The 288,358-nt window shown below is 38.6% G+C and overlaps 1 protein-coding gene across 2 annotated transcripts; it reads left to right on the top strand.

The window, feature by feature from the left end:
- The first annotated feature begins 22,720 nt into the window (after nt 1-22,720).
- On the top strand, nt 22,721-237,169 carry KCTD8 (potassium channel tetramerization domain containing 8). 2 transcript variants are annotated; one of them, XM_008140262.3, is made up of 2 exons: nt 22,721-23,771; nt 235,843-237,169. In XM_008140262.3, the coding sequence occupies exons 1-2, from the start codon at nt 22,802-22,804 to the stop codon at nt 236,301-236,303; spliced, it is 1,431 nt and encodes a 476-aa protein (XP_008138484.2). In that variant the 5' UTR covers nt 22,721-22,801; the 3' UTR covers nt 236,304-237,169. The 2 variants fall into 2 exon arrangements, with proteins under 2 accessions (XP_008138484.2, XP_054585301.1); XM_054729326.1 differs by lacking the exon at nt 235,843-237,169 and adding an exon at nt 37,892-38,264.
- Nucleotides 237,170-288,358: the final 51,189 nt, after the last annotated feature.

Genomic DNA, 288,358 nt, shown 5'->3' on the forward strand with positions numbered 1-288,358 from the left:
TTGGCAGGGTCAGGAGTTTTTAAAGAGTAGGTAGGGTCAGGTAAATACATATATTTTTATTTATTTAATTTAATTTGATTTAAAATTTTTTTATGTGGTAAAACACATCTAACAGAAAATTCACCATGAGTAACATTTTGTACATCCATTACCACTAATTACAGACTATGCTCATCACCTCAGAGAGAAACCTCATACCCTTAAATAACTATTCTCCGTTTCTCTCTCCTACCAGCTTGTGGCAACCACTCATTCTTTCTCTCTAGGTAGATTTGCTTATATCTGGATATTTCATACCATGGAAGCATTCTGGTCTCTTCTGTATGGCTTTTTTCTCTTAGCTTAATGTTTCAAGGTTCATCCATGTGTAGCATGTATCTATACTGCATTTCTTTTCATGGTGGAAAAATATTCCATTAATTTATTTATTAAATAAATAATATTCATTCTGTTTATTCATTCATCAGTTGATGGATATTGGATTGCTTCCACCCTATGGTTATTGTGAATTGTATGTTTAACTTATTCAGGAACCAAAAACTTTCTATAATGCCTGCAGCATTTTATATTAGCAATGTACAAAAATTCCAATTTAATTAGTAACTTTAAAAAAAGGGAAAATAGCTACTGGTGTGAACAATATACAAAAGTCACTTAAGAATATTATGAATTGCTAAATGCCAATAAGTTGAAATTCTAAGTAAATAGATATTTTCCACAATATAATATCCCAAAATTGACTCTGAAACAGAAACATTTTCCAGATCAATAACTACTACTAAATCTTTTTCTCTACAAAGATGGTTTTATAGGTGAGTTCTACCAAACTTGCAAGAAATACGTGTCTATTTTACACAATGCATTTCTTATAGCAGAAAAGCAACAAAGGTGTGCAACTCACGTTTTGATGTGAGTGTAACTTTGATGTCTGTATCTGTCCGGGTCACAGAAGGAAGCGGTTGGCACACTCACACTGGGAAATTGAGAAGATTTTAATGAAGGAACTCTTTACAATGGTGTGGGCTGACTTTAGGAAAATCAACAGAGAATAATTTCACACTCAGGCTTCCAACAGTATCACTCTTTGATATTGTTGTAATCACAGCCAATATCACTCTTTGGCCTAAAGGGACAATTTGAGAAAATGATTTGCAAAATTTAGAGTGGAGCGGGGATCTTTGTCAGGGGAATGTGTCAAACTGCAATCTAATAGAAAGGAAATGGGGGGAGAAAGTACCCAGACTTCACTTATCTCTCACCCTTGAATCTCCTGCCAGAGGAGATCAATAACAACTGTACCAGCAGCCAGAGAGCCAAGGAGTGCATTGACGCAATCCATTTAGTTGCATTCCATGCTATAAAGCAAGGGGAATAGAGAATAAATTCAGAAGGGCAAATGAAAGAAGTATCCAGTGGAATATCAAAACCAGATAAAGACACTATAAGAAAAGAAATGTACAAGCGAATTTCTTTTTTGGGCATAGATGAAAATTTTCTAAATATTAATTAGCCAACAAAATTCAGCAGCATATTTCCAAAAAACACACCATGAATCAAAGAGGATTTATCTCAGGAATGCAAGGACAGTCAACATCAGAAAATGTAGTGACATGATTTGTCACACTAATGGATACAGAGAAACAGCACATGGTATCAATATACACAGAAAAGGCTTTTGGCAATGTTCAAAATCCATTTGATTTTTTTTTTTAAAAAAACTCTTTAAAAAGGAATAAAAGGAAACTTTTTTATCAGATAAAATATATCTTTCCCCATCTCTATTGATACCCACCCCCAATCGCAATATAAAGCAAAACAAGCAAATTAAAACACACAAAGCAATACCAAGTGTTATATTTAATTTTTAAAATTTCAGAAGTGTCCTTCCAATACTAGGATTAAGTCAAAACTCTGATATACTATTGTTTAACACGGTACTGGAAGTTCTGTCCAATTAAATGCAAAGTGAAAAAAGCATGCATTTGAATTAAAAGGAAGAAAACAAATGATCAGTACTTATAATTAATTGATCATTTACAAAGAAAACCCTACACAATCAGGAGACAAACTGTTAGAATTAAGACACTGCAGCAAGATCAATATACAAAAATCAATAGCATTTCTTTGCAACAGCAATAACATTTAGAAATTGAAATAGAAAATGGGATACTGTTTACAATCACAATAAAGACTGTAAATTAACCACCCAATTCCTGAAATAAGAATGTTTAGAATTCATTCCCAATGGCTTGTTTTCTCTTGCTCCCCACATCTAATTTACCGTTATCTAAAATATTTTCCAAATCTATTCACTTCCCTTCATCTCCATTACTATCACCTTCATTGAAGCAACTATAGTGACCAGATTTCTGTTCAATGCAGTCACCATAGTCAAAATTAATAGGCAGTTGACAGACTAGGAGATAATATTTACAACATTAAAAATTTTATTTCATTATATAATGTACAGCATGGTGACTGTAGTTAATATAGTTTGGTGCCTGAGTCTTATTCCAATCGGTTCTGATTCAATGCTTTTGTGGTTTGGTTTGTGCATTGGAATTTTCAAAAGCCCTTCTCTCAGGGGAACCAGGTGTGTTGCCAAGAAACAAAATTTTAATTTTAGAGTAGTTTTATGTTTACCAAAAGTTGTCAGAGAGTTTACATATACCCTGTAGCCAATCACACCTAATTGTTAACATTTTATATTAGTGACTTCTTTGAATGAATCTATACTGATCTAATATTGTTAACTGAAGTCCATACTTTATTCAGATTTCCTTAGTTTTCATCTACTGTCCTTTTCTGTCCCAGAATACAGAAAATATTCTTACAGCAATTCATAATAAAAATTGTAAATAAAAAACATGTGAAAGGCACTTTATACTCATATAATTGCCAAAAATGAGAACATTGGATAAACCAGTGGCTGTTAAAGTTGGCAGGAAATGGGAATCCTATGCCCCTATGCTCTGCTTTTGAGAGTAAATTAGCCAAGTCCATTTTATGGAGTAAACTGGCAGCATTTTAGTAAAATTGAGCAAGTGCCTACTCACTCTGGGACATATATACTCAAGAGACTTACATTCAGGCACACAAAAGATATTTATGAGGCTACTTACTGCAGTATTATAGAAGTTGGAGTCAATCTATATGATTATCATATGTGAATTAGTAAATGACATGTAGCTATGCATAGTATAGAATATTAATCTGGAGGTAAAATCTAGATTTACATATAGCAACATGTACTAGATATTAGAAAAAAATGTTGGCTGTGAAAAATAAGGAATAGGACATAATGTAAAGCACAATGATATTTATATAATGTTAAAAATACATATAAAAACAATACTAATTTTTATATCCTATATAATAAAAACCTAATATGCAAATTGTCACCTCGACCGGGAGTTCGGGGGCAGGGCCAGCCAACTGCCTGTGGCCCCTCCCCCTGGCCAGCCTCACCCCAGCCGGCTGCTGCAGTTGCTAGGGACCCTACCCTGCACGAATTTCATGCACTGGGCCTCTAGTATATACATAAAGCTAAATGAATATATTGAAATTGATTTAAAGACTGTGCATTAAGGACAAACTTTGGCACTTAAGAGGTAGGGTTAAGTTGGATGTAGAATAAAGAGGAAAGATAAGTAAATAATAATAAATTTTAAATATGCAGAGTATAATCTACTGATGTTTTGTTATAAACTGAGGAGTAAGATCAACTCAGTTCATGAGGGTCAATAAAAGCTCTAACCAACCAATCATCTTGACCATCATCAAAACAAAGGTATAAATAAAACAATTTGTTTTGATGTTCAATTTAAAAATGACAACATTCCATGTTTTTATGCCTCTTGAAGGCCTGGGGCAGGAATCAGGTGGAGCCGGCAATGGGGGGAAAAAGTGGGACATCTATTATACTCTCAATAATAAAGATTTAAAAATAAAATGACAACATTTATGTTAATGATTATCATTAATAATTTAAAAATTCAACAAATATTTTTGAGCTTTCAAAGTATTATACTGGGCTCAATTGAGTGCTATAAAAAGTGTATTTAAGTCAAAGGAGTTTTCTAAATAGTTTTATCTCATCAGTATGTGAATTAGCATGACATATACAGCAATTTTTAAATTCACCATTATAAGCATATTATATATATATGTATATATTATATATATTATATATAATATATACATATATATCTTATTGATTTCAGAGAGGGAGAGGCAGAGAGAGATAGAAACATCAATGATGAGAGAGAATCATTGATTGGTTGCCTGCTGCACGCCTCCTACTGGGGATCGAGCCTACAACGTGGGCATGCTCCTTTGGCCAGAATCAAACCTGAGACTTTCAGTTTGCAGGCCGATGCTCTATCCACTGAGCAAAACCAGCTAGCATGCTGCCTTTTTATTTAAAAAATTACTTCTCATATATTAAACTCATCAATTTAAAATCCCTAGAGATTGTTTCATTAGCATAATACTCTCCAGGTTCCTCCATGCTGTCTCAAAGGGTAAAAGATCCTTCTTTTTTACTGCTGCATAATATTCTATGGTGTAAATGTACCATAGCTTTTTTATCCACTCATCTACTGAGGGGAATTGGGCTGTTTCCAGATTTTAGCTATTGTAAATTGCACTGCTATGAACATCGGGGTGCATATATTCTTTCTGATTGTTTTGGGTTTCTTAGGATACATCATAGAAGTGGGATCTCTGGGTGAAATGGCACTTCCATTTTTAATTTTGGAGGAAACTTAAAATAGAGGGAACTCCATACTGTTCTCCATAGTGGCTGCACAGTCTGTATTCCTACCAGCAATGTACTAGGGTTCCCTTTTCTCCACATCCGCACCAGCACTTGTCATTTGTTGATTTATTGATGGTAGCCATTCTGACAGGTGTGAGGTGATACCTCATTGTCATTTTAATTTGCATCTCTCTGATGATCAGTGACTTTGAGCATTTTTTTCATATGTCTTTTGGCCATATGTATGTCCACTTTGGAGAAGTGTCTATTTAGGTCCTTTGCCTATTTTTAAATTGGATATTTTATCTTCCTTTTGTTAACTTGTATCAGTTCCTTATATATTTTGAATAGTAACCCCTTATCAGATATATCATTGGCAAATATGTTCTCCCATACAGTGGACCCCCTTTTCATTTTTTGATGGTTTCTTTTGCTGGGCAGAGCTTTTTATTTTGATGTAGTCTCATTTGTTTATTTTCTCGTTAGTTTCCCTTGCCCTAGGAGATGTATCAGCAAACATCTCTACAAGAGATGTCCGAGTATTATGCTAAATAAAATAAGCCAGTCAGAGAAAGACAAATATCACAAGATCTCAATCATATGTGGAGCCTAAAGAACAAAATAAACTGATGAACAAAATAGATCCAGAGCCATCGAAACATGGAACAGACTGATGACTCTCAGAGGGAATGCGGGGGTGGATGGGTGGGTGGGAAGAGATTAATCCAAAGAACCTATCTGCATATATGCATAACCCATGAGTACAGACAATAGTGTGCTGAAGGCCTGGGGCGGCGGGGGCAAGAGTGGGTTAGAAGGGGTCAATAGGGATAAAAAGGGGACATAGGTGATACTTTCAACAATAAAGGTAAATTAAAAACAATAAAAATAAATAAGTAAAATCCCCAGGGAGAATCCATTAGTATATATTCCATTCAATTACTAATACTTGCTTGTCTTTTAAAAATAATTTGTCATTATTTATAGTATCCTTGTCTGTGAAGAATAATTCTAAAAACAATTTTCGTAGCTACTGCTAAAATTTGAACTTGTACTCCCTTTTCGTTCCCCTTCTCTGTGAAATTGGTCAGATTCAACATTATTCTTAGATTCAAAGCTATTATTAATTTATCGTTACCATACAGCTTCTCTTTTATATGCAAAATCTTAGAGTACTAAAGACCTCTCCTTGACTGTACTGGTTATACATTCTATTACTACAATAAGATAAAGTCCAAAAACAGGAGAAAATAACCTCTCAACATTTATTTTTGTTCTGTAATTTATACAACCTTCTAATATAACATTTAAATTTTATTTGAACACAAGATATATTTTTAAATCAGGTTTATTACCATACATACTTTTTCAGGTAATAATATATCCTAGAGATCTCTCCATAGTCGTATATAGAGATATTCTTCATTTCTGGGTACAACCACATCATCGTTTATGATGTGGCTGTACTATTGTTCATTCAACCAAACCCAAATAATGGACATTTACCGTAGAAGGGACATGTGGTCAGAATATCTTTTATATTATAGCTCCCTCCTCTATTATCTTAGTGAACTACTCAAACATAAGGCCCAGGGATGTTCTTTCTTAAGGCCCCTTTTAACTTTCTGGAACTTTCTTTTTACCTTTCTGGAACTTTCTTTTTTCTTGTATTAGTTGTCCCTGTTCTACTAATTTTGAATTTTGTTCTAAACAGGTTCCATTTCCATCCTGAAGGTGGCAACACCAGCCCACTCTCCCTCCTCTACAGGCCCAGGCACTGTGGAGCTTGGAGAGTATGGGAAATCCGCCTCCTCCATTCTGTCATTCTTCCAAGGCTGCTCCTCTTTCCAGGAGCCCCTGTGAGGATTATCACCCCCCCACCCTGTCCACTTCTTGCATCTGTGAGATGCCTCCTCATTACTGCCCTCTGTCACAAAAATCACACTTGCCAGAGTTAGCCAATAAAAATTCAGGACACCCAGTTAAATTTGATTTTTAGATGAACAGTGTATAATTTTTAGTATGATTATGTCCCATTTAATATTTGGGACACACTTGCACTAAAAGTTCTTCAGTTTTGACTAAACGTCTTACATTCTATGTGATAACCTACTTCAGGTTCTTTTTATCCTTACGGATAGACTGTGGGAGACTTAAAAGCAATGCCACCACAGTGGTCATCCACATGGAATTTCTATATTTTGTTTGTTCGGTTGGTTATTAAAGTTTCATGTAGGCTGCCTCTCCTAGTTAATAAATGATTCTTTTTATTTCTTTGCTTTTTATTTATTTCAATTACATGATAACATGAGGTATGTTTCCAGAAAGATGCCGTTTTCTAATTCTCCCTTTCTCTAAATGTCCCGGGATAGTTATAACTAGAGATGTGTTGCTGGCTGAATGTTTGTGCCCCCCCCAGATTTATAAGGTGAGATCCTAACCCCCGTGTGATGGTCGTAGGCAGGAGGGCCTCTGGGAGGTGACGAGGCTCGGAGAGTGGAGCCCTCTCTAATGGACCGGTACCCTTCTAAAAGTGGCCTGGAGAGCGCTCTCTCCTCTTCCACCTCAGAGGACACAGTGAAGGCCATCTATGAACCAAGAAGCAAGTCTGCTTTGAATCTGCAAGCACCTTGACCTTGTACTTTCCAGCCTCCAGAGCTGTGAGTAACAAATGTCTGTTGTTTACAAGCCGCCCAGTCTGTGGTTTTCTGCTATAGCAGCCCCAACTAAGACAAGCTACACGGGTTTTCAATTCATCTAGCCCTGCTTCATATATGTGTGGTCAGGGGATTGATTCTGTTGGTGATAAGGTCTTTTGATAGGTCACTAATTTATAGTAAAATGCAGTTCATTTTGAAGTGATCTTTCCAAGTCAATAAAACATAGAATACTTGAAAGGAAGAATCACATATGGCCTTGAAAGGAGAAGGAGATCTTACGATAACATTTCAAAGAGAAAAAGAAATGCCTCAGTGTCTTAATGGGAAAGAACAAGAGTCCCAGCTATATGAAGCGGCACTAATTATCCATTCAAAAATGGTACAAAGGCCAGGCACCAAAGGGAAGAGGACACAGCATTTTCAGCTCCTAAGAGAAGAAAGCGATAAGGAGGCCTAAATAAAGAGGCAACAGATGTGTCAACAGTTAAGAAAATGGGAAGGGATTTTTAAAGGTCACAATAAATTCTTGAAATATTAATTGGTGCGTGCACATGTGCGTGTGCACACACACACACACAAACTGTAAGAGGAAATGTGGACAAAACAAAACAAAGACAACAAAAATCTTCTAGATAAAAACAGCTAATATCTAGGCAATCTCCCCACTCTTCAAAAATAACAATCCTCTCCCATAGTCAGGCAGAATATCAAAGAACGTTTAAGAATAGCATTTAGAAGAATGCTCTTATTCCAGAATACCTGAATACTATAAATCAGACCTTCCTAATGTAGAGACACAGTCAGTACAATCAAGAACCAAGATTATAAGCAAAAAGGCCATACAAGCTACAAACAACAACAGAAACTGTGCAGAAACAACTTCACACAAAATGGTGTCTGTGATGGGAAAGTACCCATCATGGAGGGTAGAAAATAGTATGATTTGAATATTTTTGAAGGGAGAAAACAAGGGAAATATATGAGACTAATCATATTGCAAAGTGTTAATGAAGAAGGAATGGATTTAAAATTATTAAGGTACATTTCAACTAACTGCGAACCCACAGCATGCCCTGCCACCATAGGAGGCCATGCTTCAGAGGAAGAAAGGAGAACAAGAAGGAATGTTAAGATACCAGGAGGCTGAGCTTGACCTAAATTGACAGCTTGTACTTCTTCATTTGTTTATATACTAGGAAAGTAAGCCATACTAAACAATACATACTTTGTATAAAATGACTACTTTTTCTGTTGTTTAAATGTGTGTTTTTTGAAATTTTATTTTATAGTTGGCAATATTACAGATGTCCCAATATTGCCCCCACCACTCCCATTGCCCACCTCCACCCAGCCCCATCCCCCCTTCCCTCTGGCCATCACCACACTGTTGTCTATGGGTTATGAATATATGTTCTTTGGTTAATCCCTTCATCTTCTTTCATCCAGTCCTTCCCACACCCCTGCCCTCTGACAGCTGTCAGTGAGTCTGTTCCATGTATCCATTTCTCTGTTTCTATTTTGTTCATCAGTTTATTTTGTTCATTAGATTCCACATGTAAGTGAGATCATATGGTATCTGTCTTTCTCTGACTGGTTTATTTCACTTAGCATAATACTCCCCAGGTCCATCTATGCTGTTGCAAAAGTTAAGTTCCTTCTTTTTTATGGCCAAGTAGTGTAAATGTTACCACTGTGGAGAGCAGCTACAGCGTTTGGACAGGTTCAAGCCTCAGATTAATGAGAGGGCACAGTTCTCTCATGGCAAAGCCACATGCAGGTCCCAGCTTGGAGGGCAAAGCCCACCCAGCACAATTATAGCCAAAGGCTATGGTTGTAAGTTTGACCTTATGGTCCAAACCTGTGGTCCCAGGTGGCTGAGTGATGTAGGCTGTGGGAGGTGCAGCAAGTGCTGCCAAAACAAAGCTTGATAGAGTTCTCAGGTGCATGTAATTAAGTAGATTTGAAACTCATGAGAACATTGTAAACATCTTGACCACGCCCTTGCTTTGTCTCATGGGATCTGACTATACTAGTAAAATAGAGACTCAGTATACAGGCTGTGGCACTGTCTCTCCATCTGAGAACAGTGTCCTACCTGGCCCCAACTGTCTTCTCTTGTCTGTCTTCTTTAATCCTTCACCGCCCCTCCTCAGGTTCACCCTTGGCTGTGCTGGGCGTGGTTCATACCACAGCTTTTTTATCCACTCATCTACTGATGGGCACTTGGGCTGTTTGCAGATCTTGGCTACTGTAAATAATGCTGCTATGAACATAGGGATACATATATTCTTTTGAATTGGTGTCTCATGTTTCTTAGGATATATTCCTGGAAGTGGGATTGCTGGGTCAAAAGGCAGTTCCATTTTTTTTTTTGTTTTGAGGGAACTCCTTTTGTGTTAGCCTAAAGAATGCTGGGGGGAAAAAAAATCTCTAATAGCTAACAGTGTTTCTTGGTCAGTTTTAATGATAACTTAGGTAGGCTCTAGATATTTTCAAGGTTTTTGCAAGCTTCTTGGTTATTTTTAGACAAAGATAAAAATAAATTATGTCAAGCCTTTCTCTTTGGAAGGGGAGAGTTTCCATACAAAAAAGAAATAATATTTTGGAATTCTCTAACATCTTGCCCTTATTGCCCTGGTTTGCAAATGATGATATTGAAAGAGAAAGGCCCTTAAATGCTAAGCAAAAATCAGGTGCACTGAAAGTAAAATGTTGAATTAAAAGTGACAAGAGGTAGATCATTAACCATCTAAAGTGTCATTTTAAGAACAACTTGAAAACCAACCTAAATATACCAGAGGAATCAAGACTACATAGATAAGGAATAGAAACTTAGATTTCAAATGAGAAGGTAAGGAGGTAATTTTGATTTTGTTTCTTGAAAAATATATCAGTTTTAAGTGTGATAGGAACAGTTCTGTAATAATGAATGCATTTATAACAATAGGTTAAAATATTAGAACACACTGATTGTTATGCCCACAGAAAAAATAGGTAAAACTTTGTTAGATTCAACAAGACTGAGGAGAGCATATAGCTGCCCTGCCCCATACATTATCCACCAGCCATATGTAGCTTTAAAGCATTCGAAATGAGGCTTGTTCAAATTTAGATGTACTGTAAATGTAAAATTCAGGATTTCAAAAACTTAGTATATAAAAAATAAAAATCGTAACAATATTTTATATTATGTATTAAAATGATAATGTTTTCAATATACTGAGCTAAATAACATACATTATTAAAATTAATTTCACCTCTGTGTAGTAAAAACTTTACCCTTGCTCAAAGAGAAGTCTGTTTATCTGCAAGTCTCGAGCCTCGGCAGTCTGGTAATGTGATTTACAAAAGGGGCTCTGAATCACATGGTATCAGCTCAAACTTGGGAAGGGCTGGGGCTAATGCTGGCCACGTGGGCAGCTGACCATGTCAATGTGATGGAGCTCCAGTAGAAACTCTGGACAGCACATCTCAGGTGAACTTCCGTGGTTGGCAATACTCCGAGCTTATTGCCACACAATGATACTGGGCAAGTGAGCATTGTCCGTGCCTCTCTCGGGAGAAGACACATGGAAGGTCCATGTGTGAAACTCTCTTGGACTCTTCATCTCTTCCATTGACTGATTTGAATCTGTACCTTTTACTGTAACAAACCCTAACCACAAGTACAAATGCTTTCAGTGAATTCTAGAAAATCATTGAAATGGAGAGTGGTCTTATAGATGGATGGTCTTGAGGCCCTCAACCTTGCATTAGAAGTGAGGGTGGTTTCCTGAACTTTGCCCTGTTTCTCTTTACTTCGTTTAATGTGGCTACTAGCACTTGTAAAAGTACACATGTCTCACATTTACGACTTGCATTGTATTTCTTTTGTATGCCAAGGTAGAATCAGGCTCAAGCAGGGAAAAGTGGAATAAGGCATTCTGAGGTACCACAGCTCAATATAAAAAACAATTATTTAAATGATAATTAGTTATTTAAGTACATACATTTGTTTGAATTCTAATCACCCAGGTGGAACACAGTGTTATAGATGTCATGAGGTTTATCCACAGCAGGAGTGTGTACCATTAGTTTTCTGCCTAGGCAGTGTTTGACACAATGCTTACAATACTCTTTGAGAAAGGAGATTGACAGAAATTCTGAATTGGAGTAACTGAATAGGAAACAATTAATTCAGAAAATACATTATGAATTTTATTATTTTATTTATGAAACAATTTGCATCTTGTTCTTGCTCATATTTTTGTTTTTCTTTCAGGTGTTTAAAGCATATTTGATATGTTATCTTATTAATCCTGGCCTTGCTCAATCAGGCATCCAAACAAAATTATTAGCTTGATATAGAACCTAAGTAAGAGATGTGAGGCAGGAAGCAGAAACCTGCATCTTATAAGAAGGGGATCAAGATTTGTACTAAGATATAGGATTTTAAGTACTAATACAAGAAAAGTGACAAACCACCTAAAAATAGAAGCAGGGAATAGACTCAAGGTTTAAGATAGACAGGTCAGGAGAATGTTGCCCAAATCTGATATTTACATCATTTTCAAGAATACCTGGGTTCTTGCCACATGGAATGCATTGCATTAATATTTATTGAAAGAATTAGAAATGAAATTCTATATAACTAGTGGCCCAATGCACGAAATTCATGCATGGGGGGGGGTGTTCCTCAGCCCGGCCTTCACCCTCTCCAATCTGGGACCCCTCGAAGGATGTCCTACTGCCAGTTTACAGGGATCGGGCCTAAACCAGCAGTCAGACATCCCACTCACAATCCAGGACTGTTGGCTCCAGCCGCTTACCTGCCTGCCTGCCTGATTGCCCCTAACCACTCTGTTGGCCTGCTCGCCCCCAACTACCCCCTGCCGCCTGCCTGCTCGCCCCCAAATGCCCTCCCACCAGCCTGATCACCCACAACTGCCCCCCCTGCTGGCCTGCTTGCCCCCAACTGCCCCCCCCCTCCTGGCCTGCTCACTCCAAACTGCACCCCCCCACTGTCCTGATCACCTCCAACTGACCCCCACTGACAGCCTGCTCACCCCCAACTGGCCCCCCTGCTGGTCTGCTTACCCCCAACAGCCCCTGCTGTCCCATCCTGGCCTGATCACCCCCATGGTGACCCAAGGTCCCAGCCCCTCCTTTTATTCTTTTTCTTTTTTTTTTTCAGTTCCTCCTTGAGCAGAGGCCAGGGCCAGCCAGGGTGGGTGGGAAGCTTGGCTTCCTCCATTGTTGGGGCAACCCAAGCCTCCTGCTTGCTCCAGCTCCATGGCCACCGCCATTTTCATTGGGATTTATTTATCTTTTATAATTGAAACTTTGTAGCCTTGAGCGGAAGCTAGGGCCAGCCAAGGTGGGTGGGGAAGCTTGGCTTCCTCCATTGCCAGGGCAACCCAAGCCTCCTGCTTGCTCCAGCTCTGTGGCCGGCTGCCATCTTGGTTGGGTTAATTTGCATACTCGCTCCTGATTGGCTGGTGGGCATGGCTTGGCGTAGTGGAGTGATGGTTAATTTGCATGTTTCTCTTTTATTAGTGTAGATAAAAGCCTAATATGCTAAGTGTTCATTCGTTCAGTCGGTCATTCAACCTATCAAAGTAGCATATCTTAATGATATGCTAAGGCTGCTCAACCACTTGCTATGATGTGCACTGACTACCTGGGGGCAGACGCTCCGACTGGTAGGTTAGCTTGCTGCTGGGGTCCGGCCAATTGGGACTGAGTGAGACAGTCCAGACATGCCCTGGAGCCCTCCTGCTGTCCTTTCCTGGCTGGCCAACCTCCTGCATTCTTCTTCAGCCCTGATCATGCACAGGTGTGGTCTCTTGGCCTGGCCTGCACCCTCTCGCAATCTGGGACCCCTCGGGGGATGTCAGAGAGCCAGTTTCGGCTTAATGGAGGAACAACCAGTCGCTATGACGTGCACTGACCACCAGGGGGCAGACGCTCAATGCAGGAGCTGCCCCCTGGTGGTCAGTGTGCTCCCACAGTGGAAGCGCTGCTCAGCCAGAAGCTGGGCTCACAGCTGGCGAGTGCAGCTGTGGTGGTGGGAGCCTCTCCCACCTCCGCGGCAGCAGTAAGGATGTCCGACTGACAGCTTCGGCCTGGAGGGAGATTGCGAGGGGGTGCAGGCTGGGCTAAGGGACCCCCCCAAGTGCATGAATTTCGTGTACAGGCCTCTAATAATAAATAAATGCCAGATAACAGGGCATTTACTTCTTTCCTATTAAGAATCTCTATCCAACTGTCAGACCTTGATATGTGCTGTGTATGGACTTAAGGTATAGGAAGGGTCCTAGCCGGTTTGGCTCAGTGGATAGAGCGTCGGCCTGTAGACTGAAGGGTCCCAGGTTCGATTCTGGTCAAGGGCACATGCCCAGATTGTGGGCTTGATCCCCAGTAGGGGGCATACAGGAGACAGCTGCTCAATTATTCTCTCTCATCATTGATGTGTCTCTCTTTCTCTCCCTCTCCCTTCCTCTCTGAAATCAATAAAAATATATATATTTTTTAAAAATTAAAGGTATAGGAAGGGACAAATTCACACTCATTGTATGCTTAGTGTGTAACGGGCATAATCATGGGCACATTTAAACATTAATAAAATTAAAGTAGCAAATGTTAAAACTTTATTTTTACATGGTAATACTGAGGCTCCCATTCTTTGAGGAACTAGTCCAAAGTGAATAATCCAGGACTTGGAATGATTTTTCCAAATGTCATGCAAATCTAAGATTGGTGGCAAATCCATGGCTAATAAAGAAATGTAGTTATCCTGATTCCCACAATAACTGATCACCTTTTGCTTCCTCTATATCCTAATTTGTATATATTTATATTTTTCTACTAGAGGCCTAATGCATGAAATTCGTGCACTGGGGGGGAGGGGGTGTCCCTCAGCCTGCCCTGCACCCTCTCCAACCTGGAACCCCTCAGGAGATGTCAGACTGCAGGTTTAGGCCCCATCCCTGGGGGCCTAAACCTGCAGTCAGACATCTCTCTTGCAATCCGGGACCGCTGGCTCCTAACCGCTCGCCTGCCTGCCTGCCTGATTGCCTCTAACCGCCTCTGCCTGCTGGCCTGATGCCTCTAACTGCTCCCCTGCCAGCCTGATCGGCCCCTAACTGTCTCTGCCTCAGCCCCTGCCACCGTGGCTTTGTTCAGAAGGACCTCCGGAAGATGTCTGGTCTAATTAGCATATTACCCTTTTGTTAGTATAGATAACCACCTTTCTGAAACAAGTGAGTATTGGTCGATAAATAATTTAATAGGTAGATGAGTAGATAGTAGATCACTGAGAAAGGGTTGTTGCCTACTTGTCTTGGTTTTGCTAATGCTGTAATTTAGATTTGAGATACTATTCTCTGTCATCCAGGTCTATAAAATTATATCTATCTTTTAAAGCATATCCACCCACTATCTACTACTTTTAGCATCTTTTACTTCTTCAATTAGAAGTGTTCTCTCTCTCTGCTTTCATAACACTTTGTGTATTCTTCAGTTGAAACATTAACCTTTCTCCTCTCTGTAATTCAATCTCTGTAATTTATAGGGTTTTTAAATTTTTCTTTCTCATGCTGTAAAGTTTATTTTTCTTAATTGATTTGAGAGAGAGAGAGGAAGGTAGAGGGGTAGAGAGATAGAAACATCTATGAGAGAGAAACATCATCAATCAGTTGCCTCCTGCATGACCCCTACTGGGGATTGTGTGCAACCTGGGTATGTGCCCTGAATGGGAATCAAACCAGTGACTTCTTGGTTTATGGGTCAATGCTCAATCACTGAGCCACAGCAACTGGGTCCATGTTGTAAGTTTTTAATGACAGGGGTATATGTTCTATTTATTTTTATAACCTACAGTGCACTTAGCAGAGTATGTAATTGATATTCAACACACACTTGTTGAATTTTATTGAAATTAATTTGGTATGAACTTAGCTTTTACAGCTACTTCAAAGTTATTAAAACTTTTTGTATGACCAAAACATATATACCATCTTTATTAAAAAAATATTTGGGTGAAAGCAACTGTTTCCTTTTATTTGAGTAATTTCCCCAAGATTGGGCAGAAAATTCAAAATTTTTGCTTTCATGGGCCACCATGTACCAAGCCATATTATATTTACTATCTTTCCAATGTTTGAGTAAATGAACAACATGAGTTGTATGGAATAAATGAGAGTAACATGGGTGGTAATGACATAATGAAAAATGGACATAATGAGAGCTGCCAGACAAAGAGCCAGTGCTTTTGTAGAGAGAAGAGTGAACTTAAACACACGGAGATTGAAATTTGTACAGTGGGGCTGTATTCATTATGTGTAATGATCAGAGGAGAGAAAATGGTTGAAAAATTGGGTGACAAGTAAATCTTGAAGTGTTTACAGATGTATTTGTGCTTACTAGGTCAGCATCTGGAGATGAAAAGAGATGATTTACGGAGGAAGAATGAAGACTTGCAGATGTTGTAAGGGATGTTAAAAGGATGAGGCAGAGGAGTGTTCTGGATTAACTAGAGCAAAGGCAAAGGCTGAAGCAATTTATTAGAGCAGAATAAATGAAAGAAATTTAAAAAATGGAGATTTTTATTGGAAATGAAGGAAGTGGCCTGTCCTTAAACACTGGCTGAAGATTTAGATAACCATAATATTGAGCTAGCTGCTTGTGCAAGTGTGTGCACTCTTTGTGTTCACATATCTCAGTACATCAAAATTAGGTATTCAAAGCCTGTAAAATGTGTGCCACAGCAAAATGCCATGGCTCTCTTTACAGAACTCTCTATGCACCTCATAAAGAGTGTACTGATTCTTGATTCTTACCGCTTTTGTGACAGATTACACTTTTCAGAAATGGCTACAATATTTTTATTTTATTTTGCATATTTTATTTTTTAAATTTATTAAGTTTATAAGAGTGATGTTAATTAATAAAATTATATAGGGTTCAAGTGTAAAATTCTATGATACATCATTTGTATATTGCATTGTGTGTTTACCACTCAAAGTCAAATCAACCCCACGACCCTCTTTCCCTGCTAGAATATTTTTAGTCTCACATGCTCTTTCAGAATGTTTCTACTCTCCCTTCAGCAGTAGAGTCTTGTTTCCTCCTCTTCAAACTGGGAGGGCCTTTGTGGCTACCTTGCTTAACAAAATATGATAGAAAGACACTTTGTGACTTCTTAGGTTAGATCAGGGGTCCTCAAACTTTTTAAACAGGGGGCCAGTTCACTGTCCCTCAGACCGTTGGAGGGCCGGACTATAGTTTAAAAAAAAACTATGAACAAATTCCTATGCACACTGCACATATCTTATTTTGAAGTAAAAAAACAAAATGGCAAAAACACCCGCATGTGGCCCGCAGGCCATAGTTTGAGGATGCCTGGGTTAGATTATAAAACACTAGAGGCCCGATGCACGAAGATTCATGCAAGAATGGGTCTTCCTTCCCCCGGCTGCCGGCACCAGCTCCCCTCCGGCACCGGGACCCAAGCTTCCCTCACAGCCCCGGCTTCATCCGGAAGGTCATCCAGAAGGACACCTGGGAGGACATCTGGTCTAATTAACATATTATGCTTTTATTAGATGCTCTCCTAGATAGAGGCATTGTGGTGCTTTAATTGTATTTTAAAAATCTGATTTGACTGATGTACTTTTAAAAGTAGAATCTGGAGATATACAAATATCAATATTTATTGTTTTAGCAGTACATAGAAAAATTAAGCAGGACCACAAATACCTATGAGTAGTCTCACTGCTAATTAGTCACACTGTAGATAAACAATGTTCCCATCATAATTTTAAACTTCCTGTGTGTAGAAACTGAATTGGAAATAAAAGAACTGGAAAATAGTCCCTGTTTTCAAAGAGTTTGTTATCTAGGTAGAGATGGAAAACAGATCCATATGAAGAATAATTCAGAACATATACAACCCAAATATAAATAGACGAGAGGCCCCGTGCATAGATTTGTGTACCAGTTGGGGTCCCTCAGCCTGGACTGCATCCTCTTGCAATCCAGGACCCCTTGGGGGATGTAGCAGTGCACGAAGCAGCAGGAGGCCAGAGAGGAGCCTTAGCCGGGCCGGGTGCCACCTGGCTCGGCGCTCGGCACTCCTGGGCCGCTGGTCACTCCTTAGCACTCCTCAGCACTGTGCTTGCCAGCCGTGAGCCCGGCTTCTGGATGAGCATAGCTCCCATTGGTCAGTGCACATCATAGTGACCGGTCATTCTGGTCGTTCAGTCGTAATGGTTGCTTAGGCTTTTATATATATAGACTAGGGGCCCAGTGCACGAATTTGTGCAACTTGAAAGGAACTGTGGGTCGCAAGGCTGTGGTGGGCACAGGGGTGGGTCTTGGCCCATCCTTTGCGACCCCACCTGGCCCCTCCTGCCATGGCTCCTGGTCCCATCTGCCAGCAGCCTTGCTCCCACTGCTGCCACTCCCATGCGCTGATGGCGCCAGCCCTGCTCACACCTGCTGATGGCACAGAGCGATTGGGGCCAGCACTGGCAGTGGGTGCAAGCAGTGGCTCCAGCACTGGCAGCAGGTGTGAGCGGGGGCACTGGCCGCAGCTGCAAGCTCTGGGCAGGACTGTGGCGTGTGGGAACAAAGAATTTTCAGTAACCACCAGAGGCTCGCCCCGATGACAGTGAATGGCGCCCTGCCTTGGTCTGGTGCCCCCCCTCACCTGCTCCACCATCCCGCCATGGCTAATGCCTGCCATGTTCCTTGCTCTGACGCCTGCTGCCGACGCCTGCCATGTTCCATGCATGCCCCCTGGTGGTCAGCGCACGTCATAGCGACTGGTTGTTCGGCCGATTTGCATATTAGGGTTATATATATATAGATTGTTATTTATACAAGCTATATTTAAGTACTGAGAGAACCAAGAGTAAAGTAGTAGGCATAACTTTTTCTGTGAAAAATTATAAAGATTTAACACATTTTAATATGCGTGTTTAAAATTTGTTATAAAACGCGCATTTCTAAATATTTAAGCATGTAGTGATATGGTGCTAGATCATTGTCCTTATTACTGAAAACTACTAAGTTGAACCACATGAAATTCCCAAATTTTGAAAGTGCTATTAGCACTTTATCTTATCAATTTGGTGAAGTTACTGCCAAGGCTCAGATAATTAAGCACTACCAAGGACCTACTAGTAAGTCACTTGACGTAATGTTCAATATTTCATGTAAAAAAGTCCCAATGACAAGAGAAGCAATACTACTCGTAATCAGTATTTATTTATCTCAAACTATCAGCATCCACACATACAGTCAAAATTTTTAATGGTAGATTTTCTGGGGACATTTATTTTAAAATTTTGATTGCTTCTTTTTATTTATTTATTTTAAATAGATTTTTAGAAAGAGAGAGAGAGTGAGAGAGAGAGAGAGAGAGAGAGAGAGAGAGAGAGAATGACCGATGGCTATGATGTGCACTGACCAGAGAGGGAGAGACATCAATTTGTGTTATTCCACTTATTTATGCATTTCCTGGTTACTTTTTGTATATGCCCTGACCAGAGTTCAAACCTGCAACCTGCAACCTTGGATGATGCTCTAACCAACTGAACTACATGGCCAGGGCCTTGATTGCCACTTTTTAAAAAATATATATATTTTATTGATTTTTTTACAGAGAGGAAGGGAGAGGGACAGAGAGTTAGAAACATCGATGAGAGAGAAACATTGATCAGCTGCCTCCTGCACACCTCCTACTGGGGTTGTGCCCACAACCAAGGTACCTGCCCCTGACCGGAATCGAACCTGGGACCTTTCAGTCCACAGGCCAATGCTCTATCCACTGAGCCAAACCGGTTAGGGCTTGATTACTTCTTATTTGATTTAAGATAGTTATCAAGCATCTTACTAATTGTAAACCTCAGGTTGAAGGATTCATTTCACAAATTCAACTCACCCTGTGCACCCTACTGGGGATCAAGCCAGCAACCTGGGCTTATGCCCTGATTGGGAATAGAACCATGACCTCCTGGTTCATAGGTCAACCCTCAACCACTGAGCCATGCCAGCGGGTTATTGATTACTTTTTATGTGCCAGGCATTAAGTGCTCAGATATATTGCATCATAATCTATACAAGCTTTCACTAATGTTTTTGGGTATTTAATTTCCTAGGGTTTTACCAAGTGTTGCCTAACCTTTAATAATGCTTCTGTAATAATTGTAATATAGAGCAAGAATTCATATCAATATATTAAGATATTTAAATTGCTGGAATATGCTATATAACATGCACATTCAGCACTGATTCTTGGAGTTTCCTAAATGCCTCATTTGCAAAGGTTTCCATTTCATAGCATCATTGAAATTCTCAAACTGGTATGTGAGATTTTGAGGTGAACTAAAGTATAGTTTTACTAGAGGCCTGATGCACGAAATTCGTGCAAAGGGATCAGCCCTCGCAGCCCCGGCTTCATCCGGAAGGTCGTTCGGCTGTCCGGTCTAATTACGATATTACACTTCTATTATTATAGTCTGCTTTGCAACTTTCCCCAGTTTCTACAGCAGTTGCTGAATTTGTAGATGGTCATTTCCGTCTTATGTTCAGTCATTTCTATCAATGTTTGCCCTGCTCTGGCAGCAAACATTTTACTTCTCACCTTTCAAGAAGCCATAGACCCTTGGCTTGGCCCACTTTTCATAAGAATGAAAAGCAAAACTCACTCAAATTTCACCCACCATTATGGGGGTGTGCTGGGTATGAAAGGGAAACCACAATTCCTCCACTGATAGAGTTATATTATTTTATTTCTTCTTTTAGAGCTTTTCCTTTTTTGGCTAGAGAGATGTTTAGATGCTTCAAGGTCCCCATTCCATGTGTCCATGTGTTGATTCTATTCAAGTATTGAATTCCAGCTACTTTCATTACAAGTTCTGTAATAAAATCTTTTAAAAGACATGTTATCTTGCCTAATTCTTAAAGCAAGTGGGTATTTAAGAGTCATGAATGCTCAAGAGCTGTGCTGTACAAAACAGTAGCTACTAGCCACACGTGGCTATCGAGCATGTGAAATGTGGCTAGTTCATACTGAGATGTGTTATAAGTGTAAAATACATACTATATTTTGAACATCTAGTAGGAAAAAATATAAATTGCATCATTAATAAATATTCATATTGATTGCATGTTGAAATGGTAATAGTTTGGCGATATTGGGCTAAATAAAATATATTATAAAAATAAAGTGTTACCTATCTCATTTTTACTTTTTTAAATGTGGCTATTAGAATATTTAAATTAGGTGAATCGCACATTTTTACAGGACAGCCCTGCTCTAAAAACCACAAAGCTTCCAATATTGGAAAGAATCTCAGGCTTTTGCTTAGAATTACAAATACTTGAGATGTTTCTTTGTTGTTGTTTTGTACAACTTCCAGCTGCCTTGTACAAAATAAATAAAAGGATTGCATGAAGATGCTTATTACAAACCCAGTTTCAAAATCTTAGGCCTTTGGCAATATTTGTGTTCTTTCATTGGTCCATTAGGTTCTCTCTGCCTCAGGTATTGTAACTTCAAAATTGGTGTAACATTTTCTATGGATATGGCATATAAGGATCAATGAATTAAATGTAGTTTCTAATGCTCCAAAGAATAATGTGTTACTCATAAAAATTTTTTATCACAAATCTAGTGCTTTTCTGGTGTGTTCAAAGAGAAGGAATCCTAAAGCATTAAATGAAAAAAAACACACATTAAAATCTGTGTATTTTAACTTTTAATGGATAAAGTTCATCTACATTATTATGATAATGTTTGAAGAAACTACTTTGTGGCACAGTATACTCTTCACTTTAGCACTTTATAAATGAATGAGTCTTTATATTTATGAACACAAAAGGATGGATAGCATGTTCAATTCTCCCACACCATAAAGAAGATTCTCATTTGCATTTTTATCATCACTCTTTATGACAAATAATGCTGATCTTGCAGATTGTACTTGTGCTATATACAATGGAAATTAAGGTGAGTTTAAATGCAGATTATTTTTATTTGTGACCCAATCCTTGGAGTTAAAAGACCAATAAAACATAAGCCATTTCTCTTGCTCTAGTTGAAAGGGAAATGGAGAGATTAATGAAGAGATGATCAGGATTGGAAACTAGGAACAAACAGAGCTGTTTCCTCCTGGCTCTGTCCCCTCCTCCACACACGTTTATTAAGCATCTCCTATGAATCAAATACCGAGACGATGAAAGAAGAAAACAATCATGTTACACAGAATCCTTTCTTCGTCTTGGGAACTGAAGTCAGATTGTAGTTTCAAAAATTCTTCAACTGCATGTAGCTCATGCAGTTAAATAAGTAATCATGACATTTGGTTGTAACAGACCTTCCGACATTTCTCCCTGCACTTTAAAACATCTATGGTAAAACCGTTATAAGGGATTAACCCCCACTTAGTCTTTCTGCAGTCACTGCTCTCAGGTCCACATAGTAAATAAAGATTAGAAGATTGGCATTTTTTGTTATAATTCACCCTCCTCCCCTCTCCACTCCATTTTCCACTTTAATGCAAGAGTGAAACAAAACAAAACAACAACAACAAAAAAACTAGTTTTACGGGGTGAACGGGGGCGAGGGAGGTAAGGAAGGGAGAGAAGGAGGGAGCAGGGAGGAATAGACAGATGTGCGGAAGCAGGGAATAAAATGCAGAGTTGCTGTCCTTTTCCCATTTGTTTTCAGAGGTTCCCTGCCCACTCATCCCGGCTCCCAGCCCAGTAGCTTCTCCTCCCGGCTCGGCCCCCGGCTCGGCCCCCTAGCGGCGGAGCCCGGCAGCCTGCGGCTGGCGCTTATCTCTTTAAATGACAGCTGTGGCTCGGGTCCCAATCCTGGGCTTGACGTCAGCGCCGCCTCCCCGGCGGAGAGGAGTAGTTAGCGCCGCGGTCCGCGCTCGGCACTCGCGGCTCGCTCGCCAGCCGCCGGGGCGGCGAGTTCTCTTCGCTCCGACCCCTCCTCCCGCCCTCCCCGCGGGGAGGCGAGCGGCCGCGCCAGAGCCTCTCGCAAGTCTCTCGCACACTTCCCCGCCGTCGCCCCAAAGGAGCGGCCGCTCCTCCCAGCGCCTCCGCCGCCGCCGCCGCCGCCGCCGCCGCCGCCGTTCCCGCGGAGCTCCTCTCCTGCGCTTCGCTCCCCCGATGGAGCCCGAGCGCCGCGGCCGCCGCCGCTGCCCCGAGCCCTGAACCGGGCCGCCCCGGCCGGAGGAACGTGCCGTCCGGCCCGAGGGCGCACCGAGGGCGCACCGAGCTTGCGCCTAGGCCGGGGTGGGGGGGCCCCCGGGGGGTGCAGGGCACGGGCTTCGGGATCGAGAAAGTGCGGCTCTCCCTGGTCCCTCGGTCGGAGGCGGGGCGGACCATGGCTTTGAAGGACACGGGCAGCGTGGGCACCACCATCCTGCCCATTAGCGAGATGGTCTCCTCGTCCGCGTCGCCCGGTGCGTCGGCGGCGGCGGCGGCGGCGGCCCCGGGGTCCTGCGCGCCCTCGCCCTTCCCCGAGGTGGTGGAGCTGAACGTGGGCGGTCAGGTCTATGTGACCAAGCACTCGACGCTGCTCAGCGTCCCGGACAGCACCCTGGCCACGATGTTCTCGCCCTCCAGCCCCCGGGGCGGCGCGCGGCGCCGGGGCGAGCTGCCCAGGGACAGCCGGGCGCGCTTCTTCATCGACCGGGACGGCTTCCTCTTCAGGTACGTGCTGGACTATCTGCGGGACAAGCAGCTCGCGCTGCCCGAGCACTTCCCCGAGAAGGAGCGCCTCCTCCGCGAGGCCGAGTACTTCCAGCTCGCCGACCTGGTCAAGCTGCTGTCGCCCAAGGTCCCCAAGCAGAACTCGCTCAACGACGAGGGCTGCCAGAGCGACCTGGAGGACAACCTCTCGCAGGGCAGCAGCGACGCGCTCCTCCTGCGGGGAGCGGCGGCCGCGCCCTCGGGCCCCGGAGCGCACGGCGGCGGCGGCGGCGGCGGCGGCGCGGCGGACAAGCGCTCGGGCTTCCTGACGCTCGGCTACCGCGGCTCCTACACCACCGTGCGGGACAACCAGGCGGACGCCAAGTTCCGGCGGGTGGCGCGCATCATGGTGTGCGGGCGCATCGCGCTGGCCAAGGAGGTCTTTGGAGACACGCTCAATGAGAGCCGCGACCCCGACCGACCTCCCGAGAAGTACACGTCCCGCTTCTACCTCAAGTTCACCTACTTGGAGCAGGCGTTCGATCGGCTGTCCGAGGCCGGCTTCCACATGGTGGCGTGCAACTCCTCGGGCACCGCCGCCTTCGTCAACCAGTACCGCGACGACAAGATCTGGAGCAGCTACACCGAGTACATCTTCTTCCGTAAGTTCGCAGGGTTCGCATTTCCTGTCTTCCCCCCCCCCCCCCCCACCCCCAACCCTGCAACCCGGACGGACGGGGCGTCTCGGAGGGACCTGGTTAATTAATGAGCGCGGGGGGCTCTCCCTGCGCGCCCCCGCCACTGGCTGTGCGCTTTCTCCTTCCGCGATCTCCACTTTGTCCCTTCGGAGCGCGTAGTTCCTACGCAGTCCTCGGTCTTAACTTTATTGATTTTTGTCCCTCTCCTCCACCTGCACCCGGCAGACCTGGGTCCCTTCTACTGCGGAGGGCTGGGAGGGGGCCTGGGAGACCAGGCTGGGCACAGGGGTTCTCCTTTTTCTCTCGGCGTCTGCGGGAGTCCTGGGGATCAATTTATGTGCGTCTGTGTTCCCTCTCCGGAGGGCAGGGTAGCTTGGAGGCACCGTCGCGCACCCGCGGGAGTACCTCCTGTTGGTACTGGTCTAGGCGCACGAGCGTCCAATTAGGGGTGGTCTCCGGAGGAGGCATCCTGAGAAGTGATGACTGTGCCTCCAGAGCCCCTCAGGGGGCGGGGGCGGGGGCGCGGGCGGCTGGTGGGAAAGGGGTCTCTCCATCGACCCGGAGAAACCTCAGATTTCCCCCGCGCCACTTGTCATCTGTAATTGCTGGGTGTTTTGGACAGCGGAAGGTGGAGGGAACCAAGGAGTGTGCATGTCTGAGTGCTGTTGTCAGGGTTGGAGAGTGCGTGTGCACGCATCTCTGTGTGTGTGTGTGTGTGTGTGTGTGTGTGTGTGTGTGTGAGAGAGAGAGAGAGAGAGAGAGAGAGAGAGAGAGAGAGAGAGAGAGAGAGAGAGAGAGAGAGAGAGATCCTTCTGGACATCTCAAATGCAAAAGCGGGTGGGGAGTTTGAGTCTACTTCTCCAGGGGGAATAAATCCTGGGATATTGTGAAATGAGGGAATGAGGGAGAGGATTTGGAAAGCATTTGGCTTGATGCTTTGTGCAGTGCCCTTCAGGAGGGGGCCCTGTGGATCAAGTTCAAGAACTCCACCGAATATCCCTGGGGCTTGAGGGATGGGGAGGCGGGGCAGGTTCAATTCTCAGTGACGTTTAGACAGTGAGCAGGGCCACTACTAGAGAGCTGTTTGGGGAAATGAAAAGCCAGCTGGGATGGCAGCAGGAACATCATTTGGCAAACGGTGTTTCTTTGGCAAGACACAAGAAGCTTTGGAATGTGCCTATACTACCTATACTACGAGGGAGAGCACCATTGGCCCTCTATGATAGAAACAAACCAGTGTTAATTGTATTTATTTACTTTGGTAATTTACTTACTGTTTGGGGATTAGACAATTTTTTGCACTTTAGTTTGACTGGAGAAGTGGGAAGTCTCCTTGCACACGCACAAGCTTGATTGGAAGGTGCTCATTGAATATTCTAGTAACCTTTGAGGTAGTGTGATAAAACACAGGAGGCTCAATCTAGAGTTAGATTGTCTTTTTAAACAGAGTGGATTTTCCGAGAAAACAAAGCATTTCAACAGAGAAGCAAAGAAAGTGTCCACTGAAGTGGTGGATAAAAATCTAATTGTCTTAATTATATCAAAGTGCTATTACAAGTTGCACAGTAAAAAGAGAAAAGCCACCCAAAGGAAGGTCATTTTTTAATTGCAAATATGTAATATCTCTTCACTATATATTAAGTAATTAAACTATTTAGCAGTATTCTTTACATCTTATCCCTTATTAACATTTGAGATTTTAAACATTTATCATTTCAACATGGATATATTTTCAGGCATTTCAGAAGATGAGATGAAATGAACTTTTGACTCTCTTGTGGTTAGTGATTTTTGTTAGAGCAGATATAAGCATATGTTCTGCAGTTAAGTTTCTTGCATTTTGGAATCTTTCTTAGATTTGGTCTTTCTTTTTGCCCTAGAATACTGTGGACTTAAAAATGTTCATTAGTTAGATTATAAAGAGATAATAACAGGTTGTCTCTAAATTATGAAAAAAATGTCCTTAAAATAGTATATTGAAGTTGGAAACTCAGCCAATTTAACTAATAAGTTAATTTGAGAGAGATATTTGGTATTCAGAATATTTCACTTCTGGGGCTAGAAGAAGTGTTAACAAAATAAATAGTCATATTATGAATAACCTTTTGCAGAGTACTCACATAACTAATGAGCTCTGAGATTCATTCATAAAAATCCCAGAAATCTAAGGAAGCCACCCAAAACTTTCCTCATTAATTACCCTGTGGGGAAATTTTCAGATTAAATATTGCTCTTTTGAAGTGTTATTCAAGTCATTGACCAGCCTAATTTAGTTGTTATTTTAAATTTATTATGTAAAGTTTATATTGAATACTATTATACATACACTTATTTTATGGTTTTTAAAAAAATATATTTTATTGACTTTTTACAGAGAGGAAGGGAGAGGGATAGAGAGTTAGAAACATCGATGAGAGAGAAACATCGATTCAGCTGCCTCCTGCACACCCCACACTGGGGATATGCCCGCAACCAAGGTACATGCCCTTGACTGGAATCGAACCTGGGACCCTTGAGTCTGCAGGCAGATGCTCTATCCACTGAGCCAAACCAGTTAGGGCTATTTTATGTTTTATATAGCTTGCAGTATATTTTCACAAGTTATTTTGGATGGGATTCCTTTTAAAATTGGAAATGAAAATACACTGTAAAATATTTGTATTTCCATTTTATTCAGTTTAGCTAATGGTGCAAGTATACAGCATATAATTACCTTGTTTAGCGATCTTTATTTAAAATGAATATCAGTGCTACTCATTAAAAAGAAAATTATTGGATGAAATTGTCCACTATGTTTCAAATGCAGAAGAGGGCCTTGCATTTTATTTTTCCTTTTGACACAGTACTTTCAACAAATATTTATTTAGTGTATAACATGCATCAGTCATGTTAACACACTTTTAAATTCAGGCTGCACATGAACTTAGTTTGAAGCTTTGCTGAAACTACAGAATTGTAGTTTATACACTCGAATGCCAATTTCAGCTCCTCACCTACCTCCTTTTGCCCCTGTATAAATAGGAAGAGAGTGGCATATGGCTCAGTAATTGCAACACTTGCTATTTGCCAACTGTGTGATATTGGTTAAATTATTTAATTATTTAATGTCTCGGTTTCCTCACCACTCTAATCCTATATAATAAAAGGGTAATATGCAAATCAACTGAACAGCAGAACGACCAGTCGCTATGTCATGCACTGAACACCAGGGGGCAGAAGCTCAATGCAGGAGCTGCCCCCTGGTGGTCAGTGCGCTCTCACAGGGGGAGCGCTGCTCAGCCAGAAGCCAGGTGAGCCCAGCGGCGGTGGCAGGAGCCTCTCCCGCTTCTGAGGCAACGCTAAGGAGCGGTGGTCAGGGAGGCGGTAAGGAGGGAGCGAGGGCTCTCGGACTGTGAGAGGGATGTCTGAGTGCCAGCTATCCCCCAAGGGGTCCCGGACTGTGAGGAGGCACAGACCAGGCTGAGGGACCTCCCCGAGTGCACGAATTTTCGTGCACCAGGCCTCTAGTATAATTATAGTACTAATTTAATAGGATTTGAGAATAAACATAAAGTGCTTAGAACAGTGCTTGACCTGTAATAAAAGTTTACAAAGGTTAGCTGTTAACAATTATAAGTAATAGAGTACAGATTTTATTATTCTTGTTAATGTTAAATTTTAATTTTGCTTTATAGTAAGTATAATTTATTAAATTTTAAAGTTAATTGGAGAATTATTTTGCAATTAAATGATAGCATAATAAACTTTCAGAAATTTGAAACAACCAATTTAATAACCAACTTCTTTCCTGGAACTTGAAATTTTCAGGCCAAGTTCAAGTCACCTAGCTTTGCGAATCATACTCCAGTTAGTTTCTTTGGATTAACTCCAACAGAAGCCTTTTCTGATTCGGCGCCAAGAAGTGTTTTAACGCTGTCCGCTAGGACTTGAAATTTTGGCAGTATTTTCTGCCTGTATCCAAGTCATTGGGTTGTAATGCTAAAGGTTATATACAGAACATTAAACATTGAACACCAGCTTCATTTAGCTACATGGACACTCTTATCTATTCTCAGTCATAACTCATTATTTTATCAATTCATTTAGACTCTGCAACATGTACTAGTACTATTGCATTTCATATTACTCTTTTAATAATTAAGATGGATTGCTCTTTCTTGAAGAAAAACAGTGATTTATTGGGCTTTCTTTTTTGAGGGGGTGTCTGTTATGTGTATTTCTGGCTGTTTTTCACAATATCTGCTTGAAATGTGATACACAGACCAACATATTTAAAACTAGCATTACATATTTCCTTCATTTCTCCTAATCAGTGAGTTTACCATACTACTGATTTATTGATCTTCTGTTACAGTGTTTTGAGTTTTGCGCTCCATATGTTGACTGACTAACATGTGGTGTCAAAGTACACCCTTCTCTAGGGTTTCTCTGTATATCCATTTTTGTTGTGCTGTATGCGAGTACCAGAACTAAGAATTAATGCTATTGTTGAACTGGGATGTGAAGTCTAATTCGTCTTACTAGATTTTTATTTAAAAATAAAAAATTAGCCCTAGCCAGTTTGGCTCAGTGGATAGAGCGTCGGCCTGCGTACTGAAGGGTCCCGGGTTCGATTCCAGTCAAGGTCATGTACCTTGGTTGTGGGTGCATCCACAGTGGGGGATGTGCGGGAGGCAGCTGATCAATGTTTCTCTCCTATTGATGTTTCTAACTCTCTATCCCTCTCCCTTCCTCTCTGTAAAAAAAATCAATAAAATATATTTAAAAAATTTTAATTTTTAAAACAATCTTTATTGTTGAAAGTATTATATATGTCCCCTTTTCCCCCATTGACCTCTTGTAGTCCACCCACATCCCCGGCCCCAGGCCTTCACCACCCTATTGTCTGTCCATGGGTTATGCATATAAGTTCTTTGGTAAATCTCTTCCTACCCACCCACCCACTCACCTTCCCCTGCCTTCCCTCTACATTTTGACAGTCTATTTCATACTTCTATGTCTCTGGACCTATTTTATTCATTAGATTCCACATATGAGTGAGATCATGTGGTACTTATCTTTCTCTGACTGGCTTATTTCGCTTAGCATGATACTCTCCAGGTCCATCCATGCTGTTGTAAATGGTAAGAATTCTTTCTTTTATACAGCTGTGTTGTATTCCATTGTGTAAATGTACCACAGTTTTTTTATCCACTCATCTGTTGATGGGCACTTGGGCTGTTTCCAAAGCTTAGCTATTGTAAATTGCGCTGCTATGAACATAGGGGTGCATATAGTCTTTCTGATTGGTGTTTTGGGTTTCTTAGGATATATTGCTAGAAGTGGGTCAAATGGGAATTCCATATTTAATTTTTTGAGGAAACTCCATACTGTTTTCCACAGTGGCTGCACCAGTCTGCACTCCCACCTGCATGTACTAGGGTTCCCTTTTTCTCTACATCCATTTGTTGATTTGTTGATGATAGCCATTCTGACAGATGTGAGGTGATACCTCATTGTCATTTTAATTTGCATCTCTCAGATAATTAGTGACGTTTAGCATTTTTTCATGTCTCTTGGCCTTCTGTATGTCCACTTTGGAGACCTGACTATTTAGGTCCTTTGCCCATTTTTTAATTGGATTGTTGTCTTCCTTTGGTTGAGTGTTTCCTATATATTTTGAAAATTAACCCCTTAGCAGATGAATTAGTGGCAAATATGTTCTCCCATGCTGTTGGCTCTCTTTTCATTTTGTTAATGGTTTCTTTTGTTGTGCAGAAGCTTTTTATTTTGATGCAGTCCCATTTGTTTATTTTCTCCTTAGTTTCCTTTGCCGTAGGAGATGTATCTATAATTGCTACAAGAGATGTCTTAGATTTTGCTATCTATGGTTTCTTCAGCGTATGAAAGATGGGAAAATGCGTAGTGCTAAGAAAACTGGAGAAACACATACAGGACAGTGAAATTGAACCCCTAACTCACACCACACACAAAAATTAACTCAAAATGGATCAAAGGTTCAAAACATAAGACCTGATACCATACAACTCCTAGGAGAAAACTTAGAGAAGAAGTTCATCAGTATTGATCTTGGCATACTTTTTTTGAACATAATGCAAAAAGTACACTCACACAAAAAAGAAAAATCATCAAATGGGACTACATAAAACTCAAAAGCTTTTACATAGCAAAAGAAACAATAAAATAAAAAGACAATTTACAAAATGCGAGAAAAATTTTACCATATATCAAGTAAGGGGTAATATCCAGAATATAAAGAATTCAGTCAATTTAATAACAAAAAAGAACGAATCCAATTAAAATGGGCAGAACTAAACAGACATTTTTTTTCTAAAGAAGACATCAAAATGGCCAATAGGCACATGAAAAATGCTCAACATCACTAATCATCAGGGAAATGCAAATCAAAACCACAGTGAGATATTAACCCTGTGCACTCGCTTGCTTTTTTCTCGAGCTGCTACCTATGCTAACTGTGTCGAGTCACACTCGACATCCGAGTGCAAAAGGTTAAGAGGACAAGAGGTAACAGGTGTTGGCAAGGACATGGTAAAAAAGGGAACCCTTAAATATTGTTGGTGGAAATGTAAACTGGCCAACCACTATGAAAAATTAAAACACAGAATGACCATATGATCCAGCAACTCCACTTCTGGGTATACACCCAACAGAAATGAAAACAGAATTTCAATGAGATATAAGCACTCTCCATCACTTTATCATAGTATTATTCACAGTAGTCAAGAAAACATGCCAAATGTCAGTCAACAGATGAATGAGTAAAAAATGTGGTACCTATACACAATGGAATATTATTCAGCCATGAAAAAAGAGGACATCCTGACATTTGCAACAATATGAATGGACCTTGAGCATATCATGTTAAGTGAGATAAGTCAGACACAGAGAAGTACTGTATGATATCACTTATATGTGGAATCTAAAAATGTTAAATCTGTAAAGAGCAGAGAGTAAAGAGCTGTGGTTGGAGGAGGGAAATAAGCGTAATGGTGCTTAAGGGTACAAGCTTGTAACAAGAAGTTATAAGCCATAGAGATCTAAACACAGTATGATGGATATAGACAATAATATCTATACTAATAAAAGGGTAATATGCTAATTAGACCCGGTCGACCGGCCATTTTCCGGATGTTCGACTTCCTTCCGGACAAAGCCATGGTGGTAGGGCCAAGGCAGAGGCAGTTAGTGGCTATCAGGCCAGCAGGGGAGAGCAGTTAGGGGTGAGATCAGGCTGATAAGGGAGGGTAGTTGGGGGTGAGATCAGGCCGGCAGGGGAGGGCAGTTGGGGGCAACCAGGCTGGCAGTAGGGGGGCTGTTGGGGGTGACCAGGCCGGCAGGGGAGGGCAATTGGAGGCATTAGGCAGGCAGTCAGGTGAGTCGTTAGGAGCCAGCAGTCCTGGATTTTGAGAGGGATGTCTGAATGCTGGTTTAGGCCCTATCCCTGTAGGATCGGGCCTAAACTGGCAGTTGGACATCCCCCGAGGGATCCCGGATTGGAGAGGGTGCAGGCTGGGCTGAGGGACACCCCCCCCCCCCCGTGCACAAATTTCATGCACCGGGCCTCTAGTTGTACTATAATTATGTGATATGATAAAGATAATGTCATCAGTAATCATATAACAAAACATAAATATTTTAAAGTAACATGTGATATACCTTAAACTTAAAAAAAAACACTCACTGTGAAATTATATGCATGAAAATCCTTACCTTCCATCTGCAAAGAGACATTCTAGATGCAGCCTTCACCAACCAGAAGAGGTCAAAATATCTGAGAATTATCTCTGAATGGCTGCCAGCATTTGCCTTAGATACCTGCTTTCTTCAAATACCTAGACTTTTAGCAATTAGAAAACTTACATTCATATGTGTAGTATAGATTCAATAGGAGCTGATTGAGTTGAAATCTAACATAGTTTTCCCAAAATTGAGGAGATATGTCCTTGAATCCAAAATATAGCCTGAAATTTTTGGCCAAATGCCCAAACTCTGAGCAATGTTCGAGCCCACCTGGCCTTGTGACAATTTGTTCTCTTAAATAAAACTGCTGAAAATCAAAGCTGAAAGCCTTCATCAGAAGTATATAGAGTATAATTAAGAGATGCTTTGCCTAAATACAACATATAGTTTGAGACAATAATCATTGAATATCTGTATTCTTGTTAATTATGTCAAAATTGAAGAGTGACCAACAGTAGACCCTAAAAGAATGCATTTTTTCTCTAAGCAGTGAAGAGTCAACTAGAAGAAACTTCTTTTAATAATAAATTACAACTGATTTTACATTTAGTAGGTCAACAACTTTTGAAAAATTTTACTAATGATAATGATAATGGAATCAGATAATGCTACCAGAGCAATTTTGAATAGGTACAGCTATCAAATTCCTCAAAAAGAAAAGAGAAATGTGTAATTGAGAATTACAATGTACAGGAATGCAATTAGTTATGTATTTTGAGGCCTTTAAGTTAATAGATAACAATGGTGAGCACATATTAAGCATTTAATTTGTGTTTGATATTCTTTTAAGTATATATACGTATATAAAACTTCATTTAACCCTCATAACAAACCTCTGAGATGTGTGTTGTATTTTTCCTCACTTTCCCTTCAGGAGAGAGATTAAATCACTTTCCTAGTACCTCAAAGCTCCAGTCAGAATTAAGCCATTCATAGTATTCAGGGGTTTTGCTTCTTAGGCATGGGGGCCAAGAGATTCTGATGTTGTCTCTCCTTCAACATAGTACTGCTCTTCCTGAGATGATCGTGCAATCTTTTCTTTGTGTGTATTACACTTATTGATCTGAGCATGTTGAACCATCCTTGTATGCCTGGGATAAATCCCTCTTGGTCATATTATATACTCCTTTTGATGTGTTCTTGAATCTGGTTTGGTGACATCTGTTTCTGATAAGGAAAAGTTGCTACAGAGTAACTCCGTAGTGAGTAGTGGGAGGAAACAGGCATGGCAATTACAAATTACTGGTCTGTTCTCATTGCTAATTTTGGGGATTAGTCCATCTAATGTTGGTCTTTACTTAGAATAAAAAAGATTTGACAATAGAAGTCCTTGTGCTATAGTTTTAATTTTCAGCATGAAGATTTATTTTATGCTACTTTATTTTTCTGCATTTCATTTCTTTATATAGAAAATGGTAGAAATTGACCCTTTGCACCTTACCTCCATGGGATTCCATAAGTAATATGTTTAAAGTAATCTGTGCTGAATAAAATTATTTGTTTTAGTGTTTCAGATTGTCTTTTCTTAATGAGTATGTTGAAGGCATTCATTGAGGGTAGATATCTTTTCACTCACTATCTCATTTAATGGTTTTTTAAAAAAAAACATTCAGAAATATAACATCTTTCGAACTGTTGTTTAAGCTACCCAGTTTATGTACTTCGTTACGGCAGCCTTAGCAAAGCAATACTGCTATTTCAAATTCTTTATCCTGTAGCAAATCTGGGAAAAGTTTGAAAAGACAATGGTTTTTCAACTCCCTGTGTTTTTCAGAGGTGTTTAGTTGCGGAAAGCAGACTCCACTCTAGAAAACTGAAGTTGTAAAAAATGTAATAAGTGTAATACAGATAGCTCACAGATTGCCTGGGACCTGAGCTTCCAGGAAATGATTCCCAACCACACCAAGAATAGAGCTGCCAAGGATGGTGTTTAGGAAGCTGCCTTGGTCTAGCCACACCACCTCTGCCATGACCCGTAACAACAAAATCTATTGTCAGCACACTGCCTGTCTCATATACCTCAGTTTACAAGTGTCTAGGTGTGCAACATGAATGACATGTGGAATCTTAGGCATAAGAGAGTCTAGGAAATGGTGTTTTAAAAATAACAATAATAACAAATCTTCATGGCACATTATCAAGATTTGTTTGTGCAAGCATATTTCTTATTTTTATTATTATTTTAAAAAATTAGCCTTAGCCAATCTGGCTCAGTGGATAGAGCATTGGCCTGCGGACTGAAGGGTTCCAGGTTCGATTCTGGTCAAGGGCACATGCCCAGGTTGCAGGCTTGATCTCCAGTGCGGGGGGCGTGCAGGAGGCAGCCGATCAATGATTCTCATCATTAATGTTTCTCTCTCTCTCTCTCCCTCTCCTTTCCTCTCTGAAATCAATAAAAATATATTAAAAAAAGTTAAATCAACTAGTTTCTACCATTTCATCCCCAGAAACAACCTTTCTAATGTCTTTAATGTACACTGAGTGGCCAGATTATTATGATCTCTGAACGCATAATAACCTGGCCACTCAGTGTATATCCTATATAATAAAAGGCTAATATGCAAATTGTCCTCTCCACCAGGAGTTCGACCAGCAGGCAGGCCAGCCAACTGCCCATGTCCCCTCCCCCTGGCCAGGCTGGCCGGACCCCACCCATGCACGAATTCATGCACTGGGCCTCTAATGTGTGTGTATACACACACACACACACACACACACACACTGAGTGGCCAGATTATTATGCATTCAGAGATCATCATAATCCGGCCACTCAGTGTATATCCGTATGCATTATTGCAAAATATATATTCTGTTTTAACTTTTATATATTTTTAATTTACATACATATGTCTGTCATTAAGAACTTTCTTTTTAAGATCCTTTCCTTTTTATGTGCCCTTCTAAGTGATTGTTACTGAAATGTACTTCCTGGTGTGTACTTTTCCTAACTAATCTCTACCCCCACTGATGATCCACATTTAGATTTCTTCCACCTGTCATGGCCAAGCCTACTGTGGACCTGTGTGAGAACTTTTTAAATATACATCTAGGAGGGGAATTAGTGGGCCACTGGGGATGCACTTGGCTAAGGACTGTCAGATTGCTCTCCAAATGAGTACACCAGTCTTCACTTCTAAGAATAGCACATGAGAATGTCATTATCTCCACTTCCCTGCCAACTTGTCAAAATTCAGTTTTCTAATTGTTGCAAAAATAGAAGAAAAGTGATAGCTCATTGTTGTTTTCAATTTCATCTCTCTAATTACTAATGATGGAAAGGTAATTTTTAGCCCACCAGTCTCTGTAGATTAGAAAGATTTTGAGTAAGCAGGTCAAGAGGATCCTCTATGGTGTAATCTTAGGCTACCTTCTCTTCCTATTCAAATTTCAACGGCAGCAACAGCATCACAAACACATGCTCCTGCCTAAAATGATGAAATTACTCTTCATGCCAATGAATGTTTATTATCCTTCTTCTCAAAGGGGTCACCCCCGAGTCTCACCGGCCCTGCCTCCATCTGTGGGTGATGTACCTACAGTATTTTGTATGAGGTATGAAGGTGATTCCTTGTGGAATGGTCTCTTATGAATTAATATTTTAATATATGTCACTTGCCCTCAATGCAGTCAATAAACAAATCTGACAGGAGCAGGATGACTTCAGGGAAAGCGTGTGGTCCAAGAAGGGGAGAATGGAACCCACACAGCATCGCAGGTCTTGCAGCAAATTCTGCTGTGCAGGCCTGTCAGAGACTCCCTTTCCTGCCAAGACAGTAAGTGCCTTGTCCAGCCAGTCTGGGGGCACCTGGTTTTGCTATGGAGCACAACTCCCTTGCCTGTTGTCCTCCATGGTCCCTTCCTTTGCCTTCTGGGAGATTCTTACCTGTCAGTGGTCTTCCCTGGCCACGCCTGAGGCAGGCATTTGGGCGGGGCACCCTCTTCGCAGCTGCACAGATTCCCCAGCTCACTTCCTGCCTGTGCAGGCTCAGCGGCCTGCAGGCCTGCAGGTGGCTTTAAGGATTAAATAGCTTATGCTATTGATGGCCAGTTTTGCAGTTTCTGGCAAAATTGTAGTGGACTTTTGGTCAGTTTCATGAGTGAATTAAGAGCGAAAATATCTCCTCTAATGTAATTTTTATACCTGAAAGCTATTTTGTGGCCTCTCTGAGTCACTCATTTCCCCTCTCAAATGAAAGGTTTAGGAGTGTGGTGCCAGCTTTGTCAGCGGGGCGGTCTGCTGTGTGAAAGAGTTGTACCTCCTGCTAAGGCCGCACTTTTGTGGTTATATTTAGTTACTGCTGTTTTTTTTTTTTAGCTTAAATTTCCGTATTGTGAACATTTTAAACATCATGGAAAAAAGACAATTGTCCAAAAAAAAAACAACAACTCCCATATATTCATCTCCTAGATTCAACAGTAATAAAAATATAACTGCATCTCTGATGTTCTTTTTTTTGCTAAAGCATTTCAAAGCAACTCCAAAATATTATGTTATTTCAAATCTACGTACCTTGGTATAAACAAAGAATGGGTATTTTTTATATCAACACTATTCCATTATTAACTTTAACTAGATGCATGATGATTTTGGCAATATCTGATATGTAATCCATAATCATATTTCTTAGATTGCCTCAAAAGTATTTTTTATAGTTGTTTCTTTTTTTAAAGTCGGGATTGTACATTTTATTTTTATGTGCCTGTGTCTTAATTAATATAGGATAGCTCCTCCTCTCTCTTTTCCTCTGTCCATCTCTATCTCTATCTCTATCTCTATAAAGATAGAGATAGAGATGGACAGAGGAAAAGAGAAACTCTGTGCTCTTTTGACACAGAAACTCTGTGCTCTTTTGACACAGCCCATTAAGTCCTTGGAACATTACTTGCTATTATGTAGCCACAACCTTTAACTACTTGGGCTGGTGGTATAGAAACAGCTCTACCTCTCTGTCTCTGTCTCTGTCGCTGCCTCTCTCTGTCTCTTCACATGTAACACCATCAGTTTGTTTCTAGAAACAGGGTCTGTTGACCTGATTAATGCCCCATGTTCTGTATGTAGCTGCATGCTTTCTCTGTCCCTATATTATCTGTAAGTGAATATTAAATTGAGCATATTTAACTCAGCTTCTTTTACTTCTCTGGGGGGGGGGGCAAGGTGATTCATGGTGATTCTGTGTGCTCCATTAATATTTCAACTCACAGGTGATCATTCCACAAGTATCATGTGAATGGTGTCAGTCTGACTCCCACCAAACATTTATCTAGTAGTTTTACCATTGATGACCATTATCTGATGCAAATATTACATTAGGGACTGCAAAATTATGACTTTTCTAACTTTGTCATTTCTTCTACATTTGGTAGGTGGAATCTCATAATGAACTTTTCTCAAAAACTACTAAAATATAGTTCATAGAGGAAAGGCAGGGAAAATGCATAAATTCTTATTTCTTGTCATTTTTCATAGTAAGGAATTGGTTCTCTAATAACTTCCAATGATATTCAGTGAATTGTAGCTGTTGCTATGTTATTTTGATGCTTCCCCCCCCCTTTTCTGTTTTAGTAGTTACCCTTGCTCCCCTTCTCTCTCTCTCTCTCTCTCTCTCTCTCTCTCGTAGTTGTGAAATCATGGATATTTTACATATTTGAGCATTTCAGTCAATGGTATTTTGGATGCTCAAGCAGTTCCATCTTTGACCAGCGAGAAACTCTGTGCTCTTTTGACACAGCCCATTAAGTCCTTGGAACATGACTTGCTATTATGTAGCCACAACCTTTAACTACTTGGGCTGGTGGTATAGAAATAGCTCCCTAAACGTCCAAATTACAGGATTCTCCTTCACTTCTCTTACGGGCTTCAGGCGGAGGGATTAAAGAGCACCTCCTTTGCAAGACCTGTGTCTTCTTCTGCCTCTTCTGGTGGGCTTGCTAAGTGGGTCTTTCTCCCTGATGAGACTTTGCTGAAAGAGGCAGGAGCAAACATCACACACCAATATTCTGAAATTCCCTGGCATTTTATTTCATGCTATAGCTATAGCTGGCACGTGTCTACCTTGTAAAGTACAACAGATCATCATGTGATCCAGTGGTCACCGTCACATAATAGTTGTTGCCAGTTTCCCCATCTGTAGCATTGTTATCCTGTGGCCAACCACCTGACTGCCTCCCTGCTACATTAAACCCCCAGCATCCTTCAGCCTTTGTTATTGCAAAACGGGGCCATCGTCCCTAGTCCAAGTTATATTTCCTAGCCGCATTAAGACCAAATGCACTCTAGTTAGTTTAAGTTGAAGGGATTTATTAAGGATATGCATATCTTACAGAATCAAAGGAAGGATTAAAGGAAAAGACTCTAGAGACTGAGCTCATAAGACTTCACTGGAGAACTGCCACTGAGGAGCTGCTGCCTTTGCCACCGTCAGGGAACCGAGAATAAAGAATCTGCCGGCACAACCACGGGCCACATCTCCCCAACACCATGATGCCCCGTGCCCAGCCTCCCCTGAATGAATGACGTCTGTGGGAGGACTACTCATTGGTGGAACATGGATCACACTCAGGAGTCCATCTCAATGGAAATAGGAAATTATTTTCAGCTATCTAGTCTCTTCATGCCCAATCACTGTAGCCTGTACACTCTGTGTCTCATTAGCCTTTGAGAAGAACACCTGAAAGATGATCATTTTTATTAAAAACACCTGCAAATATTTTAATATTCACACACATCTCACTTTCGCAAAGACATCATTGCACAACTCCCTTTATGGGCATTCCTTTATATACTAATCTATAACAATGAAAGGGTAATATGCTAATTAGACCGGATGTCCTTCCTGGCGTCCTTCTGGATGAAGCCAGGGCTGGAGGGAAGCTGGTGCCAGCAGCTGGGAGAAGGAAGGCCTACTCTTGCACGAATTTTGTGCATCAGACCTCTAGTGTATGCATAATAGAAATGAGACTAGTAATTTTAATCTCATCATTTCAGGGCAAGTTATCACTGAGGAAAAAGTATAGAACGTAGGATCACAGCTTGGAAATAAAAAATACCTGAGGAATAGTATTTATATTGTGGAAGAATGTCATTCTGAAAGCTAGAGTCTAGGATAAATGAATGTGTGCTACATTGTTGACTATAGTTGTAGTAATGCTATAGTGTATATGGATTCTGGCAAACGTTAGAGAAAATTAGAGGATTTTGGTAAACCATTTGCTTCTGTCACTTTATAGTTATTGCTTCCACAAAAATCACTCGAGTACTTTGAGGCTATTTCCCATCTCTCACCTGAAGAATGATCTGAGCATAAACGAGATGATACTTGCCAGGTGTTTTTAGCACTTCAGTTGAATCGTGTGGTGTAAATTGAACTAGTAGTAACAACACATAGATTGTTTGGAGGTAGGATCTGAGGAAGAAGCTGGCTAAGGAACTTTCTCATTTTCTTGTAAGAGGTAAGATACAAGCTGAGGTTCTTCCCCAGCTATTTGCCAGGTGAATAACTTTTGCCTGGCAATTAAATGTGAATTTACGTTTGTGAAGTGTGAGATGTAGAGCAGATGTAGGAAAATCACAGGCAACACTAATAATGCCTGCAGTCCCACAGGAACTCAGGAATGGCAGCAATTACTAGTGACTTTAACTTCCCAGAGAAATTCACTGTGAAACCTGACGCAGATGTTTTGGCCAGACGAGTTACGGGGATAATTTCATAATAGCTCTGCCCTCCCCTTCCTGTGGCGTGAAGTCTTGCACTGTGTCTGACACTCAGTTACCATTCCTTGATGGAAGTCGTGAAGGATGGTACGTGCTAGGTAGGTTTTCAGAATTTGAAACTCATGTTTCTTCAGTTAGAGATGTTTTAATACATGTATTTAAAAATACAATGTTTTAAAATTGTATTTACTCCCCATGTCTTACTCGGTGAAGCCTCACACTGTGTGTGTGTCTGACACCAAATTGTCACTTGGCACAAGTTTATTGATTTAATTAGGGAAGCTGTGTGATGGATGAGTAGAGACATATGACTGGGCTTAAGGAGGAGGGCTCCGGAGTAAACCAGGGCTACCTTCAGATCATAACCCTTTGGTTCATACTTGTCTGGCTAGGGGTAAGTCATTTATTGTCTGCAAACCTTGGCTTCCTCCTTTGTAAACTTATTGGAATGATAGTACATATTTCAGAAGGTGCTCTGAGGATTAAATCATAGGATGCATATGAAATACTTGGCCCAGCAACGTATTCCAAGTCCAGGTTTTCTAAAGTTAACTATTACCTATTCATAAAGAACAATGGCAATACAGAGGAGGTGTTTCGTGCCTGCACTAAATGGAGGGTTCAGGGAAGGCATTGGGGAAAAGGTGACATTGCAAATTATGGCCAGAACGGTGGGCATCCCAGATCAGTGCTTGGGAGCTTTGCCAGGCACGGCGTGTTAGAGGCTAGTTTGGTTTGGCTGGATTCCAGAGACCGTGTTGGGGGGGAAAAATCTGGAAATGTAGGCTGAGGAAAGCTGATGCAATACATTTTATATCAGGGGAAGGGTGTTGAACCTGAAAGTGACATGATCAAATATGCTTATTCAGGAAGGAAAGATGGCAGCAGAGTGACACAGGGAGCTGGGGAAACCGAAGTTACTTGGTCAGTTGGTGGTTATTGGAAAGGCTCAGGTCAAAGGTGAGCCACTGTGCTCTAGTAGTGATAGGGAGAAAGAGATGCATTCTAGAGCTATGTCGGTGGTATAATCCATTAAACTCTGGGAGAAAGGAGTTAAACTGTCTGGCAACTATGATTCATCTTTTCCCTTTAACAGAATGATACCTGGGGAGAAAGAAAAGAAGGGAGGTCCAATATCCTTGTCAGCTGGCTTTGTAAGTAAGTGGATGAATGCTATTTCTAGGAAGAGGAGGCCCTATCTAGTAAAGGCTTTGACCAGATGACCCTGGCTAAAGGGTGGCTTACAGTAAATAAGGACAGAATCTATAAGGCTTGGCTCCCTGGAGGTTACCATGTAAGTTAGTCATTTTTCTGGGTATATAAAATGTAGAAGTTTTATAATTTAATGTATCTGTCTCTGTGAGGAGCCCCATAAAACCTCCCTTGAACTCTTCATTGATCATTCTAGGTCAGAGAGGAAATATTCTATGGGGAAAAGAAGGAACTGGAGAGCCACCTGGGATGTCGTAGACCACTCTTTGTTTCACCCTTGCCTCTATTCTTTAATTTATTAGTGGGTCTTGAAACCCCAATCTGTTTTTCATGGGAGTCTGCTTTGGTGTTCTGATTTTATGTCTTAGCTCAAACTCTGTGACCTACTGGATGTGAGGGAGGGGGAGAAAGAGATATAGAGGATGACTCCAGAGTTGGTGACAGTCGTACCTGAGATGGGGCATACTGGAGGGCTTGGGCCATAAGGTCAGTGCTAAAACTGTTCAGTGTGAGGAATCTCTGAAACTTTCAGGTGGGGATGTCTCAAATATGGTCCTGGAGACCAAATGAATCATCAGTGAGTTTGGAGAGGTAGAGGGCTGTAGTGAGGCTGCTGAATGAGTAGATAAAGAGGAGCCTGGAAATCATATTGAGAAAGGTCAATTGGACATTGGAAATATCAGAAGAGAGCAGTGGTTGTGAAATTTATGGGAAAAATAAGTTTTAAGCAGAAATAAGTGAGTTTTAAGCAAATCAGTGTAATGCTACAGAGGGTTGATCATAGATTAAGACAGAAAAAATCAATTAGTTTGACCAGTTAGGAGCTCATTAGTGATTATTGAAATGATCAAAGAAAATTATAAATTTATAGTGGTGATAAATTGCATGACTGGAATATGGTCTCTGGTATGGATGCAAAAGTAGAGAGGGTAGATAATGGGATTCATCCAAGCTTGTGGATTCTTAGTGTGGCTGCTATGAACAGAGCAAAGCTACTTAAGGGTGCTGATAACAGAGCAGTTGATGCAGTGAGCTGCTTGTTCCAGGTTGGGTAAAGAAATCGATACCCCATGCTTGTCTAAAGAACTTGTAGTAGTATCACCTGGGCTGTTGCTTAAAATTGAATATTTGTTCCCTGCTGAATTACTAGTAGAGTCTCCGGGGATAGTGCTTGAGAATATTTTTTTTAAAGCAGCTTTCCAGATTAATGTTTAAGAACCTATTTAATTATAAACAAGCTAGTTCTGAGAAAAATTATGGTCTTACTAAAATATTCAGTGAAGAAAAAAACAGAGATCTGTATGCATAGAATGCTATTAATTATATTTAAAAAGATGCAAGACAATGTTTATACATTAGAAAGGCTGGAAGGAAGTGCACTTAGCTATTTGAAGGATTTTAAATAACCTTTATTTATTTTTTGCAAATCTTTTAATCACAGCTTATGTTCATTTTATAATTAAAAATAAATTATAGTTATTAAAAACCAGTAGCTAATAAAGAATATATTTCTATATACTTGATTGTAGCTATGGATATAGAGAGATGTAGGATAGTACCTTAAAAAGGATGTTTTGATAAGCATAGAAGAAAGAGAGGATAAAAGCATTTTATACCTGAATTAGGTTTAGAGGAAATGCTATCTGAGAAGAACATGGAGGAAAAGCAGAGCTTTGTGAAAAATAAATTCCATGCACTTTATAATTTTGCCAACCTCTAATACCCAAGAGACTACAGATGTTCAAATAAAATTACAGGTCACTTGTGGAGTCAGTGCACTTATGTAGTGAGGCTATCAGTCTGAAAAAAGCATGAAATCATGAATCCAGCTGTGTTAGGATAATTCCAAAGGCTATTTTAGAGAAATGGCTGAACTCTAGCATAGATTACTAGTCACGTGGGAGTATATCTTTCAAAAGCTATCCTGATAAAAATTGGGTACAGGAAATCAGAATAGTCTGCAAGACTTAGACAAAAGAATTTGTTTTTTTTGCATTAACTTGTGTTACAGGGCTTGTTATACACAGCAAATGTCAGAGCCAATTATTATAGACTAGACTCTTTAAGGAGGGATAAAAGAATCCTATCTAATAAAAGAGTAATATGCAAATTGACCATCACTCCAACACATAAGATGGCTGCCCCCATGTGGACACAAGATGGCCACCACAAGATGGCCGGCAGGGGAGGGCAGTTGTGGGTGATCAGGCCAGCAGGGGAGGGCAGTTAGGGGTGACTGGGCCAGCCGAGGAGGCCAGTTGGGGGAGACCAGGCCAGCAGGGGAGGGCAATTGGGGGGGACCGGCCTGCAGGGGAGGGCAGTTGGGGACGACTGGGCCGGCAGGGGAGGGCAGTTAGGGGGGACCAGGCCTGCAGGGGAGGGCAGTTGGTGGGTACCAGGCCAGCAGGGGAGGGCAGTTGGGGGGGACCAGGCCTGCAGGGGAGGGCAGTTGGGAGGGACCAGGCCTGCAGGGGTGGGCAGTTTGGGGCAACCAGGCCTGCAGAGGAGGGCAGTTGGGTCGACCAGGCCTGCAGGGGAGGGCAGTTAGGGGCAATTGGGCCGGCAGGGGAGCAGTTAGGCACCGATCAGGCTGGCAGGGGAGTGGTTAGGGGGTGATCAGGCTGGCAGGCAGAAGTGGTTAGGGGCAATCAGGCATCCAGGCAGGCGAGCGGTTGGGAGCCAGCAGTTCTGGATTGTGAGAGGAATGTCCGACTGACCGTTTAGGCCCAATCCCACAGGGACACACACACACACACACACACAGACCCATGCACAAATTTCGTGCACCAGGCCTCTAGTGTATATATATATCATACTTAACTTCAGGGAGCTTGCAATGTAAGTAGGGAGAGAAAATAAATGAGATCTCTATTCTGAAGATAATGGCAAATATTAAAGACTTGGAAGCAAAGGAAGACAGAAAGGGAGTAGATTATAGGAAGAAAAGCCTTTGGGAGGTGATTACAAGAGTCTAGGCATGAGAGGGCCTTAGCTTGAACAGATGATAATGAGAATGGAAAACAGGAGATGGGCCCTCGCTAGTTTGGCTCATTGGTAGAGCATCAGCCCACAGACTGAAGAGTCCCAGGTTTGATTCTGGTCAAGGGCATGTACCTCGGTTGCAGGCTCGATTCCTGGCCCTGGTTGGGGTGCTTGTGGGAGGCAACCAATCAATGTGTCTCTCTCACATCGATGTTTCTCTCTCTGTCTCTTCCCTTCCCTTCCCTTCCACTCTCTCTAAAAATCAATGGGAAAATATCCTCAGGTGAAGATTAACAACAACAACAACAACACACACACACACACACACACACACATAAAACAAACACAGAGGATGGGCATGAGAAACACTGTGAAGAAATAATCATTAGAGCTGTGAACTGTTTGAGTTCAAGAGAAATAGGGAGGTGGAGTCAAAGAGGATTCCAGTGCTTCAGGCTTAGACCTAGAAGGACTCACAGGAATATGGAGGATGAGAGGAAGGACTGACGTAGGGGCAGGAGGGAAATGACAGGTCTAGTTTATTACATCAAGTTGGTCATTACAGTCACAGTCATATCCATGAGAATGTGTACTTTTCTCTTTAGAGCACATCTTCATGGAAAGATTACCAATAAACATTTTAAAGACATAGATCACCAGGGGGAGACACAAAGGTTGGGGATGAGGCACATGTTGGCGCCAAATATTTTTCTGGTCACCAACTCAGGATAACAAAGATCAATCATATGCCATAGTCACATAGTTTCCCTACCTCCAAAACTGTTAATTCAAAATCTCATGAATCATAATATTCTTTCCTATCAGTATTCTTATGCTGTCACTCTCTATTACCACTTTCTCTCAATTCATCAGCCTTCTTTTGTTCATTGCCCTCATTATCTGATTTAGGTTACAGGTTTGTAATGGTAGTGACTCTCCTGGAAATATCTGGAACACTCTTATTCCTCTTATTTGTTACCCCCCCCCGCCCCTCCCGCCCCCCCCCGCCAAGCCTTTTATGGCTCTGAGTGGACCAAGCTAGCAACTTTTCCCTCCTATAACCAAATAGCTGAGAGCTGCTGGAGAAAGTCACACAATAGAACAGATCATTTCTACTACAAATCCATGGACACCAGTCTTAAATAGACATTCACCACTGCTTGAGAATTCTCCTATGCTTCCGTGGTAAGCTCTTCTAATCTTCACAATACAGTTTTATTATAACTTTTTTTTTAACCTCCAGTTACCTCCCCTATTCCTTACCTCAGTCTCAGCAAATGTTTCTGCTTCTTTCTTTACAGAAAAAAGTGGAAGCCGCTACATTCATTCATCTTCCTGCCCATTCATCTTCCTGCTGCCAACCTACAAATCTATGTACAGCTGAGTCCATCTTATCTGCCTTCCCTTATGTTACAATAACAGAGGAATTTTTTTTTTCTCTGTCCTAGGATGCTTTTCTGCTCTATGCTCTGGGTCCCATCACTTCTATCTTATTAGAAATATTACAAGAATGCTTCTTATTTTTGTATTTTGGCATTCAGCCTCTCTCTGAATTGCATCCTTCCCGTTAGCTTTCAAACTTGCCAGAGTCCTTTCCACTAGAAGAACAATGAAATGCCCCCTTTTCTTTATCCAATTACCCCCTTACACAGCCGAAGTTTTTGAAGGTATTCCTTATCTCTATCCAATTATCTCTTTGCACAACTGAACTTATTGAAAGAATGGCCTGTATTTTGATGTCAATATTTCCTTGTTTTCACTTTATGCTTACATCTTAGCAGACTCCAGTGTGGCTTTTGGTCCTCAGCACATCTTTAAAACAGCCTCTTCACAGGTCTCCAGTGTTTTCCATCTATGCATTAAAACCAGCAGCTATCTTTATTTCCTCGTTTATTTCTACCTCTTATCAGCATTTGCCTTGTTGACTATTCTGATAGTCTTGAAACACACATTTTTTTGGCTTCTGTGCATGTGGCTGTTCAGCTTGTGCCTAACTGGAGGACAAAAGTCTAATGTGTGATTCTTTATCCAAGCCTTGTACAAGAGCATGGACCAGTGTCAGATCAGAAGGAAGAGGAGATTTTTCTATTCATCCATTCATAAGGGGCACTTTCAGGGTTCTTAATTTTATGACACAATAATATACTTATCTCTTTGACTTTTCCTTTTGTTTCCTTTGTGGGTTTATCATTCTCTACCTAGCATTTAAATATGAGTTACTTGATTTGTTCTATCTCACAGCTCACCATTCCCATGTTACTCAAAGTTCACCATCACTGATCACTTTCTTACATGTCAATAGCTCCCAAATTTAGGTCCATAATGTATACTTCTCCTTTGAGGACATACCTACCCAACTCCTATTTGAAATTTTTGTGTGAATATTATGCCCAACTTAACAAGTGCAAAATTCATAATCTTCTTCCTTCTTTTTTCCCACTCCTACCACCACCTAATTCTATTTTAGTATTGTCTCTTGCAGTAAATGGCCATCTTATAAATTCTGATACACAGACCAGAGACCTAGTAATCTTCCTTGACACATCCTTTTACTTGTTTTTCTTTTAGAGTTGAAAGGAGTTGTAGGCATTTGTTCATTTAGAAGTATTTAATCTGAGTGAACCCTCTGACATTTGATTCCCAAATTTCTGTGCATAATCTCTGAGCAGTTTTATGAGAAAAGAAGGTCCCTAGTATTTATGAGATTCTCAAAGGGGTCTATAATCCATATATACACATATCCTACCTTATAATAGAGAAACATGCAAATTGACCGCACCTCTGCTACACCCACGATTGGGCAGCAGGAGGCTGGGGGGCGGGACTCTGTGTGACCTATCCGGCTGTTGGGAAGATCAAGATGGCGGCGCCCAGTCCTCTTAGTTCCGGGGGTCGCTGGGAAGATCACCGCCCTGGGGAGGTGAGGCCGGGCTGCCCAGCCACTCCCGGGGGTCCCTGGGGAGTTCAGCAACGGGGGGGAGCGTGGCCGGGCCCATCCAGCTGCTCCCAGGGGTCCCTGGGGAGATGGGCAACCCGGGGGGGCGTGGCCGGGCCCATCCAGCCTCTCCCGGGGGTCCCTGGGGGGATCGGCAACCCGGGGGGCGTGGCCGGACCCGCCCAGCTGCTCCCGGAGGTCCCTGGGGAGATCGGCACCCCCGGGAGGTGAGGCAGGACTTGCCCAGCCGCTCCCGGGGTCCCTGGGAACATTGCAGGCATGTGGTTGCTGAGACCCAGACCAGGCCTCTGGCCACAGATTCATAGCTTTGCAGAGACCTAGGGCAGGGATCTGCCTCATCTGCAGAGAGACAGAGGTTCTGCAGTGCCCCCAAGACGTGGGTGGGCCCAGCCAGGGATCAAGGGGCATGGAAGGACTCCTGGCAGAGGGGCAAGGACCCTCACCCCTGAAGCGGGGGTTGAGGGGTGGTGCCACCTCAGTGGAGGGGTGCTGCACTGCAGGGTACTGGACTGACTGATGTGATTCAGAGAAGCTCCCAGTGCTAACTGGCCACGCTCAGGCGGCCTTCACACTTCAGAGGCAGTGACTCCTGCTCCTGCCTTGACCCAAAAGCAAGCTCACTACACCCTGCCCCATGGCAGAGCATGCCTAGGCAGTGAGTGGGAAGCCTTCCACCTGCTTCGGAGAAGGGGGGGCAGTAAAGAATGGGGGGAGAGGAAAGAATGTGGAGCATCCGCAATGAAGAGGTGCTTGAGAAAGAGGCTCGGAAGCCTGACTGGAAGGTTTGTTCTGTTTGCTGGGCGGCTGCTCCTTAGGAAGCACAAAGAGCATGGCTCTGAGGGCTTCCTGTGTGCTCTGAGGGCTTCCTGAGTCAAGTTCCACAGCCAACTGGAATTGGCCTCAGTTTCCTGGTCTGTAAAATGGATGAAGCGTGTCCCAGTGCCTTCACTGAGCTTTGATGGCCAATTGAGATACTGTATAAAGAAAATGAGGGAAGAAGTGAGAAAGAAAAGGAAGGATAAAAAACACAAAAGAAAGATTGAAAGGAACCTGTAAACCCATTGTCACTTAAATAGGGAATATAGTCAATAGTGTTGTAATGATGGTATGATGCCAGGTGGGTACTAGAAATATCGGGGAACACTTTGTAAAGTATATGATTGTCTAACCACTATTCTGTAACTAATATAAAACCTGAAACAAATAAAAAATAATGTTGAATGTAAAGAAATGAACATTGGAGTGAAATTTTTATAAATTTCAAAGTTTAAATAAAAGCTGTAAAGGAAGGAAGGGGAGAATAAAAAGTGTTTTTCATTTTGCCACTTCATTAAAAAGACAGTTGTCTTTATATGGTGCTTTTATACTTTCCTAAGTCATTATCTCATTTTAATTTCTGGGCAACTTAAAGACAAGATAAGTATTCCCTCCACTATTCAAAGAAAGGAAATCTTGGTGTCTGGTCCTAATGATTCAATTGTCAAGCCCTTATTGTAAAGCAGGGTTAGTAAAATTTTCTGTGCAGGGTCATATCTATACTAATAAAAGCCTTGGGGGTGATCAGGCCAGCAGGGGAGGGTATTTGGGGGCAATCAGGCCCGCAGAGGAGCAATTAGGGGGCAATCAGGCCAGCAAGGGAGCAGTTAGGGGGCAATCAGGCAGGTAGGTGAGCGGTTAGGAGCCAGCGGTCCCGGGTTGTGAGAGGGATCGGGCCTAAACCTGCAGTTGGACATCCCCCGAGGGGTCCCATATTAGAAAGGGTGCAAGCTGGGCTGAGGGACACCCTCCCCAGTGCATGAATTTCTTGCACCAGGCCTGTAGTATACATATATACATGTATACATATATACATATATACACATATATACATATATACATACACATACACATACATATACATATACATATACATATACATATACATATTCAGTGTTCATAGCTCAGTGGGATTAAAAAAGCTCATATTTCTTCATCATTGTTGACTCAAGTAAACAATAATCTCATGGTACATTTATTACTTACTTTTTTCCCTGGCTACCTTTCTAGTCTCCATTTATCTTTAGAATCCTGGTTTTACCTTTAGAGGGAGATGAAGTTCATTGTCTCTTGTGGACCCTTCTCTGGACCAAGAACTTTTTTTCCAGCTTACATTAACAGCAATTGGGTCACATTTTATTAAGCAGACAGGCTTGTAGACAGTCTCTGGAAACACAGCTGTGTCAGTTAATGAACTGCAAAGAAGCTCTTATTTCACTGATGTCTTGACAATTCACAGGATAATGAGCAGCAGGGCTGTTACTAATGGAATATTTTGTGTTCTGGGTGTTATGATTGCTTACTTCAAAAATTGCTAAAGAATAGGAAAGTATGTACCCTGCTCTGTGTAATGGGTGCTCAGTGAAGACACAATATAAGGGTCTCAACTTTACTAATTTGGGTCAGGGGTTCTCAGCTTCAGTACTGTTGACATTTTGGGTCCAATAATGCTTTGTTATGGGGGTTGAACAGTGTAAGAAGTTTAGTACTATTTCTGGCATTTACCCAATAGATACCAGTAGCACACTCATCTTGTCCCCTTTTCCCAGTTGTGACAACCAAAAATGTCTCCTGATATTGCCAAATGTCTGGGGTGGTGGTGACAAAATTGCCCTAGTTGAGTTGACTTCGATCAATGTTAAAATTTATGCTGGAAACTGAAGCAGTCAGATTCATGGTTAGTAAAATCGAGTTGTGGTAGGTCAATCTCTTTCTTAGCCCAAAACATCAACAGAAACAACAGCCATTACTCCCACCCTTGGGCTGAGGGGATGGAAAGGAATGTTTGCTGGATACAAACCAAGTGCCAGGTGCTATCCTAGGCCCTGGATGTTATTTCTTTTACTCCTCCTGATAGCCCCATGAGGAGAACATTGTGGCTCTCATTCTGCTACCATGAGAATTGAGACAGCGTGATTAAGCTACCTCCCCAGGGTCAATCATCTGATAGGTGGTGTGGTTTGGAAGAAACCTAGCCAGACCCACTTCTAAACCCATTTATTTTCTGCCTCATTCACTGTGCCCTTAAAACATCTTTCTTTGTGAGTTTCATTCTTTCTGTCAATGAAAACATGGTTCTAAGCATTCAGTATTCTGTTTTAATTTTTACATATTAATAAAATTATTAGCTCTACTTTAAATGTGATATGGTTTTCTGTTTTAAATGAACACAATAAAATTTTGGGAGAGATCCTTTAAAAATATATCAACTCTCAAAGGAATTCTAATATAGTAGATTCTTTCTTGCCAATGGGGTTGGCTCTTCCCCCACTCCTATATACCCACATTGAAAATCACACTAATACAGGTATCTCAAAGGTATTCACTCCAACAATTGGTAATGGAGAAAAACATCTCCTATTACAAACACCTCAGTTCCTAAATATTAAGGCCTTCTTTCTAGTAATACAGTGTGATAGGTTTAAATTCAGTACTTTTCATTGTTCCCTTGGAGAGAGGGGGCTTACCAGGAACCAAATAGCTAGTAAGCAGGTAGCAAAACTAAGGAGGGGTAAAATTCTAAGTTAAAGATATAAATGTCAAGCTTGGCTGGTGTGGCTTAGTGGTTGAGCATCTATCTATGAATCAGAAGGTCATGGTTTTATTTCCCATCAGGGCACATACCCAAGTTGTGGGCTCGATCCCCGGTGTGGGGTGTGCAGGAGGCAGCCCATCAATGATTCTCCCTCATCATTAATGTTCCTCTCTCTCTCTCTCTCTCTCTCTCTCTCTCTCTCTCTCTCTCTTTCTCTCCGAAATCAATAAAAATATATTTTAAAAAAGATGAATGTCAAATATGAGATTTCTGTTTCATTGCTAAAGAATGCAGTGTATTACATTATGCATAGACATTTAGAAAGACATTGCTAAGTAATAAAAATAAGAATGAATGGCATATATTTTAGGTATAATTAATCCCCATGCTGATATTACAGAATTGCTGTTAAGCACAGAATAATTTAAATGAAGGGGAAAAAAAAGGAGATCCATAGTTAAAATTGGAAACCAAGCATTGTTATGAATAGGCCATTGTCACTTTTTCCCTATATTATAAGAATTCTGGGCTTTCTCCCAATAGTTGCTACATCAAACACTGAAACATTTGAAACATTTCCAAGGACTTTTATGTATCACAAAAGGTAGATAAGGGGTATGGAGGTAGACAATACCCCTGTCATGCATATGTTGTGACTGAAATTTGTGAATCTATTTGGATGGGTGCTCTTAGAGCCTAGGTCTCAGAAATGTATGGCATTCCTTGGAAGAAAATATATGCTATATGTCACACTCAGTAAATATTATAAAACCAGAGGGTTTGAAGAAACATTTTGCCTTCAGGAAAACTCATTTATGCTATCTCAGTTTTCTGAATGAAACAAAACATAATAAAATGACCAAACCCCCCCCCCAAAAAAAAACAAAACACAACAATTTTAAAAACACCTCCACAAAGAGATTCCACAAGTCTCTTGCCTTTCTGTTGGAAATGTATTACCTTCTTCCAAAAAGGAGCTTAATATCTGTCTCTGGATGAGGGTCATTCTAGGGACTGAAGACCACTACTATTCTAAGTATTCAATTGTAATTCCTTTAGAACCATCATTTTCTGACTCTTCTGGTTAACTTCCTGACAGTCTTATAACACTTCCCTCTATCTCTTTAACATCTGAATTGCTCTGTTAGGAATTCTTATTTAATTTAATGAGAGAGACTTTGCCAGGATTTTCCTGATCTTGTCTCTGAATGCCTGGGGAGACGCCTGGACAAGGATATAAACTCACCTATACTTTCAGTTCCCAGGGGCCTAATGCTTTCTTACCAGCACACAGAGTCTCCAGCAATTGAGCAAACATATAGCCTAGGGCTGGCAAACCATGACCTGTTGTGAATTTTTTGTAAATAAACTTCTACTGGGACACATCCATGCTCATTCATTTCCCTATCAGCTATCTCCATTTGTAACACAGCTGAGTAGTTATGACCCAGTCCGTGTGGTCTCCAAAGCTAAAAATATTTACTATCTGGCCCTACGAAAAAAATGTTTGCTGACCATTGATCTCTTCTTCCCAGTGCCTAGATTTATTTTGGCTAATTAAAATTAAATCACTGCTGCCTTTGCTCAGTGGTTAGAGTGTTGGCCTGTGCACTGAAGGTATTGGGTTCGATTCCAGTCAAGGGCATGTACCTGGCTTGCAGTCTGGTGGGGCACATGCGGGAGGCAACCAATCCATGTGTCTCTCTCGCATTGATGTTTCTCTCTCTCTCTCCCCCTCCTTCCCTCCCTCCCACTATCTCTAAAAAAAAAAAAAAATCAATGGAACAAAAACTTAAATCACTGCTCACCTCTTGTCCTTTCCTGCAAGCACCTCACTTTCAGTTGGCTGCCCTGTGGCCTTAGCTCTCCAGTAAGTTCAGGCTGTCAACCTGCAGTTTGTTCATTGCTGAAGACTGAACATTTATGTCTCATCTAAATTCATGTGGGAAAGCCTAATGCCCAGTGTATGTATGGTATTGGGAGGTGATTAGGTCATGAAGGTGGGGCCCACTTGCAAGGGATGAGCGTCTTATAAAAGGGCCCTGGAGGGCTCCCTCACCCCTTCTGCCTGCCGTGTGAATACCCAGTGAAAAGAGGGCTGTCTGTGAACCAGGAAAAGGGATCTCACTAGACACTGAATCTGCCAGCACCTTGATCTTGGACTTCTCAGCCTCCAGAACTGTGAGAGAGAAATGTTTTTGTTTATAAGCCACCCAGCCTGTGGTATTCTGGGATAGCAGCCCAAACGAACTAAGCCACCCATCATTTTTTGTTTCAAGCTTGAGGAAGGTCTTTCAATTTTCTACATCCCCAAGTGATACCCCAAAGTCTCCATTATTCCTCCCTTCCTCTCCTTTCCCCCTTACAATGTATCTGTTAAAGAACCCGGGTAATTTGGTAGATTTTCCTACAAGATTGTTTATTGTGTAGCATTGAAATAACATGGCTCCTTGCTTTTCTGGAAGATTTTTCCTAGCTTTTTTCCTGGGCCTTCTCATTTCTTCCTCCCTTTTACCTCCCTCTGGCTCCAGCAGTTTTTCCTCTGTATGGAGTTCTGTTCAGAAAGGCAGCTTGGAAGGTTTTTTTAGAAGTCACATGGAGATACATAGTATTTGTTTTTACCATTTTGCAGATGAGGAGACCAAGGCTTGCAGAAGTTAAGTATGGCCCTGGCCTGTCTGACTCAATTGGTTGAGCATCATCCCATGCACCGAAGGCTCACCTCTTCGATTCCCAGTCAGGGCACATGCCTGAGTTGTGGACTTGATCCATAGTTAGGGGCAAGCAGGAGTCAGCCAATTGATCAATGTTTCTCTCTCCTTCCTTCTCCTTTCTTCTCGCTATAAAATCAACAAAAACGTATCTTAAAAACAAGAAGTTAAGTATGATTTGCTCAAGGTCATACACTAGTAATTGGGAAGGTGGCATTCTAACAAAAGCATGTAGATTCTAAAGAAAATGCATGCCTTGATCACTGCAATACACTTGTTGTTCGGCAAAACCTGCTTTTATGTCTTCCTTCCTTCTGCGTTTTCTCATCCACTGCTTTAATCCTCTCTAAGAACTTCTGAAAGTAACCTCCTGATCCTTTGTAGCTTCCTCCATGCCCGATATTATTGCTCTGACCCATGGCTTTCCCAATAAAACAAAACAAAAACGTTAAAACCTCTGTGATAAGTTCTAACGGGTCAGAAAAGTATGCGAATGGACAGTATTTTAGTTCACATTTTATTGCCACAGAAGAAAGTTCAACTGTTCCACCACTGAATCTCGCTTATTTTTTGCCCTGTTTTTAGTGACTGCCCATTAGAAGTGATTTGTTCCAGCCACATCCATCTATTCACTTTCAGTAGCGATGCCCTTTAGTTTCACCCTTGTTTATGCTCATGCTGCCACCTCTTCAGATAATGTTCTCTCTTCCCATTGCCATTTTTTAAAGCGAGTTGCTTAGGTGGCCTGATGTGTGAGGCCTTCCTGAGTTTCTTCCAGTGCTGTGTTAGAATTTACGGTTCCTTAATGGGCTCACACAGTCGTTAGAAAAGATCTATATCACAGCCTTCATCCGAGTGTGTTTAGGTGAGTTTTTTGTGCATCTGCTAGACTCCGAGTTTACTGAGGAATGGGGCAATGTATTATTCATCTTTGTAATCCCAGAACCTCCACATTACTTGGAACAAAGTACTCCAATCAGTTTTGTTAGATGAACCCAATTAGTATGAGAGAGTTTATGTTGCTATTATAAGACAAGTTTTAGCTTCTTGGTTTGAAAACAAATACTTAACAATTGCATACTCACTTTGTCTTTCTGTTATTATCTAATAACATATATTCAAAACTATGCAGACATAAGCATGGATAAACAGACAGACAGCATTTTGATTTTTCGATATTTGCCCCCAAATTAACCTTCTATCTTGCATGACAGTCCTCTGAGAATTATCTGCGTGTGAATAATATTTCTTCATGTAGCTCATCATGCCCTGCAAAATTAAATATTTTAACATTCGTAATCAGCTTTCCCTGTTCTCAGGTCTAGTGGTTTAAAGTCATTTAAACAGATTGAATTTTAGAAGTAAACTAAACACTGCATTTATAAATCCAAATGCAGATTGATTTTATTTTCAACAGCCTCACATACTTCGTCAGCTTACATTTCCATCATTCATTTATTCATTCACTCATTTAATAAATCACTCACGTATTAAAAGCTAATAGTTGTCATTTCTAGATAGGTCTAGAATTTCCCCAAGTCAGGGGTGATAGACACTGCTGGAAAAGATTGTGCTTTAATTTTTAAAAATCAGAATGAGACAAGAGATTAGCCAAAGAACACATATGCATAGCCCATGGACACAGACACCAGAACAGTGAAGGCCAGGGGTGAGGGAGTTGGGGCTGGGTGGAGGTGTGCAAAAGTAAAAAATGGGAGATATTTCTAATAGTGTCTACAATAAAAAAATAAACAAATCACAATGAGAGAGACATTTTAGGGCATTAAGAGACATAGACTATACAACATGGTTTTACTATTTATTTTTCTGATCAAATACAATCTTGATATTCAGAAGTTAATTGAACTGTCCCTAGTCCTCCACCTGAAGGTCAAATTCTTCAGTTGTCCCAGTGGGTCTAGGCTCCAAGTTATTATTCCCTTAATGATGGGCATTGACAAGTGAGGATGTCTTACCTTACAATATGTACCTTAAATACTATACCAGCCGAGAGGCTCCTGTTTCAGGGGATGGTCTTTTGGCTCCTTTTTAGGGCAGAAGTTATTGGTCTTTGGATGACATTCATACATAATTTTCTTACTTCAATTGTGACATTTCACAGATAAAATTATCTCTATTTTAAATAGAAACATAAGAGCAAACAATTTCTAGGAAATTAGAGGACATCTGAGGTTCTTCCTTATTGCACCATGCAGTTCCTAGTTTTGGAAAAAGACACAGACTTTAGGGCATCTTGGTCAGGAGAGTAGGTACAGTACACCGTACACAGTGTGCGGTGTCACCAGCTTCCCGTAATGAGGGGAGGCTTGTTTCCAGTGGGTGTTGTTGGTGTGTTTTTCAGGCCTCATGGAGGAGATTCTCCTCAAGGATCTGCCATAGACAGAGATACAAACCCAAATAACGCATGGTTTCCCCCCAGGTAGTGGATCATTTCACCAGTAAAACAAATGGGCGGGTGTGAGGTGGAGGGGGTCAATGGAAAAAAAAAACAAACACACAAAGGGGACATCTGTAACACTTTCAACAATAAAGAAAAAAATTAAAGTAATGAGAGGTGGATATTTCAAAAAACAAACAAACAAACAAAACAGTGTGGCAAGGTCTTCTGAGTCAGTGCATTACTAGAAGAGACGATATTATTACATATTTTAAAATGATTTTGAAAGCTAATGTTTTCAAAAAACACAATTTGTAGATAAAGCATTCTCCTAGAGAGTAAAAGTTATGAGTTAAAATTTGGACATAATTTTTAGCAAGCTTTGTTTTCTAATTTCTGTGGGTTACATAATTAAAATTATGAGAATTAAGTTAGCAAACCCCAATAAGACACCATTCAAGAATTTTAAAAGAATCCATCTTTTCAGGGCCATTTGCCATTCAGAGCTTGGGGCTTTGAAGTCAGACACAGAGGGATTCAACTTCTGACTTCTTATTAATTGTATGACCTTAGAGAGATGGTATCATTTCATCTCAGTGTGATGCCTCAGAAATGATTTTGAGGATTAAAAAAGAGTATGATTGTAAACATTTATAGTATAGTGCCTGGTACATAGCAAGCCCTCAAAATATATTTACTCTCTTTATGTTACTACAATAATGCTCCTGAATTAGTTTTAAAATACTTCAACTAGCTCGTTGTGTATCTAGTCAAGAAAGTGTCAAAATAAAAGAGAGTGAAATAAAGGTGTTGCAAAGAATTCATGGCAAGGCACCCAGACTTTAGGAAGAGCGGCCGTGGATGTAATCGTCCGCCATGAGGGGCAGACACTCCGACTTGTCGGGATGCATCTTTGTCAACAGACTTGGGATTATCAGGAGATGCTTTCTCCCTTTGGCTCAGTTTTATAATACAGTTCACTCCCCAGAGCACTTTCTTCCTATTTTATATTCTAAAAGCCAATTTGGTCATTAGACATTTTCATTGTGAACACAGAAGCTGATCCAAGGGAATGGCATTGTTTTGTGCACTTTTTATCTAAGCTGCTAAAAAACAATGCCATCTCCTGACCTAGTGTACTGTTTCTTCTAATCATCTTTTGCTTTTCTTCAGTGTTGCTTTTCAGTACTCTATGAGGTCCCACCAAATCGGTTTCGTAGGGCTGCTCTAACAAACGACCACAAACTTAGTGGCTTACAGCAACAAACATCTTCCAGGTCTGGGGGTCAGAAGTCTGAAGTGGGTTTCAGTGGGTAAAATCCAGGTGTGAGCAGGGCTGTGTTTCTGGAGGCTCTAGGGCACAATCTGTTTCTTGCCTTTTCTGGCATCAAGAAGCTGACTGTATTCTTTGGGTCCTGGTCCTCTTCCATCTTCAAAGCCGGACAAGTAACACCCATCTCTCTGTCCCCCTCTCTGTCTCTGCTCCTCTGTGTCCCTGACTGAGTCTCCTGACACGTTCTTTCACTTATAATGACCCTGTGATTACATTGGGCCCTTCTGGAAAATGCTTGAGCATTTCCCCCATTTCAAGATCCTTAACTTAATCGCATTTGCAGAATCTCCTTTGCAGTGTAAGGTAACATATTTACAGGTTCTGGGGATTTGGGGGTGAACATTTTTTTGGGGGGGCTTTATTCTGCTTACATTCACCGCTTAGAGCAAGCATGTCAAACCGACCCTCAACGAACATTTTTGCCCAGCCAATATAATAGTATGTAAGAAACGTTTTAATAAAAATTTCGTAACTTAATTTTTACAGTATCCTGTTATACATAATTATTAATAACAAACTACAACATTTGCTCACGACTGATTACTATAATCGTGTGGCATTCATTTCCCTTACGCGCCTTACACGCAGGTGCACCATTTCTCACCACTAATACTAGCAGCGAATATTTTAGCAGCCGATTGCCACGTCATTAGTCTGGGACTGACTCATTTGGTGTGTGCAACAGGAAATATTTCGCTTTCGGAGAACAAGAAAAATAGGTTTATTTGCGTTACACTTATTAATTTTGTGGTCATTCACTGTCTGGTAAGTTAATGTTCAAGAAAAAATATTAATTTTTATTAAAATGTTCTATTACATTATGTTAACGATGACTCATTTATTTCAGCCTTTTGTATTCAGCATGTCTCTATCGAAATAAACCTACGTTTCTATGAAAATTGAAGCTTTTGTTTTTTTTTGCGGCCCACATGAACTTAAACCTTGTTTATTTGGCCCGTGTTAGCCTTTGCGTTTGACATGCTTGGCTTAGATAGTCTTTCTGTGGTACGGTAATACTCATGGTTACATAATGACACCTTTCACATTTAACAATGATGCAATTCTATTTTCAGACTGCTCTTTAAGTATATAGATTTGGGAAAAATCTAGTTCTTTAGGCAGGTTAACAGCTCATCCATTCTGTGTTAAATTTACTAGTTCAACTCTTAATGGCTAATGTTTTATTCAAGTTCAAATACTTCTTTTACTTACCAACTAGAAATCACAAGGATGTAGGTAATATATTTTAGAGGTTTCCATCTATAGAGGTGAGTTTTATATTTTAAAATGGAAAGTTTCAACCACCTGGGAAACTTACTTTTGGGGAACTGCTCATTTTCTAAGGATGCCAATTCAGTTAGATGTTACTGTACCTTACATAGGAATAACTTAAATTTTAACAAGTACTTTAATCTGTCTTCTCATTTAGATGTACTTAACGCTTTTCATTGTCAGTTTAGGAAAATTATGCAATGAATTATTTTGAATGCCTTTCATATATGGATGCAATATATTTGAATTGACTTGATGTGATATAATAGGTACTTTATTATAGAATTTACTGTATTAAACAGCAAACTACAAAGACAGAGTAAGCAAGTGATAGTAGGCATACACTATCAAGTCATGTTATAGATCCTGAACTAGTGCATTAATTGCAATAGCAGGGAAGTATGATCATGACAGGGTGAAGATGACTAACAGAAAAGGCTCAGAAGAAAGAAAAAGACATTTTTGTGTTTTGGACCAGCCCTTTGAATAAACAGAAATGTTCTACATTGAATTTCAAGCAAATAGCTTTATATTACATTAAATAATTGACATAATTGACAATGTGGCCAGAAAAATTATAGCATTAATTTTAAATTGCATTTTGAGTGTCATTGTAGTAAGTGCTTTTCTTTCCCATTCCATTATCTACTTGGAGGCCATTCTGTCCGATTAAATACTCTTAAAATTTGTACTCTTAGGCCAAGCTCTGCCTACCAAGTTTATCAAAGAAAATAAAATCTTCTAAGAATCCCTTTTACAGAAGGCTGACTTTTCAAGATGTATGGCTCTGTGCTGTCTTCTTATAAATGTATTGCTTTTAGAAGTTATACTAACTCTTTTGAGCCATTAAGCTAATGCATAACATCTTACGGATATTGGGTTTGAGATATTATAACTTGGGAATCTATTTATAATATCGATCCTTTCTTCACTAGAATAACACTTTGGCAGTGACTTTGGAGTGCTCTGAGATAACTCAGGGGGTCAACAAAAGGTTGGTAGCTGGAGGTGGCTGGAGAGATAATTTTGGTAGTATGAAGTAGCTAATGTAGCAATATATCTTGATTGCTTTCTTTTATTCTATGTATTTTAGTTGTCATAATCTTTTTAAAAATTATTTTTTTATTGATTTTAGAGAGGAAGGGAGAGGGAAAGAGAGATAAAACATCAATGATGAAAGAGAATCATTGATCGGCTGCCTCCTGTATGCCCACACTGAGGATCGAACCCGCAAACCGGGCATGTGCCCTGACTGGGAATCGGATCGTGACCTCCTGGTTCATAGGTTGATGCTCAATCATTGAACCATGCTGGCCAGGCTGTCATAATACTCTTGTAAGGTAGAAGCTAGTAGCCCCATTTCCAAGATGAGAAAACTGAGTTTCAAACAGTTGTTAAATTCCTTACTATGATATATTTTTTAAAAATGAAATTTATTAGAGTGACATCCTACCTAATAAAAGAGTAATATGCAAATTAACCATCACTCTGCTACATCCACCAGCCATGCCCACCAGCCAATCAGAGTGAGTATGCAAATAAACCCAACCAAGATGGCTACAGCCACAGAGAACAGGAGGGAGGCTTGGGTTTCCCAGGCAATGGAGGAAGCCAAGCTTTCCGCTTTCCCTTGCCGGCCTAAGCCTCCACTCAAGGCTACAAAGTTTCAATTATAGAAGGTAAACAAATCCAAACAGAAATGGCAGCAGCCACAGAGCTGGAAGAGCAGGAGGCTAGGGTTGCCCCCAGAAATGGAAGAAGCAAAGCTTTCCACACACCCTGGCCGGCCCAGGCCTCCACTTAAGGCTACAAAGTTTCAATTATAGAAGATACACAAACCCCAAAAGAAATGGCTGCCGGCCACGGAGCGAGGAGGAGGCTTGGCTCCACTCCAGACTACAAAGTTTCAATTGTAGAAGGTAAATAAATTCCAGATACCAGGGCCTCCGCTTGGGTCGCCAGGGGTCATGGCTGGCCTGAAAACCACCACAGGCCCCTCGCCCAGGCCGCCCCACACCCCAAGGGAACCCCCACCCTGATCACGGACACCCATCAGGGCAAACCAGCTGGCCCCCACCCATGCACCAGGCCTCTATCCTCCTATCTAATAAAAAAGTAATATGCAGATTGACCATCACTCCAACACACAAGATGACTGCCCCCATGTGGTCAAAGACCCTGCCCGCATGTGGACACAAGATGGCCACCACAAGATGGCCAGCAGGGGAGGGCAGTTGGGAGGCACCAGGCCTGCAAGAGAGGGCAGTTGAGAGGGACCAGGCCTGCAAGGGAGGACATTTGGAGGCGATCAACCCTGCAGGCGATCAACCCTGCAGGGGAGGGCAGTTAGGGGTGACCAGGCCGGCAGAGGAGGGGAGTTGGGGGCAAACAGGCTGGCAGGGGAGCAGTTAGATATCAATTAGGCTGGCATGGGAGTGATTAGGGGGTGATCAGGCTGGCAGGCAGAAGCAGTTAGGGGCAATCAGGAAGGCAGGCAGGCGAGCAGTTGGGACCCAGAAGTCCTGGATTGTGAGAGGGATGTCCGACTGCCCGTTTAGGCCCGATCCCAGTCGGACATCCCTTGAGGGGTCCCAGATTGGAGAGGGTGCAGGCTGGGCTGAGGGACAACCCCCCGCCCCGTGCATGAATTTTGTGCACCGGGCCTCTAGTTGGTTAATAAGTTTATATATATTCAAGTGTAGGATTCTATGACACATCATCTGTATATTGCACTGTGTGCCCACCACCCAAAGTCAAATAATCTTCCTTCACCATATATTTGATTCCCTTTACTTTTTACTACTCACCGCACCCTCCTTCCCTCTGGTAAACACCATACTGTTGTCTTTGTCTATGAGTTTTTATTTGTTTTTCTCATTTGTTTATTTTTGCTTTCAGGTTTATATTCCACCTATGAGTGAAATTATATGGTTCTTAACTAGATAAGTTTTAAAAATTAATATAAAAAGTAGATATCTTCTCCATTGATCACATGGATAGCTGCTCTCAAGTCTCTTTCCAAATTATTTACTCTGTCCAATTATTACACAGTATTTTACTCTAGGTACTTTATATTTTATTCCACATTCAAGGAATCAGAATTTTGTCTTCTTGTAACCTATACCAGTTGGTTGTCTAGAGCTACTGGAGCAATGTACCACAAACTAGGTGGCTTCAAACAACAGAAACGTATTCTTTCACAGTTCTGGAGAAGTGTCTGCAGGACCATGCTCCCTCTGAGACTGCATGGAGCCCTTGTTGTTTCTTCCTGGTTTCTGATGGTGGCTGTCAATCCTGCATCCCTTGACCTGCAGCTACAGCACTCCAGTGTCTGCCTCTGTCATCACATGGCATTCTCCTCATGTGTCTGTGAGTCTGCAGATGGCATTCTCCTTTCTGTATCTCTCTCTCCTCTTCTTATAAGGACACCAGTCATATCAGAATGAGGGCCTACCCTACAACAGTAGGCCCTTACCTTAATTCATTACATTGGTAACAACCCTATTTCCAAATAAGGTAATATTTTGAAAGCCTGGGAGGATTTCAACATATCTTCTTTGGCGGATACAAGTCAACCCATAACACCATGTGTACCATATTTGGAAAAATGCAGTGTTACTTAATAAATGGTGTATTTTGGCATTATTTTTTCAGATTTTTTTTAAATCAAAAGATGCCACAAATAATGATTGTATGGAAATAATTATTGTACTTTTTATAAATAAGTGTTTCTCTAAGTTTGTTTCAAGAAATACAAGTTGCCCTAACCAGTTTGGCTCAGTGGATAGGGCGTTGGCCTGCAGACTCAAGGGTCCCAGGTTCGATTCCGGTCAAGGGCATGTACCTTGGTTGCAGGCATATCCCCAATGCGGGGTGTGCAGGAGGCAGCTGATTGATGTTTCTCTCTCATCGATGTTTCTAACTCTCTATCTCTCTCCCTTCCTCTCTGTAAAAAATCAATAAAATATATTAAAAAAAAGAAATACAAGTTTTTCAAGATGCTCTAAGAAATATGGAGTGTTGTAGATAATTGTGGGATATTCTGAACCATATTCTACATTTTATGTACCCTAGAGCCCCTTAGGTTTTTAATGTCCCTAAGAAGTCCTATGTAAAATCAATTGAATCTAATCCTAAATTTCCCAAATATGTTTGATGTTGGAAACTCTTTATCATGTAACAATTTTTATTTTGCACATCTATCTTGGGAAATGCTGAATTAGAACATCACAATGTTAATATTATTGTCCCTTTTCATTAAAAACATGGGCAGATTACTTAACCTTTGTATGCTTCAGTTTTATCAATTGTAAAATGAAAAGAATAATTGTAGTTGTATTATAAAAAATATTGAGACAATTAAAAGAGAAGAACAGGCCAAGAGCAGGATGCGAAAATGGCTTGATACATGTTTATTATTATTTTGAATAGTATTATTATAGTCAAGATTTGTCACTAGGCATTAGTCCAGAGAGATGTCAGGATAAATCAAATAAAAGTTTCATACTTATTAGATTGAACACACTTTTTATCTAGTTCACAGAATGAAGAGATTATGTATTTTATTTTGTAAGTATTTAAGGGCTTTAGCTGTTTTATAGCAATACCTCAAGAAATAAAGAAAAAAGGTTATATTAGAATCAGTTTAATGGGTATGGTAGGAGGGAATTGTGCAATACGTTTTAGAAATAGTCTTGTGGAGAATGATTAAATTAAGAAGGTTTCTCATTAAGAATACTAGTCATTTTATTGTGCTATTAATAAAAATGATGCCCTGGAGCAATTGAAATGTATAGGCTGAGAGAACTTGTAATAGAAGCCCCAGAATAGTTTCCTTTGGATTTTTGTGTGTTTGCTTCTGTTGTCCTTTATGTAAAAAAATCAGCTAATGATTTCCCCCCCCTGTTTCTCAGGTGTTTTATTTTATTACTTATTCCAGACCTTGCTCTTTTAAAATATACAGTAAAGTGAAAACCTGATCATGAGTGTTATTCAGTTATTTTTAACATTATAAAAATGGCTAAAAGATTATTTTTCTGAAAATTCTTGAGTATATGTTTCTACATGGTTAAAATTTCTAGCTCAATGGATGTTACTGTATTATGTCCCATAAAATGATACTTTTGTGTAAGATAAAGATAGCTCCCAAATTGCCACTTTACCATCATTTATTAGTCGCATCATTATTAGTCTCTTTTCCCAGTCAGTTTCACATAATCTCTCCAAATGGGTACTGCCATCCCTCTTTCAGGTAGGCCCTGGGAGTCAGAAGCTTGTCTTCCAGCCTATTAGAGGATGCAAACCACTTTCCCAGCACAACTTATGCCGCATGACAATTCTGTCTTAGAATAGCTGCAGACTATGTATGGGGTCTCCCATGGACATGTCAAAATGTCTCTCCATTCTTTGTCAGTCATTTCACTTACAAAAATTATAATGCAAAAAGAATAGTTAAAATTTTTCCACTCAAGTAGGTATTCCTGACTTCAAAAATCTTTTACATTCATTTCTCAACTTCACAATATATTAAGCTCTGTCTGGCAGTGTCCTTTGAAGGAATTATTGTATTTTATTATTATTATTTTGTAATGAAAAATTCTAGTTAAATGCAGCATATTTACCAGGTATAGATTATCAATTTTTTAAAAAGCTCATAATACATAGACGGTATAGGCAACAATAAAAGTACAAAAAATATTTCATTTTTGTTTAATAAGTATGTAGGGATCATTTAGTGAGTCAAGGTTATAATTTTAACAAGTACTTTATGATTATATTTAGAAGTATGGATTTGTGTTTAATAGACTGTCAAGTAAAATCACTTGTCCATGCCTGTATTTTACATACACTGTTTCATTTAATCTTTCATTGGTCACATGAGTTTGGTTTTATTATCCCCTATATTGCAGACAGTGAAGCCAAGGTCCAAGGATTTAAATTGTCCTTCACAGTAGATAGATGATAGGGCTAGGACTTGACCTCAAAGATGCCTGAAATCTCAGAGTATCTATTTCCTACTCTACTGTGCTGCTTCTGGTGACATAAGGACAAAGACAAATCAGAAAAATGGTACAACCAGATTAACTCCTATGAAGTTAGGCAGTGAGAAAGTAGGAGAACATTCCTTATAAAGAGGTGTGGAGTCTGGGGTGGAAAATGAGAAAATAAGAGAACTAAGGATTGTTTGCAGGAAAATATTCTGATCATAATGGTAGGGCTTGATAGCAAAAAAAAAAAAAAAAAAATAGGTAGGGCTAGCTTCAATAACAGACTGGAAAGCATAAAATTGTATCAGTAGGTAATGAAAAATTATAGAAGGATTTGATCTAGAGTGATGGAATGTCATGATGAAAGTAGTTAATTAAAAACACATGTGATAACTATATCAGTGTAATTGGAAAGTGGTAGACTTTGAAGCACTAAAATGAATTAGGAGTTTTCATAGTAATTGAGATGAGAATGATGAGAACTTAGACTAGGTTAATAAAATAGGAGATTTTTGAAGGTGGTATCTTTTGCACTTGTTTTAGGAGTGAAAGAGATGGATGAAAGAATAAAATGTGTGTTTTAAATAATTGGAAGAATTGTGATATTGATTGAAGTAAGGGCAATATAAAGCAGAACATTTTTGAGGAAGAAGAAGCAATAAATTTAGAGAATTGTGGTTGAGGGTTGGGCAATGATACGGATATGTCTAGTTGGCTATTACACAGATGGAACTGAACTCGCGTTAGCTGAGAATTAAGGAGAAAAATTAGTCATCTATATGCATTTAACACCCAAGATTTGTGTCCTTATGTTTATTTAGTTGTCATGCTTAATTAAAACATTTAACTACCCAACTTGAGCTCTTAAAATTAACCTGAGAACAGAAACATTTGTAAATACAATATGTAAATTTGAAGCTAAAAATAATGTGACAAGAAGCACAGATGGGATCTTCTTCACTGGAATCATGAATACATTTCTCAAAATTTTTTCTTCTCCCTTTCTATTTTCTTTTCTTTTTTTTTGGCGAAGCTATCATTCCTATAGATATTTATGCTCTTAAAACCTTTTTGTAGATTTGAGATTTTATACATCTTATTTGAGTTAAGAAAAGAGCCATATCTTTTAATGCATAAAATTATGCTTTGAAGTTGACTGTCCAAGCTATATTTAACTCATGAAAGATATATATTATATACTCTGGGTGTTGTGCTGACTACCAAAGACTTATAACTTTTCTACCTTAAGCTCAAAAATGATATTCACTGTCTATCCACCTCCTCATCCTTGGATGCTGTCCCAGTACGGAAAGAGAAAGGATACCCAGAGCAGTATAAAGAATGCAGAAATGTCTCAGTGTACAGGAGACATGATATATTTTTTTCCACTGGCTGTAACTTCACAAAGAAATGTAAAATGGAAATGTTGATCTCAAAGAAAGCAGAGCTGCCAAAATAATCATGACAGTCTCCTAGGCTGCCCACCCATGTTTTCTACTCTTGTTCACTTCCTGGCAATCAAAACTTGCTTGAAAAATGTCTCCGAATAGAAAGACATGCTTTGAGATGAGAAAAACCATGCTAGTTCTTGTGCTCTGGAGGAAACAAGACCTTCAAAATACTTAGAGGGATAACTGATCTGATCCCTTGATCCAAAGCTGAACACTGACAGCCATTTGACTTTTTAGTTTTTACCTTGGATTAAGATAGAAATGGATAACATTTTTCTTAGTATTTGGGCTAGTTGAGTAGCATTCTAGAGAAGAAAATTAGAAAAGTGACTTGAACTAACTTTGGCCATGCCTTCCTCTACTGTCCTGTGATTTTAAGGACCTGGCTGATCAGATCTTTGACTCTTGCTAAGACCAGATTTTGCAAGTGATTTAAAAATATATATATATTGTTTATTGATTTCAGAGAGAAAAGGAGAGGGAGAGAGAGATAGAAAAACCAATGATGAGAGAAAATCATTGATCAGCTGCCTCCTGCACTCCCCACACTGGGGATCAAGCCCACAACCCGGGCACGTGCCCTGACTGGGATCGAACTGTGACCTCTGGTTCATAGGTCAATGCTCAACCACTGAGTCACTCCGGCCAGGCGTGATTTCTTTTTTAACCTAAGATGATGTATGGATATTTAAAATCCTTTTTCTTTCTTTTTTTATTTTTTTGTTGGAACAAAAGATGGTATATTTGGTCATGAATATTAGATCCAAGAAGGTAGAAATCCAGACCTAAATTAAGAAGCCTCATGAATTTAAATTTCGAAAAATAAAAGTGCAGTTATCTACTCTGACCTGTAATTTCTTTAAGCTTTTCAAAGCAGCTGTGTCCTAAGAAATCCAAAATTTTTTACTTCCAACACTGCCAAGTGAAGGTGAACTGTGATTATTATGAAACAAGAGAGGCATTTAGCACCTGGAAGTCTGACCTAAATTTTCTCACCATTTCAGGGAATGTTCAAAGCGAGATTGCTTGACATGCTTCATTACTTTTATGTGACTTCAAACATGAAATTAAATGTAAAATGATAGAATCTTGAATGAGTGTGAGTTAGAGGATTTCTCAAAATGTGATACCTGAGGATTTTATAAATTAGTTATCCAGTTTATCTATTTCATTATTCCTTATTCCCTGGGGATTCTGTTCAACAGGCCAGCTCTTGAGGTCATTCAGCTTATTTTCTCTTCAGGATTCTATCTCCTTAGTCCTGAGGTAAGTCTTGGATTATACTGAAGGGGGTGCTGATGTTTCAGGAGAAACTGTATGCACAGAGTTTATGCAAGTAGTGTCCCATTAAAAAATTATGTATAGCCCGGCCATTGTTGCTCTGTGGTTGAGCATTGACCCATGACCCAGGAGGTCACAGTTTGATTCTTGGTTAGGGTGCATGCCTGGGTTGCGGTCTTGATCCCCAGTGTGGAGGGTGAAAGAGGCAACTGATCAACGATCCTCTGCCATCATTGATGTTTCTATCTCTCTCTCTCTCTCCCTTCCTCTCTCTGAAATCAATAAAAACATATTTAAAAAAAAATGATGTATAGACTTTAATATAAAAATATAAAATGTCATACTTAGTTGTCCTCTTGGCGAGGCCAACTTCATGTAGAAATGGTTGGTATCACTAGACAAAATGATCCTGATTGGTATTTAAAATTTTTCTGTATATATAGAAATAGGAACGAGATATGAAATATAATATGAACATAGCCGGGAATTTACTGTCTAAAATTTAAGGAGAGTTGAATATTAGGATAAAAACCCACCTTCTCTTTGGCCATCCAAGAAACAGTTTTACTATATGACATTTTAAAGAGGACCATTTCTTTTCAAAATACAGATAATCTTGTATTGGAATGGAAACTACATGTTTTTCAATGTCAAAATGATTTTTATTTTAGAGATTAAGCCATTGAATCCTGGCATTTTATAAAGGCATCGGAATTATGAGCTAGGAGTGGATCCTGTTTTTGTAGGGACTGAATCCAATACAATGTGGGGGCAGGCAGCTCTCCTGGAAGAATACAAAACAAATTATAAATACAGAATTAGTACAAAGTGAACTTATCTTTCACATGAGGGAATAAATTGCAACACATGCACATTGGAAAACATGACAACTGCCAGAAACATATCAAAATCCATAAAAACAACAGTCTTTAAAAATTGTTAATTGCCTACCGAGTTTACTTTTTCCACTACATTTTATGTTCCTGTACTCTTAGTGTCTGCTGAGGGCTGAATTGTGGTCCCCTTAGATTTACATGTTGATACCCTCACCCTCAGTATCTCAGGATGAAGATGGACTTTTACAGAGGTCATTAAGGTCAAGTGAGGCCTTTAGAGTGGGCCCTAATATAGTCTGACTGGCATCCTCCTAAGAAGAGAAGATCAGGACCTGAAGGGACACCAGGCATGTGTGCTCTCAGGGAGAGGTAGCCACCTGCAAGCCAAGGAGAGAGGCCTGAGGGGAAACCAAACCTGCTGACACCTTGATTTTGACTTTTAACGTCCAGACTATCCTGTGTAATAAAAGCCTAATATGCTAAGTGTCTGGTCATCCGGTCGTCCGTTCAACCAATCAAAGCATAATAGGCTAATGATATGCTAAGGCCGCTCAACCGCTCACTATGACGTGCACTGACCACAAGGGGGCAGGTGCTCCAACCCGTAGGTTAGCTTGCTGCTGGGGTCCGGCCGATCGGGACTGAGCGAGACGGGCCGGACATGCCCTGGAGCCCTCCGACAGTCCCTCCCTGATGGCCAACCTTTCACGTCCCTCCACAGCCCGGATTGTGCACTGGTGGGTTCCCTCTGCTTGACCTACATCCTCTTGCAATCCGGGACCCCTCGGGGGATGTCAGAGAGCCAGTTTTGGCCCGATCCTGCAGGCCAGGCCAAGGGAACCAACTGGTGCATGAGTTCATGCACTGGGCCTCTAGTGAGAAAAATAAATGTGTGCTATTTAAGCCACTCAGCTTGTGGTATTTTGTTATGGCAGCTGCAGCTAACTAGTACTATTAAAATGATTTTGTAATATTTTCTACTAGAGGCCCGTTGCATGAAATTTGTCCAAGGGTGTGGTCCCTAGGCCTGGCTGGTGATCGAAGCGCAAACATCTGGCATGCAAGGGCAGGTCCCAGTTGACTTCTGGGCCCTGGGCAGCACCTGGGCCCCTGCATGCCCTCCTCCTCCTGAATTATCGGGCTCCCGCCCGGCTCCCTCAGCGCCAGGGAGCTGGGCAGCAGCCCTGCCCCCCACCGCTGCCACTGGTTGCAGTCTGTGGGGCAATCAGCAGGGTGATTGGGCCCCGCTCGCACCTCCCTTTGCCTGGTGCCACCCTCTCACATGCTCTACCATCCCGCCGTAGTCCCACTCTCATTGGGGCCCATCGGGGCTGGCAGTGCCTCCACTGCTGCCCACTGCTAGCGCCACATAGCTGACGCCCGCCATGTTTCATGCTGCTCCCATTTGTTTATTTTCTGCCTGTGGATTTTTGCTGTCTGTGGATTCCGCTAATATTTTTATGGTTTCCTGTCTTACATTTAAGTTCTTCATCCATTTTGAGTTTATTTTGGTGTATGATATAAGTTGGTGGTCTAGTTTCATTTGTTTGCATGTATCTGTCCAATTTTCCCAACACCATTTATTGAAGAGACTGTCTTGACTCCATTGTATGTTTTTGCCTCCTTTGTCAAATATTAATTGAGCATAATGGTTTGGGTCGATTTCAGGGTTCTCTATTCTATTCCATTCTGACCACACACTTTTATTGCTTGGTGCCAAAGGACACATTTATATCCTATATAATAAAAGGCTAATATGCAAATTGTCCCCGTGACTGGTAGTTTGGAAATTCGACCAGGAGTTTGACCAGGGGGCGGGACTGGCCGGCCAACTGCCTGAGGCCCCTTCCCCTGGCTGGCCTGGCCTGATTTGCTCTGATCGAGGTGGGCTGGCTGGACCCCACCCATGCACAAATTTGTGCATCGGGCCTCTAGTCATGGTATAATCTTTCGTCTATGCCTTTGTGTTACAAGGCTGAATTCATCGTGCCGGTGGGTAGTAGAAGTGTTCTTGGAAACCACTTGTACACTGGGATGGCTGCATAATGGAAGCTACTTAAAATCATTTCAGTATAGCTAACTACATGTATTCCTAGTTCAATTTCCCTTAGCCAGAGTCCCGAAGTGCTTACAAACACTCCAGTGCCACCTGACATGGGAAGCAGACAACATTTATAGCCAATTGCAGTTAAAATGCCATTTGCAAATTTTATGAAAATCTAAATGTATACATATTGCTAGGGCCTCTCAGGGCAAGCTTAGGCTTCTGGATAATCCAATTTCTTGGACTCAAGAGATTTGCCTAAATTCATACAGTGGTTAGTGGGGCCACTATGGTAGGTCTATTTATGTAGTTTTCTTTCTCTTTCTTTTTTTAAGCATGGATTTATGCATTTTATTTTTTCTAATATAGTTAAATGTCATATGACAGCCGATTTAAATTAAATACTAATTACTGATATTCTTTTAAAGACTTTATCTAATGCCCTGAGGAATATTTATCTTAATATTTTTCTTGGGATATTTGCATGAATAATTTATTGTTTTCATTACTCTGTTGCACTAAGGTTTTCTGTGCTTAAAAGAGAAAATAAGCATTTGAGGTTGAAAGGCTGAAATTCAGATGACACTGCAATGAAATATCAAATAGCAGCATGACGAAAATGTAAGAAGTAAAATTGCAACTCCCTGAATTGTCCTTTATTTTGTTGCTCTTATCCAGAAAAGCTAAATAGTCATTCTATATAGTCACTTTTTTTTTTGACCATATAGTCCTTCAAATGCCAGGTTTATTTTACCTTTGTGAATTCAATTCTTGCTCTAGGGTGTAGATTTTTATATTAAAATTTAAAATTAAAAAATATAGGGGGTCTTGAAATACCCGAATGAATGTTTGTTGAACTACTTTGTGCTTCATTGTGTATTTCAGTTTGCATAATTTCATGGCTCTTTGTATACAGTTATTTGGGGACAGGTATGTTTCTCTTGGTAATATGAAAAATAGAATTCTTTTGTTTAATACCGTAGTGACATTGCAGTTTCTGGATGGAGCAGTGGAGTTATTTTGAGACTTTGAGTGAGTATTAAGGAGGTGGGAATAAGAGGAATCCCTACCTAGACTAGTAATTGCTTTCATTTAATTAAGATTGAGTGTCCTCAGTCCTGTGCTAAACATTCTACATATGTTAACTCCTTTAATCTGTAAAACAATGACAACATAAGTAGTATTTCCATCTCCATTTCACAGATGAGGAGACCAAGGCTCAGAGAGGTCAAGTAACTTACCCAAAGGTGACTTAAACCCAGGTGTTTCTGACTTCAGAGCTTAGATGCCTAACCTTTGGCCTATACTGCCCCTTTGTCTTTGATGGCGTGTCAGTGACAGCTGTAAGCAGATGTACACCAGAGAAACACACTAAAAACAAGCAAGGATGAAAACGCCAGTCATTCCAGAGAGTTCTAAAGGATTCGTGCTTCTGATATGGTGCTTTAGAAGAAAAGTATTGAAAGTAGGAATCATAAAGTCTTGTTTGAAAGTACTCAGCATCATAAGCCTATAGCATTTACTTATCAGACCAAACTGTATCTTAAGTAATACATGATCAACCTCTTTCCCCTCCCCCCTTCCCTCTATGATTCAAAGGTCTGGAGGGTGGGTGGGCAGGAAGAGATCAACCAAAGAACTTGTATGCATATATGCATAACCCCTGGACACAGACAATAGGGTGGTGAAGGCCTGGGGCAGGGGACCTGGGCGGGTTAGAAGTCAATGGGGGAAAAAGGGGACATGTGTAATACTTTCAACAATAAAGATTTCTTAAAAAAAAAAAGAAAAAGAAATACATGATCAAAACAAAACCATAAAATTTATCCATTGAACTGAAATAAAATAGCCACATAGTGAATTCCCATGAGATGGTTGAGCTCAGAATTGAAGGTGCTAGAAAAACGGCTTTTGATGTGTCATTTTTTCCCCCCTTTTCTCAGGTCTGAGCATGGTAACAGCATGCTAGAAGAGATAGAAACTACGAGATAGGAAAATTGTGGTTTTGACCCGAGTTCACTATCTATTGAAGTAGTGGGAAAGTAGATGAAATTCTGTACTTCAAAGATTTGTGTCTTATGTCTGATTCAGACACTCAACAGATGCGATGGGATAGGCAATATAAGACTTTATTTTAGCGTTTGAAGAAACTTCATAAAAACTTATTACAGAAATTAAATATGAGAAATTTGAACCTATTTTCTTCTAGTAATAAAATAATGCAGATTTATTTGAACAGAAACAGGCAGCTGAAATCTCAATTATACAACTTGAAAATGTACTATGAACAGTAGAGTTGGTATTAATAGTAAATTAACTAGTTTCTAAGTAGTGCAAGGTCTCTTTTTATCACCGAAAAATAATGCAGGATTAAAGAATGATAGTGGGAAATTCAAAGTTACTTGTGAGTCCACCTGAAAATATGATGAGTTAGCTTAGCTATTAAGATTATATTTATTTCCAATACCAACTAGGATACGTGCTCAGAAAATGATTCATCCCCATCACAGTGGAAGGGACAGAAATACCCTCTCACTTAAGTTTGGGCCTTTTCCTTCTATTGAGTGATTAGTGCTAGCAGACCTTAGTTAAAGCCTTACTCTGACTAGATTGCTTTCAAATCATCTTGTGAGCGAGCCCATGCTATTTCATAGAACATTTTTCTCCTTGAGTCCTCAAGCCATACACTCTCTGTATCTTTAGTAGATACCCTCTATTCTGCTGGGGGACCATCACTTGTGAATTGTACTAGCTTTTTCTAATCCTTTAAAAATGGCCATTGGTCTTTTCTTTCCTTGAACCTTTGCCCAGGACAGTTCTTCCACCTCTGCTTCCACTCTCATCCCCTTCTGCCTCCTCTGTGATCTTGCTCACATCCTCAGTCTCTCCCTGTCCCCTAGCTCTTTTGCCTTTACCTGCATCCAAACTAACATCTCTACATGCCAACAATTTTTTCCCACCATCACTTCCATTTCAGTGGTGTCTCTTCACTGATGTTTCTTTTCTTCCCTTCACTTGGCAAAAACCTGTTTCCTGAATTCTTTGACTTATCAATGATCGTTTACGTCTCTGCAATATAGCTTCTGCCTTTCAATGTTTTACTAAATCTGTTCCATGGGTTTATAGGATGACCTCTTCGATGTGGCTGCAGTGTTTGCAGTATGGATCAGCTCTCTTCTCCCCACCTGCAACTCTTCTCCCTCAGCTTCTGTGACATACTTCTGTTTTGGTCACCTGCATAGTTTTGTTTTGCGCAAACTTGACAGTTCCTTTTCCTTCTCCTCTATACCAACTGTATGAAGGCTCTCTTAAAAGTTTTTATCATCAAATCTCTTCTCCCATTTGTTTACTGACTTAAAATTAAATCTAACCTCCATACCATGACCTGGTCCTGGCTATTTTCTGACTTCAGCTCATGCTTCTTTGGCATCAGTATGCTTCAGTCCGGAAAGGATCTGTGTCACTGTGGCCTTCCTCTGTTCCAAGAGCCACACGTGGTCTTTCCTCCATGTGGGCCTAGTAAATGCTATACCTGGCTCTTCCCGTGCTTGGCTGTTTCTTCAGTTTAAAAGTCTACCTTCTACAGAATAGGTCTCATCTCTTGCTACCCAGTGAAATCAGCTGTAAAATGAGCTTGTTCAGGATGTCCTCTAGAGTTCGTTCTGGATCTTTAATTCTGTGATAGACCTAAATGACCTAAGATGATAGAGTTGAAAGGACACTATAATGGCCATCAAGTGAAATACCTTCAAGTATCCCCTTCATTAACTCTGTGTCCCCAGCAGATAGAATATTATGGATGCACAGTGGATGCTTAATGAATAAATCAGTTGTCACCGTGTGACTTAAGATAAGTCACTTCTTTTTGGACTTCATCTTTGATGTTTATGCTTCAGTTTTGCGTCTTTAATTTCTGGTGAGAAGTAGATAGAAAATCTAATCCTTTCAGGACTAAAGGTAGCAAATGTTAAAGAGGACATATTTAACTAAGGTAACAGGTCACCCTCTTCTTGAACCCCTGACTTAATGGGTGGCAGTGATTGACTTCTTACACGTACTTCCAAGGAATAACTTAGGCAGTAAGAAAAACAGATGAGAGGCTTTCACCTCTAACAGCACAGAGCTGTATCAATTTCAGTTATTTACCTGAAACATGTCATTTTAAAGATTTTCTTATGACTCTTTTATGAAATGAAATGCATTTCTGAGTTTCATTCTCTGAACCCAGGGATAAATATTTTAATTTTCTGTCCATGATTTCCCTACAGGAATATGGCTGTGAAATGTGTTCTTTGTATTAAAAAATAGACATGGGCAAAAGGTAATTAGTCTCTCTTTTTAAATGTTGATTTAACTGTAATTCATTGTGCTTGAACTGCTTTGTAAGCACAAACAAATTAATTCCATTTGTTATATATATAATTGCAATAAATTGTGCTTGAAAGAACAGTTCAAAACTCTTGTAATATTTTCTCACATTGTAAATACATTTGCCAGTATATTTTAGTTTTAACACATTAGCCACAATAAATCCTACAGAAGGACTTAATTCCTTTTGCAAGAGAAAGATACGATCTCATTAATAAAAAAATAGATAAGCAATATAGAAACATTCAAGAATAATAATAAAAGTTATTATAAGGTAACCACCTAGAAAATACTATTATGAAAATTATGCAGATGCCATTATAGTCATTTCTTTATGTAAGACTTGCCTCCATAACTTCATTTTAAACTCTGAACATAAACTCCTACTTACCAAGTAATTATTGTCTGAAGTGTATATGTATATGTCCATCTGTGTATGATGTGTAGGTGTATATACTATATATACATACATATACTTTCTATTTACATATAAATGAATTTCATAAGTATATGTGCATATATTATCAATATTTATACATGTAGATATTATAGAAGTAAGCTTTTAATATTTCCTACTTTTGGTCAAGATACTTATAAATCAATTAAAATTATTTCACTAGTAAGCATGTGACCTATAAAAGGGACTATTGATTCTTAATATCTATGTGGTTCCTTTTTCTGTAAGCTGATTCATTTAGATTTGACATGATATCTTTATTTTATATCCAATTAATAGCAATTCATAAGCTGGCTAACAGAACCTGAAAAACTATGCCCTAAACAAATTAAGTGTGTGTGTGTGTGTGTGTTTAATATTCATGTACAGGGTTTAGATGGAGGCACCTAGAAATGTTATTGAGGCCCTATTGTGTCCATTTATTTGCTGAATTAAACTAAGGTTTATGAGTTGGTTTTGTCTTTGAGACTTTGACCTGGTTTAGAATTGTCATAAAAAGCCCCGAGAAGGAATGCTTCATCTGTCCATATCGTTCATATGATAGCAAAAAGGTGTGTGTACTGATTTGAGCTCAGCGTGGTTTTATGTTATTGGATAGACTTGAGTTTGAAGCCAGGATTTTTTATTGAGGAATAAAATTTAAAATAGAAATAATAATGACTACATGATGGGTTTTTAAAAATTTAATTTAATTTAATATTTTCAATTACAGTTGACATTCAATATTATTTCATATTAGTTTCAAGTGTACAGCATAATGATTAGGCAATCATACAATTTACAAAGTGATCCCCCTGATATTTTAAGTACCCACCTGGCATCAGACCTAGTTATTGCAATATTATTGACTATATTATAATTTGTACTTTTATTTTCAAGGTTTTCATTATTTTAAAAATGTTTTTCCTTTATTTTATTTTATTATTTTTTTCTCCATTATCATTTATTCTCCTAATGGGGGAAAGAGGGCCTCGTGGGGTTTTGTGACAGTAAATACAATTATATGGGAATACATATTGTACAAACAATGGATTTTCCTTGAAATTACTTGCAAAAAGTCCAAAGGGGTTCTTTTTTTTTTTTCTTTCTAAGTTTAGGTTTCTTTTGAGACATATTTTGATATTTCTGTTGGGATTATGGAATTTGGCAGCTCAAAGAAAGAAAGTACTTAAATTCCACTTCTATGAATTGTGTACTTGGGCTAGTTACTTGATCTTTCTCAACCTCTGGTTTCTCTGTTTCTCTGTCTGTATTAAAGGGCATAGTAGCACTTACTCTCAACTAAATAAAATGATGCAATTAAAAACTAGTCCTTGCCAGACTACTGTGGAATCAGTAGATGATATTTTCCAATTCATTTCAGTTTGCTACTCATAATTATGTTGTAGAGTGAATGTCTTGTATTTTGAATTAAATACTACTTTTAATACTTTTTAATGACTTAATTGAAAGTAAATAAACATAATAGTATGGTTGCAAAATATTATGTGCTCTTGGACTCCTATTATCACTGATAAAATAATACTACATATTATCAAATTTAAAATAATTGGTGTGGCTCAGTGGTTGAGTGTTGACTCATGAACCAGAAGGTCTCGGTTTTCTTCCTGCTCAGGGCACATGCCCATGTTTCAGGCTCATTCCCTGTATGGGATGTGTAGGAGGCAGCCAATCAATGATTCTTTCATAATTGATGTTTCTATCTCTCTCTTCCTTTCCCTTTATCTCTGAAATCAATAAAACAAATTATTTTTTTTCAAAGTAACTGGAAAACTATAAATAATATTGATACTGGTTACTTTTACATTAGTAATTCATAAGATAATTTAATATTTTGACAATTATCATTCAGAAACTTCATTGCTTATGCACAATAGTTTTAAAAGGTGCTCATTTGAACTTTATGCCTAGATTTTTTAAAAACGGAGTTGAATATCTATAATGTTAGGTTGGTAGATAGTCTTTTTATTTCCCACAGTGATCCTTAGTAGCTGCTCTGTTTTGAAAATATAGAACATTGACTAACATTATTGGTGTAATTTTAGTTGCCTAAGTTTTTTGTTTAAATATCTATTTTTTAGTCCCACTGGTGTGTGCACAACTGTAGTATAGGTTTAGAAATTTTTGACATTAATTTTTTTCTAAGAATTATGTTATTTGCAAGACCAAATCGATGTTCTTTTTATTTTTTTAAAATATATTTTACTGATTTTTTTACAGAGAGGAAGGGAGAAGGGGAGAGAGTTAGAAACATCGATGAGAGAGAAACATCAATAAGCTGCCTCCTGTATATCCCCTACTGGGGATGTTCCGGCAACCAAGGTACATGCCTTTGACTGGGATTGAACATGGGACCCTTGAATCCGCAGGTCGACGCTCTATCCACTGAGCCAAACTGGTTAGGGCTCGATGCTCTTTTTAAAATAATTTTCTTTATAACTATAGGAAAATACCATTACCTTTGTTTTTGTTCCTACCATGTCTCCTTTACTGAAGCCTGATCCTACATTTGAAGAGCCAGAAAAGCAATAGTTTGCTATGATGATGCTCCTAAAAATACCTACCCATCTAAGGCTATAGAACTGTTCTCACTGTAATCAGTGCTTGTATATGGGAGGAATACATCTCTGCTGTTGTCATAATACTGCATCTTCCCCACATTTTGTGGCACAGTATTTCCAGCAGGAATTGGGATTCAGTGTCAGCACTTTTCCCAAGTATGACTTAGCAGCGATCAGTATTCTTGCTTTGTAGGCTGGGAGGAAAGTGCTTCCTTGTCCTTATCTGTTCCGATAATTTGATATATTTCAGTTATCTCATGAATATCAGTGGGTGATATATTTGGCATTTCACAAAAATAGATGTTTGTCAGCTGTACAGCACTATAGTTTATAATAGACTTTATAATGCAGTATTCAAGGAAGAAATTATGATCCATTGAGAACATTCCCTGCTTGTACGCCAGATCTCACCATTTTTACACTTCTCCTCACCTGGCTATTCGTAGCTTCACAAGGTTTTTTTGGTTTGTTTTTGTTTTTGTTTTTAATCACCAGCATGATCAAAAGTACTTACTAAGCATCTTTTTTATGGTACTTATAAGAATGAATCAGCTGCTAACCTTTAGATGCTCATGAATATCGACAGCGGAAACCAAGGTGCAATGCAGTCTTCTCCAAGTACACTCAAGCCATTTAACTACCGTTTGACTTGGGTGCTGTGAGTACTCAAATTCAATGATAGTTGAAACTATATGATAACTAAAATCTCAACCCAGCAGCTCAACTTGTGTGTATTTATTTATTTTTTTAGTATTTAAAAGATATGGTCAACAAATATGCTATTTAATAGATATTTAGTGCCTTGTTTTGAAGAGGTCCATGTTCTCATCACTGTAGGAGGTCCCTCTAATACTTCCAAGACCCTGGAGAAGGTCACATGGAACACCCATTCAGAGAACCAACTCTCTCTTCTCCCACAAATCTGAATGTCCTTTCTCAGCATCAAGTTAAGGAAGAGAGAGGCTTATTTAAATGTTAGTAAAAACCTATAGGTCCAATTCTATAAATTGAAATGAGCACCAGTCTAAATAATATGTATGGGTTAAGAGAAGGTAAATATAGCTGCTTGACCAAAAATTTGTTTTTAACTTGGCTGCCAAAGTTTCTGAAATTTTCACTATTGGCAAGACCGCAAGTCTTCTTTTCGGTTCACACCGAGTTTTGGCATGGGCTGTAAAATTTAGACTATACCTGCTGTTTGGCTTTAGCTTCAGGCTCAGGTTTTAGAACACTGATTTGCTAAATGCCCTATCTGTGTCATTTTTGGCAACCTTGAGCTTGTGTGGGATCATAAATATTACCATCATATGATGGTACATCTAATCAGTGTAACAGTAATGCAAAGTATATTTGTATTAATTTAAAAAATCTGAACATGTTTTATTATTTAAATATTTTATTTGTGGTAAAATAGCAAAATTTATCTTAATCATTAATATATACAGTTCAGTAATGTTAAGCATACTCAGATTGCTGTGCAACTCTCTTAGTCAATTTCAGCTGCCATAACAACATACCATAGACCAAGGGGCTTATAAGACACCAGACATGTATTTCACATAGTTCTGGAGTCTGAGAAATCCAATATCAAACAGCAGTAGATTAGAGTCTTGTGAGAACCCACTTCATAGATGGCTTTAGTGTTTTGTTCTCACACATTGGAGGAGGCAAGATTTTACCTTGGTGCCTCTTTTAGGACACTAAGCCATTCAAGAGGGCTTCATCCTCAGGACCTAAGTATCTCCAAAGGGCCTACCTCCTAATCCATCACATTGAGCATCAGCTTTAACATATGAAGTTGGGGAGGACATAACCTTTAGACCACAACAGCAACCAATCTCAGAACTCATCATCTTGCAAAACTGAACCTCTGTACCCATTAAATAACTCCTTATTCCCCTTTTCCGAAAACTTCCAGCAGCCACTATTCTTCTTTTGTCTGTATGAATTTGACCATTATAGGTACCTCACATAAATTGAATCATATAGTATTTGTCTTTTTTGAATGCTTTATTTCACTTAGCTTAATGTCCTCAAAGTTTATCCATGTTGTAGCATGAATAGGAAATTCCTTCTTTTTTAGGTTGAATGATATTCCACTTAGGTCGAATAATATACCACATTTATTTATTCATTCACTTGTGGATGGACACCTGAGTTGTTTCCACATTTATTTTTTGATCGATGCTTCCTTAAAACTTTTTTTTTTTTTGGTATTGATTGTAGAAAGAGGAAGGGAGAGAGAGAGAGAGAGAGAGAGAGAGAGAGAGAGAGAGAGAGAGAAACTCATTGCCTCCTGCATGCCCTGACCAGGGATTGAACCTTTTGGTGCATGGGACACCGCTTCAACAAACTGAGCCACATCAGCCAGGGCAGCTTCCACATTTTAGCTATTGTGAATAATGCTGCTATGAATCTGGTGAAAAATATCTTCTTGAGACACTGATGTCAATTCTTTGGGTGTCTTTGGGTATGCACGCAGAAGTGGAATTGCTGGATCATATGGTAATTCTATTTTTAATTTTTTGAAGAACTGCCAACTTATTTTCTATAACCACTGCATCTTTATTTTTTTAAATGTATTTTATTAGTTTCAGAGAGGGAGAGAGAGATAGAAACATCAACGATGAAAGAGAATCATTGATTGGCTGCCTCCTGCACGCTGCACACTGGGGATTGAACCCACAACCCCAGCATGTGCCCTGATTGGGAATTGAACAGTGACCTCCTAGTTCATAGGCCATCCACTGAGCCACACCAGCCGGGGCCACTGCATCATTTTACATTCTAGCCCAACAGTACACAGGGTTCCATTATTTTTCACATTCTTGAGAATGCTTATTTTCTGTTTTGTTTTTAAAAGTATTAATGAGTGTGAAGTGCTATCTTATTATTTTGATATTCATTTTTCTAATGATTAGTGATATTGACCATTTTTTCTTATGCTTGTTGGCTATTTGTATTTTTCTTTGGAGAAATGTCTATTCAAGTCTTTTGCCCATTTTTAATATTGTTTTTTTGTTAGATAGTTACAGAAGTTTTTTTTTTAATATATTCTGGATATAATGTCTTATCATATATACAGTATGCAAATATTTTCTTTTATTCTGTCGATTGCTTTTTCATTCTGATATGTCCCTGATGTACAGAAGTTTAAAAATTCTTTTTAATTTTTTAAAATTGATTTCAGAGAAGAAGGGAGAGAGGGAGAGAGAGATAGAAACATCTATGAGAGACACATTGATCGGCTGCCTCCTGCACGCCCCCTACTGGGGATCAAGCTCACAACTCGGGCATGTGCCCTGACTGGAAATCGAACCTGGTACCTCTTGGCCCATGGGACGATGGTCCGGGCCAGAAGTTTCAAATTTTGATGTAGTCCAACTTACCTATTTTTCTTTGGTTGTTTGTGATTTTGGTGTCATATCAATGAAATCATTACCAAATCCAAAGTCATAAAGTTTTCCCCCTCTGTTTTCCTCTAAGAGTTTTATCTCTTAGGTGCATTTTTAGTGATTTTTATATACGATGCAAAGGGTCCAAATTCATTCTCATGTTTGCATTCTTCACTCATTCTTTTGCATGTGGGTATTTAGTGTTTTTTTCATTCTTCACTCCTCTGCATATAGATGTCCAGTTTTCTGAATACCATTTGTTGAAAAGACTGTCCTTTCTCCTTTGAATAATCTTTGTACACTTGTCCAAAATCATTTAACCATATGGGTTTATTTCTGGGCTCTCTGTTTCAGTTCATTGGTCTATATGTCTTTCTTTCTTTTTTAAAAATATATATTTATTGATTTTTTACAGAGAGGAAGGGAGAGGGATAGAGAGTTAGAAACATCGATGAGGGAGAAACATCAATCAGCTGCCTCCTGCACAACCCCTACTGGTGATGTGCCTGCAACCAAGGTACATGCCCTTAACCGGAATTGAACCTGGGACCCTTCAGTCCATAGGCTGATGCTTTATCCACTGAACCAAATTGGTTAGGGCTATATGACTTTCTTTATGCAAGTATCAAACTCTTTTGATTACTTTAACTTTGTAATATGGTTTAAAATCAGAAAGTTTGAGATCTCCAACTTTTTTCTTTTTCAAAGTTGTTTTATCTGCTCATATTCCTTAATATTCCATAAGAATTTTAAGATGAATACAGTATTTTATTTCTGCAAAATGTGCCATCAGAATTTTAATAGGGATTACATTAAATCTGTAGATCAGATCACTTGGGTAGTATTGGCATCTTAAAAATATTAAGTCTTCTAATCTATAAACACATAGATGTCTTTATATTTGTTTGCATCTTCTTTAATTTCTTTCAATGTTTTGTAGTTTTCAGTGTATAAGTCTTTTACCTCTGTGGTGGTTAAATTTATTACTAAGTATTTTATTCCTTTTGGTCCTATTATAAATGGAATTGTGTTCTTAATTTCCTTTTCATGTGATTTATTGTTAGTGTGTAGAAATGCATTTGTTTTTTGAGTGGTTTTGTATTATGTGACTTTGCTGAATTTATTTGGTCTAAGCATTTCTTTTTTGTATGTGGAAGAAAAATTTTAAAAATAGGTCAACGTTTTAGAGGTAACTTAAAGTGAAAAAATCTTATGTGATTTATACACTGAAGTAAAAGTTAATGTGAACAAAAAATCCTACAAAGAGAAATATTGTGGCTTCTAATTTTATTAACAAAAATATTTATTAAAATTTTCCAAATAAATATTAAAGTACATTGAAATCTAATGGGTCTATTAAGAGTGATTCCATTAGCTAAATGGCCTTTTTTTATATATATATAACAAAAGTTAAAGAGGTGAGAAACTGAGAAATGTTTCAAGAAAACAGAAATAATTTAAATAGTTTAGATGTCTGACTTACTCTGTTTTTGTAATTTGGCAATCTCCACTTGTTTTAAAGGTCAATTATTAACCATAAACATCTATACATATAAAAGGCTATTATGAAAAGTGTCCCCTTGGGAGTTCGACTGGGAGACCGGGAGTTTGATCGCTCGCTATGATGTTCGCTGACCACCAGGGGGTGGTGCGGAATGAAGGAAAGCCCCGGCCACAGCCGTAAGGCCCCTATCAGCCCTGATCACTGGCCAGGCCTAGGGACCCTACCTGTGTATGAATTTCATGCACCGGGACTCTACTAACATATATATGTGGCTAGGTATTGTGTAAGGGATGCAGATATTTTTCATGTATTTATTCTTTTCTTAAAAAATATATTTTTATTGATTTCACAGAGGAAAGGAGGCAAGAGAGATAGAGACATCAGTGATGAGAGGGTATCATTGATTGGCTGCCTTCTGCATCCCCCATACTGGGCATAGAGCCAGCAACCCCTGTCATGTGCCCTGACCAGGAATTGAACCATGACCTTCTGGTTCATAGGTTGATGCTCAACCACTGAGCCACACCAGCCGCGCTTCATGTATTTATTCTTTATGCTGGATCTACAACCATAGTTTTTCATTATAAACAATCAAATAACCAGAATTCTGATATCACATCATTTTTTAAAATTAATCCTAGTGTCAAAGCTGCCATAAAACATCTAAAAATTCTCTTAACTCTTCTTAGAAACCAGGCTTTTTGAGAATCTGTGAAAACTGATAGCCCGGGGTCATTTCTGTTTTATTATATTCACCTCATGACTTTGAACATGACTTTATTTCTGACTAGTAAATGTGCCCCACACGATTTTTTTTTATGTGTGATATAAGAGGACAATCCTGCTTATTTTGTTTATTTTATATAAGGAAATCATAGGAAGCATAACTTAAAAATTATTTTTCATTTACTATGAATACTCAAGTTGAAAAAAAACAACTAAGAACCTACCAAACCTTGAAGTCTTTTACCCCAGGATACAAAAATCTTTGAAGCCATTTACCCATTCTTGAGAACCATTAGAAAAGGATAATTTGGGGAATTATTAATTCTCATTTGTGGTTTGACCAAAGTTGTTATTATATAACCAGCATATTGTAGTGAGAAAAAAATAGGACCTTTGAAGTGAGACAAACCAGGCTTTAAATCCAAGCTCAAAATAGCTTTTTCATTTTAGGAATATTAGTTAATTGCATTAAGTTTCAGTTTCCTCAATATTGACATGAGTACAAAAATAGATAACTCATAAGAAGCAAGTGAAATAAACGCAGAGAGCTTCTATTATGAAACCTGACACATGTTAGGTGCCCAAGAATTAATGATCTGTTTTTAAAATTTATCTGTGACTTTCTCAACAGCCTCTAGGTCTACTGAAATGTAGGTAAAATTCTTCTTATCACATGCCAACATGCCTCTGTATCTTGATTGTCCTTCCTCTTCTGGGAACACCTTTATATACTTTTTTTTGTCTACACTTAAAATTTGTGTCCACCCATCAGTATGTAGGAAAAATCTGTTTCATCATCTAGAAAGTTATATGTAATCTCGGCTAACAAACATTGACCATTGCCTACAGGATAGACTGGTTTTGAGAATTGCCCGAATTCTACTGAGAAGTCCGTAATCTTCACTTACCTTGCTACCTATGTAGCTATCTGAACGATTTTGCGTTATATCTGAAGAATTGTACTCGGGGGATGGTGGGGAGAAATAGACGTATGCATCTTTAACCAAGCCTGGTCTTTCAGTGCAACAAATGGTGTGTATGAAATTTCACAGTGTCTAATCCAAGGATTTTATCATAACTTGAAGTATTACCTGGATGTCTGAAATATGAGTGAGCCAGAGAGGGAGAAAGAGTAAGAGAGAAGGAAATGGAGATGGGCCCTGGGAAAGAAGGAAGGAAGAGAGGCAGGAAAAGCGGAAAGAATGAGGTGGGAGAAAAGAAAACTGGTCAGTATGTTTTTTTATTCATTTATTTAACATATTATATTTATTATGTAGTTGGTGCCAGGAATCATGCTAGTCCTGGGCAAATACTGATGATTAAATAATAGTAAAAAATAGCTAAGCTTGCATAGTACTTACTATGAGTCAAGTCCAAGAATAAACACTTTAAAAATATTAAGTCATTTACCTTCATAACATCCTGTGAGGTAGGTATTGTTATGTTCCTCATTTTTCAAATGTGGAAACTGAAGAATAAACAAACAGACTATGTACATATAGTCACTGAGTGGCAGAGCCTGGATTCGATCTCAGGAAGCCCTGCTCTGGAGCCCTTACTCTTAATCACAGCATCACAACACTGTATTAAACCTTCTTGAGGGACCATAGTCCACGAGTCTAAGGGGAGGGACATAAAGGAGAGGGACAATTGATAGGCATCTGTTAAGATGGAAAACGTGGGAAGATAAGGGAACAAACAGGAGAGATTTCTCTCCCTTGGGAAGGGATTCATTCCAGAGAAGGCGAGATTTGTACCTGCTGGTGGTTAATTGGAGTTCAGCCAAGTGAGAGAAGGAAGAAGAAAGCCCAAGCAAGGGTGAGCCCCGTTAGCAAAGGTACAGATTTTGCATTTACGTTATATAAAAGAAACAGTATTTGCAACAGCTGCATCACTCTATATTATTGAATAGAAAAGTTTCCCTCCATATTTTACTTGAGCTGCTAAGAGCTATCATGCGGATTTCAAAAGCCATTGATACAGCTGGGATTTTAATTATAGTTGTGCTGTAATAAAAGATAATGAGCTATATCTCTGTACCAAGCATGCAACTTGTAATGGTATCTCAGGTTTTTTAAAAAATTGAAGCAGTGTCTCTGAAATGTGGCCTGATTTTCAGAAGTATAAATTAGGACACAAATCTGTGCCTGGAAAAAAAACATCCTGTTATTGGCTTTAAGACCTTTTCTTTTCAACACAGTGAATGATGTTTATTAACCCGAATTCACTGGACTGTGAGTTGGATTTGTTAGTAAAGTGACTGAAGGAAAAAGTAACCCAGGTTTCTTTCTAGAGAAGTGAATAATCAAAATTGAATGAACAAAATGAATAAACAATGAATAAACAACAGATGTTCTCTTTTTCTTCTTCTCGAGTGCTTTACCTCTCTTCCTTCCCCTTTATACTCCACCTGTTTCTGTAACACCTGGCTCTGCTATCACCCCTCCATAAAGCTGCCTTGATCTCTAGGTTGATCCTGTAGTCTTTGCCTCTGTGTTGATCAGGTAGTCTTCCTCCACACTTATTGCCCATACCCTCACTAATAGCTTTAGCTCACCAGTGCATCTTCTCCATAATTATGTATAATTCTTAGTACATGTGTTTGTATTTTTTTTTGAACTGTGAGCTCCTTGAGGGTAGGGATTGTGTTATATTCAGTCTAATGGATTTCATGACAGACTGTGCTTATTTAAAAGACTGAATCACCTAATACCACTATTACCTAATGGGGAATAATGCTATTTTAGCTAGAAAAAGCAAATGCATGGCTCCTCAGAAATACAAAGATTGTCACCAATATTAACCAATACTTTCTTTTTTTTTTTTAATTTCATGGCCAGGATTGGCCTCAGATAAGCAGAATGTAACTTTAAGCTCCACATAAATTTTTGGGAGCATAAATTGAGAGAATCTGGAAAGAAAAACAAGGATAAAGCACAAAGTTTTAAAACTGGGTAAAACCTATTCAAAGAATAAGCAAAGGAAGAGAGCAGATTCATCTGAGTCACTAACAAGTGAGATATTTCATTTCATTATCACAAGGACCTTGGGATATAAATTCTGTTACCCATTTACGATGGATACATTAAGGTACAGCCATGTTGTAACTCAGAGTGATACTAACTAGAAAGAACCACTCAATAGTCTGGACTTTATTTGCAAACTTGTTTGTATATGTATGTTTCAGGATTGGGAATCACATAATATATACTTTGTATTCTCCTTTCTTCATATAATGTTTATTGGAGCAAACTCCAGTGGCCTTAATGGCCTTTGAGAATATACTTTCAATGACTGACTGTCTATATTCCATTTATTTATTAGTCCATTCACTCATCAACTACTTACTGAACAGTGCTGTGTGCCAAGCAGTGCACTGTACTCCAGGGATATAAGAGCCAATAGATAAAGTTCCTGCTCTCATGTAACTTCCTTTAAAGATATAATTTCTGTGGCCTGGCCTGTTGGTTGGCTAACTCAGCATTTATTTCTACTTCCTTCTCTCTACTTCCAAGAATTAAGGCTGGAGCCCTAACTGGTTTGGCTCAGTGGATAGAGCGTTGGCCTGTGGACTGAAGGGTCCCCAGGTTTGATTCCAGTCAAGGGCATGTACCTTGGTTGCGGGCACATCCTCAGTAGGGGGTGTGCAGGAGGCAGCTGATCGATGTTTCTCTCTCATCATTGTTTCTAACTCTCTATCCCTCTCCCTTCCTCTCTGTAAAAAATCAATAAAATATATTTTGAAAAAAAAAGAATAAAGGCTGGAAAACAAAGACTTTCTCTACTTCTCTTCTAGGTAGGGTTGGTTGGCAATGTAACATAGTTTAGCCTGTGGGATTTAAGTATAAGTTTCCTGATGGATTTCTGATATGTTTTTGCCATTTTTTGTGTTTTTTTCTAAGAGGACTGATAGATATTGAGTTTTTGACCATTATATCCCCTTTTTCTACCTTGAAAGATGATGTCTGAGCTGTATCTGCCATCTTTCAACTATGACAGTGGTCGGCAAACTGCGGCTCACGAGCCATGGTTTGCCACTCTGTTGACTAATAAGTTTGCGACCACTGAACTGTGAGAATGCAAGCAGCATGCTAAGGATGTCAGAACAGAAGTATGGAAAAATTCTGGGATCCTAGTGGCATTGTTGAGCACCTAAAGCCATGTCAGCCACCACTTATCAATAGACATTATGTAAGAACTCTTATTTGCTCATTTACATTAATTCAATTTCCTATTATTTGTAGCCATGTAGAGTCCTAATGTTACCTATTATTTAACCAGCTGGCTATTTTATTGTCTTTAGGTTACTTTACATTTTTCTAATTTTAAAATTATACTGGAATGAATAATATCATATGCAAAATTTTCAGCCCACTTGTGATTATTCTGATAAGTTTCTAGATGTATAATTACTGTATATAGGGCATGGTTTTGGATGCAGTTTGGCCATATTTCTAACATGACAATTTGAAACATTTTATAATCTCAAATAAAGTAAAATACCCAATTCAAATGGCTGGTGCTTTTTAACTATACATTTTCAACTCATCATGTCCTTTAAACTATAGTAAAAGTAGATATGAGTTCTGAAATACCTAGGCAATTTTTAACCCAGAAAATATGATGAGAATTTGTGTAAATTTCAGGAAAATTCCATCCAACAGGTATGATATTTATTTATTTATTTATTTATTTCAGGTATGATATTTATTAAAAAAAAAAAAACTTCAAATGAGCAGAAAAAAATTCCAGTAAAAGCAAATGTACTCATCTGTTATAATCTCATTCCTTTTATTAAAAAATAATGGTTATCAAATAAGTTCAGCAAAACTGAAAAGACATTAATTGTTTAAGTGCTCCACAACTTCTATCTTTTGCACATAAAATGTGTATATCCTGCTAGCAGGTTGGAATATTTTTTTCTTAAACGTACTCTTTTCTCATTTTGAAATATGGAGCATATACTGAACTAGTAATTATTCTTAGCTCTCCTGTAGAGAAAGAAACAAAAAAACCTTTCCTTTAGGAATTGTTTTCTAGAATACTAAAAATGACCTAAGTAGCACAGATAACTCTTAAAGGAGCTTAAATAAAATTCAATAAAAAAGAAAGAAAAATAAATCTTCCTCCAATCAATTCCAGAAAACTATGCTAAGGGAATACTTCTCCTTCTTTAATGTATTCCTTTTCCAGTAGAGTCCTTTTATGCCAGTAAGTACTCTAAATTCCACCTCTAATGATTAGGAATATTTTCATTTTGTGTCTTCTTTACACGGGTTATATTCAGCTACTACTTGAGTAGAGTTGCGGGTGTAGAAAACCTGGATGACCAGCTAACATGTAACGCTGCAAAAAAGGACAGAAGGAGCTGAGCAGTGTCTCTACTGATGACTCACTGAAGTCTGGTCAAGTGTGAAATCAAGTTAGAAACACCCCAGCCCAGTTACCGAGATGTGCCAGAAGGTAAGATTTCTAGAAAGTGTGTTTCCTTAACGTTAATCCTTTCTCAAAATATCATTGCCCTTCTTATTTAATTATAATATGGGTTATAGTTGCTTTCTCTGAAGCAAGTGATTTTGAAAACACTGAAGGGTAAAGATGAGTCCAGCAGGGTTTATATTTTGTTGTCTCTGAGCTTCTTTATCTTATAGTTTACACGACAGCTTTTCCCCTCAAAAAACCTGTTTTTGGTCTGGGTGCCAACATTCATATTTATCTTTCTGCTGCTGACTAATGCCAATGTCAAGGGATCTAAAGCACAGCAGGTTCTGTATTTATAGGGGTTATTCATATACTAAATGTGGACCTCACCTTAATCCCACCAAAAATAATTCTGTGCTTGGGCATCCTGCTGTGAGTTTAGTGTCACTGAGTTTCAGCAGTCATTGGCTGAATTCCAAAGTATGGCTCATGCAGAATCTGATTTGCTTTCAGGAAGATATAAACCAGGCACTGATGAAACTGGTCAAGAAGCTAAATGTGATGTCTGTGAGATCCCAGTTTTATCCTTAATCTCAAAGATTGTGCATGACTGCCCATATCAGAGGATTTCAACTCAATGCCACCTTTACTATAAAGCAACCAAAAGATTTTCTGAAGAACAATATTTTTCCCTACTCTGTAAGTTCATTTTTTAAAGATTCCTATCATAGCTTTAGGCAGCAATCTTCAGAGATAGCTTTAAAGATTGTATAAAATCATGAATATCTTTGGATGATTGATGGTTTTTACGGTGCCATTTGCAGCATTTTATACAGCCAATAGCTGAAAAAATATTTAAAAGATCATCTGCCTAGATCATCACACTTATACCAGTAGTTACATGTAGTCAACTCAGAGATTTGCAATAATACCAATTTAGTTAATTGGATAAATAGTGGAATTAATTCTAATTTCAAGTATGTTGAGTTCCCCTACTTCATAGTCTCTTCATACACTATTCTTATTGTAAACTTAATGTACAGTGTAAACGTTGTAGTCTGATGTGCTAAACTAGAACCAGTAATAGAATATAACCTCTAAGAATTCTGTTAGCTTTTAGATTGATTGATTGATTCATGTATTTATTCATTAAATGAATGATTTATTGAGTTCAGGCTGTGTACTAGCATTAGAACAGTAAGCAAAAACAGACTTGTTCCCTGTACTCTTGGAGTTTATTGTGAAGTAGGGGAGACAGGTAATAATAAAACTGATCAGAAATTTCAGCTATGGTAAGAGCAACCAAATAAGAGGATACAAAATGCTATGTGATTGCATAATAGGGGACTTCATCCAGCCAGGGAGGTTAAGGAGGGCTTCACTGAGTACTTGACACTATTATGTGGAGTAGAAGGAAGGTCCTCCTTGATCTCCCTGGCTGGATGAATTCCCATTGGTGCCATTATTGGTTCTGGTTTAGAAGAGGAAATGAAGAAGGTCCTAAGAGCCTGTGGCAGTAGGGAGCCTGTGGCAAGTTTGAGAGACTGAAGGAAGCCAGGTATGGCTGTAGTGGAGAGAAGAATATGGCTCACTGTGAGGTTGGACTGGTTATTGATAGTCACTCCAGTAGGATCTTAAAGTTCTTAGGAGCAATGGGAATTCAGTAAAGGATTTTTAAATAGGTGATTCAGGGAGCAGAGTAGAAGACATATCTATACTAATAAAAGCCTAGGTGGCCCTCACGCCTTCGTGTCATCACAAGATTGCCACCCCCATATCATCACAAGATGGCTGCCACAAGATGGCCACCACAAGATGCTGCCACAAGATGGCCACCACAAGATGACTGCCACAAGATGGCCATCACAAGATGGCTGGCAGGGGAGGGCAGTTGTGGGCTATCAGGCTGGGAGGAGAGGGCAGTTAGGGGCGACCAGGCTGGGAGGAGAGGGCAGTTAGGGGCGACCAGGTCGGCAGGGGAGGGAAGTTGGGGGTGACCAGGCCTGCAGGGGAGGCCAGTTAGGTGTGACCAGGCTGGCAGGGGAGGGCAGTTGGGGGCCATCAGGCCAGCAGAGGAGGGCAGTTGGGGGTGACCAGGCCTGCTGGGGAGGGCAGTTGGGACCAACCAGCCCAGCAGGAGAGGGCAGTTGGGGGCGACCAGGCCAGCAGGGGAAGGCAGTTGGCGGGGAACAGGTCTGCAGGTGAGGGCTATTGGGGGTGACCAGGCCTGCAGGGGAGGGCAGTTAGGGGTGACCAGGCTGGCATGGGAGGGCAGTTGAGGGTGACCAGGCTGACAGGGGAGGGCAGTTGGGAGCAATCAGGCCTGCAGGGGAGGGCAGTTGGGGGTGACTGGGCCAGCAGGGGAGGGCAGTTGGGAGCGATCAGGTAGGCAGGGAGGGCAGTTGGGGGCAATCAGCCCGGCAGGGGAGTGGTTAGGAGGTGATCAGGCTGGCAGGCAGAAGGGGTTAGGGGAAATCAGGCAGGCAGGCAAGTGGTTAGCAGACAGTAGTCTCGGATTGTGGGAGGGATGTCTGACTGCTGGTGGGATTGGGCCTAAACCGGCAGTCAGACACCCGCCGAGGGGTCCCAGATTGGAGAGGGTGCAGACTGGGCTGAAGGCCTCTAGTAACATGATAAAATTTCTATTCTAAAGAAAAAGTTGGAGAGAGGGGAGTATATACCTATCATTTGGTTAGAGCTTTCTAGTATTTTACAAATGACAAAAGAGAAGTCGTTTGCTTAATCAGTTTTCTAGAAATTGGTAGTGAATGTAATTCCAAATCCTGTTACTGTGAATTATTGCTACAGTATTTATTATGATTATTATGAGTCAGTGAGATATGCCCTTGAATTTATCAAAGTTGAGTTGAATTTATCAGAATTTTCTTTCATGGATAGTGCTTATGGTGTTGTTTCTAAAAAGTCATTGTCAAAACCAAGGCCATTTAAATTTTCTCCTATGTTGTATTTTAGAGGTTTTATAGCTCTGTCTTTTACATTTAGCTCCATGATTCATTTTGAGTTGATTTTTGTGGAAGGTGTAAGGACTGTGTTTATATTCTCTTTTTTGCATGCATATTTTTAGTTCAAGCACCACAAATGTTTTTTGTACATGCTTGGAACTCTCAAACATCCCTATGTTACTGATATTAATTTATAAGTGTGGCTATAGATTTAGATAAAGTTCTGAATATTTTGCTACTTTTCAGCAGGTTTGTTGAAAACCAATAAACTGACTTCTGTTTATTCTAAGAGTCTTTACGTAAGGATGTGCTCACTGGTAGGAACACTTCCTAATATCCAATTTTCATAGAACTGGCATGTTGTTTAGAGATCCACAAAGTTCCATTCAAAAGTTGATGCAACATCTTTTTATACAGTTATCCATCAAAGGACATTTAGGTTGTTTCTACATCTTGGCTATTGTGAATAATGCTGCAGTGAATGTGAGGGCACATATAGCACACAATAGAGTATACAGATGTTGTATTAAATAGTAGTACTGCTGAAACTTATATAATGTTTTTAACCAACGTTCCTCAATAAATTTAATAAAACATGCTATAAATCTTCACATATGAAAAAATGAAAAAAAAAAGTTGTTGCAAAATTATAGGTGTCCTTAGAGGATAAATTCTGTTTCTTACATCTCCCCTCTCTGCCCTGGTCTTTCTTGAAGCTCCTTATTTTACACAAGTTTGTAATCTATGTCTTTGCTGGCTTGTAGTGAACATCATTCACTGATGCTGGAAGCAGACTCAGCTACTGGTAAATGCTCTGGCCCCTGATCCATGCCCTTGGAGACTAGCTGTAGTCTCAGTATTAATATGTGTAGGAATACATCAAAGATGCATTTTTTTCAATGTCTTCCTTTAACCTTAGAATAAATAACATGGAAGTATTCCTCTTAGTTCGTAAGCTTTGATATGACTTACAATGGAATAAAAAGACCCGAGAGTTTCAGTTCTTAATGCTTCTCTTCTAATAGTTCTGTGTTTTGATACTATGGTGACAGACATCAAGGAAATAGAATTAATGATGCTTTCAGTTGATTTGAAATAGAAATGTATTTTTAATTCCTCTAGCTTCTTATTTAAATTACCAGCTTTCATACAAATTCCGTTCTGGCATAAGTGAGCTGAAAATATCAACTTCAAGAATTATTTTAATTCATTCAACACCATGCTTACATTTGCCTAATTTTACCAGGTTATTTTTAAACCTAAATTATAGAAATATTTTTTAAAAATAGAGCATATGGCTTAAATATTATAAATACATGTTGTAACACTCTTGTTATTTAGAGGATTATGTTTGGAATTGCAGGTTTCATTTCATCTCACCTGAACTGTGTTTATAATAACTTCATGATACCCCTCACTTCAATCTTTTCCTTCACTGTTTTGCCCCACACTCTACACAGTATTTGATCTCCCACAAATAACACACTGCTCATATTGTAGGAACTGTTCTGCATTGTAGTGTAGAAACAGCATGGGTCTTGGAGTAAATACCACTTGCTATCCTCTGTGATTTTGGACACACTTCCTAATATTTCTATGGCTCAGTGTCCTTAACTATAAAGTGGAACACTATTAGCAAACTCATAAAAGTTGGGATTATTATTGAATGAATGTAATTCTTATTTCTTAATACTTGTCATCTGCCTAAAGAATAAATTATAACATTTTTTAACTTGGAATACAGAATCAATCAATATTTTTGGCTCAGAAAACTCTGAACACTTAATTAACTCATCTATATGTGGCCAGCATTTTAGCCAAAGCCTTTTCAGAGATCTCCTACCGTTCTTGGCTTCTCTATTCCTGTACCTTCATCTCTATTTATATTCTGCTGCCTAGAGTTTCCTTCTTCTGATCTTTCCGATTTAGTGAAATGCTGCCAACTCATTGAAGCCAACTGATTGCTACCTCCAGATTCCAAGTGTATGACATTGCCAAATTCAATCAGGTGTAGCCAGCCTAAAGTGACCATTTTTCCTCCTGATGTTGGTAGGACACTGATTTTGCTTTCTTCTGACATGTAACAGTAACTGTTTTGAGGGATAGTTACTTGTGTAAGGTCTTTTCTAAGAGATCATGAGGTACTCAACATCATAGCCAATGGTATAACTATACACGCTTATGGCTCTTAGAACAGCATTGGACACAAAGTTAAACATTTTCAGTAACCGTTTGGTGAATTAAGGTATCATTTACCTTTTTAATATATATATATTTTTAAAATATATTTTATTGATTTTTTACAGAGAGGAAGAGAGAGGGATAGAGAGTTAGAAACATCAATGAGAGAGAAACATCGACCAGCTGCCTCCTGCACACCCCCTACTGGGGATGTGCCCGCAACCAAGGTACATGCCCTTGACCGGAATCGAACCCGGGACCTTTCAGTCCGCAGACCGACGCTCTATCCACTGAGCCAAACCGGTTTCGGCTACCTTTTTAATATTAATAATTATCCTATTATTTCAGGATTATCTCTCATACAATCATTATACCATTAACATCTGGGTATATTTGTGTTTTTCCTAGATTGGCTCAAGAGAACTTATTTGTTCACTTCAGCAATGCAGAGTACATACATAGCACTCTTAAGTATTTGTATTACTATTGTCTAGAATACTAGCTCAAATAGACTATTAGCAAAAAACAAAACAAAACAAAACAAAAACCAAAAAACACACAAACAAACCCCTAATGTATCAGATCTGAGGCATTGTTAATTAATAATTTATATATTTTTTAAATGCAGGTTATTTCTGACCCAAACATCTGAACACACAGGGCTCTGCTGTATTGCTAAATGAGTATGGTTTTGTGCAGAAGAACATATAAAAAAATGCCCCAACTAATTCTTAATACCTCATTATATACTGTAAGGCTAAGAAAAGCTTCTTAATCTGTCTAGTACTTTTATACATTTTCAGGCAATATTTACATAAACAATTTCTGACAGGACGATAACTCTTCCAGTCTTAATCACCCCAAGGAAAGTTGATTTCATAACCTCCCTTATACAATAAGGATCTTCACAAATGAGTGCTGGTACATGAACCCTAGAGCTATTGCAGTGACAGAAATGTGTCAATGAAAAACTTGGAATGAGTAAGATCAAGGAAAATATGGCACCTTGCTTGAGATTAGGTAAGCATAAAGCATATTGGAAGGCTTGTAATGATGCATCTAGGAAAACTGCTTTGAAGGAGAGAATGAAGAGATAATGAACTGTGATGGAAGGGGAGAGGGAAGAAAAGAGCATTTGTGAAAACTAAAAAAGAAATATTGGGGATTAAGTGGAAAAAAAAGCATATGGAAAGAAATACTATTCCCATAAGTAAATGAAATAGAAGAGGCACATTGTCTAGAGTGTGCCAGCTGGCCGGATGTTCAAGGCCACTCTGAGCATGGGACTCCTAATCAAAGTGTTCAAGGTTTAGTTGCTATATGCAGGTGCAAAGCAAGGACACAGCAAGCTATGCACTGCGCAAGTGTGCCCTTCTATAACCCAAGGGCACACTTGCGCAGTGCATAGTGTCTGGACTGTCCAGTAAGTCCCCAAAGCAATAGTGACTGAGGTCACTATTTATCATAAAGGATCTTGTGTTTGAGCTTGTATATAAGTATGTTACTGACCAGCCAGAGGAGACTGCTGCTATGTAAGGCTGGACTGCTTAGTGAGGCTGTAGCTCTAAGGATGGCTCCTATATAGCTCCTATGTTGGAGACTACTGCTCCTCTGTAGGAAAGATGTATTGTTACCTATCCGGTGTATGGCTACTGTATGGGACTTTACTCTGAAGAACTGCTTTGTCTAATAGCTCCTGTCATAGTAATGGCTTCTTGGGCTACAATAAAGACTCTCATATACCCTCAACTTCTCACTTCTTCTCCGTCCGATACCCGGCGTCCAAGGAGGTCTAGTCCCTGTCAGAGGGGCTCGGACCCGACAGCGGCTTTCCTAAATAGCATCTTTAAGAGATATTTGATGTCTGTTGATCTAAAGTTTAAAAACTGCGAGCTGTCGGCTTAATCTTTAACAAAAAAATACCATGCAATTTTAAACCTGTAAATACTACATTTTTATGATGGCTTTTCTCCAAGGATTCCTCAAGAATTTCTCTATTTTCACTTTGGTTAGTTTTTAATAAATGAATTAAATATAAGGATTCCTTCTATTCTGTTTTCTTGATGCTTCTGGCTGTTTAAAAAACACACACAAAACAAAACACTGGAGTCATTTAATAAAGAAAACTCTTGTTTGTTGTTCTACCTCTGCACACTCCCAGCAGATGTAAGGATAATTAAAACCATCCATTAGTATAGTTGTTGTTTTCCTTCTGGCAGTTTCAGTTCTGTTTTTATTTGACTGCATCTACATTTTCTTTAAGAATTGCATGAATGGCCCATGAAAGATAACTCTGTGACCCTGGCTGGCACTGGTAGAAAAGTGTGTGGAGAATAAAAGGGAGCAGGGCTTTTAACAGTTTCTGTTATCTTTCCTTTTAGGCCAGGTGTCCATAAACTAAATGAAAATTTTGTCGTTTCTTAGAGAATTTGAATGGTGTGTCCAAACCAATCTGAATGATCTACCTTTTCGTTACATTACTTTTAAAACTTATGTAAAATATTTTGTTAAAATAAGGTCAGGTATCCATAAAGTAAATAAAAAAAATGTGTAGTTTCTTAGAGAATTTGGGTGGTGTAACCTACATTTTCATTATATTACATTGATAATTTATATGTTCCATATATTTCTTTTTTAGAATGAAACATTTTATTAAAATATAAAAGAAAACATGTAGGTGTTGGGTTACTGTTAACTTCTATCTACTGAAAAAATATACTGAAACATTCCTGGTCCCTTGTGTCTTGATCCTGAGACGTGTGGATATGTTTCTATATGTCTGTATCCTCATTGTAATCATCAACTCTCCTTTCAACTTTGCTGAAATAATTCATTGTCCCTTATTTTTTTTTAAAAGCCACTTGTGGCCCAGCTAGCATGGCTCAGTGGTAGAGTGTCAACCTATGAACCAGGAGGTCATGATTCAATTCCGAGTCAGGGCATATGCCTGGGTTGCAGGCTTGATCCCTGGTAGGAGGTGTGCAGGAGGAAGCCAATCAATGATTCTCTCTCATCATTGATGTTTCTATCTCTCTCCCCTCTTCCTTCCTCTCTCTGAAATAAATAAAAACATATATTTTTTAAAAAGTCACTTGTTTATATCTATTCACTAGGCATCACGTAAAGGCAGAATAATAATGTCTGGTTTTGATAAGTGGTAATGTCTCAAAGATATTTAAGGGAGAACTATATGCAATTTTTTTTTATAATAAATCACTTATCTGGTCTTAATCTTGCCTCATCTGGTCTCAATCAGATCAGTATTGAATTTATTCAGGATGGTCTTTGGTGCTAGAAATATTGTCAAAGCCTAGAGAAAAGATAACTGTTCTACCTGGGCTTAAACTTTGAAGTAAGTCCCCAAAGCAACAAGACCAGCCCTGTCCGGATTGCTCAGTTGGTTGGAGCATCATCCCATGCTCCAAAATGTTGCAGGTTCGATTTCTGGTCAGGGCACATACGTAGGTTTCGTGTTCAATCCCCAATTGGGGTGTGTACAGGAGGCAACCAATTGATGTTTCTCTCTCACATTAATGTTTCTCTCTCTCTCTCTCTCTCTCTCTCTCTCTCTCTCTCTCTCTCTCTCTCTCTCTTTCTCTCTCTCTCTCCCTCCCTTCCTCCCTCCCTCCCTCCCTCCCTCCCTCCATTCTCTCTCTAAAATCAATGAAAACATATTCTTGGGTAAGGATTTTTTTCAAAAAAGCAGCAAGACCAAAGTAAGAGTTCAATAAGTAAGGAAATCAATGGTATTTGAATAAAATGAGTTAATTATGTAGGGTGTTTTGAATTTTATGTTACTTCATTATAGGAGAATGTACATGTAGAAAGAGTTCCACTAGTATTTTCTATATATTTTATTTCCCTTTCAGTCTCTGAGGTGTGCTCACTGTCCAGTCTAAATAATTGGTGATTTAGATGACTGACAGGTTTTGTAAATGATATACTAGTACTCAGAACTTAATTAACTTTATTCCTATGAAAAGCTTTATCCTGCCATTCATTTCAATAAAATACCAGTGGGATAAGGAAGTCATATGATTTTATTTATATTCTAGGGAAAGCCTGTTAAGGGCAGGAAAAGTGCATTCAAATATTGCTAAATATATAAATCTAGGCAGAAAACAAAGTCAAAACAAAGATTTATGTAAAAAATTACAATCTCTTCTATTAATATACATGGGACTTTGATATTTTTAAATATTTTTATTTGGAGATTAACATTTCTCATTTTATTTATTTTTCATTTTGAATTTTTATTGCTACGGCAACTATTCAGAAAAGTCTGTAAAGCAAAATTATGTACTTCATTTAACTATTGCAAAACCAACACCCGTGCAGCCACCTCCAACGATAGGCTATAGATCTTTGCCCTCTCAATCACCATCTGTGCTTAAGTCTCCCAAATTAATTCTGATGCTGACTTTGTTACTTATTTAATGGTATTAATTTTCTTTATAGTTTTAACTCCTAGGTGTGCATCCCTACCCATGTTTAGTTCACCATTTTGTAAAGAAATGGGATGACACAATATGTATCCTTACGTGCCTAGTTTCACCCCTTCCCAACATGATATTTGTGATATTTAGTAAAGATGTTGCATGTAGCTGCCCTTTTTTTCATTTTCATTGCTTTAACGGAATTTACTATATGGCTACTTCACTATTTTTATATCCATTCTACCACTCATGGACATATGAGTTGTTTTTAACTTTATATCTCTTGGCTGTATATGTAGGTGTGGAACTGCACTGCTAGGTATATGTATTTTCAGTTTTAGTAGATGATGCCAAACTGTTTTCCAATGTGGTGCAACTATGCACTCCCATCTCCCACTTGATGTTTCCCCATTACTTCACCTTTTTGGGAATATTTTGTATTTGTCGGGTTTTTAAATTCTAGCCACTCTGATTGGTATATTTTAGTATCTTGGCATACTTTTAATTTGCTCATCTGACTAATAAGGTTGAGTTCTATTTGGCCATTTATGAAGTATTAGTTTAAATTTCTTGCCATAATTTTTATTGGATTATTATTTTTTCTACTAATTTGTGTGATTGATATACACACAGAGCATAAAAATCCTCTTTTGGTTATATTTTTTGTGAATATCTTCTCCTCATGAGTGGTTTATTTTTTTAATTCTCTTATTGCTATCTGTTGGGAACATAAATAACTAATTTTTATGTGGTCCAGTTAATCTTTTTCTTCATGGTTAATGTTGATTGTGTCCTGTTTAGGAAATCTTTCTCTACCCTATTATAAAGACATTTTCTATATTTTATTCTAGAAGCTTTATCATTTTGCCTTTTACATTTCTCTCTATAATTTACCTGGAATTGATTTTTATGTATTTTGTACAATAGCTGTCAAATTATTTTATTCTATGTGGATATTGAATTGTCCTAGAATTATTTATTGAACATGTCCTTTCCCTTCTGTATAAAATGCCAACTTCGTTTAAAAAATGTCCTGATATGCACACATCTAGTAATACACTCTCCATTTTGTTTCATTTGTTCACTTCCCTGTCCTTGTGCCAATGCCACATTGTCTTAAAAACTGTATTTTTATAATCATTCCTGACGTACCACAGAGCAGCGATTTGCGCCTTGTTCCTCAGTAGTGTCTTAGCTATTCTTGGCTCTTTGCAGTACCTTAGATTTATCTTTCAGCTGATGCTATACACATGGGAAAGAGAGCAGAATATAATTCTTCAAAAGAAAATTGGGTGCTTTCAAGAAGAGGGTTAGAGTGCTGGAGAGCAAACAAATTGGAAAGCTTCCTGGGGTGAAGAATGTGCTCTTTGAGCCAGCCTTCTCCATTATTGGGCAATACTGAAGTCACTTTCTTTATCAATTTTTAAAGATTCTACTACTTGGCTTACTTTTTATCTCTTTTTTTCTGAATTGATTTTTTTGCATTCTAAAAATACTACATATATTTAAAAACATTTCTTTTTGCAGGTAGTATTGTATAAAGCAAGAAGTGAAAGCTTTGAAGTTTCTTCTAGTGCTACAGTAATTTTTCCTCTATGCTAGTTCCACATGTTTGTCTAAGTTCAGCCTTCTGAAGCAAGAGAACGTGTGTCTACTTTTTGTTCACATGACAACACTGCAGGTGGTTGAACAATAGCTGTCATGGCCTCCTTAAGTGCTTCCCCCCATGTCTTATGTGTAATGTATTTTTAGTTGTTAAAATAAATGTTTTTAGTATAGACAAGCTATCATTAAAAGAGAAAATGGAACTGTTTCATATGCTTTCATAGCATATGTAGGACATTTGTGGAATTTGATTTTATTACTAAAATTCAGGACAGAACTGAATAGACTGGCTTGACATTCTGTATGATGCTTCACCTGTTACTGAATTTTTACCTCAGTATGAGTGCCTGTCAATAGAGTATTATACACACACACACACACACACACACACACACACACACACAAATGACATTTTTGTCTAGGACACTGATGCAATAGAAAGGAGCATCATTTTGTCATTAAAATGCTATGTGTCTATATCGTGAAAGTTTTCTAAATAATGAAAGAAGTAATCATAACTCTCCTTTTGATAAAATAAAAGCCAAAGAAAGCATTACTTTAGTTTGCAAAATCACTGCATTGAAATATTTTTAAAGTGCCTGTGTCAGTAGGTACATCAGCTCCTTAATGAATGGAAGTGCCATTTCAAGGTCACATGCATGTAATCTAGTTCCCATGCAAACAGTTAATAACAAATATTATCAGCTCTCTTAAGGTAGAGAGAGGTTTTTATTGACAAGACAACACAGCAATAGTATGAAGAAAAAAATAACTTTAGCCCATGATTATGTCATCGAGATACATTTCTTAATATTGTCCTCCTAAGTTGTATAATTTATAATAAAATGTTCATAATATATAACTATTCAGAAATGTTTTTTAATAGTAATACATATTTGTATTGGTAGATATATCCTTTAAAAAATGAGTGCTTATTACTCCATAGCTTGAGTATTCTAAAAACTAATTCATTCATTTAACTTTTAATGTCTTTTGATTATAACAAATAATATTGCAAAAGCTTCCTTGTGAATACTTCTATAATAGATTACTTGAACTGGAATTATGGGGTTCAAAGTATTTGATGTCAACATTTTTATTGATTATATGTGTCCTTATCCCCCCATTGCCCCCCATCCTACTCATGTACTCACCCCCCTGTTGTCTGTGTCCATTGGTTAGGCTTATATACATGCCTACAAGTCCTTTGGTTGATCTCTCCCTCTTACCCCCATCCTCCCCTCCCTTCCCTCTGAGGTTTGATAGATGCTTCTCTGTCTCTGGATCTGTATTTGTTCATGAGTTTATGTTGTTCATTATATTCCACAAATGAGTGAGATCATATGATATTTATCTTTCTCTGACTGGCTTATTTTTCTTAGCATAATGCTCTCCAGTTCCATCCATTCTGTTGCAAAAGGTAAGAATTCCTTCTTTTTTACAGCAGTGTAGTATTCCATTGTGTAGATGTACCACTGTTTTTTAATCCACTCATCTGCTGATGGGCACTTAGGCTGTTTTCAAATCTTAGCTATGTTGAATTGTGCCGCTATGAACATAAGGGTGCATATATCCTTTCTGATTGGTGTTTCTAGTTTCTTGGGATATATTCCAAGAAGTGGGATCACTGGGTCAAATGGGAGTTCCATTTTTAGTTTTTTGAGGAAACTCCATACTGTTCTCCACAGTGGCTGCACCAGTCTGCATCCCCACCAGCAGTGCACGAGGATTCCTTTTTCTCCACATCCTCACCAGCACTTGTCATTTGTTGATTTGTTGATGATAGCCATTCTGACAGGTGTGAGATGGTACCGCATTGTCGTTTTGATTTGCATCTCTTGGATGATTAGTGACTTTGAGCATCTAACCTAATAATAGACAAACATGCAAATTGACCGCACCTCCGCTATGCCCACAGCCAATCAGAGTGAACAAGATGGCGGTTAATTCGCATATGTGGGCGCTGAGCAGCCTGGGTCCCGTAAACATCCTTTGGACCCAGGCCGCTCAGAGCCTGTAGGCCCGCGCTTAGGGGCCCAGAACGCTCCCTGGCCACTGGGAGCCTTGGCGGAGCGGGAACATTCCCGGGTCACCATAGCGATGCCGGAATGTTCCCGCCCCCAAACACTTGCAGCGGTCTGGGGTCTGGGAAACATCCTCCAGACCCAAGCCACTCAGAGCCTGTAGGCCTGCGCTTAGGTCCTGAGCGGCAGGGGCCCCAGAACTCGGCCTGGGTCCCATAAACATCCTCCGGACCCAGGCTGCTCAGAGCCTGTAGGCCCGCGCTTAGGTCCTGAGCAGCAGGGTCCCAAAATGCCCCCTGGCCACTTGGAGCCTAAGGGTGCAGGCGCCAAGGGGCTGGGTCCCGCAAACATCCTCAGGACCCAGGCCAGTCCAAGCCTGTAGGCCCCTTGCTTAGGTCCTGAGCAGCAGGGGTCCCAGAACGCCCCCTGACCACTTTGAGCCTATAGGTGCAGGCGCCAAGGGGCTGGGGGCAGGGCAGGGCGAGAACATCCCGTGTCACCATAGTGCCCCCAGCCGCTTGGAAATGCTCCAGCACCAAGAGGCAGTTTGGGTCCACGCCCCCGCCTGGCGCACACGATGGGGGGCTGGCTGCTGGCCTCTGGGGTGTGTGTAGACCCCGGCAGCCACTGCTGCATGCAGCCCAGGGGTCCCTGCATGCCCCCCAGCCTGGCGCCCATGGTCAGGGCTCATACAGGAGGCAACCAATCAAAGTGTTCCTCTCACTTTGATGTTTCTCTCTGTCTCTCCCTCTCTCTTCCACTCTCTCTAAAAATCAATGGGAACATACTCTCAGGTGAGGATTAAAAAAACACACGCATATTCTATGAAAGACACATCTTAAAAATGCCTAAAGAAACTTGTCATTTTTTCTTGGTGAAGGGACTGGAGTCCGTGTTGATGAAAACACCTTGGTGGCTGTGGTGACTGGCAGTGGCTGCAGCAGTGGGGTGATGGGGCTGGTGCCTTCCCCTGATCAGCCCGGTTGCCTCCCACAAAGGAGCGTGGGGAGTGGGCCTAAGCCATCAGTAGGACATCCCCTGAGGGCACCCAGTATGTGAGAGGGGGCAGGTTGGGCTGAGGGACCCCCAAGCCCAGTGTACGAATTTCGTGCACCGGGCCTCTAGTGTTTTCATATGTCTCTTGGCCTTCCTATGTCCTCTTTCAAAAAGTATCTATTTAGGTCTGTTGCTCATTTTTTGATTGGATTGTTTATCTTCCTTTTGTTAAGTTGTATGAGTTCACTGTAAATGTTGGAGATTAAACCCTTATTGGATATAACATTGGCAAATATGTTCTCCCATGAGGTGAGCTTTCTTGTTGTTTTGTGGATGGTTTCTTTTGTTGTGCAGAAGCTTTTTATTTTGATGTAGTCCCATTTGTTTATTTTCTCTTTAGTTTCCATTGCCCTAGGAGCTATATAGGTTAAGATATTGCTTCAGCATATGTCTGAGATTTTGCTGCCTGTGAATTCCTCTAATATTTTTATGGTTTCCCATCTTATGTTTAAGTCCTTTATCCATTTGAGTTTATTTTTGTGTATGGTGTAAGTTGATGGTCTAGTTTCATTTGTTTCCATGTATCTGTCCAATTTTCCCAACACCATTTATTGAAGAGACTGTCTTGACTCCATTGTATGTTCATGCCTCCTTTGTCAAATATTAATTGAGCATAGTGGTTTGGGTTGATTTCTAAGTTCTCTATTCTATTCCATTGATCTATATGTCTGTTCTTGTGCCAGTACCAGGCAGTTTTGAGAACAGTGGCTTTGTAATACAGCTTGAAATCTGGTATTGAGATCCCTCCTACTTTGTTCTTCTCTCTCAGGATTGCTGCAGCTATTCGGGGTCTTTTTTTATTCCAGATGAATTTTTGGAGAGTTCATTGTAGGTCTGTGAAATATGTCCTTGGTATTTTACTGGGGAGTGCATTGAATCTATAGGTTGCTTTGGGTGACATACAACATCAAAATGTTCTCTAATGATATTGTGATTTCCACTCACACCAGGCATGTGGTGAGAAAACATTGGTTTTCTCACATTCTCTCCAACAGTGAATAATAGTCACAATCTAATAGCCACCATCTTTTTATTTTGGGTAAATCAATAGTCTTAAAATGATATTTCATTATTATTTTAATTGTTTTTGTTAAAGAGATTATAATTTGCGACCATTTCAATACATTTTCCTGAGAATATCCTCATTTTTTAAATGGGTTATTCATATTTTTATTATTGAAATAAGAATTTTATCTTAGCAAAGAAGGAAAAATATTAATATAGGGGGTGATGTGTGTGTGTCACTTGGTAGCAGTACTAGGACAAAAACTGAGTTTCATAGCTCCTAAATCAGTATACTTTCTGCTGCCTCCTGTTTTTCTGCTGCATCGTGTTTATATTGTAATGACCTTGATGGAAATAATTCTTGAACTGCTAATTAAGTGGTGACCCTACCTTGAAATTTTAAGCAACATATTTATGCTCATGTAAATTACAAGAAAACTGTAGCTTCAAGCGAAGGGGCAAAAAGCCTGACCTTGTGAAGTCCTTCCTCTATGGATTTGGTAGAAATTTCCAACTCAGTGTCATCTCCTATATTTAGATACTTTAATAGCTATTCAAGGTTACCACAAGAAAATATTTCTGGCAGTATTTATTTCCTCTCACCTGTTGTTTATTTATTTTTACTATACTATGAACAAGAAAAAAGAAGCACAGAAAAGATTAAATTCAGAACATTTAATTGAAGAATATTTCAATGTTTAGACAGGATCTTGAATCTTATGTCTGATATAATTATTCCTTAACTTTTATATTTTATTTAATTTTGATGATACTTATTTTGATTACATTTATTCAAATGTAAGGTATAATGAAAAAAAGAATATATCTACTTTCATACATATACAGACTTTGGGCCTTTTCTTATTCACTTTTCGGTAAGTTACAGAATGTTGAACATAATATGCACGGCTGCCACTCACTCCTCTGAAGGATTTACTCAATTCTGGTGATTCCTTTGAGCAGATTAGAATCTCCATGGACTTTAACTTCAAATCTTTGTTCCCTGTTGATGAGAATTTGCTTTCGGAGGGGAATCCTCTGTCATTCAATAGTGATGTTAACTGACCCTTAATCAGCCTGAAATATTCTTATAATACCGTTCAGTTATTTGATCTTTTGTATTGGGAGCCACTGCAGTTATTTTAGGAGTTACAGAGAACAACACTACATTCATTCACTCATTCATTTAAATGTATTTCTCTGTGCTGGTAATGATGGAGGAGAGGGGAGAGGAGAAATGGTAGACTGGTGAAGAAAGGTCAAGGGCTGAGGTCACAGCATAGTCTCTGAAGGCAGGTTGCATGAGAGAGAGAGAGAGAGAGAGAGAGAGAGAGAGAGAGAGAAGAGGAGAGAGGAGAGAGATGAGAGGAGAGAGGAGAGAGGAGAAAGACCATAGAGACCATGCTCCACCTACTACCACCTGGCCAGGGCAACAATTGCTTTTGAGTTTCTTGAAACATTACATGACATTTTACAAAGGAAGATATCTAATCTAATAATAGACAAATATGCAAATTGACCTCACCTTCGCTACACCTAAGCCACGCCCACCAGCCAAGCCACGCCCACCAACCAATCAGGATGAGTATGCAAATTGCCCCAACAAATATGGCGGCTAATTTGCATATCAAGACAGCATCCAAAGAAGCCAACAGCTGCAGAAGGGAGTAAAGCTTCGAAGAAGCAAGCAAGCCGGGGGGTGGGGGAGAGAAGGGAGGGGGAGAAGGGCGGGGCGGAGGCGGAGCCGGGGGTGAAGGGAAATGCAGGCGGGCTGGAGGAGAATGCGGGGCGGGTGACAAGGGCGGGGCGGAGGCGGGGCCAGGGGCGAAGAGAAACGCGGGCGGGCTGGAGGAGAAGGCGGGGCAGGTGACAAGGGCGGGGCGGAGGCGGGGCCGGGGGGTGAAGGGAAACGAAGGCGGGCTGGAGGAGAAGGCGGGGCGGGGCAGGTGGAGCAGAGGCGGGGCCGGGGGCGAAGGGAAACGCGGGCGGGCTGGAGGAGAAGGTGAGGCAGGCGAACAAGGGAGGAATGGAGGTGGGGTAGAGTGCAGCAGGAAATCCTATTGCAGGACTTTTCCTGCAACGGGAAAGCTAGTCATATATATTCTTGTACCATAATAATACTTTATACACATTTTAGATCATGTATAAAATTGTTTGCATTTTTTACTGTTCAGAGTGTTCAAAATATTGATCTAAACATGGGATTATTGAGTCTTATGACAATTTCATGTCATAGCCATCATACTCATTAATATCCTTATACAGACAAAGCCTTTCATTCACAGTTACACAAACCACAAGTAGCTTAGATAGAAATGAAATATGCCTGACAAATTCTACTTCACTGCTTTTTTATTTTTTTTATTTGATGCCATCATGCATAGGCTCCAGGCACCTGGCAGGAGGTGGAGAAAATGGGGATTTAAGAACATGTTAAGAGATCTATAGATTGGAACAACTGCTCTTTTATAATTGTCAACTAATAATGCTTAGCATTCTCTTTCTCTCTCTCTCTCTCTGTCTCTCTCTCTCTCTCTCTCTCTTTACCAGTTAAAAAATCATGATGCAAAGAAATGTAAGGAGAGACACTACATCTGTTATTATTAACTCACACCAAATTGCTTGGGATCTTTGGGATCTTAATAAATTTTAGGTAAAGTAGGTAAAAGGTTAAAGAAAAGCACCTTTCAGACTGTCAAACCTAGAGGGAAGGTAGAGGAGGGTGGGGGTAAGGGGGAGAGATCAACCAAAGGACTTGTATGCATGCATATAAGCCTAACCAATGGACACAGACAACAGGGGGGTGAGGGCATCAGTGGGGCGCTTGGAGGACAATGAGGAGATAAGGACACATATGTAATACCTTAATCAATAAAATAAACAAAATGAAAAAAAAAAGAAAGTTCAGTGAAGGGGCATAAAAAAGATTTTTGATGCAATGTTAGACACCCTTAAGCTATCATAAAAACTATGAAACTTATGAAACCTTCAGTGTTAGCTGGAAGGATATATACAACTGAATCATGAGAGGCAAAGTCAGGAAGGGATGGAGAAGTTCTCTATAGTGTATCTGTATGCATAGGGTTGAATGTGTGTGTTCACGAGTAAGTGATCATTTTGCAAATTATTGTCGATGATAATACTAAGATTTTGTATTTCTTTAACTTTTACTATAAATTGTATTATTTTCTACACTTCTGTGAATTTTCTTTAGTGATTATATTTAACTCTTTCAGTGGGCTTGTTCATTTATTAAGTATTTTAAGTAACTGTACTGTGCCATATGGAATACAAAGATAAATAAATCACATTCTTAGAGATTGATATTATCTAGTGGAGAAGTGTTCTAATCTGGAGTTCTCAATTGTGTGTCCATGCCCTCAATATGCAGACCAAATAAATTTTCTCTAAGACACTGGATGGTAATTTATTCTAGTTATGTAAATATCTTAATTGTGTGATAGTCATATTCTGAGAATTCTGACAGACAAAACAAAGTCACCAAGAAATAAATGAAAACAATTTCTCAATAGATACCTATTGCAAAGTCCATATCCTATATAATAAAAGCCTAGGTGGCATCATGCCCAATGCCGCCACAAGATGGCCACCACAAGATGGCCGCCACAAGATGGCCACCACAAGATGGCTGCCACAAGATGGCTGCATGCACAGCAGAGGCGAGGCCTGGTGGCTCCTCCACGTGGTGAGGCTTGGGGGGTCCCGCCTGCAACTCTGAGCGGTGCAGAGGAGGCGGGTCCTGGAGTCACCACCACCTCGTGCGGAAGAGGCAGGTCCCAGTGGAGGAGGTGGGTCGTGGCAGGGGAGGGTAGTTGTAGGTGATCAGGCTAGCAGGGGAGGGCAGTTGGGGGTGATTGAGTCAGCAGGGAAGGGCAGTTGGGGGTGATCAGGCCAGCAGGGGAGGGCAGTTGTGGGCGATCAGGCTGGCAGGAGAGGGCACTTGGGGGCAATCAGGCCGGCAGGGGAGTAGTTTGGTGTCAATCAGGCTGGGAGGGGATCAGTTAAGGGGCACTCAGGCTGGCAGGCAGAAGCGGTGAGGTACAATCAGTCACGCAGGCAGGCGAGCGGTTAGGAGTCAGTGGTCCCGGATTGTGAGAGGGATGTCCAACTGCCAATTTAGGCCCAATCCCTTGGATAGGGCTTAAACCAGCAGTTGGACATCTCCTGAGGGGTCCCATATTGGAGAGGGTACAGGCCGGGCTGAGGGACACCCCCCATGCACAAAATTCATGCACCAGGCCTCTAGTAGAATTATAATAGTATTAGAACCACCCATCATGGCAGAGAATATTTTTTTTAAATTATGTGCACAGTTGTGTTGCCTAGTTAATAAATTTGCCATCACAAAATATTAACAGAATGGATTAGTGTTACTGAAAGTTGAAACTCTATCATGGTTCCTAATGAGGACGAAGACATAAGAAGCAGTATGCCTAGCAATAAAGCAAATGTCTTCATCAATCTCATTAACTCCAGAAGGCATGATCTCATAACTTCATAATTTAGTAATCAATATTTCCAAAGGCTATATTATCAAGAAAAAGAATAAGCTATATTTTGGTATTCCTGATTTAAAAGACAGAGAAAAGCATATAGTAATTTTTTGCTAATTATTTAAAGATTTAAAAATTTTTGTATTTATTGATTTAATAGAGGAAGGGAGAGTGAAAGGAGAGAAAGAAAAGAGGAAAGGAGGGAAGGAGGGGGAAGGGAGAGAGAGAGAAAAAGAGAGAGAGAGAGAAAGGAGAGAGAGACATCGATTTGTTGTTCCACTTATTAATGCAGTCTTTGGTTGCTTTTTGTATGTGTCCTTACTGGGTATCAAACCAACAACTATGGCATTGAGGTGACACTCTAATAAACCTTACCTGAAACAATTTCCAACGTAACTATCGGCTTTTGAGTTTCTCTCAATTGACTCCATATTTCAGTTTTCTATTCCAATTTTTAGTTATAGAAAACCAATTAGCATATCTAATAAAAGAGTAATATGCAAATTGACCATCATTCCAACACACAAGATGGCTTCCTCCATGTGGTCAAAGATGGCCGCCACAAGATGGCCAGTAGGGGAAGGTAGTTGGGAGGAACCAGGCCTGCAAGGGAGGGCAGTTGGGGGCAATCAGGCCTGCATGGGAGGGCAGTTAGGGGGGACCAGGCCTGCAGGGGAGGGCAGTTGGGCGGGACCAGGGCAGCAGGGGAGGGCAGTTGGGCGGGACCAGGGCAGCAGGGGAGGGCAGTTGTGGGGGACCAGGCCTGCAGGGGAGGGCAGTTTGGGGCAACCAGGCCTGCAAGGGAGGGCAGTTTGGGGCAACCAGGCCTGCAGGGGAGGGCAGTTGGGGGTGACCAGGCCTGCAGAGGAGGGCAGTTTGGGGTTACCAGGCCAGCAGGGGAGGGCAGTTAGGGGCTATCGGGCCAGCAGGGGAGCAGTTAGGCATTGATTAGGCTGGCAGGAGAGTGGTTAGGGGGTGATCAGGCTGGCAGGCAGAAGCAGTTAAGGGCAATCTGCCAGGCAAGCAGGCGAGCAGTTGGGAGCCAGCAGTCCTGGATTGTGAGAGGGATGTCCGACTGCCCTCGAGGGTTCCCAGATTGGAGAAGGTGCAGGCTGGGCTGAGGGACACACACCCCTGTGCATGAATTTCGTGCTCTGGCCCTCTAGTACAAAATAAAGTGTTAAGGCAACTAAAACTTTTATTATTTACTACTTCCTATTTCTTATGTTTTTATTAATTTACCTGCAGATATTATCAATTTTCAAAAAAAGAATAGCATTTCATGGCCATTATTTTTCACTCTTTCTGCCTTTCAGAGCAGGAACAAATACTTATTGTATTAAACCTTCTGGATACAAGATCTTTGCTAAATGTTTTGCAAAGTTGCTGCCCTCATGTAGTTTATATCTATGATACTATAAGGATGTGCTAAGTAAAGCAACACAGCATAGAGCTTACAGGTAGTGTAACATTAGACAACTTATTTATCATCCCTGTGCCTTTGTTTCCCCATTTTTAAGGTAGGGATAATAACAGAACTCACCCAATAGGACTTTATGGAGCGCAAATAAAATAATTCGCCCTGAACCCTTAGAGAAGTGGCACCTGCTAAGTGCTCAATACGTTAGCAAAAGAAGGGTGTGTTATGATGGTTCAAAAGAAGGAGGTAACATCTTCTTTAGGCTTCAAGAAAAATATGGTTTCTAAGATGACAAGAGGAGAGGCAAGGCTCTGAAAGAGGAGGCTGTTTTAGGTGGGAGAGCCCAGGTTTGCGGATGGGACTTTGTGTCATATTTAAGGAAATGCCATCCAGTTTCATTGGTATGCACAGTGAGCATGAAGGAATATGATCAAACTAGATGGCAACTGTGGTCAGGGAGTGGGAGGGCTGTTAGGCCAATCTAAGAAGGTTCAACTTAATTTAGAATTTACGCGCCCCCCCCCAAAAAAAAAAACAACAAAAAAAACTCCACAAAAAACACCAGATGTGATTAAACCTGGAAACTGATATGATTAAAATTTTATCTTAGTAAGTGAATAGGTTTAGTTTGTTTAAAAAGAGATTGGAGGAAGAGAGACCTGTTGTATGTTATTGCAAAAAAATAAATAAAGAAGTAGGTTAGTGATAATAAGACTCAGATGGATGTTACAAAATTAACTTTTGCTTCTATTGAGTATCTACTAGGTTTTTCTTATGTTGGTTACTGAGTAACCAATAAAAATACTTGGAATAAAGCAAGTTTTCCAATCAAGGTAGCATAACTGGATTTGGAGTAGCGTTTTCAGTGCACAACTAGGACATTGGATACAATAGGTTAAACAACTGCTTTTACATGTTGAGCAATGGGAAATTCAGGACTGTGACCACTGAGTAAAGAAGAGAAAATGAGGATAGCTCTGTGATCACCTTGACTTTTTTTCTTGAAAACGTTTTTCTAACCTTGATGTAAGGAGGACAAGCCAAGACAAAGTCCAGTAGTCTCTCTGAGTTGAGATCTCCAGACATCCTTGAACTTCTGGTCTATGAACCAGAATACAAGTTGAAAACCAAGGACACAGATTGATTTTGCACCAATCTACATTATGTGCTTTTTTTCTTCTGAAGAAATATAGCAGAAATAACATGGAAATCTAACTTGGATTTATTTATTTATTTATTTAATTTATTTATTTATTTATTTAATTGAAGTTGGTACATTATGTTTTTATTTTTATTTTATGTTTTCTTTATTGATTAAGATATTACAATATGTGTCCTTATCCCCCCATTGCCCCCACCCCACTCATGCCCTCACCCCCCCTGGTGTCTGTGTTCATTGGTTAGGCTTATATGCATGCATAAAAGTCCTTTGGTTGATCTCTCCCCCTTACCCCCACCCTCCCTTAACTTGATTTTAATACTAACTAAATGGATCTGTTTGGATACTTTCAATGTACAAAAATCCTCTTTTAATGACAATAAAATTGATCTAATTTCAGTTTTGTGCTGAAAATATCAGATCATCTTACCCATAATGTTATTCTCAGCACATCATTTATTCCTGCATGCCACAGTTACTTACTGACAGCCGGAAGCTGTTCCAAGTGCTAAGGATAAAATAGTAAGATCAAGTCTATTTCCTTATTAAAACTTCCATTCTTGGGGAAAAATTAAAGAATTGATATGTAAATTATGCCAGGTAATTATCAGTATGTGAAAACAAAGCTCAGTAAGGGAATAGAGTAAATGGGGGCAATTCTACCTTAGATTGGGGATCAGGGAAGCAGGGGCTGTATATTGGGAGAAAGTTCTGAAAGAAATTGAGATACGGAGTGAGTCAGAATTTACAATGTCAGTGTTCCAGGAAGCCAACATGGAGTTCATTGGCAAAGGTGATATGGTCGTAGTCAAGTCATGGGGATAGAAGTCTGATTGCAGTGGATAGCTGGAGAGTAGGTATGGACAGTTCTTTCAAGGACTTTGGCGGAATTAAGGCCAAAAATAAATATTTGTTAGATAAATGATGGAAAGTATGGTCTGGTTTTTCTGATTCATTGTAATCCCATTTGACATTGATGGCATCTCATAGATTTGTGGCTGTCAATTGTTTTCTAAACACTGACAGTTTTTTATTCATTTCGCCATAGTATATCTTTTGTGGAGCCATCATACATAAACAGATATCCTTAGAACATTACTACATAATCTAATGAAGTTGTTAGCTTGTATATCACCAGATGATGTTATGTGGGAATATTTATTGAGGATCTCCTATTATAAATGCTAGAAGCTCCAGTATTTATGTTTATACATAAATACATACACTGAACTTGACCTCATGATCTACTTATTCTCGGAATAAATGAAAAACAAAAAACAAAAAAAAAAAAACAGGTGCAGAAACAAACAAAAGAACACATGGCAGCCCATGAATATTCCCCCAAAATGGTTTGTTTTGTTTTGCTTCTGTTTTAGTCTAAATGATGGATTAACATCTGCCTGGAATGATTACAAGGTTTGGACTGTAAAACTTCAGAAGATGGGTAAGCTTTTATTAAGTATTGGGAAAATGGTATGGTGCAGAGAAAGATGTTCAAAAGGATCAGAGGTAAAACATAGGCAGGAAAATAGGAGACACTTTCAAGGCTTGGCAAGTGATCTGATTGGATGCATGCAGAGGAGAAAGAGCTGTGAAAGGGAATTAAAGTGTACTAAGTGCTTTTTGGTCCTAAAATTATCTCAATAAGTTTTTGCACAATCCATGTCAAGTGTTCTTATTTTATTAATGAAGAAATCGAGCTGAAAAAGTTATATACCTAGTAAGTGGTGGATAAATTCAGCATTTCAACGCTTATCTTTCCTGGCTCTGAAATTTGTTTTTTCCTGCAGTTTACTGTTTTAGATAAATTCAGAAAGAATGATTTGGCCCAGATTTTGGTGGGTATTTGATGCTTAAAGACTTTTAATTTTATTACTAAATAATAAATACATTTGATACTTGACCTGCACGATTTAAACTATCCAGGTTCACTTACACACGGCTAATGTAAACATACAGTTGGCCCTTCACAGCCCAGGGTTTCACATCTGCAGATTCGACCAACTGTGGATCAGAAACAATATTTTCAAGTTGCGGTGCAGAGGGATGACATAAGTCAGTGGTCGGCAAACTCATTAGTCAACAGAGCCAAATATCAACAGTACAACAATTGAAATTTCTTTTGAGAGCCAAATTTTTTAAACTTAAACTTCTTCTAACGCCACTTCTTCAAAATAGACTCACCCCGGCCGTGGTATTTTGTGGAAGAGCCACACTCAAGGGGCCAAAGAGCCACATGTGGCTCGCGAGCCGCGGTTTGCCGACCACTGATTATATGCAGATTTTTGACTGTGTGGGCACAGGTGGCCCTAACCCCCACCTTATTCAATGGTCAACTGTCCATAATAAATAGTAATATTAAATAATATCAACGGCTTTTTAAATAGTTATTGGTACAATCAGAATTGTGCTTTCAGTGGACAACTGTACATAATAAATAGTAATATTAAATAATATCAAGGGCTTTTTGAATAGTTATTGGTACAATCAGAATTGTGCTTTCAGTGGTCAACTGTACATAATAAATAGTAATATTAAATAATATCAATGGCTTTTTGAATAGGCGTTGGTACAATCAGAATTGTGCTTTGGAAAATTAATCGGTTAGCTGAGTCTATGACTGTTTGTTATGGAGAAGTCAGGACAGAACACAGCAAACATAAGTTAAGTGTAGCCATGTCCGGGGAAGGCATGAAGAGGATGGCAGCCGTGGAGGTGCCATCCGGCTCTCCCTTCCAGAAAGAACTTGATGTTCAGTGGAAGTTGTATAGTGAGTAGACAGATTCCTGCTGTTAGTGCTTTCAGGATCCACAATGGCTTTTGATTGAAAGCCATGCTTTTTTCTGGGTGGTTCTTTAACCATAACTGAGCATATCAGGGGTTCTAGTGCCTGAACATTTCTGCCCAATAATAGGAGCTGCTTGTTCCTTAGCTCCCCCCTGGGTTAGCCAAGACTGTCAGATCTTTGCTGTGGTGTGAAGCGCTGCCTGCCGAAACCTGCTTCTCTTCTTCCCACAACTCCTTTCCTTATTTATTTATTTACTAGAGGCCAGGTGCATGAAAATTCATGCACTCAGTGGCAGGGGAGGTGGTGGGTGGGGGTCCCTCAGCCAGGCCTGTGCCCTTTCGCAGTCCGGGAGCCCTTGGGGGATGTTCCTGCAGGGAGCGGGCCTAAGCTGGAATCTGTCCTCCCTCTGCGGGAGGCGACTGGCAGGCCGAAGGGGATGGGGGGTGGGGGCAGGGTAAGGGGTAAGGGAGGGAAGACAGTTTCGGCCAGCAAGCGGCTGGCCCTGCCCCACATTGCCCTGCTGCCGCCAGTGGCCTCCCTCTGCAGGTGGCCAGCCCTGCCCCCCAATTGCCCCTCCACCACCGCCAGTCGCTGCCCCCCCGCCCCGCCCGCCCACTCGCCGGCCCGGCCCCCCACTGACCAGTCATTCCACTGTTTGGTCGATTTGCATATTAGGCTTTTATTATATAGGATTCATTCATTCATTCATTCATGTATTTATTTATTTATTGAATTTATTGGGATGACATTGGTTAAGAAAATGATACAGGTTTCGGGTGTACAATTCTATAATACATCATTATTTATTGTATTTTGTGTTCACCACCCCAGGTCAAGTCTCCTTCCATCACTATTTATTCCTCCTTTACCCTCTTCTACCTCCCCCCACGCCCCTTCCCCTCTGGTAATCACCATACTCTTGCCAATGAGTTTTTTTTTGTGTGTTTTTTTCTTAATCCCTTCACCTTTTTCATCCACCCACTAACCTCCTCCTTTGATTTCACTTATATGTGGAATCTAATGAACAAAATAAACTAACAAACAAAATAGAAACAGACTCATAGATACAGAGAACAGACTAACAGCTGCAACTCATTTCTTTAAACATTTTTCAGATCTGTATCCCAATCTGAAGGCTTTCCCTACCCAGTCTTTCTTCTTCCCCTTTTATCTGTCACAGATATTATTCCCAAAAAAATCACATGTGTTCTTAACTCCATCTCAAAAATGTTTGTCCTGGGATGATTGAAGTGTAAAACTGAAAAAATGAAGACAGATGGTAGAACTGTTGCTGAATGCTGCTGCTGATGGTGATGATGATGACAAGGATGATAACGATGATGCTAATGCTAATAACAGTGACTTTAGAATCACTTTTTTTTATAGTCTCACTCAGAAATACAGTTTATAAATGTGCAGTTTCTAGAACTGACAATGCATCTAAAGAGAATCTAAGGAACAGAGAAAAAGTCAGAAAAAGAGGAGGCTCAAGGGTAGAAGAGGAGGACTTTGCCAACAGATAGAAGAGAGTTTCTGTGGGGAGGAGTGAATCAATACCATAAATTCTGTGAAGCTGCCAAAGAGGGTGAACACAGTGGAAAGGTCACGTTTCTTTCTTTCTTTCTTTTGAAACGTGACTTTGTTCTTCAATGTGATCATAAATGACTGAGCAACAAGAGCAAGAGGGGTCACAATCCCTAGAATTTTGTGTCTAGAACTTAATGATGTAAAAAACTCTGAGTAAACATCACTTGCCCTCTAAGGCAATAGATACATCTTTTCTTACAAGTAATTTTGATAAGGAGTTAAGAATCAGCTTCAGTTAAGACACACAGATCAGCTTCAGTTAAGACACACAGATATTCATTATTAGAATGAATACCATTGATGATAAGAATAGGAGCTTTGAAGACAGACACGCACATGTAGTTTGCCTTTATCTTTGTGATTCTGGCCACTTTGCATTCATTTTCCACTCTGATTGAAGCTTAAGTTCGTGTATACCCATATTTTGTAGAGTGTGACTTTCAGATTCCTGTAACATATGCCATCTGCATTGTTATAGTTATTTAAAACTGTGTTAAGAAATGGAAAGTAGAAAAATAGGGTTTTGAATTATGGCTTTACTTGTCTAATGTTTAGCCCAATTAACTGTGTCATTTTCTTTGGTGATTTTCACAGCTGATCCAGTCTTTACCATGCAAACTCATGTGCTCTTTCTTCTGCAGTGTAATTATTTTAATTATGTTCTTAACTCTGCCCTTCTAAGTTATTTGAAGCTAGACATACTCATTAGGAAGGAATAGTTTATTTCCAAGTAAAATTGGGCTATAATTCCTATAACCTGCTGTGTGTATTTGGAGAACAGTTCTCCAACTGTGATTTCAATATTACATTATTTATCATGAAGGAAACTTGCCAACTTATTTCAAGTGAAAGGCCAAGATTATGCCTTTTAGGGAGAATTATGGCATTTTTTTTGTATAAAAGTATTGATCTAATTATTTCTTTAATGGTAATAGGAGAAACATGTGACTGCCTGCCTTATCATTAACATGATTCTGGTTTATACATATAATATTAAGTTATATTTAAAACTAATTTAAAAAGAACTTATATCTGACAATACAATATACAGATGATGTATTATTCAAATGTACACCTGAAACCTAAATAATTTTATTAACCAATGTTACCCCAATAAATTAAATAAAAAAAAAGACTTGACAACAGAAACAAACTCATAATTACAGAACAGACTGATGGTTGCCAGAGGTGAGCGGTTTTGGGGGACTGGGTGAAAAAGGTGACGGGATTAAGAAGTACAGATTGGTAGTTACAAAATACGCATGGGGATGTAAAGTACAGCATAGGAAATATAGTCAATAATATTTAATAACTATGGATGGTGCCAGGTGGGTACTGGAAATATCACTTTGTAATGTATATGATTGTCTAACCACTATGCTATATACCTGAAACAATACACAATAACATTGAATGTAAACCAAAATTGAAAGAATATAAATTTAAAAAAAAAACTAAAAAGAAAATTAAGAAAAGTACAGATGCCCTGTGGAACACCAGTTAGGACCTAAAAGATCTGTGACTTTTGAGTTCTCAGCTGTAGAAATTAAAAAACCACAATACGTATAACAAAAATTAATAAATAAAAGACTTGACAAAGTTCCCATTTCCACCATTGCATTTTCCTAAATGACTTCTTGAGAAACTTTCTTCCTGACCTTACAAGCCCACTCCTGCCTCACTCTTGGGGCTCCATGTTATCTGGTCCCCACAGAAGCACAGAGGCCCGGCCGCCATGGCTCAGTGATTGAGCATGGACCTATGATCCCAGAGGTCATGGTTCGATTCCTGGTCAGAGCACATGCCCAGGTTGCTGGTTCGATCCCCATTGTGGAACATGCAGGAGGCAGCTGATCAATGATTCTCTCTCGTCTTTGATGTTTCTGTCTCCCTCTCCTTTCCTCTCTGAAATCAATAAAAATATATATTAAGAAAAAGAAGCACAGAGAAGCTCTATGCAAGAAGTGGAACAAAGAAGAGATGTGCAGTTTTAAATCCCATTTTGCTTTAATTGCCTGTGTTGGGAAAGCCTTGATTTCTCAATGTTCTCCAGAAAGTTTGAGCAAGTGAAAGACCAGTGACCCCCTTGGCTGGTATACAATTACAGCGGAATAAAGATAGAGACTTCCCTTATCTGTTGCTCATTTGCTGGGAAGGTCCACTGGATTGGTAACATAAAAACAGTGTTCTCTGTTTCAAATTAATTCTGTTAAAAAGGTACTTTGAACAAGGGAAGCAATATTAGTGTAGACTATTTCTAAAGAATGCAACTTCATTACTTTTAGAGTTTAAGTCACATTACTAGATTTCACAAGGCTTGCTTTAACGAATAGATAATAATTTGTTGTTAGCGCATTAGAGAATTAGGGTTTCTGAAACTTTTGAGAATGTGTGAAAATAGCCTCATTCTTTAAGTAATTTAAAGCATTCTTCCCAGAATCTTATCTGTGATATTGTATCATAACGTGGAAAGCTTATTTGAAAAAAGGAAAACCAGAACTTAGGCGCTGTTTAAATACTGTATGAACAATTCTGAATTAGGAGAGTAAAAAATAAATATGAGGTTTTTTGCCACAGTGTAGTAGACATAGTTTATTCCTTATGCTCATGTGCTCCCTATTCACATATTTAATAGAGGGGCCCTTAAGGGATGATGGACAAAATTGGTAAATCCTCCAGCAGACTTACTCCCCATGGTCTCTCAGAGCCCCAGTAGTCCACAGCTGAAGTTCTCTCATTAACACACCTTGTATTGGCTTCTCTTCCTTGTATCATGTACCTCTCCCCCAGTACTGCTTCCTGGGGTCACCTCCCACTTCAGCTACTTGAACTCAGATCTGTTTTACAGGGTTTGCTTTGGAGGGTTCCCAACCTAAGACAATTTGAAATAGGGAAATCAGCATCATCTTTTTAGGTTATTTTTTTCTCAAGTACCAATTAATTACCTATAAAAATGATGTTGAATTTATGGAATGCATGAAAAGTAATTTATTCACTATATTGACATTATTTATTCACTATATTGACATTATTAATTCACAACAGAGAGTGAGTTAAAGAAAACTACACTGCAATCCATTTTTTAAAAGACTATCTTGTGGATCAGAACATACATAATGAAGACATTTCTCTAATTTAATAGAACCCCCCCCCAATCACACATACCCTCCCTTTTCTGCTTTTATCCATAGCACTCATCACTTTCTGTCATATAATCTATTTAAGTTTATTGTTTGTCTTCCTCCCTTAGAAATAGTTATTGTTTGCTGTACTCCCCTGCCTAGAATAAAGCCTGACCCATAGTAGGCTCTCAATAAATATTAGTGGAATGAGTGAATGGATAAAAGCTTTTTTATATAGTAGTCAAATTGTAAAAAGAAAATTGCATGGTGGGTATGGAATCAAAATTAGATAAAATAAAATTTTTAATGTATAAATGGTATAGATTTATTTTTTACAAAAATAAAATAAACTTTATTTGAAAGACTTGAAATTTTCAAAAATCTTATAGTTTTATATTGTTATTTTATTGATCATGGATGTCAGAGTGTTGATAATGATGATGTATTTTTATCTAATGTAATTTTCTCATTAATTATACTAAGGGCATATATAAAAATTGTGACATAAAATACCTTACTTATTAATGACTTCTGGGCTTTAGTGATAACTAAACATGTTTAGTTGAAAAAAGCTAAGGAATACTGCATCAAACAATTAATATGAGCAAGCAAAGAGATATCTCAATGGAACTGTTTTTCCAGGATCAAATATTGTGGATGGAGATTAAAAGGTCTCCAATGACTGATAGCCTTATGCTTTTGGTGTCTTTAGCAGTGCATTCTGGACCTAGTGCTTTAGTTCCCACTGATTAACACTAAGAAAAAGCTGACTCACTTGCCATCCTCTTTGCTTTATGCAGCCATCATTGATATACCAGAACTGGCTTGAGCCTTCTGGGGTCCAGAGTCTTTATACCAACCATGATTGTCATGGGCTTTGACCAGGGGAATTTAGATGACCCTTTGATTCATTAGATGTACCTAATGCTGATATTACCATGTTTAATAAGATCTGATTAAAGCTTTGATATAATGTGAACAATTGCTCATTTCTACGGGTTGCATGGCAATTTTGAGAGGGTCTAGAATTATATCCTTATTCACAGCATCTGAGCAGCAGCCTCTATTTTATATCTGAAACCATGACATGGCGGTATTCAATGTTGTGGGCCATAGGGTCATCCTAGATATTGTGTCTGGAGAATCTAAATCTGAGGAACCCTACTGAGAAATTTGGTACACTTAGGCTTATTTTTCCATTTTCTGCCGAGCTCATGAGATATTCAGTCCAAATCTTAGTAATTTTGTTCTTTCCTTCCAAATATGTACTTTACTTTTTGTGTCCATGGGCTTATAAAAAACCAAAGTTATAATCCCCACCCCTTTTACAAAACATCAAGAGGTCTGCTGTTTTTAAGTAAAAGGGTGTATATTTTGTTAGGAAGAGAACCAGTTCTATAAAAGAGCCCAGGTTTACGGTGATTTGGAGCATTACAAGTTTCCCTTTGTGCCTCAGCTACACAGTCATCTGTGTTGCAATATCCAGTTTCTTTCATGCAGCCAAGAGATGGGGGTGATACTTGTATCTGTATATATTCGGTTGGCGTCGTTTTTGTTCTTTCTCTGGAATTTGAGGTCTGTCACTAAAAGTGGCCCCTGGCCACTCATTCACTAATTAGTCCAATCATGCGATGTAGTTGCTCTGGGTGAGTCACAAGCTACCAGAAGGAAACTGGTGAATCAGTTAGTGTCTGGATTTCAGATGGAGAGAAAGTTTGTGAGTGGTTGAATTTGTCACTTGCATTCGCCCCATTAAGGAGATATCGGAGTTAGAATTTAAAATGTCTAAAATGTGTATAGATGTGGGATATAAAATATGCCAGCTCCTGTAGTTTGCTGCAACTTCTTTTCAATAAATATCTTTGGAATGAGAACCTGAGCCTCTGGTTGCAGGAATCATCTAAGACCTTGGGCAGAATGATTTTGTATTCCTGAAGTCATTTTGACAAAGCCAAGCCTTTGAGTTATGTAAATATGTAATAGTCATTTGAAAATGAGATTGAAAACTACTGTAGAACTCTCAAGTGGGGTCTGTCAAACAAGAAAGAACTGAGGCTTCAAAGCAAACCAAGAGTTTATTTGGGATCTTAGGAATTCAAATTCTGGAGGCACATTTCAGGAGGAAACGGAAATGTCCTCCAAGGTGGTGGGGAGGAGAAAGACAGAGTTTGTAAAGCCGACACCGCAGGCTTAGATAAATTGCTTTGAAAGAATTATAATTGCTGTAGGCAAAAATAATTAAAATTAGTCTATATAGGATAGATTACTATACCAGTTGCTAGGTTGGAGTTCAGCAAAACATGCCTCCTTCCTAGAACTGCAATAGGATAGGCACTATCTAAAAGTTCATGTTCCATCCAGTGTGGATGAGCATAAGACCAACTTCCCCAATGGCCTGCAGACTCCAGTTTAGAGTCCCTTGATATTAGTGACTCCATTGCAGATGTTTCCGTTCATAGATTCTTTTGAGATCTGAGTCTATTCAGCTACTCAAATACAGATCGAGCATTTTTATACCTTTCCTTTAATAAGTTTCACGTTAATATTAAAACATAGCCACTGAACTCAACTAGATTGACGTCTCCTCTATTAGGATACAAACATCTCAATCTGCGCCCTGGTTCCCAATGTTAAACCTTTTGAATACATAGCTTAAAGCTTAATTTGTGATTCAGAATTGCTAAAAACTTTATTTTGTCTCTCATCTAGATAATCTATATCTTAGTTTTAATTTATGTAATACATTTTGTGTATTCTCCCCAGTGCGTGGTATTCTGGAGAATCTTGTACTTGGTAATACAGTGTAGTTGAAGTGATATGGAAGAAACAAGGAGAGACCAAACACACACACACACACACAAAAAAAACAAAAAACCCAACACCAAAATCAAACAAGCAAAAGCCCCACAAAACTCTCATTTTCCTTAAAAATGAAGTAATAAGGTCTTTGAAATGCGTTTATTTAGGAATAGCAGAGGGACATTGCACATTGGGTCAAGCAAACTATGGCCAATCCTAGGCAAATGCAAGGGGACACAGGAAAGTCAGCTTTCACGAGGTATAGGAGGCAGTTGGGGAGGGGAGTTGCAGGTTTTTATTGGCTGCAAGTGGTGGGCAGCTTGTTGTTGCTGGGTCAGAAGGAATTTCCTTCTGGGGTGGTGTGCAAGCTGCAGTGAGTAACATGCTGCTAAGCGCTCTCTTTTCCTGGTTTTCGGTCTCCATTTGATTTGGGTTCTATTTGTTCATTTTCACACCTTCTTGAATATGTAGAGTACACTTATGTTTGGGTCATAATAAAAAGGCGTAAACTTGATCAGATACATAAAATTTTCATTTTTAAGTTAATCAAACAGATTCCAACGATGCTAGCTCTCTATAGCACTTAACATCCTGTGACTACTATATGACTACTAAATAGCTAAATGACCATTTACATACCATTTACTATGGATATGTAAATGGTCATTTGGCTATTTAGCTAGTGGGGACCAATGGTCTATATATATACTGTAGATATCAATAGAGAAGTTTATTACCACTGGTAAAGGATTTACAGGGAAGAGATAAAATAAAGGACCCCATCGGGGCTACTTGACTGAGCATTTGACAGGTATTCATTCTTCCTTTCTGCATAAAATTATTCTTGACTGCAGTCCTTATTTTTATTTTTGTTTTTCATTTTTTAATTTTTCCAATTACAGTTGGCATTCATTACTGTTTTATATTAGTTTCAGGTGTTCAGCATAGTGTTTAGACATTTATGTAATTTATGAAGTGATCCCTCCGATAACTCAACCATATATATATGTGTGTGTATATATATATATATATATATATATATATATATATATACATACATACACACACACACACACACATATACATACATACATATATGTGTATATATATATATATATATATGTATTTAAACTACTTATATTGGTTGAATATAGCTTCAGAATTTATCACTTAATGATCAATTTTCTGTTTTACTTTATGTAAGTTTATCCAGAGAGTACTTTTCAAATAATTTCCTTAGGGCATTTTATTCCAATTTGCAAAGAACATGTTTGAGAAAATTTCCAATTTTCTTTACTATGTTGGCATCTAATATTCATTCTTCTTTTACATTTATTATTCATGAAAATTGTTTATATTAAAAATACAGGATTTTGAATAAGTTAATAATGATTTCTATGAGAAATTAAAAAGTAAAAGTTAATTTATTGTTCTTAGTACTCAATAAAATATTCTCAAACTAAGAACTGAATTACTGGGAAGGAACGAAAAGTAAGTTCCAGAAATACCTAATAAAGAAAGTAGAAACTGACTAAGCTATTAAGGCTTAAGAAACATGCTGAAGTAGTTCAGTTACCCTAACAGGTATAGAAAAGACAGTGAAGTTGGCTCTAGGGACTTGCTAAAAGAATACAGAAACCAGGAAGAAGAGAATAATGTGAGCCAAAGCTGAATTAAGAACAGTGAAGAGGAGGGAGCACATTCAACTACTTTCTTCCCTGCTATGTCAAGAAATGTGCATTGCTAGTGGAAATGGGAAGTTTATAGCATTGTTTCTCAAACTGAAGCCCAAAGAGTACCCTCTTTTCACATTTTGTGGGCATTCCTTAATATTAAAATTCTGCGTGTTTAATTCAATGATACTTTTCAGAAAATTACTCTAGGTAGATTCTGGATCCATGCTTGGCCATTATGTCAGCATACCAGATTTGATGCCTGTATTTGCACATTGTAGTGCTTCTTTAATTTTGTAGCCTGTTAACAAAGGAGAGGGGAGACTTAAGGTAGAAAAGATCCGTATGAACTACAAACCAAGTCCTAATGTCATGGATTTTGTACAATTGAAGATTCCATAGTTTGAATAGAGAAAAATAGAACTAGTTCAGTAGTCAGCACATACACATACTGAATTTAAAGACCCTATAATGTGGTGGCCAGTTCAATTTTCATATAGTAACTACTAATTTAGTTCAGCATAACAACATTATCTGGTTCTTTATATTGATGTGGATGTTAACATACTTTGTTACTTTATAACATAAACTATAATTGTGTTTTGTATTATTTTGATTAAATAGTTGCTAAAGCAAGACCTAAAAGCTTAATAGGGGTACACATCATTACATGTTGTTGATTTTGAATTTTGTTTTATTAAGATGTGATTCACATATAGTTAAATTCATAGCTCATGTTTATCTATCAAATGGTTTTCAGTTTTTTCCTTCAAGGGACATTTGACAATGTTTGGAGGCATTTTTGGTTGTCACACCTGGGGAAGAGCAAAATGAGTGTGCAGGATAAAGGCTAGGTATGCTGTTGTTCTCCTGTAATTCACAGGATATCATCCCACAGCTAAGAACTATCCAACCCCAAGTGTGAGAATCCCTGAACAAAAGGCATTTTTGAAAAGGTGATATGAATATGGAGCAAGTGTGATATGTGGTGATATAAAAATAGAATCATTTATGAAGGGATCAGTATAATGGGTTTGTCTTTTCCTATTAAGATTTATTTTTTAAGAGAAGTCCTAATACCGTGAAAAAGAGCTTTCTCCTCTTTCATTCACTTGTTTGCCTAATTCCTTAGTGATGAAAACAAGTGAGATAATGAGATACTATGTGAAAGTGCTTTGTGAGAAGTAAAACAGTACATAAGTAGAATAGCAATTGCAGGCACTCAAGATAATAATCATGTATTGAGTACTTATATGCTGTATGGTTCTACTGAGGGTGAAAACATTGAATACTATTTCATTCATTTCTGCGTTGAAAAACGGAAATTTGTAGATTTGAGATTAATAACTTTGAGAAGTGGAGATACTTGATTTGAAACAATGTTTTGGATATTTGTAGAACAGCTACATTCAACAGGTAAGGGTCTGGCACCATCTTCTCTCATCTTCATTGCAGCAGAGCAGATTGAACATATTGAAACTCTGTAAAGACTGCGATTGAAAAAGATGAGTCAACTGCGATAAGACCAGTGGGGAAAATACTGGCTCCTATAGTCCAACTCCTTCTATGAACATTGAGAACACTGACATTTAGAGCTCAGGTGACTTACTCGAGATTCTTGGTGAAATTTAGGGCTTCTGAATCCTTACAGTATATATTAGCATATTGCATTAACTTTATGCCTGTTAAAGAGTGATGATCTGAGAGAATTTGATGTATTAATTGAGGATATCTATTAGTTCCTGTGGAGTAACTGTATAATAATGTCTTATCACTTGTGCCTTATTGCAGGTGTTTTTTTTTTTTAATTGGTCTTAGAATGATGCTGTTATTTGTAGGAGCTCATGTAGGGCCTTTCTCTCTCTCTCTCTCTCTTCTCTCTCTCTCTCTCTCTCTCTTTCTCTCTGTATGTGTATGTATGTATATTTATAGACAAACATACAGTATATATACACTGAGTGGCCAGATTATTATGATCTTTGAATGCATAATAATCTGGCCACTCAGTATATATATTAGAGGAGGCCCAGTGCATGAATTCGTGCATGGGTGTGGTCCAGCCAGCTGGCCAGGGGGAGGGGACATGGGCGGTTGGCCGGCCTGCCTGCTGATCAAGGGGAAAAATTGCATATTAGCCTTTTATTATATAGGATATACACTGAGTGGCCAGATTATTATGCATTCAGAGATTATTATAATCTGGCCACTCAGTGTATATAATTACATAAAGTATTTGTGCCAAAGCCCTCCTTTCTGACTCAAACAGAAAAGTGATAGAAGCTCTAATTCAGCATAATCACACGTCTGTCATCATTAAGGCCATCATCATCATCACAACCAACCCTGGTATGAAATTATATGCCTACATTTGCTATATACCATGTGCCTTGCATATATTTCCTCATTTAATTTTCACAGCCACCTTCTTGCTGGCCTTTTTTTTTTTTTATAACTAATATGGAGACATTTCACTAAGGCTCAGAGAAGTTAAGGAATTTCACTCAAATTCAAATCTTTGGTAACTATCAGACTTTGATTTATACTCAGGTCTTTCTGAATGTGTATTCTAATGTTTTTTCATAATGCATACCATGGTTAACTGCTTAATTTTGTTGTTGTTGTTAAATCATAAAAGCTACTACAAAGGTGGGTTGGAGCTCTTGCAAAACAGATAACATCCCGGGGCACTGATAACTATGAATAACAAAGCTGATGGCAACTGAAATATGAAACTAACCCCGAGAGATGCAAACTTCCTAAAAATTCCTTAAGAAGAGAAACTGGTGCATTGGAGAAGAGCAGAACTACATAAAACATGACAGTGATCAGTGACAGTGTTATGGAAAGATAAGGACAGCTTTGCCCTGAGGTTTTCAAGCGAATAGTCCGTGTGGGTATAATTTTTACAAGTGAAAAATCCCCCTGAGGTATGACCCAAATGTGTAAATCTTACAGGAAAATCTAACAGCGTACTGCTGATGGCTGGAAGACTAACCAAAAGACCCACCTACCTACTGCAGTTCAGACATATCTAACCTGAGATGCAAGGCTTTTCATTATACTGAACAAGAGAATGACAAGAGGAAAAAACTGACAGACTCGTGTGCATTCTCCACCCACCCCACCCCCACCGCCGGAATTGTTGGGGCTTTTCTACATAGAACAGAAAGTGGAGGGTGGAGGCAGTGGCCAGATTGTGAGGTACTGAGACATGAGGTTTCATGAGATGTTTCTCATGGTACTCTTGGGAAATTCCAGCAGTATGGACTCACACTTACTGTTTTTTCCTGTAAGGTAAAATCTATGAGGTCAGATTTTAGTTTTATTTGGAAACACTTATTCCAAGATATATAGAAAGCGATTTATTGGGATTATTAAAAATGATTTTCAGGTTTTGTGCATGCTACTCCACGAATACTTCCCTATGTGTCTTGTACAAAACATGGTAGCCATATTAATTACAGTTTAAAATCTACTTTCCTTCTTCCCTGTCACCACCAGCCCATGTGGGCAATATGACATTGAGAAATAAAAATGAATGATTTGACTCCTTTGTAACTAAAGAAAATTATTCTGATAAAGTATTATTATTATTACATTTAGAACAAGTGCTCTACATTGTCAACTCACTTTTGTTTTTCATTAAATAAATGTGTATTAATTGCTATAATCTAGTACAAAGATTTATGTTGGGTGCTCATGTTTTAATCTGCACAGAGCAAGGTAAGAGTTAGTCGTATCTCTGTTAGAATTAAGAACATGAGAATAATGGGTGTGTCACACTTTATAGAGCTTTACAGTTTACAAACTATAGTTGACCCTTGGCACCAACCCTTGCATAGTCAAAAGTAACATGTAACTTTGGACTCTGCAGTCCATCTCTGGTTATCCTTGGGAGATTGCTTCCAAGACCTCTGTGGATACCACAATCTGTAAATGGTCAAGTCTCTTATATAAAATGGCATAGAACAATGCATACAGCTCTGGCCAGGTGGTTCAGTTGGTTGCAATCAATTGATATTTCTTTCTTACATTGATATTTCTCTCCCCTCCCCCCCAAACATCAATAAACATATTATTGGCTGAGGATAAAAATGCAGTCAGTCCTCTGCATCCACTGTTTTCAATCTGTGGTTGGTTGGAACTATGGATGGGAAACCTGGGGATATGAGGGCTGACTGGATATTTACTGAAAAAAAACCTATACATTTCAAACCTCTGTTGTTCAAGCATCATCTGCACTTTCATAGTCATTTAACTTCATCCTTTCAATACTTTTCAAAGTTCAATGTGCAGAAGAAGAATTTGAGGATTTTGATAAAATGTCAGGTCTGATTCAGCAAGTCTTGGCTGGGGCCTGAGATCCTGCTTTTCTTACAAGGTCCTGCTTGACACCAGTGTTATTGGTTCACTTCTAGCAGTGAAGCACCATTCCATCGGTTCCTCCTTTTTGCACGGGAGGCAACGGAGGTTAGTGAGGCTGAAGGGCTAACTCACAGTCAGGTGAGACCTCACCATGAGCTCACTGAAAGTAAAGCGCACAGAAAGACCATTTGAAAAGAAGCAGGAGATAAAGTCATAGAAACCTATTAAAACTGTGTAAAATGGAAAGAAGGCACTTTTTTCTCAACGTTTTCAGAATACTCAGAAACTTAATTTTTGCCAGAAATGCAATTGACTCGTAAATGATCGTTTTGTTCATATCTTAACCGGCTATTTTTAAAAAGAATAGATTTTTAGAAGAAAAATAGCGAGGTTATTTTTATCTAGAAATGTAGATAATTTATTCTTAACAATATTGAAACCCATGAACTAGCTCAAGACACTAAGGTAATATTTAATTCTTCTGTAATGTTCCAAAAGGAGCCTTCCGTTACTTGTGGTACCTACCCATAACCCCCAAATTTCGCAGATCATCAGAGAGATAGTTAGTGTCAGTATGTAGATGAAAACAAAAAACCCTGGGAGGATTCATGACGTGCAATACGTCAGCTCAGTGAGGATGGAGTGGGGACTGGACTCAGTGCTCCTTTGCCGTGTTCTCTTCTCCTTAGCTGCAAGGGAGTGACAGGCAAATTTAGTCTCCCCTGGTAGTCAATAATGAAGTAAAGCTCCGAGCTCTCTGAAGATTAATGGATTGTCCAAAATAACTTGTGGGTAGTTAAGGTTCGACTCAATAAAAGCTAGAACCATTTCCCTTAGTTCAGTTCAACCACATCTATTATTCGTTGAAGCCTAAAAGCAATTCTCAGGATGGCACTGATTATTTAACAGCCTGACTCTCCTGATCTTTGTTAGTGCAGAATAGTTAATATAGTTAATAGTTTTGTGTCCCTAATGGGAAATCATCTAAAATTATTTTTATTGAGTGTTTACTATGTGCAATAATATAGGGTGGCCCCCCAAAAATATATGTGCACTTTAACAGCTGACAGCTCAATTTTGAAAATGAAATGTATTTTAATAAACACTACCTTTATTATTATTAAACATGTGTATATATATATTTTGGGGGGACACCCTCTATCTGTACATTTGGCAGGTGCCCTACATGTATAGAGTGAAAATTGCCATAAGCTAAGAGAAGATACATGTGGTAGAGCCAAATCATTGGGATTGCCAAAGAGTGCATATATGTACAAAGTGATCATTCAGTTGTGCAAAGACCTCTTCCTAGGTCAAATGTGTTTGCTAGAGTCAGTTGCTGTTAGGAAAGATCCTTTAAAAATAAGTCAGTTCCAACCTGTTGCCATTGCCATCAACACACTGAGCAACTGTGTGGTTTATTTTTATGTAGATGCTTTATGCACACTGCCTTCTACAAGCAATTATTCTGATTATTACGTTTGTATTTGAAAATGAATACAAAGTCAGTTGAATGTGAGTAAAACAGATAAAATGAGTACTTGATGTGAGACAGAGACTTACTTTCTTTTAAAAGAAGTACCCCTGAAGGAGCTTATAAGTTCCCAATGTGCTTTGAAAATTAGTATTTTAAAACTTTCTTAAAATGACCAGTGTGAGATTATAAATTCTTAGCGCAGTGTCTGACACAAAGCAAGTGCTCAGTAGATGATGCACTTTGTAGTGACCCATTAAACCTACACAACAGCTCTTTGAGTTAGGATCTATGTTATTTTGTCCCCCATCCTCAAACCTCCTTATCCCCAGCCAACAGATGAGATTATTGAGGCATAAATGTGTTGAGTTATATGCCCAAGAACACACAGCTAGGTGGTGGTAAAGCTGGTATGTGAACACAGAAAGTTTATCTTCAGTGACTTGATATTCTTAGTTCTTCCCTTCTGTAAAGATTTAACTAAAATAATAGTCATAGTAATACTATTAATGCTAACTAACTGTACCTCAGACTCCTATGTTCTTTGTGAACCTGGATTCTTTCACTGTATCCTTAGGGTTTGCTCTCAGTTCCAATATTTATAAAGTCTTGCAACAAGAGCTACTGATGAGAACATTATGCAAACAGTCTTTAGCAGCCCCATGTATTAATTAGGAAATATTTTATTTGCCAGAAAATGTAAAACAGAGACCTATAATTATAAGAAAATAGAGATGCTGAGGCTGAAGTTAAAGTGCTTCATATTTACTTAGAAAAAAATTGGCTTCTAAGACTAATATGCATGAAAAACTGAGGTATTAAAACTGGACTTAATATTAAGTTGTTTTCAGATGAATTGCCCAAACTGATAGAGGTAAATCACTGAAAAAATTGTGTTTGCAATTTCACTTCATAAGGAGTTTAAACTTTCTTGCTACAAATATAAGTAAGTCTTTTGACCCCTGACTTTTTATGCTTTATTTGTTTGAACTGATTTTTATTTTATCACATATTAAGAGCCATACATTTTGGCCAAGAGCCCATTAGAGGAACAAATCTTCCTTGAAAATGTTCTGAAACAGGCTTCATTTTCATCCTTGTGTGATTTTATTTCCAAACTGAGAGCCAACTGGAGCATGTCAGAAACAGCTGATGAGTAGATGAAGTAATGGCTTCTTATATAACAAGATTAGTTTTCTCATTTGGAAGAATAAAGGGACAAAGAATATAAGGTAGTTGATTTCACTGTCAGAATACGTGTTACCTATGCCTGGGAGTAGAGCTTGATTTAAAAGGTTCAGATGTGGGGCCCTGGCTGGCTGGCTGTTGGTTGGAGTGTCCTCCCATAAACTAAAAAGATTGTGGGTTCAATTCCTGATCAGGGCACATATTTGGGTTGTGGGTTTGATCTCAGTCAGAGCTCATTTGGGAGGCAACCAATTGATGTTTTTCTCTTACGTTCATGCTTTTTTTTCTCTCTCTCTCTCCCTTCCTCACTCTCTAAAATCAATAAAAAAATCCTTGGGTGAGGATAAAAAAATAAATAAAAATAAATTGGAGGTTCTATTAGGAAGACAAGAGTATCAGTCACGGCCACACATAGTAAATAACAAGAAGGGAGGAAGCTCACTAGACAAACAACTTGGGCATAGAGCAGAGGAAGAAAGACACAACTGGTTTATTAAAAAAAAAAAAAGATGAGCTAAAATGTGAAAAACAAAATTATGCTTATGCTTTAAACAAACTGTTTAAACAAATGCAATGGAGAGTGAAAGCAATTATCTTGATAATTCAGGCCCCAGACCCTGCAGGAAAGTAAAATATATGGGAATAGAGCTGAGGCTTTTTAAAAAATATATACACTAAGGGCTTTAAGTAATTATGCTCTCTAAATCAAACTCTTTTACTCATAATTCTAAATCCATAGGGCAGAGAATGGAATCCTGATTTTTAGAAGAACGTAATCCTAAGGGTATAGACAACTACCAAAGAACACGTGTGTGCACGCATGCACGCACACACACACACACACAATGATTAGTTCTGTGCTATTGTTCATGAAGGTAACAATGACCCAAAATATGAAGTGGTACATGTTAAATATGTACGAAAAGCCCATCACACATGCTCAATTTATTTAATGAGTGAAACAAGCAAGCAAAAGACCAAAACAGAACCAAGTTATGAATATAAGAGAAGCAGCAATGGCATACAAGGGATAAGCTTTTCAAACTGGATGTTGTAGAGCACATTTCGGACGTGGCCATTCGCACCATGGCTGTCTCACTCACTTCTGTTTTCCCTGTATATCCAGAGATTCTGTTTTGAGAGGTTATACATTGAGTGTAGGTTTTTCCCACCTCACCACTCTGTAGGAGATGGAAGATATGTCTTGTATCTTTATAAGTTTCTTCCTGCCTTGATTTGAATTTCTTGTGCCTTATAACATACATTGATTATATCTCTCAAGAATTAGGGATTTGAGGATACACCTCTTATGTAGGACTTTGTACATATTTTTTCTAAGTATGGAGAGTCAGACTAAGCAAGCCTCCTGTTAACATTTGCAGACCTGGGGCAAGAATAATAAAAAAAAAATATATATATATATATATATATATATATATATATATACACACACACACATATATATATATATATATATATATACACACACACACATATATATATATATATATATATATATATATATATATATATATATATATAAATATATATATATAAAAGCCTAGTGATGGAACGGCGGCGGAATATAAATATATATATAGAAGCCTAGTGATGGAATGGCAGCGGAATGACCAGAACGGCCGGTCAATCAGTCGCTATGACACGCACTGACCATCAGGGGGAAGATACTCAGTGCAGGAGCTGGCCCCTGGTGGTCAGTGCACTCCCACAGTGGGAGCACCGCTTAGCTGACAGGATGAGCGGTGCCCCCACAGCGGAAGCAGCCACTCAGAGGGCGGGTCCACAGCTGCTCGGCTGACCAGGACGAGCAGCTGCTCCTGCTGCAGCTGCTCAGATGGATGGGATGAGCGGCACTCCCACAGCAGGAGCAGTTGCTCAGGGGGAGGGTCCATAGCCACTCTGCTGACCGGGATGAGCGGCACCCCCACAGCAGGCCAATCCCCACGGGCCACGCCCCCCACCAGTGCACAAATCCTGTGCACTGGGCCTCTAGTCTATATACACCGAGTGGCCAGATTATTATGATCTCTAAACATATAATAATCTGGCCACTCAGTGTGCGTGTGTGTGTGTGTGTGTGTGTGTGTGTGTGTGTGTATTAGAGGCCCGGTGCATGAATTTGTGCATGGGTGGAGTCCGGCCAGCCTGGCCAGAGGGAGGGGACATGGGCAGTTGGCCGGCCTGCCTGCTGGTTGAATTCCTGGTTGAGGGGAAAATTTGCATATTAGCCTTTTATTATATAGGATATACACTGAGTGGCCAGATTATTATGCGTTCAGAGATCATAATAATCCTGCCACTCAGTGTATATAAAAGGCTAATATGCTAAGTGTCCAACTGTCCAACCGGTTGCTATGATGCACACTGACCTCCAGGGGGCAGACGCTCAATGCAGGAGCTGCTGAGCTGCAGTGACTTGGTAGTGGCAGTTCTCGGGTGACGCATCCCAAAACCAGAGAGGAGGGAGCCCAATTCCTCAGGGGGCTGCACAATTCCACCTTCGGCCATGGATTATGTTATTGCTGGGGTACTGTTGGCCCCGAATCTGGTTTACTGCATACTTGCGTTTGTGTTCCACATCCTGTATGACAGCAACTTTGCAGAGTGCCTTCTTGTACTCCAGGACCTCTGGGGGGATGTTAGAGAGCTGTTTTCGATTCCCACAGGCCAGGCTGAGGGACCCCGCTCACTCCTCAGATGCTGGGGAGGGACCACAGGAGGTTGGCTCCAGGGCATGTCCAGCCCAGTCCCACCCCGTCAGCCACCTTCTAATTGATTTCCTTTCAATGTGCATGAATCCATGCACTGGGTCACTAGTATATGCTAAATGTATGAATATTTAAAGTTGTATATCAAATTACAAATATTAAATAGAACAGGTTTTATCCCCTGACCTGCAGTTTTTTATTTCATTCTCTTCTCCTTGGGTTCCCCCTGGCTTTCAAGGGCCTTACACACACACACACACACACACACACACACACACACACACACACACAGAGTGGAGGTATTCCAGATTATACATCGCATCTCCTTCCTGCCACCCTCCAAGTAAGCATCAGATATATTCAAATAGACAATTGTATTTTAAGTTATTTTTCCCCCAAATTGTAGAAATGTTAAGGTAAATAACACTTAGGAAGTCTTCCCTAAGATTATTCACTTTACCATGTTTTTCCTCATGACTATATAATCTGATTTTTAAACAATTGGCTTGGCAGGTACATTACTGGATAAAGAAAATGAAGTTTAGGGATGTCAAGTGAATTGCCTAAAATCACAGCTAGTGAATGTAAAGCCCACCTAAGTTGGAACATTTAGATTCAAAATCCTTGCTCTTAAAAAGAGAATAAATTGGTAATGTGTTGGTGAATTAATTAAACAACCAAACATTCAGAAATTTAAAAAAATTCTTAATTAATGAAATTTATACATTAATCAAAAACTTCTCCAAGGAAAATTCAATATCAATAATGTGGCTTTAGCAGAAGAGTTTTTATTGCTAAAACATGATTAGGAACAATTACGGGGTAATTGAACAAAAAGTTAAACAAACTTTGAAAGTTATTTTATGGTGAATATTTACTAGTTAATTTTAGATTGCAAACTAAGTGTAGTCTGTTACATACATTCTTTGTCAATATTTTATGACTATGCTGAAATATCTCAGGAGAACTTGGGAAAAAAATGGAAATGCAATTGCTTTCTGAGAGTTAAACTGTGAAGTCAGCACATAATATATCAGATCAGAGATATGCAAAATTGCCTTAGAGAGAAAGATTAGCTTCCTGAATTGCAAGCCTAAACTTAATCTAATTGAATATATTAAAATATCAAATGAAAGAATATGTCTATCAGAAAGAAGTTAGAAAGTGAAGCATAGAAAAGAGAAGGTCCCAGAATTAAGAGTTGACTGTGTTGATCCAAGTACGGTTTAGGGGAGAACAAGCCTTTTCAACAGAAACTGAACATTCCTGGCTCATTGCAAAGGCCGTTCCTAAAGTGGGTGTGTACACATCAGGCCGTCTTACTCTGTCGTCAAATGTTTACTTTATTAAACTATCTCTCTTTGTTCTAACTCATTCCTCTCCAGCCTTCTTCTGATAAATATTTTGTTTCCTGTGCATAAAGGTTTATGTGGCTGCTGCTGATTGTTGTTATATATTAATCAAGAGGCATTCTAGTATATGAGACTGTTAATTCTCTGCCCAGCCTTCTTTCTTCTTAACCACACCTGATATTTCTGTAATATTTTGAGCTTATGTAAATAAACAACAACTACCTTTTCCAGACTCTCTTGCAGGATGTTAAAGCTGGGAAAACAGAAAGTCAAAAGATCTCATGACATCAGACTGTCAAACCTCAGAGGGAAGGTAGGGGAGGGTGGGGAAGAGATCAACCAAAGGACTTGTATGCATGCATATAAGCCTAACCAGTGGTCACGGACAACAGGGGAGTGGGGACATGTGTGGGGAGGGGTTTGGGATGGGAATGGGGGGGATGAGGACAAATATGTGATACCTTAATCAATAAAGAAATTAAAAAAAAAAAAAGATCTCACGACAGTGGTAATGCCGAATTGTCACACCTTTCCTGAAGTACTTACCCATGAACGTGTTGTTATATGGAAAACAAAGCAACTGTCCCCTGTGGATAAGCCACTTTAGACTCTCTGTTGCCTGCACCCCAATGCAATCCTAGACTACACGGTAAATCTTACAATCAGCCCTTGGAAGACCGTTGTCATAGAGCAGAGAGTGTGGCAGGTTAATTAAGTCCAGAAATGATAATCAAGTGTACACTCTGTGTAAGCTTCTTGGCGGACAGTTATACATAAAATAGCGTCGCTTCTGATTTTAATTATTTATACAGTAAAAAAGGGGGTTAAAGAGAAGACGGACAGTGAGAATAAATGAGTATAAGTAAAAGTAGTATTATGATAAATGATTTGGAGGAAATAAACAGAGTGAAGTGATGGGCAAAAAAGGCAGTCCGTGTTTACCGAGGGTGGCTGGTGAAAGCTGCTGTGAACCAATGGCACTTGTGGAACAAAATGGAACAAGTGAAGCGTGAGCATTGCAAGGAACAGATTAGAGGAACGGAGAACCGCACGCGCAAAGGCACCCGGGAATGCCCTTTGTGAGGTCTCCCAGAGTCATGACCAGGCTTCTCATATGTCTTTAACGTGGTTGTCCTTTCACATACCTTCTTCATATGTTTTAAAGCAAACAAAGTGCATTAGCAAAGAGGAGGTATTGATGGGATTTTTTTTTTTTTTTAGTCAGGAATCAGCAGTGGATTTTGCCTCCTTTTCCTCTCTTCCATTCTTCCAATAACCATTGCACAGGGATATATAGATTCATTAACATTGTCCCCATTTTCTCAAACCCAACCACTGGGATGCTTTACTGTTATGCATCCCAGTCTTTCAATTTCAAAACCTTTCCTGAAAATGCATTCTAGCAGAGTCTTCTAAGACTGTAATTATGCTTCCAAAATAAAAACGCTTTATTTAGTTTGGTCTACTTTTTAGTGATTTTCTCTACACTATCAAAATGTAGAAAGCCATATTTCACAATATTTACAGGAGAAAAAGTACCAATGATTAGACATAGCTATATATCTGAATCATAACATGTCTTCTTGTAATTTAGGATGGTACCAGAAACAAAAGTGAGACTTCTGTTGAAGAAAATTCTGAAATATCCCTGAGTGCACTTGAAAAAAAAACCTCAGGTTTTTGTTTTTGTTTTTTAATTTCCTCTAGGTCAGGAGTTCCCAAACTATTTCACAAAGAGGTCATTTTTTTAAAGGTGAAATTATATCCAAAAGGATGGTTAGAAAGTGTAGAAGGTGGTAAGAGTAACTTCCTCCAGGATTTGATGATGTTCTATGTAAGCAGGGTATAAAACCGTTATCCTCTGCTAGTCCCCTTCTCAATGGGATATCATGGAGACTCAGGGAGAGTATGAAGAACACCAGATTGTAGAAACACCTGGGCTTTTCAAATTTCAGATCAATCACTTTTTGGCAAGTGTAACCCTTTGCAAGTTACTGTTCTGAGACTTAATTTTCTCATCTCTGAGAGAATAGTCCTTCAACTTGGAGTGAGAATTTAATTAGATAATTCATTTTTACAACTACATGAGGGATGGATCATAACATAGAAATACTTTATCTCCATTACTTTAAATTTAAACATTTTACTCTCTAATTTCTCCTCCTCCCTATTCTATTCTTACACTATCTTGCATCCTTTTTAACATTTTTTTAAATTTTCTTTATTGATTAAGGTATTACATATGTGTCATTATCCCCCCAGTGCCCCGCACCGCCCCCCCCCCCCACTCATGCCCTCACTCCCCTGGTGTCTGTGTTCATTGGGTAAGCTTATATGCATGCATACAAGTCCTTGGGTTGATCTCTCTCCCTTACCCCCACCCTCCCCTACCTTCCCTCTGATGTTTGATGGTCTGATTGATGCTTCTCAGTCTCTGGATCTGTTTTTGTTCATCAGTTTATGTTGTTCATTATATTCCACAAATGTTGTTCATTATATTTCACAAATATCATGTGATATTTATCTTTCTCTGACTGACTTGTTTCGCTTATGATAATGCTCTCCAGGTCCATCCATGCTGTTGCAAATGGTAGGAGTTCCTTCCTTTTTTTACAGCAGCCTATTAGTATTCCATTGTGTAGATGTACCACAATTTTTTAATCCACTCATCTGCTGATAGGCACTTAGGCTGTTTCCAAATCTTAGCTATTGTAAATTGTGCTGCTATGAACATAGGGGTGCATATATCCTTTCTGATTGGTGTTTCTAGTTTATTGGGATATAGTCCTAGAAGTGGGATCACTGGGTCAGATGGGAGTTCTTAAATCATCTATATTTTCTCTCTATCAGTTATCTCCTATTTTTACTTCCTTCCTATTCATCTTTTTATTTTTTAAATTTATTATTTTTTTTTTACAAATCACTTTTTTTTATTAAGGTATTATATGTGTACATATCTTACCATTGCCCCCCACCCACTCCAATATATGCCCTCACCCCCCAGAGTTTTGTGTCCATTGGTTATGCTTATATGCATGCATACAAGTCCTTCGGTTGATCTCTTTATCTTCCCCACCTCTCCCTAACCTTCCTGCTGTAATTTGACAGACTGTTTGATGCTTTACTGCCTATGTATCTATCTTTTTGTTCAACAGTTTATAATGTTCTTTATTATCCATAAATGAGTGAGATCATGTGGTATTTTTCTTTCATTGACTGGCTTATTTCACTCAGCATAATGTTCTCCAATTCCATCCAGGTTGCTGCAAATGGCTGCCTTCCTATTCATCTTAAACATTATGGTCCACTTTCCCTTAGTCTCTTGCTAATCTTCCAGTTCCTTACTGGGTAAAACCCCAAGTCTAGATAAACCTAACTGTGATTCTTCTGCGCCCTTATTTGGACTGTGGAAAGCTCTTACAGAAATTCTCAAAATGAAGCTTGCTTCACTTTAATAGAATGATACTGCCTAGCTAGGATGACTCAGTGGTTGAGCATTGACCTATGAACCAAGAGGTTACCGGTTTGATTCCAGGGGTGGATTGAGGGCTCCATCCCAAGTAGAGGGTGTGCAGGAGGCAGTGGATTGATGTTTCTCTCATCAATATTTCTATATCTCTGTCTCTCCTTTCCCCTCTCTCTAAAATCAATAATAAAAACATATTTAAAAAATAAATAAAATAATGATACCTACCCTTAGTTGGATCCTCAGTACTTTTTCAATATTTCAGTGTTATCTAAATCATCTCTCTCTTCCATTATCTATGGCTGCTATTTCAACCTCCTGAATTTCCTGGGCTAGATAACACCTAATATACATTGTCAGCTGGGAACTCCCATAGAACATAAAAGTGATAAAATAAACTATTGTGGCCGAAACCGGTTTGGCTCAGTGGATAGAGCGTCCATCTGCGGACTGAGGGGTCCCAGGTTCGATTCTGGTCAAGGGCATGTACATTGGTTGCGGGCACATCCCCGGTGGGGGGTGTGCAGGAGGCAGCTGGTCGATGTTTCTCTCTCATCGATGTTTCTAGCTCTCTATTCCTCTCCCTTCCTCTCTGTAAAAAATCAATAAAATATATTTAAAAAAATAAAATAAACTATTGTGACCTACTGCTGTCAATTTCTAGATCCACATCAGTCCTTTCCTACTATCCTCCCATCTACACGTTTATCTAAAGTAAATTCTTCTTTAAGTGCTCTGAATTCTATTCTTTTCTTCCTCTTCAAAGATACGATTCATAATTTATTCCTTCTCCCTCATTCTCTTTTTCTTCTACAAAAATTTTCCTGTCTCAAAGTTCCTTTCACTGAACTTTAAATTTGATATTTTCACTTCTATTTTAAAAAGGAAAAACAGCAATAAACAAGCAAAGCTCCACAATTCAATCACACATTCCCGTGAAGCCACATACCAGCCTAGTTCTCTCCCTCAGAGTTGAACACTAGAAAGTTATACATGTCCACTGTCTCTTTCTTCAAATCTCAATTATTCCCCAAGCTACTGCTCTTTGTCCTCTTCCCCTCCACTCCTCTTAACCTGCCATCTCCTAGGTAACCAAGGACATTATTGTTTCTATATCTGCAGGCACTTTTCCACCCCCAATTCTTTGGAAATTTCTGCAGTATTTAGCATTATTTATTATTCCTTCTTGTAAAACTGCTTCCTTTGGAGTTTCATGGATTAGATGACAGCTTGAGCACAAGAATCTAGCTCACTTATTTCTTAATATTTTAATATATTTTTATTGATTTCAGAGAGAAAGGGAGAGGGAGAGAGAGATAGAATGATCAATGATGAGAAATAATCATTGATCGGCTGCCTCCTGCATGCCCCACACTGGGGATCGAGCCTGAAACCTGGGCATGTGCCCTGACCGGGAATGGAACCATGAACTGGTTCATAGGTCGACACTCAACCATTGAGCCATGCTGGCTGGGCTAGCTCACTTATTTCCAAATGTTTTGTGGGCCTATCAGAAATATCATGAAAAAAGAAGATAAGATACAGTTACAATGGTAACAAATAAATAATTTATGCCAATAGTGAATCAGAGATTTTATGATAGTTGAGATATAGAAAGCAGATGGCATAGGATTGATATGGAATATACTGCAGACATCAGAGACAAGCAGGGATTTCCCAAGGAAGTCCAGAGATGCTGTAGGTTGAGTCAACAAATTTAAAAACTCCTGGGAATTACCCAAGTTATTTATTAAGTAAAAACCTTTAGATGACCTGAGGCGGATGCCTTTTTTCCCCTCTTCCTATTATAAACTAACTACCTAGCAATTGGAGTTTTTGACATCAAGATAATTCTGAGAATTCTTCTCTAAACAGAGAACGTGATCTACCTGAGCACAGCTACTATTGAGTATTAGAAGATGAGAAAGAATTATCATAGAGCTTAAGAGTACTCTAGGCCAAGTGCTAGCAAACTTTTGTTCCTCACAGGAAATACTTTTCATTTTGCAGGCCATATAGTCTTAGGCAGCAACTACTCAATTCTGTGTAAACAAATGAGCATGGCTGTGTTCTGATAAATTTGTTATATACATGTCAACTCCTGCCATGGATTCACACACAAATAAATATTAATAATCCAGAGAGGGACATAGGAAGAAACATAGTTTCATCGAGCTGTAAAATGATTATCTGTACTGCCAAATTACTTACTCCTCATTCAGGGAAGTATAGATGTCTGACTTCCTGTTTCTTATCTATGCAACCTACCTTTTGACATGCCCAATATGTATACAAAAATTGCAGTTGGTTTTCCAATTCAAGATAGATCACCTTAAAGAGACATAACACACTTGGTGAGAAAACAAACCTTACCCACACATACTAGCTAACATAATACATTTAGAAATGGACAACAACAGGTCATATGGCATCTGAAAAAAAAATCAACATCATCAGAGAAGAACTAAAATCAATTAAAAAAAAAAACAAACCCTGGAGGATTAGAGATAACTCAGAGAACAAAACAAAACAAAACAAAAAACCTTAAAGATAATTTTAATTGTCCTTATAAAGACTTAGGTGTAAATTTCATCTATTGGGAAAAATAACTATGAAATTTTAAAATGAGTATGTAAGTAAAAGGACATTTGGAGTCTGAATGGTAAAAATGGACATCATTAAGGTGTATCAGTGGAAGAATTTATATCAGACAGAGCAACAAATCAGCTGAAAGATGAAAATCAAGGAAATTGGACAGAATTTAGACAAAAAAGAACAGATGAAAATTATGAAGAAAATCAAATGACAAGAAAACTAAATCAGAAGTGTTTAGTGCATGTCTAAAAGGAGTTTTAGCGAGAATAGAGACACACTGGTGTACCTTATTTCACTGTTCAGCCTGTTTCCTGACAGCTTTAGTCCACAGGCCACGTGACCACATGATCATCACATTCACTGACCTGCTTTAACTCTAGAGAGTGTGCTCAGTGTGCTCAGTGAAATGCGTTCAACATTCACAGAGTAGTGGTACTCACCACACCTTTGATGCCAGTGACCCACGGATCTGCATTAGTAAATTGTCACCTTGCTCCGACTGGAGCTCATGGACAGATCACAGGTATAAGTCCCCGCTTTTCTTGAAATGCTGCAGAAGGCATGCTTGGGCTGGACACAGCTAGGCACACTGTAGGACTGTTACAAGAAAGTGACACACACCCCTGATACACTCATTTTTTTGTGAGATGAGTGTGCAAGCGACCTCCAAAATGGGAGAAAATAGTCTGAGTTTGGAAAAATAGTGTCATCCAGAATATCAACTAGTATTGGAGTGTGGAGACTTCCAGCTGCCTACCAGCATCAGGCTTTGGGGAAAGGTAAGAGCTTACACAGCACTCCTTGTTGAGAGAGGAGGAAAACCCTAGTCTCAGCTAGTTCATTGCCAGGCAATTTCTGGAGACTCCCTGGGGTCATTCATTGAACAAACCTGTTTGTCTTCCCACAAACATTATTGCATATATAAAATACCAACAACAAATACAAGAATCAAACAATCAGTATACAATGTGTGTGTGTATAGCAACACACATATTTATGCATAAAGGAAACAGTATACAATGTGTGTGTGTATAGCAACACACATATTTATACATAAAAGAAAATGCATATCAAACTTTAACCGTAAAGGCAGCAGAGGGTGGGGTATAAGCCATGCTTTCTTTAGGCATCTATGTAAAATTCAAACTTTGCTCTGTAGGTACACCAGATGCATTTAGAAGTTAATTTTGTCTTTATGTGGTAGTTTAAGTCTGTTGGTATTTTTTTCCGCAAGTTTTATGCCTTGAATAATTTTTAATTACAATTGCACTTAAAAAGTGAATAATTGAAAAAAGAAAAAATATACCATCATTATTAATCATATGTCTTTATTGTAAGCTAAAATGTAACAGATTAGATCCCAAGGATGTAAGTCCTGATTTGAATGGCCTTTCTGTTTGCAGATACAATTAGGAAGTCAATTCGGTTCAATGTAATAGTCCATTCAGGTGAGTTATCTGGCTTAGAACCCCTAACACTTATTGAGAAGCTAAATGTGTTTTGGGAAACAAAGATAATTAAAATGCTTCCTCTACTCTTAAGAGCTACCAAAGAACTGCATACTTCAATTGAAAAAAATCTTTGGAGAACATTTTCAAATGTTTAACAACTTCAAAAATCTGAAAATATACCTTTCCCCACACTTTATGTTTTATCTAACTTTTAAAAAATCAATCAAGATATCTAAAACTCAAAAAAAAGAAAGTGGGTTGTGGAACTGAGAGTGGAAGGTGACACATAGAAAATAATTATCATCCTTTACTTCTGATAGGTGTCTACAAAAATATGAGTGAGCATTTTGCTTATGACCCCAGATCTCCTTCAGTTGTTTTAGTTGTTTGATCCAATTATGTATTCTCTATAAAAATGACACAGGATTACATAATGACAATGCAGAACCTAAGAGGAATACAAATATAGCCTCTGCTTTTGAAATTCAATTTAGGGGTTGAGATGAAAATAAATTAATTTGGCCTCTTGTTTTGCAGATCCTCAATCACTTTCATCTCAACTATTCATACTGTAAGGCACATTTGTTAATTACCTGCTCGCTTTGGATTTGTTTAAACTGCCGTGTTTTGTTGAATGTGACGTACTGTGTGTGTTCACATGGTTTCCAATGTTGTAACTACAGGCTCTCTATCTGACAGGCAGAATGGATGGGTGTTCCCATGTGGGGATGGACATACCCGTGGTATTGGTTGTTGACCCTTGGGTTTCAAAGTGTAACTTCCTTAAAATAACGTTAAAGTGGATGACACTATTTGCTATATGTAAATACGGTTAGGAGTGGAATATGCAATTTTCATTTTCGTCTGACTGATGGGAATGTAATGGATAGACATTATCTCTATCCTTGTGGTTAAAGGAGCTTCTCTTATTCTTACAGAAAATGCTTTGGAGATTGAAGGCAACTCTATGTACGATAGGAAAGTAATGGGGAGAGAGAGCTTATTGCAGATATTTTCTTTGTCATTTAAACCGAGGATTTAAAATAATTTTGAAAATTTTGGAAGAGAAAAATGATGGGAGAAAGAGGATATTAGAACTGAAGGTTGTTTATGTGTCTGATTCTAAGAGATGTGTAGGAAGGTTATTTATGGAAGAATTTGAGGACCTACCTGTGTCTTTAAAGAAAAGATCTTAAACAATTATGTACCTTAAAAGGGTATTATCAAGCCTGAAATTCAGACCTATATTAAAATAATACAAGGTAGTGAGAAATGGGGATATATGCATACGATTTCACTTACATGTGGAATCTAAAGAGCAACATAAATGAACAAACAAAACAGAAACAGACTCATATTTACAGAGAACAGACTGATGGTTGACAGATGGGAGCGGGGATGAGGGACTGGGTGAAAAGGTGAAGGATTGAGAAGTACAGATTGATAGTTACAAGAGAGTGTTTGGAATGTAAAGCACAGCATAGGAAATATAGTAAATAATATTGTGATAACTATGTATGGTGCCATTTGGGTACTGGAAATATCAGGGGGAGCACTTTGCAAAGCTTATGATTATCTAACCACTATGCTATACACCTCAAACTAATACAAAACAATATTGAATGTACACTGTAATTGAGAAAATTAAAAAATAATTTTAAAGACAGCAAAAAGGAAAATAAAAACAAATAAACAAAAAATGGGGTGGAGTATAGAAGTGTGTGCAAGATGATGTAGAACAACTCTGCTTTGCGGAACTGCTGGTGTGTGATCTATACTTAACCTCCCAGTCAGTAGGAAGGAAATGGGTTTATCATGGCTAATCTTTTCTACTGAGTTCAGAAATAGCTGACTTGTACATAATTACAAACACATGCACACACAAGCCAAAAATAAAAATAAATTCTTTACAATATCAAGACTGATAAATTAAAAGATTTTCAGAAATTAAGGTAGGATTTATAATTGAAATGTGTCTTAATCACATCTACAGTGTCTGCACATTGATGGGAACTGATTATGTTGGGATGCTTGCCTTTTCTCATTAATCTTATCACCTTCCTTGTAGTGCAACTAATGTTTCCAAGAAACATTTGGAAGTTTAAATGTTATGATAAGATAGAAAGCCTATAATAGTGAAGTAATGTGTGTTTTTCCCCCCCTGAAAGTGACTAACCAGCAAATCAATTGTTTAAACCAGATCAGGAGACATTAGACCTTAGTTTGATGAAAATGTGTTAAAATTTGTACTTTTATTCTCAGTTTTAATATTTTGATTATTTCATAAAACACTCCATGCTCTTTTTTATTGTAGCACTAAAAATCATCCAATTCAACAACACTTAATTATACTTAGTGTTTCTTGGTCTAGAATTATGTACTAAGGCTGGTTCTATATTCAAAGCTAGATTATTCACAAAGTAATCATTATACAAGCAGCATACTATCAATCCATTTATTTCATTGGACTACATCTAATTTTAGTTTCAAATTGATTTCTAAAATGTCAAATGTTTCAAAGTGGTACATATAATAAAAAACAATTGTAGTTCTTCTCAATTGGATATAATTTACTAACACCAGGAACTATGCTTTTAAAGAACATACAGTTTTTTGTTTTCTTCTATTTTTCTTTTTAAAGCATCTCTCCAAGGACTTAAAATTCTCAAAATGATGTAAATTTTATGATCGGATTGCCTCCAAAGAGTCAATACTCTGTTAGGTAACTGTTCTTCACATTATTATTATTTTATAGATGCAATTACTGCATAACTATATTTTAAAAATCAAGTGTTGAGAATTGGGAAAGGAAGATTATGGTCCAATAAAACGTAATATCTAACTTTTTAAAAGTCATAATTAGTTCCATTTTATCTCAGCTATACCATTCTAATAATGTGTGTTGCTGAATATTTTATGAGAAAAAAATAAATATAGCTGAAAGATTTTACTGGATTCCCAGATTGTCGATGCTCAGAATAATACCATTTGTAAGGTACATATCTTCCAAAGAGACTGAAAGTTCTGTGAAATATTACTTTTAAATTATTGCAACTAGATAGTTTTGAAATTAAAATTCATTTAATTCAGATACCTGCCTTTAAATGTTAGTTTTAAATTCATGAATTTGTTCTGTCAAAGATGAGTCAAGGAAATGCATATTTGTCTGACCTGTATTTAGTTAAGATCATTATTCAATACAGTTATGACCTCTAGGATTAATGTGCTGATTTGGGGAAAACTCCTGGATTTTCTAATTTATCACTGTACTGTGAAACATACATGACAGTGAGTCAACTTTTATTTCTTCATATTTCATTAAAATTTTAGTGTCTTAGTGAATTTTTGTTAGTCTGCATTTTTATAATTGATTATTGCATTACTTTATTTTTAAATTGCCATCTATGTTTGATTATTTTTTATCTTTAAAAGTATTCTTCAAGGGACAGACCATAAACATTAAATCAGATGGGTTGCGTAGATGTAAGCATATTTGTTCTCATATGTTTCTTCTTATAAACATTCAAGTTCATCCAAGAAGATGCATCCATAAATCAAACTAAAATATGCACCAAATGAAATATTGCGATTCCACCACTTACAGATCTTGAACATGGAATGGGTCAAATTCTACACTGTTTGTTCTTGCTTCCTCTTTTCCTATTTACATATGACTCGTCTGCCAGCTTATGATTAGTGTACAGTCTATTAAATCAGCAGAATGAGATTTAGATAATCTTCTTAATGAACTGTCGGAATATGGAACAGGTTGCACACTTTTTTAGAGGGAAAGAAGAAATTTTTTTAAAATTTAATCTCTATGTAGGCATGAATTTAGTGCTTAATGAGCACCTGATTGATTAAAATACACTAATATATCAATTTGAAAGTTTTGTTACCATATCCAGCTATGAGACATCACATATACTTAAATATCATTTTCTCATCTGGACCCCTGGAAGGTTTTATTTAACTGAATTATATATAACAGAGCACCTTCATGGAATGGGAAAATATTGCATCTACATATAATAGTAATTGAATATTTGAAAAATAGACAAGGAATATATTTCATTATATGGAAATAAGCCATAGTGATGGTAACAGTGGGTTGTATTCCCATGTTTGATGTGGCTTTTTATAATTAATAAATCTGTCTTTGGTCTGCGTCTCTTTAAAATATGCATTGAACTTCTACACTATTTAATTTTATGGATTTTTTAAAAGATATTTTATTAAGTACATATATTTATGGGCAATAAGACTATGCATTTAAAAAATTGTGTATACAAGGTAGCCTATTTTGTGATAATTTCTACTTTGCTCATCATATTATTTGCTATACAGAAAACACCAGGCTGATATGCAGCTTGAATCAGGGTGTTTTCTCTTGTGGTTTGAAACCTAATTATGCAATTAATTGGAAAATAAATTACAATGGAAGTATCTTGTGTTAAACCCGGTGGTCTATTATTTTTTTAAAGTAAAGCTTCACATTGTTTTTATAATCTGACATTATAGTGACATTATATTGAACTTCAATGAATATTTTTGTCTTATTTGACAAAGCTTATTAAAAATATATATCTTGTGCTGTGCTATTTTTAAAAAATGATAATTCTCTTGAAAATAATGATGCATAAAAAAACCATAGTATGAATTCACAATGTGAGTGAGTGGGCATTTCCCATAATGTAATAGACCAGTTTTCAACAATACTTCTGGATGCGTTAGCTTAATTCTAACTCTATAAATTTGATTAATTCTGGGCATTAAGTGCAAAGAAAGTATGTGGTCATCATTACTAGAACCTGAACATGGGCTTGGAAGACCTTTTCAGTTTCTCCTTATGTGCTCTTCCACTTAGACATATAGCCCCTGTACAATACCATTCGCAAACATTCACCCTGATGGCGGTGAAATTCTTCAGGGATGGGACTTCTTCACTGGCTTTGCTCGTTTTGTGATTAGATAACTTCTACTAAACTTCCTTCCTTATATTCAAACCAATTCTGTCCCTATAAACTCTTAGTGACTGTTCCTGTTTTTGGCTGCTGTGGTTAAATAATTTCTCATATATGTGAAGACTGCTAAAGTCAAAATGTCCCTGGTACCTCCAGTCATTCTCCCTATCTTTTGGTGTTTCTGATTCCCTGGTCACTCTGGTGCTGGCCATCTATAAAGAGCATCTACTTTGTTAATTAGAGGCTTCTGGTTCTGCTTTACTTAATGATCGGTGGCAGAGAGCTCTAGTAGCCTATTCAAATCCATTTCCTTCTTTACTAACAGAAGGCTAGTTTTATTAGAGACAAATCCAATAAAACACACATTTCTTAGCTCCCTGAGATGGCCAATGACTAACTCTGGCCAGTCACATCTACGCAGAAAACATGAAGATATCTTCACAAGGGATTGAATCACATAGATGGACCTTTTCTACTTCCCTTCTCCTTCTTATTGGCTGTAATTCAGAAACAAGAGGTGGATCAGTCATCTGGTGCTAATAAGGCAACACACACTTGCTAAGAATGACTGGACAGCAGGATAGTAGCTCTTCCATCTTATCTCCAAATTGCTCTTGATATGAGAGAAAAAGAATTCACTAAGTTGTTTAAAGTTTTTTTTTGTTAAAGCTTTTTTTTTTTTTTTTGCATATAGCCAAATAATATCTAATATACATTTTAAAGTATAGCTCTGGAACTAGGCAGTGTTGAAGATACAGCCTAATTTGGTGATTTTGCCAAAATATGGCCATGGCATTTCTAAGGGTACCATATATAATCTTACCTTATAATAGACAAATATGCAAATTAACTGCACCTTCGCTACACCCAAGCCACGCCCACAAACCACGCCCACCAGGAAACAATTGCAGGGACGTTGGGGTGTGGCGGAGCCCAAGGCCAGGAAAGCCTCCGCCCGAGGGAGCCTGCACGGAGCGCAGGAAACCACTGGGGGTCAGCTCCTGCGGTCCTTAGCAGGGATGTTGGGTGCGGCCTAGCCAAGGCCACCATCCGGGGCCAAGCCCCAACCCTGAAAGAAGGCAGAAGGCGGTGGCCACAGCCAAGGCCTGGGTCCCCGGTGCCGGCAGAAAACTGGTGCAGGCAGCCAGGTGAATGAAGGTTTATTGCACGAATCTTCGTGCAAACGGGCTACTAGTTTTAAATATTACATTATACTATATACATAGGTTAAATTTGTCTATTGCAATTCTCATGTCTTTTTATTACATGAACTACCATTCAACTAAGTCTTCTTATATCTGGATATGGTTTTTTAAAATCTAAAATGTAAGGTGTGTCACAGGGGCAGAACACAGAGCCTTTGGAGTAAACGGGCCAGACTTTCAGGCTTATTTTGCATAAATTCTTTGCCGCTCATTTTTTATTATCTGCAAAAACAGGGTTAGTAACAATTGCTTGACTGGCTAAAAAAAGCCAGCACTTTGAACAGCACGTGGGTTCTTGAGCCAGCTTCTAGCCTACCTAGACCTTTGAGAATCTTGATTTTATTCTCTAATATATTAATTCCTCCCAACACTATAAGCCCTGGTCATTTGATGCGAGATTCCACATGGTTCTCCATTTACATATGATAGTAGCTGTTTAATACATTGTAAATAATAATGTTGTAAAACTTTAACATGCCCATGAATTACCTGGTCATCTTGTTAAAAGTGCAGTTTCTGATGTATAGATTCAGGGTCCTGAGCTTCTTCATTTAAAAAATCTTCCAGGTAATAGCAATTCATAGATTATACTTTGAATAATAGGGATATACACTGAGTGGCCAGATTATTATGACCACCCCATCAGTACTTCGTTGGGCCATCTTTTGCCTTCAATACTGCGACAATGCTTGGCATTGACTCCACGAGATGTTGAAAGGTGATGCGAGGAAACTGACACCATGCCTGATGAATAGCACTGTCCAGTTCTGTGAGATTTGATGGTTGTGGAACCAGCTGCCTGATGGCTCCTTGCACTTCATCCCACATATGCTCAATTGGATTGAGATCTGGTGATTGTGGGGGCCACCTAAGCAAGGTCAAGTCCCCCTCATGTTCTTGAAACCACTCCTGCACAATACGAGCACCGTGGCATGGCACATTGTCTTGTTGGAAGAAGCCATCTCCATTGGGATACGCCATCAACATGATAGGATGAACTTGATCAGCAATGATACTTAGGTATGTTGTGCTATTCAGACATTGTTCCACACGAACTGAAGGGCCCAAATCATGCCAGGAAAACATGCCTCAAACCATAACACTGCCCCCACCAGCTTGAAGGGTTGTATTCATGCATGTGGGGTACATGCTTTCATGCTGTTTCTGTGAAATTCTCACTCTGCCGTCTGCATGATGCAACTGGAAACATGATTCATCAGACCACATGACTTATTCCAATGCTTGACTATCCAATCCTTGTGTTCCTGTGAAAATTGGAGACATTTTATCTTGGTAACTGCAGACAGCAAAGGTGTTCGAACAGGCCTTCGGCTTCCATATCCCATACGATGCAGTGTACGGCTCATTTGCCTGCAAACGTCAGGTGGTCATAATAATCTGGCCACTCAGTGATTAACTTTATGATTTCAGCTTCCATATTCCAATTTTTGCAAACATTTTTTAAAATTACTTTGACCATATAGTCCACACAGCTGGTAAAACATGAACTAAAGAGACAAATTCAAATAATATCATTTTTGACAACAATATGAGAAAATGTTTAAAGTATTAAGGAAAGGCCACAGGCTTAGTATCTTCGGAGACATGTTGAAATTCTAAGGAGTGGTGTCTAGAAGTTCCTGTAAGTATGGGAGTCATCGTTAACTGTATTTACCATTATTAACTACTATTAACCACAAGTAACCATTTTAAAGGGGAAGTGAAGTAAAGAGAAGTTACTTTATGAGTTTGGGTCTGTACAAGCTTCAACTCATTGGATTGCTCATCCCTTTCAGACAAATCTGTTCACTGAGGCTGATTTCAGAGAGTTGTTAATATTATCAAGTGTATTATAACTCCTTGCTATTTATTACTGAACTAGGAATAATCAATGATGTTGTATCTGGAGTTTGCAACAAAAGAATTTGTTGACTCACATAATAATCCAAGTGGTAGAAAGGTTAGGGAAAATACTTTTTAAATGAAAGCTTTCTACTTCAGGAATTCTGCCTTGATTACATGTTTTTTACTTAATAAGTAGATAGTTATTGAGCATGTTCTGTGTGTCAGATATTCCAATCCTTATTCAAATCTAGAGTGAATTTTAAAATACCACTTACCCACCTTTTCTTATTGTTTTGTTTTATACTTCTTGGGCTTAGTAAAAACAACAAACAAACAAAGGCTTTAATAGGGGGGGACAAGGATTCTCACGGATCTGGGGATATATAGATGGTCACTTGGTGATATTTACAGGTAAAGTAAAGCTCAGGTGCTTCATGTTTGATAATGCAGCCTTCTCAGTACACCGGACAGCTGGAGGCTGTAGTGATTGCATGTACCCCACCATAGCTTAGTGGTATATGAAGTTTTATTATTGTGGCTTCATACATGTTGCCATATTGATTTGTAACCTGAATTTGTATTTGTCATACAGTTGTGATTTTGAAATACTGTACTCTTTCTGCTAACAATTTGTTAATTTAAATAACTTTTAATCTCTTCCTCTATTTAAGAAAATTAAAAAAAATTAATCCGTGTTACTAATCATCCTAGCATGGATTAGTTTGAATTGAGCATAGGGTGGAGTTCCGGGGCAGGGAGTGGTGGTGGAGACATTGAGCAAAAAAGAAAAAAAAGGGTGATGATTGCCAGGGGAAGGGAGTTATGGGAGGGTATAGGGGAGATAAATGCTGATGGAAGGAGACTTGACTTGGGGCAGTGAACACACAATACAGTGTACACATGATGTGTTGTGGAATTATGCACCAGAAACCTGTATAATTCCCATAAATTCAATAAAAATAAAAAATAAAATTAAATTACAAAAACATACTATAAAAAACATACACAAAGCACAGTATGGTAATTACCTCAGGGGAAGGGGTATCGGGGGAGGTAGAAAAGGGTAAACGGGGGATAAGTGGTGATGGAAGGAGACTTGACTTGGGGTGGTGAAAACACAATACAATATACAGATGATGTATTATAGAATTGTACACCTGAAACCTATGTCATTTTATTGAACCAATGTCAACCCAATAAATTCAGTAAAAATTAAAAAAATATATAAATATACTATTATAGTGCTTAATTTTTTGCTAGTTATTACATATTAGAGGCCCAATGCATGAAATTCATGCAAGAGTAGGCTTTCCTTCCCCTGGCTGCCGGCACTGACTTCCCTCTGGCACCTGGTACCCGGGCTTCCTTCGCAGCCCCTGCTTTGTCCAGAAGGTCATCTGGAAGAATGTCTGGAAGGACGTCTGGTTTAATTAGCATATTATGATTTTATTATTATAGATGATAGTATTTTCTCTTGTTGCAATCAGATTGCAGAGTTGATTATATCTGCATCACTTAATAGAATATGCCAATATTTAAAAAGAGATGGCAATACAGAAAATAATTTTCTCATAAAATATGTGAATGTGATCTTTTTTTCTGATAGCCTGATTGGAATTAAATCCATTTTGGAAGTTCCTTTACATTTATTATTATCTTATAATACTAGCAATAAAAATCATGAAACAGAAGCTAGGTCTCAAATAAATACCAGACCTTCGGAGGACTAGGATCTCTCCTAATTTGCACATAAATGGAAAGACTTAATTATAATGCAAAACAATATGTTACATCTCCATACGTCATTTCAGACAAGTTTGAATTTTCATTACTTATTAAAAATAGATAAGAGTCAGTTATTTTTTAAAAAATTGCCCACTCCATTTCTTTTGCAAGAAGAAAGGAGCACACCATGGTTTGCTGCCTCACTCTGTGTTTTATTGGAAGTATCCTGGAGTGCCATTATGTGAGAATGCTGCGCGTGACAGCGGACTTGGTGGGCCGCAAAACATGATGACCTCTCGCTCTTGAAAGAGAAATAGGAAGAGTTTTTCTTTGAAAAGGAGACGGAGAAGACCCTGGTGAACATGTGTTCCAGGGTTAGATAAGGATTCTGTGGTGCTTATCTGTAGGCGATGCAGCTTTAGTGCTGGAGATCCTTGTTCATACTTTTCTGTCTTCCATGAATTTTCACAAGGACATGTTCAGTTCTAAATGGGGGGGAATTATACCTAACACGTTAAAATGAATTTTCTCAATGTTTGTTTCTAACCTAGGTGCATGGCAATTTTTAAAGAACTTTAGAATAATTAAGATTTTATTGCTAAAAAAAAGTGTTTTGTTGTTACTGAAAACTTAGAGTTAATTCTTTTTACAACTATATGCATTTTACTATGTTTTCACCTTTGTAGGCTATTACTGGAGGTAAATGACTTTGTCAAAAGACCTTCACTTAGTACTTTATTTGCTGTTTATTTCAGGTCTGACTTCTGCGTTGTGTTCTGCTTTTCTGGATCCAATGAGGCTTATTCAAACTAGAAATCTTTTCACCTATCGTTAAGAAGGTAGCATTTGTCCTTTGGTTAGAGATCCAGTAGGTGTGAACTTTAAACTTCTTACTACTCCCTTCTGTCAGTTGAGGGAGTTGGTTTCACACTGGGACTGTCAGGGAGACTGAAGAAGCATGCTTTAGGGAAGTTCTCCAGGGAGCTGTTTCCTATTGTTGCCCAAGGCTGTCAGCTCTTCCCTGAGGTGATTTTCTATGTGTTTGCAACCTTATTCCTGCTTACACAGGAAATGTAGGTAAAGCCAGTGGTGGGGTGGTGCTTTTCCCACTAATTCATTTCAGTTAAGTTTTTTTTTTTTTACAAAAAGTAAAGTTAGTGTGAGGTCATTAGTGTGAGGGAGGTCTGTGAGGAAAAGTAGAGAATTTGCCATTGATATATGTGGGGAACAAGGGCTCTTTAGCCTCAGTGGATCTGGAAGGGCACTGTAAGTCCCCATCTGAGCACAGAAAAAGAGTGACCTTGGACCCAGTGTCTTTTCATTATCCTGCATCATTGTAGTATATATTTCCTGTATAGACATCTTGTGTGTATTTCCATTATAGCTCCTATTCCACACATCGACTTGAATACTGACAGACTCTATGCCAGACACTGTGCTCCTTGTGAAGGGAAAGAAATAACTAGGATGGTCTTGACTACAATGAGTTCAGTCTAATGAATGGCAGGCTCAGATACGGATACACCAAGTACAATATGTGCAATAAATAGATGTTGAACCTACTGTGTGCTTTAAAAGCTAGGACTGGCAACTAATGAAATTGGCCTACTCACAAAATCAGAAAAATGAAGGAAGATTTACTTTTTGCTTTTCCAACAAAGGAACATTTAAATTCTTTCATATATGTGTGTAGGTTTTAAAAAATTTATTTGTAATCTCTTTTTGCACCATGCTGTCAAGTAACAGGATCTTAGCAGTCTTTGTTCTGCTGCCATATTGCTTTTAATAACAAATATGATCAGATACAAATTGGAAATATTTAAACCAAGGAAAACAACTATTGATTTGCCAGACACTTAAGGTAAATAGATAGGGAAGTTTTGACTATATTCACATTTTTTAAATTTTCATTTGGTAGATAACTTAAAAAATTGTAAGTCCCTAAACAATTGAAACTTCCCTAAAATTAAAAACAGAGGTGTTACTTTCCATATAATTCCGTGCTTAGATAAGGTTTCTGTTCAGATTCTGTTTTTTAACCTAATTGAAAATTTATTTATATCTTCTTGGGGGTATTTTATCAACATCTTTTAATGATCTTACAATGATAATCTATAGTTTCTTAACAATTAGAGATTTGTGTATAAGGAATCTTGAAAAGGACTTCAACCATAGGAGATACAGAAAAAATATTTATCTTAATCCCTATGTATACATATAGCAGAACTCAGTTGAACTGCTTTAGAATTAAAAATTATAATAAAAAATTGTTTGGAAATGGCTGCTATTTCTGAGATAAAATTTAATTCTACAGAAAATTCTATAATAATTTTTTGAGGTTAAAGAGTTATTAATGAAGACTAGACCTTACTTATAACATCTTGAATTTTCTACCCCAATATATCTAATTCTGATAACTAGTCACTAAAAAAAAAATATGCATTATCATCTAATTGTATTTGAATGAAAGATAAATAGGATCAAAGTTGTCCTAAGAACAATTATACTAACTATATTTTGACTTATATTTAATTTTTCTTATATGTTGGTCTGTGATGTTTATGTTAATATATTGTGAGAAATTATTGGCACTGAAGAGTAGAATCTCATATAATGTTAATATTGTTCTATTATATTAATATGTTATAATATTAATACATAATATATATAACTATATTAATATATAAAATTATGTTATATATAATTTATTTTATATATGTATATAATGTGTATATATATGAATATGAAACACAACTATTTAGAGAGCATTTTACATATATCAATTTGTTTAAAGCTCACAACTATTTGTGAGATAATATTCCCATTTTATAGATGGGAATTCTGAAGATATTCACATAAGAATGAATAAGACCAAAATTAAAATGTAAATTTTTAAAAAATATGATTTGTAGGTATACTTTATTGTTTTTATAAAAATTGATATACTCATGCCCTGGCCGGGGAGCTCAGTTGATTGCAGCATTGTCCTGAAATGCCAAGGTTGCAGGTTCTATCCCTGGTGAGGGCACATACAGGAAACAACCAATGAGTGCATAAATAAGTGGAACAACAAATCAATGTTTCTCTCTCTCTCTCTCCTCCCTCCCTCTCTCCTTCTCTCTCTGTAAAATTCAATAAATTAAAAAAAATTGATATACTCATAAGAAAAACTCAAATAAGATTCAAAATCTGACTTTCCAACAATAATCATCACCTACCTTCTCTGAACATGTTCTACAGCTGCATCTCTCAATATACGTAGGTGCAGAAAAGACATGAGAAGGTTAGATAGCTTGTCAGAAAGACATGAGTTTTGAAAATGGGATGGTGCGATACATTTTCATATAAAGATAGAAAATATTGATTTAATTTTTCTTCAGTGTAACTAAAATAAAGAGGACAGTAGTAAAATGGAATATTGAACTTGAATTTTTCTTCATTAAAAAAAGTTACCTCTAAATTTTAAAAAAATGGCCATTCCCTTAAGTGCTTGGCATCAATGTTTTTAACTGTTTCAACTATGCAAAGTATCTTCTTACTCCCTGCAAGGAAATAAAAATATATTGCCTTTCAAAACCCACAGTTGCTTAATTTTCATATTGAAATGGATCCAGTAATCACCATTAGGTATTTTTGATTTATCACTAGTTTTCATTATTGAAGTACTCTGATTAATTTCTCGGTTGCCTCAATTACATTGTCAGTTGGTATGTCTATGTGTTTTTAGAGAAAAGCTTCCATGGGCTAAATTACCTAATCTCTTGCATAGTTTCCAGTGTCTACTGATTATAGATGAAGGAATACTTGTCTGAGTATTCAATTCCTGATTTATACTTTCACATTAGAATTGCGCAGTCATTTTTCAACTGTCTTCCAATGTTAATAATGTGCAAGTTCTAAGTGCCTTTTGCATTGGAAAGTTTTAGAAATCTTCCTAAATTGCTTTAACATTTTCTTTTAACAGATGACTTTGAGGATACTAAAGATATTTAGCCTGGAGAAAGAAAATTATATACATCTAACTAAAGTGCTATTAGCAATAAGACAACTCTTTCTTATTTTGTTTAATCAGGGCCAGGTACCCTGTCTGTATTTTATAGTATTCTGTGATTTCTAGTATACAATATTTGTGAGGTTGTTTTATAATCATCTGATGAATATCAGTCATTCCCAAACAAATTTTTAATTATAATTTTTAATTCTAAAGTGGTTCCACTGATTTCAAATGATTATTTTAACTGATGTCTGAGGTTGTTTTATAATCATCACATACAGGTCTAGACTGTGAATTCCTTGAGTTCAGAAACATAATAAGCACCCAATCTTTTTTTTTTTTTTTTTTTTTTTTATAATTCAGAAGGCTTAGGTTTATCTTCTGTTGATTTGTAGTGCCTGCCAAGAATACTGTGTGGAGAGTGATTCTGAGGTCACTGGCGGCTCAGCAAGAATGGGTAAATTGATCAGTTAGCAATGTCTTCACTGAGCCAACGAAGTAAAAGTGGTGCCAAAGTAGCAAATATTGTTCATCCTGGATTAGATGCTATTTATTTGCCACAGATGGCAATATCAGGACTATTAGATAAATACTCCAGGAGGTAGATTTGGCTCAATATAATAATCAGTGTTTTAATCTATACTAATAAAAGGGTAATATGCTAATTAGACTGGGAGACCTTCCAGGCGACCTTCCAGACATCCTTACAGACAAAGCCATGGTGGTAGGGCCAAGGCAGAGGTGGTTAGGGGTGATCAGGCCGGCAGGTGGGGGCAGTTGGGGGCAACTAGACCATTGGGGGGGGCATTTGGGTATGATCTGGCTAGCAGGGGGGTCAGTTGGGGGTGATCATGCCGGCAGCGGGGGAAGTTAAGGGTGATCAGGCCAGAAGAAGGGGGCATTTGGGGGTGATCAGGCCAGCAGGCAGAGTGGTTAGGGGCAATCAGGCAGGCAGGTAGGTGAGCGGTTAGGAGCCAGCAGTCCCAGATTGCAAGAGGGATGTCTGACATCCAGTTTAGGCCTGATCCCACAGGGGATCGGACATTCCTCAAGGGGTCCCAGTTGGACATTCCCTGAGGGGTCCCAGATTGGAGAGGGTGCAGGCCGGGCTGAGGGACACACCCCTTCACTCACTAATTTTGTGCACCGGGCCACTAGTAATTAAATAAATTTAAAAAGTGAGTTCAGTGCTAAAGTCCCTGGGATAGGTGACATTCCTTTCCCTAGAAATTTTAGAGCATAAATTAGCAAAATACTTGAAAAATATCAAATACTATATGTACTTTCTACTCTGATTCTAAGCTTGTAGGAAGTAGTTTACCAATATGACCAAGACATGTTAAGGAATTAATTTTAAAGCAGAGAAATATTATGTATATGAAATAATTTTTTACATTTCAATTTTTATTGAACTTACGCAAGTTTTTAGGGTTTAAATCTATAGAACATTTAAGTAAGAGTAAATAGTCTTTGGGCAAATGTTTGAAGATGCCACAAAACTATAGCAACTGAATATCCCCTACCTTAGAGAAAATAATACCATCTACCAGGTTACTTAAGCTAAGAATCCAGTAGTTACATTACATCCATCAACAAGCCCTGAAGTCTCAATCCCAAATCTGCCCTCTTCTTTCAATATCCACTGTCATCACCATCTCTCCCTGGTCTACAGAAATGCATCTTCTTTGATACATCTTTTCTTCACCCTTGTTCCTGTATCATTCATCCTCCATCCAGGAGCAGAAGTGTCTTTCTTAAAAAAATAGGCCAGATCATGTCACTTTCCTACTTGAAATACTCCAATAGTTTCCTAACACAGTAGCATAAAATTTACCCAAGCTTCTTATCTTTACCTAAAAAAACTTTCCAAGCATCTATCTCTTGCCTCCCTCTCTGATATACCCTCTGTCCCTTGACCCCCGTGCCCAGCCACCCTGGACTTTTTACAGTTAGGGGGTATTGCAGTATTGTAAGTGAGGAATAAGGGCGGTCATATTGGAGATGAGAGGAGTTAGGTATGAATGCATTTTTGAAGGTAGATGCAATAGCAGTTCCTGGCAGATACTTTGTGACAGAAAGGGGATTGAAGGATGACTCCAAGGTTTCAGGCAGGCAGGTGAGCGGTTAGGAGGATAGAGTTTCCATCAATTAAAATGGGAGAGGCTAAGTTGGAAGTATATTAGGAAGAGAAGGACAAGAGTTTCTTCTGGGAGATGTTGAATTTGAGATATCTAAGAGTTGAGTATATGAGCCTGGTGTTGAGAAGAGAGGTCTGGGCTGAGATAAAGTTCTGTGAGTTGTTGGAATGGACATGGCACTTAAAGTCACTAGTCTCTACATTTACCAAGGGAATGAACATGGGTGAAAATGAATCTGGTACTCAAAATTTATTTGTATTTTTGCATATTTATGCCTGAGAAGCAGAGATGTTATTGATAGACACTTTATCATTTTGGTTTCTGTGATAGAATGGTTGTCTGTATTCATTTTACTGAAGAGAAAACTAATGAACATAAAGGCAAAAGACACATTTTTTTCTTATAAAGAACTCAAATAATTTTAACTGCCAAATAAAAATCAAGTGCTATTTTATTTGCTTGAAATTATTCTTTTCTTAGTGCTACCTTCACTTACATAGTCAGTTGGAAATCTCAAATAATCGTAATTTATCAAGTTTCTTTTAAAAAAATATTGTGACACAAAATTACTATGCAATTCTAAAGTATGTCATAGTAACTTTGCCTTTACTATGGTTTCAATATTTAGTAGTTTATTGTACTTTGATTCTTTAAATATTGTTAACTCTCGCTTACTTGTAATAGCTCATTAGTCCTGAGAGTGCTTACTATAATTTCTCAACCATTCCAGATGAGTTCACATTTGCCATAGGAAATGAAGAAGAATACCCCAAGTATGCTTGATATTTATGTAGCAATTAGGTACTTTTCTGGGTGCATGGAACTTAGAAGAATTAAGCTGTGGTTTGTAGTTTAGCAAGCCAGATTTATTTCACTGGTTTTGGAATTCCTTCTCACTCATTTTAAAACATTTGTCAGCATGCTATTAATTCTCAGGCCACCCTATTTGAGGACATCCTTTGGGGGATGAATATTTTGAATGCACTAGACCAGCCTCTTTATTATACAGATGTGGAGTGCAAGGCCCAAAAAGCTAAGGATGTCTGCTTCTGATGCATTGTAAAGGATCACTCACGTTATTAATAGTGTTTAATATCAACCCTGTGCTATTAAAGTTGTCCAGTCTGGATTCAAGGTTCTTTAAAGTTGCTCTCAATCTTTTCTCTGCTGGTACATTTTGAAGACAAATTTCTACTAGCATTCTGTGCTAATTAAATGATAGTGGAAAAGCATTTTCCATCATTACTGTTGAAGCAGAAACAGTAAATCACCACAGGTACAAATTGGGAACTCTGTCTTAATATCATTAGGCCGAAGAAAGCACACGGAACACTCTAATCAGTCAAACCCCAGTATTTAATGAGTGTACACATCATTTTTTTTTTTCAGAGTAGTGCTCAGGAGAAGTAGATGGACTCAGGGATGCCTGCAACTCAAGCTTTTTACAGTTTAACATGTGGAAGAGAGAGAGAAGAATACGTATTCCTTCTAAATCTAAATAGAAAATATGCATTCTTAGAAATGAAGACTGTTGAGTTGCATTCTATGTGAAAAATCAACCCATAAATTTAACTCTGTTGCAATCAATAAATACTCAATAGCCAGAAATAGGAATGTGATCAGCATTGGTTAATTTGGGAACATATTACTAGAGACAGTTTCACAAATTGACTGAGATTAGCAGAATTTTAGAGGGTGTGAGGCATGTTGTATAGTGGAAATAGCATCACATTGGCCACCTCCTTGTGTCAATCCTTGCTATTTCTGACTAAGTTGTGCCACGTGAGGCAAATTAGTTAACTTCTCTTAGCCTCATTTTAAAATCAGTGTAGTTGGATTAGGTAATTTTGAATCTCATAGCTCTGAAACTTCATCATTCTTATAACAATGACAGTTTTCTGAGAGAGATAAAAAAAATTAATGTGTACTCTAAGCTACCTCTGGAAAGACCATCTCATTATGCACAATACTCATAATGAAACAGTGCAACCACACTTCCTTTTTCTCTCAATTTAAACTCATACTGGCCTGGCCTGCATGGCTCAGTGGTTCAGTATTGACCTATGAACCAAGAGGTCACGGTTTGATTCCCAGTCAGGGCACATGTCTGGGTTGCAGTCTTGATCCCCTGTGTAGGGTGTGCAGGAGGCAGCCAATCAGTGATTCTCTTTCATTGTTGATGTTTTTCTCTCTCTCTCCCTCTCCCTCCCTCTCTGAAATAAATAAAAAGATATTAAAAAGTAAAGTCATACTGAAATGATAGACAAACAGAAGGAACCCAAGAAGAAAATCACAGGCACCATCTCGGTAGTAGGGAGCGAGAATTCCATCCAGATTTGGCAGGTGCTATGGGATCATAATGGAAGGAGTGTACGTAGCATAGAGAAACTTCCAGAGAGTGCAGAGAGAGAAGCCTTCTGTTATTCTGGCCAGCCAGGAGGAGAGCTGCATTGCATGCTAGGAAAGGCATCTGTCTCCTTTTACAATTTGATCCCCGGGGGCAGTGTACCTAGCCCAGGGAAGCTGTGAGGGAAGGCATAAAATGGAAGCTTGTCCTTCTTCCTCTCTCTGGAGCACCCCATTTGTTTGCTTGGTCCTTAGTCGAGGGATTACTAATTGCCATCAGTGAAGTTTGAATATCTGAATGATCCTAAATCTGAGGAGAGGATGCTACTCTTGGCAATGATGGAGGAATTGAGTATTTGGGGAGAAGGAAGATATCCCCAATTGCTTTAAAACCCAAATTAATCTTCCAAGGGAGAAGATGCCCCAAGACTAGCAGTATAGGTTGTGTATTGCCCAGGTATTTCTACCTTTTTTAGGAAACTTCTGGGGCTGTCTTATACCATTGCATTGGAGAAGACAGGCCATGGCTGTCTTTGGTTAATAGGGTCCTAATGTATGTGTGCTTTGGCCTCATCACGCTCTTCAAAATTTTCTAGTTTCTCAGAAAGGTAAGAGAAACCTGTTTCCCCGGCAATTCCCCAGCAGTTTCATGGCATCATGACCAAGGTGACTGAAAATTCCTGACCTTTATTAATCCTAGATTAAGGTAGGAGCCAAGGGTTAGGCACCAGTTAATCATAAAACCCACTACTAATCATTAGTTAATTAATTATTAAGGGGGGGGGGAAACTGATGACTAATTCCCCCCTGGTATGATCATCAGTTATTTTGTTGTTAGTAAGCTTTTGTTGAGTGGTAGGAAGGGACGGAGGGAGGGAGGGAAAGAAAGAGGAAGGAAGGAAGGAAGATTGGTAAACAGCCTACTCCTCACATGGGCATGCAAAGTGCAGCAGCTTCCAACACTGAAACATCAGCTTTTCCCACCATGATACACAAGAAATAAAAAGCTGGTAAAGAACACTATGAAGAGGCAGTTGCTTTTATGTTTTAAGACCATAATTTGTATTTTAATAGATTCTTGGCTTTAGGAAAACTATATTTTAGCTTCTTCTAGTTCATACACGTAAATCTGAAATAAGCTTGTGTCTTCATTTGTACAGTTTTTGGATGACTAAAGACCCCCTCTTCCTAAAACTTCAGGAATTACCAAAGACTTTCAATCTCTTCTGCTGTCATGACTATATGACAGCTGTGGGTACTTTACCCCATCTCTTTTTTAAATTTTCACATAAAAAATAAAAGGATGGAAGGGAAAGGAATGGCAGGAACAGAGAGAGAGAGACAGACAGACAGAGAAGGAAAAAAGTAAAAACATCGCAGAGATAATTTACCTTATATTTACACCCCACTACCTATACTGCTAAGAACCCATCTTTTACATTACTATTGCCTCTACCCACTTGGAGTTTGAGGTTATCTAGTCTTACCCCTTCCAAGTGATGGCTTTCTCATTCCCATGTTCCTTTTTAAGGAAATGTTTTCCCTCTTTTCATACCCATTATTTAAGGAGCAATGTAAAGTCTTTCTGCTGTGTCATATATAGAAGTTTTATTGTTTGAGCAAGACATTCCAATATTAACTTTTATTTCAAGTTCTCATCAAGACATATTTTATTAGTAAATCACTTCATCTTCGAAAAGCCATTCTGGATTAAAAAAAAAAAAAGGCTTTATAGTTTTGTATATATGTAGAACCCCTTAATCAGCACAAATGATAAAGTAACATTAATACATGGAAATGGACCACACTACAATATCTAAATTGATTAAACCCCATTCCAAAGGCAGGAGAGTAGATTTTTTTTTTGCTTTATAGCAAGTTGCTTGGTCAATGTACCTCTGATTTGAGGCCATTTTAGAAAGCAGGATACAATTTATTAGGGATATACCTCTGAATCAGACCTTAAACCCTTACTATAATGAACAAGTAATTTTCAACCAAATTCCTGACATGGGCCAAAGAATCTATATATATAAAAAGCCAGCGACCAGAACACCATAACGACCAGAATGACTGGTCGCTATGACACCCACTGTGACCAGCGAACCAGCCCGATCAGGGGGTGGAACTGGCCAGTCAGCCTTCTTCAGCCCCTCCCCCCAACTGGCCCTGCCCCCAATGGGCCCCCACCACCCTGATCGGCTCGCAGCCCCTCCCCCTGGCCAGCCCTGCCCCTGATCACACCCCCTACCTCAATAGTGGGCGGGGCCAGCTGGCCAACCTCCTGCAGCCCCTCCTCCCACCTGGCCCCACCCCAGATTGGCCCCCCCAACCCCAATCAGGGGCAAGACTGGCCAACCAACTGCCTGCAGCCCCTCCCCCAGGTCACTGGCCACCTATTGGCCCCCCCAACCCCATTCTGGGGTTGGGCTGGCTGGCCCACCACCCACAACCCCTCCCCATGGCCAGCCCAAACCCCGATGGGCTACCACCACCCCAATCTGCCCGTGGTCTCTCCCCTCAGTCATCTCTGCTCCTGATTGGACCCTCCCCACCAGTCAGGGTTGGGGCTGGCTGCTCAACCTCCCATGGCCCCTCCCCTGGCTGCTGTCCCCCATTCGGCCCCCCCACCCCATATGGGGGCGGGGCCCGCCAGCCAATGGCCCTCGGCTTCTCCTCCCAGCCGGCCTGACCCTGATCAGCTCGATTGGGGTGGGCCAGCCAGCCAACCTCCTGCTGTCTCCTCCCTCGACAGACCCGGCCCTGATCCACCCCGATTGGGGCCTGGCCAGCCAGACCCCACCTGTGCATGAATTTGTGTGCTAGGCCTCTAGTGACTATATAAATATCTACATAATATAGTTAAGTTCAGATACTTAGAGCTAGTCCAACTTGATAATGTAGCATGGTAGAACAGTGGGAGAGACCAGAAGAATAGCTCACAAGAGCTAAAATGAAACCAGTGTAATCTTATAATGAGCATTTTATTTGGCATGGAGCTTTACAATTTACGGGTTCAGGGAAAAACTGAAAGACTTTAGATAGTGATTATAGAGATTAAAAATGAAAAAAATTAAATTAATTTGAATACCCTTGGTGGAGGAAGATCAAGGATGAGATATCTCTGAAAAACACCTGACCTCATTTTAAAAGAATGGCATGACAGTCTTAGACTTTCCTAAGGCTGGAAGGTGGAATCTCCTTACTAGCAAATTACTTTGAGGAGGGACTAAGTTATTTGAAATAATTTTTTAAGCTTATGAGATATGTCTGTCTAAAACTAGTATTTTAAAACCTTTGTCACCGTATCTAAATCTTGGCCAAATGTCCAATATTATTAAAACAAACTCTGGAGTAAAATTTAAGGAGTACAGGGAGTTTTGAAACTGGCAGATACTATAGATCAGGTAGGGTTTTATAAACATTTATACAAATTAGAAGGGTAAGCTTAATAAGACTATCTTTTTCTATTGTTGCCCATGTAAATGATTTCAAATAGCGGAAAGACTTATACAAAGAAATAGAAGGTTTTAGATGACAACAATCTATGTTTTTACTCAAACTTCAGTATTGTTTTTAATAAACATGACTGGAAAAGAGTATGGAGATTATACAAAAAATAATATATCTATGACACGATCCAGCTATTCTGCCTCTGGGTAGTCATCTGAAGAATACAAAAACATTAATTTGAAAAGACATGGACAAGTGTGGTGATTGAAGGGGGAAGGGGAGAAAAGGCGGGTATAGAGGAAATAAATGTTGATGAAAAAAATTAAACTTAATGAAAAAAAAAGATATATGCATCCCTATGTTCATTGTAGCATTATTTACAATAGCCAAGATTTGGAAACAGCCTCAGTGCCAATCAATGCATAAATGGATAAAGAAGCTGTGGTAAACACATATAATATTATATACATCATAATATATATTAGATATATTCACTCATATAATACATACATATAATATGATATATATATATAAAATATAATATAATACTACTTAAGCATAAAAAAGATAAAATCTTGCCATTTTTGACAACATGGATGGATCTTGAGGGTATTATGCTAAATGAAATAGATCAGTTGGAGAAAGACAAATGCTGAATGTTTTCAATCATATGTAGAATGTAAATACAAAACAACAACAAAAAAAACAGACAAAAAACATAGAAGGAGAGAGCAGATTGGTGGTTACCAGAGGAGAAAGGGGTGGAGGGAGGGCCAAATGGACAAAGGGGGGTCAATTGTATGATGAGAGATAGAAACTAGACTTTTGGTGGTGAGCATGATATAGTATATTTGAATGTTGAATTATAATGTTGTATACCTGAAACTTATATCCTATCTAATAAAAGGGTAATATGCAAAATAACCCTCACTCCATCACAAAGATGGTGGTGCCCATAGACACAAGATGGCAGCGCCCAGTCCTCTCAGCCCCGCCAGAGTCCCCAGTCCTGGGGGGACAGCTGCTGAGAACAGGCGACAAGGCAAGCATTCCGTGCCCAGCTGTGGATGGGCCTCTGGGCCACAGAGAGCCCTGGGCAGCAGCATGGAGTGGCCAGGCCCTGCAGAGAGCTACTGGTGCACGGATTCGTGCACAGGGCTACTAGTAATATTATAAACAAATGTTAGCTCCAAAGTTATGCTTAAGTAAATAGGCATAACTAAGAGACTCCAACTTAACATCTCCTAATCTTGACAAGATAATTATAAACTATATTATCATTATAGCATTTTTAGATTATTATCGATCATTGTTTTCATTTTGTGAACATCTAGATTATTTGGCTTGTTAGGCTAGTTCTGTAACATGAATTTTTCTTTTAGCCATGCTATTTCTTAAAAATCATATTTCCCAAGAGAATTACTCACTTATCAATGGGAAAAATTAGGAAGTGACCATGTGTGAAGTATCCTGGCAATTCAGTTTACAAGCTGCTCTTCTGAGTTCAGGAAAGGTGATTTCTTTTTTCTGAAATATTCATTTTTTTTCTCACATGGTTCAATGACTAGAACAAGAGACATTTTCAACCTTTTATAAGATTTCTAATTCATATTCCAAACCTTTGCACTCTTTCAGTAATGAAAAATTCATTAAGGTTTTAAGATGCCAACATTGAACTGTATTAGTTGTTTTCTCACAGAAAATGTTTATGGAGAAGTCTGTTAAAATACATATGACCAAAGTACACACATGCTTTTCTTTTGCAAATTATACATTTGCTATGAGAGCGTGTGCTTTTAAATCCAAATGAATAGTCAGCACCCTTTTAATGTACGTATTTTTTACCTGTAAAAGAGCAACATGGAGAAAATGACACATTATATTGGCCACAGGGAAAGAATGTTACCCTGTGAATATTTAAAACATTTGATTTTTTAAAAATTGTGAAAGTTACTTTTTTTAGGAAAAAGCCATAACGTTCAGTATTCTTTAAGCAGATTTATAATTTACCTATTCTTTTAGTTTCCAATTTTGTTGTTAGCTGTCTACCTCTTCAAGTCATTTAAGAAAATATCTGGTTCTTAATATGTGATGTGACTCATAAATGAGGGATAACCTTCTACTCTTCGTGTTTTCAGAAATACCAACAACGCTGACCTTATTGAATATTAACAGTGAGCAAAGGCATTTGAGTTTTTATATTTGAAAAGTTTTTATTCTGCTTTTGTGTCATTGCAGTAATAACTAGATTTCAGCAGTTCCCAAGGTTTGTGCTGCCTGAGAGTAGAGACCCCGCCTATCTCACTAACCATTGTGTACCCAGTGCCAGACACTGTGCCTGGCGCGTGATTAACCTGAAAACAAACCTGTTAAATTAATGAATGACTCAAAATACACAATGCTACAGACTGTGTTTGTGTTTCCAATTCATATGTACACACTGCACAAATGTATGTGAGCTTTTGGTGACATGAATTCTTTAAGAATTTTTAAACCATTAAATTAATTTCATATGCCGATTATCTACAATGCTATTCTATATAGATTATCACTTTTCAAGGAATATAGTACATGGGAATGCACTATTCTACACATAGTTTAAACATCTTATGATTTAAAGTTCTTCAAGTTTAAAGTGCCTCATGTTGAATTGTTATTGTACATTTAGACATGAGTATGAAAGATGGGAAAACATTATACTGGTTCCATAATACCTCCTAGAAGTTGCTCTAATATTTAAGTTTGGTTAATGTGTTCATCATTTGTCCTTCTGAAAAGGTCTATGGGAAAATACTTCTGTTGCTAAATTTGGCGCGGGGGTGGGGTGGTGGTGTTTGAAGCTTCTGGAGAGTCACTCTGTTTGCATCTGTTAGATTGAACCATATAAACATTCCATATTTGACAGATACTGACAAAAACAGCAGTTACTTTGGCTCAGCCTAGTATATATTTATGTTAATAATATTGTAGGTATTTAACAATGGGCAATTACTATTTATAGCCACTTAGTGTGTATCTTCTCATTTCCTACTGACAAAACTCCATGAGGTGTATATAATCATATTATCCTCATGTGATACAGGAATTAGGGTCACACATTCAGTACTCTAGCATTGGAATTTGAATACTAGAACTTGGAAATCTGCAGACTCTTAATCATTATGCTCATCTGTCTCCCAAAATGAAATAATTATTAGCAAATTAATTATCTGCTGTACTCAGTATCTCTCTATCATGTTTGATTATTATTCATTAGGTTGACTATTTCTTTTAGAGGATTGCAGTTCTATGTAAATATTGATTGAAGATGAACTCCAAATGAAAGGACTTTGAAATGCATTATTATTCTGACAGGCAATGATGGCTATAATAAATTAAGCTTTTAATTAATAATCAAAGTGTAAACACTTGTATAACTTGCTGTTTTTCTTTATGGATTTTAGCCTCAATTTGGTTCCTATGTTTTTAATTTTCTATGGCATATGGAAGGGGTAGATAGTGTGCACTCATCATTATTCTTCCTAACATCTTATTTATATGTAGTCAACAGGTGGGTTAATTATTTTACATTCTTAAACTATTAAAAAAATAGGAATGAAAGAAGAGAAAAGTTAGGAAATGCATATTGGGGAAAAAAAGAATTATATTCTGAGAAAAAGTAGATTTAAAAGAGTAACTCTTCTTATTCAAAAGTAGTAACATTTGAAGACAAAATTCTAATTATCTTGACATAGAAATCATCTAGAACAAAATAAGCATTAATGTAAATATAAACACATTTCTTATAAAATGAAATTATTGTTGAAGATATTAGTTTTCAACAAACTGTGCTTTCAGAAGCTTCTCCTTAAGTGCAATACACTACTTAAATTTTTTGGAACAACATTATACCAAGTTATTTATTAATCTCAAGTAATAGGACATAATAAGTATGTGGAACTTTCCAATAGAGGCCCAATACTGCTTATAGGACTTTATAATTTTTTTTTACAATTTATTTCTTTTTTAAAAAATATTTTTTATTGATTTCAGAGAGGAAGGAAAAGGGAGAGATTAAAAAAAAAACACATCAATGATGAGAGAGAATCATTGATCAGCTACCTCTTGCATGCCTCACACTAAGGATCAAACCCGCAACCCAGTCATGTGCCCTGACTGGGAACCAAACCTTGACTTCCTGGTTCATAGGTCAACACTCAACCACTGAGCCACATTGGCTGGGCTAGGACTTCATAATTTAATACAGTTACTCTGATAAGGTTTGACAAATGCCCTAATATGAAGGGAATAAAACAAAATTGACATTAACTTATAGGAATTCTCATAATGGTTTAGATTTTATATTGACTAAGTAATAAAAGGACTGAACTCTGCTGGGCAGGCTTTGAGTAAGTTTCAATTTTGAGTTTAAGAGTGAAAAGGAGCAACTCTTCCTTATTTTAGGGCTAATTGTAATTTTAGTAATAATTAATATGTGCTGAGTACTTAAAATGTGCTAAATACCATTTAAAGCACCTTACCCTTTTAAACTCACTTTATCTTCATAACACCCTTTGAAGTAAAAACTGAATTTTCCAAATTTTACAGATGAAAAAATTCAGGCAAAAGAAGGCAAGATATTTGCTCTGAATTCGTAAGTCTTTAGGCACAGACAAATGTGGCTGCATATCCCAGTTACTTGGAAACAGTGAGAGAGATTGGAAACCTTTCCCAGTAAAGAAAAGAAATGACACTTGTCATTTTGTCAGGGACACAAAGCCTTTTTTGGAATTCCCTTGGATTCTGCTAAGGAAATGAGTATAGCTACATTTGGATAGTACAAGCAAGCGTGCTGATGGACAAATGATTCTTCTTGCTGTCTTGGTGGCAAATTCAACTTCTTATGCCACTTGAAGGCTGTTGATGGATGCATTTTAAGGCATTAGTGATCTTCATAGCACTTTTAAATACTTTAAACCATTTTTTTCCCAAACTGGGTATTGTCTTCCCTTCCCTTCTTTTTTATTCCCTTTCCTTTTTGTTGTACTTCTATTTTTACTACTCTCTGTTCTTTTGAAAATAAAAGTAAAATACAGTGTCATTATAATTTTGTTGCAATATGTAGACAGTAAGACTGTGCTGTGTTAATATCAGGGTTTAAAAAACAACAGACAACAATTAATAAGGAACCATTTTAAGGGCCCCAAACATCAATGCATTTACATAAGCAAGTCCATCAGCACAGACTCGAGGTCATGACAACATGGTGTTCCATCTACTCTCTTTAAAAGAATCCAGAGACACAGCCATGGTTTGTGTAACTTGTTTTCTCTGAAAAATAAAACAGCTCATTTCCTCATCTACCTAGATTTTGATACTCAACTTAATGTTGATAGAGGGAAAGAAGCAGGTTTTCAACTTACTTGTTAAGCTAAAATATGATAAAATTAAGAACATCATAGTATAGAAGTAAAAAGAAAAGCTACCATATGATTTCCATTGATGCAATGGCAGAAGAAAGAACAACTCTGAGTGAGATTTTGAATTCTCATGGGGAGAGTGATAACAATTACACAAAAACTCATGCAGCAAGCAGCCCCTTGCCCTAAACTGATCTCTCAATATGGCAATTTCACATATGTCAAATTTCATAATACCACCTGAGCTCAAGTTTTCATACAAACTACAACATCAGAAAGTCTCATTTTGAAGCTTAAAAGATACCCTTGAGAACATTGAATATTAATTTTTGAACAAACTGTTACACTTTCAATTGAGAATAGAGTACCAGGTCATGTTTCATTATTATACCTGCGTGCCATTGCAATCCCACTTAATATTTTTAATATCTCAAGGGGGGAAATATGCCCATTAAAGAAATTATTTTCTTTTAGGTCTATGCCAGTTGTCTTTATCTACCATAAGACATTGATGAAAAAAGTGATTCAAATACAATTTAATGCACACTTTCTAGACAGCAAAATAATAAAGTCTTTCCTTAGCATTAATTTAAAGAATAAATGCATGTTTAAACCTTAAGGCACAAGTTAATATATAATTAATGTGAATTATACCCCTTATTGCATTTTTACTCTCTTATCATCAGTTATTTGATCTCTCCTCTTTTGGATCATAGATAAATGATAGACAGATACATAGATGACAGATAGATAGATAGACAGATAGATACATAGATGATAGAGAGACACTGACCTTGAACTTATATTTGATCTAATATCCCCTTTGGCAGCAATGGCTCCATTTTTCTGCTTAAGAGAAAAATACTTTGAAATCTCTGCTTCCCCATCTCCCATTCTCTCTTTTTTTAAATTAAATTTATTGAGGTCACATTGGTTGATAAGATTATATAGTTTACAAGTGTACATTTCTATGATACATGATCTGTATATTGTATTGTGTGCCCAGCGAATAACTCGTAGAAAGCTGAAGTACATATAAAAAACCGAGTCTTCCTATCAGATTTATATCTAAGATATGGAATTGTGCATGTGACATGTTAAAAATTTTTACAGTAATTGAAAAAATATTTAAGGCTTTTAGGAGGATAAGAGAAACTGCACAGCTCAATATACCGCAAAGAACAGATCTATCATGAAAAATTTGCCCTTAGACTTTTTTGCTCCTACCAGAATTTTCTAGCATTAATGGTGTCAAACAGTTCACAAAAGTGATGATATAATTCAGGCAGTTTCTATGGAAGAAAGCATCATGTTTAGGGAAAGGACCAGAAATAAACGTGTGGTCAGTTTTTTTTTTTTTTTTAATTTCTGAATTTGCTTTCAGAACTATTTGTACAGATTAGAAGAAGCTGCCAAAGAAAATACATTTCCATCTCAAGAGGTTTGGGAGAATAAAGTAGCCTTACTTTGGGGGATGGCTTAGGAGGTACTTGGATTTAAAAGGATGAGCTAAATCTTAAAATTACTTTCTGCTCTATTGAATCTCTGGTTCTATAATCCTATGGCCATTTCTCTTTGAAAAGGGAAGTAGAAGCTTTATTTGCCAGATTCAAAATGGTAGGGTGACATGTTTGTACTAGATTTAATATAGGAACCTGCCAGTGATAGTTGAAGAATATGTAATTTCCTCATGGTGCAGGAAAGAATCATGTAATTACCATCTCTCTAGCCATCTTGCTACATGTAGAAGATCATGTATTTTCACTAGAAAGATAGGTAGGTAGGTAGGTAGGTAGGTAGGTAGATAAATAGATAAAACAAGCAAAACTAAACCAAAGAATCTCCTTCGTAAAAAACAAACAAATGAAATTCCTGGAGGCACTATCCCAGACCCAGCACAGAATCTTTAGCTGAAAGTTTAAATGGCATTGGTGGTGCGAATTTTGAAAGGGCTGCTTTGCTGTCCAAAAAAAAATAATAAAAAAAAATTCCTAACTCACTTTATTAATTGTGGAAACCATATATTTAGAAGTTATTGGCTCTAAATGACACACTAATAGTTAACATTTGTGGGTACTTACTATGTCTCAGGTACTTCACACCAATTTTACATTGTAGGTGTCATTATTATTCCCATTTTAGATGAAGAAACTGAGACACGGGGCAGTTAAGTAATTTCCCCAAGATCACACAGTATGTAAGTGGTGGGACCAGACTGAAATCCAAACACTGTAGTTAGAGAGCCCACATTTTAAATTATTTGGCTGGTATGTCGATGTAGGTATCCAAGACTATCCTTGTAATCGATTTAAAGGAAGGGAAGCCATTATGAAAACAAAGTGTGGGACCATCCAGGGAAATATATTAAATAGTCTGTTTGGGTTTTATGAATTTTTACTGTTTCAACTCCCAATTGAAATATTGTTTCATTCAATATTCCAGCTATTCCCTTAAATTTAAAACATTTAATAAATTGGAAAAATACTATCTATAATAATAAAAGCGTAATATGCTAATTAGACCAGACGTCCTTCTGGATGACCTTCCGAATGAAGCCAGGGCTGCAAGGGAAGCCTGGGTTCTGGGTGCCTGCCGGCAGCTGGAGGGAAGCCCGGGTCCTGGGTGGCAAAGGGAAGCTCGTCCTGGCAGCCAGGGGGGAGGAAGGCCTACTCTTTCATGAATTTCACTCTAGTAGTAAATATTTATGTCCATGAATCATGACTTGCCTTTCCTGTGAGCACCTGGTTTCTTTGAGGGCAGAGACTTTCTAACTCATTTTTGTTACCTCTTTAGTTTCTTAAAACAGCACTGTCTACACAATAGACAACTCAAACTATATTACATTTAGCTGAAAGGAGCTAGTGAACTGCAAGAAATTTAGAAGGGCACACTTTAGTAACGTATCTTTCTTCCTATTGATGATGAGTTTACCATGGATATCAGCAGCCTGTCTAGCTGCTTGGATCTTTGAAAAATGGGAATTCAGGTCAATGGATAAAGACCTTGTACCTGGACAGTGGGATATTTTTTCTTCATGTAGAGGTAAAGAGGGAGAGTAGAGGCCTTGTCCATTACTAAAGCCTGGATCATGGCTGCCTCGCATCCTCACCCATCCATTCTGTAGGCAGAGAGCAGCCTGCGCTGATGACATCAGTGTGTCTATTAAGGAGAATTAGTGCAACACACTTAGTAGGAATTGAAAGACATCTTACTAGGAGTGACTGTAGCTAAATGGAGCTTCTATTATGATTTTAGTCTCAATAGAGACATGGGAACAAATAATTAGGAAATGATTGCCATTGTGTCAGCTTTGGGAAATTTTTTCTATGTATATTTCAATTAACTATTCAATTAAATATGCATGACCTCATGGCAGTGCTCTGGGGATAGTTGTAGCCTGCGGCGAGGCCCTCAGGCCCTGAGACAATCTTTAAATTTTTAAATAAGACCGCAAAAACACCTTGGTTACTATTTTTGATGAACTTATCCAAGATGACTTTTGAAATCACTTCAATTTTTTTAAATGTTTTAAATTTTCCACAGATTTTAATCTTCCCTGTTGTCTATCAAAAGAAATTTCTGGGTCACATTCTAAATGCACTTTTTATTGAAATATCAAATACAGAAAAATGTACATTTGGTCTCACCATGCAGGTAGCTTCTTTATCTGGATTCCAAGAGTGAGTATTGGAAGCTGTGAGCTCTGTTATAGGCTGGGATGGCATCACTCCTGCCATGTTCTATTAGGTTCTGTAAGGCAAAACCAGCCCAGATTAAAAGAAGACACACATGAAACCATATAGAGGGCAGTGACAATAATTTTCAGCCATTTTTAATCCACCAGAGATAAATGCTTTCAAATTAACCATTTATTAAAATGGAATAAAGAAAAAATTAAAAATATGGATAAGGTATATCTCCTAAAAATTTGAATTTCTATTAAAAAACCTCCCGATAAAAGAAAATCTTGGACCTTGATTGTTTCACTGGTAAATTTTATGAAACAAATAATAAAGAAGATCAACAAAACCAAACGTATTCTTTGACAGGTCTAATGTACTAGAAAATCTTTAGCAAGATTGAACAAAACAAAGGAGAAAAGTTATTAATTAAAAAAATGTGAGTGTGTGAAAAATAAAGCACATAATGCTTTATTATGCATACATTTATTTCAATGTTTGGGGAACTTTAACAATTTGATTCACAAAAATAATTTAATATCTGAAACAACTTGTAGCCTGTGAACAGTATCAGTACATCAGAGGCTACCCTCAAATACAAAACTAAACACTAAGCGAGGAGGTTTTAAAGGTCAAGTCATGATAAACCTTCAATTTGTCATTCCTCATAACATGCAGGCTATTTCAGCAAACAAGGAAGCACCTGTTTTCAATTAGTGATACTACTAGATAACTGAATACAAATTTTAAGCACCTTTTAGGAAAAGGGAACCATAGGCCATGATATATGTGGCTATCAATGTAAAAGTATTAAATAAAATGTCAGTGCATCAATGCAGGAGTGTAATTTAAAAAATACAGTAGGATAGGTAGAATATATTTCAGCAATTAAGACTGGTTTAACATTAGAAAAATCTATTATTGAAATTCTCTACCATAAACAATAAAGGTAAAATAACCTCTCAGAATAACCTCTCAGCACATACAGGAAAGCATTTAAAAGTTCTATAACTAAACATGATTTAAAAAGAAAGAAAATCTTAGGAAGCTAGAATGTTCTTAACTCCAAGAAGTTTATCTTACAAAACCTATAACATATGTCATACTTAATGGAGAAATGTTACAGACCTTATTTTTAAAAATTCTTTATTGTTTAAAGTATTACATATGTCTCCTTTCCCCCCATTGACCTCTCCCTGGTCATTTCCATCTCCCCAACCCCCCCGCACATACTCTCACCCCCTTACTGTCTGTGTCCATGAGTTATGCTTATATGCATGCATACAAGTCCTTTGGTTGATCTCTCACACACCCCCTCCTCCCCTCTCCCCTGCTTTCCCTCTGAGGTTGGGTGGTCTGTTTGATGCTTCTATGCCTCTGGATCTATTTTAGTTCATCAGTTTACATTGTTCATGATATTCCACAAGTGAGTGAGATCATGTGATATTTATCTTTCTCTGACTGACTGGCTTATTTTTCTTAGCATGATGCTCTCCAGGTCCATCCATGCTTTTGCGAATGGCAAGAGTTACAGCTGCGTAGTATTCCATTGTGTAGATGTGCCATAGCTTTTTAATCCCCTCATCTGCTGATGGGCACTTAAGCTGTTTCCAAATCTTAGCTATGGTGAATTGTGCTGCTATGAACATAAGGGTGTATGTATCCCTTCTGATTGGTGTTTCTAGTTTCTTGGGATACATTCCTAGAAGTGGGATTACTGGATCAAATGGGAGTTCTGTTTTTAATTTTTTGAAGAAACTCCATACTGTTCTCCACAGTGGCTGCACCAGTCTGCATTCCCACCAGCAGGGCACAAGGGTTCCTTTTTCTCCACATTCTCGCCAGCACTTGTTGTTTGTAGATTTGTTGAAGATAGCCATTCTGACAGGTGTCAGATGGTACCTCATTGTTGTTTTGATTTGCATCTCTCGGATGATTAGTGACTTTGAGCATGTTTTCATATGTCTCATGGCCTTCTGTATGTCCTCTTTCATTTTATTTTAAAGGAGGAACAAAATAAGGAAGCCAACTGCCACGAAAATCTATAGCTTTCATAAATGCCAGCAATAAGTAATTAGAAAATCTAATTTTAAATAGATATTATTTACAATAATGACAAAAACAAGGTACTTAAGAATGAATCTAACAAAAGTTATGTGGAACTTATGGAAATATGTATTAAGTCTCAAAGACAGGCATAAAAAAGACACAAATAGAATGAGAGATTTACCATGCTCATTCTTGCAAAGACTCACTGAAATAAAGATGTCAGTTCCCCCTAAATTAATCCACACATTCAAATTATTCTCAACCCACCAGTGTGTCTGTTCATTTTTTGCATTTGTCTAACTGATCCTAAAATTTATATGAAAAACTGAAAGGATGAAAATTCCAAAGTCTTAGTATTTTTTGTAGATGTGAGAGAAAATACACCTCACTAGATGGTAAAATTTGTGAAAAATATATGGATGTTAAAATACTTTGACATCAGTGAAGGGATAAATATATCAATGAAAATGAATAAACAGCTCCAAAATAACTTAGCATGTAGGAAAAATAGTCAGTGTCACAGGTGACATTAAAATTCAGTGAGACAAAGGATGGATTTTTTTCATTAATGGTGCTGGTGAAATTGGCTATCTATGTGAAAAACATCATAAAGAAATACCTTTATGATCTTGAAATTCAAAATAACTTCTCAAATAACAATTTAAAAAGACAACCAAGAGGGAAAAGAATGAAGTGTGATACATTTGGATACATAACTGTGTTGTGTTTTTTTGTTGTTGTTTTTTTCCAAAACCCAAAATGACCAAAAAAAAAAAAAAAAGGAAAGAAAAAACCAAAGCTTTTAAAGTGTAGATAATATTTGTATTCTGTATAAATTAAATAGCACTTTCAGGATATATAAAGAAACCTCTGCAAACAGGTTAATAAAAACACAGTTTGATAATAATGAGCCAGTGAGCCCAGGATAGATCTAGGTAGTTCACCAAAAAGGACATCTGAATTTTAATCCTGTATAATAATCATCATATATAATAAAAGGCTAATATGCAAATCGACGTGAGTGTCAGGATGACCAGTCACTATGACACACACTGACTACCAGGGGGCAAACACTCAATGCAGGAGCTGGCCCCCTGGTGGTCAGTGCGCTCACACAGGGAGGGCACCACTCAGCCAAAAGATGGCGGGAGCCTCTCCAGTCTCAGCAGCAGCACTAAGGATGTCCGACCGCCAGCTTAGGGAGCCTCTCCCCCTGGGGAGCGGGCCTACGCCGATGCTCAGACACCTCCCAAGGGCCCCCAGACTGTGAGAGGGTGCAGGCTGGGCTGAGGGACCCCCTCTGAGTGCACAAATTTCATGCACCTGGCCTCTAAGTAAACATATAAAATATTCATTAATTTTGATTGATTCATCTGATTTACTCACAATCGGAGAAAAGCAAAATCAAACCTAGGGAATTAGTTTGGTGGGCAATAAACTTGGACTTTGGAATCAGATGCCCTGGGTTCAAATTCTGGCTCTATAGCTGTCTGAGTGGCCTTAGGAAAGTTACTTTACATCATTCAGCCTCTGTTATCTCAGCTGTAAAATGGACATAAAAATAATAGCTTCTGCCTATGAGTGTGTTATAGCATATTAATTATTTGGATTGTGTTCAATGTAGTCACTTCATAAGTTTAAGAAATCACTTAAAACAAAAGGGATTTTATTTAACACTAATAAAATGGGCAAAAAATTTTCCGTCAGATAATGGCCTGTGTGGAAGGATAAGAGAAAACAAGAACTGACATATTTCTGGTGAGAACATAACACCTATTTTTTTTTAAATATATTTTATTGATTTTTTACAGAGAGGAAGAGAGAGAGAGAGAGCTAGAAACATTGATGAGAGAGAAACATTGATCAGCTGCCTCCTGCACACCCCCCACCGGGGATGTGCCCGCAACCAAGGCACATGCCCCCGACCGGAATCGAACCTGGGACCCCTCAGTCCGCAGGCCGACGCTCTATCCACTGAGCCATACCGGTCTCGGCCATAACACCTATTTTTAAAGACATTTTGGGAATAGTAAGATTGAAGATACCAGTACTCTTAGTACTCAGCATTTCCACTTTGAAGCATCTAAGAGAAAAATCTCACGCATGGACATGTATAATGTTACATATGTACATTTTGCATAAGTCTACAAAGATATCTATAGCCACATTGTTCTTTAGAGTTAAAAAATGTACGAATTGTCAACCAGTGAAGAATAATGAAAAACTGTCAACACACCAAAATCCTATCTAATAAAGAGGTAATATGCAAATTGACCATCACTCCAACACACAAGATGGCCGTCCCCATGTGGTCAAAGATGGCTGCACCCATGTGGACACAAAATGGCTTCCACAAGATGGCTGGCAGGGGAGGGCAGTTGTGGGCAATCAGGCCAGCAGGGGAGGGCAGTTGGGAGGGACCAGGACTGCAAGGGAGGGCAGCTGGGGGCGATCAGGCCTGCAGGGGAGGGCAGCTGCTGGCAATCAGGCCTGCAGGGGAGGACAGTTAGGGGTGACCTGGCCAGTAGGGGAGGGCAGTTAGGGGTGACCCAGCCAGCAGGGGAGGGCAGTAGGGGGAAACCAGGCCTGCAGGGGAGGACAGTTAGGGGCAACCATGCCGGCAGCGGAGGATAGTTAGCGCAATCGGGCTGGCAGGGAGCAGTTAGGCGTCAATCAGGCTGGTATGGAAGTGGTTAGGGGTGATCAGGCTGGCAGGCAGAAGCAGTTAGGGGCAATCAGGAAGGCAGGCAGGCGAGCTGTTGGGAGCGAGCAGTCCTGGATTGTGAGAGGGATGTCCGACTGCCCGTTTTGGCCCGATACTGGTGGGATTGGGCCTAAACGGGCAGTCAGACATCCCTCGAGCGGTCCCAGATTGGAGAGGGTGCAGGCTGGGCTGAGGGACACCCCCCCGTGCATGAATTTCATGCACCGGGCCTCTAGTATTATAAATCAATGAAAATGAACTAAATCTATGTGCTTAATTTTCAAAAGACAATATTTAGTGGAAAAACTGGCTGCAAAATATTGTGTGTGGAAAGGTTGCCATTTATGTAACTTAAAAAATCAACATCTTAATTTGCATCATTTATGGATTTGTGTATATGTAGGGGAAGCATATACCTCATCATAGGAATGACAGACACTAGCTTTAGTATAGTGGTTAACGTGGAAGTGATGAGGGAGTAAGGTCTGAGGATGGGACAGAAAGTATGGCATTGGCTGTATCTATAATATTGCACGTGCACACACACACACACATATATATATATATATATATATATATATATATATATATATATAAAAGAGAGAGAGAGAGAGAGAGAGAGAGAGAGAGAAGGAGGGAGAAAGGGAGAAGTATGAATCTGTATAGACAACAGAGGGAAATTTTGGAGAGATGGGGGAGGGACAAAATATGAATATGATTATCATTTGTGCTGTTTATAAGGTACTGTATATTTGGATATAGATTGGGGGTTGGAACACTACAACCTATGAGCCAAATTCTGCTTGTTATCTGTTTATATAAATAAAGTTTTATTGGAATATAACCATGCTCATTTGTTTACATATCATCTATAGTCTCCTTTTACATTCTAATGATAGTGATGAAAAATTGTGACAGAGTATTGAGACCTTCAAATTCTAAAATATTTCTTATATAATTTTTTCAGAAAAATGTGATGCTTAGTATAGAATACAATATGTGCTTTTTCCACTTATTTAAAGTATTTTATGCTTCTTAAATATGCATTAAAATACAGTGATTTGTAAATGAAATTTATTTTTGCAGTGATTTTATTCAAAAGTTATATTAATGGTAACTTGTTAACTTCCAATTTTTTTTCAAAGATGAAAGTCAGAGGAGCTTATGTTTAGTCATGAGGGGAAAAAAAACTTAACCCCTGTCTTTTTTCATAAGAAATAATGAGGATATGGGCTTCTTCCATTATGATCCATGTCCCAAATAAAATTTAATGAAAGTCTTACATTTCTCACTGCAGTTTTCAATCCTCAGAACCATCAAACCTCCTCCATCTACTCTACACCTCCTTCTGCAGCCCAATATTTCACAGGCAGAAAAACCTCCTCCATCTACTCTACACCTCCTTCTGCAGCCCAATATTTCACAGGCAGAAAAATCCTACAATATTAGGTATTGTGTGTTTTTTTAGCTGAGACCTAAATGTATGGGAAGAAAGTGAATTAGTAAAATAAGCTAGTTAGATCCTGAACATAAGGGCTCAAACACAATAGAATTTTAAATGCATTATTATTATTAGATTTTTCTCACAAAACATTGTAAGGTAGGTACACCACAAGGATGGAGAGACCCCTTTCCATGCAGGTTTTCAGGGACCCAGGCTGATGGCAGCTTGATTATCATCCAAACATGGATTTAAGGTCCTCTCTGTGTCATCATCCCAAAGGACATTGAAAGGCACTCTTTGAAATGTTATGAAACAGGGCTGGATTATGACACAGATTACATTGGTTCCTATTCCATTGGTGATAATTTGATCATATGACCACACCTAACTGCAGATCCATTTGAGAAGTGGGGTCAAGCTAGTTAGACCTGTGCCTAGCTACTACAGAGAAGGGAGCATACCACAGGTAGGGATTCGACTTACAGGCAAGAAAGTGTCATGTTTTAAAAGACTAGAAAGAGTAGTAGAGTAGGCCAGCAGATTTTTCTTTTGGGGGGGTTGGGGAGTGGTATAATGTACTTGGGTGAGAAGTAGTGTTATGGGGGGAGCACAGGAAGATATAACTAGAGAAGTAACCAAGACCCATATCAATGGGGTTGCCAGAAAAATAAAGGATGCCTTATAACATTTGAATTTCAGAGAAATAATGGCAATTTTAAGTATGTCCTATGCAGTAATTTAATTTGCTAAATGTGGTAATGCTACATATTCTGCCCTATGCAAGAACATGGATAACCTAGAGGAGACTGTGTTGTGTAATACAAGCCAAGCACTGAAGGACAAATACTGCATGATTCCACTTATATGAGATGTTTAACATAGTCAAATTCATAGAAACAGGGTAGAATGATGGCGCCAAGGTATGGGCAGGGGGAAATGGGATGTTGCTATTGAACAGGTATAAACTTTTAGTTACGCAAGATGAATAAATTCCAGAGATCTGTTGTACAGCATTGTGCTTAAGTTAACAATACTGTATTGTGCACTTAGAAATGTGTTAAAAGGGTAGGTGTCATGTTAAATGGCCTTACCACAGTAAAATAAAGTTTTTAAAAATTATTATAATAGTCTAGTAAAGAGAGTTTAGGGGGAAAAAAGAGAGTAGTGACCAAAACAGTATTGCTAGTAAAAAGGAAAATAATCAGGAAATAATGAGACTTTATAACTAATAGAAGTGAGTGATTAGTTGTATGGTTGGAGCATGGGTCACTAAAAATGGATCTCAGATGACTTTTTCCATTTGTAAGCATTGATTCCATAAACAGAGATAAATAATATAGAAAAAAGCAGGGAGGTGGGGGGCAGAGACATTGGGGGAGGCAGAAGAGGGTATGTTTTAGACAGTTTGATTTTACTGTTAGGTGCTCAGGTATTGATAACCAGTTGGCAGATACACATACTATTTTGGAACTTCTGTGAGATGTCTGGACTATGGGTACAAATTGGAAATAGTCACTCTATAAATAATACTATAAATAATGAGAATTATCAAGTTAAATAAAAAAGCACAGGGCCTGTGACACAATTCTGTGGAATGGTACAAATTAAGGGTATGCAGAGCAAGACAATCCAGCAATAATCAAATGGAATAGCAAAGAGTAGGAGAAGCAGGAGCATAGAGGCCAAATATATGCTGCCCATCTCAAAGGTTATGGGAGAATATGTTGAAAAATGGGAAATTGTCACTGGATTTGGCAACAGTCTTCATAGTTGGTTGTAGCAAGGGTGTTTCCAGGGGAGGATCTGGGGGTAAAGGCGGGAGGATAAAGTAAGACTGATGACTGAGAATGAATGTGAAGCAAGGAATTAAAAGCAACAAGAATTGATGGCTTTTTAAAGAAGATAACACACGATAATTGGGAAAGAGAAAAATAAAGTAGATCCAAGCCAAGGAGGGTTTTTGATTTTCATAGTAGGAGAAACTTAAGTCTACTTCTTCAGAAAGAAGGATGTTTGTAGAGTAAAGATCTTGGAGAAATTAGATATGGTCAATGGAGCATGTTCCTTGAAGAAATGGAAAACAATGGGTTAATAAGCATAACTGGGTTGACTAATTCAAAGAAGAGAGAGGTACCTCATCTTCAAAGATGGAGAGAAAAATAGGATAAAATGTAGATGTGTTTGGTTGTTTGGAGAGTTGTAGTTCAGACCCAGTGACTTCAAATTCCTTTTTAAGTAGGAGATAACCATTTGCCAGGAATGAAATGCATTTGAGGGTTGGCTTATCTAGAGGATTGTTGTAAAGGTTTGGGGTTGATTTCTAAGAAGTTTGAACCAATGAAATGCTAGGATATATTAGAAAAATTTTCCACATGACAGATAGAAGTACATTGTCCAGATGTTTTCATACTTTGGAGTCTATTATAACTGTCAGCAGTTTGGGGGGCCAATATTATCTTCTTATTTCTGATGCTACTGCAAACTAATAAATAATTGTTTTGTTTGTTGTTTGTTTGCTTGTTTTAGTGTTTACTGTATTCTCACAATTTAAAAAATATCTATATACTAGAGGCCTGGTACACGAATTTGTGCACGGGTGGGGTCCAGCCACCCCTTGCAATGGGGGCCGATTGGGGCTGGGTCGGCAGGGGGCAGGGGATGCAGGAGGTTTGCCAGCCGCCCCTGCCCCTGATTGGGTTGGGGGGGGGGCAATTAGGGCCCCTATTGGGCCAGATGGCCATCACATTGTGCATCATAGCAACTGGTCATTTTGGTTGTTCTGTCATTCCAGTTGCTTGGCTTTTATATATATAGATATAAAAAGGCAGTGACAACAACTGAAGGCTCCACCAAACACCAGAAGTCAGTCCTGCAGTCAGTGCTGGGTTGCTGTGGTGACCCAGCACTCACTGCTGAGGGGGCTGCGGATCAGGCCCGGAGAGAGGCCTGGAGAGAGAAGCAGGGTCTGATCCATAGCCTCTGTGGCAGCTGTAGATCAGCCCTTGCCTCTCTCTTTCTCTCCAGGCCTAGCCAGCAGCATGCCTCTCTTTCTCTCCCGGCCTCCGTGGGGGCTTTTGATCAGCCCCGCCTCTCTGATCAGGCCTGGAGATAGGCCCGGAGATGCTGACTGGCATGGAAACCGACCAATCAGAACCAAATCTGGGTGAACTGTGAGGAGCCAATGGCTGCCTATGAGGCAGAGCTTTTGATGCTGACTAGCATAGAAACTGACAAATAAGAACCTAATCTGGGTGAAATGCAAAGGCAGAACTGAAGGTGGGGGCTGAGGAGGGGTTTTAAGGCAGTTGGGGGTGAGGGTGAGATCAGGCCTGCAGGGGAGGCAGTTAGGGGCAATCAGGCAGGAAGGCAGGTGAGCGGTTAGGAGCCAGCGGTCCCTGATTGCGAGAGGGATGTCCGACCGCTGGTTTAAAACCAGCGGTCGGACATCCCCCAAGGGGTCCCCGATTGGAGAGGGTGCAGGCTGGGCTGAGGGAACCCCCTTCCCCCATACATGAATTTTGTATACTGGGCCACTAGTAAATATATATATATAAATATATATATATAATATTGGAAGCACATGTAAAAAGCACTGGGAGGATTACACGGATTACATAATGTGCTCTGAATCCTTAAATTATTCAAATTATCCCAAGCATGTTTTATCTATCTGGAAGCATCTTAATTTTAGAAAACTAGTTCCAGAGTGTTTCGTAAGAGTCAGCTGATTTTTCTGCTATCAGTCTTCTACTGGATTTATTGCTTGGTAAGAAAAAATACTAATTAAGTTGACTTTAGTGCTGGCATATGGTTATTGGAATATTGACATTTTAATACCAGTTAGACTACATCCTTAATCTCATTTTCTTCATAGTCTCCTTTATCACTTTATTGAATTATAATAATCTTATCTTTCCTTTCTATTTATATCTTAAAAATAATTTTCTTTTCAAAGAAAATTAAAGTAAAAATTCACATATCATTAATATCTGCTATAAAAGCCATAACACTATAAAACCATACATGTATGTTAACCCAGACCCTATATATATTGTTAGCTTAGTGTAGCAGTTGTTTCTTTGTCAGATCATTTTCTGAGGCTTCCAAACATAAATAGCTACCTACATTTTGATAGTTAGCTGCCAATCTTAGCCTCTTTTGCATATTATTTTGAGTATGATAGATCCTACATTTTTTCAGTCATGTTATAATTATACTAATATTTAATATATATTCTATTTATTTTTATAAATGCAGACAATTTTAAATGTTTTTATTGATCTTGAGAGCGAGAGGAAGGGAGAGGGATAGAGAGATAGAAACATCAATGAAAGAAACTTCATCCATCTGCTGCCTCCTGCATGTCCCCTAGTGGGGATCAAGCCCACAACCCAGGCGGGCATGTGCTCTGACTGGGAATTGAACCAGTGACCTCTTGGTTTATGGGTTGATGCTCAACCACTGAGCCACACCAGTTGAGCTCTATATATTTTAAAACATTCCAAGGACTATTAGTTTTATTTCCAATCTTCCTACTTCCGTCCCTTCTCCAGAAAACCAGCTAGCTCTAATGTCCCTTATTCTCATTATTCTCACCCATCACACTTCTTTTTGGACATGTTTTATAGAGTTTTGAAAGACACAAATTAAAAAAGTTTGTACTTTTTTTGCCACTTTAGAAAATTGGTACAGGAAAGCAGGAAAGAAAGATTGGGTATGTTTATTTTACTCTAAGAAAAAGTGGGGGAAATTGTGGGTGCTAAAACAAATTTTCTGCAATCAAATTTCAGAATCACAAGAAAAAATCAGGCTCTATAGACATTTTTGTGTTTGAATATGGAGATGAAGCGGACGTTTGAACCTGTTTTAAGGACTGGGAGCAAAAGTTTCAGCAATAGAATGTGAACATTTTGTTTAAATTAATGTCTCCAGGTAATAAGGTTGCCAGAAAGCCATTTCTGAAAGACAGGAGGAGTTAGAGTGTCTGGGAAAAAAAACACCCATGTAGTACAAAGATTGCTTGTGGGATTGTTGTTAGATAGTAACCAATGAGAAGTACCGGGAGGGTGCAACAAGATAATAGACAGGAATGTTTCTACCACCAGCCATTCTCATCCTCTTCCTATTCTTTTGCTGTCTAATGACAAGGCAGCTGCGAGGCTTTGGAAGTAGATTTGGATTTTGAATTCTGTCAGTGTCATTTCTTTTTTTTTAAAAAATATTTTATTGATTTTTTACAGAGAGGAAGGGGTAGGGATAGAGAGCTAGAAACATCGATCAGCTGCCTCCTGCACACCCCCTACTGGGGATGTGTCTGCAACCAAGGTACATGCCCTTGACTGGAATCGAACCCGGGACCTTTCAGTCCTCAGGCCGATGCTCTATCCACTGAGCCAAACCGGTTTCGGCTGTCAGTGTCATTTCTTATAAGTTGATGATCCTTAGGTTAATTAACATCTCATGAGTCACATTTGTCCCAACTTTTGTAAAATGAAAAGTTGGCTGTGCTGACCAGACGATTTATTAAAGCCCTTGAATCAGAGTCTGACCAGCCCAGGGAAAAGGACCTATGCCTGGGAATCTGGCAGGGTCGCGTGTCCAGGCCTCACCTTTAGGAAATCCCCTGCATGAAGACATTGGGAACTACCTCTCAAAGATGTCATACAGATAGTAGCACAGAAGTGGAGGAATTAATGGAAGATATTCACCTTGCCCCTGTGAACTCAGGCTCTGTGGTGGTGTACCTTAAGTATGTGATTTTTATTAATACTGAAATTATTCTCTAAATACAAAAGTTGTGACCATCCTTGAGGTAGCAACAGGATCGGCTTGTCAGAATGCATAGGTTTTGATTTATTAAATGTGAAACGACAGCACACGTTTCTGACTGCTACTTTAGCATCTCTCCACATTTACTTGGCTGGAACCTGCAAAGGAAGTGGCCTCTCTTGACCTTAAAACTGTCAGCTCCCTTCTATCTTGTTTGTTTCTTTATCCCTCTGTGGCTCTCTGTCTTTGTGGTTCAACCACGTTCATATCCATATTCCCCGCTCCCCGGCTCTCCTTTTCACTTACTTCTTAGTTGATTTTGGACGAGTTATTTAGCTTCCTTATGTTTAGGTATGCTCGTGTGCAAAATGGGTTGAAAATCAAACCGATCACAAAAAGGTTGCTATGAAAATGAAATAGTATGATATAGTTAGAGCATTTAAAATGGTATCTCGCACACAGTAGGAGAATCTTTTAAATGTTTGTTTTATTAAATACAGGTTTTGCTTCAGAGGAGTCAGTGGACTGGAGATTGTAAAAGCTGAACCGAGGTCACAGTCCAGCCCGCAAAGCCCAGGTATAAAGAGCAGGCGGGTCTCTGCGCAGTCTCCTTTGCACAACTCAGTGTTCACAATGAGGTTAATTTACATGGGCTAAGTAAATGCACATGAACTCAATTCATTAATGACTACACACACACACACACACACACACACACACACACATATACATAGTCTTGTTTATTGTTGTATTAAATGCAACCTCCTAATTTCCTTTCAAAGTTATGCTAGAACGCTCACACGATAATTTTTTTTTATTTTTCAGTCACTTATAGCCCTACATATTTTCGATCTTTTATGAAGTACACCAGTGTTATAACCATGATTTAGTTTTCTTTCTCCTAGATGAAAAGATAAAAGTGCATGTAAAAATCATAACCAATGCTTGGCACCTAGCCTAGCAGAAAGTAACTGCAGTATAGATTAGGGATTTCATAATAGGCAAAATGAGGTCAGGGTACCACCGAGCTTTGAAATGGAGCTGGGGAAGAGTTGATATGGAGGCAGCTGCAGGAAAATTAAGTGTGGATTTTGATCTCAAGAGAGATGGTGTTTCTGCTTGAGATTATGGAGAAAGGCTTAGTGGGGGGGAGACCTTGTAGCATGTCTTCATCTGAGTGGCTTCTGACAGGTGGTTAACATAAAATAAGAATTCCTTTCTATTTCACTACAGTTGAACAATAGCCCAGGGTACTATGTGGATTCTGCATATCCCCAAATACATTATTGTGACCATGGCCAGCTGATCTTTAGAATTGCAAGAATGTCAGGCTTAGAAGAGTTTTAAAAGCTGCTGCAGGGATGCATCTCTCTCTCTTTGGGTTCCTGGAGATATGTGACTCCTGTTCCAACCTTTAGAAGGGTGAACGAATCATTCATGAACACAAGCAAGAATGAAATCCTGCAGCTGATAATAATTCTGACTCACGGGTGGAGTTAAAGACATACATTAAAAACCTGCCGGGAGCAATACAAGACGGAGATGAAAGCGTGTGTGGGGCTGCAGCACCTGCTGTTGGCAATCACCGACCCTCAAATCTCGCTTTAATCTCTGCAAAGGAAGGGACTAGGGAAAGGCGTTGCCAGCAACTGCAGGATAAAACAAATGTGAACAGTGAAGGCTATAGGTCTCTTAAAAACAAAACATGTAAATCTCACTCAATTGCTGTTTTGCTAGAGGGACACCATTTATGGCAACTGAGAAAGTAATAGTTATACCTCAGTTTCAGTAAACCATCTGTTAGTGTCTCAGGCAGTTTTACAGATGGATTTAAACAAGCTTCAAAGGGAGCCTGCTTCCTACAATGGAGACGGGCAGTGGAGTCCTGACAAATGGCACCAGAAGTTATCATGGTTTCCACAGGAGCCAGGATTAAGTTCCATCTCCAATTTCTTTATTACTAAATCTATATGGGGAGGTGGTTAGCATAAAACTGTGGTCGGCAAACTGCAGCTCGCGAGCCACATGCGGCTCTTTGGCCCCTTGAGTGTGGCTCTTCCACAAAATACCACAGCCTGAGCGAGTCTATTTTGAAGAAGTGGCATTAGAAGTTTAAGTTTAAAAAATTTGGCTCTCAAAAGAAATTTCAGTCGTTGTACTGTTGATATTTGGCTCTGTTGACTAATGAGTTTGCCGACCACTGGCATAAAAGAAAGAGGAGAGCTTTACCAAATATTAAAGTGACGTACCCTCAAGACCAAGAGAAACCAGGCAGCAAGTTAGAGGCCAACTCTTTGGAAAATGTGGAGGCCTACTCTGAGAGATGCAAGTGCAAGCCCATCAAAAGACCCAGGCACACCTCTCTTTGTGGGAGAGGGCAAGACCAAGAAAACCATGAAACAACCACACCAAACAGTGAAGTAGCATTCCATTGTGTGTCTATCACATATTCTTTGCTCAATCATCAATCGAAGGACACTTAGGTTGTTTCCATGTCGTGGCTATTACGAATATTGCTGCAATGAATATAGGGCTACATATATATATATATCTTCACAAATATGTGTTTTCAAAGTTTGGGGGTAGATACCCAGAAGAGGGATTGCAGCCATGAAAAAGATGAAATTTTGCTATTTGTGACAACATGGATGAATCCTAAGACATCATGCTAAATGAAATAAGTCAGAAGGGAAAGGACAAGAACTGTATGATTTCACTCATATGTGGGATATAAAACAGAAAGCAACAAGTGAACCAATAAGACAAACAAACTCATAGACACAGACAACAGTATGATAGTTACCAGAGAGGAAAGGGGTGGGAGGAGGATGAAGAGGGTAAAGGAGGTCAAAAGAAGGAAGTAGACTATGGGTAGTAAGCACACAGATGGTGTATTATGGCATTGTACACATGGAATTTATTTAATGTTATTAATCAACATTATCCCAACAAATTTAATTTAGAAAGACATTAGAGATTAAGTAGTAAATTAAAAATGGTAAAATTCTTATAATTAAATTCCAATTGGCAAAGTTATATTGCCCTTGATAAAATATCCCTGAAGTGTTAAGTGGACCATGCATTCTTTCTCTATCCAAAAGGCTGCAGAATTCATACCATTCATGAAGCCAGCTCAGACTTTTTCCTATAAGAACATGTAACAATCAGAGGCCTGGTGCACAACATTCATGCACTGGGGGTCGGGGAGTCCCTCAGCCCGGCCTACACCCTCTCGCGGGGAGTGGGCCTAAGCCGGCAGGCAGACATCCCTCAAGGGGTCCTTAGCACTGCCGCTGAGGCTGGAGGGGCTCTTGCCACCACTGCTGTGCTCACCAGCTGTGAAGCCTGGCTTCTGACTGAGTGGCGCTCCCCCTGTGGGAGCACACTGACCACCAGGGGTTTGCTCCTGCATTGAGCATCTGTCCCCTGGTGGTCAGTGGGCATCATAGTGACCTGTTATTCTGCCATCTGGTCAATTTGCGTATTACTCCTTTATTATATAGGATAACCTAAGTAAGCTAGAGGGTCAAAGATGATTCCCTGAAGAAGGTAAGCTTAAACTGAAATAGAAAACATGAAGAACAGTTAACTATGAAAAGGGTGGAAAGAACATTCCAAGTAACACTAACAGCATATACAAAGGCCCTGTGACAGGAAGGAGAGTGTTGGGTTTGAGGAATAGAGAACATAGATAGTAATGGAGTTTGTAGTAAAGATGAATCCTGAGTGGGAGAAAATTCCAGAGCTCTATTCCTGTCAGGGATTTTGCACTTCATTTTGAGAGCAAGAGAAGATATTGGAAGGCATGAGTTTTGTTTTTTCTTTATTTCTTAGTGTTGTTTGAATAGAATGTTTGGAGAGGGAGTAGTGACAGGAGCAGGACTGAGTGTTATGCACACATGATTGGGAACTGTGAAATTTGGACCTCAGCTGTTCCATCAGTTTCTGCATAATATCTCAGCAGTGTTCTCCCCTCCAACAACTGTGGTTTATATAATGAGTCATCCACTCCTCTGATGTGCCTACTCAAACCGAGTGGGCAAATTAGAGATCGTACAAAATGTGCTCTGGGTTAAATAGAGAATCAGGAGAGGTCTCTCATGTTATTTCATTCTTCAGTGTAGTGGTTGCTGAACTTCCTTTCAGGGTGGAGTAATAAAGAACATTCTTTTCTTCTCCTTCTGAGTTGAAAACTAATTGAAATGAGGTATGTGTTAGACAGATGGAGATCAATATGTTTGTTTTACTATTGGTCTATCTGAGTTGGAGAATACAATTTACATCTAGGTCACAGTTGTGACCTGATAGTGCCATGAATAAATTTTACTCATCTGTAACTACAGGCCACTCCAGCCCATGAAACCCACTCCCACCTCCCAAATAGCAACTTGTAGGGCCAGAGGGTGTTCTAATAAACTCAACCTGTAGAGGAATAGCAACTCTTCTTTTTCTTGCAGGGGGAATGGGAAGAGAGAGAGAGGGAGAGTGAGAGATAGACTCTCTAGAACCATTCACCTGTCAGATATCACTCCTTCCCTGAGGATGAATAAGAAGGCATGAAGAGAGAGGCACAAAGGATTCTTCCCATATTCTTCTTCATAGGAGAACAGTAGAAATCCCTTCCCTGTTAGAGAAACAACAAGTATGAATATATGTCCATCCTCCATCACTGCTATATAACTGCATTTTCATTTTTCTTTGTTATATTTTGTTTCTTCAATATTAGCCCTTTCTACTTGTCCTCCAAGTAGACATACATACATAGCAATCAGTGTGTACATTTTAGGCAAATTTAAACACAGCATCCCAGTAGGAGAAAAGTAATTATTATTTTTTCATAAATAATATATATATATATACACTAATAAAAGCATAATATGCTAATTAGACCTGGAGACCTTCTGGGAGACCTTCTGGACGTCCTTCCGGACAAAGCCATGGTGGTGGGGCCAAGGCAGAGGCGACTAGGGGCGATTAGGCCAGGAGGGGAGGGCAGTTGGGGGCGAGCAGGCTGGCAGTGGGGGGTAGTTGGGGGCGAGAAGGCTGGCAGTGGGGGGTAGTTGGGGGCGAGAAGGCTGGCGGGGGGAGGGCAGGTGGGGGAGAGCAGGCCATCAGGCAGAGTGGTTAGGGGTGATCAGGCAGGCAGGCAGGTGAGTGGTTAGGAGCCAGTGGTCCCAGATTGTGAGAGTGATGTCCAACTGCCGGTTTAGGCCCAATGCCATAGCAATCGGGCCTAAACTGGCAGTCGGACATTCCTCGAGGGGTCCAAGATTGGAGAGGGTACACGAATTTTGTGCACTGGGCCACTAGTGTGTGTGTGTGTGTGTGTGTGTGTGTGTGTATAATTTCAATACTATATGTATACATATGTAAGAATGAAATACAGTCAACTCACATTTATCAAAATCATAAGAGGGATCACAGGAGATAAACACTTCTTCCAAAATGAACTTCTTTTAAAGTGATACACTTGGTTTCAAAATACATATTTTTCATATTTGTCTTATACATACATTAAAAATATCATCCTTCTCTTTTAGATTCATTTTTGAGTGAGGGCCCCAACCACTGTTCACTGAGTGTCCAGAAACCATGAAACCAGCTACCCCAACCTGGAAAGAGTACCTGCAACTGAGGGGAGAGCTGTAGGGGCTCTGGCCCCAGGTCAAGGAACACAGCCACAGCCACTAGACTTCTTCCTTGACCTCACCCTCCAGACTCCAGGAGGCTGACCTTTCTGTCCTGTATCAGCCATGCTCACTTGCACTCTGGCTTCTGAGAGGGTTCAGGCGGTGGGGGCACTGCAGGACAGCAAGAGCACAGGACAATAACGAGGTCAACGTATTGATTTTCTGGCTCCCATTCTCATGGGGCCAAAGCCCCTACAGCTCTCCCCTCAGTTGCAGGTACTCTTTCCAGGTTGGGGTAGCTGCGCTGTCTTCTGACCCCTCAGGTCTGGAGACAGGGTGAAGATCCCCCCTGTTGCTAGCCCTGTAGCACTTCAGCATCTCTTGTTTGGTTCCTTTATTCCCACTCACCCGTTATCAGTAGTCCGTTTAGTAACTTCTACCCCAACAACATCTTTGAGTTCTCTGTTTCCTAGTATGACCTTGATTGATACAGGATGTCATTGTAGTAAAGGTGACCTATGTGTAAAATTAAAGCCAAGAATGCTTATGGCATTATGGCATGTTTGCGGGGAAGAATTGATTCATCAGAGTCTGGAAAAACCGGAATGTGCCAGGCAATTGAGAGATCTATAATATTATTTCTCTATTAAACTTTGTGTACTATATAAAATAACCATAATCACAAATAAGATCTAATAAAACAATTTTACTGAGAGACTGAAAGCTATGTGGTCCATTACCTGCTTAGGGATTCCATTTCACCCAAGCTATTCTCAATGTATGTTAGTTTTAATGACATTCAGAAAACTATCATGACAAATAAGGATGTGAATCTCAGTTTTGCCCCTTACTTGCTGGGTGACTTTCGACTGGATATTTAACACATTGAAGCCTCAGGTTTCTGAGGTACAAAAGGTTTTCAGGGTTAAGTGAGATATTGTGTACAGAAAATTAAGCACATTGCTTGGCAAGGTTTAAATGCTCGCTCATTTTCTAGTCTTAATAGTGTGTTATTATCATTATTATCATTGTTATTGCTCACCATTGGTCAGTGCTGACATATTTTGATATACCGATCTTATGATCTTGATTTGTAATCAGAGTTAGACAACAAGCAAATGTCACCTTCTTCCTAACAATTTTTTATACATTTTCTGTATTCTTTACACTGTTGCTTCAGGCTCAGGGCCTCTATCCATCCTATCTTTAAAGGAAATGTCAATTAGAAATGAGCCCAAGTGTGCCTTTTCTAGAAAATTACTTTAAATTTGTTTCCTGTGCAAGAGTGATAATTTCAGTAATGGAGTCTTCACTTTTGTAAGGTTCACATAGGAATGTAAAGGTCCTCAGAACATAGACTGTGTCTGTAATAGTTCCTGCTATTTCCCAGCAGGGCCTGGTGTATAGTAGTCTCTTATATGTTCATTGACTAAGGAAGTACGGAGGGTGGGCAAAAGTAGTGACTTTTTGTTCTGTTCTCTCCCTGAGAGTCAAAGCGGAGAGATGCAGTGAATACCTAGTCTGCCCTTGACCAGTGCTCTCCTCTCCTCTGCTAACTTTCACTGTCCAGTTGGCACCTGTGAACAATTCTAGAGAAAAAGTGAGGTCCAAATTTTCTCTATTCATTCTAAAAGACCTTTTCTTCAACTCTCGCCTTTGATGCCCAACTACCAAAGGACACCTCCTGAGACCATCCTTACTGTCACCTACAGAATTCTCTTGGAGCTTAGATTTTACATCTTCATCAGATGGAGTCAGTTCTGCCCTGAAGGGTTTTCCTTCACCCTCTAGAGTAGATTGGAGCTTCATGTTGTCTCCTGCCAGCCCACTGCCTATATGCTCATGCCTGGATACCAGGCACACTTGATTGTAATTGCTTATATTTTATATAAGCTCCATAAGAGTAAAAACCATGGCCATTGTCAGGCATCACTTTCCTAATCTATGAAGTTTAGATGTTGATAAGAGTAACTCTATCCTGGGTTGTTTTAAGGACTAAATAATGCTTATACTCAAGAGGCTTAGGCGAGTATATGACACAAGGTGAGTGCTATGCATAAGTATTAGCTACATTATTAAAAAAATTACCTTATAAAGTTGATAGTGTTTTAAACTTTTACAGAAGAGAAAACATAGGCATGGATTTCACAAGGTCATAGAGCTAATAGGAAATAATATATAAATGAATGAGAAAATATTTTAAACCACCCCATTTACAGACTGACTCTTTATTGAAATGCTTTACATTGTGTTTATGTCAATAATGCACAATGTTAAAGAAACCTGGATTCTTAGAAAAATACTTAAAATTCTTAGGTACCATATAAAGTGTGCTTTTTCAGAGAATAGTATTCTTCTGGTAAATTTTAGTCTTAATTTAAATGTTTAAAACCTTTGCATTCTCCTGAGATACAGAATTTATATAAAAAATAAGACAAGGACAAAGCAACATAGTATACCTGACAGTTCCATGTGACAGCAACCTGGTTCCTAGCCTTCACTTCATTGTATTGAACCTGAGGCAATGGTATTTGCTACATTCAAGCAAATTTAATCTTAATGAAATCAGGGGTTGACAGATTCAAATGCCATACAGAATGCTGAAGTGGTAAACAGCCCAATGGGATTGGAAGACCACACAGCCATGAGATGAATTAGGAAGCTACATGAAAAGGATAACTTATATTTAAGATGATTAGATTCACCAAAACAGAAGCACTCTGAATTAAAATGAAAGATAGAAAAAACGGTAAAATAATTGATCTTCAATAAAGTTTTTTGTGGCTTGGAAATTTCTTAAAAGGCAGAAAATATTAAGGCAATTTAAAAATCTTATAAAATAAAGGACCCAGATCAAAATCATATACTAGTAAAGATAAAAACCACAATGAATAGTAAGGAAAATGCACATTTCTTTTCTACTCTCTCTCTAGAAAGTGTTTCATAAGATAACCACCTAAACTGATTTGCTTGCTTCTAGAAAATTGCAAAACAAAAATTTAAAAACCAACCAAACAAAAAACATTAGCTAAATTAGTGTCCTATAAATTTTTAACTAAATTTTGCATTTATTGAACAGTGCATTATACAGTTTAAAAGTTTTGCATTTATTAAACTGTGAATTATACAGTTCTACTACCATAAAATGTGTAACAAAAAATAAACAACCACACATTTCTCCTACTTCCCCAATTTTAGCTCCTCAGGGGCAACCATTTTCTAATTTCATCATTTACCTCCATATCTCTATATGAATATTTAATATCTTATTATTTAAATATTGAGTTAAATCGAATAGGTATAAATAATAATATAATGAACCTATGCTTCAACTTAAGAAATAAAGTTCACCAATGACAGTAGAACTTCCCTTTCCCCAAAGGAAACTGTTTTCCTACATGTGTTCTTTATTATTTTTATTATCCCATCATTGTAATAGCTCAGTCCACTTATTTTTTCATCATCTTTTAGAGGGTAAAACTAACACAAAGTCGTTTCTTCTGTTAATAGAAGGGCAAAGCACTGCTGAGTTCCTTTTTTCTTGTAAATTGAGTGGCCCCTATTGTGTCCCACTTCATTCTCTAGCTGTGCACCTTCCTTGAAAAACTGAGGTGTTTTAATTACTCTTACAACCATTTCAGTCAATCAGAGTCCATGCTAGGTAGACTGGCCTTATCCTGGGTCAGGATCACAGAAGGGTGGGTTTGAGTCTCTGAGGTGCTGCTGAATGTTTGGACAGCTCCCCGAATCACTCCAACCATTAATAAAGGAGGGTGAAATTTTGGCCCTGGAAAAATAAAGACAAGATCTTGAGATGTTAATCAGGAATAAAGATATGAGGGAATACGTGAGCAATATGAAAGAGCCTTTTACTCTACAAATTATTTCTGAAAATGCTGTTTCTGGATTTCTTACGTGTTCAGTTAAGACTCATCTGAGTATTATCAAAATGTAGATCACATTTCAGATCTATTGAATCAGATTATTAAAAGTTAGGGCCTATAAATTTGCAATTTATCCAGAACACCTTCTCCTCAGATGATTAGGAGTTTGGGAACTAGTGGTAGGGGCAATATTATTCAATTTTGAACTGTGTACTACTTCATTATGCACACATCCAAAGATATTGGGGAGGTGTTTATTTTAGCCGTTGACTTTTAGAGCTGCCAATCTGATTTCATTTGTGGAATCACTGCCTAGAATCAACCTGGCAACAACTTGTATTCCATCAGATAGACATCAGAGAGTCAAAGGGGAAAAAAAGAGAAAGAGAAGGAGAAAGAGAAAGAGGGAGGGAAGGAGGAGAGGGAGGGAGAGAGAGAGAGAGAGAGAGAGAGAGAGAGAGAGAGAGAGAGAGAGAGAAAGAGAAGAAAAGAGGGTTGATTTATTCCAGGGTTGATTTAAAAACATATGTAGTTAATTTTTCTAGTATGTCTTTCTGATACGTGAAGTACATTTAAAAATTCATCAATGGGATACAAAATTGCATCTTAGTGCTTCTAACATGATGCTGAAAACATTTAAACTACATATCAACGACAACATTCCATTTTGGAATACAGCTTCATTATTGTTTGAGAGAATAATATAAAGGCCAGATGTAGTATCTGAAAAAATTAAACTAAAAACCAATATTTAAGCATCAATCAAATCAATATCGACAAATCTACTAGGTAATTTTATACAAATTTTATTATAAACAAATCCCTTTTTGTAGTTGAATGCTTTGCATGAACATCTCCAGGCTTACAGTGCTTGCTAATTATAGTGTTCTAAATTGATTTTCCATAAATAGCCACTTAATGTGTTATAGCATTGATTGAAGCAATTATAGAAAGACCTGAAAATCAGAGATAGGGCCAGTGTGGGGAGAAAAAGGGTAAGACATATGATCTTTTCCTTGCCCACATATGAAACAGGTCACATGGCAGCTGCGGGATGACTGGGATTGTTGGCTGGCGACCAACTCTTGGCGCAGGTGTTTGGAATCCAAAATAATCACCTAAACATGCATGTCTGAGTTTGCCATTACCACTTAGTATCTCCTGCTGCCCAGTGGAGGAGCACTAAACAAACACAGAGAATTAGGCCCCAATTTATAAATTTGCAAGCAAAATCCAATATTTCAGGGCATTTGCTTGGAACTCCCTAGCACAGATGGCCAGATGGCTCAGAAACAACCCTCTTTTCCATCTATTATGCTTGAGAGTCTGAGTATTTCCAACTGGTAGCTGAAAATGGGATGTTCTAATAAGATCTCTAAATCCCGAAGACAAGCTTTGAATATTAAGAGATTTTAATGGCAAAGCCGAACTGTTTGTCTGAAGACTTCCTCCCTGAGAAAGAATACTAAAAATATAAGCAGCATATTAATCCTAAACTTTGGGTGCCTGCTGAGAGGCCCTGGGACATCCTGCATTCTGCTGTAGATTTCTGCCAGTCATTGGGTCTTTTTGCATCCTTAAAGAACTTTTTTAAAAAAGAAATACTGCAGGAGGAGTTAATTTGGAAACTCTAGTGAAGCCCCTTGTAAACAATGCTTCTTGGAACTGAGCTTTGTAATCCAGATGAGGAGAAATGGAGAAATTAGTACTAAGCAGTACCATTCATTCTGAAATAACTGTATGATTCACAATCATGTTAATAGTGTTAATTTTTTATAGTTATTACCCCAAATATTTTAAATTTTATATCTTTCTTTTTTAAAAAATATATTTTATTGATTTTTTTACAGAGAGGAAGGGGTAGGGATAGAGAGCTAGAAACATCGATGAGAGAGAAACATCGATCAGCCATCTCTCACACACCTCCTACTGGGGATGTGCCCGCAACCAAGGCACATGCCCCTGACCGGAATCGAACCCAGGACCTTCCAGTCCTCAGGCCGAAGCTCTATCCACTGAGCCAAACCGGTCAGGGCTAAATTTTATATCTTTCTTATCTCATTTGTTTTAAGTTGGTGAGTTGAATTTTATTTAAATAACTTAATTTCTAAAGGCTCTTTACCTATATGGTTAAGTTCTGTGGGCAGAGAAAATAGCCTTAATCACTTTTTATCAACTATTGCAAATAATGCTATATCTTGCATATCTTTAGTAATAACAATAATAGCAGCAGATGTTTATATAGAATTTACCATGTGGTGGGAGTAGTTCTAAATAATTGTACAATTATTCAGTCATTAGAACACAAATTGTACACCTATGGATGAGGACATGGGCGGGGAGGTAAGGGCAGAGGGTGGGGTGGGAACCGGGTGGAGGGGAGCTATGGGGGAAAAAAGGAGAAACAATTGTAATAATCTGAACAATAAAGACTTATTAAATTTTAAAAAATCATTAGAACAATGTAGTGCCATGGATATAGATATTCATCTTGGAGATGTGTAGAAATCGAATAACAGAGGTTATTCAATGTGCCCTAAGTCATAGTTATAAAATAATAAGATTTTATACCCAGTAAGTTTGGCTTCAGATTCTGTGTATTTTAAATCCAAAAATTGGCAAGAAGTTTGAAAATACATGATAATTTATCTGAGTAACTTTACTTCATTTAAGTCAAGAGGACTACTCATTGTTTTACCAAGTGTTTACTGAGATGCTATGTGGTAGGAGTCACTATGCTATGCACAGAAGGATTAGCACAATAAATGAATGAGACAGATACCCTGCCCTCTTATAGGTTACATTTTAAGAAGGGACACAGATGATGAATATGCTAAGGTAGATTATGAAGCTGGAACAATGGGCAATGGTGGAGCTTTAGATTTGTTGGACAGGGAAGACATCTTGGAGGAGGTGAGAATAAAAAAAGAAAAGAAAACCCAGACATGCAAAGAGCAGAAAATTTATTGTCTTACAGTTCTGGAGGCTGGAAGTCCAAAACCAAGGTGTCAGTAGGGCCATGCTCATTCTGAAACCTGTAGGGGAAAGACCCTTTATTGCCTTTTCCACCTTTTGCTTGCCCCAGTTATTTCTTGGCTTATGGCAGCATAATTCCAAATTCTGCTCCATTTTTACATGACATTCTCCCTAAGTGTCTTCACGTCTTTTTTTTCTCTATGCAAGACTATCTCTGTGTCTGCATGTTTTCTTTTTATAATCACACCAGTCATTAGAATATAACCTACTCTAACGGCTTTATTGTAATTTGTAAAGATCCTATTTCCAAATAAGGTCACATTCTGAAGTACTGGTGGTTAGGACTTCAACATACCTTCTTTTTTGGCTGGGGTGAGGTCAGGGGAGCACAGTTCAACTCATAACAGTTAGTTTCCAGAATTATGTAGCCACACACATTCTAAAATAAGTATGTATTAGCAGTAGGGACTATATATGAATCTCATCCTCAACCCCAGGGATATTGTCTCTCAGGAAACATCCATTGGTGCCATTTCCTCCTCTATCATCCAAATATCAGTCTTGGTGTTACACAGACAGGAAAAAAATATGGATGCCTTGCTCATAAAAACCATTTTCTGAACAAGAGATTTAAAATTCAAAAACCCTTGAAACCTAGCACAAGCGTTGGTTCCTCATCACCACAATGAATACAAATACTATTGGAGTAATGTAAGGTCAAAAAGGTAAAAAGAGAAATTAAGTTAAAAAGCAGTAATGCAAATAGACACATAATAAATACCTGATAAACCATGTTAGAACCTAATAATATATTTTTAAAAATTAAAAGTTCTATAAAGGCTAAATGGAAAAAAAAGAGTTTATAGGAATAGGAAAGTAGTAGGAAATGGATGTACCATGAAAGATGGTTTGGCAGAGACTGTAACTGCCCATCAATGATTCATGCTCCCCACTGATCCTGTAAACTTGTTGCTGGTAAGTAGATGCTTATCCAGGGACCATATTTCTCAAATACTCTTGAAATTAGCTGGGGCCATATAATTAGTTCTCAGCAATGAGATAATGACAGAAGCAATGTGTGTGACTTGTTTGGGATTAAAAAGCACTGCCCCTTTTCTGTCATCTCTTCCTTACTTGCAAACTGGACATTGATGCCCAGGTTGACCTTGAAAGACTTGTTTTGAGTGACTTTATGAAATAAACTATCACTCTCACCACACTTCACCCCACACCACTAACTAAGAACATCTGCATTGAACTGTTATGTGGATGAGACAATTTTTAATGTATATATTTTTATTGTTGACAGTATTACAGGTGTCCCCTATTTCCCCCCTTCCCCCTTTTATACCCACCCCCTGTTCCACCCAGACCTTCACCACACTATTGTCCGTGTCCATGGGCTAGGCACTTATGTATATAAGTTCTTTGGTTAATCTCTTCTCACCCCATTCTTCTCCCTTCTGAGGTCTGTCAGTCTGTTGTATGCATGCATGCCTCTGGACCTATTTTGTCAGTTTACTTTGTTCATTAAAGTGTACATGTAAGTGAGATCATTTGAATTTATCTTTCTCTGACTGACTTATTTCACTTAGCATGCTGGTGTCTAGGTCCGTGGTCAGCAAACCGTGGCTCGGGAGCCACATGCGGCTCTTTGGCCCCTTGAGTGTGGCTCTTCCACAAAATACCACGGCCTGGGTGAGACTATTTTGAAGAAGTGGTGTTAGAAGAAGTTTAAGTTTAAAAAATTTGGCTCTCAAAAGAAATTTCAATCATTGTACTGTTGATATTTGGCTCTGTTGACTAATGAGTTTGCCGACCACTGGTCTAGTCCATCTATGCTGTCACAAAGAGTAAGAGGTCCTTATTTTTTATTGTATTAAGTCATTGAAATTTAAGTTTGTCTGGTTTAGAAGCTAACATTGTCCTAACAAATGTAGTTGGATATCATTGAAACTGCAAAGACGGTGGCAGAAAGAAGGGTTTTCTGATAGAGGAATGGCATAGGAGTAAAGGTACTGAGAGGAGAAATCATAAAGGAAGAAGACCAATTTGGCTGGAGTCCCTCTACTGAGGTGTATTTGGAGATAAGCCTAACCAATTAGGTCTTGGTCATATATAATGGAGACTTTCAAATCAGAGAATGGGTGTTCATATTTTATTCATGAGGCAATAGAGAGCTGTTAAAGAATTATGAGCTGTTATATATTCAAAGACATTTTTAAATGTTTTTCATATTTATGTATGAATACTATGTCTCATTGAAGAAAGGATTATAGAAACTTTTGAGATATTAATCTGGCAGGATTGGATTGAAGAGAGAGGAAACAAGGAATTCCCATAAAGTGTATTTTAATACTTTGGTCTAAATCAGGGATCTGAAAATGTTTCTTAAGGCCAGGTAATAAATATTTCAGGCTTGTAGGCCATTGTGCTGTGACTACACAACTCTTCTTTTGTAATATGAAAGTAGTCATAGACAGTATAGAAACAAATAGACATATTTCATATGTTTCAATAAAACTTTAATAAAACTCCACTTCTTCAATCATTGGAGGGGAGGGCAATGGAAGGACAATAGAGTACAGGAATATAACACAGAGAAGTCAATCAAACAGAACTTGCAGAGCTAGAATTTATCATAATTTCAATGTTGACTCTATAATCAGTGTACTTTGTTATCTGCTACTACTTAAGCAGGAGCTCCATGAAGGAAAGGCTCAATGGTATTCATCTAAGGTATTAGAAACATGGTAAGTATTTAATTAAATAGTTGCTTAATTAATTAGATAAATTTTGACTTACTGAATGTGGAAAGTAACAAAGAATAGATGAAGACACCATGTGATTCAGAATGACTATGAACCTTGAGTTAATGGAAAATAGTCATGCCATTATTAGAAATGTTTATTACTTTGAACAAGTTATCTAGCCCTTCTTTACCTGGATGTCCAAGAGCCATTTAAAAATTGGCAGATACAAATTCAGCATTTAATTTCCCTTTGTCCTCAACCCTCAAATCTAATCTTCTAGTGTTCTCCGTTTTCATCAATGTTGTTGCCTTTTCTCTAGTCACTGGAAACAGAAATTCTATGAGCCATTCTTGTACCCTGACTTAGAGGAATGGAATTTTGGAAACAATTTCCTGTAGACTCTACCTATGAATTAAATTTTTAAAAGTTCCTTATGTATTATTGCAGAACAAATGTGCTTCCAATATTGATACCTTCCTAGTATTCTCTACATCGCTGATAAGTTAGTTGCTTTTCTGGTTAAAACTGTTCAATGATTTCCTATTGAATTTGGAATAAATCCATACTCCACATTATGACCTACAGACATTCATAATAAATCTTTTATCCACATCTCCAATCTAGTGTCAAGGTTACTCTCCACCTCACCCAATAATAGCCAGTCATTCCTAAAAATTATCAAACCTGTTTTTGCTTTCATTCTTTTTGCCTAGTTCTTCCTCCCTCTCTTTGCATAATAGGCAGGTGTGGTGGCTTTGTGCTTGGTTGACTAAACTAGAATTCCCAGATTTCCCTTCTGTGAATAGCTCCACATTAGATTTAAACAATAGATATATTTTGTACGAGACTTGGAAAGTGATAATGAAGCAGCAGGCCCATTTTTTACTCTCTGAATGATGATATAGAGCACCAGGAACTACATTTGCTCACGTTTTGCAGTGTGGCAGCATCCTCTTTCATAGCTCCTCAAGCTCTGGCCAGATCTCCAACTTCAGCTTCTCCGGATCCTAGGTATGTGTTTGCAGCTGTGGAGAAGGGATTAGTTATTCCTGCAGGTCACACACAAAATCAAGGTTGGAGTTCTTGAAAGACACACACAATTTCAATGGTTGTTGTCATTTTTTATTTGTCCCTGTAGGGTACAAATTTGTCATTTTCTAGTTTGTCCTTGCTCTCAACCACATTCAGCTTTCATCGATGACTTCTAATCTTCATTATTTGATAGCAACTTCAGACTCAACTCTGCAAACAGAGGCAGTAGGCTGCCTAGCCTGTCCCATCAGTTTTCACACTGGCATATAGGCTCATCCCTTTTTAAGTTGCTATAGAATCATAAAGACTCAAAGTCATGAGGAAAGTGTAGTATAGATTTCACAGATTTAAGGTTATAAATTTGGAATATAAAACCAAGACTGACCTCTCTGACATACACATGATTAAAGTTAGTGAGGCAGTTCTGCATAGAAACTTTTCTTATAACTTTTAGGATGAAACTTTCTAGCTTATTCACTGAAAACAGCAATTTTACAATCAATGTCTACTCATTTTCCTGTGTCCCAACTCACAGTTTCCTTTTTGCAACTCTGAATTATACAGAATTGAAGTCTTCCAAAAATTATTTCAATTTTAGCAAGATTTCCACAGAGTTTCTTTTAGTCTGCATCCAATTAAGAGATAGAAACCATTTACCAATTTATTAAACTATGATAGAAAAATAAGTGTGAAGATGTAACAAGAACTCTTAAAGGTATCCTAAGGCTGAGGGAGAACAACCTTGGAAGAAGGTCTTCCTTCCTGTTATGGCTCAAATTGTGTCCATGAATATGTTGAAGTACTAATCCCCAGTACCCCAGAACATGTGACCTTAATTGCAGATGCAATTAATTAAGATGAAGTCTTACTGGAGTGGGATGGGCCCCTCATTTAATATGACCAGTGCTCCTATAAGAAGAAGACCATGTAAACACAAAGACATACAAGAAGAATGCCATGTGACAACAAAGGCAAAAACTGGCATGAAGCACCTGCAAGTCAAGGCATGTCAATGACTACTGGCAAACTACCAGCATTAAGAGGCAAGGAAAGATTCACCTACAGGTTTCAGAAGAGTGTGGACCTGCCAACACCTTGATTTTATTTTATGTTATTAAATACTAGAGGCCTGGTGCACAAAATTTGTGCATGGGGGAGGGGGGAGTGTCCCTCAGCCCAGCCTGCACCCTCTCCAATCTGGGACACCCCTCTCACAATCTGGGACTGCTGGCTCCTAACTGCTCGCCTGCCAGCCTGCCTGATTACCCCCTAACCGATCCCCTGCTGGCCTGATTGATGCCTAATTGCTCCTCTGCTGGCCCGATTGCCCCCAACTGCCCTCCCCTGCTAGCCTGATGGCCTCCAACTGCCCTCCTCTGCTGGCCTGATTCCCCACAACTGCCATCCCCTCCCAGCTTTCTTGTGGTGGCCATCTTGTGATGACGTGGGGGTGGCCTTCTTGTGGTGGCCATCTTGTGACAACATGGGGGTGGCCATCTTGTGATGATGTTGTGGTGGCCATCTTTTTTTATTGTCTAAAGTTTTACATATGTCTCTTTTTTCCCCAATTGACCGCCCCCCTCAGTCATTCCCATCGTGGGCAAGCCCCTACCGCCCCAGTGTCTGTGTCCATTGGTTATGCTAATATGCATGCATATAAGTCCTTTGGTTGCTCTCTAACCTTGCCCCCCCCCCCCCACTGCCATTTGTCTCTGGATCTATTCTTGTTCATCAAATTATGTTGATCATTATATCCCACATATGAGTGAGAGCATGTGATATTTATCTTTCTCTGACTGGCTTATTTCGCTTAGCATCATGCTCTTGTGAAGATGTTGCGGCAGCCATCTTGTGATGACATTGTGCGACGCCACCTAGGCTTTTATTATACAGGATGTTTTTATTTATTTCAGAGAGGAAGGGAGAGGGGAGAGAGAGATAGAAACATCAGTGATGAGAGAGAATCATTGATTGGCTGCCTCCTGCACACTCCTTACTGGGGATCAAGCCTGCAACCTGGGCATGTGCCCTTGATTGGAATTATGTAAACCTGGGACCCTTCAGACTGCAGGCCAACGCTCTATCCACTGAGCCAAACCAGATAGGGCAACACTTTGATTTTAAATTTCTAGCCTTCAGAGTTGCAAGGCAATTAATTTCTATTATTTTAAGCCACCCAGTCTGTGGTACTTTGTTACACAAGCCCTAGGAAACTAATACACTCTTGATATCTGGGATCAGACCTCCTTGGGAAATGATGTTTCAGCCCAAAGACTGGAGAAGTTGCCCAGAAAAGAGCCCTCTGTGGCATAGGTGAGCAGTAGCTGTTGGACACCAACAGAGGCAGTTGGGACACCAATCTTGGCATGCGTCCTGAATCATGCATTGTTTATGTTACACAGACAGTAGCAATATCATCACTGCACCTTGCCAGGTCTGTGAGGTCCCCTAGGAGTTGCCTATTTGGGCACATGGCTAAAGTTGAGCACATGGGCTTTCCCTACACACACACACACACACACACACACACACACACACACACACCCTGATGAACCTTGCAGTAGGAGAGCAAGGAAAAACAATTTGCAGCACAGTGGAACAAGAGCTTCTCCTTTCTTCCTGCAGTGACCCACCACCACCCTGCCCTCTACTCTCATTGCTTAATATCATGCTCATCATAAAGGAGACATGCTTGAAATTCTTAAAGAGCCCAGTTCTTTATAATAGAGAAGGTATGAAGGTGAATTCAGAGCTGTGAGACAGTAAATTGATAGCTGCCACAGAGTCCTTTTGGAGTATTAGTAACATTCCAAGGATAATCCTGGAATTCCTGCTGATAACATTTCCTGTATTTGTACCCTTCTAAGTCCAGCATTTTTTAAAATATGTTTTTATTGATTTCAGAGAGGAAGGAAGAGGGAGAGAGAGAGAGATAGAAACATCAATGATGAGAATCATTGATCAGCTGCATCCTGCATGCCCCCTAGTGGGGATCGAGCCTACTACCTGGGCATGTGAAACTGTGAAACTTTCCATCTTCGACCCCAGTTCCTGATGGGAAATCAAACTGTGACCTCCTGGTTTATAGGCTGAGGGTCAACCACTGAGCAACACCGGTTGGGCTAAGGCCAACGTTAAGGAGTGATGATGACATACATTTCTAGCATTTCAGGATGATGGATTTGTTTACTCAAGGGTGTGTGTGTGTGTGCACGCGCGCACGTGTGTGTATTTTGTGTTATGTGCACACAGCCACCTATTGATACTTAGGCCTAAAATTCTCTCAAAATATACTAAGTAGATGTCCAGGACCCTCATGGTCTAGACTCAGAATAGTAATATTATCAAAAGAAGCACTTCAACCAAAAGTAATTTCTTAAACACTGTAAAGGGAGACATAAAGCTCAATGTAAATTTTCTTTTTTTTTATCTTAAATTTGTTTTCCTCACATTCCAGAGTATTGCATCCTTCATCTCAAATACTCCAGAAACTTTCCATCTTGGACCTCAGTTCCAAATACCTGCTGTTCTTCTCTGACTGCATTTATCTCTATTCAGTGTTAAGATGCCTCAAAGATCTTAGTGTGGCCTGGTGAGTCCCCTGAGGAGAAAAGAATACACAGAAGTCAAAAGCAAACTGCTCCTTAGATGGTAACAGGAGCAGGATGTCTACTACTCAGACTTCATTTTGATGATAACATCTTTATTAAGGAAATATGACAGGGACAATAAATGGTGTTGGGGGCAGGATCAGGGGTTGAGTATGGTATAGTTCCACCATACTCTTGCCCTAGTCATACCTTAGTCAACTCTTCAAAGATATTCCTTATGTATCTTTTAGCAGTGCCTCTTTAACCGCTACTGCATCCTAGGTGTTGGGCACTAGGTATATCCTTCCAGACCTATTTGCTCTATTGTAGAGACACATGTGTCTTTCAATTTATGCTGAGTACCTCTCATTCTTGTTTCATGAAGCTACATTGGCCCAGGAAGGGTGGAAGACAGGGCTTAAGGAAGTAATGTTAAGAAGGCCTTTGACTCAGCAACTGTAACCAAATAGAGATAATATGATATTCCATGTTCCTTACCTTTGAAACTAGTGTGGATGGCCCTTACACACTTCCTAGTTGGTACTAATGTTTCATTGTTGCTTCCACAAATATTTATCTTCTAGCCAATAAAATGTTCCTACAGACAAAACCATCCCTATACTCCCCTAGACCCAGCTTTAATTTTGGGTCAAGAATCATAATTCCGTGGGTCTGTCATTCCAATAGACTGCATCATTTCTCACCAGGAGTCTTAGAGGTTCTTGGGGAAATGATGCTTTGGGTAATAGTCATGAAATTGCATGATATATAGTCTGGTGATCTTTATAACATGTTATCTCTATATTGTAATAAATTCTCACTTATAATTGCCACTCAGAAAATTAGTAGTAAAGATCATTTTCAGAAATATTAATGTCTGTTCTGTGCTATTTTATTTTATTCAGAGTCTCTCTTTATTAAACTTCAAAGTGCCTTTTGGCTACAGTAAATGTCAAAGTTTCCTCTTTCTTCACTTTACCATATTGTCAACCTTTGAGTATTTTTTTAAGCTTCTAATAAGACATGTCACTGTATAGGGGACCTGCTTCTGGTTTTATATTCAAAGGCTTAGCAGTTTAGACAAAAACTCTGCTCTTCGCACATTTGCTGGTTCTTTTCTTTCAGGAGAATTAGACAGAATAATATTAGTGTACTAGTTTCCAAAAGCCTCTTTTGTATTATATAATTCTGTGTTCTTTAAATCTCTATATAAGGTTAATGAGGCATTTCAAATTGGGAAGGTAAACATATCCTCAAAACAGACTTTGGCTAAAATGCATGATCAATTCCATGCAGTATTTTATTTCTTTAAGAATTCTGAATTAAGAATATAACTTATTGGCCTTCTAATTAAGTATCATAATGAAAATATATAAATATGAAATTTAAATGACTTAGTTCTCAATTAATATTAAGAAAAGTGTTTCTGTACAAACATGAACTATTTAAAAGAATGTTATTAAAATTTAAATAAGTGAAGAAATCTATTATTTAATATAAATTTTATTTAAAATTGAATTATACTCATCTATGTTTTTAATTGAAAAAAGAAAACACATTTTATGATGTTTTATTTTCATTTGATAAATGGTTTGCTACTTATTTAATTTTATTCTGGTAAAATACTAAGCTGCATAACATTGCTTGTATTACTCTATATATAGGTCATGAAAATGCATGATTTCCCTTTTAAGCAGAATTGAGAAGAGCTTTATATGAAGAATATTGCATTTTTTTTTGGTATACTTAAGACATTCTTCAAACAGAAAGAGAAGAGAGACAGGGTAAAGGATGGGACTTAAAGAGTTTACATGGGTCATATTAAGTCATAAACAATTAGTGAACAAGTTGGTCAAGAGGAACTGAATTATTTTAGATATTCAAAGGATAAAGGGGTAAAAGTATAAGGGCAGGTATTTTGCCTTACCTCAGGGATTTTCCAGTCTAGATATGGGAACAAAATTGATATGCATGAAAAATAAATGAAGTATACAAATGTGCATAAAGTAAGTAATGATGATGAGATGGGTAGTTAAGATCATACTGCACTTTAAGTTCAAAGGAGCCAAGAATAATGGAATTCATTCATGAGAGTCAGTTTTAATATGGTAACAAATGGAAGAAATATTAAAATTAGAATTAGGAACCATAAGTTATAGTGCTACTTCTGCTACTGTTTACCTGTACTACTTTAGAAAAAATCATAATCTTTCTGATTTTTAATTTCCTAATCTGTAAGATGAGCTAGTTAAAGGACTTCTTTGTTACAACAATAATACCTACCATATCTATGTGTATAAAAACCCTAAGCGACCTGTTGACCGTTTGACCAGTCCACCGTTTGATCAGTCGCTATGATGCGCACTGACCACCAGGAGACGCTCAACGCAGGAGCTGCCCCCTGGTGGTCAGTGTGCTCCCATAGCAGGGGTGCTGCTCAGCTGACCAATGGGCACCAGAAGCCAGGCAAGCACAGCTCCAGGGCGTGAGCCTCTCCCACCTCCGCAGCAGTGCTATCAAGCAGCGGCGGCTACAGGCGCAGTGGAGTTGGGATGAATAGGAGCGTCATGGTCTGGCCCGAGCTCCTCCCCAGCCACCTGTCGCTTTGTGCACTACTATATCCTTCAGGGGATATCAGACTGCCAGTTTCAGCTCCATCCCCATGAAACCGGCAGTCCAACATCCCCTGAGGGGCCCCGGATTGCGAGAGGGCGCAGGCCAGGCTTAGGGACCCCACCGGTGCACAAATCCATGCACCTGGCCTCTAGTGTTCTAAATAATAATCGTTCTACAAGTAGATGCAGATAAACTACTATCAACAATGTTTAAAGACTCTAAGGCTTCCAGGAGAAATCATCAAGGGTCAAAAGAGATCAAAGAGGAAGAGCAAGAAAAGATGGAGAAGGAAATTTGAATAATGTGTATAAACTAACTGCAGGCAAAACCTGTATGGGGCAAACAGCAAGAAGGGAGCTAAAATAACTGAGAATAGATAGGGAAGCTAAGCATGCATTATCACAAGGTAGAGAGGCCAACCTGATATTCTGTATTAATCTAGGGCTACTATAGGGGGGGATGACAAATTGGGGGTAACCTTGACCAACTAGAAGGAAACCCAAATGCTTTTTGCAAGAAAGTAATCTAAATTTAAGTCCTAAGGATTCTTATACATTAACGTCAACCAAATATGGAGCCACACAAAAAAATAGCCAGCTTATAAGTAAATGAGATACCATTGGTGAGAATTACTATGAAAAGGAACATTGCCAAAAACTAGCCAGCAAAGAACCAAGTAGAATGCTTACAAAATAAAATTAGGACAAAGTATAACTTAGAAATCAAAGTAGAAGTTTTAGAAATCCAAAACATAACCAATATCAAAAAAGACTCAAAACATGAGTTATATGTTGCAATTTAGACATAAATGAAAAGAGATCTTATGAAACTGGAGATAGTGATTCGGGTTGTTTTATTGAGCAGGGTGATTTCTTTCCCGGATGCTTGTCCAGATGGATTAAAAAATGAAGCCACGGACAAAAGGTAATAGGTGAAAAGTACAGAAACTTTATTGTTAGCAAATACTACCTCTAAACCTTAATTCTAAATTCTAAGCCTGCAACTCTGTCCCTCTTGGTGCAGAAGGGCCATCTAAGAAAGGTGTCCTCTAAGTTCCTAATCCTAAGACTGTGTCCCTCCTGGATGGACAGAGGGGCCTCTAAGAAGGGTGACCACTGCTTTCTTTGTCTTGAGACCCTCCTTTTCTACTGTGAGACCTTAGCCCTGTAATCAGCTCCCAGGACCCCCACATCCCCATTGTTCCTCATTTGGTCCTCTTATCTGTTTAGGTTGGAGTCACTTTTGATTTATCTTGTGGTTTTCTCCCAATTGTGCTGCCTAGAGATGTCTTATCTTATAGCTCTCCCAGCGATTCAGGTCAGGGCTACTTTTGGTCTAACTAACTTATGGTCACTTAAATTGCTCAGGCCAGAAATACCACTGTCTGTCCTTGGTTTATGGCTGTTTTAGTTGTTTAGGCCAGAAATGTTTCCATCTGCCTGTGGCATTTCTCTGTCCTCTGTACAAGTAAGATAAGCACTCCGGCATCTTCATGTCTCCCATCTATGTATTCCTCCCCCATGGACCCTCTTCATTCCTAAAACTCCCTAAACTTGCCTATTTTATCTCTAGAACTCCTTTTAATAGGGATGGAAAAATGACCCACAATGAAGTTTTTAGGTAAAAAGGAGTTAGAAATTATGAAAGAGTGTACGGGACATGGAACATAGAATGGAAAGTCCTATAAATAAAAAAAGTAAAGGAGAGACAACTTGAAAAACAATAATATAAGTTATTTTAGTAGAACAAACCTGTAAATTCACCAGCCCAAAGTTTAAGTTGTATAAAAAGAAATAAACAAAATAGACACCTATTATGTTATAGAGAAACTACAAAACAAGAAGGCTGAGAAGAGAGAGAGAGAGAGAGAGAGAGAGAGAGAATGGGAAAGAGATAAACTAGCAAAATGAGACAGGGTTTAGCCAACTTTTTCTGAAAAGGGTCCCAAAGTAAATGTTTTAGGCTTTGAGAGTAACGAGAATTATAGTCTCATACTCTTTTTTAACCCTTTAAAAATATAAAACCCGTTCTTAGCTTGAGGGCCTTATAATTATAGGACACAAGCCATAGGCTAAAGTCTTGCAACCTTTCTAAAAGAACCTAGACAAAAGAAAGACCAGCTAAATGACAGTGAGACTTCTCTACAGCTACAATAGCAATCAGTTGATATTGGATAAGTACATTTACATTACTAGGAAAAAATACAGTCCAGTTAGAAATATGTCCTCAGCAAAATTATTATCCTTAGAATAACAATAAACATTAAAAAACAGATAAGCAAGAGCAGAAAGTTTACTATAAACAGGTCCTCAAAGTTATTCTATAAATGAAATATTTTAAGAAGAAAATAAAACACTCTAGCAGAAAAGCACAAGAGCATAGAAATGTGTTCACCTGTATGAAAAATGACCTATGTTCCAAAATTAATGATTATGTCTAAACTAGAGGCCCAGTGCATAAAATTCATGCATGGCTAGGGACTCTAGGCCTGGCCAGCGATTAAGGCCGATTGGGGCCTTCCGGCTGCCAGCTGGGGCCTTCCTTCCCTGGCTGCTGGCTGTCAGGTGCTGGCTGAGGCCTTCCTTCATTCCATGCCACCTTCTGGTGGTCAGCACATGTCACAGCAAGTGATCAAACTCCTGTTCAAACTCCCAAGGGGACACTTTGCATATTAGCCTTTTATATATGTAGACTAGAGGCCTGGAGCACAAAATTCAAAATTCATGCACCGGGCGGGGAGGGGGTGTCTCTCAGCCCAGCCTGCACCCTCTCCAATCTGGGACCCATTGAGAGTTGTGCAATTGCCCATTTAGGCCTGATCCCACTGGGCCTAAACAGGCAGTCAGATATCCCTCTCACAATCCAGGACTGCTGGCTCCCAACTGCTCGCCTGCCTGCCTGCCTGATTGCTCCTAACCATTTCTGCCTGCCAGCCTGACCACTCCCCTTCCAGCCTGATTGATGCCTAACTGCTCCCCTCCCTGCCCGATTGCCCCTAACTGCTCTCCCCTGCTGGCCTGGTCACCCACAACTGCCCTCCCCTGCAGGCCTGATCGCCCACATCTGCCCTCCCTTGCAGGCCTGGTCCCTCCCAACTGTCCTCCCCTGCTGGCCTGATCGCCCACAACTGCGCTCCTCTGCCAGCCATCTTGTGTCCACATGGAGGCAGCCATCTTTGACCACATGGGGCGTCCATCTTGCGTGTTGGAGTGACCGTCAATTTGCATATTACTCTTTTATTAGATAGGATTGTGAAATTACAAAAACAGTAAAAATAAAGCAGATGTAGAGATCTAATGAAAGGGGGAATCTTTTTCAAATAGAATATTATTTATGAACATAAGGTAAAACCATAATGAACACATTTCTGCCTCTAGGTGATTGGTACATTTTCTCTCTGTTACAGTCCCAACATGCTTGTGTGACATGTCCTGCTGTTACTTCCACATCAGTGACAGTGACTCTCTACCTACCCCCAGAGATCAAGCTTTCCCACTCTTCTCTTAATGTGAAGTGGGAACTCTCCTAGGATCTACACTGCTTACTGTCTGGCTACAAGCCCCAGACTCCACACACATCATGAAATAGGAAAGAGTGGTCCCCCTCCATCCCATCTTCCTAGCAGAGATGAGGTCATGCCCCTTCTCCATATTCCTGCAGGACATTGACTTTATTTCCTTCTTCCAGCATTTGTTTATCAGATTTAACTGAAATTTTGTGGAGGTTTTTTTTAGTAATTTTTTTTCTGTGTGATTAGCAAAACCAATAATGGAGAGATGCTCTTTGAGGCAGACAATAATAATGAAATAGCATTAAAGGAACCACTTATTTTCAGAGCAAACTGCTTTATAACTTCTTAATCACTTAAATCTATATTCCCATTTAATAAGACTTCTCTCTTGGTTATTTATAAAAAATATTTCAAGATTATCTTCTCCCTTTCAAAACAAAACTACTGTGATTAATAGGGGATAAACATTAAATAAAGAAAAATGCTTTAGCATTTTTTTTCATGGCCACAGATATACCCAGAGAATTAGAGAATTGGAAATACTCATTACCGTGATTATATGATTTTGTAAAACTCTCTCTTATTTTAATTGTGGTAAGAACAGAAAACATCAGATCTACCCTCTTAACAAAATTTCAAGTGTGCAGTGTATTTTAACTCTAATCACAGTGGTTTAGAGCAGATCTTGAGAACTTTTCCATCTTACATAACTGAAACTATACCCATTGAACAGCAGCTTCCCATTCCCAATGCTCTTAGAGGATTTAGATGCACTAAAAGAGCATTATGTTTTATAGACAGGGAAAACTTTCAGGGAAAGAATTCTGAAGCAAAGGTAAAAGGTAACTACTATCTGGTTACCTGTTAGAATATTTACATACTATCAACAAAAATATATATGTTGGGCATGTAAACTGAGAGATCTCAACCTGCGTTTAGATACGTTAATTGCCTTCTGGCCTCGGCTTTAATTCTGCTTTTTATTAGACCTTTCCTCCAATCTAGAACTCCCAGCAGTTTTCATCTCTTGGAGTTATTTAGCTAGAACTCCATCATCTCCTTTGGTCTCTGTAGTGTAGCTCCTCTGTAGCTATCCAACTTTACATTTCACTACCCAGTCTGTGCAGGCTTTCAATGTGTCTCAGCGTATACTAGGTCAGTGGTCAGCAAACTCATTAGTCAACAGAGCCAAATATCAACAGTACAACGATTGAAATTTCTTCCTTGAGAGCCACATTTTTTAAACTTCTTCTAACGCCACTTCTTCAAAATAGACTCTCCCAGGCCGTGGTATTTTGTAGAAGAGCCACACTCAAGGGGCCAAAGAGCCGCCTGTAGCTCACGAGCTGCGGTTTGCCCACCACGGTACTAGGTGTACCGGTTAATAATGGTGGATTTTGTAATCAAAGAAAACATGATAATTTCAAGAGAAAAATCAAAAGTGCTTTATTCAAAGTAATGTCCATCGCTAGCTACACATTTCCCCCATCTTTCAGGTAATTTGTGGATACCATCCCAATAGAACTTTTCTTGTTTTGAGGTAAACCATTCAGAGACCCAATTTTCTACTTCTTCGTATGTTTTGAAGTGCTGCTCAGAAAGTGTGTGTGCCATTGATTGGAACAAGTGGTAATCTGGAGGAGCAAGGTCTGGTGAATATAGCAGGTGGATTAATACTTCCCAGGCAAGATCTTTTAATGTGTCTTTTACTGTTTTTGAAGTGTGTGATGGTGCATCATCATGAAGCAAAATTACTTTGCCATGTCTTCTGGCCCATTCTGGTCATTTCATGATCAAAGTGTGGTTCAAATTGATTATTTGTTGTCAGTAGCAATCAGTATTAAAGTTTTCACCTGGTTTTAGAAACTCATAATACACCACACCTTCTTGATCCCACCAAACGCAGAGCGTCGTTGTCTTCTTTCCGATGCGATTTGCCCTCGATGTTGATGGTTGACCTTGATCAACCCATGATTTTGTGCATTTCGGATTCTCAAAATAAATCCACTTTTCATCACCAGTCACAATTTAATGCAAAAAAGACTTTCTTTCATGCCATTGAAGCATCATTTTACTGATGACTTTTTAGTTTTCCATTTGTCGTTTGTTCAGTTGATGTGGCACCCATTTTCCTTCCTTTAAAATATTTCCCATTGCTTGTAAATGATTGGAAATTGTTTGCTGAGCAACATTTAATCTTTCTGCAAGTTGTTTTTAGTTTGACACGCATCTTCATCCAATAATGCTTGTAACTGTTCGTCTTCAAACTTTTTTGGTTGACCTGGACGTTCTTTGTCTTTCACATCATAATCATCACTTTTAAAGCATTTAAACCAGCATTCACAAGTATCTTGAGATGGACCATGTTCACCATAAGTTCCCTGAAGTATTCAGCAGCACTTTTCTTCAAAATAAAGTAATGAATTAAAACTTTCCAGAAATGCTTCTTTTTTGGCACAAAATTTGACATTTTTAAGTGTAAAAATATCTATGATGTTAGCACCTTCAGAAAATTTGACATATAAAGTTTTGAAGCTTGCTGTCAATACAACAAAATAGCATACATATCAAATCACATATATATATCAACATATGTGTAACTCCATATATTGAAAAAAATCCGCATTATTAACCGGTACATCTAGTATATATATATATATATATATATATATATGTATATGTATATGTATATGTATGTGTATATGTATGTATGTATGTGTATGTGTACACATACACATACACATACACATACACATACACATACATATAAATATATATACTAGATGTACCTTCCCCTGGCTGCTGGCACAGACTTCCCTCTAGCACAGTGGTTCTCAACCTTCCTAATGCCTCGACCCTTTAATACAGTTCCTCATGTTGTGGTGACCCCAACCATAAAATTACTTTCGTTGCTACTTCATAACTGTAATTTTGCTACTGTTATGAATCGTAATGTAAATATCTGTGTTTCCCGATGGTCTTAGGCTCCACAGCAGTGGTTCTCAACCTGTGGGTTGCAACCCACAGGTTGAGAATTGCTAGCAGGTTCGCCTAAGACCATCAGAAAACACAGATATTTACATTATGATTCATAACAGTAGCAAAATTACAGTTATGAAGTAGCAACAAAAGTAATTTTATGGTTGGGGTCACCACAACATGAGGAACTGTATTAAAGGGTCACGGCATTAGAAAGGTTGAGAACCACTGCGTCTAGCATCTGGGACCCGGGCTGGCTTCCCTCCAGCCACTAGCAGGCACCCGGGACCCAGGCTTCCCTCACAGTCCCAACTTCATCCGGAAGGACGTCCGGTCTAATTAGCATATTATGTTTTTATTATTATAGATATGTTTGTTTCTTTTCATTCATAATCTTATATTTTTATTTTACACATGGTAAAAGGAAGGAAGACCTTTTTTTCCTAAGGGCTATAAAATAAAATGTCTGCTGACTTGAAGAGTGAACTCAAAAATATGAAAATTATATTTGAACCTTATTCCCTAGTGGGTATCTTGCCTTTCGACAGGAATTCTGAATCTCATATACTTTTATTAAGTTCTCTGGCACATCACATCTCTTTTCTCTGTTTCCCATCGCAAGAGGAGTCATTTTAAAGCAAGCCCTGCTGTGTATGCATAATAAAAACCCTTCAGAAAAGCCCCATTTTAACATCATTAAATTTATTGTGTGTAAAGGAGTAGAAACCCAAGATTCCAGAACAAACACATTTTTATCTTTTTGCTTTAATTTTTCTATTAAAATATTTAAACAGAAAGTGGATGCCATTTATAAAATAACAAACTCTCAAATGAAATCCACATGCAAGGAAATTGAATCCTCTTAATAAACAAGTAAATAAATTTCCACATTGTCTAGAGAGTTAGATAGTGAATTAAAGATGAGCCTTCAGCTGGTTTGTAATTTTCTGCCTTGGCATCAGTTATCAAGTCAGAACTGATAAGCACTGTAAAAATAAACATTTCCTCCCTAATCTTATTTCTAATTCTAAATAGGATGATGCAGACTTTGCTTTACTCAGTAATTACAGTATTTATAATTGGGGGAGGGGGTTCCAATGGAGTTTTATGAGGACAATTGAATGGAAGAGCAGGGCAATGTGTCAGTGAGAGTTGGGAGGCACAGAGCTTCAATAACTGCAGACCAATTATTCTACTCCTAGACAAGATCTTTTTTTTTTTTCTTTTTGGATAAAAAATTTGCATACACTGCAGTTTTGGAGCCCACTGAACTTCTCCTTTAGGGTTCTATGTCATAGTGGGTAGGCCTGAGCAATTTTCTATGTGCTTTTTATCTTGTGGGCTGATATGATGACTCTAATTAGGGAATGCTTCATTTTTTGGAAGTAGTGATAAGAGGTGGTGGTACAATATTCTACTCATTAGGATGCATTCTGGGGTGGCACAGTTTTCTGAAAGTTCCTGTAACTGTGCTCCCCACTAATTACTTCCCCTTCTAGCTGGTCTTTCACGGTCCCAGGATGCACAAGGGCAGATTTGAGAGGTGATACCAAATGGTATTGACTCAGTAAAACTTCAGTAAAAATAATTACCGATAGTGCCTTTGGTTAAACCCTGAATGCAATTACCGTACTACAAGTATGGTGATGATTGGAAACTCTGTACCGAGATCATTGCGGGGGTATCAAGATATTCTCTTTTCTAAGAAAGCTAAGTGAAACCTCTTCTTAAAGGCGATGCTCAAAGATTCAAACTCTGAAATAGACGCAGGGTTTCTTAGCCTATCACAATTTCCTGGGACTTCAATACATGCCTCTCGAGTTTCACAAGAAGTTCTGGTGTCACCATCTAAGTCATAATTGGTCATCTCAGCCTGGTCTTTGTACTTGGGATTCTCATCCTTGCTTACTCTGCCTGTTTATACCACTATCTACTCAGCAGCAAGCCATTCCCCATGCTTGGAGCGCAGAGTGAAACTCCTCAGGCAAAGCACTTTCACCTTTCAGCCTTACTGTAGCTTCCTGGAGGAAGCAGCGATGTTTTCCTCTAGGAAGGAGTTTTTAATGTGCTATGCTCAGTGCTTGTGTAGCAGTTGACATGGGTAACACATGCTGGCAGGGAAATTTATCCCCTCTACAGAATGAAGGAGATACATGTTGGCTGGCATTAACTTTCCATGTTGATGCACACATTTGTCGAGAAAACAACTTTGTATTCCAATAATATGGGACAGAGCAGAAGGATGTGTGAGAACTTTTCAATCAGAATGGGAATCAGAACAGAACTGGAGGTGGGTTACCAGTTAGAATAGGGTGGGCAGGGTTGAACTCACTGAGACAAGATTGACCAAATAGCACATGAAAGGTTATGTAACATGATGAATCATTCACACCATATTTTACCATTTGCGTTGCCTTTAAATATTTACTCAATTATTTAGTTAAAAATATTTGCTGAGTAGTTACGAAGGGCAAGGCCAAACATGTTGTGAAAGACACATTTTAACCTCTATGTTCCATATAAAGAATCCGGCTTATGGAGAGTTCAAGTAACTCATTCAAGGTTAAACAGCTGGGAAGCAACAGCACGAGTACTAGTATAACCTCTCTGCCACCTCCAAGTATCTTCTCATCTGATATTGGGCACAAGTAGACTCAGCAAGGTTGTTGTAAATTCAGCTCTTAGAAAAGGAGTGGACAAGTAGTAAATGTTTATGTTGAGTGATTATTATTGTTAATAACATATAGTAATAATATATCTCATGTAATCTTCACAGACAAGAAGACTCATTGTAGGGAGATGTTTAAGTAACCTCCCAATGGTCACCTCCAGCCAAGAAGTAGGCAGGCCTGATCTAGAACACAGGACTGTCTGTGCTCAAAGCTTGGCTTGTGGCAACTATTTCAGGCACAATTCCTTCTCAGAAGTTTCCAGTTCAATTGGGGATGAGCAGAAAGGGGTGTGAGTTTAGATGATATGATCTGGGAGAGGCATCTGGTCCCCCAGAGCAAGGAGAGGAGTCCGAAGGTCAGACTGAGGACTTCCCTGCTTCAGTACATGGGTCACTGGATAGACAGCTCCGCCCCCCTTCCAGCAATCCACAGGAGACGCTCGTCAGAGGCAGCCATGACCTGGTATTGGGTGTGGTAGGGTTTCATCTTGGTTGCTCAGCTCTGAACGTTCTATACATACTGTGGGCTTGTGGCTGGAGGCCGTTTTGAGTCACGGCAATAGATACTAGGTCTTGCCAGTAGGAAACACTGGGCCCTGACGGCCCATATCCTTCTTCTGGGATGTTTGCAAACTTCAGAGCTGAAAAATATCATCCCCATTGAAACAATAATGAATTGGGGTCTAAATTGTTAAGAGTTCCTTCTTGAAAGTCATTCTGCCAGTTGCCAGCAGAACTGAAGCCAAGACTCTTATCGTGTCTGCCCACCTGCTCTTTTAATCACAAGTAATGCAAACATACTCATTGAAAAGATTAAAAATTAAAGTGTAGGAGGAGAGCTTCCTTTCATTGTTCTTAATCCCAGGGTCTTCTCCCTAGAAAAGCTACCCTTAATAGCTACCCTTTCAGCTTTTAGCATCTTTTATTTGTGACCCGATTACTTCTAGGAACAATGCATTTTGCTTTGCTTCTCTATGCCATGAACCTTAGAGGGGCCAGGCCCAAATGTGGGGTGGGGGTTTAAAAGGGTTCTGTAATTGTCTGGTTCTGTCTGTGACATGGTAAGTTTATTTCCAGAGTGCAATGATAACAAAATTGTTTCTCCCTAACACTAATTCCATTTTGCAATATTTTCATCACCAATAAATATGATATTTTGACCATCATCTTTCAGTTGGGTCATAATAGGTTATACACTGAGTGGCCAGATTATTATGACCACCTGACGTTTATAGGCAAATGAGCCGTACACTGCATCGTATGGGATATGGAAGCCGAAGGCCTGTTCGAACACCTTTGCTCTCTGCAGTTACCAAGATAAAACGTCTCCAATTCTCACAGGAACACAAGGATTGGATAGTCAAGCGTTGGAATAAGTCATGTGGTCTGATGAATCATGTTTCCAGTCGCATCATGCAGATGGCAGAGTGAGAATTTCGTAAAAACAGTATGAAAGCATGCACCCCACATGCATGAGTACAACCCTTCAAGCTGGTGGGGGCAGTGTTATGGTTTGGGGCATGTTTTCCTGGCATGATTTGGGCCCTTTAATTCGAGTGGAACAACGTCTGAATAGCACAACATACCTAAGTATCATTGCTGATCAAGTTCATTCTATCATGTTGATGGCGTATCCCAATGGAGATGGCTTCTTCCAACAAGACAATGCGCCATGCCATGGTGCTCATATTGTGCAGGAGTGGTTTCAAGAACATGAGGGAGACTTTACCTTACTTAGGTGGCCCCCACAATCACCAGATCTCAATCCAATTGAGCATTTGTGGGGCAAAGTTAAAAGAGCCATCAGGCAGCTGGTTCCACAACCATCAAATCTCACAGAACTGGACAGTGCTATTCATCAGGCATGGTGTCAGATTCCTCGTATCACCTTTCAACGTCTCGTGGAGCCAATGCCAAGAAGAATTGTCGCAGTATTGAAGGCAAAAGATGGCCCAATGAAGTACTGATGGGGTGGTCATAATAATCTGGCCACTCAGTGTATTTGTTAAGTTGTTTTTAAAGGTGATCACTAGTCTTTAATTTTGTGCTGGTAGCATGATCCTATAGAAAGTTTACATTTTTATAAAACAAGTTCAACATGCTTTACCTTTATTGATTCTGAGTTTTTTTTAACCAGCATAAAATTATTTTCCAAAAACTTTACATATCTTCAAGTGCATTGATAGTTTTATTATTTACATTTGGCTCTTAATTAATCCAGAATTTATGTTTATATATAATATGAGGTATAAATATATTTTTTTCCAAATGGATAGGAAACTACCTTAATACAGATAACTGAATAGTGCGTTGTTTCCCCATTAAATTGAAATACCAAATTTCTATAAGTACATGTTTTGGTTTCTGCACTTTTCACTCCATTTCATTGACATGATTTTCCACATCGTTGCAATACTAATAAAGTTTTAAAGTATAATTTGATATCCAGGAAGGCAAGTCCCTTAGATTTTTTGTATGTCTCAAAACATGTTATTCTTATTTTTTTTTCTAAATTATTTTAACACCAGTTTGGCAAGTTACATAAAATATCTTATTGAGATTTATGTTAGTCTTGCATTGCATTTATACATTTATTTTGAGATAATTTCATCTTTAAATGTTACTATAACAGGGAACATATAGTTTTTCTCCATTTATTTACTTTCTCCGGGTCCCTCAATAAAGTCCAATAATACCAAAGTTTCTTCATCTACCTATTGTTGAACTTATCCACAGTTAATTTAAAAATTTATGTTGCTGTGATCTATTTTCTATAAAATATACTTTTTTAATTGACATTGCTGATGTAAAAGAAAGCTGTTACTTTTTACATGTCAGTCTTCTACCTAGCCTCCTTATGAAACTGTTAAAGAGTTTATCAGTTTTTCTGGATCATATCATGCCATCAGAAATAATGATGTTTCTTTTGTCCCTTTCCAATAGTTCTGTGTTTTTCTCTACTTATGTTATTGATGATATCGTTCTGTACAAAATTAGCAGTATTAATAGTATGCATATTGGACTTAATAGACTTGGATAGAAATATTTTTATACCTCTATTATTAAGTTAAGAAATTATTTTTTTCCCAATTTTTAGGTTGGCTGTTTTTTGAAAAAATTAAATCAAATATGGGTATTGTATTCTGTCTAATGTTTCTTTATATATTATGTGATTATTACATTATTTTCTCATTTTTATCTTGCATTATATGTTTTATAGTGAATAACTGTCTCTATTTTTGAAATAAATATTACTTGGTTATGATACATTATCCTTTTGATAGTTTATTGAATTAAAGTTGTATAAATTATATTTAAGATTTTTAAATCCAGGTTCATAAAGAAGCTAGATCCACAAAATTCTTTTCTATATGGATGTTCCTTTGGATTTAAGGTCAGGGTTATTGATGCTTACAGAATTGATTAGGAATTTTTCTTTTTTTCCGTTTCTTGGTTCAGTTTGTATAACATACATCTTATCATTTATATAAAACCATTTGGATATGCTTCCTTATTAGATTAGATCTTGAACTTAGATCTAGATCTTCCTTAGATTAGATCTTCCTTTAAAAATTGTTATTTACCAAGATTACTTTTGTCTCTTTTATTAGTTTACTCCGGGCTTTGGGTTCTACTGAATCATTCTTTTTTATTTTTTCCTGTGAGTGTGTGTGAAACTAATATGTTCTCTACTCTTCTTTAGACTGATTCCATCTGCTTTGTGTCACCCAGAATTTCCCCAAGATCTGTTCTGTTAGTGACACTTTTCTTGTTTTGTAGCAAAGGCAAGGATTTAATTCATTCATTCTCTCTCTCTGCACACCCCTGCCCCATTAAAATTTAAAAGGTTTTGTAAGAGATTGGGAAATACAAAAATGGCCTGACATTTTTATTCAATCTCCACCATTTCCTTTCCTGTCCCTTTTGGACTATATACACTAAAGTAGGAAATGCTCTGTAATCTTGATGCCTTATTCCCTGGTGATTTTATGAAAAATAGAGTACTAAAAAAAGTGATGGGAATTTGACTCATTTTCCTTATAATTGCTTTGAGTTTTTTGGAATGTACTGTGCTAAAAGGTAGTATTTCAAATAGAATACGTACTACCAACAATTGAATTATCAAACTATCTTTTTCTTATTGACAACATAGTTAAAGCATAGAGCAATTTACAAACATAATACTGGAAGATTTTTATTATAAAGTTTTTTTCTAGTTAAATGTATATTTTTGTTATTATAAACAAAATTGACAAAAAATTGATAGAAAAAAATAATAAACAAACAGCCATTCTTATTTTCTTTTTGATCTACAAAATCAGAATTATCTCAGTCTTCTACTAGTGTATAATCTTTAGCTTTGACCTTGCCGTTTTTCAGGCAAAATAGTTCAATCTATTAAAGGTAAATGGATCAGCCAGCCATTCAAGCAAAGGAATTCTGAGTCTTCAGTCTTCATATCAACATATTTTCTTTTTTTCTCTCTCTAATGCCAACATGCAGTCCCAATTGTATTAAAATAAATTATACTGTAAATCACAATTCCCAATTAATTGGTCATCTTTATATAGCATGGTCCTTGTAATTGAGTAATGGTAGCTCTAGTTTAGATCCTTGTTGTGGAAATGTTTGCCCTAAAAGGAGTGCATATATTTGAATTTTTTATTCCAATTGTACAAAATTTGTTTCAGTTTTGTAAAGTGAACAAAAGGTGGGCACCCCAGGTTACTTTCACTGAACTACATAAAGTCAGTGCACACTATTCATTTTTGCGAATCCTGTGTTCTCATCACTTCCTGGAGACCCATTCAACATGCATCACATGGCGAGCACACTCGAGTCCTAATGCTTCATGTGGTAAATGATTGTCTATCTTCAAGCTTTGAATGAATAATCATTAATATATATTGTAATTAAATATGGATTTCCAGATGCATCCCCAGTGCAAAGGCTTCCTTTACATGGCCATTTTGCTTGATCCACATAAAAGGTGTTACCAGTACATGGTTTTATCTTATAATGGTTTCATTAGCACCACTGCACAATTTTTTGCTTTTAATCTTTAAGACTTTCATGTCAGAAAGGGAGATTGATGATACTGCTGCTATTGAAAGATTAGGTTTAGAGTAAAATGCACTATAAAGTGATATGAACAGTTCAAGGCATCTCAACCCTGACAGAACCGACTCATTATCTAATTAGACTCTGAAAGCTCTTTGCAAAAAGTGTCTGGCCTTATGTCAGGACCGTTCTTGATCAAGAGGTGAACATCACCGAAAGGTTCAACCTTAAAGGTGCCTCATTGTACAAGTATAATTCTGGTATCTTAGAAATTACAGTGCCTGACAAGTCATGACTACAAATGAGTCTCTCATTTTCACTGTTTCTTCTCTGCTATAATTCTACATCATCTTATATATATTTTTCTTATTATTTTTTTTAGCTTGGCCAGTGTGACTCAGTGCTTGAGCATGGACCCATAAATCAGGAGGTCATGGTTCCATGCCCAGTCAGGGCATATGCCCAGGTTTCAGCTCGATTCCCAGTAGAGGGTATGCAGGAGGCACCACGTTGATGATGTTTCTCTCTCATTAATGTTTCTATCTCTCTATCTTTCTTCCTTCCTCTCTCTCTAAAAGTCAATAAAAGCATATATATTTTTTTAAAAAGAGGTCTAATTATGTTTACCCTGTAAATTTTATGGTTAGAATTTATATCCTAAATATATAATTTTTCCTTTAAACCATACCTGTTTCTCGACCTGTACCTATCCAGTCAAAGTAAGAGGTTTGTTTTTAATTTTTAAATTCACAAAAAATATTCATTGTAAAGATATTGCCACATTAGCATTTGTTTTCAAATGGGAAAATCTTAAGTTTTATAAATCAGAGTTGCTTGGTTAAAGTGGTTTGGTCCCAGTAGTGGTCACAGGGAACTGAGTTAGAAAGCACAGTCCACATTTTCATATGTTTAGTCTTTTTAATTTACTTTTTATTAGAATAGTTATACATGATATAAAATAGTCCTTTATTTCAAATGATCTAAAGAAATTGTAACTCTCAAGTACAATTAAACATTTTTATCCCAAAATGTTTATAGATATGCATCTCAGTTTAATTTTATCAGGGATTAAAATTCATGAGTAATTCTAGCTCTCCATTGGCATTTCAGGGGAGCTGGCTTAAACACCATGGTCAGGATTTTTGAGGCATTGACTCTCAGAGCTTAACTCAGCATCAACTCAGAAATCTGACCTCCCTTTGAATTTGTCTCTCTCAAATGTGACCTGACAAGTTATGTAACCTTCTAAGTCTCAGTTTTCTCATGTGTAACATGGGCATCATAGGCACTGAGCCTTACAAAGTTATTGTTAGAACTATATGAGTAGCGACGTGTAATGCACTTAGCATGGTTTTTGGCCCATAGTAAGTGTTCAATAAATATTCCTTATTGCAAACTTGCACTCACTTGGTAAACTATGAATGAAGTAAAACTGTTCTGGTTGCATTACTCTGTCTCTCTAAACTCAGGAAAAGATGTCACAAAGTGACATGTTGCCTTGGGATGGGATGGTATGAAACACTTATTTTACTATAAAACATCGTGATTCTGAATTTAACCACACTTACATAATAAGGTACATAGTGTGTGTGTGTACCCCTATCTACTTTTGGAGACAGACCTTCTTCCCCAGGACACCTGAAAGGATTAGCATCTTAGTCTAGGACCATCAGAGTGCCTTCCCCATCCTAGTCACAGGTTCTAAGGCAAGGGGGAGGGGCGCACATGTCCCTGTTAGTCAAATAAAAGTCAATCCCCCAGGACTTCCTAAATTATATATATTTCTATTATAAAGATTTTCTCTGTTGGGAGGGGGCTGAGGGGGACAATGGGGCAATAAGGACACAAATGTCATACCTTAATCAATAAAGAAAAAACATTATTAAAAAATACATGTTTCTCAAAGTCCATGGATAAATACTAAATAGCTTAGCTGGGGTTCAACTCAAATATATAAACAAGGCAAGACTTGGAAAGACCTGTACAAGCTCAGCCACTGGCCGTGAGAATCCATTCTGCAGTGTCCCAGCGTGGTTTTCCAGACTTGTATGGAAGCTTCGAGCTTGGTTTATAGACTACTCTGTCAGAGATTCTCCCTCAGGCTAGCCTCGAAACCATCGTCCCTGTGATGTCCTACCCCGGGCACCGGGTTGGGGCCTGGAGCCGCACCAATTTCATGTTGGATATAACTTATAAAATCCACTTTTCTTCATCCATGTTCCAAAATATAAATAGTGAATGAGGCAGAATAATTTTATGAGGGTAAAAAAGATGATTGCTTTTGTCAAAATTGAAAGGGTTAATCAAGAAACAGGGCTCTCACTTAGCTGGGGCGGACAAAAGAAAGCTCCTTCTGCAAACCTCAGCCTTGCACCAACATGCCCCCGAGTGGTTATTTTACAGAAATTCCTGAAGACCATAACCCTTGCGCAGCCCCCAGGAAGAACGATGTCTGGCTAAAACTGGGACGGGGGCACAATCCTGATACATGTCAAGCTGAAGCCCCCCTCTGCAGCTCTCCCTGAGCACATTAAAAGCCTGATCCCTTCCCACTCACCACTGATTTCTTTTTCGAACTCAGTCCACCTGCACCCAGGTGACTTGAATAAAGATCTTTTTGCCAAAAAAAAAAAAAAAAAAAGGTTTGCTCACACTGATTATATTTTTTATGCCTGACTCATTGTAACTTTCTCCACCTTTTCTGATCAGTAATTTAAAATGTGAATAAAAGTTTAAGTTTATGCATGAAGGACTGTTAGAATTCTCCCATGACAAATATAACTAATACATTGTCACTCAATTTGCTTCAGGAGGAGAAGTTCCACTTATAGTTCAATGTTATTTGCATCTAATAAGATATCTGAACAGGTTGGTGAAAAAGATTTTTCCGATAAGATTAATATTTTATTTTTTCTAAAGTACCTAACAGGTGGAGCTGGCCGGCGGGGTTACTGAGTCAGACACCCAAACATGTGAGAAGTGCCCTTTAGCTCTCGTTCTCTTCTACTGTAGTTGTGCTGGGAGACTTAGTCACCTGCAGTCACATCTGAGAGTTCTTTGGCCAGGCATGTAAAGGCCTTCTCTTTTTTCCCCCATCAACTGTTCAAAGTATCCCAGGGGTGTTCTGTTATTGAACTGCCCAGATTACTTGCCTCCCAACCCTCACTCTTGCCTCGGGTTATGGGGCTGGGTTGTAAGGCATTATGATTGGCCCAGGCTAGGTTATAAATTCACTCCTGTAGCCTGGGGCTTGGGGTATCCTATATAATAAAAGGCTAATATACAAATTATCCCCTCAACCAGGAGTTTGACCAGGGGGTGGGGCCAGCCAGCCAACTGCCCGCTGCCCCTCCCCCTGGCCAGCCTAGCCCGATCGGCCCAATCAGGGTTGGCCAACCGGACCCCACCCATGCACAATTTCATGCACCGGGCCTCTAGTGTTATGTAAGATAGATAGTAGCATCAAGTATATCCTCACACACATATACCAGCCAGTAAAGAATTTACTCCATGTATATAAGTATGGTATAAAATGGAAATCAACCTATCATTTACATAGGTGGAGAATGGAAGACAAGAACACATGTAGCAGTTAGGATAATATTAATAGCTCCAATTTGGCTTGAATAGAAAGTGGGAGTAATTTAATATGACTTTTAGAGTTTAAAATGGGACTGTGCCACGGAAGTTTTGTTTATGGGGCTACGAGGTTTGGATAAGTTTCAGAAGGCCATTGACATTCTCTGAGAACAGGTACTACAATAAGAGCTGTTTTTTTTTTTTTTTTTTTTTTTAATATATAACTAGGCTCTTAGTGTGCATAGTAGGAGGTAGAGATTACAGATGAAAAGTTCTCTAGAAGGTCATTACGATAGAGTCAATAAGAGGTTAGAAAGTCATTGCAGTGGATTCAGTAAGAGTTACTGAGGTTCATAACTATGAGGGTGAAGACTGATAATGAGGGAAGTGAACGAGACATTATCAAAGCACACTTAATGATTAGGTAGCTGTTCATATGAGGAGGGAAGCAATAAAGGAGTAGAAATGGGTATTATGAAAATGACTCTACGATTTCAAACCTGTTGATTAACAATGTGGTGCTTTTTATAAAATAGAAGACATACAAAGAGGAACTGATTTATAAGGAAAAATATAGTGCCGCAAATTTTTAGAATATGGTATTTGAAGTTTAGGAGATGTCCAGAAATCAGTAAAATCATGGAGTTTGGAACTTCAGGGAATGACCACGTGCTAGACATGTTGGTGAAATCAGTTATAGATAAGAGACAGTTCTATTATTACATATATATAATGTATGTGTGTGGAGGGGTGAGTGTGTGTGTGTGTGTGTGTGTTTGTAGCGAGAGAATAGAGTGTGCTGTGGGGACAGATGTGACTGATGTCAGAAGACTATAAACCTTATTATGCAAATAATGGTTGACCTATATAATTGGGGAAAACTTTGACTAGATGAGATAATTGTTTTCCAGAATCTTAAAGGCTATTGATTGGAAGTGAAAAAGCATTACAATCTGGCAGAGACTGCAAGATATTGTATTTTAATAAGGAAACTAAGATCCTATAATTCTAGTTATTAAGAATAATATTGTGTTCATTTATTTAAGATGCTATAACTCAGTATCTACCAAGGTCCCAACATTAAACTAAATAAACTTGCATTAGTTCCCCATGACTGCTGTAACAAATTACTAGTATTACCCATAGTGGCTAAACCAACAGAAATTTCTCTGCTTATAGTTCCAGAGGCCCAAGGTCTGCAGTCACTTTCACCAGCTGAAATCATTCTGTCAGCAGGGCCACACGGCCTCCAGAGGTTCTAGGGCTGTGGTCAGCAAACTGCGGCTCTCGAGCCACATGCGGCTCTTTGGCCCCTTGAGTGTGGCTCTTCCACAAAATACCACGGCCTGGGCGAGTCTATTTTGAAGAAGTGGTGTTAGAAGAAGTTTAAGTTTAAAAAATTTGGCTCTCAAAAGAAATTTCAATCGTTGTACTGTTGATATTTGGCTCTGCTGACTAATGAGTTTGCCGACCACTGTGAGGGGAAACTCTGTTACTTGCCTCTTCAGCTTTGGTGGGTGATCATATTCCTTGATTGGTAGCCGCATCACTCCAACTGACTCTGTGGTCACACTGCTTCCTCCTCCTATCTGTGCATCAAATATCCCTCCAATTTCCTCTTCTGAGGATACCTGTGGTTGATTGGGGGCCCAACTAGGAAATCCAGAATAATTTCAAGATCTCAAAATCCTTAACATCTGCAAAGACTTTGTCATATAAAGTGACATTTATAGTTTCCAGGGATTAAGATCTGATATATTTTCTCAGGCCACTACTGTAAGGCTCTTCCTCATACTTGACTTTACTTAAAGCAACTCAAGGAGGAAGGTTCCATAGTTTTATTCCCTCTTAAGCAGGATAAGAAAACGAATCTTGCAAGACACCTTTGACCTAGCTAGCAGGTGTCAGGACTTCACTTCAAGCACAGTTTTGATATTTGCAAAGGCTGAGCATTTGTTCCACTGGCCACACGACATGAGATTAAACTCGGCTGTGAGCATGTACATTCCCATTTTGTACTTGCTGTAGTGATTGTACACTGAGCTGCCTCCAGAATAGGCCCACTTTGATACACCTCAAAGTGGATAGAGGTGGCACTCATGTTAAATAGTCTGACAGCTACAAAGAGTGGCATCTCGCTGACCTTGTTGGGAGTACTTGAAAACCTTTATAGGCAGGCAGGCACTTAAGATCTGAAGAGATCTGACAAATAACAATTCCCTCAACTATGACTTTCTGCTTGCACTTGTGCTGCTCCCAGAACCCCAGAGTATTAGCCTGGTTTTGTGGTGTGTGTGTGTGTGTGTGTGTGTGTGTGTGTGTGTTTGCCTCCTCCTCACCATCTCTGCATCCCTGTTGTCACCAAGCCTTTTTTCTCAGGTTTGAGACAGCTGTTTAGTATTTTATAACAGGCAACAATAATTTACAACCAGCATGGTTTTATGTTCACATAAATTTGTTATACACAGCACATCATAAGTGCAACCCCAATTTGTATTTACAGAACGCCTTGTTTTCCCCTCCTGAGCCATCCGTCATGTTGTAGATACAAACTCTCATTAATCTTTGCCACGCACCATGTAGGTTTTCCGATCCACAGTTTATGGATGTGGAACAAGTAAGAGTAGGCTTGTATTAACAACTTGGAAGAACAGATAAATTGTCCGTTTCATACAGCATGTGCCAGGGAAAAGAGAGGTCATTAGAAAATATGTGGCAAAAAACACAACAACCGTCTGACAATATCAATAATAAGCAATGGAGAGTCAGCAGTGGCATCCTGGGAGGGAGCACAGCTTAATGCCAGGGTTTAAAAGGAGCCTGGCATCTGTCTGGTTTTGTTTGTTTGGATTTTTTTGTCTGTTTGCTTTTCTTTTAAAACACAAAAATGGTGAATGTGCCATAGAATCCCGGCTTCCATGAGTGAAATGTGCAGATCAGTTTTAAATGTAGACCTCTTTTTTTTATGATCTTTGCATTTTTTTTATTAAGGTATTATACGTGTACATTAAATGTAGACCTCTTGCAACGGGTCTACCACCATGTTGCAAGTGCTAAGGCTCCTAAAAAGACAAGTGAACACCGAATACCGTTTCTACTAGAAATATATAGGTGCAAGTATCACATAATCAGTAAATCATATGACGTATCAGATAATCCTGTGAGATAAAAATTCTTCAGTAGATGAAAGAGATTGTTTTTCCTCATTATTTATGCTAACTAAATATTTTTATTTCCCTTTACTAACAGAAAAGGGATAATATAAGCAACTTCCCGAAAGAATATTTTTAGTAACTAGAATGGCTGTGAGGTCCTTCTTATAGATTTATAGTTAACCGTAAAAGGTTCATCCTTTCTCCTTTTTTTCTTCTTCTTGGTTACACCCTGTAAGCTCAGTTATACTTGGGTTTATCTTTTTTTAGTTAAAACAAACCACAAAATAACTTCTTTGGGGCTAAAACAATTCCCTATGTGCTTAGACATTCTTTAGTATATAATACTGATTTCATTTAATTTAGTAAATTAGTTGTTATGAGCCTAGTCGTGGGAGGGGGTATACCAGAAAATACAAAGATTTTTTAAAAAATCATAAGAAAAATACAACCCTCTGTTCCAGAGTGACTAATGTAGTTTGTATCTGTGTTTGTGTGTTTGTTTTGTGGAGTAGAACATTCAGAGATATAAGTTAAAATTAGTACAGAAATAACTATTCTTAGACAAAATAGGCTTAATACTTTGAGATAGACTCAAACACTGTGCTATGGGTCATTAAGAGAGTGAGAACTCACAAGAAATTAGACCCAAATGTGAGAAGGGAAGATTTTATGCTGAAAGCACTGTGTGGAGCGGCTTCGAAGGGCATGGAAGCAGGAAGAAATACAATCCAGATGGAGAGAACCAGGCATGGATAAGGCAAGGCATTTCCCAGAAACTGCAAGTGTATTTTGGCTGCTCTGTGGGGAACACTGCAAGATGGGCTGGGGTGATAAAAACTGAGGACAGTCCTCAATGCCAAAATGTGGCACTCAGGTTTCCTTTCGCAGAGGAACTCTTTAAAAGGTTTTTGTACAAGCGGGGTGAGGGGTGGGGGCAGCGGGGGAGGGCGGACTTAAAGGAATTAGATTATTAGACTACAGGGATGTTTATATGGCAGTGGTGTGGAGAATAGTTTGAAGGGAGACTAAAGTGGAGTCAGAAAACTGGTTAAGAGACACGGTAAGAAATAATGAGAAACCTCTTATAACTGGTGAACATAGGAACCTAAGTGCAAATCTAAATTCAAGAGCCACTGCAAGGCTACAATTACAAGACCTGGAACGTAATTGGAAATAAAAGATGAATCCACTGGGTAGCCAAAGGTGACCTTGGATATCACCTATAGAAAGAACTAATAGGAAGACACAGATGCATAGCATGGGAGGAAGGTGGTAAGATTACTTTTGAAAACCTCCTCCATTATATGTTCAATTAAATGCATATTCTCTCACATTTTTCCTAATGCTATATCTGCTTATTCCCTTTATTAGTATCTTTGACTCAGTGATACAACAAATCAGCCTCCTGAACCGTGTGATACAAACAGAGGACACAGTCTTGGCCCTCGTTGAAATGATAACCTTTTTGAGGAAGATAGGATACCAGACGTGTGTGGCTTTGGGATGGACATCTGTGTGGGGATGATGGGAACATTCTTACTGCGCTGTGCTCACTTAGCTGAATATTTAGTAACATAAAAGGTCGCGGATACTAAGTACCAAATGAATCCAGTAGTAGATTCTACAGGAATTCATAGCAATGGCAATCATTTTATGATTTTGGTTAGTCAATTACTATGATCCAGGCTTCACAGTAGGCTAGAAAGACCCAGTTTCTGCCTTCCAAGCATTTACAGTTAGGGCCTGGGAGACACATTTAGATGAGTAAGTACAGTGAAAATGAGTAAGCACAAGGAGAATCAGAAGAGTGTGTTAGTGACCAATCATGTCAGGACGAAAGGAAGGAATACCACAACTTGTTTCTCTTTTTAAGTTGCATTTCTTTATTTTCCTTTCTCTTTTATATCCCTTCATTCATAAAAGTGGTTAAGTAATAGTAGTAGGGACTATATAGAAATGAATTTTTATTTATTCCTATAGCCTTTTTACTCTAAAATGAATGTACCTTCTGTATGACTTTTAAGTTTCAATTTACTATGTAAATGTATCTGATAAATTAAAAATGATTTCATTTCTTAGCTCAGTCCAAACACAATTTACTCCTGTTCCCTTCTTCATGCCCTCGTCAAACTTTAGTTACAGCTGCACTACTGTGCTTATACCCTAAGCCTGCAATGCTGGATATTGGGGAGTGTGTGTATGAGTGTGTGTGTGTCCTTGCTCTTATGACTAACACTATGCCTGGTACCTAGTAGGAGCTCAACAAATGTTTATCTGATAAAAATTGAGTTTTTTCCTTTTTGATTTAAGCGCTTAAAACTCAAAGGCATGTAGTGCTAATATTTAAGATAGATTGATTCATTCTGTTCAAGTACCACATAAGCATTCACACACTATTGAGTTTAGTACTATTAAAGGGCAATTTCCCTTCTGAGAATTGTGCTTGTTGCAGAGATATTATACATATCCAGTCTTTTTTTATATTTTTTTATCATCACTAGGCAGGTAAAAAAATAAATGGTTCTCTCAAATGTGCAGTTGTTCACATAGACTTCACTTGGAAATGCCTGTGCATTTTGAGAAATAATATGGAAGAACACATTGACGATGCCCACACTCACAACTAACCAGAGTCGGTGTCTTTTTTAAAGACAAAAATAGTAACAATTAAATTCTTTACTACACTATCGAGCCAAAGGACTTAGAAAAGCTATTATTTCCTCCTTTTTATGACAATGTAATATAACCCAATGGAAGTGATTGAAAGCCCTGTTTTTCCCAATTTTACAAATTTGGTCCATTGTCCTTTAGTTTATTTTATGTAGTTTAATGTAATGTTTTTACTGTTGCTTTTAATTCACATGTTTTCATAACTTAAAAGAGCTTTTGTGTTTTATTTTCTCAAATAAGTTTCTGTTAGTACATGAAAACATAATGCTTAATAATCTCTCAAATCTATTATAGAGAACTTTATAACAAAATTACTTTGACAACAAAATTGCTTTGACATCATCTCCTTTCTTATTATAGCCATGTGACAGTATTACTATTCTTATTTTATTTTTAATAGATAAAAAAACGGAGACTGAAAATAGCTAAGAGATTGCCTGCAATTCATTTGCTCATAAGTACCATGTATAGAGCCAGAATTAAAATGGAAGTATTTGTATTCCTCATTCAATCCTCCCAATATTTAGATAAACAAATATGCCATACTATGGCCAAATAACACTGGGTACTTATGCTGAACTAGAGGCCCGGTGCATGAAAATTTGTGCACTGGGTGGCAGGGGTCCCTCAGCCCGGCCTGCCCCCTCTCAGAGTCCTCAGGGGATGTCCTACTGATGGGGAGTGGGCCTAAGCCACAGTCTGGCCTCCCTCTGTGGGAGGCCACCAGGCCGATCAGGGGAAGGCGCTGCCCCCATCACCCTGCTGCTGCCAGAAGGACGGAAAGACATCCAGAAGATGTCTGATCTACCCAGTCTAATTAGCATATTACCCTTTTATTAGTATATATAATAAAATTGACATTTTGAGCAAGTACCCATGCAGGCACTTGCTAAGTACTTTACATGTGTTGACTCATGTAATCTTTGTCACAACTCCATGAAGTTTAAACTTAAGTAAACAGAGACCCTGCTCAGCGAGCATGGCTCAGTGGTTGAGCATTGACCTATGAACCAGGAGGTCACGGTTCCATTTCCTGACAGGGCATATTCCCAGGTTGCAGGCTCAGTTCCCAGTGTGGGGCTGCAAGTGCAGGAGGCAGCCAATTAATGATTCTCTCTCATCATTGATGTTCCTATCTCTCCTTCTCCCTTCCTCTCTGAAATCAATAAAAATATATTTAAAAAAAATAAAGAAAATAGATACTCAAATAAGGTAAGGATGTGAGCCCAGCCAGCCCACACTGTCCTGCTTTAGGCATCCTTCCTATTGCTGTCATTGTTGACAAGAATAGACTTAATGAAACAAATGTGAGTCAATAATGTCTTCTAGGACTACCCTTCCCACCGATTAACTTAAAAAAGTTATCCTCAAACCTGTAATTCTGTGAAGTACTTTAGTAGAAATTGTTATTTCCCCATTCTAAGAGGGAATTTTTATTAATGGTAACTCTTCAATGTTTTATATTTAACTAGAGGCCCAGTGCACAAAATTTGTGCACGGGTGGGGTCCCTAGGCCTGGCCAGCAATCAGGGCTGATCAGGTTCCCTCCCTCCTTCCTTTACCACCCACATCCACCTCCACCATCCCCTGTCCCCCATCCCAGCCTGGGGCCTGGCCCCAATCAGGCGATTGGGACTTGCCAACTGGGGGCGGAGGGACCGGGCGGTTGGCTGGCAGGCCCCTTTGGTGATCAGGGTGCCTGCAGGTTGGGGGCAGCTCCTGCATTGAGCGTCTGCCCCCTGGTGGTCAGCACATGCCATAGCAACCAGTCGCTTAGGCTTTTATATATATAGATATTTGATTAGAATTTTACTGCCTGGAAAATTCCTTCTTATGTATTATATAACTTATAACTATAGAACTTTATTACATTAATGAACTTAGGGGCCAATCCCAGAATTTTAACCATCAAGGACCAAATATTAAAGAGGTTATATGACCAGCACAAAAGTATTTGGTAAGCGCACCAAGTTCAAACCCATATCCTCCAAGGCTCTTCCAACATTGAAGTGAAATATGAGCATAATAAAAATGTGTGTGTGTGTGTGTGTGTGTGTGTGTGTGTGTGTGTGTGTGTGTGTGTTTTGAGTGCAGAGACTTATTTTCATGAATAAATTGTAATGCCGTTAGGCATAATAACTGTATATAATTTATTTAGCTAAAGCATGGAATTTATGAAACTCTGTATTCTCCCTAGGGTATGTCATTAAGCATTCCCTCCCATTGAATACAAACAGAAGGAAGCATTTGATTTTATGTTATCTAGGACAGTTTACCCTTGACAGGTCTGAGCTGCACGGGTCTAGTTATACACAGATTTTTTCAATAAATAGAAAAATACTGAAAATGCATTTTCTCTTCCTTATAATTTTCTTAATAACATTTTCTTTGCTCTGGCTAACTTCATATTATAAGAATACAGTATATAATACATACAACATGCAAAATATGTGTTAACTATTTATGTTATCAGTAAAACTTCTGGTAAACAGTAGGCTATGAGCAGTTAGCTTTGGGTGAGTCAAAAGTTGTGCATGGATTTTCAGCTGAGTGTGGGGTGCCCCAAACCCCCACATTGTTCAAGGATCACCTGTGTCCTTCTGTACTGTCTTCCACTTGGATGTTACTCTTTCTGCCTGGTGTTGCTATCTAATGTTCTATCCCCATGCCTATTAACATGAAATTATTTCTCATTTCTCATTTATCCTTAAATATACATTGGTTTTTCAGGTATTTGCAGTTTACTGTAATTCCTTAGTCATTCGTGGGAATGAAAATTGTAGCTTTCCCTTTGGGGATTTCTGGTTAAAGTAATGCAGAAGATTGACAGGAAGGACAGAAGACATTTATTTATATCGTATGTTGCACTAGGCTTGTGGGCATCACACTAGCATGGATCACATTCAGCCATAACAATAGTTAGATAAACAGATGCTGCAGCTCCTCCAGCCACCCCGAGCTCTATGGAAACATGTACATACAAACCCTTTGGCAAATGTGAAATCTCTAGAGATGGGACTGAACATCTGTCAGATGTTTTTTAAATGACAATGATAGACTCTGATTGTTGTGCATTATTTTGCTAGACCCTTTGCATGGTAGTTCATTTAATCTCACAGTAACCTCATGAGGAAAGTACTAATGCCCATTTTACAGATAAGGGAATTGAAGCTTAGAGGAGCTAGGTATGGCTCCGAGGCCATGAGGTTATTTGCGAGGGAGCTAGAATTTGATTCCAGGTCAGAACCCTTTCAATAGTGTCACCACAAAAACTTGGTTCCACTAAAAACATATCCGACAAGTAACATACCCCTCATTATTGGAGAGAATGGTTGGGGACCAGTGTGGGTATATCGGTCAGGGCTCCGGAAGAAAGAGAAAGCACGTTGAATTGGGTGATTTGAGAAAAGTTGAATGTTGACATTATGCATTAATGTGGGCAATACCCTCATGCCAGTTTCAATGACTTGTTAACCCCTGTAGGCCTGAAGACGTGAGCCTCATTTTAATGGGATCCGGGAAGAAGGGTGGCAGAGGGACGGAGAGAGAAGGGAAAAGGTGAGAAGTGGGAAGGAGGTAGAGAGAACTGCTGACCAGAGCTGTGCCTCTTGGTCCAGGGCAGCAACCAGATTACAGAAATCCTGGGGTGAGACATAGTGTTGCCAGCCTTTGAAAGCCAGAAGGCAAGGGGCCCTAAGGGCATAGCTCGTGCCCAGCCACCACAGGGGATAAAGCAGGGTTCAGAATGCCTCAGGGTAAGTCAGCTAGGGATGTTAGAATTGCACCTCATTCACTCCCTCCCCTCAGGTTCACCTCCATCCTCTCTTACCCTGGAATTACTGCACTTGCAAATTCTCCCCAAGGAAATAGACAGGAAACAAGATTAAAAGACTGAGGATAAGATTTAAACTAGCCACTCCCTTGGAGGCATAAATGATGCTATTACATCTCTGGACCTGGAGAATACTGTTACTTTGTAGAATTAAGTAATGATACGCTCTGCTTTTATAATGTCACTAGAAGCCCAATGCATGAAGATTCGTGCTAGAATGGGCTTTCCTTTCCCTGGCTGCTGGCACCGCCTTTCCACTCCGGCCTAGCCCCTTTCCGCTCAGGCCCCGGAGCCGCCTCTTTCTGCTCCAGCCCTGCCTTCCCACGCTGCCCAGAGGCCCTGAGAGACTGGGGATGGGGCAGAACGCCTGCGTTGTCTCCATGGCGATGATGCAAGCGTCCTGCCCCCATCACTCGGTGCCTATGTATGCAAATTAACTGCCATCTTTGTTGGGTTAATTTGCATATCACTCCTGATTGGCTGGTGGCGTAGCGGAGGTATGGTCAATTTACATGTTTGTCTATTATTAGGTAAGACTGGAAGCCCAATGCACAAAATCCATGCAAGATTAGGCCTTCACAGCCCCAGCTGCCTGGATCCCTCCCTCGCAGCTGCTGGTGGCTGCCTGGATCCTGTGGCTGCAGTCCCAGCTTCGTCCTGGAAGGACATCTGGAAGGGCATCCAGTCTAATTAGCATATTACACTTTTATTATTATAGATGGCAGAGACTGAAAAACAGCTGCTGCTTTTGTTTTCTTTAATCCATGATTGCAAATGCTTCTGAAATTAACTAGTGCACTTTTGTACTAAGCATTTACTAGTATCAACATCAACATTTGTTTTAGGTATACTACATTGTAGAAAAAGCAGGTATGGAATAATGGCTAGGCCTTCCCTCAAATAGGTACATATTCTAATGAGGTGTCTAGGGACTTTTTTGTTTGTTTGTTTATTTTTGGTTAATTGAGATATAGTTTACATACAGAAAAGCTCACCCATTGTAACTATGTAATTTTGTCAGTTTTCACAAACATGTACAATCCTGTAACTAACAGTGCAATCGAGATACAGGATATTTCCATCATTCCAAAAAGTTCTAAAGCTTTTTAAATCTTTAATCCAACTCAACTGAATGTTTGGTATCGACTTTTGTTTCTTCTGAATTTAAATGGGAAACTGATGTTAGCACCCGAGCAGTAAGTTGCACATAGTAGGTGCTTTCGTAAACAGTATTTTTGTTGGTTTGTTTTCCCACCCTTCTCCGTAATATAACTACTCATATGGATTGTGAACTCACTGCACATGCAATAGGCTTAGGAGAACTTTATAATTTGGGCTGCACATTGAAGTCACCTGAAATCTGTTAAATGACCCAATGGCCCGGTGGCATCTCATTAAAGCAGGATGTCTTGGATTGATACCAAGGCATCAATAATCTTATCTTTCCAAGTAATTCCATATGTGGCTCAGGTGAGTCCCTCTGAGTTAGACCAATTCTTATCAACTCGGGCTGCACAGTAGAATCCCCTGGGCAACTGCTCAAAAATACTGATGCTTTCCCCCATTCTGATTTATATAACTTGTTTATAAAAGTAGACTAAAAAAAACCCCCCAAATTTGGATAATTTAATATTTCTGAATGGTTAGGCTCCAGTTAATCAAGATTTTATTATAGTTCTGGGTATGTGGTGGTGTTCAATAAATGTTAAATAGATGTCCTAATCTCACAGCAGAGGCGAGGGGGAATAAAATATGCTCTCTCTTGGAAATAAGCTGTTTGTGTATTTGAAATAATTATCTTAGCAAACTGTCACTTTCTGAAAATTGTCCTCCTAGGTAATTTACCTCAAATGGTAAGCCTTGTATTTTAAGAGAACACTATATTTCAACTATATATTTTTTTCCACCATAATAGTAGGCATATATATATCTACAGCACTTGCGTAATTCTCCCCAAGGAAATATACAGGAAACAAGATTAAAAGACTAAGGATAAGATTTAAACCAGCCACCGTCTTGGAAGCATAAATGATGCTATTGTGCCTCCGGGCCTGGAGAATGCTGCTGCTTTGTAAAAATGAGCAATGGTACTCCCTGCTTTTATAATGGCAGAATGAACACCTAATGTTGGTAGCTAGAACAGAAATGAACTAATGACATGGTTACGGAATATTTACATGTGATATCTTTTTCAGATTTCAGGAAATACTACCTAGCAAAAATCTTTTAAACATCAAGTTATGGATGACCCATTATGGCAGAAATGTTCCTTAGGCAAACCTCCCACACTTTATGTTATAAATAATTAGTCAGCATGCTGGAATTTTAAGGTACACTAACAGCACCAAGTATTGTATTTAATCCCTCAACAAACAGCATTTTTCTTAATATACACATTCTTGGTTTAAAACAAAAAAAAAATAGATAAAGTTTATTTAATTTGACTTTTTCACTTCTCACTCAATGATCTACTCTTTTTTATCCTTTTTAGGACCATCTCAGAAAATGGTGTCACCCAAACAAGAACACGAAGATAGGAAACATGACAAAGCCACAGATAAAGGAAGTGAAAGTGGGACTTCCTGTAATGAGCTCTCCACCTCCAGCTGTGACAGCCACTCAGAGGCGAGCACCCCGCAGGACAACCCGGCCAACACCCAGCAGGCCACAGCTCACCAGCCTAACACCTTAACCTTGGATCGCCCTTCCAAAAAAGCGCCTGTGCAATGGATGCCCCCACCAGACAAACGCAGAAACAGTGAACTCTTTCAGACACTCATCAGCAAGTCCCGGGAAACCAATCTTTCCAAAAAGAAAGTCTGTGAGAAGCTCAGCGTAGAAGAAGAAATGAAAAAGTGTATTCAGGATTTTAAAAAAATCCACATTCCAGATTATTTTCCAGAGCGGAAACGCCAGTGGCAATCCGAACTGTTACAGAAGTATGGGTTATAGTGATGATCACATTCCTACAGTATTGCAATGACATTCAATGTTTACTCCAGTGTCACTAACTGACTGTGTATTAACAATGGTCAGTGTGATTCTTGCTGCTCTTCCGTTTCGTGAGCTGTTAACGTGGGACAGTACTAGTATTTCCTTTCATTCCTTTTTGTTGTTGTTACTTTTAGAAATATTTACAAAAAGAAAAGAAGAACACCAATAAATGTTGATTCAAAGTGGTGTGTCTGATTCAAACCATTTTTCAAGAATGAAAGTACAATGTGCATGATCAAGAAGCTTAGAATCTTGATGTTTGAACTGTGGTCAACTGGATGTGTTCGTCGTTTTGTAACTCACTAAAAAGAAATCATATCACTCCAACTAAAAGGACAATATGGGTGAAGCAACATCAAGTTGATGGTTTGGGGACCCAAATCCAAAACTGTCTAACTGTTATTACAATAAAACAAGTATTATTTTTGCATGAGCACAATGTTACAAGTAAATCACAAGATATAGGGAAGGTCTGTTTGTTGTTTGGAAAGAAAAAAAAATGTTATAAAAAAGTAAAGCAAAAAAAAAAAAATTGTTTCGGGCAAAGCCTGTAAATGTAAGCTGTCTAGGAAACTGGATTTTGTTTGTTCTAGACCTGTGATTTTTTTGGTGTGTATGTGTATGGTGTTCTGTATGTTCAGATGGTGTAAATATGCCTTATACTATTGTGTTATGGCACTGACATTCATATATTAATGCTAGTCATGATTATTTCTGTGAAATGAGTTCTTACATCAGGCTGTGAAAATTGGTATAATGATGCTCTGAAAGATCCTACTATCATATTAATCAAAATCATTGAGGGAAATGGTAAAGAGCTTTATGTATTTATTAAAAAAGGAAAATATATTAGAATTCCTTGATTTCTATGGACTCTTCTTTTAGAATATTCACTTTTTACATGGTCTTCCATTTTTCTTTAAAATCACAAGTTAGAGAATGACACGTGCAAACTTCATGCTGACAAGTTAGAGTTTTAGTATAATTAAAAATGAAGCTACATTCTGGTCCTGAGAGCCTTGGTATTGATTAATAAAATCAGCCCACAGAGAAAGCAACTTCATCTGAGAATGCACTAAACTTTTATTTTAGCTGACAATCAGACTGAAAGCCTCTCCAAAAACAATTGAGAAGTTACTTCTTACAAATTAAGAGACAAAGGTGTCAACAGGAAGCTACAAGGTTAGCCTGAACGATAAGAAATTTCTTCCTGGCTGCACATGTGGAAACAAGTTTTCTTATCAGAAGCCACACAATGCTTGCCTTACCATCCCTACCATAAGAAAAGCATATCATGAAATTTCATTTACAAATAGGCTGAAAGAGGATAAAAATAACTTCAGGAATTATAGAGCTCAACTTTCTCTGTGGTTAGTTAGAATAGAAGTTGAGAAGCACTATGGATAATAGAGGGAGATAAGCATTATTAACTCCAAACTTAAAAATCTGTACTCATTTTTGGAGCTAGAGAAGCTGGTTACCCATAAACACTAACCTTTCTTGGGCAAAAAATCACTCTCAAAACTTAGTGAGTTAAAAACAACCACCATTTCTGAGTTTGCCATTCTGAGGATGGGCAATTTTGGCTGATATCAGCTGGACTGCTCTTCCACTGGTCTTATCTGCATTTACTTATCTAGATAATCTGCTGCTAAGTTGTCAGGGGCCAACTAACGTATGATGGCCTCGCTCATTGACAGGCTTGGATCTGGGTGCCTCAGTTTTCTGCATATCCCTTCCTCTCCGGTAGTCTAGCTCAAATTTGCTCTCATAATGGCAGTGATCCAAGAGTGTGAGACCAGAAGTTATAGGGCCTTTGGAAACCTGCCTCCCAACTCATATAACTCACTTCCCCTGCATTCTGTTGGTCAAAGCAAGTTATCTCAAATTTAAGGAATATGGAAGTATAATCTATGTCTTTATGGGAGCAACAATTTGTGGCCATTTGTAATCTACTGGAGAGCCAATCTCTCTTTCCAGATTCACACCTAGAAGCAAACTCTGGACACCACTTATTAGTGACTTATCAAAACTCTACCCACACCTTAAAATCATCACACACACACACACACACACACACACACACACACTTCTTCATTCACATTTGAAATCTTACCCATACTGCATATTTCAATTCAAATAACACATATTCTCCAAAGTTTTCATTAATTTTTCAGGGAAGAATTATTAATCATTCCACTCTCAGATCTCAGAGCACTTCAAAAACATTCTGCCTTGCTGTATAAATCATTTGTTTTATAATATCTAAGAATAAGAATATACATTTGTATTTTTCATTAGTTGAAGAGATTTTTCATATAAATTAAGATCATATTCATTTGTCTTTGAATTAGCAAAAACAATGAGTAGACAGTTTCTGATGCACAGTGGGTATTAATGATTCTGACAAATGAATAAACAATGTATATTCATTTGACAACTGAAAAAAACATTCTTTCCAATGTAAGAATCTCCTCAACAGTCCTCGAGAGAGACTCTCCCTGTCTCACTAAGCTTGCTAGAAGCTATTTTACAATGTTTGCAGGCCAAGTTTCATTCATTGGTATTATGTTGCTAATCCTTCACGGAGGTAAGAATCAAGTTAGTATTTTTCAAAATATTTCATAGTTTGTTCCAATTTGTATGAATGTGGTTTAGCCTCTCCTGCTAAGTATGCAGTGATTTGGCTTTAAAATGATCATCCTTCCACAGTGTTTACCTTTTGTTTGCATGCAGTAAACATAACCTAATATCATATTAGTGTTTTTTTTAGATTAGTTAAGAAAATAGTATAAAAATAGTTATGATAATTTAAAAAGGAAACAATTTGGAAGACTTGTCTATAAAAACCTTAAACATCGCATCTATTTTCAAATTTATTCTCCTTCATTCTATATTCTATATTCTTAAAAACATTCTCTTTGAAGCAGAACATACAGAAGTTAAAAGAATCACAAAACTGCAAGGTTGAAAGAATCTTATGTCATGTACATTTTCTATACAAATGAGTTACAAGTACTCTATGCCTATTTCTAGAGTGCCTACTATGGGCAAGGCCTTTTACCAGATGAGTTAAAGATACAGCAGTAAATAAGCAATAATAAAAATGCCTACGAGCTTATAGATTTAATTTCAACCACATGCCACACGGTATGTGCACAATGACTATGATAAAGTGCACGCAGTGGGGTAGGCTATAATAGCAGCACAAATATTGCTACAGAGATTTAGAGAAAAGAGACAACTTTATAGTAGAAGTAAAATCAAAGCTAAAACATGAAAAAAGGGGTTTTGGATTTGTACACATAGAATGTTGAAAAGAGGAAAGAGACAAGCCTATAAGTTTAAATATGGAAGGAGAATATAGTAGATGAAAATATTCCAGAAAAATTTTCACAAAAATATTAACAAATATATTTTAATACAAATTTTAATGAATAATCGTTCTTATGCTGAAGAATATATTGGTGAAGAATAGTTTAATAATCTTCATATTTAAATTTATATGCTCTTTTTGTGTTTTTTAAAAATATATTTTTATTAAATTCAGAGAGGAAGGGAGAGGGAGACAGAAACATCAATGATGAGAGAGAATCATTGATAGGCTGCCTCCTGCCCACCCCCTGCTGGGGATTGAGCCTGCAACCTGGGCTTGTGCCCTTGACTGGTATTGAACTCAGGACCCTTCGGTCTGCAGGCCGATGCTCTATTCACTGAGCCAGACCAGCTAGGGCCATATGCTCTTAAGTAAATTCTTCTTAAACCCATCCAGTCTCTTTTTCTCCCTGGCCCTCAGCCTCCAATTGCAGCAGCAGAGCACTAAGGAAGAAGCTAATTAGTTTGCTAGAGGCACATAGTAAAAGGACTGTCTCTAGTGCAAATACAAGTTCACACCTTCCTCATTTTCCACTTCTGTGACAGTAATCAGAACCATACTGTTCTGCCTTTTTTCTTCCTCACTCTGCTAAAAATGTGATCTCACAACCAATTTTTTTATATTCTCCTGCTTAAAATCCATCTCATTTCCTACTAGGAAAAAAACTTACAGTATACCTTATATAATTAACAAAGCTCTCTGTTTTCTACCTCCTCTCTTCCTCCAATTTTATCATCATGTATCAACATGTGCACACACACGTGCGCACGCGTGCACACACACACACATTCTTTTTTTCCAGCTATTTCTACCTCTAACTCCCAATGAGAGTTTACCACTCCTTTCTTTATGCACAGCAGTATAGTTATGAAAGGGACACATTTCATTAGCTTGTGTGAACATTCCTTCCTCTGCTTCTCCCAAGCAAAATTGAAGCTCTGCCAGCTCAGTCCCCGCCTATTTGGTGACGCAGAGTAAAAAGACTGAGAATACAAGAAACACAGTACATACTTCATGACTACCACAGTTTTCTTATTTTCTCTTAGCTTTGTCTTCCTGGCAAAATCAGTAATAAAAATAAAATATTACCATTTTGTAAACCCGAGTGAAATAATGGATCTAAGAAATATATCCATTATTGTCTGCTGAAATCATTACATGAAAGAATATGGGAATCTTTATAATGGGTGGATCAGGCTGACAGGATTCAATCCCCCTGTCGAATCTTACCAGATGTAGAGAAACATCAGGCATCAGTGCCTCTTTGGTGAAGCAAGAGGTACTCGGAAGCTCACAGCACTGTATCTAACTACCAGTTTTCTGGAAAAACAGGGAATAAAGAACCCTTTAAATGACAACAGAATTCAGTCAGTAATTTCTAAAAGGATGGAGTTCATATAACAAATTACATGATTTCCTTTTTTCCTTTTTATTAAATTTCTTGGGGTGATATCCTATATAATAAAACCCTAATATGAAATCGACCCAATGGTGCAATAACCAGTCGCTATGACACGCACTGACCTCCAGGGGGCAGACAATCAATGCAGGAGCTTCCCCTGGTGGTCTCAATGCACTCCCACTAGAGGAGCTCTGCTCAGCCAGAAGCTGGGCTCACGGCTGGCGAGTGCAGCGAGGGTGGTGGGAGCCTTTCCCGCCTCCGCAGCAGTGCTAAGGACCCCTCAAGGGGTTCCAGACTACAAGAGGGTGCAGGTCAGGCTGAGGGACCCCCCACCCCCCGCCCCACACTCCAGTGCATGAATGTTGTGCACCAGGCCTCTAGTTGGCTAATAAAACTATATAGGTTTTCAGTGTACATTTCTATTATACATGATCTTCATATTACATTGTGTGCCCACCATCCAAAGTCAAATTATCTATCACCATATATTTGTCCCCCTTTACCTTTTACTTTCCCCCACCCTCTTCCCTCTGGTAACCAATATACTGTTGTCTGCATCTATGAGTTGTAGTATGTTTGTGTTTCTTCTTTGTTCATTTGTTGCTTTCAGTTTTATAACCTACATAGGATTGAAATCATATGGTTCTTAGCTTTATCTGACTGACTTATTTTGCTTAGCATGATATTCTCAAGGTCCATCATGTTGTCACAAAATGCAGTATTTCATCTTTTCTTATGGCTGAGTAGTATCCTATTGTACATATGTGCCACATCTTCTTTATCCAATCACCTATTGCCGAACACTTTGGTAGTTTCCATGTCTAGGCCACCGTGAATAATGCTACAATAAACATGGGGGGGGGGTTCATATATTTTTGCTAATAAATGTTTTCAAAATATTTGGGTGGATACCCAGAAGAAGGGGTGCTGGGTCATATGGTAACTCTATTCCTAATTTTTTGAGGAACCTCTATACTCTTTTCCATAGAGGCTGTACAAGTTTACCTTCCTACCAGCAGTGAACGGAGGCTCTTTTTTCTCCAAAACCTCTCCAACACTTGTAATTACTTGTCTTGTTGATAATAGCCATTCTAACAGTTGTGAGATGGCTATTTATAGTTTGTTTTTTTCTTTTGTTAATCCTCACCTGAGGATATTTTCCCATTGATTTTTAGAGAGAGTGAAAGAGGGGATGGAAGGGAGAGAAAAAGAGAAAGAAAGGCATATCGATGTGAGAGAGACTGGCTGTCTCCTGCAAGCCCCTACCGGAGCTGGTTGAACCTTCAACCCAGGTATGTGCCCTTGTCTGGGAATCAAAACTGTGACCCTTCTATGTATAGGCTGTTGCTCTAACCATATGGATACACTGGCCAGGGTTAATTATAGTTTTGATTTGCATTTGCCTAATAGCTAGTAAGTTGAGCATCTTTTCATATATCTGTCGGCCATTTACACATCTTCGTGGAAGAAGTGTCTGTTTAGGCCCTCTGCCCATTTTTTAATTGGATTGTTTGTTTGTTTGATGCTGAGTTGTAAGAGTTCTGTATCTATTTTAAATCTTAACTCTTTGTCAGAGCTGTTGTTAGCAAATATCATCTTCCATTCAGTTGGTTGTCTTTGTTTTATTGTTGGTTTCTTTTTCTGTGCAGAAGCTTTTTAGTTTAATATAGTACCATTCATTTATTTTTGCTTTTACTTATCTTTCTTTTGTGGTCAAATTCATAAAATCTCTCTAAGACCAAGGTCCATAAGTTTATTACCTATGTTCTTTTTCCTATGTAATTTATTGTTTGAGGTCTTCTATTTAGTGTTTGTTTGTTTTTTTATCCGTTTTGAGTTAATTTTTGTGTATGGCGATAAACAACAGTTCAGTTTTATTTGTGTATTTTCTTTTGTTTTTTTGCATTTGGCTTCTCAATTTTTCCAGCACCATTTATTGAAGAGGCTTTCTTTTCTTCATTGTAGGTTTTTCATTCTTCTGTTGAAAATTATTTGCCCATATATATGTGGGTTTACTTCTGGGCTCTCAATTCTGTTCCATTGGTCTCTGTGTGTGTCTTTCTGCCAGTACCTTGCTGTTTTGATTATCGTAGCTTTGTAGTATAATTTGAAGTCAGGGAGTGTGATACCTCCAGCTTTGTTCTTTTTTTCTCAGGATTGCTTTGACAATTTGGTTCCGTTTGTGGTTCCATACTACCTTAAAACGCCTGAGTTGTAACCTCCCACTAATTATTCATCACCATTCTAATTCAGAAACCCAAAGTATATCTATTTTTTCACCATTATAGCTGCCAGCTCTTTGTTAGTAAAGTTATTTTGCTATACAAACTTTCAAGAAAATGTACTATTTTACAGTAGTTTTAAAAGCATTGCTAAACTTCATAGAGCTCTGAAATGTACTGAGAATGTTTCAGAAAGTAACTTCTGACACGAATCAATGTTGACATTTTAGATGCCTTTCATGTAAATATTTGCTCTAATACTCAAACTTGTCTTTATCAATGTAATACAACGGAATATCTGAATGATAATATACTTTGAGATTCTGCTGAATAATTTTTGGGGTATTGCCATTATTGCAAAGGTAATATTTCTCCTAAACTTCTGTTTAATATTATAATATCTCATTATCTGATTATTTTGAATGTATATAAAAATTGACATCAAAGTGAATGCCTTTTCTATTGTTCTTTAGTAAACACTTTATCAGTGGTTTTTTTTTTTATTAAGATATAATCCAGTACCACAAAATTCACCACTTTACATTATATAATTCAAAATCTTTAGTACATTCACCAAGTGGCACAACCATCACCACTATTTAATTAACAAAATATATGTTTTTCATCCTATCAACGAAGCCCATACCCATTAGCAGTCATTTCCTTATGCCCTTTCTCCCCACCAGCCCCTTGGTAATTATTAATCTACTTTCTTTCTTTATGCATTTGCCTCTTTTGGACATTCCACACATAAGAAATTATACCGGCAAGAAGAGAAGACCTTGGTTCTTGTCTTCCTGAAAGAAAGATTTCAGTCAAGAGACAAAATACAGCAAAGCAAGCAACTATTCATTGGCCGCGGCGAAAGCACACTCAGGAGAGAGAAACAAGGAAGGAATTAGCATGGAAGAAGCAACCACAGCGCCTAGGCTGGGCTGCTTTAGCTCACTGGGAAGTCAGAAAAAGGAGGCCTTTGAGGCAGGTCCCGGGGTTAGCCCAGACTAGCTGGCGCTGCCTAATGCTCCCCTGGTTGCAACTCTCGTGGGGTCCCTTGCAGAGAAGAAGGTGGGAAAGGGCATGCTCTCCTGAGGGAGAATGTGCATTGGGTCCTTTGTGTTGAGGGTATTAGTCTCTCCTGCTGGCAGGAATCTTAGGGAAGGTCTCAGGGGTGGATCTCAATAGAATGTTCATCAGCTTTCCAGGTGTGTTTTCTCAGCGTCATGGTCTCTGCTGATTGGTGGGCGCCAGGGGATCATTCGTCAATGCAGCCGGTCCTGAGGTCAGCCTTGGAGTTGCTTGTCTGGGTCAGGAGCTGAAATACAACTGAGAGCTAGATGTTATCTCTAAGGAGGAAAGGTCAGGTGGTCTTAACCCCAGGACTAGCAATATGCTAGGGAAGGAAAGGTCAATCTGGGGGCAAGGTCCTTGTTTTCCCAGTTTTGCCCTTTGCTAGGCTCCGGGGGCTTTCTGCCCTGGTGACCTTCCGTACCTGCTGTAAGTTGCTCTTGTTTGTTCAGCTGTTGTCTGTTTCCCTATTCCACTTGTCCTGGCTTACTCTCCTGTCTCAAATCATACAGTAAGTATGTGGTGTTTTGTATGGAGTTTTTACACTTAGCATAATGTTTTCAAAGTTTGTGAATGTTGTATCATGAATCAGTACTTCATTTCTTTTGAAGCTGAATAATATTGTATGGTACAGATATAGCACATTTTGTTTATCCATTCATCAATTGTATTGTATGGTACAGATATAGCACATTTTGTTTATCCATTCATCAATTGATAGGCATTTGGGTTGTTTCCGCTCTTTGCTATTACAAGTAATGCTGCTGTGAACATTTGCTTACGAGTTTTTGGGTAAGCATATGTTTTAAATTTTCTTGAGGATATACTTAGTGGAATTACTGAGCCCTACTGTAACTGTGTTTAACTTTTTGAGGGACTACCATATTCTTTTTTCAAAACAATTGCAACATTGTATAGTGCTGCAAGCCATCTATGAGGGCTCCTATCCCCATGTCCTCAACAGACCTATTGTTTGTCTTTTTTATTATAGCTGAGAAGGCTAACCCCTATTTTGTAAAACTACTGTTTGGAATTCTCTGCTGTTTTTTAGACGGCCTCTTATTCTAAAAAAATAACTTTGCTTTCTAGCCTGCTTTAGCCTGCTTGCAAAATGAGGAAGATAAACTTAGCTGTCTGACCTTGTAGGCCAGAGACTAGATATGCCCATACTCTCAATGCCATGCCAGGTGTAGTTTTTAATTGGATAGAACTGTGTTGTTTTCAAGGCCAGCAGTGAGATAACCACTAAGCACACACAGGGCTGGCTCCTTAATAAAAAGGGAAGTTCTGCTTGTAGTTCTGCTTAGAATTTGAATTCATTTTTCTCTGAGCCCACCAGTGAATAAAGTGTGACTCCAAATTCTCCGAGCATTGCTTGATTTCTTCCGGTTTCCAGTAACATAGCCACCTAATAATTGTGAAATGGTAATTTGTTGTGGTTTTGATTTGTATTTGTCTAATGATTAGTGATGTTGAACACTTGTTTATAAGCTTATTGGCCATTTCTATATCTCCTTTGGAAAAATGCTTATTCAAATCCTTTACTCATTTTAAATTGGATTTATTTTTTGTATTGTTAAGTTGTAAGAGTGGGTTTTTAAAAAATAAATATTTTTATTGATTTCAGAGAGCAAGGGAGAGGGAGGCTAGAAATATCAATGGTGAGAGAATCATTGATTGGCTGCCTCCTGCACGCCTCCCACTAGAGACTGAGCCTGCAACCCAGCATGTACCCTTGGCTGGAATCAAACCCAGGACCCTTCAGTCTGCAGGCTAGCACTCTATCCACTGAGCCAAACCAGCTAGGGCAAGAGTATCTACATATTCTGGATATTAGAGCTTATCAGATAAAGGTTTGGAAGTATTTTTATTAAACGTTTGGGCCAAATAAGTTTCCTAGTCCTTGCCAAGAGGCTTTGTGTGCATGCTAGGGTTACCCTTCAACACTCAGACAGTTTACTTACCCCATTTTGACCTTTGCCTACTGCTTGGGCAGAGCTTGAAGGTCAGCCAGCGGCAAGTGCTTAGGACATTATCTGGTCTCTCCTGGTACTTGTGCAGCCCTGGGATTGAACTCAGTCCTACAGAAGCACGTGGCCTTGTAGTTTCCCTAGAAACATATTGTTTGCCAAGGTCCCCCATGGACATCTTGTTCCCCAGCATATCCTTTTAATTGCTCTGGTCAGTTTGTTCTTTGCTGTGATAATAAACAATTGCCACTGGTTATTTTCTACAACACCCTCAGGAAAAGGATGTTCACACTGTGAGACGTCTGAGTCAGGTCAAACAAAAACATGTCTTGCCAGTAACATTTTCTAGAAAACTTGGGGAATTGTGCTTTGGAAGGACTCTGGCCACGTTTTATTCCTTCCAGAAGATGGTAGGCTGCTGACCTTGACTCTGCGGGCTTTTGGTTTCCAAGGCCACTACGGGACTATGAGAAAGGGGCCTGGGACTGGGGCACGTTAAAATGCCACACAGCTCACTTTTTAAAAAACAAACAAACTGAGATTCAGTAAAGTCTTGAATAAAGACTCTCCAAATTGATGCCAGCTTTTGGTTCATTTCCAGAGTTTTTAAAAAGTTGACTTTGACCCTTTTTTTTTTCAATGTTCTCATTGCTCTTTTGAGGAGAGGATTTTTGGAGTTCTTATCCATTCATACTCTAGCAATTTCTAGTTTTTAAAATTGATATAAATTTAACGCTTGTCTTTTTTTAAAGGACATTTTTTTAACAAATAGGAAATCATATTTTCAATGTACAGAAAATATGTGCTCATTCCATGGCATCATGTGGACTCTTACAGGGTGAAGCCATTCCCTCCATGGTCTTCTCAGAAGCCCCACTGCAAATTCAACATAATTTGACTCTTTAGTGATATTCTTGCTTCTTGATTTCATCACTCTGAGATTGCATTGTAATCCTCTGATGAATTATGCCACATGCAAAATAAGACTGCAGTAAAATAACATAAATCAAAGAATATGCAATATGTTGAAAGTTGTATTTCACATGACTGAAAATACTGGCAGTTCTGATATTATGATAATAAAAACACTGTGGTGTCTAGCTTTCCTTCTATGGACAAAGAATAATAATGATCAGCAAAAAATTTATATTTCATAACTTTTATATTTCATAACTGCCTCCATTGTTCTAGAGTTTCCTGCATTTTGAACAGCATACTAATCACTTCCCTCTGTATCTAGAAATCATGAGCCCGCATGAGAAAGGCCAAGCTCAAGGCTGTCACACCATGTAATAAATCCAATCACTTCAAAAGAGCTCCTACCTTAGTCTTGATTAGATCAGGCTGAGGTAAAAAGTTTGCTGTTTAGAATAGTCACCTCTCTCAAAACTACTTGGCAGTGGAAGAATGATTTAGCTTGGAAAGTTCTATTAAGGAAACAAAATCACCGGTCACCAGTGATGTGCTGGTCCGAGGCTTTGGTTTATGGGCAAGAAGCTGGTTTACCTTGAGCAGGGCATGTATGGGTATATGCAGACCAGACTGGCTTGTAGCAAGATGGCATAATATCCTTTTGCAACCTTTTTATTTTTAAATGGTCTTTTTCAATTTTAAGCCCAATAAAAATGGTTTTGATGTCGAAATAATAAACCCTAATTCCAAGTAAATCATTATTAGCATGTTTGAATGGCTGCCTTCTCACTTCCCCCTCATTATTTCAATAACCTCAGATTTTTCCTCTTTGAAGTAAAGACAATACAAAGGCAGAGATAAAGCAATCGTTTCATAATCACATAGAAATGCTCATAAGTAGTAATAGTAATATTTGGGCATAAAATTCTGAATCCACCTATACACAAAACACAAATTACCCAATTTCAAATTAGTATCTTCTTAATAGCAAGTAAACTATCACTGAAAATGCACTGTCTTTCTACCTGAGGACATGAAGAAAATGAAGTGTGTCATAAATACATTATTTTACATTATGCAACATTTCTGTTAACAATCATCACTGCAGTCCTACATAAAGAATATTATCTATAGGAAATACATAGGTCATTATTCCAAAAATTGAAAAAAATACAAAATACATAAAGCATCATTAAATATTTTAATGCTTGAAATGTTTAACTGAAAACCTTAAACTGCCTTATTTTTTTCAAAGTAGAGCTTAGATTCTTCAATCTGATGGTGGAAATCACCTACAATGGTGAGCAGACAGGATCTATCTTCAAATTAGGAAGAAATTTCCATCTCACATCTGCTGTTGCCAATGTCTAGATACTGAAACAGGTGCATCTATAGCACAATTAAGGACATGGATGAAATTTTGATTCCAAGTAATCAAAGTTTCCTACATGTTAATGGTGTGCCTTTTCACTACATCTGTCACCCTGTCTCTCTGTCTGTTCCTTATATACAAAATGTCATATCTTATATGCTAAATAGTCATTTCACAAATTGTCATTAATGCAGAAACACCCCATAGGTTGACATAATGCACCTGTCATATTGCTTTTGAAGTATTTCTTTATTTTTAATTGAGCAATTAAATAAAAAGCCAACTGGAACCTTAGCTAGAAAACCATTAGTCCTTTATTCATATATATTTGCACCCACCATTTTATTTGCACATCTATTCATGAAGTCATTATTAATTTGTTTGTTTAGTTTTGGTTTTTATTTTTTTCTTTCTACATATACTAGAGACCTGGTGCACGAAATTCATGCACAGGAAGGTCCCCTCAGCCCAGCCTGCACCCTCTTTAATCCGGGACCCCTCGGCTGACATCCCTCTCACAATCCAGGACTGCTGGCTCCTAACTGCTCACCTGCCTGCCTGCCTGATTGCCCCTAACTGCCCCCCTTTCCAGCCTGATCACCCCTAACCGCCTCTGCCTGCAGGCCTGATCGCCCCTAACTGCCCCTCCCTGCCAGCCTGGTCGCCCCCAACTGCCCCCCTCTGCTGACCTGGTCACCCCTCACAGCCCCCGCCCCTGCTGGCCTGGTTGCTGCCAACTGCCCCCCTGCCAACCTGATCACCCCTAACCACCTCTGCCTGCTGGCCTGATCACCTTTAACTGTCCCCCCACCCCCCCGCCGGCCTGGTCACCCCCAACTGCCCCCCTTGCTGGTCTAATTGCCTCATACAGCCTGCTGTTTAGTCGTTTGGTCACCCTTCACTGCTCCCCCCACCAGCCTGATTGTCCCACACAGCCTGCTGTTCAGTCATTTGTTCATCCCTCACTAACCCCCATGCCAACCTGGTCGCCCCACACAGCCTGCTGTTCAGTCATTTGTCCATCCCTCACTAACCCCCATGCCAGCCTGGTCGCCTCACACAGCCTGCTGTTCAGTCATTTGGTCATCCCTCACTAACCCCCATGCCAGCCTGGTTGCCCCATGCAGCCTGCTGTTCGGTTGTTACTGTGAGGACATCCTGACCAATTTGCATATTACCCTTTTATTATTATAGATTACTAGAGGCCTAGTGCAGAAAATTCATGCACGGGTAGGGTCCCTAGCAGCTGCTGGCTGCTGGCTGGGGCCTCCCTTCCCCTGGCTGCCTGCTGCTGCTGCCAGCCGGGGCTTCCCTTTGCACCCACCTTGGCCTGGCGCTTCCCGCTTACCTGCTCCACCTTCCCGCTGCAGTCCTGCTCTCATTAGGGCCCATTGGGGCTGGCAGCACCTCCACTGTCACCCACTGCCAGTGCCCATGTTGCCAACACCTGCCATGATCCGCACCACCCCCTGGTGGTCAGTGCATGTCTAACTCCCAGTCGATTGAATTCTCGCCTGTAGGAAAAATTTGCATATTAGTCTTTTATTATATAGGATTTTCTTGGGTTATCCTGACACATCTGGTACAAATGCCTCTGGTGGGTTTAACCTTTTTATAAGCCTTTTATAACCATTACAACAATTTTTTTAGTAGAAATTTAAAACTGTAAGTATAAAGAACAGCAGATGCAAATGGAATTCCAGTTCAGTTATTCACTTCCTCTTGCAAATCACTTAGCTTTTTGAAATTAGTTCCTCTTTGGCTCTATAGTGGAGAACCACACTACCCAGCAGATAATACCTGTACAAGGTACTTTATAAACTACAAATAGAGATAACACTGTTATTAGCAGAAGGTAAACAAGTAGGTTAGCATGAATAATTATGCATCTGGAGCAGTGTAGAGATGGGGAATCAGATATTCTTAAAGAGACATTTGGGAAGGGGAAGTTTAATAGTCTATTAAACATTCTAAGTCAGCCTGTTGAATGTTATACCTGTTTTCACATCAAACATCTGCAGAAACCCCATTACCCTGTATAAACTGATTTAAAAGCTAGGTTTATAATATAATATGATGTCTCTTTCTATTGCATATTATGTGAACAATACATTTCCTTTCCTTTGAGGACCACCCGGAAGCTCCTGTATCTATAACATACATACCATTTATATCATATATTTCCAGGGCCAGAAAAATGCATGTCTAGTGGATCAAGTATCCCAATGTTAGTGAGCATATTTTTCATATTTTTGCTTAGTGGAAACATTCCCATATATTTGATAATGGCAAATATACTTATTAAATGACCACAATTTTCTGGCATGAGTCCATGTTTTTGAGCTTCAAATTAAGAAATAACCTTAATAACGGTGAACTGACTTTGAATTTTTATTTAAATCACTCTTAGCTGCAAGATTTATTCTAAATAGCTATATGCAATAGCCTACTATTATTTGAGAAGATGAGGCCACTAGAATATTTCTCTGGATTCCACTAATTCATTCTTTGTGTAGATCTTAACAGTAGCAGTTCTTAGATATAAAATGTCAGGTTGGCCATAGATAGCTGCTATTCTTTATTTTATTGCCTACAGCTTTTATCTTTCCTGTTGGAGCTTTGTGCATTTGCTTTGGCCAACAATTCTATAAACCGCAAATACACCTTTGATTCTAAAAATGTGCCAGTTAATGTCACTGGAGGTAGTGATAAAGGAGTTTTCCATGTGGCTTGCTTTTGCTTCCCTGCTGGACTTAGCTACATTATTCATGGTCACCTTTCGTCCATCTGGCAGCACTCCTTTTCTCTTGTTAGCTCTTCATACATGAGATCTCATCACCAAGCCTGACAATGTTTGACTAACATCCTCTAGTGCAAAGAGCAACTAATGGAAGCTGCCGGGTAGAACCCCACTCCCCGTCCCCTGACCACCCTGGCTTCAGTCACACGTTGCCTGGGCAGCAGTGCCAATAACTCTGCTCTCCCTTCTCTGAGTTGGCTGGTTCTTAAAGGTGATTTCTGATTGAGTCCCAGACAACCATAGCTATTTAATTGACATAGAACTTCTCTCCAGATAATCAGAACTGAGGAACACGGAATCTTTCTCTGTAAATAGCAATATGTAGATAAATTTAAAAATTCTGGGACTTGCATTATGGCAATGTTTCATTATCCTACATCCTTAAGGAATTTGACATATTGATTAATGGAGCTCATTTCAGTGCCCTTTTCTTTTTAGAATTTATTGCTAATGTATTGTTGTTTTTAAAGAAATCATAAGAAACTAATTTTCTGTCTTAACAAGTATGTTAGAATATGATTACATACTTTATCATGAATGAGGATCTTGTTCCAGATTTGACACTCTTCAAAGCTCATATAGCCCTAACTTGTTTGGCTCATTGGATAGAGCGTCGGCCTGCGGACAGAAAGGTCCCAGGTTCAATTCCGGTCAAGGGCATGTACCTTGGTTGCGGGCACATCCCCAGTAGGAGTTGTGCAGGAGGCAGCTGATCGATATTTCTCTCCCATGGATGTTTCTGACTCTCTATCCCTCTCCCTTCCTCTCTGTAAAAAATCAATAAAATATATTTAAAAAATATAAAAAATAAAAGCTCATATATTTCTATAGATCTCTGTAGACAGGCTCGCATGGTCAGTTGAACAATTAAGGGCTGCCCAACAATACTAACAGGTGTGACTAACTTGTTATAATTTTTCCCTACAGTTGTTAATCAAATAGGTTACCATAAAGTTTTATATAGTTGTCATTTTGTCCTCATTTCCATAAGCATCCAGTGAACCTTGATTTTTTCACCTGTGAAGATCAAAAGTGCTTTATGTTTTCTATGGCATGGTTTGAGGGGTATTCGAAGGACCATGCTGCCATAATAGGCCAATAACCACCTATTCTGGTACCAGGGTCTGGATTTTTCCCACTAGGAATTCATTCTCATTTCTTTTAACCTTATTGATTATTTTATATTTAAATATGTAAATAAATCTAGAGTAGATAAAGTAAATTAAATTGTTTTACAATAAGGTGTGAGTGACCTGGGTCAATTTCATTCTCAAACGAAGAGAGCAGTTAGAATGTTGGATGTGTGTTATAGTAGTTAAGGGAGGAAATGGAGAAATAGAACTTGAAGGATAACTTGATCTACTCTATCATGTTTCCTGGTGTCCGTCTGATTTTAACTTCCCATCATCTTTGCATAAGACAAGTATCTCTCACTTGGACCAATGACAGCAGTTCAAGTCTACACTCAGGTAAAAAAAAATCCCAATGAGAGATCTTGGCCTCAAGCCATTTTCAGTTTTCCCTGTTTAATCTCCACTCCAGCCAGTGATGATTTAATAGCTCCTTCAGTTAGCCTATCATCTTTTTAAAACAATTTTTAAAATAGATTTTTAGAGAGAGAGAAAAGGAGAGGGAGAGAGAGATAAGCATCGATGTGAGAGGGAAACATCCATTGGCTGCCTCCTGGTATGCCCCCTACCTGAATCCAGGGTATATGTGCCCTGATCTGGAATAGAACTGGCAACCTTTTGGTGCATGGGATGACACCAACCAACTGAGCCACCCTGGCTAGGGCTTCATATAACCTAGCATCGTATAGTTGGGTACAACTATGACCAGCATTGCCCTTGTTTCATTTCAGAGTATTAGTTATAAGCAGATTTCCCTGCGTGGGACGTCTGCGCCCCTATACCCTGCGCGGTTCAAGAATCACCTGTACATATTTATAGCTTGACTCATTGTGCCAGAACATCCTCAAACAGCCCAGCGTGGGCAGGCTGAGAGAGCATCTTAGACATTGGCCACAAGACAATGTTTCCTTCAACTGTGAGCACATAGACTCAGCAAACTGTTCCTATGCGTCCAGGTGACAGTATAGCCTCCACCTTTCATCCATGTCTAGGAAACAATTTATATAACTTATAACAGGGGAAAAAAAAGAACAAAATAAAGTATAATATTTCTTCAATGTTACTATCCTTCACTGTCAATTTTTTTTTTGTTTGCTTGTAACTCTCTATCTCTGTTAGCAAATAGAAGAATCCCACTTCTTCATGCACCAAATGGAAAAAGGAAAAGATGTAACTAGATATCATTGTTGTTATTTTGTAAATAAAAGAAGGAAGCAAGGAAAAAGAAAGAACAGGGGCTAGGGCATGTCCTTTGTCCTTGAATGTGGATGGTTTGCTTGAGGTTTTGTAATTATTTAAAAGAGACCTCCCATCAAAGTTCTGAAAAAATAGTAGGTAATATTTGATCATTATTAATGCTACTGCAATTAGAAAATAAATGGGCTTTGATGAAAAGATGTTTAAACTGAAGTCTGCTGCATGGATAGGTGAGCCAGCCTTTCATTCAGTACCTTATTTAAAACAAATTAATGTGAGGTCTCACCAGGACAGGTAAGTTTTCCCTGATCTTAGAAAAACATCCTAAAACAATTATTGTGTACTGAATATGTATATTTATCGCACATTTCTTTCAACACCTCTATTTATTACCTTTCAGTATTTTCAGGTAAATAAATTGTATGCTACTAAATTTCAGAAATTTACACGATTTCCTTCTATTTCTACAGCATAATCAGTTTCATCTCTAGGGAGTTAATCATTAGTGACTTTGCCTCAGGGTATTTCTGAGGACATAACTCATAAGGTAAAACCACTTGCTCTTTTCTCAGAAAATCTATGAAATGCCTCTTATTTTTGCATACTTTGGAAAAATTAAAGTTCAAAGAGCCACAGACAACGTACGAACCTCAACATTATTGGATTTATATGTTAATTTTTCAGTGTATGCATATAATATTGTCATTAGCCTAGGAGAACCACAGAGCTGACATTTTACTGGCTTCATTGACAATTAATCGGGGTCAAAAGATCACTTGGATGGCCTCAGCATAAAGACAACACCTATTCTCCAAGGATAAGGCCTTTAGTGGCTCCCTTGATTGAAGTTGTCCTCTGGCAAGACACAGCAGCTTTATGTCCTTTCTCGGCCCCCACATTTATCATTTTTATGCCTTACACTATAGCCAAATGGGATTGACCATCATTTCACAAATAACCCTTGGTTTTCCAACTATATTACTGCTCACATCATTTTACCACCTGGAATTTCTTTCTGCACTCATAAGGTGTTAACTGTTCCTTCAAAACTTTCTCAGATTCAGCCTCCTGATTGACAAAGCAAGACCTAATTTGTCCCTAATGGGAATACCCACAGAATCTGGTTTGCACCTCGATCAATTACAGATCCATAATGCTTTATATTAGTAGTCATTTATGTATTTATGTTATTTTTCTCCTGATATGTAGTGTTTTAAAAAGTCCAGAATGAGCTTCTTTATCAACTCTGTATCCATGTAGCACCCACTGTGAATACATATTTTAATATATGTGTATTTGATATCATAGAATCCAATAAAATAATAAATTGAAGTGAAGAATGAACAAGATGGAACTCAGAAGATGAATATTTTTTTAAATTTCTTTATTGATTGAGGTATCACATATTTGTCCTCATCCCCCCATTCCCATCCCACACCCCTCCCCACACATGCCCCCACTCCCCTGTTGTCCTTAACTGCTGGTTAGGCTCATATGCTTGCACACAAGTCCTTTGGTTGATCTCTCCCCTTTACCCCCACCCTTCCCTACCCTCCCCCTGAGGCCTGACAGTCTGATCCATGCCTCCTTGTTTCTGGGTCTGTTCTTGTTCATCAGTCTATGTTGTTCATTATTTCCCCTAGATGAGTGAGATCATGTGCTATTAGAAATACACTTATAAGAACCGAAAATGAGACAAGCAATAATGGTTATGGTGACAGGCAAATGATTCAGTCTGTAGTGAGTTTCTTTCTGGGCCAACAGTTCTTTTGAGACCCAATTTCAATGTCCAACAGTTCCTTATGTGTACATGTCAGCACTGACATTTCAGTTCTGGATGGTGGACAAATGGTGGTAATGCAGGTCTGACTCTCTCTGGTTTGGTCCTGGGCAACCTGCAGTGATGCACAGCTGCTAACTGCTAGTATGGGAGGGCCACATCAGCGTCTTCCATCTCTGGACTGCTTCTCTTTTGTCTTCATGGCTGGAGTAGTCCTGTCAATTCCTCTCTTGCTGGAATCCACATGGTCTCAGGAGTTGTTTTCTGAAAATATACAAATATATTCTCGACCAAAAGTTAATAAAGGAATATTTTCTATAAATTTGACTTGGGATCCTATTGCATTTTTTGCCCAAATGATTTTCCTCTGGCTTGTTTTGACACCTTGTGTGTTTTTCATGGGTGTCTTGCTTTTAGCCTTACAATTAATTTTCTAAAGTATTAATTTTCTAGATGTAATTTACTTACAGGATATTTTTCCTTACATGATATTCTTCTACTATCCCTCCTTTTTTTATTTAAATGTTAGGAGGCTTTTGAAAATTTTATAATGTAGTCTTGATGGCTTTTAAATTTTAATTTTTTGCACTATAATATTACTGTTTTAGGTTCATTACATGGTGCACAATTTTATCATGAGATGACGTACCAATAAAAATTTTAGTTAACACTTTAGGAACACCTTTTTGTCCAGTACAATTAATTTTTCTAGAATATTCACTTGTTTCAACTAGCCAATTTAAATTTGCCTAAAAACTTGACTACTATTTTACTGTCAAATTTATTACTCTAACAACAATCTTATTTTACCCTGTAAATATTAGTGGAAGGGATGATTTGCCTTCTTGAGTAGGTCCTGAGCATTCCTGGTGGTAGGCTGGATTTAGATGAGAAGATGAATATTTTTAAGATAAAATAAAAAATTAAAGCAACAACTATGCATTACTGCCATTGAAGATCTAGTTTACAATATCAGAAATTCATTTTAAGTTTGTAAGAAACATAAGCTTAAATAAATTTTAAGCTCACTACATATATTGAGTTTCTACTATGTTCACATCTTTATAGACTTTTATGGTTATACTAGAGGCCCGGTGCATGAAATTCGTGCATGGAGTGGGGGTTGTCCCTCAGCCCAGCCTGTACCCTCTCCAATCGGGGACCCCTCGAGGGATCCCCTGGGATCGGGCCTAAACGGGCAGTCGGACATCCCTCTCACAATCCAGGACTGCTGGCTCCCAACTGCTCGCCTGCTTGCCTTCCTGATTGCCCCTAACCGCTTCTGCCTGCCAGCCTGATCACCCCCTAACCACTCTGCTGCCAGCCTGTTTGCACCCAACTTCCCTCCTCTGCCGGCCTGGTCACCCCTAACTGCCCTCTCCTGCAGGGTTGATCACCTCTAACTGCCCTCCCTTGCAGGCCTGGTCCTTCTCAACTGCCCTCCCTTGCAGGCCGGGTGCCTCCCAACTGCCCTCTCCTGCTGGCCATCTTGTGGTGGCCATCCTGTGTCCACATGGGGGCAGGACAGCTGGTTTGCCCTGAAGGGTGTCCCTGATCAGGGTGGGGTACCCTTGGGGCGTGGGTCGGCCTGAGTGAGGGGCCTGTGGTGGTTTGCAGGCAGGCCACGCCCCCTGGCAACGCAAGCGGAGGCCCTGGTATCTGGAATTTATTTTCCTTCTACAATTGAAACTTTGTAGCCTGGAGCGGAGCCAAGCCTGCTGCTACCTCCAAGGCCCGCAGGCATTTGTGTTGGGTTTATAATTGAAACTTTGTTGCCTTAAGCGGGTGGGCCCGGCCAGGGAGTGTCGAAAGCTTTGCTTCCCCTGTTGCCGGCGGCAACCCTGGCCTGCTCTCTCAAGCTCCATTCTGCCGCCATTTGTTTGAATTTGTTTACCTTCTATAATTGAAACTTTGTAGCTTGAGTGGAGGCTTAGGCCTGCAACGGCTGGCAGAAAGCTTGGCTTCCTCTGTTACCTAGGAAACCTTGCTCTCTGTGGCTGTAGCCATCTTGGTTTGGGTTAATTTGCATGCTCGCTCTGATTGGATGGTTAATTTGCATGCTCGCTCTGATTGGGCGTGGCTTGTGGGCGTGGCTTGTGGATGTGTCGGAGGTGTGGTCAATTTGCATATTTGTCTATTATTATATAGGATAAATATGTATATATAGTATATGTACATGCTTTTTATTTTATTTTTACTAAACTGAAATTGCATAAATATTACTTTGCAACTAAGTTTTTTTTTAGCAATTTAATAGATATCCTTCACATCCTATATAATGAAAGGCTAATATGCAAATAGACTGAACTGTGTGGAACGACCGGTCGCTATGATGCGCATTGACCACCAGGTGGCAGATGCTCAACACAGGAGTTGCTCCCTGGTGGTCAGTGCACTCCCACTGGGGAAGCACCACTCAGCCAGAAGCCAGGCTCATGGCTGGTGAGTGCAGCGGCATTGGTGGGAGCCTCTCCCGCCTCTGCGACAGCACTAAGGACCCCTTGGGGGATATCCGAGTCAGACATTCCCATGGGGTCCTGGACTGTGAGAGGGCACAGGTTGGGCTGAGGGGACCTCCCCCCGCACCCCGCCAGTGCATGAATGTTGTTCACTGGGCCTCTAGTTAGTAAATAAAGAGCTAATTATTATCCTTAATGACTGTATCATATTCCATAATTTGTGGTAGATGATAGGTTACTGATGAACATTTAGCTTGCCTTTGGATTTGTTGTTAGAAATAAGACTGATATGAATATGCTTATGTGCATATAACAATATTATTATATTTTCTTTATTTGAGATAGTTTCTTAGATGTGAAATTTCTGGACAATGGGTATATAAAATTACAATTTTAATATATTATGCTAATGAATATCCATGGAGGCTGTCATGCTTAATTGTATCTGTTTCTTTACTGTTTATCAGTATTTGATATTACTAATATTTTACATTTTGGTAAATATATTTATGATGGTGGTAAATATCTATATATATAAAAAAGGCTAATATGCTAAGTGTCCGACTGTCTGACCAGTTGCTATGATGCACACTGACCACCTGGGGGAAGATGCTCAACGCAGGAGCTACTGAGCTGCAGTGACTTGGCAGCAGTGGTTCTTGGGTGACGCACCCCAAAACCAGAGAAGAGGGAGCCCGAGTCCTCATGGGGCTGCGTGATTCCACCTTCGGCCATGGGTTATGTTGTTGCTGGGGCACTGTGGGCCCCAAATCTGGTTTACTACACACTTGCGTTTGCATTCCACACCCTGTACCACAGCAACTTTGCAGAGTGCCCTCTTGCACTCTGGGGCCCCTCGGGGGATGTCAGAGAGCTGGTTTTGCCCCAATCCCCACAGGCTAGTCTGAAGGACTGAAGGACCCCACCTACTGGAGGGACCTTGCTCATTCTGCAGACGCCTTTCGAGCCATGGCGCCACCCCAGGTGTGGCCGGCCAGGGATGGACCACGGGAGGTTGGTACCAGGGCACATCTGGCCTGTCTCGCCCAGTCGTGCCCCGCCGGCCACCTTCTAATTAATTTCCTTTCAATGTGCACAAATCCGTGCACTGGGTCACTAGTATTTTATAACATTTTAGTTTGCACATCACTTAATTAAAATCTGTCTTTAACATAGTAACTCTCAGCATGCATATTTCCAGTTCCTCCCCTTTACCCCAAGCCATAGGTAACATTCTATCTCAGAAGGTAATTCTTTAATATTTTGGCAGTGTCTATGTGAGTAAAGCATTGCGATCTTTTGCCTAATATATAAATGAAGAAATACTGCATTTACATAATTAGTTAATGACATGATAATTTCATTTTGTCCATCTTGTCTTCAAAGAGATGCTGGGGTAGAAAATGCTTACTTTGTATTTCTCTAACTCCAAAGCATAATTCTGAATATATGACTTCTATAAAATCTGAGGCTTGTTTATCTAACTTAGACAATGATCTCTTGGAATATCAGTATTTCTATCCCTAACTGGTCAAGAGGTATAGGAGAATAAATAATTGATAAGACATTATTTCCAAGATATAATTCATGTACATGTTTAAAACATACTTATGCATCATATTTGTAATATATATATTTTTATGACCCAGTTTTTTTATAAATTGTATGTTATTATCAGTTATATTGCAAATTTTAATTATACATATATTCTGCAATATAAAGATTTACTGTTGTTTCAATAGCATTACACATTTTATGGTAGATAGCAATTTTATTTTATCTCTCATACTCATAAATTAAATGTAGGCAACCACATTATATATCACTAATACTCTCCATTTAATTTCATTTAATCTGTCTTCTGTGCTTTGCATCTCAACTTTCTCGTGTCTAAGTAATTTTAAATGAAATCCTATTTATCATCACTAGCTTGGTTTCATTTAACCTTGTTGACACCAGGATTATTGGACTCTATTTTGCATAAAGTAAGAAAAATATTCCTTAAAACTGTGCATTAAAATCAGCATTGCACCTCTATTATCTTTTATTCTTTAAAAATTATCTAAAAATACTCATAAGACTATTGGTATTGTTCCTCTTTTTGCTACAGCTCAGAGATCTTAGATTTTAAAGTTACTTTTATAGACTGTGAATGTAGAGAGGATACATTTTATGAGAAGAATCAAGGTTGTGCTATCCCAGCAGATGAGCCCCCAGCTGGTGGTATGGATGCTGGTGCTAGTGGCATAGATTCTGGGTTGTATCTGTGTAATTTTAAAATTGCAGTCATGGTTAAATTTTGAAAATCACATCAAACAATGAGTTGTTTTATAAACATAATGTAAAATAATTTATAACATGTTTTAATAACATTTTTTCTAAATTTTTAATAATGTTTTAATGACATGCTTTATTTAATACCATGTTTTCTTTAATAATTTGTTTTCCATAAAATGTTTCTATTTTGTCTCCTTGGGATCATATACATATCCTATGTTACCAAAATTCACCAAGCAAGGCTAAATCATCATGTTTATCTGAAATACTTATACATTAATCATTAATATCTTAGACTATATTTAACAAATATGAAAAGTGAAAAAAAAAAACACACAAAAAAAAACCAACTCCCATTCGGAGCTGTTATACTCAAATTTTTATTAGAAAATCTGGATTATATAATAAAATGTCAAGAATTTTCCAGATGCTTTGGACCTGAAAAGCTGAGAGAAAACAAAAAACAAAACAAAAAAACTATAACACTAGAGCATGAAACTTATCTTTAAGAAGAAAATCTTCAATTACCTAGAGCTGATAAGTACAAATAGTTTCTACCTACATTTTCTCTTAAGATTTTTACTTATGCTATTTCAACCTGACCTTCTTTTCTCTTTTTAAGGGATTTTTTCTTCTATAAAAATATACCTAAGCCTTTATCTTCATACTAGAGGCCCGGTGCACGAAATTCGTGCACGGGTAGGGTCCCTAGGCCGGGTCGGCAGTTAGGGCCGACCTGTGGGGTGATTGGCAGGGTGACTGGGGGAGCCCTGCTGGCACCCACCTTGGCTGGCCTGGGGCCTGAGGGCTGGGGGCAGCTCCTGCATTGAGCGTCTGCCCCCAGGTGGTCAGTACGCATCATAGCAACTTATCGTTCCTCCATTCAGTCGATTTGCATATTAGGCTTTTATTATATAGGATCATATATAAGATAGAAATAAAAATCTATATGTTAATCAAGTAGACTTTTAATTTTGTTCTTCTAAAAACTAGAAATTTTTATAGTTTGTATCTTACATTGTTAAAGTTTCTGATAGTTACTTTAACTAATTCCTGATGTTACTATCTAATTTTGTTATGTAATGTAAATTATATGTTTGGGTACTTTTTTGTAGAAAATGTGGTGCCTGAGTTGTAAGAAGCTCCTCTGTGGTTTTCATTTTGTTATTACATGGTTCATGGAGCTGAGAAAAGTGAAGTTTGAAAATAAAAGAATTTTAGAAGATCCTGTCTTAAGGTGCTTAACTGAATATGGATTATAAAGTGAAGCCTAGAAAACAATATCTCTGGTACATTTGTCTTTTGCTGTGATTGGTGGTTGTGGTGATAGGATGTTCCCTTGCTAAACTATTCAAAATTTATTCTCCACTCTTGATATTCTAAACATTACACATAATTTACTAACTATGTTATCTTTGCTTATTAGAATTTAATATGTCTAGGCAATGAATTGCAAAATCCAGTACAAAATAATCTTTTAAGGGCCAGGAGTGATAGAGAAAGGACAGTAATAAAGCATTACTGAGATGGCAGCAAAGAAAACCATGACATTATTTTATATTTTAAAATGACAGGCAGAAAAGAGAAAGTGAGGGGGAAGTCAGCAAAAGGTAGAAAGCACTAGATAAAAAGAAAATGTGAAAAATTACACTACAATGGAGGAAGTTCAAAATGGTCAAAAAATGAGGGAAATGTAAACAGAAAAAATAGTAGAAAAAGGAGAGAGGAAAAACAGAAAGGGAGAAAGAATAAAAGAACAGATGAAATACTGAATTTACCAAATTCTGTAAAAGGTATTTTAATCAGATACAAATGAAATGAATGACATAATGCCTAATCTTTTATTTGGACTCATATCAAAACTAAATGTTTCATTGTTCTTCAAGCCATTTCACACATTGTGAAAAGATAAACAAAATGCAAACTATTCAAAATTATGCTTTCTGTGAAGAAAAAAGTTGTTTTTCATCTTTCTGATTCTCCAATATTTTGTTTGTATGAATGTAAGGTGTATGTGTATGTTGATTTATAGATTCAAGGTTCTTTCCACTAGTAATGTTCAGCTATATCTTTATATTAACAAAAATGATTATTTGGTATTTCCTCAGGGAATTAACATAGAAGAAGACGAAGAAATTAATATTGATTTCAATTGTATAAGATGTTTTGAAAAGACGGGCCTGCCTGATTTTGAAACAATTAAATGATTAAGTTCCCCAATACAGTGAAGCCACTGCTATTAAAATTAAATGTGTTTTATTAATAGGTGTTTGCTACCTCTATAATATTAATAACCAAATGCAAAGGAAACCATGAGGGAAAACAGCCCACAGGAGACATAGAAACCATTTATTTTAGAGAAGGCTGAGAACTCAAGCTTATTTCACAAATACAAGACATCCGCATAATGACGGAAACAAGCAAGTTTCAAATGTCCAGAGAAAGTGTTGCAGAGGTTTTGTGATTAGTTACAGGATGCATTTAAGTTGTTTGTTATGTAATTAACACTTGCTGAGGACTTAGGGTCAATGTGATTAATAGGCCATTCTCTCTGCAAATTTGTTTTCCGTGCTGCAGGAGGAAACACTAAGCCTCGGTGGTGAAAAAAATAATGAAGGCAGGAACAAAGACTACAAAAACTGAAAGCAAAACCTGTCAAAGTAATTCTAGAGCAAGTCCAAGAGGAGCCAAGCTCTCTTTCGGATTATGCTCTGACAAGAAACAGGGGAGAAAAGCTTTGCCCACACTCACTGGAGATTTTCATTTCTTTCAACAGAAGTTCTTCTCAGATCACTGATTTGTAAAGTGTGCCCAGAGCTGAGCCCTCAGGAGCACCTCCAAATAAGAACGGCTCTTTTTCCTCTTTGCCAAATCTGTTTATTATTGAATTTACACAATGCACTCATCCCCCTGGCCTCCGGACTTTTTTTTTTAAGAGCCATTAGAAATAATACCTGCTACCTGTCTAAGCACTGGAAATTGTAAGGAAGGCAAATACACACATGTGAACACAGAGGTTTATACTCTCCAGGAAAACAGTGTGTGTAGAAGCAAATGGACTCCTCGTGGTACTGATGCCGAAGATGATGCCTGTGGCATGGCATTGTGTCTGCCACCAGGATTTGCAAAGGGAACGGATGCAATTTTGAATTCTGCCTCTCAGACACCTGGGTTCTCTATGAATTATTGAATGGGGGGTTGAGATGAGGCGAGGCAATTGCCCAAATCCTTTGCTTTGCCTTTCACAGGAACCAGCTGCCACAGCCACACCACAGGGCCTCCTGTTCTCATTGGCCAAGTGGGAGTGGCTGTTGGGCGGAAGGAAGGACCATGAACAAAGATTAGTTTCAGGGAATGAGGTTATGCCTTTGGTTCAGCATAGATCGGTTCACTGAGCCCCACACTAACTTTGTGCATTTTCTCTTGTCACTAAATGTATCACTGGCTCAACAGAGATTTTCAAAATTCTATCAGTGCAAAGAAAATTAGTAAAATAAAGCAAACTATTTGTTTGAGTAAATCACACTCTTCATTGATGAACACTTGAAAAATGAAGAGCTACCAGGCCAAGGCAAGCAGCTCAGAAATCCAGCCCTCTATGCTTGCCTACTATCTTGCTATTCCCTGGGGGCCTCTGGAGGACTCCTCTAAATCTGAGATCAAAGGGAATCAGGAAGAAGAGAGACAGGGGAACCTCAAAGTTCCTTTGGCCTTAGTTCTGAAATCAGGACTCAGATTCAGTGCAGAGATGCCTTGTATTATGGGCTAGTTTGTATCTCTTCACATTCATATGATGTCATTAGTGTTGGGGGTGGTGTATGTTAGCAGATGGAGAAAGTACTAATAGAAAATGTCAGGGATAAGGGGGGTGGGATTCTGGCTAAACTGACATCATAGTATTGTTGCTGAAGGCAGGCCAGGGTGATGAGACATCACCTGGGACATGATAGAGAATGAGAAACCTTATCAGATATCCAGGGTTATCAGATGTCAAGGTTGGACCATGCTGGTTAAACTGACTTAGCAGGATGAACGCAAAAGCACAAAAGCCACGGTCTACTTGAAAGTTGGGGCGCTTAAGAAGAGTTGGACCAAAGAGACAATCTTTGTCGGCCCTAAAGCAATGTGACTGGAGGACGTGGACAGTGACAGAGGGAAGACCAGTTGAGGATAGAGCAAGAATCTTGACCGTATATAAGCCCAGGAGAGAGGCCTCAGAAATTAACTCTGCCGACACCTTGATCTTGGACTTCCAGGCTCCAGAACTGTGAGAAAATAAATTTCTATGTTTTAAGCAACCTCGTACTCTCACAGCCCCAACAAGCTAATACAACTGTAATGCCCAACTCCATGCGGAAACTACACATCTTCATTGACCAGACACTATGATTCACAGACAGCTCTTCCATCATTAGGATAAAATGTCATTCATTGTTACTGTGGGTGGGGAGATAGATGTAAAAGGTCACAAGGTACCACGGAGTGAGTTAAGAAAAACAAACATTGCAAGAAGAGGCAACACTGATTTGTAGATACAGGAACACAGGAATGTAGAGTTTAGACATGACCCAAAACTTTTCTATCTCTGGTTTGGGTCCATAAATTGAGCAAAATGGACTAAATTTTAGCCGTGCCAGAGGACAAGTTGACTGAAGAAAACTTAGAGGATTAACAAGTGGGAAGCCATGCACTATTTGCAGCAAATTCAGGATGAATTTACCCTATGTGGCAATTACATTATATTCTAAAGACAGTAAAAATACCTTAGGGTTTAGAAGAAATGTAGTGCCCTGTTTGCATTTGTTGATTTGTTTGTTTCTTTGTTTGCTGCTGCCTGGCTCCCCTGGGATACCGATTCACTTACCAGAATTTATCTCTGATAAGTCCTATTTTCTTCTCCCCTCTGTCCATGCCTGTTAGTAGTTTGTGGGCTCTCCTAAAATTATGTGGGAGTAACTCATGGTGTGAGTCACTAAGGAAAATGGGGTAAGAACAAATTCTTCCTGCTTCCTCCTGCTCCCTCCTTTTTCCTGCCACATCCATAAAATTCTGAGTTTAGGGACTTGTCCTGGGCACAGTTAGCATAGCACTTACTCTATATCCTTGTCTGTGCCAAAAATGTGTGTATGCGTTCTTTTATTTAATCCCCTAGCTTGGACAAATGGAAAGGTTTTTAATTCACACACACCTCAGTTTCAATTTAGGTTTTGCTTCTTTCTAGCTGTATGAATCTGAGCACATGATGAAAGCTTTCTGGACCTCAGTTTTCTCATCTATAAAACACACTTTATAATATTGCTCTGAGGGTTATGTGAGGTGATGTACAAAAAAAATGCCTAGTACAGTCCTTGGCATATAGTAAGATGGGCAAATCTCAAAGGATATTACTTACGATGACAACTAGGATGAAGAGAATAAGGATGTTAGTGTCCCCCCTTTTATAGATATAAATATTAAAGCTCAGAAGCATTATATAATTTGTCCAAGGTCACACAACTAGAAGGTTATGTTACTGGAATTTTAACCTAAGTCTGCAAGCTTAACTACTTTGCTATATTATCTCTTAATTTATGCTCATTGAATCCCCACTCTGTAGTATGGATGATGCTTATATATTGTGCCTTATGCCCCCAAAACACTTTGACAACTGACATTGACCTATATATTACACTTTTTTCTTTACTGTAAATGGGCACAATCATTTCTTAAGAAAGCTATACAATCATTTTTATTTCACATTACTTATTTACTTTTGCTTTTATGAGAGGGTATGCCCTAAGGAATCATGTGAATTGATTCTGGACTTAGCACTGTGTTTAATAGGACTGCGACCCCTTTTAAGCTTTCAGAGTTCCATAAGGATATTTCTTTTGTTTTCACAGGATGGCTTGCTTACTTGATATCTTCAAGGATGCATTTGGTAGTATGAATCAACAATATGCACAATTATTATATACTTACAAAAGCCAGACAGCTATCTGAAGAGAATAACCAAATAAAAATCCCACCTTTTTATTATTAAACATTAAAAACATAAAGATTCTAGCAATATTGTAACAAATGAATTAAAGGAAGGCAAGTGAGAATTGAAACTGCAAGCCTGCCACTAACTCACCCCAAGAGGCGTTGTACAGTCTCAGCACACTGAGCAATGAAACATAATGCAATCACTTCACTCACAAGGCACAGTGAGTTAGAGAAGCTCTAGCCCAAAGCTATAAAAATAGGTGTTGTGTTGTTTTATTTTTTTGTTCTTTAATAAAGTACAGGAAAAAATCATTACTTTATACTGACATTGTATGACTTTTATAAATTGAAATTGAAGAAGAATTACATTGAGTGGAATAACACATCTGGTGCCAATTACGAATAAGAGTCTTCATTTAGTAGCAAATTGAGGGTCACATGCATAGCAAAATATAAAACTCAGGATGAACAGGTTTTTAGGTAATTTAGCAAATAAAATAAAAAACAGAATTGTTCTTCAGTTGTTTTAATGATATAGGGGGGAAATTGGAGGAATGCTGGGCCTCACTAATTTAGACATTGTGTGGATTATTCTTCAATATTTTTCTCATTTAAAGGAATATAGTGAAATAAAAATGACATTTTTTGCCGAAACCAGTTTGGCTCAGTGGATAGAGCGTCAGCCTGCGGACTCAAGGGTCCCGGGTTCGATTCCGGTCAAGGGCATGTGCCTTGGTTGCGGGCGCATCCCCAGTAGGGGGTGTGCAAGAGGCAGCTGATCGATGTTTCTCTCTCATCGATGTTTCTAACTCTCTGTCCCTCTCTCTTCCTCTCTGTAAAAAATCAATAAAATATATTTAAAAAAAAAAGAAAATAAAAATGACATTTTTATATAAAAAATCTTAAAACAATTCAAATTTATTAAAATAACAAAGCAGAGACAAATTCCAATACTTTATTATTAATAACTAGAGGTCTGGTGCACGAAATTCATGCACAGGGGGTGTGTGTCCCTCAACCCAGCCTACACCCTCTCCAATCTAGGACCCCTCGAGAGATGTCTGACTGCCCACTGGGATCGGGCCTAAATGGGCAGTCAGACATCCCTCTCACAATCCAGGACTACTGGCTCCCAACAGCTCGCCTGCCTGCCTGCCTGATTGCCCCTAACCGCTTCTGCCTGCTAACCTGATCACCCCCTAACCACTCCCCTGCCAGCCAGATTGCCCCTAACTGCCCCTAACTGCCAGCCTGGTCACCGCTAACTGCCCTCCCCTGCAGGCTTGATTTCCCCAAACTGCCCTCCCTTGCAGGCCTGATCCCTCCCAACTGCCCTTCCCTGCTGGCCTGATCACCCACAACTGCCCTTCCCTGCTGGCCATCTTGTGGCAGCCATCTGTGTCCACATGGGGCGGCCATCTTTGACCACATGGGAGTGGCCATCTTGTGTGTTAGAGTGATGGTCAATTTACATTTTACCTCTTTATTATATAAGATAGCTAACCTCCACCATAAATGATGCCTCAACAATATATCAAAAGCCAGTGGGAGAGAAACAGTGGACAGTAAAAAGCATTTATGTATATGAACATATAACCTCCAGGTGCTCTGACAGATGTCTGTATAGGACTCAATGCAGGCACCAATGCAGGGGGGGGGGGGAAGGGGTCGTCATTACTCTTAAAGATACACAGGGGATGCTTTAAGGAAGAAGTAACATTGCATTTCCATCCTGAAAGGAGAAAAGATGCATACCAAGTAGAAGTTTGGGGATACCTGGTGGAATGGGATGTCAAAAGAGCTTCCTAGAAAAATAAGCAAAGACAGCAAGAGACATATAAGTAGCATGACTGCACTCGGGGATTTCCAAATAGTTTAGACTGCTGGCCACTCCTTTAGGGATGTGTAGGAAAATTCTGTGGAAGTTAAAATTGAGCTGGGTCATTATTATTGGGAGACAATTCTCCAGGGGTCTCCAGTGTTTCTGTGCACCTTGCAGACACAGGAACTGAGATATTTTGTTGCAGACTATCTTTTTAAGGATGTTATCAAATAGACTTGGAGCAGAGATAAGGTGTTTTTTTTTTGTTTTTTTTTTTTCAGTGCCCAGGATAATAAAGATCATATCTTTCTCCAGGGCAAAGGTTTCTCAGGTTAGGTTGCAACCCATTATAAAAGGTTGATTTGTCTAATGTTGGGGTTCTTTAAGTGTGATACAAACCCACTGCATGTGCATCAGGATTAATTCCATGGGGCTTGGGGAGGAAGAGGAACCATTATGCACATAAAACACACACTGTTTCTGTGTCACAAGTAATAAAATTATTTGACTCTGACCCAGAAGTTTCATGCTTTCTGCCATAAACCATGAAACTATGGTAAACAAACTTGTTGGCTTATAAGGAGGATAAAATCTCAGACCCTTCACAGTTTTTAACAATTTCTTTGAATTTACACGTCTGTTCTACAAATATGTTTAAAAGGCCTTTATGATCTCATTAGTGTTCTAGGCTTTGGTAATAGAACACTTGAAGGAAAAAAAACACAAAAACAAAAAATCCATTCTTATTAATTTTATACTCTAATGGCATTAAATGGAGGAAGGTCAGTGGAGATACCTCAATGGGGACACCTCAATGGGGACAACTCAATAAGTAAGATATATGATACGTTACATAGTGATTAGTGCTTTAAAGTAAGGGCAATGAGTAGAGAGTTTCAAGTTTTATATAAGATCATGGTCAAGAAATAATAACTTGCAATTTTAAATAGGATCCTTGGGGAAGGACTGACTAGAAGGTGATATTTGAATAAAGACCTTGTAAAGTTCAGGAAAATTTTGGAAGGCCGTTTGCCAAATTCTTAGAAAACTGTTACCATACTGCTACCACATACCTGCTAGCAATTACACTCATCTGTCCAATTGAGTTGAAAACTTCTGTCTACACAATAGTCTATAAACAAATGTTTATAGCAATATTATTTATAATTGCCCAAACTTAGAAGCAGCAAAGATGTCTTCCAACAGACAAACTGATACATCCACACAATGGAATCTATATACATAAAACCTTAATATGCAAATAGACCAAATGGCCAAACACCGAACAACTGAACAACCAGTCGCTGTGACGTGCACTGACCACCAGGGGGCGCACAGAATATGGCGGGCATCGGCAGCAGGTGGCAGAGCGTGGAACTTGGCAGGCGTTGGCCATGGCAGGATAGTGGAGAAGATGGGCGGGTCCGCCAGAACAAGGCGGGGCGCCGGTTGCTGTCATTGGGGCGAGCCTCTGGTGGTTACTAAAAACTCTTTGCTCCTGCATGCCATGGTCCTGCTTGGCTTCTCCACTTCCCCCTGCTCCTGAGGGGTGATCGGGACCCGCAGCAGCCTCTCGCACCCGCTGCCAGTGACGGCCCTGTTTGCACCTGCAGCTGGCGCTGGAGTCACCACTTGCACCCGCTGCTGGCACCCAATGCTGGTCCTGATTGCCCCTGAGGGCTTCTGCACCTGAGACAGGGGGCCCCAGGGCCATGGCAGGAGGGGCTGTGCGGGGGCATGGAGGATGGGCTGAGACACGCCCCTGTGCCCACCACAGCCTCGCAGCCCACATTTCCTTTCAAGGTGCACAAATTTGTGCACTGGGCCCCTAGTGTTATTACTAAAAGAAAATATGCTATCAAGACAAAATAGACATGAAGGAACCACAACTGCATATTGGTAAGTTCAAAAGTTAACCGACAAAATTTATATGCATACTGTATTGCCAAGTATATGACATCAGAAAAATCATGGAGACAATGAAAAGATAAGTGGTTGTCAGGAGTTCAGGAAAAGGGAGAGATGGATATGTGGAATACAGGAGGAGAACTTTAGAGCAGGTAATCTATTCTGTATAATACTGTAATGGTGGATTCATGTCATTATATATTTTTCAAAACAAACAGAATTTAGACAGAATAACCCGAATGTAAGCATGACAGTGGTAAATGTTAATTAAAATATTGTACCAATATTATTTATCAATTATAACAAATGTACCACAGCAATGCAAGATGCTAAAGCTCAGGGAAACCAGGGTGGAGGCTGTTAAGTAGGTATGTGAGAACTCAATACATATTCCACTCAACTTTCATATAAACCTAAAACTGCTCTAAAAATAAAGTTTATTAAAGTTATTCTGTAAAGTTAAGGTAAAATTCATCTGGACAGGTAGGACAAGAGAGTTCTAGTCAGAGGGAAAAGGAAATGCAAAGACGTGGACACAGGAACATTGCCAACATTTCAAGGAGTGAGGAGGGCAATGTGACTGGAACACAGTGTAGGAGGGAAGGACTGGTAGAGAATGAGGTCAGAGCTGCAATGGCACATTACGGAGGTGGATACAGACCTTGGCTTTTCTGGGTGAGATGGGGAGTTCTTAAAGGTTTTTAACAGCAGAGTGACATAATCTATGTTCAATTTTAAGTGGATCATGTTTGCTTCATTGTTGAAAATATCATAGTAGATAATAAGCCTTCAAGGAGGTAAGCTAGTTAAAAGTCTATTGATATCATTCTGAAGAAAAATGATGTGTATTTGGACCAGGATTTTTGACCTGAACAACAGGAAGTTTAGAGTAAAGCTTAGAAGTGAAGATGTAAAGATGCCACATTGGAGAGCAAGAGAAAGAGTTCTGTGTTGATTAGATATACTCACTAATCTTAGTCTATTAGCATTTGTAACACTTTTTCAACTGCCATCACATCTATAAACAAATTTTGGCATATGTTTTACTCCATGAAATGACTGTATTTTAATAGTAGCTGTCTTTTATGCAGTATCTGTTATAAGAAAAATAAATTATATTTATATATATATATATCAAAGTTGTCAGTATATACAGGTTAAGCTTCAAGGTTAATAGAATACATACAATAATTAAAAAATTATCTGACTATGAAATTAAAAGAATTTAGACATTATCTGTATTAATTGCATCAACATCATTTAAGAAGTTGTCACTTAGAAATGAAATTGCCTACTGGAAGTATTGACTCAGAGTAACTGCAGAAAAAAAAAAAACACACACACACACACACAAAACAACAACTAAAGCATTTAGAATTTGCTTAAAAACCAACAAGAAAATTCCAATTCATTTTAAGGAAAAAGTATTCATCCATTCATTACTTTATTAATTTATTCATTTTTTCAACACACATTCTAGTGCCTTATTTATACCACCTATTTGGGCTGTGGATAGTAGCACCCACTTAATAGGCATTTGGAAATTTGACTTGGGTCTTACAAATATTTGGTTGGAACCATGAATGCAAGATATTTTCTAATGTCAAAAACATTCCACATCAAGAATAATTACCCCACCCAAAATGTTGTTAATAGCACTAACATTGAGAAAAACTTCAAAGGGTTCTGTTTGAAACTTCAAGGCACTCATAGTTTAATAGAAGAGATATAAAAATAGACCAAAATTTGTTATCCTATATGGCAAGTACCCTTATGGAGCCATTCACAGTCTATTACAGGAGCCCAGCCCAGCAGAGAAGCAAAAGAGGCATGGAAGCTGTCTCAGGGAGATGATCCATGAAGAACCATAAGGATCAGTCAGGTATAGAAGAGAGGTGACAAGTATTTTAGGCAGAAGATTTGCAATGACAAAGCCAAGGAGTCGTGAAAGAGAATTGTGTGTTAGGAAATTGAAAGTGGTTGGTTGACTTTTCATAGGTAAATGCAGAAATAGTGGGATGATGAGCCCTGAGAAGACAAAGTAAAGGTCGTGATGTGACTTGTACGTCACAGAAAGCCTTTAAGAGGTTTTAAGTGGGAAAGTGGCATGATCAGTTCAAAAAATTTGACGGGCAATATTGTGGTGGCTAGACATTAGAAGGAAAATATTAGTGATGGGGAGGCCAGTTAAGAGGCTGGGGCAATAATTCAGTGAGGAATGGTAAGGCCTTAACTAAAGCAATTGCAGAGGAGTGAGGAGAATGGATTTGTGAAAAGAGCATAGATTTCCTGCCTTATGACTATATACCAATACACAATCATATGTAACAAAGCAATGCTTTTTCAAGGACATTTGCAAAACACCAGTCTCCCAGAATATAAGTTTTACTACTTCTTGTCAGAAATAAATTTATCAGATGAATAAATTCATTCCAGAGGGTCTAATTGGAATAGAAATCTATTGACTTGGATGAGGACAGTATATCAGGTTTAGCTAATGGAATTAGGAAGCATTAACTTGTGAATTTATGGGAGCATGTATAGATTACCACAACTTTATGAAATAGTGCAAGATAAAAAGGAGAAGGCTATAGAATGTTTGCATTTTGGTGATTAAAAAAGTGGGATGAGCAAAGCACAAAGTGATGATTTAAGCAAATGAAAGAGCAGATCTAACCAACCCCCAACACAGGGAAATATACATTGAATATACATTGAAGGGTTTTCTTTTCTTTTCTTTTTCTTTTTTTTTTTTTTAGGAAACAAAGAATATTATGATATTCTGGGATGGTTTGGACTAGATCAATGGAAATGTATGGGGTCTAAGTTTTTGTAAACTTCTTGAGACATGCAGACCTATTGAGTGCCTACGGCTTGACAATCATTGGAGTAAATAAATTAAGGATCCATGTTGTGATACCTAACTTGCTCCATGTTGTTAGGAAATAGAAGAACAACCTAAACCACACAGTGTAGGTGAATCTAGCATTTAAATACAATTGGAGGAAGCAAGAAATAAAATTAAATTTATAATCAAATAATAAATTGCTAGCATCAGAATCTTTCTTGAGAACATAGTTTGATAATGGAAGAGAAATAACCAGGATGGGTGAGAAAGAAGAAAGAAAGAAAGAAAGAAAGAAAGAAAGGAAGGAAGAAAGAAAGAAAGAAAAGAAGGAAAAAAGAAAGAAAGAAAAGGCGATTCTGAATTCAATCATCACCTATATAATATTCTTAGATTACTGCTTGTGAAAAAGAAATCTTAAATTTTTAGACAGAACTTTGATTTGCTTGAGACATAAAATGTAGCAGTAATGTGAAGATGACAGGTATACTTGGTGTGGTTATGTTATATTACATGACAAACTAGAAAGTTTTTAATAAATACAAGTAGACATTTAATATTTTATTAAAACAATTTAGTATTTTTGAAACTCCAAAAATAATTGTTTAATCTAAGACTTGGCAAGTCATTGATTATGTAATATATACTATACTAGAGGCCTGGTGCACAAAATTCGTGCACAAGTAGGGTCCCTAGGCCTGGCTGGTGATCAAGGCCAATCGGGGCCTTCAGGCTGCTGGCCAAGGCCTTCCTTCCCCAGCTGCCAGCTGCTGGCCAGGGCCTTCCTTCATTCCATGCCGCCCCCCTGGTGATCAGTGCATGTCATAGCAAGCAGTCGAACTCCCGGTTGGTCAAACTCCCGAGGGGACAATTTGCATACTAGCCTTTTATTATATAGGATATTTCATATTTACATGAAAATATTTTTCACATTATTTTTTGTGAGAAGTCAGATAATATCTCCAGCTATTCTCTTGCCTTTTAAATAGTCTCATATTTGGAATCATTGCAAATCTTAAATTAAAAATAAAGTTTCTTTTTATATGTAGATAGCAGTCTTTTCAACATATCAACTAAAATAGATGTCAGGGCTACAGATGAACCACAGCAAATATGCAATTGGCTGATAAAATTTTAAAGAAAGTTTTCTCTTTTGCATTCTTTAAATAAAATGTCTTCCAACACATTCCTTGTTTTCCATGGTTTTTCAATGATTATTGAAATAGCTTTTGCAATCCCATCCACAAGTATTCCAGGCCTCTTAGAGATGTTGAACAATTGAGCTTTAAGATCTCTTCTGGGCACCTCAGCCTGGATACTTAAATTTATTTTAAATATCTGGATACTTTTGCTATGATATTTCTTACTGAGGCTTAATTTCCTTTTAATTATATTTACTTTAGCATTTCCTATATTAAAATCAATCCTGATTAAGAATTCTGAGCTTAGATGGGCCTGACTTCTTTCTACTAGCAGTATTTTGCCTAACTCAAATAGTTGCTTTTTCCCATTCTTTTACTTTCCTATTTTTTAAAAAAATATATCTTGAGTTTTCTTCTCATTATTATAAAATGTAGGCAGCCAAAAATATTAGTGCCAAGTGAAGGTTCTATGAGAGATTGGCACATTGTTGGTTTTCATATTCTTGGTCATTAATATATGATATCCTTTTATTGGTCAGTCTTGGCTATGCATTCCATAATATCTTTATATGTTCTCCATCAACCTGTGCTTTTCACTTAAAAGCTGCATTTATTTGGATCATTAGCATTTCTTCAATGACATTTTTTAAAGTATCCTCTATCCTTTTTTAAAATTCTTGCTTATGATGATACTGACCAAGATAGGAATTTCCTTACATTCTCTTCAGCTCAATTTAACTTTAGACAGTTTCTCTCTCTCTCTCTCCTCTTTTTTTCTTTTGAGTGGACCCCTGACCTCCTCTTTCCTAGAGCATTTACTTTAGGACATTTGTAATTGGAAATTCTTTCTGCCTCTTTGAGATGTAAATCTTTTAAAATACTTTTTCCAGTTTATAGCCCAGGGATGTCTTTCTCAAGGACCAGGAAACTATCTCTTTGAAATGAAATCATCAAGGAAGAATCAGCTAGCTCATCTCCAAGTTTCTGGGGGAGGGTAGGAGACTAACTTCAGGGAGCAGCCTTGTTCCAAGTTGTGAAACTTCCATTTTATCTAAGTTTACTTTTCCTTTGGGTAAGAGCACTTAAGCACAGATACCCACAATCTATTCTACCCCAGCTCTTAAAACTCTCCAGCTCTTTAAATCTGAAGTGTTGAGTTCAGACTGAGTTCTGGCTCCTCTTCCCTATAGCAATAGCCTTGAATAAAATCTTCCTTGCTTGGTTCACTTTATCCAGTGCAATTTTTACTTTGACAGTATGTTACTGATTTAAAATAAATAAATAAACCACATTATTTAATTCGTGAATGGATGGAATAAATTCTCTGACTACTCTCTGAATTCCCTGTTTTCCTATTATAAAATTATAGTAATTTTTTTCATGATTTATCCCCCTTTCTTTTTCCTTTCCTCCTCCCTTATTTCTCTCTCCCTCCTTCCTTTGGACAAAGAACATTATGTGACTTAATTAGATAATATTAAGTCACATAATATTCTTTGTTTCAAACTGTGCTATTAAAGCAATTATAGGCTTGGATATAAAATTATTTTAAAATATACTTTAGTTATTTGCCTTATTAATCCACTGAGAGTTAAAAGTGGTAATGCCTACTATAGAAACTTCATTTATTTAATATGACCTTTTCTGCTCTCTTTCCTTTTGATTCAAACTGGCCTCACCCAGCATCCTGACTGACCTGCCTCCTCCTCCTTTTGCACTTGCACTACCTCAATCATTAAGCCCTCAGGAAAATGTGGTTCTGATCAGCATCAAGTAATCTAGGACCAAAGCCTCAGGTCTGTTGACCCCAGAGACAGAGTTTCAGTCCAACTACAAATAACATCTAGGTCTCAGTTGTGTTTTAGCTCCAGGCCCAGAAAAGCTGGGAGACTAGGTGAAGTGATGCCATGATGCAATGACCAATGAATCCTTATCTTAGCACCAACCAATCCATAGGGACCACGACCCTGATCATGACCCTTTAGTCAGCATGATTAATGGTTTTTTCCCAACATAACCCCTTGGAAGCCATCTAGAAGCTGCATCTTTGAGCTTTAGCTCAACTGTGACTCCAGGCATGGGCCACTTCCTAAAAATAAACCCTTAGTCTAGTAACACTACCATCTGTTCATTAGAAGGAAGAGGTCTTTTCCTGACCCATTCTTATATTTTCTAAGGGACTTCCATTTTACTTCCAGAGGAAGCACTATTAAAGTATTTGCAAACCTTTTCTGAACTCCTTATGTTACAGAAAACTGAAGAAGAACAAAGCAATACTTAGAGAGATGGAGTTACATTTATTACGTGCGGGTCCAGAGGAAAAATGTATCTCAAATTCTGGGCCCCAACATGCAGGAATTATATCTATTTATATGATTCTACCTTCTTTGTCTCCCAAATATGGGGTGTTTCTGGCCCCTTTTGCAAGTTCTTAAAGAGCCCGTATGTACTGGGTGGGGCCTTGAGACCTCAACCAGAGGCCTAGCCTGGTGTCAGCACTGATAAACTTGTCTGGGGAAAATTTAAAGGCCTTGCTGAAGTGGGAGTAGTCTTAGCAAGCAAGAATTTGCAGAAGCCAATTAGCAGGGTTAAAATTTCAAACAGCAGTTTTCATACAAGATGGATGCTTCACTTACACTCATTCTTCCTCATAGGAGGTGTGCTTCACCAGACTGGTGCTATGGGGCACCTTAAGGTGAATGATGTTTTGAGAAGCAGTGATGGTTTGTCTATTTGCTTTTCCTGTGTTACATAGCTTGCACTTGGAGTTTGAAATAGGCTCAACCTTACATTCAGTGACTATGTATATGTACCGTAAACACTGGCTTTTTCCCACACAGAGTCTGCCTAATCTAGATTTTCCCAAGAATCTAGATCAAGGGTATTTTTTGAGGGGTGGTGAAGGTAAAGTAGAAGCAGTTCCATTTTGAAACTTAAACAATGTCTACCATATTTTAGGGTAACAAAGCTTATATTATTCTTTAGCTCTTGTGTTTATCTTTGTGCTACTTCTTAAATATGATAGAAGAGAAGGCACAGATATATAAAATCTGTGAAACAAATCCCTTCATTTTCTTAGTAATAAAACTATCACCAAGGCAGGAGGTTTGAAAATTACTGTTTTTAGTAGAATTAATAGCATTACTTTAGATCCAGGTTATTTGATACATAGAGTTAGATATACAGTAATATGCACCTTATTTTTACTCACTGTATCAGTATTGAATATATTCCAGTTCTAAATCCAGATCCTGGAATTTAAACATTTCTATCATTAAGGTCCCTCTGTACCAGGAAAAAAAAAAAAAGGACAAGAAAAAAATAATAAAAAAGATGCAAACCTCATCTGCTATTTTCTTAGATATATTGCTTCAAACTTTTATAAGAATATGGTGGCCCGGCTGATGTGGCTCAGGGTTTAAGTGTTGACCTGTGAACCAAGAGATCACTGGTTCCATTCCTGGTGAGGACACATGCCCAGATTATGAGTTCCATCCCCAGTGGGCGGTATGCAGGAGGCAGCCAATCAATGTTTCTATCTATCCCTCTCCCTTCCTCTTTCTCTAAAATAAAAAAAAAAAAAAAACTTTTAAAAAAAAGAATACGGTGTATGGTTCTCTCCTATTCTCACCTTCCTATTCTACCCTTAGTTTTCTGGATTTCTTAGCATAAAAGAGACTACAATGAAAATTAACACACAGCTAAAATGTGCAACATCTAATATGAAGCTCAACCCAGAGTAACTCAGACTCTGTCTGAGTGTGAAGGCTTCTTGCACTAGAAATATTTTAAACTATTATAGTTATACTATTAATTTGCTTCCTACTTTTCCCCAAGTTTAACAGTGAACTTATTTTGCTAAAGTGACAACCCTCCTTCTTGTCTCCATCTTCCCAAAAGACACAGCTGTGGGAGGAAGTGGGGTAGGAAAGAAGAACAGCACATTTATATTTATATTTTCTGTTCAGTACATCCTCTTTGCTTAAATAGATCTTGCCTTCCTGGTGGGTGTTTGCAGTGGTTCTTAAAGTTCAGCCTCCTGGGGCTGGCAGTAATGACTCTCCCATAAGCCCTATTTTCCTAAGGCAATGGGCAGAGACTTTAATGAGACATTAGCATCTGAATAGGTCAGAAGTCCTGATATTTAGTGTGCCAGAATTTGTGATATTTATTCATTTAATTATAAATCAAAAGTGTCTGTACTCTTATCAGCACGCGAGGTTCACATGTAATCCAAAGTTTACTCTCTTAAATTAAACAAAATAGCTATCACATGTATTATTCAAGCAATATATATATATATATATATATATATATATATATATATATATAATCGGGATGTAATAAAGAACTCATAACTTTGCTCTGTAGAGATCAAATCCATGAAAAGGGAAAGATAAATTAAGCAGGGATTACATGATGATCTCTCATTGCATTTATTTATGATAAATATTTGTTGAAAACTTGCTACATGCAAGAGGCTCTACTGTGTGTGCCTAGAGGTTAAACTTAGTACCTGTGCATTAGGCAATGTGTGTAAAAAAGAGAAACATCTTTTAGACTCTACCGTCTTCATACTTGTGTAACTTTGGGCATTATATTCAGCCTCTAGGTATCTCTGTCTCAAATCTATAGCTGACAATTTTTACACTTGACCTGCCTATCTCAGAGGATAGTTGGGAGAGTCAAACAAAGCAATGCATATGGGCCTTCACCCGAACCTATGGTCCCTAACTGAGGACAAGGATGCTTCATCAAAGTTTGTTTGTGTAGCTGATCAGACTATAAAATGGAATATGAATTTAAGGAAGTCAGCTCAATGTGATGGCTAAGACCACAGATTTTGGGTTGTAACCTTGGGTTTGCCATGCACTAGCTGTGCAACCTTGACCAATTTATTTAGTTTTCCTAAGCTTCCTCATTTGTAAAATGGTATTGTATCTAGTCCATATTAACATGGGAATGGTATTATATCTAGCTCATATTAATATTATGGGAATATATCAACTTTGGCTGCAAAACAAACCTCAAACTTAGTGGCTTGGGTCACTCATGCAATTAAAGCTATCTGGTGATCCCGTCAGGAATATCTGATGTACAAAGGTCACTAGGCTTTCTGGTAGGTGGTCCTGGTCGTTGGTGGGTCTGTCTTCCCGTGTGATCATTTATCTTCAAAGAAAGCTGACGTGCGTCCCTTTACCTGGCAGTCTCAGGGCAGCAAGAGAGCGAGAGCAGAAGCTGCGAAACTTCTTTCAGCCCAAACTCTCAACTCACAAAATGTCACTTCTGCTGCCTTCCGTGGCCAAAGCAAATCACCAGGGCAACACAGACTCAAGGGGAAGCAAGGCAAAGTCACATTACAAAGGTGTGCAAACACAAATGGGAGAAATGGGTGCTATCTTTCGTAATTTCTCACAAGGATTAAATAAAATGACATTTGCAAAGTGTTTAGAGCAGAGCTTGGAAATAGTAAGCATTATAAAAAGATTAAATGAATAAATTGTTAATACATTTTATTAGAGAGTATATAACATTTACACTTTCATACTAAATAAGAGAGGTACGAAAAGCATCTTGGGGCGTGCTAACACAAAGGATGACTTTGGATGAGATGGGGAGCATATCATATGTTCTATGACGAACAGCAACACCTAACACAGAAAAAGACATTTTAGCGTGGCCTTAAGAGAAAGGTAAAATTGAATTGGCAGACCAGGTTATCTACAGAATCCTCTCTCCGCTGAGCTAGAATCTCAGAGTTATTTTACCATCATTAGCAATAGGCCCACATAATTCTTCCTCTGTACTTTTCTAAAGGTAAAATATCAGGTTTTAGAGGAGAAGCAATCATGCAAGTTAACAAGGTTACTTTGACTAAGAAATGTTAGATGTCCCGGCTCACCTTCTTCTAATGCAGAATAAATTGTTCCAGTCCCATTAGGCTGTTTTTCATTTGACTCATTTTTTTCTTCCTATTTAAGTGAGGGAAGAAAATAATAATAGCTAATATTTATTGAACATGGACAGCCATTGTTCTAAAGTGCTCTACATCTATTAATTAATTTAATCTTCACTCCAACCCCATGAGTTCAGCACTTATCCTTAGATGAGAAAAGTGAAAGCACAGAGAGGTTAAGTAACTTGCCTCAAGTCACATATCTAATATGTGTCAGTAACATGATTCAACTACAGGCAATCTAGCCTGTTTCTCTCTGCCTGCATCCCAACCCCTTCGTGATGTAACAGATTCTAAGGTTGCATGTTTTCAGTTTGTATTTCTTTAAATAAACTAAAGTTTCTAAACACTATGCAAAGTTGAAAATCTACAAGGACTCCATGTGAGTGAACACAGACTATGGAACCAGATTATTGGAACTGGAAGAGATCACAAACTCGTCACCTGAATTAGCAATCACTTTTCATAGTTAAGGAAACAGAGTAACATTTCATGTATGATGCATTGTGAACGATAGACATGGCTAAATGCCAAACCATGTTCCTCTCTTTGCACATGTCCCTAAGTGAACTCAGAATCAAGGCATCTGGAAGGGATTCAGTGATTGCATTTTGTTCACTTTTTATAGACCACCAAGGTCATTTTAAATTCTAATGCTTCGCCATGAAGCTCAATTTTCTCAGCTCGACTAGTTCTGATTCTAAAAATAATAAATTCATTTAAAATGTGCATGCTAATCATCACTCTACATAGAAGTACATAAATGAAAAAAACTATAAAATAAGATTTTTACATAACCTCACTGTCTAGAGCTAAGAGCTGCTAACACATTGGTCTAATTTTCATGTCTTCTGTCTGAAATATTTTTTTAATAAATAGCCCTCAGACTAAGATCCTAGTTTTCCACTTAACACACGACTAATGTCTCTGAAGATGCTAAATATTGTGAAGACAAAATTTGAAATAGCCACATAGTACTTTATTTTATGGATATAACATCATCACACATTGTCTTCACCTAATGACTCAGCTTGCCATATATTTTTCATGATTCTGGCTTGGGGGTACTATCCTATTTCCCTCTACAATTTAATGCCAATGCAGATGTCACAATCTCTATTAAATCTCAGGTTTTGATGCTGCTCAGGGCACCTTGATCAAGCCTCCAAAAATCAAAAAAAGGAAAGACTCTAAACCTTCGCAAACCCACAGGAGACAAGTAAGAGGTGGTATTTCACATTCAGCCTAGAGGTGAAATAACCTTTTTAAGATGTAAATTTTTTATAAAAATGAGGTGCTGTTTTCTGTATGAAAGACTTGTCAAGATCTCTATACATTTGTCATGTCAAATAAAGTGAAGGTAACAAAATAGTGAACATAGTTATACTCGGATTTCAGAACTACTTTCTCATATATTCATTCACACTATATTCTACTCAGGTTTTCTAGAGGACTAATTATATCCTTATATATACTACTCACTATTTTTTATGATATAATTAAAGTTACCTTCCTTTCCTTTCATTAATGCTGTTAGGAAATTTTGCATTTAGGCATTATATTAAGTGTCACTTATTAAGTAGTGGTCTCCAAATGCCCATTTATAAGTTGCAGCCTATTTACCATATTTCAGAGCATCCTGCAGTCTTGATTTCTGAATTCCTCCTCTAGGAAATTATCTGGAATGATTAGAAACACATCAGTATGTTTTATTTACTTGATGGCTCCTTGCCCTTTGACCCCTTCCATAATCCTTCCCACAACCTGGCAGCTTACTTGTTCAAGGCCAAGCAGGGGAGCCCCTCAGTGTTTAAAGAAGGCATAAATCTTCTAATAAGGAGCTTTCAAAACCATAAACACACACACAAAACAATTTCTTTTTGATTAACTCAAAGTCAACTGATCAGAGCCCTTAATTACATCTAAAAAGTCTCTTCACTTTTGCTTTGTGTGATTGAGGTATCCTATCATATTCACAGATCCTACCCACAATTGAGGGGAAGGGATTTTACAAGGCCATGGGTCATTGGGAGCCCTTCCCATGGTCTATACATTAGAATCACTCATTTTGACCTTGATAAAAATCAAATATAAATTTGATCTTTGGTTGGTGTTAACATTTTTTATGGCACATGGGAAAACATGCACACACATTTCGTGTAAGCCTTAGGTTTACATCTTGCCTTCACTACTTATTGGTTACTGTGGTAAGTTATTTAACCTTATGAGCTTCATATTTCTCCTGTAAAAATGGGTATAATAACATCTCTCCATGTATTTAGTGCCATAAATGTAAGGCATCAAATTTAGTATCTGTTATTAGGCAAAAACTCCAGGAATTAAACCTATTATTAACAGTGGCATTGTTATCATTATGCTGTTACTTTGTCATACATAAATACATTACTTATTAGTCTTTGATAACAGAGCTTACTTTACAATATAAATTTCAGAGGACAAAGATTGGGTATCTGTTAGTTTGTTCTGCTTATATAAACTTTTGACCATGAAAACTGATACGTGTTTAAAATGGGACTTAAAATATTACCAACTACATCAGTGGTTCTCTACCTGTTTTATTTCTGGAAACACATAACTGATGACTCACAAATGAAATATTCCTCCGGATATACCTAGCATTGTAAGCAATTCTGGAGGCAATAGCTCTAATTCAGCGCTTTATTTCTGGAGGGCTACCTGGAATTCATGCTCATTAGTGCAAAAAAAAAAAAAGTAAAATCATAAAGTACTAGGGACATTTCTTTCAAGTGATCGAGAGCTGTTCTTGTGGTGGAGGTCTGTTGAACTAGAAGACGACTGTTGGTGAACAGAATGTTTTAATTTGTGATCTTTTGCTTCAAATTAATGAGTGTTTACTTTATGTATAGTTTAGAGGGAAAGGCTACCCAAAGGCTAACTGCCCCAGCAGGCAAGAATTATTAGTAAATTCATTCATTATCTGTTTACATTTTATTAATGAGTAAGGCTCTCTGCTTTTACCACAAGTGCGAGTTAAGGAAGGATTGTTCATTTAGACTGAGCTTGGCTTCCTGCTGAGTAATGGAATGTTTGTAAAATTCCAAAAGTGTTTCCTGTATTATTAAACCATTGAGCCAAGGACAGTCTATTCCCTAAACAGTTAGCTTTCCTAAATGAGCTACAGAACACAAGGCAATTCATGAATTCTTTACTTGTTTTTCCTGGGTGCAGACATTAGCTGGCATTAAGGCTCTTTGAGTTGTGACATATGAGGCGTGATTCAAAAGGAATAAACTGATTGCTCCTAGTCGCCCAGGAAATCCATCACAGCCCTTTAAAGTGACACTTTCATGTTCATTTATCTTTATGGGGGAGCACCTTTTACCTTGAAAGTAGAACACTGTGGACTTTGGCTCTTTTCCTCCCATCATTCTTGACAATGTGTGCCTTTCATTTAGAGTTCTCAATAATCAATATATTTTATTAGTCATTGTTTGAGATATTTTTAGAAATCTCCCATGTTACCCGAATAAAAACTGACAATCTTCTCAAATAGAGCAATTCTATTTCAGTGACTATAAATCAGAACCTAGAGCTGCAACCGCAGTTCATTACTTGTTGGCACATTGCTTCAAGTGCTATACCTAGCTGACCTGCTTTCAGGTTACATTTATGGCCTCAGCCAGACACATTACCTTCAGGGAAGAAAAATTGAATATTTTCACCAACTTAAGATGAACTAAATAGTGACGACCAAAAAAATTTTTTATATATATAAAATATTTGAGGTAATATTTAGAACTGTTTCCTGGAACACAGGAATTGGAATCTTAAGCGAAAATGCTACATCTGTCATTTCTCAGGAACTTGACTTTTAAATCATTAAACATCTGTGAATCTTATCCTACAAAATTGGGATAAGTGTCCTATGCAAGCCTTAATGTTATAAGATCAATGCAAGAACTTGTCAATGTTTCTGGCACATGGAAATGCTTAAGGGAAAAGTCTAGCACCTAGACTCGGGAATCAGACTAATTGGGTTCAAGAGCCAGTGCTAGCAATTAACTAGGAATAAGATCTAGGTCACGATGCCTTGACCTTTGTTTCTCAGGTTTCTTATCTATAGTATGGGAACAATGATCATATCTACTTAAAACAATGTCTGGAAGATTGTGTTAACTACATTAGTCCTTGCTAGTCATATTATTGATAGTGTTATTTTTATCATCATTATTAAATAAAGCTTTTCAAAATATTTACTCCCTAAATCAATCAAACACTGTCATAATAATGGACTCTGGTTTTTATTTTTGCTTGTTGTGATAGCTCATAGTGCTGGATCTTCTAAAGCAACTAAGAACTGTCTGGGAAAATTACTCGAAGGATAAAACAATCAGTATCTTCACACCCTTTATAATTGCCTATTCTCTCCTATTCTTAGTCACCCCAAGTATTCCTTTTGAAATAATAAACTCCAAATCAAATGAGAAAGGATTTGGTAAACTTCTAATCTACATATTTATAGATGTATATGTGCATTTTTTTGTGTGCTTATGTGTTGAGAACTTGAGATTATCTTGTTTCATATCTATTTATATCCTACAATAATCTCATGAACTAGGAAGTATTATTTTCAGAACAAAGGACACAGAAGAAAACAAAACAAAATAGTGGTTTAAAGAGTTTAAAACTTTCTCATTCACATAGCAAGACGGGTATTTGAAGCCACATCTGCCAGAATTCTAAACAGACCTGAGAGGTGGTATGCAATAGGAAGCTTATTTATAGCTAGTGCAGTAGTGACGAGTGGCTCGGTGCCCCAGGACAGATTGGCTGGTATCCATGTTGCACCCATTAGTTATTGTTTCTATATCCACCTGCTCTTGGTCAATGAACAATACTTCTGCACTTTTTTTCAGTGCCTGGTGTTGACTGCTGATGGGGTTTTCAATGTCATTTGCTCATTTCCCATACATTTCTAAAAGGAGATTTCTTAAGATCTGGGATTTTGAGGGGAAGAGCCATTCCTATCATTTTTTCAGGAGGCAGAATGAAGGAACCCAAAACTTATGTAATTGAATTCTCTGACGGGGGGGCGCGCAAAGTATGTTATGTAAGAAATCTTGGAAGAAAAAGAGTGGGGCAAATTAGCTCCAGGATCATCACCATCAACTTGAAGTTAGAAACCTGTCATGACCTGAATTTTATCGTAATAGTGAGTCCCCAGCAGGCAGGCTTAATGATTATACTTTATTTGTAGGGCATTTGTCCAGTTTCCAGATAAGCTAATGAGTGGGCAAATATAGAATGTTAAAGACTCCCCATTTCTCATTTTAAATTTTTATAAAAATTAATTATTTGAACTAAACTCACTTCCAAGGTAAGTACTGTAATGCGATTTAAAGATTCAAAACAACATAAAACCCTACAACTACCTCTTTTCTGCATGCACCAGGTTAAAGTCTCCTAAGTGGCCTTTTTCCAAAATCAGTTGATAAACAAATACAACAGCAGTGATTTTATTGTGCTCTCAGGCATTTATTTAGTGTTTAGTGCCCAGGGAAAATCAAAAGGTCTAAGGCCCAAGAGATGAATACTGAGGATAACATTTTCAGTTCAATATTCTTGCAGCTAATTTCTTTTACAAAATAGCTAGGGTAAGAACTTAAATACAACTAGGAACAATTTGAATAGTTCTAAGTTTTAATATGTTGCAATAAATTCTAAGTTTGTACTAGGCTGAAGTCACCAGTTAGACATCCATTGGAGAGCTTTATAACAGATTTTGTTTTAACAATATTCTATGTAGTGGATCAGGCTACTGGTGGATATGAAAATCTCGCAGGACCTGAATGGTTAGTGAATGTACAACCTAGTGTATTTTTTTTTTAAATCAACCTACTTTTTTATGCTTGCTTTTCTCCCACCCATCAATAAATACTCCCTTACAATACCTTGTAGTTTAATTCAGAATCAGTTACATTTCAAATTCATGACATGAAAATGAGTAAGTGGCCTTTGTGGGCTGAATCAGTTTATATGTTGAAGCCCTAATCCCAAGTACCTCAGAATGTGATCATATTTGGTGATAGTATCTTAACAGAGGTCATTGTATAAAATGAGGTAGGTAGTGTGACTCCCAAAGAAATATGTCTGGTATTTTTATAAGAGGAAATTTGGATACAGACATAGACAGAGAGAAGATGATGTAAAGGCACTGGGAGCAGATGACCACCTAGAAACTAATGAGAGAGGCCTGGAACTGATCCCTCCCTCGCATTCCTCAGAAAAAAAACAACCCTGTAGAATACCCTGATCTTGAAGTTCTAACCTCAGAAGTATGAGGACATAAATTTTTGATATTTAAGTCACACAGTATGGTGTACTTTGTTATGGCAATTCTAGCAAACTAATATAGCAGCCTAGCCTAGTAAATCTCTATCTATAAATGTTTGAAAAGAGTGTTTTGGAATGAAAATCTAATCTCTTATAAATTAAAGTTAATTCTACATGTGTAACATATATAAAATCTCAAGTTATGAAATTAAATTAAAAACCAACACTATAGATTATAGAAAGCCACACAAATTTTGCCAATTGCATGCATAGTAATAAGAAAGAGGAAAAAAATAAAGCACTGAAGTAAAATAGGAAATGTGGGGATTTTAAATATAGAGTAGGGAAGACTTCAATGAGAAGATAACTTGAAGAAGGTAAGGGCCCTACCTAGCCATGCAAAAGTCTGAAGGAATAATATCCCAAGAAGAATGAGTCACAAGAGCATACATAGAGTGTACATAGCTTAGCAAAGTGTCCAATATGAGTTTGGGGAAGAATTGGGTATAAAATAGTGGTAGGGAATAAGTAAAGAGACATAAATAGGTACAGGCCCAATTACATCATTTACCTGAAATATTATCATAGCTTCATCATTCATTGCAAAAAAATATGGATTTAACTCTATGTAAGATGAAATGCAACAGGAGAGTTATAAGCAGAAAAGAGATACGATCATGTTTATATGTTAAAGGGATCTATCACTTTTGCCTCATATTTGAAAATAGACTTAAAGTTGGCAAGAATGGGAACAGTGAAAGATGAATGAGGCTAGGACTGGGGTACTAGCAAAAAAGGTGATGATAAATAGTCATGTCTAAATACCTTTTGAAGGGCCCAACATCGTTGTATGGCGTGTAGGAAAGATAACTCAGGTTTTTGACCTGAGAAAGTGCAATGGTGGAGTTGCCATTACTGAAGATGGGTAAGACTGGAGATAGAGAAGGTTCAGTGGGAAATTCAATATCTCAGTTTTGATGGATCTTACAAATAGAAAAATATGAATATGAACCTGAGGTTCAAACAAGACAATAGATTAAGGAAGGAATCAGCATATACATAGTGTTCATAGCCTCCAAACTGATGATGCTATCTAGAGAATCCATGAAGGTAGAAAAAGAAGTTGCAAGAATGAGTTTCAATGGGCAAAGGACACTGAGGACAATTGGATATTGAAGTACGAGGAGAAATTAGAAAAAATATGGCCAAACAAAATTTTCATAATGTTTTTCAATAAATGATCTCTCTATCTCTCATTATTCCATTGTGCTTCATCAATGAAAGACATAAATAAAGTAAATTAGTTCATCATCTCAAAATGGTCACTTCATCAACTTATTGAACTAGTAGCTTCCATCTTTCCTCTATTTCTGCTGCCCATTCTTTTTTTATTTTCTTTATTGATTAAGTTATTACACATGTGTCCTTATCCTCTCATTGCCCCCCCACCCCTGCTCATCTTCTGCCCATTTCTTAAATCATTATAAATTCCAGTATATATTAAGATCACATGTGAAACTTCATGAACACAACTCCGAAGGTATAGGTTGGGACCAGATATCTCTTTTTAAAGCACCCGAGGTGATGTGCATATTAGCTCTGTAAACCACTCTATGTCAAAGATCTCATGCTTTGTCTCCTCCAATAAACTCCTGCTCTCCTGCCATTCATATTTCTTCTTCTTCTACAAGCCCTCTTTTCCAACCTCGCTATGAATTCAAGCCTTTTATCCATTCTCTGTTTCTTCTCATTCCAACCTACTCCCCCACATGCACATTTTGGTTTCACTCAATCTCATGGACCTGCAGGCTGATTAGCTGAACTCCATGATCAATCATCTACTGATGACTGTAACGCTATCTTAGAAATGTTCAGAACTTTTTCTTGACTTTTACTTGTCATGCCATGGAGTTGAGTCACTATCTTGCCTTTTAAATAGAATATATATTTCTCATTGTAATAATGGAAGTTTTTATAATAAAAATTAGGAAAATATATATCACAAATAATATTTTAAAATATTGCTTATATTTTCAATAATAATTTATTACTAATTTTCTAGTATGAAATCAATAATAATGTCTTTAAACATTTTT

Source organism: Eptesicus fuscus, chromosome 2, assembly GCF_027574615.1.
Source record: "Eptesicus fuscus isolate TK198812 chromosome 2, DD_ASM_mEF_20220401, whole genome shotgun sequence".
Taxonomy (NCBI): Eukaryota; Metazoa; Chordata; class Mammalia; order Chiroptera; family Vespertilionidae; genus Eptesicus; species Eptesicus fuscus.

Bases quoted from the DNA above. Each gene is read 5' to 3' on its own strand.
- KCTD8 (XM_008140262.3), top strand. From the start codon at position 22,802: ATGGCTTTGAAGGACACGGGCAGCGTGGGCACCACCATCCTGCCCATT. The intron at 23,772-235,842 runs GTAAGTTCGCAG...TATCCTTTTTAG, and splicing joins CACCGAGTACATCTTCTTCC to GACCATCTCAGAAAATGGTG.